This window comes from Phacochoerus africanus, chromosome 11 (genome assembly GCF_016906955.1).
Source record: "Phacochoerus africanus isolate WHEZ1 chromosome 11, ROS_Pafr_v1, whole genome shotgun sequence".
In the NCBI taxonomy this organism is placed as follows: Eukaryota; Metazoa; Chordata; class Mammalia; order Artiodactyla; family Suidae; genus Phacochoerus; species Phacochoerus africanus.
This window is the reverse complement of record NC_062554.1, coordinates 125,615,477-125,903,834: the sequence shown is the minus strand read 5'-3', so window position 1 is coordinate 125,903,834 and position 288,358 is coordinate 125,615,477. Positions and strand designations below refer to the sequence as shown.

General features: G+C 39.0%; 3 protein-coding genes across 9 annotated transcripts; 2 read left to right on the top strand and 1 right to left on the bottom strand.

The window, feature by feature from the left end:
- Positions 1-112,450: 112,450 nt before the first annotated feature.
- IVNS1ABP (influenza virus NS1A binding protein) lies at positions 112,451-130,441 on the top strand. Its single transcript, XM_047751862.1, has 15 exons — positions 112,451-112,552; positions 117,663-117,884; positions 118,674-118,801; positions 119,021-119,190; positions 119,460-119,535; positions 120,613-120,786; positions 121,095-121,220; positions 122,571-122,678; positions 126,564-126,693; positions 126,924-127,148; positions 127,603-127,724; positions 127,823-127,949; positions 128,288-128,419; positions 128,521-128,694; positions 130,035-130,441. Exons 3-15 carry the CDS (start codon positions 118,691-118,693, stop codon positions 130,286-130,288), a joined length of 1,929 nt encoding a protein of 642 aa, XP_047607818.1. The 5' UTR covers positions 112,451-112,552; positions 117,663-117,884; positions 118,674-118,690; the 3' UTR covers positions 130,289-130,441.
- A 6,531-nt stretch (positions 130,442-136,972) lies between these two features.
- SWT1 (SWT1 RNA endoribonuclease homolog) lies at positions 136,973-244,059 on the bottom strand. 4 transcript variants are annotated; one of them, XM_047753958.1, is made up of 19 exons: positions 243,895-244,059; positions 240,213-240,302; positions 238,658-238,741; positions 237,353-237,411; positions 229,116-229,845; positions 224,135-224,194; positions 222,267-222,396; positions 221,221-221,322; positions 220,232-220,420; positions 213,777-213,870; positions 205,547-205,692; positions 203,564-203,754; positions 201,189-201,327; positions 196,025-196,173; positions 190,288-190,475; positions 184,278-184,409; positions 157,390-157,456; positions 152,906-152,970; positions 136,973-137,953 (listed from the first exon to the last, which is right to left on the bottom strand). In XM_047753958.1, the coding sequence occupies exons 1-19, from the start codon at positions 244,054-244,056 to the stop codon at positions 137,824-137,826; spliced, it is 2,907 nt and encodes a 968-aa protein (XP_047609914.1). In that variant the 5' UTR covers positions 244,057-244,059; the 3' UTR covers positions 136,973-137,823. The 4 variants fall into 4 exon arrangements, with proteins under 4 accessions (XP_047609914.1, XP_047609915.1, XP_047609916.1 ...); XM_047753959.1 differs by having other exon boundaries at positions 203,564-203,727; XM_047753960.1 differs by lacking the exons at positions 136,973-137,953; positions 152,906-152,970; positions 157,390-157,456 and adding an exon at positions 180,959-181,873.
- Positions 244,060-244,300: 241 nt separating this feature from the next.
- Positions 244,301-287,955, top strand: TRMT1L (tRNA methyltransferase 1 like). 4 transcript variants are annotated; one of them, XM_047753963.1, is made up of 16 exons: positions 244,301-244,699; positions 246,094-246,231; positions 248,934-249,044; positions 250,568-250,681; positions 253,938-254,002; positions 256,589-256,718; positions 259,894-260,017; positions 260,492-260,571; positions 265,052-265,301; positions 265,966-266,178; positions 267,910-268,100; positions 282,572-282,650; positions 284,745-284,869; positions 285,591-285,650; positions 286,462-286,588; positions 286,687-287,955. In XM_047753963.1, the coding sequence occupies exons 1-16, from the start codon at positions 244,486-244,488 to the stop codon at positions 286,937-286,939; spliced, it is 2,274 nt and encodes a 757-aa protein (XP_047609919.1). In that variant the 5' UTR covers positions 244,301-244,485; the 3' UTR covers positions 286,940-287,955. The 4 variants fall into 4 exon arrangements, 3 of the variants coding, with proteins under 3 accessions (XP_047609919.1, XP_047609921.1, XP_047609920.1); XM_047753964.1 differs by lacking the exon at positions 244,301-244,699 and adding an exon at positions 244,747-245,287; XR_007130951.1 differs by lacking the exons at positions 284,745-284,869; positions 286,687-287,955 and adding an exon at positions 268,215-268,276 and having other exon boundaries at positions 244,337-244,699; positions 286,462-286,590.
- Positions 287,956-288,358: the final 403 nt, after the last annotated feature.

Sequence of the window (288,358 nt, the reverse complement as noted above, 5' to 3'; positions counted from 1 at the left end):
TAAATAGAGCCCTGGATGAGGTGCAGAACTGCTATTAGGGATTCTTTCTTTTTTTCAGAGAGGGCTTCAGATGAGATATTAGGAGTCTTCTGAAGAAAAAGTTAGGAGGCTATGTTAGTTTCCTATGGCTGCCATAACAAAGTACCATGAACTTGGCACTTTAAAAACAACAGAAATTTATTCTCTCACAGTTCTGGAGGCCGAAAGTTCAAGATGAGTATCGCTTGGGGAAAATCCTTTCTGGTGCCCTGCAGAGACTCTAGAGGAGAATGTGTTCTTTTACTCATCCAACTTCCAGGGGCTGCTGGCATTCCTTGGTTTGTGGTTGCATCACTCCCTTCCGCCTCTGTGCTCCCATTACCCTCTTCTGTATCACATCTCCCTGTTTCTCATAAGGACACTTCTAATTGGATTTAGGACCCACCTAGATAATCCAGAATAATCTCCCACCTCAAGATCTTTTATTTACCTTTTATTTAATTTTTTTTTTTTTTTTTTGGCACACCCTCAGCCTGCAGAAGTTCCCAGGCTGGGGACTGGACCTGCCACGGCAGCAACCCAAGCCAGAGCAGTGACTATGCTGGATCCTTAAACGACTATGCTACTAAGGGAACTCCAACAAAGATCTTTTATTTAGTCATATCTTCAAAGAGCCTTTTTCCATTTATAGTAACATTAACAGGTTCCAGAGAATAGCACCTGCTATCTTTGGGGGTCAGTATTCAGCCTCCTTATGTAGTTCTTCCCTTTGGGGGACAGCAGTGTTTAAGAAAGCTTGTAATCAAAGCAAGGCATGCAGAGTGTTGGATCCAAGAGTGAAGCATTTGTGCTTTTGTTGCCTTTTTGGTTGGCTAGGATATCCAACTGAGAACCTGAAGGAGAATGCACTTCCTGAGAGGTAAAATCCAATCACCAGGGGATCTGGAAGAGAGAAACAGGGGGGTCACAGGAAAGCTCAGGGATGACAGATCCCAGGCTCAGCAAGACCCTGGACTAGAAAACAACAGTACTTTCCAAAACCTACTTACAGGTTCTGTTGGATCCACCCCGACACCAGCCAGTCTTAGGCTCTCCACCAGGACTCCCAGGGCTCACAGGCAGCCAGAGGCTCAAGCAGAGATGGTCACGACAACACACCATCCACCCCCATCCACAGTCCAGGTACTAGACGGCCCTTTCTGATCACAATTCTGTTTACAGTTCCATCCCGTTCTATTCTTCCTATCCGATGATCTGCTCTTTCTTATGACAGCTAAGAAAGATTTAGATTAAAATAAACCCCCTATAGTCATCACTTAAGTTCTAAGTTAAGCTTAATACCTGTCTCAATACCAATTTTTACATTCCTGGTCTTAGTAAAATCTATCAAGGGGTGAACAGGACGACAAACTGCTTTGTTTCCCATTGAATGAAAGGTAAGGGACTAAGCAATTTTCCAGGAAGCTAATGAATTTAAGTTGTTTTTATCACCATTACTTGGGTGCTGGATAATATCCTCCATGTGACAGCCTGGGAGTAGCCACCAATCCTAGTTATAAGGCACAGATTGCTCTCTAGGAAATACAAGGAGCCTGTCCCAGGAGATGTTTCAGAGGAGAAACTGTATGGCTTTAGTTGCTTTCCTACAATGCACTCCAGCATTGTGCATAGTCCCTGGACCCTACATCAATGCCTGGGATAGAACCCTTGCTCCTAGATTGGTCATTTGTGTGAAGGGATCCTTTTGAGGGTTAAATCAGACAATACACGTTTTATCTGTCAATTTGGCTGGGCTACAGTGCCCAGTTATTCCAAGCAAATATTAATTAATCTAAATGTTGCTCTGAAGGTAATTTTGAGGATGTGATAAAATCCATAATCAAGTGATTTTAAGAAAGGGAGATTACCCTCGATAATCTGAGTAGGCCTGATCCAATCAGTTGAAAGGCCTTAAAAGCAGAGTTGCGCCATCCCAGTGAAGGAAGATGTTGTGTTTGTGGAATATAGCTTAAGTTCATGCCCAAGAGTTCCCGTGTGTCCTTCTGAAGAACCTAGCCTATGAACCCCCACAATTGTGTATGGCGGTTCCTTTCAAAAATAAATCTCTTGATATATTATCTCCTACTGGTTCTATGTCTCTGGTTGAATCCTTATTGGAACAACATGTAAAGCTGTGGAATAGAGACTGACACATAGCAAGAGTTCAGAAAATTTTTGTTACTATTTTTGGTGGTGGTAGCAGCAATGGTTACATTAGTGGTGGTGTCGGAATTGTTGTATAACATAAACCTCTGGAATTTCCCAACACTTCCAATTCCTAATATTCTGTCCCACGGGCCCCAACATGTACATAAAGAATGTACTTCTGTCAGATCATACAACTCAATGGTTGATTCAAAAAATGCAGCTACAGCACCACTAAATATTAGAGAAATGCAAAACTACAAGGAGGTTATCGCTCACACCAGTCAGAATGGCCATTATCAATAAGGCAACAAATAATGAGTACTGGAGAGGGTGTGGAGAGAAGGGAACCCTCCTTCACTATTGGTGGGAAAGTCAATTGGTACAACCACTAAGGAAAACAGTATGGAGGTTCCTCAGAAAACTAAACATAGAACTAAATATATGACCCAGCAATCCCACTCCTGGGCCTATATCTGGACAAAACTATAATTCAAAAAGATACACGCACCCCTATGTTCATTGCAGCACAAGTCACAATAGCCAAGACATGGAAACAATCCAAATGTCCATCAACAGATGAATGGATTAAAAAGATGTTGTACATATATGCAACGAAATACTACTCAGCCACAAAAAAAGGACAAAACAAAGTTATTTGCAGCAACATGGATGCACCTAGAGATTCTCATACTAAGTAAAATAAGACAGAAAGAGAAAGACAAATACCATATGATATCACTTATATGTGGAATCTAAAATATGGCACAAATGATCCTATCCACAAAACAGAAACAGATCACAGACATGGAGAGCAGACTTGTGATTACCTGGGAGGAAGGGGAAGGGTGAAGGATGGCCAGGGAGTTTGGGGTTGGAAGATGCAAACTATTACTTTTAGAATGGATAAGCAAACAGGTCTACTGTACAACACGGGGGACCATGTCCTATCTCTTAGGTTAAAAAGTGATGGAAGATAATATGAAAAAAGAATGTGTGTGTGTGAGACTTGCTCTCAATCCTATATAGCAGAAACTGAAGGAACATTATAAATCAACTATACTATTATAAAACAATTTTTTAAATGCAGCTAATAAAATACCCCACTTACAATATTTTGTAATAACTATAAATAGAATGTAAGCTTTAAAAATTGTATTAAAATTAAAGAGTCCAATGCTATTTTCATCAGTATTAAACTTTATCCCCCCCAAAAAAGGGTAGATTTGACCTTGGTTTAAAGGTAGTCTATTATCGATGGATGTGTTAATTAGCTTAATCATAGTGATTATTTTTAAATATACATGTATATTAAATCATCAAATTGTATGCCTTAAACATACAGTATTTTTAACTGTCAATTATATTTCAATTTTTTAAAACGTAACCTATAAATTAAAAAAAAATACTTTGCTTAACACACAAAGCAACATCACATTCCAAATCATGTCATACAATTTCACAGATCATTAACTAATTCACTTTCCCAAAAAGATATATTTTTAGGCAACCATTAGCCAAGAGAAATTCTTCACCTCTTGAATATTAGTACAAATTCTACATTTTTTAAAGCCTCGGAATTACATTATTTCTTTTGGTTTGTTTTCCTTATAATTTCAACAGTCTTTAAATATATGAATTTTCACCTCTTCCTTCTTCCTCTGCTATTTTCCACTTAACATGACAGGATTCCTTAAGCCTCTGTCAGTAGCTTTACTGTATCTGCAATTGCTTCAAGTTTGTGCAAATGAACAAATGTTAGACCTAGTGAATTTGCATTTTCAACGTATCTAAACGTCTCATGCAAATCTGAAGTATCATAGAAGTACATTTTGCTTTTTTGAATAGTCTGTTACTTCATTTTTCTTTGTCTTCCAGAAGAATGCTTTACTGGTTCATTTGAAAGTCACTTACTTAGCATCTACTTGAACAAAAAAAAAAATGCATCCTGTTCTCATGGAGTTTTTGACAAGGATGAGAGATAAACACAAATAACTATATTATTTAGAAGACTGATAACTGCCACTTCAGACAGTGTTACAGTGATTCTGAGAACAGAAAGGTCAAATCTGGTTGAAATGGGTGATTAAACTAAGAAGAACCTAATGGTAGTGGTGGATTCTGAGAGAATTCTTAAATGGCTAGGATTTCAACAGCCTGGCAAGGAAGAAGGGGCCATTTCAGAAAATAAAAACAGTACATGAACCCTGGAAGTGACTCACCTTATACATGAAAAAAGTGAGGGCCAGACAAGATATTGCCCATGCAAAACTAGGGCATGCAGCTAGTTGCTGGTACTGAGGACCCCAAGTGAGTCCAAAAACCCAAGGAAGCCTATACAGTATCTGTTATTTGCATTTCCCTGTTCCTTCCGGTTATGAGACTTCCAGTTCCTTTCCATTAAGCGGCCATCAAGAGTAACCTCTCACACCTTATCTCCCTTTATACCCAACAAATCTCAGAACTCCAACACCCATTCATTCATCCATTCATCCATTTCCCTCCAATCTGGATCTCACAGTCCTATGTCCACCCTCTCCATCCTTCCATACCCTCTTCTTCCCTGGGCCACATGGGACCCCTAGTCTGTCTCCCCTTCCTCTGAATGGTTCTTTCACCTTCTTTCTCTAACTGAAATCTTGTTCTTCCTAGGGACACAAGTAAAACAAGCAAAGTTTGCTTTCTTTTTCCCCAGCCAATAGACTTCAGATCCTGGTTGATGTCCTCCTAGCTTCCAGTGCTACTTCAAAAGCTTCAATTTGCCTTGCCTTCTTTAAAACATCCAGCTCAGGACTTCCCATCATGGCGCAGCAGAAATCAATCCAACTAGGAACCATGAGCTTGCGGGTTTGATCCCTGGCCTTGCTCATTGGGTCAAGGATCTGGCGTTGCCGTGAGCTGTGCTGTAGGTCGCAGACGCCGCTTGGATCCTGTGTTGCTGTGGCTCTGGCATAGGCTGGCAGCTGTAGCTCCAATTAAACCCCTAGCCTGGGAACCTCCACATGCCACGACTGCAGGACTAAAAAGAAGAAGAAAAAAAATCCAGCTCATTTGAAGCCCATACCATCCGACTACAATTCACTCACTTTCACCTCCTTATAGGGCACATACACCAATGTTCTGATCACTTCCCCACTTAACAATGACTTTTTTCTCAGCCCTTCTCCCTTCCTGTCCTCATTGTTCTCCATGCAAATTCCGTTTTGGATTCTCCCCCCTCTCTCCCTCCTCCTACTTACCTGGAACATCCTCAAGTCTGCTTAAACTTGACTCTGGCTATATTCCAGTAACTGAAGTTTGGTAAAGAAAACCATTTAATACTCCTAATTAGTTCCACAATAAATTCATGACTTTGAGTCACAAAGGGATACCTGACACTTCCTAACACTGACTCCACTTACACTTTCCCAGAACAATTGCTTTCCAACACTCACGACTATTTCATACTTCTTCCTCTCTCCTCAAACATCACCTGATCCATGATCCTATCTCATATTTTCCTAAGAAATTAGAAGTAATTTAAGTGGAGCTCCTTTGTCTTGCTGTATATCTATCTTCTTCCTCACCTATTCTTTCTACCTTCTTTCCCACCACTACTAAAGTAGATGTGTCATTTTTTTCTAAAAAAGCCCACCTGCTTCACTGGGATCTCCTCTCATTACCTTGCAGTTATGCCCTCTCTCTACCACATCATCCATTCTTCCCACTCTCTGAATCAGTCTCATCTGATCTAGATATCTGATCTTAAAAATCACCCTCCCTTGACCCAGAACCTTCCTACACTGTTGGTGGGAGTATAAATTGGTACAACCACTATGGAGAACAGTATGGAGGTTCCTCAGAACATTGAATATAGAACAACCATATGATCCAGCAATCCCACTCCTGGGCCTATATCCAGACAAAACTATAATTTGAAAATATCCATGCACCCCTATGTTCATAGCAGCACTATTTACAATAGCCAAGACATGGGAACAACCTAAATGTCCACTGATGAATGAATGCATTAAGAAGATGTACATATATGCAACAGAATATTACTCAGCCATTAAAAGGAATGAAACAATCCCATTTACAGCAACATGGATGCAACTAGAGATTCTCATACTAAGTGAAGAAAGTCAGAAAGAAAGGCAAATACCATATGATATCCCTTATATGTGGAATCATATGGTACAAATGAACCTATCTACAAAACACAAACAGACTCACAAAGAACAGACTCGTGGTTGCCAAAGGAAAGAGGGGAGGGAGTGAGTGGACCAACAGCTGGGGTTGGTAGATGCAAAGTATTACATTTAGAATGGATAAGCAGTAAGTTCCTACTGTACAGCACAGGAAACTACGTCCAGTCTCTTGAAATAGACCATAATGGAAAATAATATAAGTAAAGGAATTAAATATATAGAATATATATATTATATATACTATACAGCAAAATATATACATATACTCTGTATGCAAAGTATAATATACACTTTGCTGTGCAGTAGAAATTGGCACAACACTGTAAATCAACTACACTTTAATTTTAAAAAGGGAAAAATCACCCTCCCTTGATTCAATGTATGCTCTAATTTTCACATTTCTTTCCTTCTCTTTACAGCAAAAACCTCAAAAGAGTAACTATATCTCCGGTCTCCACTTTCTTACCTCCCAGTCCCATCTTCACCAGTCCAAGTTCCTGATATTTCCATTTTCTCATCAAGGTTACCAATAACCCCACGTTGCCAAACCCAGTGGACACATCTGTGCCTCCATCTTACTGAGACTTTGAGCAATATTTAGCTTTATTGACCAACTCCTTACTTCCTGAAACACGTTCCTCTCTTGGCCTTAGTGTCACCTACTCTCCAAATTTTATTCTTACATCATTGGACTTTTCCTTTCTTCTTTTTTTTTTTTTTTTTTGACTTTCAGGCTCCTGTTTTTCCACTCAGTCCCTGAACTTTGGGATGCTCTGGGACTTTCTCCTTTTTCTCCACTTACATTCATTTCCCAGGTGATCTCATCTGCGTCTCTGGTTCCAGTCACTTCCACCAACAGAAAATAGATCCCTGACTAGACCTCACCATCTTTAAAGAAACAAGCAAGGATGAATCTAGGCAGAAATTAGGTGGCACTTAACTAAGCGTACTCCCTGCCAAAACCAGACAGGGTGCCAAGGTCACATCCTCAGGTTCATGCACATGCCTCCTCTGCCCATAGCGGTCCTTCTGCAGGGCAGGACATCACACAGTCTTGTCCAGAGTACTTGTTCCTGTTCATTGTTCACGGTTCCACACTGAAGCTCTGGAAGTCCCTCCTTCCTTCCTCTCCCAAGTCCACTTCCTATCACAGAACATTTCAAAGTGAAATCCAACACAACCACTTCTGATTTACACAGATTGCCTGACTCTGCATACAGGATTCTTTTCCATTTTATCAGGTTGCCCCTCAGCCCCTTATTGATAAGTAAGTTTCATTTTATGTCATTTTATATACATCTTTTGCATGAGATTCTTATTTTCCACCTACCTCCCCCCAAAGTAATTGACCCTTATAGATGGCTCCATAAAATACTAGCAGGCAATGCAGTGTGGCACAGAGTTTATTTTTCCAAATAAGTAAAACAAAACAAAACAAAAAACCTGGCTTAAAAATAATACACACTGGAGTTCCCGTGGTGGTGCAGTGGTTAACGAATCCGACTAGGAACCATGAGGTTGCAGATTTGATCCCTGGCCTCGCTCAGTGGGTTAAGGATCTGGCATTGCTGTGAGCTGTGGTGTAGGTCGCAGATGCGGCTCGGATCCCGAGTTGCTGTGGCTCTGGCGTAGGCTGGTGGCTGCGGCTCCGATTAGACCCCTAGCCTGGGAACCTCTATATGCCGCAAGAGCGGCCCAAGAAATGGCAAAAAGACAAAAAAATAATAATAATAATAATAATAATACACACATTATACTCATGCATATAAGCAATATTTTAAAATAATATTTGGGCAGTTCCCATCGCGATTCAGCATTTAACAAACCCTAGTAGCATCCATGAGGACACAGGTTCAATCCCCGGCCTCGTTCAGTGGGTTAAGGATCTGGCGTTGCTGTGAGCTGTGGTGTAGGTTGCAAACGCTGGCTTGGATCTTGCATTGCTGTGGCTGTGGTGTAGGCCTGCAGCTACAGCTCCAATTGGATCCCTAGCCTGGGAACCTCCATGTGCCATGGGTGTGGTCCTAAAAAGACAAAAAAATAAATAAAACAATGTTTGTTTTCTCCTGTTTTCCTTTGCAACAATCTATGACTACGTCAGATTTCAAAACAAAAGCTGGTTTCCACAGGAAGGGAAAACAGATTAAGGTGAACAAGAAAGAAAGAATGTTTGCAACACTTAGATTTGAAATCTTACATCACTTTCCCAGAAACAGTGATGGTTGTTGACACTTGACCACTTTTAATACTGCACTTGAAATTCAAACTATATAACTATGAACAGAGGCAGTTCCCCTCATGGTTCAGTGGTTAATGAATCCGACAAGGAACCACGAGGTTGCGGGTTTGATCCCTGGCCTCGCTCAGTGGGTTCAAGATCCGGCGTTGCTGTGGCTGTGGCGTAGGCTGGCGGCTACAACTCCGATTAGACCCCTAGCCTGGGAACCTTCATATGCCGCAGGTGCAGCCCTGGAAAAGAGAAAAAGACCAAAAAGAAAAAAAACAAACAAACAAAACAAAACTAAGAACAGATAAAACAACACACTGGTCCCTTCCCGGTGCGAACTTTGGACACATTTTGCAAGTCTTTTCAATGGTGAGTAATGTACCTCCTTCTCTAGCCACTTTAAAATAGGTTGGATTCTAAACCGTCAGGAAGGATTCAAGTGACAATTAAAACAAGGCCTAAAGAAAGGTTGCATTTCATGTTTCTCAAAGCAAGTTCTACTAACAAGGCATTGGGTAGTAATGAGGTTTATGATAAAATCTATACTTTTGTTTGGGTTATGAATCATTTATTAAAACCCTTAACAGGAACCAGACATTGCCTCATTACTGTCTCATCCAAGGAGTATGTCTTGCAATGACTTGGTAAGGTCAATAATTTTTTTTCCCATTAGGGCAGTATGTGTGTGAAAAATTATAAATGAGATTATTAGATGATCTGTTCAGATCCACGGTTCAAGGACTATAAATCTGTGGTTAGCAAATATCAATTCAATTTTATCAGAAATTTTTACACTACATAAGAAAGAAGTACTGGAGCACTTAGCTTCCTGAGTCTTACTGACCATCATTCAACTAGGTTCAGAGGAAGGCATCACAAAACAACTGTGTTCCCACTTTGGGTGTCTTAGGAGGCCAGGGATACAGACATAGATTATCCAATACCACATCCATTTGCTACTTGATTTTGGCATTGAAGGTATATTCTTGAGCCAAGAGTTCAGTTGATTAGTTAACTATTATAAAGGTAGAACAATCCTGAGTGGCCTAAATGTTTTAGAGCTCCATTTCAATCCCAGCTCCAGTGTGTACCAGCTACATGACTTCAGGCAAATTGATTGATCCCTTAGCTTCTTCTGAAAAGCAGAGTGCTAACACATAACCTCAACAAAACTATAGTTTGGACTTGATTATGTAAATGTCTGTAGAGTATCTGGTTCTCAATAAATGTTAGTTCCTTTCCTTTGGACAATTTTACATCAAGAATCAGTGGCAGATTCCATCATATCACAACTGCTTACTGATTCACCATGTATTTGCAAGAGTCTTCACCTACATGCTGCCTCTTTAGAGACAAAAAGATATCTAGGGTTTGGGAGCTAATGATAAACTGTCTCCATCTTATGATCCATTTCACATATAGAATGCACAGCTTACAGATGCTGTTGCACTACAATAGTAAAAATATGAAGGCCTTTATAATAGAAAGGAATGCCTGTGGGCCAGGCTAGATTTTTTTAAACTTAAATTAGTCCGTTTGTAGCACCCACTGAGCTCACTAAAGTGAACTTCAGAGAAGAGGGAAGGAAGTGGTTATCTCCATGAAAAAAAGAGCCCTGATGAGAATGCAGAAGAAAATAAGATGAGAACTGAGCAAGTACAAATTCTATCAGAATGTTCCTCTGGCTTCACTGATATGTGCGCTGTAGATGCTACAGCAGTCAAAACAACGGCATTTTCAACTCAGGAGCTACCTGAGCATGACTGATCTCACTGACATGAATGTGCAAGAATGGGAATAGAAACAAATCCAGTGAGATCCTGGCTCCTATACTACCCAAAAATCAATTCTAGGAGGTATAAATATTCAATTACACAAAATTACTGGAAGACAACATGAAAGACAATAATTTTTTCAAGACAATAATTTTTTAATAGCTGACAGGGAACTCTACCCAATATTCTGTGATAATCTATCTGGGAAAATAATCTAATAAAGAATGGATGTATGTACATGTATACCTGAATCACTGTTGTACAGCAGAAATTATCACAACATTGTGAATCAACTATTCTTCAATAAAACTCTAAAAAAGTCATAGCTAGGTTTGATCACGCACAATTTAAATTGCATGTATACCAACAAAATTAAAAACAGATGGCAAATTGAACACCAGTTTGGTAACATATATGACAGATAGGGAGTCACTGACACTAAAATATAAGCACATGTACAAATAAATAAGAAAACCTGATTACAGTAATGGAAAAATCAGACAAGGGAAATTCACAAAAGAGAAAATTAAAAGGGCCAATATTTGTTTTTCGAAAGCTAACCCTCACTATTACCCAAATAAATGCAAATTAAAGCAATTAGAAAATGTTTTACCTATCAAATTTGCTAAAAATTTAATTATTAATACCCAGAACAGATAATGGGTAAGATGAAGAGCAACAATTTTTAAGAAGGGGGAGAGTTTGCCAAGTTTATTAAAAAGTTAAAAATGGTGTATGTTTTGACTCAGCAAATCTACTTTTGTAATATATTCTAATAAAATTAAAAGGCAACATTTATAATAGAAATATTGAAAACAGAGGATTGCTAATTAAATTATGTTACATTCATGCAACAAAGCTACATGCAACCATCAAAAGTGATGTCGTGAAAAAATATTCAATAATATAGGAATATGTTAACAAGTGATGAAGTGAAAAAAGCTACAAAAGAGTATGGATAGCATCCTCCCATAAATAGCAGTTTCCTCTGGATATTAGAAATTTGGGTGATTTTTTCCATATATATGTACATGTACATATAATTACATACACATATATACACATTGTGAAACAATTACCACAAAGGGTTAGTTAACATATCTATCACTTCACATAGTTTCCTTTGTGTTTGTGTGTGGTGAAAATATTTAAGCTCTACTCTCTCAGCAACTTTCAAGTACACGGCTTAATACTATTAAGTAGAGTCATCATGCTGTATGTTATATTTCCAGGACTTATTCATCTTTAAACTATAAGTTGGTATCCTTCGTGGGAATGTAAATTGTTACAACTGCTATGGAAAACAGTATGGAGTTTCTCCAGAAAACTAAATATAGAATTATCATATGATCCAATAATCCCACTCCTGGGGATATGTCTGGACAAAACCATAGTTAACTATAATTCAAAAAGATACATACGCCCCTATGTTCATTGCAGCGCTGTTCATGATAGCCAAGACATGGAAACAACCTAAATGTCCATCAACAGATGAATGAATTAAGAAGATGCAGTATATATATATATATATATATATATATATATAAAATGGAATACTACTCAGCCATAAAAGGGACAAAATAATGGCATTTGCAGCAACGTGGATGCAACTAGAGATTCTCATACTAAGTGAAGTATGAAAGAGAAAGACACATACAATATGACATCACTTATATGTGGAACTTAAAATATGGCACAAACGAACCTACCACAAAACAAATACAGACTCATAAAGAGAACAGACTTGTGGTTGAGGGAGAGCAGGGGGAGTAGGATGGACTGGATGCAAACCATTGCATTTAGAATGGATAAGCAATGAGGCCCTACTGCATAGCACAGGAGCTATACCCAATCTCTTGGGATAGACCATGATGGAAGATAATATAAGAAAAGGAATTGTGTGTGTACATATTTATGACTGGGTCACTTTGCTGTACAGTATAAATTGGCACATTGTAAGTCAGCTATACTTTAATAACAAAAAAAAAATTTTTTTAAGTTTGGACCCTGTATCCCTATATCCTCCACCCCCCAGTCCCTGACAAACACAAACCTCTGTTTCTATAAGTTTGGTTTTATTAGATTCCACATCTAAACAAGATCAAACAATACTTTTCTTTCTCTAACGTTTCACTTAGCAAAACACCCTCAAGATCCATCCATGTTGTCACAAATGGCAGGATTTTCTTCTTATTTTTTTTCTTTTTTTGCCTGCACACGCAGCATGTGGGAGTTTCCAGGCCAGGGATCAAACTCACACCACAGCAGCCATCTGAGCTGCAGCAGTGACAAAGCTGGATGCCCAACCTACTGTATCACAAGGGAACTCCAAGATTTCCTTCTTTTAATGGCTGAATAATATTCCATTTTTATATATACCATGATATTTTTAAGTTTGTTTTGCTTCTTAATATTATCTGTATTTATTACTATATATATATAACTATAGTAATTTTGAAGCCATTTTAAAGGAACAATATGTTGTCCAAATATTTTAATCAATTAAAGAATAACTGGAGTAAAAAGGTTGGAGTCTATAAAATATAGACCACTCCTTGACAAACATCTAAAGAAAAATCTTAAGCATGTTTTTGTGAAAAATTGGACTGTAATAGTAATAATTAATAGAAAATTTTACTATGAATAAGGTAATTTCAAACTGTCTTTATTGATAGAACTGCTAAGTTGGTGATCTAAAAAGTGCAACAGATGCCATGGAAATAGCCTTCTGCAAAGCTTTAGAGTTTCTCATAGTATCCTTGTGGTTAAGATAAGAGTTAACCTGCGTGGCTTATAAATTTACTGAACAACCCAAACACTCAAGATAGTTAAGACACAATTTTGCCAGCATGGAATGTGGGTCCTCATGGAGTGTAGCAGAGTTTGGTTAGTGGTTAGTCTTCAAAGATTTTTCACGCAGAAATAAGATGAGAACAAAATTTTCAAATTTGTGGATGAATCAAGCTTGGAGATAATAGATTTAAAAAAAAATTATCTTGAGGGTTGGAATGGTCAGAGCCAGTCCAGGAGACTGGGAAGAAAAAATAGCTTGCTCCTTGGGTATCTGCTTGGAATGAATTGTAAAAGCTGTTGGAATACTGTGTTGAGAGGACTTCTAAAGTCACACAGGGCTCAGGGAGAAGAGTCTTGAATCAATCAATAATATCTGGTAGTTACATCCATTCAACATAGGGTACTGCTGCAATATCTTCAAGTTAGGGATCTTTTTACTTATTCATTTATTTAATAACTATTTCTATCGGTTCCCTATGTGTTCAGGGGAAAGTGCTAAAATCATTCAACAATGTCTGGAGTTAGAGTTGAGATCACAGGAAACTGTGAAGGTGAAAGAAGAGATTTATTTATTCACTCACTTATTTAACGACTACTCATATAGAGTTTCCTACATGCCAAGCACCATTTTAAGGGCTTTAAAACCATTAAATCATTTTATTCTCACAACAATCATATGATAAAAGATATTATTATTATTCCTACTCTATAAAGAATAAGGTTAGGTAACTTGCTCAAGGTCAGAGAGACACTGAGTGGCACGGCTGAGATTCAAGCCCAGGCCATCTGTTCCTGAGTGCATCTCTAATCATCACACTGTTAAGCACAACATCTTACACAATTTATGGACCATTACTATGCACGTAATAAATTTTAATTTACTTAAGGGTAAGTTTTAAACCTCAAATTGAGAACCAAAAAATATTACATATAAATATAGGATATGAAAGACAGATACATGCCAACAAAATAATTCAGGATTTATTTCAAGTCCAAAAATAATAATGTAGCTTAACTAAGAAAACCAATAAACTTTCAGACTTCACTAATAGAAAAGAAGTAATGGAGAGGAATGAAAGGGGGAACACTAGAATTTATTGATGGTCTACTGGGTGCTAGGTGGTTTCTGTATATTTTATTTACTCCTGATTCAATCTCTTGGAGAAAGGTATTTGGGGTCAATTGGTTGCATTATTGGCTTCCGTGGCTTCCCTCTATCCACAGCCACTGTATTGCGACTTGGTACTCGCCCTTCCCGTCCCCTCCCCCGCTGCCCCATCAAGAGATAGAATCTTCACCCCTTGAATTTCGGCTGGATTTTCTTCGGTCAAAAGAATGCAAAGTAATGTCACTCCAGTTGTGAATCCAGGTCTCACAAGCCCTTGTGTGCTTCCATTTTCCCTGTCTTGGAACCCTGCTGGTCACCACACAAGGAAGTGTAAACTAGCCTTCTAGAAGCTAAGAGACCATGTCAGTCATCACAGCTGAAGTCATCCTAGATCAGACCAACGCCAAGTCAAGTCTACTGACTTCAGATGTGACAGAGCCCAGCCAAGCTCAGCCAGCCCGCCCGCAGTCTCTTGAGGAATTATACACAGTTATTGTGTTATTCATTAAGTTCTGAGTGGTTTGTTAACACAGCAAAAGTCATATGATACAGCATGAGCTTTTTTCTTTTAGAAATGTAGAAATTAAGGCTCAAATAAGTATTTTACCCAAAAGCACCCCATTTGTAGGTCAAACTGGGAAGTCAGACCCAACCTATTTTATTTTAAATCCCAATCTACCAGATGCATAACATTCAGATATTAGAATCATCACCTCACTGACCTCTGCAATAAACTGGTTACATGTGAGGTACTATATTCAATTCTACAGAGGAAAGTAAAAATAATTTTAAATGAATCCAGAGGAAAGTAAAAATAATTTTATAGACTATAAGAAAAACATGAGCAAGTAGGGTCTGCTTAGGTTGGAAAAGATAAAACTCATGAAGAACATAAAGAGAGGAGTAAATTATTTTCTCTTGGTCCTGCCTCATGTACTCTGATTCCCCGAAGGAACAAGCTCCCCACCACCGTCCATGGAAAGATACATTTAGCCCCTTGTGGACCCTTATTGGATTTGGATGTTGAAACCTCCGTCCTCATGGTCTTGAAGCACCGAGAGAGTATTCTTGACTTTTGTAGGCTCACGGGCTCACTTTGAGCTTCTATATAGCCCTTCCCAAGACCACCTCTGCCTCTGATGACGCCGTCTTCAGCTTGATTTTTTTTTTCTTAAATCTCTTTCCAGGTAACACGCCTACCACCTTGACCTGACCTCTGAAACTTGCCTCTTCCCTCTATGATGATGTAATAAGGAAGCCCCTCCACCACAAACACATATACATTTTCTTATCTGGCCTTGCTCCAGAGATAATAGCTAAAAAAATGACAGGATTGAATCAGATTTTATCTTAATAAAAGGAATCTATGTCTAACCATTAGATTTGTCAAGTAAAAGCATTGGCTCCTCACAATGCAATGAAGATTTAACCCCGGGAAGCATGCTGTGCTGCCTAAGAGAATCTTTCATATGTGACAACTTGGGTAATATAAGCTGCTGCAACAAATAAATACCAAATTCTCAATAATTTTAAACAATATAATATTGTTTCATTACTGTATCAATCAATGAAAGTGTTTCTAGTTGAGCAGTGGCTCTCCTGCATGTGGTGATTCAGAAACCAAGTCTTATCTTGTGCCTCTATAATCCTCAGAAACAGAGGGTTTTTTTTTTTTTTTTTTTTTTACTATTTCTTGGGCCGCTCCCAAGGCATATGGAGGTTCCCGGCTAGGGGTCGAATCAGAGCTGTAGCCTCCGGCCTATGCCAGGGCCACAGCAACGCGGGATCCCAGGGCCACAGCAACGCGGGATCCGAGCCACGTCTGCAACCTACACCACAGCTCACGGCAACGCCAGATCCTTAACCCACTGAGCAAGGACAGGGACCGAACCCGCAACCTCATGGTTCCTAGTCGGATTCGTTAACCACTGCGCCACGATGGGAACTCCAGGGGGTTTTAATCCACTTGGAAGATGAGGAAAGAAAGAGAAAATGAAAAAGGTACCTCCTGGAGCTCCCATCATGGCTCAGTGGTTAACCAATCCGACTAGGAACCATGAGGTTGCGGGTTCGATCCCTGGCCTTGCTCAATGGGTTGGGGATCCGGTGTTGCTGTGAGCTGTGGTATAGGTTGCAGACATGGCTCAGATCCCGCGTTGCTGTGGCTCTGGTGTAGGCTGGTGGCTACAGCTCTAATTCGACCCCTAGCCTGGGAACCTCCATATGCCGTGGGAGTGGCCCAAGAAATGGCAAAAAGACAAAAAAAAAAAAGTAAAGAAAGAAAGAAAAAGATACTGCCTTCTTTACCACCTCAGCCAACAAGTTCTGTGTGCCAGGCTCCATCAAGTCCCCACTGAAGTATAAGAGGAAGTGGGAAACGTAGTCTCTGGCCACTTCCAAGAAGCCATTGCCCAGTAACTACTCCTCACTCTGAAAGGGGAAAGCAAATCTTCGGTGAAGAGCTAATCATCACTATTGGATAATAAAATAACTGGGCTTGAAAGTTCTGCTTGAATTCCCATTTTCTTGGCTCTCAGCTTTCATAAGGGTTTAGCACAAGAAATCGCCACTTGCATTTACTGCAACTTCTTCAAATCTGTAGTTTGAATATACAGATCACAAGCTCTTACACTAGCTTGTAAGAACTTAGCAAGAACTGACTCCTCTAAACTCTGTATCTCTTACATTCAGTAGCTGTCCAAGGAATATTTGTTGAGTAAATGAATATTATGTTATCCAGGGTTACCTACACAAAATGAACCTGAATTCACCCTTGATTTCAACATCAGGGATGTTTCTCAAGATAAACTTCTACATCTGTCTGCTCCTACCACATTAAGCTAGTGATGGTTCTGTGAGCATGTAATATTACTAGTCTTCATGCATTTCCAGATACAACTTCCTCTGCCTAGAATACTCTATCTTCATATTCACTTGCAATGCCTTCCTCTCCCTCAAGAGTTGGCTCAGGAATGACCACCTAAACTCTAAGCTTACTGGATTCTTCCTGAAACTTAAGCACTTCTTCCCCTGTGCTTCCACTGTAATTCTTATTCTAATTTATGGAAATTGTCTATTTATTTTCTATCTCTCCATTAGATTAGAAACCATTTAGATGTAGAAACCATGGCTTTTCACCTTTATGTTGTCAACATCTTGGCCACCACCACCTGATATAGCAGAGGTGCTCAATTAATATTTGTTAAACAAATTATCATTGCTTTCATTTTTTCCATACCTAAATAAAAACCATACCAGCATTTGAAGGTTGATATGCCTCTCCCTCTAATTCCCTTTCCTCCAAACATGAAGTGGCCTGATTTTCTGAAACAAATCAAAGTAGACATTGAAAGGAGAAAATCCTCATTATGACATTTAAGTTAAGCTTCTAATTCCATTGGTGTACATCTCTAAACACACTAATACACTCTCTGTTGCATTACGTCAGAGTTTCAGGCTGACTTGGATCCTTGACTGGATATTAACCAGTATTTTTGTCTGTGTGATAATCACGTCAGCAGAAGTATTTTCAGTATTTCACATTTGTATTATAATACTTATAAAGCTGAAAGAGTCACTTGCCTTTAAACTGAATCTTTAATTTTTTCAGATATTAGAAGAAGAAACAGGAAAAAAAAAAACTAACATTAACTAAATGCCTATGGGGTCCTTGATGCTTTATCTATTTTACTCATCTTGATTTTATATCAACCTATAGCAGAAATTGACAGAACATGGTACATCAACTATATTTTAATAAAAAATTTTTTTGAAAGATTTTACATCACCCTAGTGAGAGATAAGCATTATTATCACCATTTAGACATGAAAAATGTAAGGTTTAGAAAGTTTACCATTATGAGAGACAGGATTTAAATTCAGATGCATCAGGCTCTGTAGGAGGCTGAATAATGAGTCCCTCCCCCCACCCCCACCCAGGTGTCCATGTCCTATTCCCCAGAACCTGTGGATACATAGCTTATAAATGGCAAAGGCGGCTTTGCAGAAGTGATTAAGGATTATGAGATAGGGAGATTCTTCTGGATTATCAGTGGACCCTAAATGTAATCACAGAGTCCTTGTAGTAGGAAGGCAGAGGGAATTTGTCTACCGTAGTGGACAAGGCAGGGTGACCTTGAAAGCAGAGTTGGAAGTTATGCATCCAAAGACTGCTGGGGTCCTCTGGAAGCGGAAGTGATAAGGAACAGATTCTCTTCTGAAGCCTTCAGAAAGAACCAGACCTGCTGAAACCTAGATTTTAGCCTGTTAAGATTCTTTTGATCTTCTGAACTCCACAACACCAGAAAATAAATTTGCATTGTTTTAACTTTGTGGAATTTGTTGCTGCTGGCAACAGGAAACAAATACAGGCTCCAATCTTTGAAAAAACCTATCTAAATAAATTCAGTGCAATAGACTGTACATTCTTAAGACAGAGTACTTAAACACCTCAGCATCCAGAAAAGCCAATAATCGGAGAAGTGTCAGATGAGATAAGAAAGTTCCAAATATGAACACCCTCCAGGAACACTTGAGCCATCATTGTGACTATTCCACAGAAAATGTGGAAATCTTTAGCCAAGCACTCCAGTAGATCTCCCCAGCTTGGAGGAAGGAAGAGTGAGAGAGCCAACCTCTCAGGTAGCCAAGCCATAAAAACTTATGGAGCTGAATCAAAACTCTGAACTGAACCACAAGCCTGAGGTGGCCAACACAAACCTCAGTAGAACTCGTTGTGCTTCCAGTAGCATAACACTTTCAAACAAGGGCCATGGTACATTTCCAGTTCCTAGGGCAAAGTTTTTCATATATCCTGCAGTAGCCCAAGACTGGAATTTACCGGAGAGTGAATAACTCAGGGGAAAAACAGCTTGCAAACTCTGTGCCTAACCCAGATGGAAAAACAAGCCACTGGCTTTGAGGCAGCACAAACTCCAGACCTCATGCCAATAACAGTCTCCTTCAGGATTACATTTGGCGTAAGAATAGGAATTATAGTAATTTGAATTACACATACTTTCCAATGCAAAATAAGTACGAGCATGAAGTGAAACAAAGTTTGTTTATATCCTCTGTTGTTCATTGAGACAATTCTCATTGCCTCTCAAGACTGCTGCCCAGTGTCACCCTCTCAGGGGAAGTGTCCCAGGCAGGGGACAATTGCCAAGGCCAAGGGGTAACAGAGAATCTCCTGAATAAAATTAGCTTCTGTTTTCCTGCCCTCTTTTGATCATGATGGATATTTCAGCATAAAAATCTTTCAGTAATAGTTCTCTGAAATATTCAAAGAGGTAAGGCTCAGGTACTATCTCACACAGTCAGAATGGCCATCATTAAAAGGCTACAAATAACAAATGGTAGAGAGGGTGTGGAGAAGAGGAAACCCTCCTACACTGTTGGTAGGAGTGTAAGCTGATGCAGCCACTATAGAAAACAGTATAGAGGTTCCTCAAAGAAAGAGAAATAGAGTTGCCATATGATCAAGCAATCCCACTCCTGGGAAGACAAAATTATAATTTCAAAAGATACATGCACCCCTATGTTCATACTAGCACTATTCACAACAGCCAAGACATGGAAACAATCCAAATTTCCAATGACAGTTGGATGGATAAAGAAGATGTGGTACATATACACCATGGAATAATGTCCCTTGCAGTGACACCGATGGACCTAGGGATTATCATACTAAGCAAAGTAAGTCAGAGAGAAAAAGATAAACACCCTATGATATCACTTATATGTGAACTCTAAAATAGGACAGAAGTAAATATCTGTTTAACAGAAACAGACCTCATAGACATAGAGAACAGATTTCTGATTGCCAAGGGGGGAGGAGAGAGGAGAAGGGATAGATTGGGATTTGGGGACTAGCAGATGCAAACTATTATATACAGGGTGAATAAAAAACAAGGTCCTAGGTAAAGCACAGGGAACTAGATGTAATATCCTGCGAAAAACCATAATAGAAAAGAAAAAAAAGGCAAGGCCTAGAGGTAAATAATAATAGTAATAATAAAAAGGCTATCTGTTTGGTATAACACGTTTCCCTGGTGGAGGTCGACTCTAATCTGATTGAGGACAAGATATGAATATAATGAAAATGCTGACTGAAAACTAAAGGGATTTTAACAGCAAAGGCTGAAAGCAGTGAAAATATTTTCTAGAAATCCTTAACAAAAAAAACTTTTGTGTTTTAACTGCAGTTCTCCTGTGGTGCAGTCAGTTAAGGATCTGGAGTTGTCACTGTAGTGGCTTTGGTCACTGCTGTAGCACAGGTTTGATCCCTGGCCCAGAAACTTCCACGTGCCACAGGAGCGGAGAAAAAGAATATATATTTTTTTAAAGTTCCACTATTCCCTTATCAATCTCCCTGAATCTGACATTGGGGATGTAAGAATTGTTAGAAGTCCCATGAACAATATCGTAATCACTTAAATGATCCTGACAATGACTTTCATTTCAGATCAACTCTATCAGAAAATGTCTCCCTAACATTCATTAAAATCAAATCAATAGATGGTAATGGAGCATCAACGATTCATAAAATGCTGTGGGAGGTACAACAGTTAGTTAGTGACCTCTCAGGGTTGATAATCTACTAAAGAGAAAGGACAAAAGTATCTGAAATGTGAAACTTCAAAGTTTTAAACAAGGGCCAAAAACCAGAAACCCATTACGAAGTGTAGGACATGGTCAGTCAACAAGTGATTCTATAGGAACGGCCGTCATGGGGGTTGAAGGCCGAAGATCATATTAGAACTGCAAGCCTAGAAGGAGCCTCGGGAATGTGGTTTTTTCTATCAGGTTATGGAATGGCTAGAGCACCATAGCTAAGCAGTGTGATGAAGAAGGATGCAGGTACTGGAGTCCCACAGACCAAATGTCAAACCCAATTCCTCTACTTGCCAGGCATCAGATCGTGGTAATCATTAAAACATTCCAAACCCACTTATCTTCCTCTGTAAAATGCCGAGCAAACCTACCTCCCAAGATTGCCATGAGGTCAAAGTAAGAAATGCACATCAAGCTCTTGGCAGAGAGCAGTTGCTCAAAGGGTATTCACACCTCTCCTGCGGCAGTGGTTATTTCATCTTCAATAAAATTTCTTCCCAAGGAGTTCCTGCAGTGGCACAGTGGATTAAGAATCCAACCGCAGTGGCTCAGGTTGCTGTGGAGGCTCAGGTTCAATCCCCAGCCTGGCACAATGGGTTCAAGGGACCCATAGTTGCCAAGCACGGCACAGGCTGCAGCTGTGGCTTGGAGTCAGTCCTTGGCCCAGGAACTTCCACATGCTGCCAGTATGGCCATAACATTTTTTAAAAAATTTCTTTTCTGAGATTGTCATGGCAGCAGACTATTCTCCACAAACCTAAACGTTCCTTTATTTCAGAGGTCCCCTGCACAGGCAGTGTCCTGCTGCTCTGTGACTGCCAAGTAAGATAGAGGTTTCCCACTTGATCAGCATGGATGCCATGAAGAAAATGTCTCTCTCCTCAGAAACATATTTAAAAATTCCTGCCATTGCCATAGGACACAGAAAAGCTTCACATTTCCTCAATTCTATTACATTGCCTTTTCTACGTATTAATTCTTCTGAAATAGGAATGTGGCTTATAACCGACATCCACGGAAAACTGCCAGGAATATCCTTTTAGATGCGATGCTGCTATTAAGATGATGGTTTCACAATTAATGGCATCTTGGCATGAAGGGAACATGGTAACAACACTGGAGAGAACGAAGCTTCCATAGGAAGGAAAGGTGGGCTCAAATTTAGAGGCAGAAAGCCACGGACTTAAAGCCACAGAATTGTATGCTTAGAAATTGTTAAAATGGTAAATTATATGTTACATGTATTTTACTACAATAAAAAAATTAAGTCACAGAAAAAAACTGAATTCTGAATTAACAAGTCAATATTGTGCAAGGGAACCAGCATTGTGTGGGGTGTATTAGAAAAAAGCAAAGCTTTCCCTAGAAACCAAGTGATTGACAGCGCGCCAAGCCTGTTCTTTGAGAAGAGCATACATATAGCCAAGGTACCATGACAATTAGTCACCCACGCACTACAGCAAAACATGGTCATTCCCACAAGGGTGAACTTGGTCAAGTATGGGAGACCACTGAACAGGTGAACACTGCAGAAGGCAAATATCTGTGGATACAGGGTTCTAGACTACAGGGTCTCCTTCGAAGACCACGTAAGGGACTTATGTGCTAACCATGTCATTCTATAAACAGCTGCACTATGTCCTAAGGATACCCCCTTTGATATCACTAAGAAGACAACCTTGTCATTGCCTATGCCTGTTCCTGCCCACCTGCCTTAATCCCAATAATACTAATCTCATCACCTTCCCCACTAATCTCATCACCTTCCTTAATAAAAGTCATGTGGGCTAAAGCCTAGGCACCTTTGTTCTGCAGAACAGAGGAACAGAGACCCTCCGGGTCCCACACTTCCTATGTTTATTTTATTTTATTTTATTTTATTTTCCCGCTGTACAGCATGGGGATCAGGTTACTCTTGCATGTATACATTTTTTTTCCCCACCCTTTGTTCTGTTGCAATATGAGTATCTAGACATAGTTCTCAATGCTACTCAGCAGGATCTCCTTGTAAATCTATTCTAAGTTGTATCTGATAACCCCAAGCTCCCGAACCCTCCCATTCCCTCCCTCTCCCATCGGGCAGCCACAAGTCTATTCTCCAAGTCCATGATTTTCTTTTCTGTGGAGATGTTCATTTGTGCTGGATATTAGATTCCAGTTATGAGTGATATCATATGGTATTTGTCTTTGTCTTTCTGACTCATTTCACTCAGTATGAGAGTCTCCAGTTCCATCCAGGTTGCTGCAAATGGCATTATGTCATTCTTTTTTTATGGCTGAGTAGTATTCCATTGTGTATATATACCACCTCTTCTGAATCCAATCATCTGTTGATGGACATTTGGGTTGTTTCCATGTTCTGGCTATTGTGAATAGTGCTGCAATGAACATGCAGGTGCATGTGTCTCTTTTAAGTAGAGTTTTGTCCGGATAGATGCCCAAGAGAGGGATTGCGGGGTCATATGGAAGTTCTATGTATAGATTTCTAAGGTATCTCCAAACTATGTATAGATTTCTAAGGTGGGGTTGCATTCCCACCAACAGTGCAGGAGGGTTCCCTTTTCTCCACAGCCCCTCCAGCACTTGTTATTTGTGGACTTCTTAATGATGGCCATTCTGACTGGTGTGAGGTGGTATCTCATGGTAGTTTTGATTTGCATTTCTCTAATAATCAGTGATGTTGAGCATTTTCTCATGTGTTTGCTGGCCATCTGTATATCTCCCACTTTCTAAATGCAAAAGAGTCTTTTGTGATACCGAGCCATCCCTCATCCCTCTTTCAGGATCTCCGACTGCCCTGCAGCGCTGGTCGCAGCAGTGGAGAGTGAATATAAACCCACAGGAGATGATGGTGAACACTCAACTCTTAGTCCTATGGTCTAAGGTTATCGCCAGTTCACTTAGTGCCGAAGACCTAGAGAATGCTGTTGGACCCACCATGGATTTTTTCAGAGTGCTCTCGTGCTTTGAGGATGGCTCGCAGAAACAGAATCAATCAGGACAACAAATTCTTCTGGAAAACCTAGCCACTCCATTCATTGAGCCCTGCTATTGTTTCCAAAAAGTGTTACAGGTGCTGGTAGTTTAGTATTCCACAACTGGTGCTGCTAGGTCAGAAAGGACCCGAACAGGTGGTTAATCCCTCCATGCCTCACTTAGCATGTGGTACAATATGAAATGTTCAGGATTAGACATTGCTTAGAAAACTTGGCACTCAAAGGGCCAATGACCAAGCCAGTCTTTCTAAGGAAAAATTTTGTTGTTAAAGGCATATACAGCCTCCAGCCCTTATTCCTACTTCGTTCATAACATGCTGGGCAAGCACCTTATAGCTGGAGAGGAGGCGGAATGACATCCATCGAGCAGTTCACCATGTCCACTCTTCTACGGAGAGTTGCCTTTGGCATAGAAGCTCTTCGGACAGCACTCATGCGGGACACAACTTGGAGCCCAACCCAAAACTATCCACCCTACTCTTCCTAAACCTCCTTGCCATCAGTCCTCAGGTCTCTCTCCTTCCAGACCAAATGGACCATGAGGTAGACTCCGCACAGTGCCGCCCACTGGCAGGATTTACGTCCTCCAACCTCCAAGGCAGGTGGCTCTGCTGGCACCTCAGCAGTCCATATCCAACTGGTGTCAACAGAGTCATCTGGAAACCAGACTCAAGCTTTTCCCCGTTCCTTGAATGAAGCTAACATCCCATGAAGTCATAGGTGTGGGTGCGACAAACATAATGGCAAAGACAGTAAGAGCAACTGGAATGTCCAGAAATGGCACTTAGTTAAATAAACTATGATATACAAAATGAAATAACATACATCCATTTTTTTATTCCTTTTTACAGCTGCACCTACAGCATATGAGAGTTCCCAGGTTAGGGGTTGAATAGGAGCGGCAGCAGTCAGCCCACACCACAGCCACAGCAACACTGGATCCAAGCCACATCTGCGATCTGTGCTGCAGCATGCAGCAATGCTGGATCCTTAACTCACTGAGTGAGGCCAGAGATTGAACCCACATTCTCACAGACACTATGTCGGGTTCTTAACCCCCTGAGTAACAATGGGAATTCCTATACATCCATTTTAAATGATGCTAAAAATAATGAGATAATTTTTTTCTAACAGGTAAGGATTTGTTTGTTTTTTACTCTAAGTGTGAACATACACTTTAGGAAACAGTGATTATTTACATTATACAACTTAAAATATGCAATAAGCAGAAAAAATAAAAGTAACATCTCATAATGTTATATTTCACACACATAACTCTCACTGATTATAGAGAAGAAGCTACCAAAACTTTGGGAACATTTCCTGCCTCATAAAACCTGCCCTCTGATCAGAAACTATATCCTTAGAAATTCATTTTACAAAGTCTTTGCCGTTTTTTTTTTTGTTTTTTGTTTTTTAAAGCTAAACCCTCAGCATATGGAGGTTCCCAGACCAGGGGTCTAATCAGAGCTATAGCCACCGGCCTACACCACAGCCACACCATAGCCACAGCAACACCAGATCTGCAACCTACACCACAGCTCATGGTCATGCCAGATCGTGGACTCACTGAGTGAGGCCAGGGATCAAACCCACAACCTCATGGTTCCTATCGGATTCGTGTCCCTGCGCCACTATGGGAACTCCTCATTTTACAAAGTCTTAAAGGCTTTTTTCAGTCTTTGGACAATCCCATAAAAAAGTAAATCCTGTTCCTATAAACCTGCCAACATCCGGGGGCGGGGATGGGCTGAAGTGTTGGGAGTAGGATTTCAGGGAAGGAAGGAGAGGCAGAGCTGGCAGAAGCAGAAATCTTACTTAATTGGACTTAAATAAGGACAAATTTAACTGGACTTCAAACACAAAGCACTTCCACAAAACTAATCACTTTACTGCTGTTGAAGTCTTCTTTGTGTCCCTGCTTAAGGCAAAATGATGATGAATAAATACACCAAAGTTATAAACCACACCACCCAAGAGTCAGAAGTAAGAACAACAAGGGAAATTTAAATACTTCAGTGGAGGGCAGAGGTAGGAATCTGTTTTACTGAACTGGGGCCCGAGGGTTGTGTTTTGATTGTGCTCCATTTCCTTCCTCAGTTGTGCCACGTCTCTTACACTTAAAGCAGAAATTTCTCATCAGCAATGTTGCAGCATCTACAGGGTCAAAGGACAGCCATCCCAACCACTGACCATGAAGCAATCACTGCAGCCCTGTGCCCTGAGCCTGGAGAGCCTCCCGTTCTGGGAAGGAGGTACCAAGGAAGAAGCAAAACTCCACCCTTCTTCTTGTCAACCCAGTCAGAGATTCTTCCGGGCTGGCCCAGGGCAGGGCTGGGAGGGAGAGGGCTTGATGGTCGGTGCCTTTCCATCTTCTCCTTCACTGCCCCTTCCCTGGAATCCTTCTCCAAAATGTAGATCCCACGTCAACAGGCCTTCCACAGCACCTCAGGGATCTACCACATTCTTATTTTATCGTACAATTGCTGAATAAAAGGCTTCAAGACTTCCGTATAAATTGCTAATGACATAATTTCACACCTGTGGAGAAAGGTATTTAAGGTGGAAGACCTTCTCAAGAGGGGGACTTCAAAGTTGCCAGCACTCCTGTCCCTCCACTGCCCCTCACAGACCGAGACCCTCGGTGACCTGGCAATGAGGGCTCTTCCTCTGACTCAGGCTTCACCAGAGAGCGCGTGAGGCAGTATCTCCTGCTTCAAGACCACCAGAGGACCGTGCTACCTGTCTTCATCTGCTGGGGCTGCTACTGCAAAACACCACAGCCTGTGTGACGTAAAGAGAAGTGAATTTTCTCACGGTTCTGGGGGCTGGAAGTCCAAGATCGAGGTGTTGGCAGGTTTGTTTTCTTCGGAGGCCTCGCTCCTCAGCTTACAGATGGTTACTGTCTCATCATATCCTCACGTGGTCCTCTCTCCGTCCTAATTTCCTCTTCTTATAAAACATCAGTCACATCAAATTAAGGCTCGTGCACATGACCTCATTTTGCCTTAATTACCTCTTTAAAGGTGCCACCCGCAAATACATTCCGAGGTACTGGGAGCTGGGGCCTCAACATATGGATTTTGAAAGAATGCAGTTCAACCCATCACATTCTCCTCCCATCTTCAGAAAGAAATTTCGAAAAACCACCCAGGGGTAAAGCTATCATTCTTGGATTTCGCATGGAGGGTTAAATCAGGCTTCCTTTAAAGAGGAATCCCCTAGTATCTAAAGAATGGAGGAGGTGTTTCAAAAAGGGGAAACCTGGAGTTCCCTTGTGGCACAGTAGGTTAAGGATTTGGTGTTGTCACTGCAGCAGCTTGGGTCACTGCTGTGGTGTAGGTTCAGTTCCTGGCCTGGGAACTTGCACATGCCATGGATGCAGTAAAAGAGAGAGAGAATCTGTTGGAGATTTCTGTGCCAGCTCAGCTCCAGGAGAAGGACAGGAAAGAAGAAGAAAAAAAAAAAGAAGGAAATCATCCTGATCATGAACTTGTCATGACATTGCCCAAATGAAGCTGAGGGGTCTTTTTCACTGTTACCAGATAGTGCAGAATGGGAGACCATCAGTCAGATGCATCAGGGATGTTGGACAGTAAACCAAGTGAGACAGTCTGGGATCACCCGGGCTTGATGACTCAACAGCATGAGCAGTCTGCTGTTCTCCAGACCCAGCAGGAACATATGGCACTCTGGGGGCTGGCTGTCATCTAAGCCAGTCACACCATTCTTTTTTCCTTTTGTTTACTTTCAGCAACAATAGCCATGCCACATACTCTCACTGCATAGCGGGCATTGGGTTAATGGCTTTGTACACATTTTCCCATTTAACCCTTTCAATATTAACTCTCTCTCTCTCTATTTTTTTTTTGTCTTTTGTCTTTTCGAGGGCTGCACCTGCGGCATATGAAGGTTCCCAGGCTAGGGTTCTCATCGGAGCTGTAGCCACCAGCCTACCCCATAGCCACAGCAACACCAGATCCAAGCCGAGTCTGTGACCTACACCACAGCTCATGGCAACGCCAGATCCTTGGCCCACTGACTGAGGCCAGGGATCGAACCCACAACCTCACGGTTCCTAGTCGGGTTCATTTCCACTGCGCCGCCACAGGAACTCCCTAGCTCTATTTTAAATAGGAAGAAACTGGAGTTCCCGTCGTGGCGCAGTGGTTAACAAATCCGACTAGGAACCATGAGGTTGCGGGTTCGGTCCCTGCCCTTGCTCAGTGGGTTAACGATCCGGCGTTGCCGTGAGCTGTGGTGTAGGTTGCAGACGCGGCTCGGATCCCGCGTTGCTGTGGCTCTGGCGTAGGCCGGTGGCTACAGCTCCAATTCAACCCCTAGCCTGGGAACCTCCATATGCCGCGGGAGCGGCCCAAGAAATAGCAACAATAACAACAACAATAACAACAACAACAAAAAAAAGACAAAAAAAAAATAGGAAGAAACTAACCAAGGTCATACAGCTAGTAAGAGGAAGAGATGGTATTTGAACTAAGAACTCTGACACTAGAGCTCTTAGCTACTTCTCTCCATCAGTCAACCTTCTGGAGGCAATGTGATTTTGCTCGAAGAGCATAGTTGGAAGAAAACACATGCTTTTTCCTCACAAAAGACTGTGTTCAAATCCCAGCTCAGTGACCATGGGCAAGCTATTTAATCTCTCTATACTCAGTTGCTCCCCATACAGTCTGGGGATAATTTATGAAAAAGTCCAATCAAAATAATTCACAAATAGCATCCATCATTTTTATCATTATTATTAATTTCTCCCCCAGCTCTGTTGCTACATTGTTTACATGATTAAACATGTGACAACATGAACCAATGAAATTGGACTAATGCATAAAAGTCTTGCATTGCAAGTTTACATTCATTAGTACTGCTAATCTGAAGTTATCACTTTAGCTTATTTTTCAGCAAAGGTGAAATTTTGATGGACCCTTCTTTTTCAGCCTTTTAAAAATCACTGCTGATCTCTTATTAACATTGCATTTTCATTATCCCTACAGCATATGAGTCCCTTAGGAAGGCTCAGTGAATAATTTAACATTCATGTTTAATTTATTATACGTGCCTGTAGCAACTTTTTTCATGGACTGATCTTTGTGAAAGTTTTCAAGGCCTGGAGGCACAGGGGGGCTCCATTAAAAATGTATTTCTCAGGGAGTTCCCGTCATGGCTCAGTAGAAACTAATGTGATTAGCATTCATGAGAACGCGGGTTCAATCTCTGGCCTCCATCAGTGGGTTAAGGATCAGGTGTTGCTGTGAGCTGCGGTGTAGGTCGCAGACTCGGCTCGGATCTGGCATTTCTGTGGCTGTGGTGAAGGCCAGCAGCTATAGCTCCGATTTGAATTCTAGCTCGTGGACCTCCATATGCTGCAGGCATGGCCCTAAAAAGACAAACGACAAAAATATATACATATATATATATATGTATGTATTTCTCAGTTTTCTTGAGGGATTCTTTTAAAACATGCTGGAATGGGCGTATTCATGGTTAACTGACAGCACACTACATGCTGACTATTCTCCACATTGGATGAGACATTCCTTTTTTTCTGATACTTAAGGTGTATGCCAATACTTCCCATTTCCTGCTTTGGGAGTTATAATTAAAGACAATGTAACTGACTCAACTCTTTCCCGGGCAATGGTTGAGAGGAGAATTATAGGAGTGAATCAAATCGGCGGTGGGAGAAAGAGAGGAAGAGTGGTGGATGTAGGCTTCCAAGCAGAGCCTTTGAAAATTAAGTGATGGTGAGATAAGAGTGGAAAGGCCAGGGTCTTTCTCGTGCTTTCTCCAGATGCTCCAAAGGAAATAATCAGGAAGATGTGGAGCTCTTTTCTCTGGCTGTGACCTCCAGTTTGGGACCACGACACATCCTCAGTTAGGTACCACACACTTCCCATGAACAGAAATGAAGCCAGACATGGCATATTTTTCTGCTGAACCTAGTTCCATAATCTATCAAATGGTTTATAGTTCCTTGACACTGAGCTTGAATTTGAAGTCTTCTAAAACTTAAATTGGGCCCCCTGATATGTGACTATGATGCTTCGTATTTATTGAGTTAATAAGGTTCTTCATTTGTAGTTGTGTGAAAAACATAAATACAACCAAGGAAAAATTCCAAATAGCACAGTCCTGGAAGGCACTAATCTGACCTAGATTAGTACTGATTATTATTGTTTAATCTGCCTGTAGTTAAAGATCTCCCTTACTATATGGTGCGCCACCAAAACCAGCCTTGGGAAAGCCTCTCTTCCTCTGGCTGACCGACTCAGGGAAGCCCTACACTGTTAGGCAACAAAGCTTTCACTTTACTTGCAGAGAGATGGACCATCTGACTTAGGGTTGGCTCTAGAATTTTCTATCAAAATAATTGTGCTTTTTAAAGAACAGACTAAATCACTTCTATAAATTAATATGAACAATGGCCCAGGATTGAGGACAAAAATTAGGTGATCTATTTCTCGATATTCCCTGGAGAGAAAAATATATTTTTTTTTACTTAGGCCTTTTCAAAAGCAGAGCTGTTGAGGGCAATGATGTTAGTTTCACTCATCATTTTCTCTCCAATACCTAGCACAAGGTCTGTAACACAGTAGAGGTGTTAAATATTTGTTAAATACGGAAAAGATAAGTGGTTTAAAGTGAGCAGGCTCCAGCATCCTGATTCATCTTACACAATACATTCAACTAGAGAATAAGTGCATTTATTCTTCAAAGCACGAACTCCATGTAAAACATGAGGTCAGTTTTCTTCCAGGGAAGAGAAGCAATTAGCTTTGAAACAGACCTTCTTTGGATGCAGATCACAGGGAAGAACACCATCTTTGGGAATGGCTCCAGCCCTTTATATCTGAAAATCGCTTTATGCTCAACTTCATTAGCTATTTTAAGAATAAGACCCTAAAATCTCAACAGTAGTACCTCATCGTACAGATGAAGAATGAAAATCCAAAGGCAATAATTACAGCTATGTTAATTGAGAACTTATACGGTTAATGCTTAAGACTCTAAGGTAAATCCACAAGTATATTATCTAATCATCATAGCCGTTTGTAAGGTAGGTATTTCTTTAACTCTTTGTGATACTGGAGGAAACGGAGGCTCAAAATGGTTAAGTGACGAGTCAAATGTCACGTGGCTTCCAAGTGGTAAAGATAGGATTTAAACCACGGTCTGCCTGGCCCCGGAGCTCAGGTGCTTAACCACTGTCCTTTACTGCCTTGGTGCTCTATTGTCTTCTGAGCGCCCATAAGGGTTTGGCCAAGTCCACTGCTGGGCACGGCACCTTAATGACTCAGGGTCTTCTTCTAAGATCTCAAAGCAAAAATTATTTTAAAATCGAAAACGGTAATGACGATGAATTAAAAGGACTCATTTGAGGCAGTGGACAGGGCACATGCATTGAGGTTTGCTAACCTTTACATCAAAACCCTGGTCCTAAGTTTACAGCCCTTTGTCCCTTTAGGATGCCTACCTGGTGTCATTTTGAGCTGTTCACCAAAAAAGCCCTCCTTAAAATCCCTGCCACACAGTTTAATTTTCCTCGTCTCTATTCCCTTCCCAGAATCTATTCTCCCCATCTGATGCCCTAAACATGACCACAAATTCTTTACAGCGACTTCCATCCAAAGGTGGAAACTACTTCCCCACTGCCTTGAGTCTGGGCTGACTTTGTGACTTGCTTTGACCAATAGTTTGCTGCAGCAGTAACATCCTATGACTTCCCAGCCTTGGCTTCTAGAAGCCCCAAAGCCTCTACTTTCATGCTCTTTGAACACCGCTACCATGTGGACAAGCCCATCCATGAGGATGAAAGAGACCACAGGGAGAAAGAGGCTCAGCAGTCCAGCCATTACCGGATCCTTTACCAAGGACCCAGGCTATAAGCCCTGAATGAGGCAGTCCATGACCAGCTGACCACCAACAGCTGCAAACAGAGTTGAGATGAGTCATCCCAGCTAAGCTCTGCTGAGCTCTGCCCAGCTCTGCCAAGCCAAGGAATAGCGATAAGTAAATGGGTGTTGTTTTCAGCCCTTAAGTTTGGGGTGGTTGATAATACAGCAGTAGATTACTAATATATACCTTGTTTTATTCCTTTCTTCCTAAAATGTCCACCATCTACTCACAGACTGAGCTCCTAAGTCACTCCTCCAAGAAACTTTCCCTGGTGGAAACCGCTCCTGCAAAGCCAGCCTCATTCAAGTTTCAGTCCACGCCCTGCCTTGTATGATTCTAACGGCACTGAGACCCAACTACCTTCCTAAAAGCCTTCCTCATCCACTGGCTGATAACTGGGATCTCCCCATGAAAGTTTAACTACTTACATAAAAGCCTGAAGGCCTATTAAATTTTTAAAGTCCCTGGAAGGTCTGTGCTTCTGATTTTTATCTTATTATAAAAATATACAGGAATAGAAAGTGACCCTAACACAAGATCACTTTCCCAAAGAGAAAAAAATTTTTCACGGTTTCAATGAACTTGAATATAAGTCTTTAGGGATAGAGATGAAATAGCTATGTATCTAATTTCAATGTTTAATTTATTAATTTAATTAAGCATACACATCTTAAATCATATTATATAAAATAATATTTGATTTAGGAATATTTTTTCTCCTACTCTTCCAGCCATGAAAATATTTGATTCAAAATTGCCATGTGTGTCTTTAACCGGCAAGTGTCCTCCATATCCTAGGAGACACTTTCAAGCCATCTGACAGTTTTCCAGACATAATCTTCTCTTTCCTCTAATTTGTTGTGTGTGTGTGTGTGTGTGTGTGTTTAACTAAAATGCTGCCATTGGAATTTTTATCCCAAGCCACAAGTACCCATTCACAAAACACTAAGACAACTATTTGTTCCATTTATCCTACTAGTGTATTTTCATATGGAGGTTCCCAGGCTAGGGGTCTAATTGCAGCTGCAGCTGCCAGCCTACACCACAGTCACAGCAATGCAGGATCCGAAGTGCATCTTAGACCTATACTACAGCTCACGGCAATGCCAGATCCTTTAACCCACTGAGCAAGGCCAGGGATCAGACCCGCATCCTCAGGGATACTTCAGCTTCTGAGGCACAACAGGAACTCCCTGTATATTCATAATCTTAACAGCATAACCACTGACAGTATTGCTTTGTGAAGGGACCTTCAGAAAGCCGATTTACCATGACATCCAGTTTGCAATTTGGGGATCTGATCTTATAGGAAGTATTCATTAAATCATGTTGTATGCTTTTGTTCTCTCTTTCTCTTTTTCATTTAGAAGATCACCATAACCATCTAAAATTTTATGATTTCCTAAGGTCATTTAAAGCTGATGTCTTCCCCAGATAGTGAGTGCTTTGTTGATCAAGAACTGTTAGAGAGGGAAAGAATGTATTCATGTACATAAATAACTAATCACCTCGTTGTCCATCAGAAATGACCACCACACTGCAAATCCCTATACTTCAATAAACAACAACAACAAAATGTCAGAGAGAGCATCCTTAACGAAGGACTGTGGAAGGACTAGAATATCAGGTGATTTCCTCTTCCCTGAGAGACATTTGGAGGGGGAACCAAATTTCCTTATCTCACATGTATTAATAAATAATTAATATGTATTTTAGGAACTTCAGACAACACATAAAAGAGGTGAAAATAAAATCATAAATAATGCTATCAATAGAGAGTATGCGTTCAACATGTTGGTTCATTTCCTTCTAGATCTTCCTCCTATTATGCGTTACATTCAATTCAACTGGCTCTGTTATCATGTACTAGTATAACATAAGCATTTCCCTTATTAAGAATTCTTTGTAAGAAAGACACGCCATCATTCACTCAATGCCACCCTTTTATTGCTGCACACTGATATTAACTGGAGAAGGTGCAAGGCCTAAAGCAGACACTAACCCCTTGTACCTTCACGTGCATGGCTTTATTTTCTTTTTTTCCTTTTTCCTTTATTAAACATCTAACAAACGTGAACCAAGGGCAGTCCCTGCACTCAGAAGGGAGAGACCCGTAAACAATTAATCGCTTAAAACATAAGGGCTGAAACAGAGGCATATACAAAATACTATGGCAACAAAGAGGAGAGAAGGTGAACCACTCAGGGGAAGCTTCACAGAGGAGTCAATATTTGAGGATTTGGAGGGGTTTTGTTTCTTTGCTAATTACTTGTTTGGGGGATATTAAGACTTATTTTGAAAATATCTGCAAAGTCATGAGAAATCTTCAGAATCTTTTCCCCAACAGACTCTAGGAACCAAGCATGTCTGCCGTGTAGAAACCTGCTGGACCACACCTGGGTTTTGTACCAGCTGACCATTTCCTGGCCTGGGAAATTTTTCCTGAGAGCAGGTTTGGATAGAGGAGGAAAAGAGCAGGAGGCACCTGGGCCTGAAGGGATGGGGCAAGTACAAGCACGAAAGGCCAGAACAAGCTCTGCCACTCCCACACTCAGCGCCCTGCCTCGCATTTCTGTGTCCCACAGGCTCCTCAGTGACACCACCACCCGTGCCTTCTGGTCCTCTGAAATAGGCAAGTCTCATCTGCCTCCAGTAAGTTCCTAGAGTTTAGTGGAGACCACAAAAATGGAATGGTATCGAGCCCATGGCCTGGGATTGAGGCTCAACTTCACTGCTTCATGTGAGCTCTGTGGAACCCTGAGTGGTTCACAGCTCCCACTGAGCTCACATTTCTGCCCAGGCAATCTTGCTGTCTCTCAGTCTGTGACATGGCCACAGGCCAAGTGACAGATGTACCCCTTCTGGCCACCCTGACCATACAGATTCTTCCCCTCAGATCGGTTTCTTGCTTGCACTCGGTGCCTGGGTTTGACATTTTCTGACTGTCCTAAGGCCACGAGAACTCCGAGGTCTGCTCATTTCTGTCCCATGCTGGGGGTCCTGGGCCCATCCCAGTTTCAAACTCTAGGCTGGGCCAGTGAGGGCCAGACATGTAGACTTAGAGAGCTCTTCAACCCTCATCTGAGTAACAGTCACCACCCAACCCACATAGTTCAGCACATGTTTATTTTCTTTTTTTTTCTTTTTGGTCTTTCTGTCTTTTTCTAGGGCACACCTGAGGCATCTAGAGTTTCCCAGGCCAGGGGTTCAATGGGAGCTGTTGCTGCCAGCCTACGCCAGAGCCAAGGCAACGTGGGATCCAAGCTGCGCCTGCAACCTACACCACAGCTCACAGCAACACAGGATCCCCAACCCACTGAGCAAGGCCAGGGATTGAACCCACAACCTCATGGTTCCTAGTCGGATTCATTAACCACTGAGCCATGACAGGAACTCCATATTTATTTTCTTTATAGCATGGGTCACTTTCTGAAACTAACTTGTTTGTTTACTTATTTATTGTCTGTCTTCCTACTAACATACACCATAAAAGCAGGAATCTTGTCCCAACACCTAACAGAGTACATGACACTGTATAGAACAGTATGAAAGACTAAATGAGGAATTCCCACTGTGGCTCAGTGGGTTAAGGACCCAATGTTGTCTCTGTGAGGATATGGGTTCTACCCTTGGCCTGGCTCAGTGGGCAAAGGATCTGGCATTGCTGCAAACAATTGTAGGTCACAGAGGTAACTCAGAACCAGCACTGTTAAGGCTGTGGCATAGACCCAAGCTGCAGATTCAATTCAACCCCTAGCCCAGGAACTTCCATATGCCACAGGTGTGACCATAAAAAGGAAAAAAAAAAAAAAAAGAATAAGAGAACAAATGTAGACTAAATGTGACCTCAGAAGACAAATGACACAGTGCTAGGTGCTGGAGAGAGAAAGAAAGAGATAACATCCCTGACCTTCAAATCTCACAGTCTAATAAGAAGAGAGATGTTTTGATACAGTGTGAGAAGCATAATAACAGATAAATACATAGGTGTAGAGACAGTACAGAGGAAGAGGCCTAGATATTTTCGGAAGTGATTTCCGAATTTAGTTTTAAAGAATTGATGGAAATGTGCCAGGTAGGTAATAAAGGAAATCCTTTCAAGAAGGCCTCTTGGATCTTTATTTTGACCTAAACATTTACCTCATTTCCCTTCCCCAGGGAAAAATGGGGTTAAAAATACCCTAGAAGATGATCCAGTCCAGCGGTTCTTAAAGAAAACCATGATGGTTTTAAAATACGTCCACAAATTCTCTGACTCCCGTCCCTTCAGCGGCACCCACTCTTGGGTGTGAGCTGTGCATAGTCAATCATTTATAATGAAGAGAATATAGCAAAATGATAAAGTCGGACTTTGAAGGCTAAGTCACAAAAGACGTGGTGGCTTCTATTTTATTCTCTCTAGCTTGGGGCACCCGTTCTGGAGGAAGCCAACTCCAATGCTGTGCAGACTCCTAAGACAAAGCCCAGAAGCCTCTTGCCCAAGGCCAGGGCTGAGCCTTCCTGGAGGCATACTGTCCAGCCGCAGTTAAGGCTTCAGATGATGGCAGCTGTGGCCCAGATCTTGCCCGCAACCTCCTGAGACCCAGAGTTCCCCAGCTGAGTGCCAAACCAATAGCAACGGCGAGACAATGTTTGTTGTTTTTAAGCCACTGAGGTTTGAGGTGATTTGTTCCACAGCAACAGATAACAGATATGAGGATCTCAGACAGTTTGTATTTACCCGAATTATAACTCTTTATATTTGCCCTATTAGAAATAAAAAGTGAGAAGTGTTCAAAATACTTATGGAGTCTCAAAAAATAATAGTAATTATAGTACATGTTAACATTTTTAGGAAAAAATAACAATTTTCTCAAATAAAAATTGTTTAACTAGGAGAATGGCATCACTTGACATCTTTTTTTTTTTGTTTTTTTTATGGCCGCACCCATGGCATATGGAGGTTCCCAGGCTAGGGGTCAAATTAGAGCTTAAACTGCTGGCCTACACCACAGCCACAGCCATAGCAAAGCCAGAGCCGACTGTGTCTGCGGCCTACACCACAGCTCATGGCAACGCCAGATCCTTAACCCACTGAGGAAGGCCAGGGATTGAACCTATGTCCTCATGGACACTAGTCCGATTCATTTCCACTGAGCCATGAGGAACTCCTCATTTTACATCTTTACAAATCTTTTTTCTGTCTACCTTAATGGAAGATAGCTGGATTCTTGGATCCACTTCTGCTTTCAATCTCTTGTGAAATCACAGATCTTAGTTTCTGGAAAACTCCACCATATACTTGTAAAGCCACTGGTCCCATCAATGTTCACTTTAACACCTGAGACAAGTAGACACACAGGTCACACTTGAACATGCTCAGTGAATGGAAACTTACCAGCCCACTGCTCCTCCCAAAGCATCTCGGTTAGAAAGTTCCTCTCTCTGTCCGGCTAGCTGTTCTCTCTCATTAGTCATAGGCACGCTCCTTAACATTATTCAGAATAAATTTCATCATTTCTTTAAGGCTAAGCCCCTCGTATACTTTACTGTAAGAGTTATTCATAGCTTTACAGTTTACAGGGTACTTTTGCCCATACTCTCTTAAAAAATAACTTTAAGACAATCAATTCGATTCTAAACATATATGTCAATATATATGTCAATAGAATTTATCATGAGTTATGCCCTCCTGCTGACAGTCTCAAGATCTGTCTATGATCTTTTACCAGACACAAATAGTCCCTATAGCAACAGTTTTCAGGTATCAGACTGGCAGAGCTTATAGACTTCAAGTGTCTGGGATGGTAAAATTAAAAGTACACTGAAAGCAATTAATGCCATTTAGAAGAGAGAGTTCCCTTTTCTGCTTAAGTCACACCTTCTTATTGCATTAGACATCCAAGCCTTGTGTTTTAAGTGCCTCCTACAGCATCCTGAAAGCTTCATGCATGTTTCCACATGCCCTGTAAATAACTTAAGCTTAGCTGTTCATCAAATTTGTCCACCAGGTCCCTGCTTAGAGGTGGCCTAGGGAGATGACGTGTGCTGGTTAGTGAGGGTAGAAAGACAACATTTGTGGCTGGTTCTGAAACACAGAACAAGTCCTGGAAACATCTCCAAAAAAACCACTATCCAGAATAGAAAATAGAGTTTCTTCTTATGGTAACTCTAAATTCTGGGAAGAAAAAGCAGTGCTCAGCCAGATTTAAAAATTGAGTTTGAAATCCTCTTACATCCATATGAAAATACCTGACACACACACCAAAAAATGGTACACTTTTTAGGGGAATGCAAATTGGTGCGATCATCATGGACAACAGTGTGAAGGCGCCTCAACAGGTTAAAAATATTAAAACTACTACATGATCCAGCAATTTCACTTTTGGGTATACATCCAAAATAAATGAAATCAGCATCGCAAAGAGATGTCTGCACTCCCACAGTCACTGCAGTATCATTCACATTAGCCAACATATGGAAAGAACCTAAATGTCTATTAATAGATAAATGGCTAAAGAAACTATTATAAGATAAAATACAATAATTATATGTGTGTGTGTGTGTGTGTGTGTATGTATATATATATATTACCCAGCCATCGGAAGGTATGAAATTTGGTCATTTGCAACAACATGGATATACTTAGGGGATATTATGCTAAGTGAAATAAGACAAATACTGTATGATATCACATGTGCAGAGTATTTTTTAAAAATGTTGAACTCACAGAAACAGAGTAGAACACTAGTTACCAAAGGGGTGGGGAAAATGGAGAGAGGCTGATTAAAGGGTATGAGCCTTCATTTACAAGCTGAATAAATTCTAAGGATGTAATATACAGCATGGTGACTATACTTAATAATACTATACTGTCTATTTGAAATTTGCTCAGAGAATAAATCTTAAGCATCCTCACCACACACACACACACACACACACACACACACAAATGGTAACTATGTGAGGTGACAAGGTGTTAATCAACCCGATTGTGGTAATTATTCTACAATGTATATCACATCACCATGATGTGTACTTTACATATTTATTTGTCAATTAAACCTTAATAAATATGAACAAAAAATAAAGTGAATATACAGGTATTAAAAATAATCATGTTGTGTTCTTTAAATACATACTTTTTTTTGGCCCCACCCTTGGCATATGGAAGTTCCCAGGTCGGGGATCAAATCCCAGCCACCGCTGCAACTTAAGCACCTGCACTGACACAGCAACGGCAACACAGTATCTTTAACCATTTCTTTCACCTGGCTGGAAATGGAATCGTGCCTCAGCAGCAACCTGAGCCGCTGCAGAGACAATACCAGATCCTTAACTCACTGCACCACGGCAGGAACTCCTAAATATACACTATTTTATTTGTCAATTATACATCAATAAAATGGGGGGAAATAAATAGAAATAGAAATAAAAAAGAAAGAAGAGGGAAAACAAAATGAATTGAATCTATCTGAAAGCCATTTGCTAATATTTTCAATTTCGTAATTCAGAAGGATCTACTCAGAATGGACACTTTACATTACAGGGTTTACAGAACATAATGTTGCCCTGAACAAAACCCAGATTAATATTACACAATTCAGAGGCCTCGTTCAACCATCTCTTGCCTTCTCTCACTGCATAACAAAGTAGATTAGTATTTTACTCTTAATAGTAACAGCTAACATTTATTGAGTATTTATTAGTCAAGGATTGTACTAGATGCTTTTCAGCTTTACCTCATTTAATGCTAATAACCACACTAAGTACTATTATTATACCCTTTTTCTAGGGAAGAAAATGAAATTTATAAAGCATATAGCCAAGGTTACAGAACTAGAAGATGGCAGAAAGAGAATTGCAAACAATAGCCTATGAAGTGCCAAAGCTCAACCTTTGAATCACTGCCCTATAAAATCTAGTAGCATGAAAAATCAAATACATTTGGTTTGGGATGATAATTACTCAGTTTGATCCTGGAAAGGATAGACTAGGAACTGCCTGGCAACACTCAGGACCTCTCAAACATAGAAAGCCTTTGAATGCATATTACTGGAAAACAAGAAACAGCCTTCCAGGCATCTGGGGAAAGTGGTTGGAGATAATTTGAAAACTAGCAAAATGAGGAAGAGAAGGAAAAAAAAAAAAGGATTTGACTGCGTAAGAGTGACGCTAATTAGAACCATTTGTGTCTGTTTCCATTTACATTTATACTGCAACATATCAGACTGCAAGATTTTGGGTGCTTATCATATGTTTTATTTTATAGCAATAAGTTCTTGCCACTGGACCTCTCAGACCACACCTGAGTGCAGAGAAGCACCTCTACGTTGGCTTGGATTTCATGCTGACCTGGTTTCAAACTTGCTATACCATGTATTGGCTGTGTAGCCTTGGGCAAGCCACATAAACCCTAACCTCAGGTTTTTCACCTGTAAAGTGAAAGTTAAAAAAAAAGGTGAGGGGGGAGAACATGTCCTAAATATCATGTGTGTAAATGCACACGGCACCGTGTTAGCTACTATTTGTATCATGACGATGATTAATAAGCATGGCCAAATATGATCATTGAAAACTTGAAACAGTTTTGTTGTTTTGATTAGGGGAAAGCATTGTCCTCACCTCTCTCCATTTTGCAGCTGTGTTTCTAACTTATAGTCCCACCTCCTGTTCCACCCTCCCCATAACAGACTTATATATCCTTCAGCAAATACAATAACTTGCTAAGAAAAGAAACAAGAATAAGGAGAGCAGAGGGGTGGAGTAACAGAAGAATGAGATTAAAAGGAAGAGGCTATTTTTAAGTTTATAAAACAACCTCATGCCATGCAGCAGAAATAGATCCAGCGTTGTCAACAGAGAAGGGAAATTTCTTTGTGACACTTCCTGGGGTGAAGGACAGAAAATTTACCGCAATGAACCATCCAGAGGTGATTGGAGAGAAGGTCCCGTCCAGTCCTTAGGCAACACTCCCATCTTACCACACTGATTTCACCGTCAGAAAAATCAAGACATCTAAACTAGGAATATGTTAACTGAAATGCATATTCTATGGGATTCTATAAAGTTGCACAGGGAGAACCAAGAGACAGTTCCAGAGATTGAATCTGGCCCTAAATATATGGTATTAAACATGTGCAAACTGGAGGTAATAGCAGACCTTAAGCGAAGTGTGAGGGAACAAATTAACTGCTCAGTAATCATTGAGAAACTCTAACCTCCCATAGTTGCTTCTTAAAGAGGAGGAGCATGTAGGCCACAGGATCTCAGCTTAGGAGGGGGATGTGGCTGGAAAGTGCTTGGGTCGAACTTCTGAGCCTAATGAAAAAAAAAGAAGATGCTTCAGGGGACTGGAGGGTAGAAAAATGGGAAACCCTTCCAAGGGCCTGTATTGAGATCTTCACAGGCTATCAATTGTATTTGGAAGAGTGGTTATTATGTTTATTTGAGATTTATTATAGAAGAAGGAATTATCAATGGAACAACTCCTAGTGGATAGATAATTGGCAAAACATTTATCATTGACTCATTGTTCCTGGGAAAGCTATTAATCTTTATCACTTCAGTATCTGTCAATAAAATATGGGATTATTATCTGTCAATAAATTATGGCCTTGCCCTACATCTTAGTAATATGAGAACTGCACAAGATGGCCATTGCCCATCAGGACAGCTGCCACTCAAACACCAAGGAATTCTTCGAAGTATGTAATAGAGACCTCTAATCAGCTACCACAACCACCTGTGGAGGAGAGAGCCAGAGGGGTGGTGAAAAACCTCGTTTGGTGATTTAGAAAGTAAAAAGGAAGAAGAGTAAGTGGGTGAGAGTCCTAACAGCCTGAGGTATCAATGAGATTTGAGATAAATTATGAAAAATAAGGGAGAAAATATAAGGCATAGATGGAAGTACAGTGCAATATCCAAATAATAAAGAAAACATCCCAAGTGAGTTTTGCAGTCCAAAGGCATAAATAAATACAGCAGTCAAGTAAAACTGGGGAGGAAGCTTAAAAGGGGGTGGGGAGCGGAGAGTTAAAGTAAAAAAGACCACATTAAGAAAATCTTAGACGTTGTACAAACGCACAGAATTAAATGAGAACAAAAAGTAAAACAGTCATGAAAATGGATGATGTCCTGCTGGGGGTTTTCTCATTCATTAACTTTTCATTCTTTTTCCTTAAACACAGGATTTCAAGTTATTGCTCACTTTCAATTTTTTAAAAACTACCTTAAAGGAGTTCCCTTGTGGTGCAGTAGATTAATGATCTGATGTTGTCACTGCAGAAGCTCAGGTCACTGCTGTGATGTGGCTTCAGTCCCTGGCCCAGAAACTTTCACATATGCCATGTGCTTGGTCCAAAAAAAAAAAAAAAAAAAAAAGGACCACCTTACAGAGTCATGAAGCTGGGATTCAGTTGTTTTAATGGTAAATGTATACTGGCTAGCTGAAGGATAGCGGCTCATGATGAAGAAAATGATAGTCCAAGAGTAAGAGTGTATCTGGGTTTGCCCAGTGCTGTCCAGAGAGCCAGAGACGCTGGGACTCACTTCTGTCTGGACTTTCACCTTTTCACCTGAAGCAAGGCCTTTACAGTTTCCCTTTGGCATACCCGGAACTGTCAGCGTCACTACTCTTGCACTTTGGGGCCATTATTAAGTGAAACAGGGGTTACTTGAACACAAGCATTGCAATACTGAGAGAGTTCATCTGAAAACAGAGAACAGCCATTAAGTGACTAACAGGACGTGCTGGACCAAAGGATGATTCGCGTCCTGGGTGGGATGAAGAGGACAGTGAGAGATGCCATCGTGCGCCTCGTAACAGTGTGCGACTGAAAACTTATAAATTAGCTCTGGAATTTCCCACTGAATAGTTTCAGGCTGAGGTTGACCACGGGTAACTGAAAGTGCAGAAAGCAAAACCATGGAGAAGGGGGACTGCTGTATTGCATTAAGGGTGGTGTTTGTTTTCAAATAAGCATGGAATCGGGTTGTTTTTATTTTTAAACATCCACCAGGCTGACATTTAAAAACTCCCTCCTCCCTCGGGCACAGGGCATTTGTGCATGAGCTTTGTCCTGAGGACCCTGATGTCCCCCTCCCTGCCATCCCACTCCCACCCCTGCGGCTGTCCCAGGAGAGCATCCACTCTCACAGGGACCCTTCCTCCTGGCCTCCAGCTCCTCAGGGCAGGCCTCACACCTCCTGGAAAATTGAGCAATGCCACCATAACCACAAAGCCACAAGGCCACTTCTCTGCTCCCTTTCTCTCCCCATCACACCCTGACCACACCATTCCCTTGGCTCCTGCCCTGTCCCGCCCCGCCATGTCCATCACAGCCTCCTGAGCCTTTTCTTTCTAATCTACTCAGCACAGGTTCTAACTGTATATTAGTTTATTAAACTAATGGAGGCAGGATCCATGTCCACTTAGCTCATCGGTAGATTTTAGCACCTGCTACCATCCTACCATGCTTGGCACCTAGATGACAATCAATAAAACATTTTCAACAGACAAGTGAGCAAATGGCTAACCCCAGCCACCTGGCTACTCCATGCTGCTTGCTCCTACTGACCATCTCAAGCAACTCACTCATGGTCAGAAGCAGCCTGCACACCAGGACAGCATATTTGTTGTCCCTTGGCTTGGCAGAGAAGAGAAATTCACTTGTGAGTCAAGCGCCACTGGAAGGACTCTTCCCTCGGGAAACAAAGCAGCCACATCTCTGGGTGGCCACTCTGCAACTGTCCCTCCCATGGCTGCAGAAGCAGGAGTGAAATCACTACGCTTCGGAGGGAACCTGCTCTCTTCAAATACCACCATTCTATCAGAAACACCACTGAGCATTTTAATCCCTTCAAGTCTTTTCTGCCCACCCCCCACCCAGGCAGACTCTGCCCTAGAGGCCAGTGGACCAGCTCTCCTACTCCCTGCTCATGGCAGGTCCTTTTCACCAGAAGAAATGAAATGGCAATATGTTCAAATTAGTTTTAAAAAGTTCTGTGGGGAGTTGCCGTTGTGGCATAGCAGAAACGATGCTGACTAGTATCCATGAGGATGCAGGTTCAATCCCTGGCCTTGCTCCCTGGTTGGGGATCTGTTGTAGCCATGAGCTGTGGTGTAGGTCACAGGTGTGGCTTGGGTCCCACGTTGCTGTGGCTGTGATGTAGGCCGACAGCTGTAGCTCCAATTCGACCCCTAGCCTGAGAACTTCCATATGCTGCAGGTGCGGTCCTGGAAAATAAATAAATAAATAAATAAGTTCTGTGATTTGTGGATTAGCCACATCTAATAAACTGTTTATTAGGAAAAAAATGTGATTTTTCTAACCAAAATAATCCACATATGTTAGTTTTGAGCTTCTTGGATGAAATGTGCTAAAACAAATACTATCCTCTATGCTAACATACCAGTGAAAGTGAAATGCCCCAAACTCCTATCAAAATATAGGTATTTTATCCAGCTCCTATTTGAAATCTTCATGGCATTTATTTTCATCCTCAAGAGACATATCGATTCACATTATCTGGTAGAGGATATAAAAATGAAGAGATCCCTGTTGGCTCAGCAGGTTAAGCATTCAGCCTTGTCACCACTGAGGCGTGGGTTCAATCCCCAGCCCAGGAACTTCTCTATGCCGTGGGCGCCGCCCCCCTCCAAATAAAAAGGGGGGCATGAATTTATTCTGACTTCATCTGCCACCTATGATATGTTACTTCCTCCCTGCTTAAATTTTATCTTTCAATATGTTGAGTTCATTTTTCGGTTTTTCTATTTGGGTCTCAGATTTTTACACAGTGTCTTAGCATGGAGAAAAAAAAACAAACAAACAAAATATGTGCTGGCTCACAAGTTACTCCTCTGATCCTGAGAACTGTATTCATTTGTCTTTAATCCTCCCTTATTAAGTACACCTCTAAGAACTGACTTCATGCCTCTTGCAACACACCACACCCTTTAAATAAAACAGAGGCTTCCATGGGATAATGACAAAGCCCTATGCTGCTTTGCATAATGCTACCCAGAGCCTTTATATTAGAAGATAGGCATCCACCTGTGCCTCTTACTAGAGTAACAAATCACTTCCTAAAGTCACAAAGCATGACCTACACATCTTAGGCGCTATGTAAAAGCAGGGAAAGCCACTGCCACAGGATTTCTTGCATTGTTTAATACCATCTTAAAATGTGTGAACTTTGCTTCTCTACTTGCAAAGATGCCCACCACAACTATGGAGGCTGCGCAGAGCTCCAGCGTACAGATCCATACGACCTCTTTCCCCCTTGTTGCTTCTACACCTGCAGAGCTCATCTTGGTAAAGATTCTGCTGTGCGAAGTCACCTTTCTCCCTTTCTCAGGACCACTTTTCTTCAGTAGTAATCAGTTCCTTTAGTCTGAGAGAATTCTGCCTGGCAAAACTTTAAAGTTTTTCACCAGATCCCAAACTGGAAAAAAAAAAAAAAAAAAAAAAAAACTGGCAGGACAAGGATATTAAGCTGGATTAAGAATGTATTCAAGTAGATGCAAGTAACACCCATTTTTTTTTCATTTCTTTTATCCGACTTTAGCTATGAAAAATACGGTAGAGAAATGATACAAGGAAAGACAAAACAAAAAGAATGAAAGCTATACTGCATTGTTTGACACAATCCCACTATTTCTTGGCTTTATCCCCTTAACACTGGCCACTCTTCAAATACTCTTTACTAGTTCCTTCTTGTCTCTGACTCCCTTTTTAAAAATGTATATGAATAAGGCTGTTAAACTGAGACATAATGCACAGACTCGAAACTGCACATGTGTGAAGTGTACAGTTCAATGATTTTAGTAAATTTACAAAGTCACACAGCCACACCACAGCAATACAGTGTTAGTCCCCAAAAAGGTCCCCTCTATGTGTTTCTTTGACTTCGAGAGGAGCTTAGTCTTTGAACCTACTCATTTACAAGATCATTTCATCTGGTCTCCATATTTAAAATACCAGATATATACTAATGACTCCCAAATCTATACCCCCCACCCTGAACCCCAGACTCGTCTCCTCTTAGACATCTAATAACAGGCTTCTCAAACTCAGCACGCCTCAAACTGAGTTTTGATCTTCCCCTAAAACTCTTCCTCCTACAGTCTTCCTGAACCAGTTAGTAGCAATTCTTTATTCCCACTGCTTAAGCCAAAAACCCTTGGAGTCATCCTTGACTGCTATCTGTCTTCAGGCCCCAACACCCAATCCCTCAAGAAATCCTATTGACTCCACCTGAAAAATACATCCAGAATTCAGCTACTTCTCATATCTATACTGCTACTACCTGGGTTCAAACCACCATATCTCTCACTTGGATTATTGCAATGGCCCCATTACTGGTCTCCTGCTCTTACAATTACTCCTTACATTCTACTCTCAATACAGGAGCCGGAGTGATTCTTTTAACATTTAAGTCAGACTACTTAAAGTCACAACTCTACCCAAAACTCTGCAATGACTTCCTGACTTATACAAAACAAAAACCAATATGCTTACAGTGGCGTACTGGTCCCCAGGAGCACTCCGACCTCAGCTCCTAGTACTTTCTCCCTTGTCTGCTCTGCTTCAGTCTCACTGGCCTCATTGGTTTCTCAGACACATCTGGATTAGAACCTTGGCAATGACTGTTACTTCTGCCTTGAAGACTCTTTCTTCCCAGAAAAGTGGCTAAATTCTTTATCTCCTATAAGTCTTTTCCCAAATCCTACTTCTCAAGGAGGCCTATCTTCATCACCCTATTAAATACTATAAATTTCCCCTCACACTCTCAATCCCCCTTATCTTGTCCTGCTTTTTTCTTGTGTGGAATTTTCTACCCTTTAACTTGAGAAGCTGTTCCTAAATTGAAGATGAAAGAGCAAAGGGCTAAGAAGAACCAAATAATTTTGAAAGAGAATGAGAAAAGATATCACCCCTACCACACATGAAAGTTACTGTAAATCTGCAGTCATTCAACGGGCATATCAGCAGTGCAGAGATGGAAAAATGGGACCAATCAAATAGAATAAAGGACCTAGAAATAAACCCATGTCTACAGAGGAACCTGGGATATGACATATTAGCAACATAAATCACTGGGAAAGAAAAGACTATGTATTTAACAACTTGTGCCAAGACAATTGGCTTCCTATTTGGAAAAAGATAAAATTAGATTACTATTTTACATCATGCACAAAGTAGATTCCAGAGGGATTAAGAGACTAAACAAAAAGAAAAACTCTCAAACCTTAGAAGAAAATACAAGAAAATATATTTATGACATCCTGATAGGAAAAGTTTTTATAAACAAGACAAAAAGTATACAAACCATAAAGGAAAATATTGAGATCTGACTACACCACTATTTAGAAGCATCTGCACAACAGAAGCCATAATAAATCAAGTTAAAATATACACCACAGTCTAAAAGATGATACATATAATTGAAAAAGGAAAGGCTTCCATATAGGTATTTTTAAACTACAAGTAATAACCAAAAGACAAATAATTCTACGGAAACACTTTCACGTTTAAAATAAAATTTAAATGTTGGAATATATGAAAAGGCAATTAACTTGGAAGAAGAAATTAATCTGGCCAGTATATATATGAAATATGTCCAGCCTTGTTAAATGAATATGCAATTAATATGATGATACTCTCCAACTGGCTCCACAAACTATAAAAATTAGTCTGATAATACGAAGTTTAATTCATAAGAACGTAGGAGAAGTGAAACTGTTATACTCCCTGATGAGGTGTGTCAACAGGCCTAATTACTTTGCAGAACAATTTGACACTATCCAATAAAGTTGCAGACATATGTATCATACAACCCAATCCATTTGTTTTTAGAAATAAACCTAGAGAAACTCGGATATACACATACAAAATTGTGTACAAGCATGTTCACTGCAGCTTTGCTTGTGACTGCAAAAGACAATGAGAAATAATTTAAATGTTCACCAACAAGAGAAAGTATAGATAAGTTGTGCTATTGTATGCATTAAATCCATTAAAACAATAAATTTCAAAAATATGATTTTTTTAAAAACAGCATGTAAAGTCATATTGAATAGGATATTAATTATGCTAATTTTATAGCAATATAAAATATTTATAAACACCATCTACATACATAGAAAAAAATACACATGCTTTGCACATGCATGCCCACACCTTCTAGAAATCCATTTCCTTTTGCAGTGTGATTTTACCACGCCTTCCGCTAAAAAGTGAAGTGTTTTTTCCCACCCCTTGAATCTTGTGTCTTCATGACACTCATTTTCACCCACAGAATGCAGAGGAAGCAATGTTTTGCCAGAGGCCAAACACATTTCCATTCTACTCTCCCTCTTGGAACCCTGCTACTACCTAGTGAATAAGCCTGGGCTCACCTGATGAGTAATGAACACCCTATGACCCAGTCACCCCCATCACCCCAGCCTACAATCAGCTAACCACTAGATACATGAGTAAAGCCATAAGACAAGCCAGCACCCTGTTGATTTGCCACCAAATGACCAAAGACACGTGAGCAAGCCCAGTTAAGTTCAGCCCAGCCTACCTCATATCAGTAGAACCATCCAGGTGACCCATAGACTCATGAGCAATAATAAGGGGTTGTTGTTTTATATCACTAAGAGTTGATGCTTTTACACAGAAGTAAATAAGGGATGTATATGCCATCTTCAGAACAATGACCTCCAAGGAGAGAGGGAAAGGAAGAGTATGAAGAGGAAGGAGACACCTTTTACACTTATTTTTTTTTCATCCTCCAATCCTGTGATAAATCTGGACAGCAGTAACTCAGGAGTCTGTTACATTATTTTCAGGATTACTCTGAATACTTGAAATGTTGCCTAATTGGTTTAAAAAGGCATGCTACCATTCTTTCCATTTTTGTCATATTCATATGCATATGGTAGAACTAGACATGACTAAAAGATGTGGTTCATCATGTGGTTCTCTTGTAGACTGACAACACAGAAATTTGGAAATATTAGAGCTGGACTTATATAACTGACATCATGAGCCACAGCAACTCAGATTAACCACATATTATGGTCACACCTCATCCCGTAATACCATATAAACAAGAGCTAAGAGAAAATACCAAACCCTCAATTAATCAGAATTCAAGAAACAAATTTTCTTTAATAAAAAAATCTATTTTAGAAGAAAACAAAAACAAACCATTATCAAAGATTTTCAGATTAAGTCCTATAGTCAGCGCCTAGTCAAGCTAATCCCATGTTCAATATTAAGGTAGGAGAGTGAGTGTCCCTATGTTTTTGAGAAATATTTTCATCAAAGACTGAGGTAAAATGGGTTGCCAGTTGACCTTCACTTTATCAAAAAAGTTAAATTACTATGCATTCCATTCAGTGATCCTGCTTTAGTAAATTGAATTATTTCCATTTTGCTACAATATAAATCCAAGATTTAAAAATCTCTACTGTAAGAGGACATGGGTTAGGAATTGTAAAGAATCTGTACAAAACTAGGCCTATCCATAAATCCCAGGTCCCAGTGCAACCAGTTGTAAAAGTTCCACTAATCTTCATAAGTTAAGAGATTTCTGAGGAGCCAGTGTTCTTGATTTTCATAGACTCCTTTCACCCTAAACCCCAGAATCAAATTAAATGAAGGACAAAGTCTGAACCTAAAATTCTGGGTGAAAATATAAACATGTCATAACCAACCTCTCTGCCATTTAGAGCCAGGAGTACAAAGGCTTCCTTTACGGGGGAAATAAAGAGTGGAACCAGTATCGTTCCAGGTGGCAAGAGATGAGAAAAGACATTTGTGCCCAAAGGACAAGGTCAGGAGAGAGGATTTGGAGAGCTTTGATTTGAGACAAACAGACAAAACAAAGCCGAAAGTGTATGTTCTAAAGTGAGTCAAGTCATACATGAGCCAGGCTGGCAGAATAAATCAAGTCTACCCAGAGTTGAAAATGAATTAATTTCATTTGTAAGCAAAGCTGCAAAGCTAACTCTTTCCAATTTGCTTATTTATTAAGCATATTAAATGCCTTTTTTCTTTCTGCTTCTTCTACTGTATACATGTGATTATAGCACAGTTTGTTATAAGCTGTTTAGGTTTATTTTCTAATAAAGAATGACTATAGATTTTCGAAAATGGTATAGCAGAAGGTCAATATGGCAGAGGGAATCAAACAGCAAAATCACCTATCACAATATTTGTTAAAACAAAAAAAATTCAAAAACATAGATAAATAATATTTAAAATTTAGATAGTGTTTAATATGACAGGTATTATTCTTTTACACAAATCATTTCATTCCATAATATAATGCCATTATGAAATAAACAATACTATTATTATCCCATTTTACAGATCTAGAAACTGAAGCACAAATCAGAACCAGTAATTGGTACACCTGAGATTTGATCCCAAGGGTCTAAACCCAGAGCTTGCGTCTTTAACCACCATACTATTCTGCTCGAGAATAAATAAAATAGGCAAATAAACAATGTGAATAGCAAGAAGAAAAACAAGTCCTCAGTTAGCATTCAAGGAAAGAGTCAAAGCCTAATGCCATAGACTTTGAAAAGAGGCATCTGAGAAAAAAAAAGAAGAAAGAAATAAGAGGGATAGAGAATGTCTACTAATCCTGTTCCCATTTACCAGAAAAAATATTGCACCAACATTTTTGATTAAATACGTCCAGAAAATTCTTGCCAACACTTCCCACAACTTGGAGCTAAGTGAAGCGAAGGCGTGCATAGGTGAGCATAGGCGATAAAAGGGGGAGTTAAGACTCCAGACTTTACCATTTTCCAGGGCTCCGCGAGGAACAGAAAAATCCACTAAAGCCCAAGAGAATCTGTCCAAAAGTAAAATATACTCCTAACTAGTTTAACTGATCTCCGTTACAGAATATTTAACATAACCTCAGATCATAGAACAGAGCTCAAGTCTTCCAATAAAGACTGCATGTAGCTCCCATCTCAATATGCAGCCTATAAACCATACTTTGAATAGAAGAGAAACAAATCTCAAATAAGGTGCGAAGTGTCCAGAAAAATGTACCTATATCAGAGCAAATTGAAGTTCAGTCCACATTAAAAATGAGGGAGATAAAAATCATGTAGCAATGGGGTGCATGCGCGCACACACACACACACACACACACGCCCGCAAACACACATGCACAGGATCAAACAGCAAAATAAGATGAAAAAAAAATCTGCAGGAGTAAGAAAACTAATTGAGCACCAAAACCACACCACTGGAGTAGGGGGTCTATGATCCCTGGTACAAATACAGAATTTTATTTTTATAAAATTTTACTGGCACACAGCTACATTCATTCATTTATGGATTATCTGTGGTTGCTTTTGCACTGCTACAGCAAAGTTGAGTAGTTGCAACAAAAACCATATGGCCACAAAGCCCCAAATATTTATCAACAGACCCTTTACAGAAAAAGCTGGTTAATACCAGCACAAGAAAATCGATACATGATAAACAAGCTGCCCTCCTGACCTGGGCTCTTATACCCCACCTCTGTGCTGGAGCTCTCTGGTTACACCCTGAAACTGAATGTGCACTAGCATAAATGCTATATGAGCGGGTAGGTCACATTTTGGACTGCACAATTACATACCTTGAAAAATTTACAATTCTCACCCTCAACTTAAGCCAAGCATCTTTGATAACATACAATCATAACTGCTAACATTTATTTAGCACTGTGTGCTAGGTAATATTGGGCTTTTATAGAATACAGAAAAATCATAAAGGTAGTACATAAATAAATAAATACATTTTAGGTAATATTACCTCAGTGGAAAATACTTCCCTGGTGTAAAATAATTCTCCTCTTTGATCAACCTAAAAATGAGACAATGAGGAAGGAGAAAAATCAGCCTCGAAGTTTATAACATTTTATTCTCCTTCTATAAATATGTTACATTGGAAGTGTCTTTGTTATAAATATTTTAGAGATTTACTTAATTGATTTTCAGAAAAAAATATCAGTCTGTAACCCAGATTACTGAGGATTTATAATTCTTTCAAAAGGTTACAAAGTACAGTGCAAAGTTATGTGCTACTAATTTAACCTTGGCTAGGGATAAATAGAAAGTACATTTTATTCTTACTGGCCACTGAATTGAAATTTATAACTTTGAGGAAAACAGCCTGCTGGATTAGCTCACTACCTACTCCTCAAACTCCTAATGAAAGCTTCCACAGCCCCCTTGGGTGTTTCTTATTATTGAACAGATGTTAAGTTTACTTATTTGAAAATAATTATAAAGTGTTGTATAAAAAGTAAGTTTTGTTCAGAAATAAAATTTCTCAGAAGGTACCTCATTGTAAAATTGTCACTACTTTGTATATTCTCTAGGACCACTTAAATTTCGATTTTATTTGCATGCAAGCACTCAACACATGTCAGAACACACCTAGGTGTTGTTAACTTATCAAACATTTTAGCATTTGTTCTTCAAATATTTATCCAACTTAAGCCATGTTTTCCAGGCATTATGCAATGTGCTGAAAACATTAATGAATAAGCCCCAGGATTTTTGGAACTTCGAGTCATGATTACAGATAAGCTCTTTCAAGATGGGCATGTAATAGAGAAATGGAATAAGTTTCTTCTCATCTGCAAACTCTGATCACTTGATTGTTGCCTGAAGAACGTTTGAGAATTCTAGGATAGCATCAGGAATCAGAGAAAACTGTCAAAAATCAGTTAGCGATATCTACTATAGACAAGTGTGATTTGGTTTGTATTGCATGTTCCCAATTTCTTACAGCATTAAAGGAAAAAGGACTAAGTATGGGATATTGGCTATCAATAGTTAAGGAACGCTACAGATTCAATGAAATCGCTATCAAATTACCCATGATATTTTTCACAGAACTACAACAAACAATCCAAAAATTTGTATGGAACCACAAAAGACCCAGAATTGCCAAAGCAATCCTGAGGAACAACAACCAAACAGGAGACATAACTCTCCCAGACTTCAGGAAATATTACAAAGCTACAGTCATCAAGACAGTGTGGTACTGATACCAAAACAGACAGGCAAACCAATGGAATAGAATAGAGAACCCAGAAAGAAACCCAGATACCTACAGTCAATTAATCTTTGACAAAGGAGGCAAAATATAAAATGAGAAAAAGACAGTCTTTTTAGTAAGTGGTGCTGGGAAAACTGGACAGCTGCATACCAGTCAATGAAATTGGAACACACCCTCACACCATGCACAAAAATAAACTCTAAATGGCTTAAAGACATAAATGTAAGACAAGACACCATCAGATTCCTACAAGAGAACATAGGCAAAACATTCTCTGACATCAACCATACAAATATTTTCTTAGGCCAGTCTCCCAAGGCAATAGAACTAAAAGTAAAAATAAACCAATGGGACCTGATCAAACTGACAAGCTTTTGCACCACAAAGGAAACCATTAAAAAAAAAAAAAAGATAACCTATGGGATGGGAGAAAATAGTTTCAAAAGATGCAACTGACAAGGGAGGGCCCAATCTCTAAAATACACTAACAACTTATACAACTCAACAGTGAAAAAAAACTAACCCAATTGAAAAGTGGGCAAAATATCTGAATAAGCCAATAAGCACATGAAAAGATGCTCTACATCACTGATTAATAGAGAAATGCAAATCAAAACTACTATGAGGTACCACCTCACATCTGTCAGAACAGCCATCATTAACAAGTCAACAAACCACAAATGCTGGAGAGGGTGTGGAGAAATGGAACCCTCCTTCACTGTTGGCATGAATGTAAATTGGTACGACCACTCTGGAAAAGAGTATGGAAGTACCTTAGAAAACTAAATATAGAACTACCATATGACCCAGCAATCCCATTCCTAGGCATATATCTGGACAAAACTTTCACTGAAAAATTTACATGCACCCCTATGTTCACTGCAGCACTATTCTCAACAGCCAAGACATGGAAACAACCTAAAAGTCCATCGACAGAGGAATGGATTAAAAAGATGTAGTATATATACATAATGGAATACTACTCAGCCATAAAAAAGAAACAAAATAATGCCATTTGCAGCAACATGGATGGAACTAGAGACTCTCATACTAAGTGAAGTAAGTCAGAAAGGGAAATACAAATATCATATGATATCACTTGTATCTAGAATCTAATATACAGCAAAATGAACCTTTCCATAGAAAAGAAACTCATGTACTTAGAGAAGAGATTTGTGGTTGCCAAGGGGGAAGGACTGGGATGGACTTGGAATTTGGAGTTAATAGATGCAAACTATTGCCTTTGGGATGTATAAGCAATGATATCCTGCTGTATAGCACTGGGAACCATATCTAGTCACTTACGATGGAGCATGATGGAGGATAATGTGAGAAAAAGAATGTATATATGTATGTGTGACTGGGTCATTTTGCAGTACAGTAGAAACTGAAAGAACACCGTAAACCAACCATAATGGAAAAAATAAAAATCACTTAAGAAGCATTAAAAAAAAAAAAGAAACTCATGAACTTGGAGAACAGACTTGTGGATGCCAAGGGGGAGGGGGAGGGAGTGGGATGGACTGGGAATCTGGGGTTAATAGATTAGAACTACTGCCTTTGGAATGGATAAGCAATGAGATCCTGTTGTATAGCACCAGGAACTACATCTAGTCACTTATGATGGAGCATGTTGAAGGATAATGTGAGAAAAAGAATATATATATATGTGAATATATATATATGTGAATGTGTATATGTGTGTATGGGGGCTATGACTGGGTCACTTTGCTGCACAGTAGAAATTGAAAGACCACTGTAAATCAACTATAATGGAAAAAATTAAAATCATAAAATTAAAAAATATATATTTAAGGAGCAGGTGAAGGAAAGGGGAAGACCAGCAGAAAACCATTCAATGACAACATTATGGAAGCTAAAAAGAAGAGAGTTTCCAGGAGGAAGGGAACAATCATGTCAAATGTCATATTCCTTGAGGAAGGAAATTTGGAAAATTGTAACTCATTGGAGACTTTCATGAAAGCAATTGCAGCAGAATGGTGGAGTACAAACTTAAGCACAGAGACTAAGGAAATAAGGAAGTGGATACAATCTACATTTTTCTAGAAATCTAAGATTCCTCACACTTCACACTGCTCCTTAACACACAATAATGCATATTTGGTTCTAGAATAATTTCTTTCTTCTCAGTTATGTACTCTGAAATTGCAAACTGCTAGGCTGTGTTCTTTTTCTATATCCAAATTGTCATAGCATTTTTCTCTATAAAGACAGAAAATTCTAGGATACTCTCTCACATTATTCAGCTGCCACATTAATATACCTATTTTTCCCTTTTTTGCTAAACATACTGCTTTGATTGGTGTTAACAGCATTTTATGTTTTAATAATATGAAATATACTACTATTATAAATATTTACAACTCCCAGGATATCAGATTAGCAGTCTTAATGGCTCGGTTCAATTCAAGGTCAATAAAAAGTTTTAAGTCTTCAATACCTAATTTATTAATTGGTACTTTAGATTTTTAAAAATCTATTTAGGATATGTAAAATCCCGAATTTGGTTGAGGAACGCCAGTGTAACTAATTCACCGAGGAATGCTTCATCTAAGTCACACTGCCAAGGACAAGAAGAAATAAACATGATTTCTCAATGTGACTATTCGTTAGAAAGGTACACAATTTTATACTCAATTTCTAAGAGCCACAATACTAAAAATACAATGGGATGAGTGCAGCCAGATCCAGTAGTACATCTATGGCCCAATTTGCCACACCTTGCTGGTTAGAACCTGGAAATACCAGTGTTTCCACTCACACATCAACAAAAGCTTGTTCCAGCAAAAGAACTGAACACAATGTTTCAGACTAATCTGATTTGACCACACTTTTATACATCTGAACCAAACAATCAAATCAGGAATCAGAGAAACTGAAAGAAGCTGAGTTGGGGAGAAATACACCAGGTACAGATCTGAGAGTCCTGACCTGGAGTCTGGTCTCTACTCTGATGCTCAGGAAAATGATTGACTTGCCTGGGTCATAGTTTTCACATCTAAAGAATGAGGGGACAGAGTTGGAAGGCCTCTGTTCTAATGCCCTAGGCCTCTATGAATCTCACGGGAAAGCAAAATTAAGATGTCAAGAGAAATTAGAGCACAGAAGATCAGCTTCAAACTCAATAGGAGAAAAGCCCTTTTTTTAAAAGGTTGAGTCTGTACTTAGGCCATGTAAGGGAAACTGGCATATAAATTCACTTAGGAACAAACAGTGGTCTGTCCCTTGGGTATTTTTCAAACTGCAGGTCTACGGAGGTAAGTTATGATCAACTAAAATGGGCCTGTATAATCAAATGATCTTTGTACAAGAAAGAATGAAGGAAATGCCCTATGACATCATGAGTCATTAAGTGGTTTAAGCTATGTCAATAGCTTTTGGAACTAGGGGGGGAAAATCCACTGTTACTAAATATTAGGGAATGATTTCTATCACATAATTTAAAAGTCAGGATCAAAGCTTTTTGTGGCACAATCACATCTTACTGTAAGAAGATTATTAGCAGTATTTTTCCCTTTATTTTTATGTCTGGTAAATATTAAGTCTTCATGTTTGGAGCCATTCTTAAATCCAGACCAGTCTAAAACATAGTAAAAAAAATTCCATCCTGTCAAGCTAGTCATTATTAATTCTTTACCTGAATGCTAAAAGAAATCTCTTTTAACTCCAATAACTGGTATAAGAAGGTTAATCATATAAAATATGTAAGGTCAAATCACTTGTTTTTTTAGAAGCACCAAGTAAAATCCATTTCTAAACAGATATATCAAGTTGCAATCTACCTAGACCAAAATATTGGAAGAGTAACAATCACTTATTCAATTTTTACTTTCTTCCAACTGTGCCAAACATTTCACACAAATTATCTCATTTAGTTCTCACAATAATTTAGGGGGTAAACATCATTATCCTCATTTTACAGATAAGGGAACTATATTTAAGGAAATGAGATGTCATATGGCAAAGGCAGGCTTTGAAGTCACTTCTCTTAATCTCTGTGGGAGCTGAAGGGTAACAAATGGAAGGGCAGTAGTTATTAAATTGAGGAGAATAAGAACTTGCTTGTTCTAGCAAAAAAAGGAAAAGTGAAATTCTACTTACCTGGTGATGCTTTGGAATATCCGCCAGGTACTCAGTAGAACAAAGTAATTGACAGCTGATGGGTCAAGGCTGGCAGTCAAGAGGATTATTATCAAAGGTGAGGAGAGTTTGGTTGTGACAACAATTGTGTTAAGCAAATAGAAAAGGTGTTTTTACCCTTACTTCACAAAGGAACAAACAGAAGTTCAAAAGGGGTAAATAATTTACGGAAGGTCATGCATCCAGGAAGGAATGAAGCACAGACAGACATGGGTCTTCCAGAACCAAAAGCAGTGTTCTTTCCACAGTGCCACACAAACTTCCCAGAGATGACACTCTGTTTAATTCAGGGAGGGCTTTACCCACTTTACCTGTGGCTTACCATGACTATCTAGGACTTTCCCCTAGTCCCAAATAGTCTGTTAAGTTATGCATTTGTGACCTTGGAGATAGCCTTGAACCAGATGCAGCTACACTCTATCGCCTGGAGATGAACTGGATGCTCCCACCCACAGAACCTGGAAATAATGACGTGTTTATACACAATGAGGCAGTAATGCCAGTAGCTTCCATATGACAGAAGGAAATGATCACTTACAGTGAGTCCTTGAAGCCTACAACAGTCGGGCATTTGGAAAGAACTCTGTAAATGTTTGCTCAGTGAGTGACCGAATAAACACAATCACAGTGACCACTTTTGGTTTAGCCAGTGGTCACAGGTTAGGGAGTATGAATCCCAAGGGATATAGCATATGATCCACTAGGATATGGGAAGAAAATATTAAAATTTATCCATATGGTTTTTTTCTTTTTATCCACCCGTCCCCTGCCCCCCACTTTTTAGGGATGCACTTGGGGCATATGGAGATTCCCAGAGCAGGGGTGAAATAAGAGCTACATTTGCTGGCCTACACCACAGCCACAGCAAAGCCAGATCCAAGCCACCTCTGCGACCTACAGCACAGCTCACGGCAACACCAGATCCTTAAGTCACTGAACAAGGCCAGGGATTGAACCCGCAACCTCATGGTTCCTAGTCGGATTTGTTTCCACTATGCCACGACGGGAACTCCCTATACATATAGTTTTTATATCATCTTTTTTAAAAGTTCTATTTGCTTTTATAATGTATAGGATATTCAGCATAGCAGTACATGTAAATAATTTATGGATAAAGGTGTAAATATCCAAATACAAGCATTAGGATTATATTATACAAAAGGTTTTACTGATGAGGGTACGTAATTTTTCAAAAGCTGGAATCTTATGGTTAAGATCAATTCAGCTGCTTTGCCTTCTGGTGAGTCCTGCAAGGGTTTGAAAACACCTTTTGCTGTGGTTCTCAAATTTTAGTGGACATAGTGGAATCATTTGGATTGCTTGCTCGCATGGTTCCAACTCCAGAAATAGTGACTCAGTAGATGTGTGACAGGATCCAGGAATCTGCATTTTTAACAAAGTTCTGCTGCAAACAGTCTCAGGGGAAACACTGCCTCACAAGGCTGCCGTGGACTGGGTACCTCGCCTTTCTCCCACCATCACTTTTCAGATACCTTGATGTAGTTTTGAGAACCAAAGGGATAAAGGTTCTCTTAGGTAAGAATAAGTGCCTATTGGTTATGAGTGTAATGCCTTGAAGAAAAATTATGATGGTAATAATTTTAAAATCAACTACCATTTATTGAGCACCCACTGAGTATAGATTATTTCTAATCATCACAATATTCCCACAGGGGTGCTATCACCAACCTCACTTGACAAAAGAGAAAACGGGTCTCAGCAAGGTTAAGCAAGTTACCCAAGATTTTCCATTCCTTTTTCTAAAAGCGTTGAGGCTCAGAAGAAGAAACTTTCTTTATGGTGTCCCAACAACCCATTGTCCCACTCATGTGTGGGAGAATTAAGTTCAAAATCTTGAGCTCTCTCTGTGTTCAGATTCACAGGACTCAAAGGTTGCTGAGAATCATATTTCTTATTTCATTTCCAGCCACTACCTTGTCTTTGTTTACAATGAGCTTGGAAAGTCCAAAGATGGCTTATCTATATACGCTACTGTAATAATCCACCCACAAACAAAGGTCAGTTAAAGATGATGACTGTTTTAAACACAAATGCTCTGAAATATGTACGTAAAATTTCCCTTCTCATGCCCTCAACTGTCATCTTTGAAATGGAAGGTTTGGGCTAAACACATGCTCAAATCCCTCTATCCAAAACATTAAAAAAGGATAATTTACTACTGCTTTCACCAATGGATAAGAGTCATTTATTTAAAAGGCTTCTCTTGGTTTCAGCACCAGAGCCATCTCTTACCTTCCACATCTTCCAGTATGGACTCATTTGCTTCCCGTGTTAAAGCAAGTTAGTCACTTGGGAAGTCCTCACAAGTCCCCCAACAATAATGACTATTAGAGGCTTAAGGAAATGAAGCGACTTAGTGATACCAAGACTCTATAAACTCAAAAATCCATTTCCAAAAGTCACTTTAATTATTCTTACCCTCTCTCTTAGATTGCTAACTTTGAGGGAAGCTGTCTTGTCATGAAGACACTCAAGCAGGCCCATAGGTAGGCTGAAGGCAAAGTGGAAGGAACTGAGGCCTCCAGCCAACTGCCATGTGAATCAGCAACCTTGAGCCAATGATGCACTATCTTGGAAGTAGACCCTGGAGCCTCAGCCAAGCCTTCAGACGACTGCAGCCTTAGCAGACACTTCGACTGCACCTTCATGAGAGACCCTAGGCCCAAACCACCAGGCTAAGCCACTCCCATATTCCTGACCCTCAGATATGAAGTATGATAATAAATATTTGTTGTTTTAAGCATAAATATACACATCCAGCAGCAGTAATATGCCTAGGGCTCACCTCTGAAATAGAGCACCCAAATAACTCCCTTAGAAATTTGTCCTGGAGGGAATCTGGCCTGCACCCCAAAACAATGCTTTTTAATTTGTTTTGTTGATTCCTATTCTATCATCAACCCACAAATGATTATCAAGAAAACACACCCCTCCCTTCTCACCGCATTCCTGGATCTAATCAGGAGGCGAATGGTAAGTGGTGGGGCAGCGGTGGGTCTGGTCTTTAACCAAAAACTCATTGTTAAGTGTTGGCCTCTCATTCTGATGAGGATCATTCTGACCCTGAACTATTTGCCAAGCTTATGTTTAAGTGGCCTGTAGCTACAGGTCATCTACCCACAATTAAGATAGCGTGAGCACTGACCTCCAGCTTCCAGGAGCTTCTTAGAGTCTGCAAGAAACCCAGATTGGCCACTGTGGTCTGCTGATATGGCACTGAAGCTACTGAGCCATTGTCTATATTCTACTGTGTTGAGATACCTAGGAATTAACACAAACAGATACCAAAGATGAACCATATTGTCCCAAAAGGAGGCAAAGGGGGTTCCAATTATTCAAACAAGGAGTTTGTAAATATTTGGACCTGAATGATATCTCTTTGTGACTGTAAATATGACCAGTAAGTTCTCCGGCTAGTGCACCTTGCCAATGTAATAAGATAAAAATCAGCCTTGTTTTCACCTGCTCATATGGGCCTGGGGGCATACCCACACCACAGAGTTCATTCTCCGACTTCAAAGAGAATTCTTTTGTGAAGAAGTGATGCATTTAGAACCGAATGTAGCTAAACCATGCCAGTGTATAATGGTGGTTGGAAAGTCTTTTATGTAGACTTCCTTGTCCATGTTTTGCAAATCATAGGTTTTTAGTTTAGAATGTGCACTGCACACATGAAATAGCCCAGATGCAATCGAGTAGTCCTTTAGGATTCTCCTTTTTCCATTTAACTGTCCTTCATTTTATGCAATTTGCACTGATTTCTAACGATATGAGCATTCTGTGATTCGTTATCATTTAATTTCATAAACAAAAGGCAGAGTTTGAAATAACTTAGATTTTAATGCTAATTTTTCCTTGTGCTGTAAAACTTTCTTAATTGCTACAAATGGACGTTAGAGGAGCTGTGCTGCCTTCCCTTATCACGTCATTGACACCCAACCACACTATTCCAAACAGGTGCAGGTTGAACCATTCTAATACTACCTAGCTATGGGACATGGGGCCTGAATTTCCCCAACTTTATCTGGGAAGTTCTGAACTATATGGTGTTTACATTCGTTGCTTTTCCATAATAATATTCTATAAATTAAAACACTTTAAAGAAAACTCTCATAAAAAATTTACCTTTATATTTAGTTATAAAATAGGTAGAATAAAAATACTGGTTTTTTATTGGCTTAAGAGACTTCCCAAAAACCTCCAACATTGCCTTCGATTATTTGTATCTTTTCAGGGAAGTCAGCTTCTTCTTTTATCCCTTGGATCTCCCATTCTCCAGTGTGTTCCTTGTTTGAACAAATGTGGGATGGGCAGTTGAAAAAAAAAAGACAATATAGCCCTGCAATCAACTGATTACAGTAGTTTCTAACCTCGCTGCAGCCATCAGATGTGGACCGTGGGGAGAGCAGAAGTGAAGAGCTGGATGTGCTCTGGTCCCTGTACACGGTCCTTCTCTGTCCATCAGATATTGTCCCCCTCCTTTGAAAACGTGACATTGTGAATCCTATTCCACTTTGCTGTCCCATTCATCAGAAATCACAAGCCGACCACCTACAGACTCTCTGCAGCTTATAGAGATACTGTCTTTATCCTCCACATTCCAGAAGGGCCAACCACCCCAGTTTGCCTGGGACTGTTCCTGTTTCACCCCTGAAAAACCCTTGTCCCAGGAAACACCTTGGTCCTGGACCAGCCGGGATGATTGGTCACCCTATTGAAAACATTAGCCCAAGAGTTCTTTTATTTTTTCAATTTTGAATTAGTTGCCAAGAGTTATAAATATCAAGTGATTTCACAGAAAAGTCTAGGGTTTCTAGCTTCTCTTTAAAAAACAAAATATCTGGCACCAGTGGGCTCTCTTTCACGGCAACCATCAGCAGGCGTTGAATAACTGCTGCCCCCACTAGCCAAGGCATGTTATTCCTAGGGTCCCACAGGCCCTGCCACTCCAAACTACTCCCCAGAGTGAAGCGGAACACCTGACACTCATCAATGCTGTCGGGCAGCTGTTTTTCCTATGGTAAAGTGGAAAGTGAAATAGACGCTCTACCTCTATCTCTATCAGAAGGGGCAAAAAAAAATGAAAGATCAGGAGGAGAAAACATATTTTTGTGTGTGGAAATGAAGCCTATTTCTACCTGTCAATAGACCTGGCCCTCCATACCTGGTACTCAGCCCACCAGGCCCTCCAGGCACTGAGGTCCTGGCAGGCATAATGGGCTCTGTCCTTTATGGTTGATGGCTGGTGAGGTGAGCACCTTGACTGGGCACCTTGGCAGTGCTGGCCAATGTGCTCAGGTGCTGGCACCCCGGAAACATTATTTAACCATGTCTTAAACTCCCGATCCTTCCTGAAAGGATCTCAATTTCTGTCATTGCTTCTGCCTGCCGTCAAAATCAGATATCCCTTATTTTCCTCACCGGGGGGTTTCTTGAGGTTCGGCCTCTCTAATTAATTTCAGTGCTTCATTAATCTTGACATCATCAAAGACTCTAGGCACACACGTATAACCTAGGGCTGGTAATCAATCTTAATATTCTTTCACGTGGGAATATTTATAAAACGGCCATTTCCTACCGCTAGAAAAATTGGCCCTCTTTACAGTCTTGTCTGTGTCTGCAGGAGGTTAGTCCTCATCTATAATCCTGAATAAGCAACCAGCTGGAGGAAGTAGAGATTCTCACTGCATCCAGGCACGGATGGTGCCCTTTTTTGGACTCATTATTTTAATCCCAGCAAACAGTACATGCCTGGCTCACAGTGAGCACTTGAGTCGCCTTAATTAAATGAATGAATGAGTGAGTAAATAAAGGGTGCAGAAGGAGTAAGCTTTGAACTTGGGAGGAGAGGACGTCAAATCCCAATTTCCAATCTCAGCTCTGCCTCTTCCGAGCCATTTGCCTCATTGGGAAGCTATGGGGATTAAGAGAGAGGATGTTCCAGGCCTGGCACATAGAAGGTACTCAATAAAAAGTAGCTATTTTAAAAGTCCTTTGCAAGGGACACTGGAGAGCAAGGATGGAGGAAATCCTTAAGCTATTTTAAGCACGAAGTCCTTAAAAGGAAGAATTTAAAAGTTATGGAGAGTTTTATGTTTCCTAAATTTGATAAAAATCACATTCTTAAAAGTACATTCTAAAATTTTCTTTAAGTTTTTCTATATATCTATATTTTTAGTGGAGCAGGGACTCCTCAATTATCATTTCATACTGACTTTAAAGTTAGATTTTAAGTGTGTAAAACAGATAAACCAACAGCATCTATAACTGCAATCACTTTTTAAATAGTGAAGAGCATAAAATCTGTGGATTTTATCCTTGCAATGGAATAAGTAATGTGTGTATGTATATATATATACACTGCATTATGTGATCTGATGTAAATGTAGATGATAAATTTTATGAAAATAGATTCGTTCCAATAAGTAACCTTTTAGAGATTTCAAATAATAAAAATGAAACAGAGTAGTGAATTTCTTCCTTAGCCAGTAGAAATCTGAGATTCTGTCCAATTTAAGCTTTTCCTAAGACTTGAGTTTTAACCCCTGCCCTAAATTGGAAATAAGTACACATGACCACCTATGAAAAACAGTGCTCAGGCTGACAGATCGCACACTTTTCTTGTAGAGCTATAAGGAATAAACAGTTCCATTCTGCAGGAGATCACAGATCATGGCTTTGAGCTCGGTTCGTCTGAGACTGATGCCTTAGGAATGGCAGCGCTATTCATGGTCATACACATTCTGTTGCATCTTAGGGGGAAAAGTAATTATTTCCTGAAATTGGATGAATGCTATCATCAGTACTGTGTATAAGAGACTCCTGACTATTTGACTTGTATTCAGTGTGAGCTTTAGCCTTGAAGATATGAAATTGATGATATATTTGTCTTTTTTATTACTTGTCTTGCCATCCTGTCCTTTTTTTTTTTTTTTTTTTTTTCCCAAATGGCCACACCTGCAACATATGGAAGTTCCCAGGCTAGGAGTCAAATAGGAGCTGCAGCTGCAACCTGCACCTCAGCCACAGCAACACCGGATTCAAGCCACATCTGTAACCTACACTGCAGCTTCAGCTGTGCCAGATCCTTAACCCACTGAGAGAGGCAAGAGATGGAACCCGTATCCTCACAGGGACAACACTGGGTCCTTAACCCATTGGGCCACAATGGCAACTCCTCCAACCTGTCTTAACACCACACCTGCGTGCAGTAAATAGGCCTTTGACATTCATTCTCACCTCCTTCCAATGTGTCTTCCTGGGCTGCAGAGACTGGAAAGCTAAAAGCAACATCTCCCAGACCTCCTAGTAGCCAGAGGTTTTGTTTGAATTTGTTCTGATCATCAGAAGTAGAGGCATGGGGGTATGCAGAGCTAAATGAGGAGTTGGGAATTAACATACACACACTTCTGTATATAACATAGGTAAACAACAAGGACCTGTATAGCACAGGTAACTATACTCAATACTTTGTGATAACCTATAATGGAAAAGAATCTAAAGGAGTTGCCATTGTGTCTCAATAGGTTATGAACCCAACTAGTCTCCATGAGGATGTGGGTTCAATCTCAGGCCTTACTCAGTGGATTAAGACTCCGGTGTTGCTGCGAGCTATAGTATGGGTTGCAGACGTGGCTCGTGTTGCCGTGGCTGTGGCTGTGGTGTACATATATATGTGTAACTGAACCCTATGCTAAACACTTGAAACTAAAACAACATTGTAAATTAACTATACTTCAATTGAAAAACGAGAAAAAAAAATTTTTTTTAAGTACTGGCATGAGAGCTGGAAGATCAAATTTGCTGGAAGGCCAGCTTTGGCCGTTTTGCTCTTCCTGCCCTGACACTGGGGTGGTATATGATTTTTCTGGAGCAGTTTCCTGGTCTTGACAGCTGCTGAGCGTGCAAACCTCCTTCCCGTGCCAACTTTCTGATCCTGACAGTGGTAGTCTAGTCTCAGAGCCAACAGCGGGCACCTCAGCTTCTGGTTCAGCTAAAGGTTTCCCAATCCAAGAGCAGTCTCTCCCTTGGTGGACCAGTCATTGTGTGGTTGTCCCTGAACACTCAAGGGAGGCTCTTTCTTCGGCCTTCTCAGTGATTCTGTGAGCCACAGAATTAATACTGGAATTAACCCCTGTCAGCTTAAACTAGCTGAGGTGAATTCTTTTCTTTGCATCTGAATTCTGATAAACACAACCATTAAGGCCTAACCATTAAAATCCCAATTTCACGCTGAAATTGATGGGGAGCTAGGCTTATTCATTCAATCAGTATACAAACTATGAGCTTGGAATTGTTCTAGTCTGTGGGGATGCTGTGATAAATAAAGCAGATAATATCAAGCATTCTGAGGATATTCATGTAAGGGGGAAAGACAGAAACTCACCATGAAAACAAACGAGCTCGTCAGAGATCGATTAATATATAAGAAACTAAATCAGAGTAAATGAGAGAGAGTAACTCTGGGAGGCAGGGAGGGCCACGCTGGACCATGTGATCGGGGGCGGGGGCCGGGGGGGAGACCTCTCTGAGTCAGGGACATTTAAGGAGAGTCCTGAGTAACAAGCTGGGATCTACCATGTGATGACCTGTGGATAGAGCTTTCCAGGAGCAGGAGCCAAAAGAAAAAGGCAGGAAGGTAAGAAGGAGCTTCAAAGGCAGACAAAAGGCTGGTGTAAATAGAGCTGAATGAGCTCACAGGAACAAGGCAGAGTCCATTTCATTTATTCACCCACTCATTACATGTTTTTTGAGCACCTACTATGCACTAGGTTCTGTTCTGGGTGTTTGCATTGCAGCAGGAAATGACAGAGACAAAAATTTCTGTTCTCACGGTTGTTTTATTCTAGTAGCGGGGAAAAGGGGAACAGCAAACAAATAGGTAAGACGCTTATTCTATTAGATCAGTGGTTCTCAACGAGGGATGATTTTGTTCCTCGGGAGACATTTGCCAATGTCTGGAGCTATTTTTGTTGTCACAGCTGGGGAGGAGGAAGTGGGTTGCTAGTATTTACTGGGTAGAAGGTGGGTAGGGATGTTGCCAAACATCCTGCAATATACAGGGCAATGCCCCAAAGCAAAGAATCCCCCAAATGTCAATAATGCCAAGGTCACGAAGCCCTGTATTAGATGATGACAAGAATTGCAGAGAAAAAAGCAGAGAATAGTTTCAGGTGAATACCAGGGGCAGAGCATAGTTGCAGGGTGGGGTGGGGGGTGCAGTTCAGGAAGGATGCAGTAAGAGCACAACATCTGAACAAAAACCAGAAGCAGGCAAGGCAATGAGTCATGCAGATACCTAAAGGAAGGACATCGTAGGACAGGGAACAGCAAGTGCAAAGGCCTCATGAATGAACATGTTTACAAGTCTGGCAAAGCCCAGGAGAGCAAGGAGAAGACGGCAACCGAATAAGCAAAAGGGAGAAGTGCAGGGGTGAACACGAAAAGGCTGCAGGAGCCCTGAGTTTCAGCTTCTGCTCTGAGTGATCAGGAATCAGTTACTAACTCAGATCAATTAAGGAGGCATAGTCAGAGCAGTGACATGATTTCTGACTTCATCTTTAAAGGGATAGCTTTGGCTGCTGTTTGGGAAATGACTCATTAGAGAACAGGGGCAGAGAGCAGGGAGACCAATTAGGTGGCATTCAGTGGATGGTGAAAGGAAGAGAGGAGATGACGGTAACACCCGACTTTCTGGCGTAAGTGGAAGGTCTGAGTTGCTGTGCGAGGAGATGGGGAGAGGGATGGGGGAGGCAGTGGCGATCAGGCATCCTCTGTTGGGTGGGCTGAGTTCAAGATATCTACTAGAAATCCAAATGGAGATTCAGAGACTACAGAATATGAGTCTGGGGCTTAGGAGAGAAATCTGGGTTGGATATGCGAAATCTACTGGAATCAACAACAGATGGTGCCTAAAGTGAAAAGGGTAAAACTCCCTCAAGAAGTAAGTACGGAGGGAAGCCTAAGGATTGGAAAGCCAAGCAGAGTGGGTCCATAATGTGCAGAATATTTACCAAACTGCTAGAAACATGTGGTCAAATATTTTGCTAGAAAAGACCAGTTAAAATTATAAATTGGAAACTTGCTTATAAAATGTATGACTGCTGTTAAACTTTCATATATTCATCTATCACACTACTTCTCAAGAGTGGATAATTATTACTACCAATTCCTTAAAGAAAGGCTAAAAGTAAGATATTTAAAGCAACAGTACCATAGATTACTGGGATTGTTTCAAGAATTCCATAACTAGATCATAAAGATCATCTAACCTGAATCTAAAGTATGAGAGACGGCAAAACCAAGGCCCCACATGGCCAGATCATAGACTTGAGGGACCATAGAGTGTCATTTGCCCAAAGTTACATGGCTAATCAGGAGTATAACCAGAATAGGAATCTTAATCTCCTACTTCTTATTCTGATGTTCTTTCTACTTTATCATGCTGAGAAGTCAACTCAAAACAAAGAAGAAATTCTTCTAAGACAATAATTTCAACTAAAGGAGAAATTCAATTTGTTTACAAATATTTGATATTCACAAAACTCATCCTATAGACAGTCTGCAGCATAAAGCAGGACGTATCTGTAGAAGAATAAGAATCAATCCTAGGAGTTCCCATTGTGACTCAGCAGAAACTAATCTGACTAGCACTCATGAGGATGCAGGTTCAATCCCTGGCCTCACTCAGTGGGTTACGGATCCAGCGTTGGTGTAGGTCGCAGACATGGCTTGGACCTGGCATGGGTGTGGCTGTGGCATAGGCCAGCAGCTACAGCTCCGATTCGACCCCTAACCTGGGAAACCATATGCTGCAGGTGCGTCCCTAAAAAAAAAAAAAAAAAAAAAAAAGGGATGAAACACCAATGTGTTTGGGGGATGGTAAAATAAGCCGTCTGGCAACTGGCCCTGTTGCTCAGGCAGCTAGGAGGAAGGTAAGGAAGTGAGTCAACATGGGGATGTAACTTGGTTAGCCCAAGGTTTTTCTCTGACCCTGTAATAAACAAGCCAGCACTGAGAAAGCTGCTATTTATCTCTGATGGAATATCCCATGGGTGTTGTTGATGCAACAGTAATAGGAGGAAAAGTGATTCCATACTTTGCCTGGAGAGGAGAAGAACTAATCTCCTTTACATCCTTGTTTCAAAGCACATTCACACATTCACACATTTATATCTGTGGAATGAAGAAAGGTGCCGAGGATTGCTAGGGTGCCACTATCCACAAAGCAACACAAACATCAGAAGGGGAAGTGAGCTGCCCCGTCATCTTGTGAGTCAGTGGTGGAAGAGGCTGTATTCTATCCTGTGGTTTTGCCCCGACCATGTCCTTCCTCTGTGCCCGGTAAGCGAACCCAGAGAGACAGCAGATCTGGATCTGGAGCAGCCCAGGGGAAGGAGCGATAGACAAGACTGTTTATGTTTAGGCTGAAAATGACCCATGTGGCACATCTGTTCCAATAGGCCATGGTTCTCCCTCTTAACACAGCATTTGTATTCGGTAGGGCAAAATCCGGTTTGCTTGCCCTTCTGTCCATTCCTTTTTTAAAATTTATGAATAAAAGTACTTTTAAAAATATCTCCTTTGGGTATTTTTTTCAAAATGGTTATGGTTCAAAATTGCTTTCTGGAATCCTATTTACTTCCTTCTTTCTGGGCAGTAGAAGATTATTCCAGAGACAGGAAGTATGGTTTAGTAGGAATCTTCTGCTGAAAGAGAGAACTACTAACAACATTTTGAAAAATCAAAGAGTACAATCATCTAAATTCCCAAGGCAAGTTCTTTAATGGAAGGTTCCTCCACTATGGCCGTCTGGGTCCTTAAATAAGTAACCTGAATCTTACTGAATTATTTTTCCATGTGATAGAATTCTGCTGATTTTCTAGGCCATCCTTGGAAAAGTCGTTCCAAATTCTATTCACACTTAAAGGCCAAACTCATAAACTATCTCTTCCCTGAAACTTCCCTTTATATTCCTCCCAGACTCTGTGTGTGTGTGTGTGTGTGTGTGTGTGTGTGTGTGTGTGTGTGTGTATGTATCTTATGTTTAAACTCCATTAGGAGTTCCCTCGAGGCTCAGCAAGTTAAACATCCAGCGTCGTCACTGCTGTGGCTCTGGCTACAGCCATGGCATGGGTTCGATCCCTGGCCCAGGAACTTCCACAAGCTACAGGTGTGGCCAAAAAAAAAATTCCTCCATTAGACTAAAATATCCTTAAAGTCAACCCATGACTCTTCTTTATATTATTCAACCCTATGTGCTCTCTATAGTATCAAACATGACACTTTAAGATAAAAATAAGGAAATCTTAAATAATGATAGCTGGAAATCAAAGGTTACTTGGCTACCACCCTGAAGGGGATATTCCTAGAAGATCATAGATATGTTTGGGGCCCATGTAAATAGGCTTAGAAAAACTACTGCTTAAAATGAGTATTTAAGTGTATATGCCGTGCCAAGTGTTCAAGCAGAAAGTGGATAATAACACTTGAGAGATGCTGCAGAGAAGTTCATATAGCAGATAGTGAGGTTGATCAGTCGACTTCTAGAGCCATTTCCAACTCCACATTTCAAAATGATTTTTGGAAGCCTTTGCCCTAGTTGAGTAAACCTACTGCACTATTGCCTGCATGGAGGCTGCCCCTACAGAGGCAACTCTAGAAGCTTTTCCAAATACCTGATTAAAACACCTCGGTCTACAGCTTCTGAAGAGTGCATCACAGAAGCCTTCTAACGTTGATGTAATCCCATCTTCAACTCAGTCATCACAAAGGCCCATGATTCAGGAAGCCCACAAAGTAATGAGAACCTGGACTCCATCTCTCAACTCCAAATTCAAAAGTTCGAGTTTATATCCCAATTTTGTATTCACTTGTTCTGTGTGCTTGATCTCTCCAGGCCTAAGCCAGATCCAGAAGAGAGTCCAAGAGTGATTATTCTTATTCTTATCACAGTTGGTCTTTCTCCTGTATGTTGTCAGTGGGGAATACCGAAAGGACTTTCAGCTTTCTTTTCCAAAAATTTTAAGTGACAGGTTAATGGCACAGAGAAAAAAGTGTCAGAAAAGTTGAAAACATGCCCCTTGAAGAATTATGCCATACTTCCGGATTGTTGATGTTGCTTAGGGTAGCCCAGGAACAAGACACGGCTGAAGGAGCCTATGCCTAACACTACACAGAGTAAGTGGGATTTCAGGTATCGACGGGGTTTGGAGACTAACTTGGGAAGAATGTCACATTGCTGTCTGTCTGCCCATCTCTCCATCTATCTTCTAATCACAATATTCATTATATTAGTGTTAGTTCCTATGTGTCATAAATGCAAATTTATGTAGAGCAAACAGTTAAAGTGATGGAATTTAATCCGGACCTAAATGCACTATAACATGGTAAGCTGTTCCTTTGTTCAAATTGTTTTACTACTTTAAAAGAAAGACTGATAAAACAAGAACAACAACAACAAAATACCATAACAGGCCTGTTCCATGTTTCTTCCTACCAATCTGCTTCACAAAATAGATCCCTTGGTGAGATTAACTTTCTCTGGTTAGAAACTATTCTTACCATTATAAGGATAAATATCAGATATTCAATTCTAAAGTAGCACAAATGACTTAAACTAATTCCAGCTGACTGAAACGCAAGTTCTCCACTTTAAAATCATCTGTGATGTTTTCAAGAGCTTCTCTGCCCTCACTGGGAAAAGGTGATCTGAGTATCTGTGGCAGTAGTTACAATGCAAAACAGTCAAACCACCTCCTGTGGTAAACAACCCAGCAAACAACAGCAAAACCATTATAGCTTCAGCTTCTAAAAAAAACTTCTCCACGACATGACTGTCAGCCTCAAGAAGATATTGTGTTGATTTCACTGTTTGTATATGAATATATTGGATCACATATATCCTAACAGGATTATAAAGAATCCAGCTAAAAGGTTCAAACCCCTGTTTGAAGGACTAAAGATATTTGTTTGTATGTATATATTCCCAAACCCTTCCCAATTTCCTTGTAAATATCAGATTTAGGTTTCGGCAACCTAGCCCATGCTGGTTATTTATTAAATAATTGCTAGGTTGAATCAAATCAAATGCCCACCAAACTGGGTTAATCAAATGCTGAATTCACTCCTCTGCCAACGAAAAAAAGAAAGGATTGCAGCATCTCACCTCAGCTGCTATAAATCTGGTGTGTTTCTATAATGACCAGTGATCAGAAAGAGATGAGCTACAGGGCACTCAATAATTTGTGAGGCTACAAAGGAGGAATCACATCCCTTCCTTTTCCTGCTGAAAAACACTGACCAGGGCATGGAAAAATCCCAAACTCAGCACCTCTGCTTTTTTTTAACCAGTCCTGCTGGCGTCCTGGCAGACCAATTTGGAAACCATGATTAATCCCCTGGTAAACAGAAAATAGGCTCTGGAGCCAGGAGAAGCCAAACCTGAGTCACTCTCTGGAGACTCTACCCTCAGCCAGTATAACTCGACCTCCTCCTCCAGGAGCTGGAGATCTTCAGCGAACAGAAAGGCCTTTCTGTGGTGACAGAGGAGCCCAGTGAAGCAGAGACTGAAACGTCACTGTAAGGGACCAACCACAAATTCGTGTAACCCAGATACATGCAGGGGTCACCATAGCCAAGATGATTCAAATGAAATTGGCTAGAACCCCAGGCTACATGAAATGGAAAACTCAATCTTGTAAGCAGATAAGTTAGGAGGTCCTCAGAGAAAGAGAATCAGAAACAGCTTTCTTGACCAAAAAAAGAAAGAAAGAAACAAACAAAACCAAAAACCCAACCATTTTGCCTAAAGTTGTTTTGAGATCTAAGCCGGGCCACAGTGCTTCCTCTTGAACAGGTCTCAGAAATCAATGATCTTACATGAAGGGAAGGAATGCAGGAACAAGGGAGGAGCAGTCAAGAAACAATAGTGCATCAGAAACACACACACACACACACCTATGGACCATTAATCTTCAACAAAGGAGGCAAGAATGTACAATGGGGAAAAGACAGTTTATTCTGCAAGTGGTGTTGGGAAAGTTGGACAGCCACATGTAAATCAATGAAGTTAGAACACCCTCACACCATGCACAAAAAATAAACTCAAAATGGCTTAAAGACCTAGACCTGCTACCATAAAACTCCTAGAAGAGAAACATTCTAGGCAAAACATTCTCTGACATAAATTGTACCAACGTAAACAAATAGAACCTAATCAAACTTATAAGCTTTTGCACAACAAAAGAAACCATAAAACAAAAACAAAAAGACAACCTAGGGACTGGGAGAAAATATTTGTAAATGAGGCAGCCAACAAAGGTCTTATTTCCAAAATATACAAACAGCTCATATAACTCAATAACAACAACAACAACAACAATCCAAAAATGGGAAGAAGACCTAAACAGACATTTCTCCAAAGAAAACATACAGATGGCCAATAGGCATGTGAAAAGATGTTCTAAAAATTATTAGAGAAATGCAAATCAAAACTATAATGAAGTATCACCTCACACTGCGCAGAATGGTTATCATTAAAAAGTCTACAAATAATAAATGTTAAGAGAGTGTGTAGAGAAAAGGGAGCCCTCCTACACTGTTTGTGGGAATGTAAACTGGTGCAGCCACTATGGAAAACAGTATGGAGGTTCCTCGAAAATCTAAACATAGAGTTGCCATATGATCCAGCGTCCCACTCCTGGGCATATACACAGACGAAATCATAATTTGAAAAGATACACGCACCCCTGTGTAAATAGCAGCACTATTTACAATATGCAAGACTTGGAAACAACCTAAATGTCCACTGACAGATGAACAGATGAAGATGTGGTACACACATACAGTGAAATACTACTCAGTCATAAAAAAAGAATTAGACTGGAGTTCCTGTCGTGGCGCAGGGGTTAACGAATCCAACTAGGAACCATGAGGTTGCAGGTTCGGTCCCTGCCCTTGCTCAGTAGGTTAAGGATCCGGTGCTGCCGTGAGCTGTGGTGTAGGTTGCAGACGCGGCTTGGATCCCGAGTTGCTGTGGGTCTGGCGTAGGCCAGCGGCTACAGCTCCTATTCGACCCCTAGCCTGGGAACCTCCATATGCCACGGGAGTGGCCCAGTAAATAGCCAAAAAAAAAAGACAAATAAAATAAAATAAAATAAATAAAAAAGAATTAGATAATGCCATTTGCAGCAACATGAATGGAAACAGAGATTATCATACTCAGCAAAGTCAGTCAGAAGGAAAAAGACAAAAACCACGTGATATCACTTACATGTGGAATGTAAAATACGACACAAATGAACATGTCTACAAAACAGAGACAGATGTAGAGAACAGATTTATGGCTACTGAGAGGCAGGGGGTGGGAGAGAAAAGAATTGGGAGTTTGGGACTAGCAGATGCAAACTGGTATATATAGGTTGGATAAATAACAAGATCCTACCATATAAACACAGGTGATTATATGCAATATCCTATAATAAACCATAATGTAAAAAATATGAAAAATATGCATATGCACAATACACATTTTATATATACATATGATTCAGTTATAATAATTTGTGCTGTCAGCAGAAATTCAACAACATCTAGTGCAGCCTCCAGGCAGGGTCCTGGTTCCTCAAAGGATATACATAATAACAGAGCTTTGAGATCTGCAGGAACAAAGGCGCCCACCCAGGTGGAGGATGCTTTGATGAGGAGGACCCCCCTGATTTCAATGAACTAAGGCTTGGACTCTGTAGACCTTTGCCCCAATTCTACCCTGAATTCTCTGCTCCAGCCCCCTCATGAATATGCATTGCACGTAGTTTAAAATTTCAATCGCTGTTTGGGGAGACGCTGCTTTGGAACCATCCCCGGTGTTTTCCTTATTGCTGCGAGGAATAAATCATTCCTTCTCCCTATCTTTGGCTTGATTGTGTCTGTTGGCTGGACACTCATCAAGAGGCAAACCCAGTTTTCAGGTAACAATAGCCTTCCCAATTTCTCCAGGGATTGAGGGGGAGGAAGACAATGTCCTGTCCTTTCTCCTTTGTCACCGAGGGCTCTAACTTAGTTTGGTCTGTGATGATCTGGCCAGGACATGCGAGCCACCACTGCTGTTCCCCAGGTTGGATGTGGTCCTGCTTCCTGCACACAAACCTCACTGACTGAAGGCTCTGGGCGTTAACTAACTTTTATGGAAGAGTCAAGGCAATGGAGAAGAACGTACCTGTAGACACCAAAAATAATTTAAAAGTAAAAACTAAATGTCTCTGTTCTTAAAAGCCCTTCAACCATCTCAGCCCCAGAAATTTCTTACCCACTGTCTGTCCTTTCTGCTCAAGCTCTGGCCTCCTCTAGTCACACCCTCCCCTTTTTCTCCAGCTAAGCCCCTCTCCCAAATTCCTGCCGCTTTATTATATAAATGTTGCTCCGATTTCCCTGTTTCCTGGCAAATGGTATCCTCACCTTGCACTCTCAAAACATTTTCCCAAACACCTCTTTTCCTAAGAGGAACTTTGCACCAGGTGTTCAAATACTGCATTTACACACACCTACACACGCAAATGAGCTCCCACACAGACACACCTGATGACCCTCAGAAAACACAGGAGCAGAGTTTTAGGTTCCTGGGACTGTGTCCATGGGAGTAGGAGAGAAAAACTGGACAGAATGGGAGGACTTTCAAACTGTGTTTTCATTTTTACAGATGATTACTTGCTTCCCCCACACTTTTTGAGGGTATCAGAGGTTCACTGGAAATATGAAAGGTTCTCACTGCTGTTTAACTGCCTGAGACCAGGTGGCACCAAGAAGCCCAGCCCCTATTCCTCAGGACACATCTTTGTGCTTCTGGCAGCTCAGGTGATCCCTCTCTCCCCTGTTTCAGCCTCTACCCTTTGTTCTCTCTCTCACACCCCTGCCACGCACACACCCTTTTGCTCCTAGAATGCTCTGAATCAGATCCATTCTTCCAAGTTTTTTGTGCGAAGGTTCCCAGATTGGGGCATTTGATTTCATTCTTTCTTCTCCTTATTCATCTCATTTGTGTAGGTATTGCCTCCCTAAGAGTGACGGAAGTTCTCTTGAGTGCAAGGACTGTGTCTGGCCCTTTATCTGTGTGCCTCACATTAACTAGCACAATGCAAAAGATGCAATACATACTTAGCAATTGCCTACTGGGTTGAATTAAACAGATCACAGGACCTCTGAAGCCCAGTGTAATCAGCCATCGTCTAATTACCCACAAACATTAATACATCTTCTTGCAGGCAGCAAAGGAAACTTGAATCCCTGGAAATAGCATCATATAGCAGATATGGGTAGTTTCTAATCTCAAATTCCATTATTGACCTTTTTTGGGGGACCCTGGGCCAGTCATTTAACTTTTCTAAGCATCATTTTTTAAATCTGTAAAATAAGAAAAATAAAAATACTTGCTCCGCTCAGCTCACCTAGCAGATATAAGGATTAATATATTAATATATACATATATGTGTATGCATATGTGTGTGTACACACACACACACACACACACTCTGAGAAGGACTGTGCACAAGATGAATAGATTATTACAAGTATAAAGATGTTCCAAATATCTTAAAAAGAGCTTAAATATTTTATTAAGTAGCATAGAATATAGATTAAAAGTCTTCTCATATTTATTATGAAGCATTTTCCTATAAATAAATGCCACTATTATTTTCTAAGAACATTTTCTTTCTTTTTTTTTTCCAGTGTACAGCAAGGGGATCAAGTTATCCTTACATGCACACCAGTCAGAATGGCCATCATTAATAAATCCACAAATAACAAGTGCTGGAGGGGCTGTGGAGAAAAGGGAACCCTCCTGCACTGTTGGTGGGAATGGAAACTGGTACAGCCACTATGGAGAACAGTTTGGAGATACCTTAGAAATCTATACATAGAACTTCCATATGACCCCACAATCCCACTCTTGGGCATCTATCCGGACAAAACTCTACTTAAAAGAGACACATGCACCCGCATGTTCATTGCAGCACTATTCACAAAAGCCAGGACATGGAAACAACCCAAATGTCCATCGACAGATGATTGGATTCGGAAGAGGCGGTATATATACACAATGGAATACTACTCAGCCATAAAAAAGAATGACATAACGCCATTTGCAGCAACATGGATGGAACAAGAACATTTTCTTATCCATAAAGGAAGATGTATTACAGCTTTCTAACTTACACAAATCTTACCTATAAGCAAACTGTCTCTTGTTTTTTTCTCATTTACCCACAGACTTTGTTCTATTTCCTGCAGGATTTATCACAGGAAAATCAAGGTATACAAAAGCCATCTTGATGCTAACATTATGAAAACTATCACACTTTAACACCTAATAGTATATTACGTTAGGAAGATGTTTTAGACGTGGGAATTTTTATTTAATACCAAAGACTATTTTTAGAATTTTTAAATAATAGCAAGCACATTTTTTATTATAAGAATGTAGTGAATTAAGTACTTTATAATTCTCTTTCTTTATTTCTGTGTGTATTAGCTTCCTGTGGCTGCTATAACAAATGACCACAAACTTGATGGCTTAAAACAGTTCTACAAACTTGTGGTTGCCAAGGGGGAGAGAGGTGGGGGCTGAATGGATTGGGAGTTTGGGATAGCAGATTCATTCTATTGGGATAGAATGGATAAACAAAAAGATCTTACCATATAGCATAGGAAACTATATTCGATATCTTGTTATAAACTATAATGAAAAAGAATATATATATATATACATAACTGAATCACTTTGCTGTACAGTAGAAATTAACACAACATTGTAAATTAGCTATACTTCAATAAAACAAAATTTCAAATCAAAACCATTCTAGAGACCAGAAGTTTGAAATCAGTTTCACTGAGCTGAAATGAAGGTGTCAGCCAGGCCACGCCACACTCCCTCCACAGGCTCTAAGGGAGAATCCATTCCTTGCCCCTCCCAGCTTCTGTGTAGTGGTCAGCATTCCTTGGCTCAAGACTGCATCACTTGAATCCCTGGGGTCACATTTCTCCTCCTCTTCTGTGTAATCTCTCCCATCTTTCTCTTGTAAGGATACTTGAGATGGCATTTTGGGCCAATCTGATGACATAGAATTCTCTCTTGTCTCAAGGTCTTTAATCACATCTGAAAAGACCTTTTTTCCCCAATAAGGTCATATTTTTGGGTTCTAGGGATTAGAACAGGGATATCTTTGGGTGCCATTTTCAGGCTACCACACAGTAGGTCTTTTAGCATTTCTCAATCAGGGAGTTTGTTAAAACACAGATTGCTGGGACCCACCCCCAGAGTTTCTGATTCAGTAAGTCTGGATTGGGGCCCAGGATTTTGAATTATTAGCAAATGCCCAGGTGATGCATGCTGATGCTGCTGGTCTCAAGCTCACACTTTGAGAACCACTAGTTTATGCTATCCAGTGTTTTAAAAATTATCTTCATGTTTAATTTTCCCACCTCAAAATTTTTATTATTATTTTATTTATTTATTTATTTTTATTTTTTATTTTTTGGCACCACCCTCAGAATATGGAAGTTCCCGGGCCAGAAATCGAGTCTGCACCAAGGCAGCAATCCAAGCTGCTATAGTGACACCACCAGATCCTTAACCCACTATACCACAGCGAGATCTCTTGTTACCAACTTTTTGTATGACTTTCGTGCATGTTCTAACATCAAGCATGTTGTCAGAAACAGTGCAACTGACACTTTTTTTTTGCTTTTATTTTTATTTATTTATTTATTTATTTTTAGGGCCGCACATGGGGCAAATGGAAGTTCCCATGCTAGAGGTCCAATTGGAGCTGCAGCTTCCAGTGTACACCACAGCCACAGCAATGACAGATCTGAGTCACAGCTGCGGTCTACACCACATTCATGGCAATGCCAGATCCTTAACTGAATGAGGGCAAGGATCAAACCGGCATCCTCATGGATACCAGTCAAGTTTGTAACCTCTGAGCCATGACAGGAACTCCGACACACGTTTCTCCTTTAGATTCTTCTGTACTTTCTTCTCTGTATTAGACCTCTGCCATTTGACATATCCAGAGATCAACGTTTTTCTTCTATGGACTTATTTGATGCTATCGGTTTCAGTGAAAGAAAACCTAGGATTTACTAGCGCATGTTCCTTAGTCTAGTATTCAAAGACCTCCAAAATATGACTTTAAACCATACCTAAAGCTTACAGATAGATTCCTTGCAGCTCCCCAAATACCTTCCAAAAACCTCTACCAAGTAGGAGATTTCCACATTCTGTGGTTCCTGCCTTTCTGGAAATTTCATTGAAAGAGTTAATATGGTTGTCATTTTGCCTACTCTGGTTCAAGTTAGATTCTGTCACCTGCATTCAGGACTAAATTATTTGTCCTGACTAATAATCTTTATGAAGGGTAGAAGGACTCATAATCCTTTAATTAGACCATGCACTGTCCCTAAAGATATTGCATATAGAGAAAAATTATAAATTACTCCTTGTTATGAACCCAAGGCAGTAGAAAAATAAAATAGAAGAGTTTAACTCTTTCTCTTCAGGAAAAAATTTCACAGGAATCTTGCTGAGGGAGGCCAATATTATTGTTTTACTTTTGATAGTTTAAAAAGATAAAGACCAGAGAGGCCAAATAGCCCAGTTCTCTCATTAACGATACCTATATATGTGAGGAGCAAGTTAAATAAGGTAAGGATCCTTTTCTCAAGAAGCTCAGGTTTAGAGTGAGATAAAAAAATCTCAACTTTTAAAGTACAACATGTTTGGAAGACAAAACAGTATGGTGCCTAGGATTTTTTTTTTTTTTTTTTTGAAGATGGAGGGGAGACAGGAAGTGGGTAAAGGAGTAGATGAAGTAAGGCTTGCCATGGGATAGTAACTGGGTGTGGGAAAATTTGGTATGATGGCTTTGCAATGTGATGACTTGGCTAGGCTGACCTACGTTTCCCGGAATTCCATTCCCTCTAAGTGGCTGGTTAGGGTGGACCATAAAAGGCACCCTTGTTTGGAATTTGGAGACTGGAAGTAAAGCTGTAGCCGCCATTTTTATAACCATTTTTATAACCATGCGTACAGTCATTTATCTATTGGTTGACCACAGGCGTGTGAGACAACACACAGGCCTAAAACTGTTTCATCTCCTCCTAGAACTTCCTTTAGCATCTCCAACGACACAGCAAGGTGCAGGTGCTTAGCTATGTGATGAAGGGCCCTGAATTCTGCAGGATACCCACACGCCAAGGTCAGAGGCAAGACGAGTTTCCATTTGTCCTCAGAGTTTCCAGCTCCAGATTGTTCTTGCTCTCTCCCACTTTACATTCATCTTCCCCTCCCAATGGCCTGCCTGGTGCACTTCAAATTCCAGCCATAGATTTGAGGACAATAGCCTTACAGTGACCATTAAACCAGTCCTACAAAGGCACAATTGCAAACAAGCAAATATACATATATGTATATTTAGATACACACATGTCCTAGTGGTTCTATTTAACTTATTGATCTCTGACTGATACACTGGGTGATGGGTACATTGCATTCATCATATTATTCTCAAAGTTTTGGATATGTTTGAAATTTTCCCCACTAGTATGTAATTTTAAATTCAACATGGAAGAGTTTGGCGATAGAGTATGTACAAGATGCTCTGGAATCATCTGAGGGGAGCCATCTCTAGCATGCAAAGAAGAAGCAGAAGTTTCCTCCTCACCAGCCAATCTCTCTTTGCTTCCCCTAGCTCCTCTTTGTACTCCTTCCCCCTAAATGCAAATCAGTTCAATATTCTTAATCCTTCTCCCCAAGCATCTGCTCCCAAATTTCAACGAGGCCTTGGCATAATTCTTAATTCTTGATAACTATCTCTGTCCTCTTTCTGGATTTCCAAATACCCTTTTATAACTACATGTTAGATGTCTCTCTGTTCATGGACAACCAACATCTAAAAAATAATATTACTTTTCAAAATGAAAAGCCAATCCTTCCAAATTCCAATTTCTTTTGGTCATTCATTCCTGGTACCTGAGCATGAAATTCAGAGTTATCTTTGCCACCACCTCTCTTTCATCCAATTGGGCCATATCCTGTCAATTTACTCCCACAGATCTCCCATTCTAGAGCATCACAAATTGTTTTTCTTCTCTTTATTATTTTACCCATCTCATCATTCCTGTATTCATTCAACAACGCTTTTCCAAGCATCTACTACACAGAAAATCTTGAGAAGGATCAAGGGAAGAAATATATCCTTATTCATATCATAGCTTAAAAAAAAATTACAGCTCTCCCATTACTTAGAGAATAAAACTCGTGTTCTTGGACTTTGTCATCTAAAATCTGTCCCTGCCTGTGGAAGAAGATGTGACCCTCCTGGGATGAGTACACTGCCAAAGAAGCTTTGGGGAAGAATGGTTTCCAGAACAAGAGCCTCCCTGGAGGTCAGACCGGGAGAACCTCTGTCTTCCTGCACCATTCTGAGTCTGGCTAGGAGTTAGAAGAACACAGCTTCTCATTGCTTTCTATGTAAAAACAAACAAACGAAAAGCCTATGATTATACAAATGATATGTTCCCTTTTTCTTCCAATTTCAAAACAATAAAGTAAAAAGAATAAAACAACAATGATCTCTAATATAACAACTCAGAAATACATAAATACTTTTCATATTTTGATGTGCCTTCTTAAAGAATATTTATAACTTTAATTTACAAATTTCAGGTAACACTGTACCTATTGTTTTCTAATCTGTATATTTCATTTAACGGTATATTGCAAGCAAATTTCTATGTCAATAAATATACTTCTGCAACTATTATTTTTAAAGGCAGTGTGTTATTCTATTGCACGGATATAACAATTTATGTACACACTTCCCTTTTGGGGGATATTTAGATTATTTCTAATTTTCCTCTACAACAAAAAAATTTGCAACAAACATCCTCATATATGAATTTTTTTCTTCATCCTCATTATTCTCTTTAGGACAAACTCCCAAAAGTAAAATTTCTGGATCAAAGGGAATGTATATTTTTAAAGGTTTTGATAAAAGACCATGTCTTTTTCTGAGGATCACTTGAAAACTTGTATAGGATTTTAGCAACATGTCAATGGTACAAGGAGTCTAAATGTGGCAGAGCTACAACCTAAAAGTGCCCTTAATCACCCACTTTCTGAGGATATTAGAATTTGGGGGTGTCAGTAGGTTACTTCTCTGGTGCAATATATATTACCCTAATAGTTTGAAAGACAACAGTTTAATGTCTGTGTAGAGAATGCACACTATAAGAATTTTACTCAATATTTTATAGTATTACTGAATTTGCTCCAGGGTTTGCTTTTTTGGATAGACATTTGGGTTGCTCTGGGTTTTTTTTGTTTGTTTGTTTGTTTGTTTATTTGTTTTTTGGCTGTGCCTTTGGCAGCATGTGGAAGTTCCTGGACCAGGGATCAAACCAGAGCTACTGCAGTGACAACGCCATGGCTATGCCACAAGGGGATTCCTACTATTGTTATTTTTTAATAAAAAGATATCTCCATTTTAGCACAAAAAGAGAGCAGTAAGTTTGTTATGAGATAGTATGGCAGAAAACTTCCACTCCACCCTTCTTTAACAATAGAACATGGACATCCAATTAAGAGCTAGGTTTTTCACTTTTCTTGCGGCTAGGTGTGGCCACGTGACTAGGTTCTAGCCAATGATAAGTAAGTAAAATGGAAGTGCGCCCTCCGCTCTACCTTTCTCCACTCCCCACTGGATGGAATGCAGATGTGGAAGTAGCTTCAGAAGCGGTCACATTAGACCACAAGATGGAAACTTCGTGTTGAGGATGGCGGAGCAACTAGACAGAGAAAGCCAAGTTCTTGCACCATGAAACTCTCAAATCAGCTGTTGTCTACTTAAGCTTGACTGTTCTGTAAGAAAGAAACTTCTATCTTGTTTCAGACTGTTATTTTAGCCTTTGTTTAAGGGGCTAACGTGGTATCCTAACACAGAGGAAAGATTTGGGGAGCTTGGCCATTTATTTTCACTGGCTACTACCCAAATAGTCCAAGTGGAAGATTCAACGAAGATTTTTTTGGGTTAAAGGACAAAGAATACGTTGACAGTCAAGTAAATTAAAGCCAAAAATATGTTACCATAGAAATATGTGCAAACTCTTTTGCCATCCAATGAGTTTTTTCTTTGAGTCAAAAATCCAGTTATGTAAAAGGAATGATTTGGCTTATTGCCTTTTTGACTCACTTCTACAGTCTATAGAAAGTTAGACTCAATGACTTTGGTTTAATTTTATTTTTGATTTAATCTTTGTCATTATATAGATTTCTTCATTGTCCTTGATGTTCAGGGATTTTTATAAACATGAATAAAGCTTCAAATTATTAAAAATTACCTTGATATAAACTACATATAAATATACACGAACACCAGTGTTTTATAAATTCTAACTCCACTTGTATTACCTCTCTAAAATGATCCAGATACCACCAACTAAGCAATAAATTTTACGTTACCTAGTAAATACAGGAAGTCAATGATTTCTGTATCCACTTTAGAGGTAATGAACATGCGGAGGAGAAAGAAGCAATTGTGTCACAGAGGAGTTGAATAAAGACCCTGGAGACCTACCATAAGTCTTATATTGTGTGTGTGTGTGAGTGTGTGTGTGTGTGTACACATATACCTCCATATGTACATCTCCAGCATCCATTTCTTTCCTCCCAACAGCACCCAGATTTCCCTTTGAGGGGAAGAGATCACTGAGCAGTGATCCATCCTATAAATCCAGATGCATGCTTCCATGGAAGCTGAGAAGACCAGATCCTTCCTGACCTCCCACTCACCCCAGCCAAGGAGCCGGCACGTGAGGAATTAGCCAGGCAGGTGCTTTCCCCTGGGCTTTTGAAACTTCAGAGACACAGGGAAGCAGCAACGGCTCTGACCACACAAGTTTTCTGGAGTGCCCAGCCTGTTTCCAAGCCTTGCCCTCCAGCGTCCCATCCACTCTGAGCACACCATCAGCACCATCAACCTTTTGCTCCAATAAATATTTTTTAGCTTCATTTGCCAGAGTCAGTTTTTGTGAACAGTACCCAAGGGGCTCTCACCTCCATGAAATCTCTCACCACCACGTGACCCTAGTGAATAATCTCTTTCCCTGGTGAATAACCTTTGTTTAAAACCTAACTTTATGAAGAAAATACATATAAAATCATGTTGTAAAGTTTTACAGGGTACAAACATAGTTTTCTGTTGGCTATCACTCAAGAATTCAGTATATGGGTTTTATTTTTCTCCTTTTTCATTCTAAGATGTAAATATTTTCCATCCAAAATTTTAATCATATACTTCAAAACTTAAGTAATGTTTAATATCCTCAAATTATTCATTTTTATATGCTAATTTCCATCCGGTGAATGAATCTGTGTTCTTTCAAAATAATTCGTAAATACCATGATACAGTTTCTGCCTCATATTTTGTCTTTTTCACGCAGAGTCATAAACTGAAGTTGGGGGCCAGCTTAGTTGTTAAGACCAGTAACTCATGGACACAATTATTTGCCTGTGATTTGCACAACTTTCCATTTTACACATCAGCCAAGCGGAAACAACTGGTTACCAAGCAACAACTTTCAAAGACCAGAAATAGAATACATAGAAGGCTGATTTTAAAAATGTATACCGATATAATTAATCATACAAATTAAAGAGAGACCCAGCCCCACAGTCTGGCTGCTCGCCCAGAATGCTTGTCATGAATATTGAGTTCATTAGGATGATGTGTGAGCTCTGAATACATCTGATTCAGTAATTCTTCAGTAATTACACTACCTTGTATTTTCTTCCAGTATCTTCCTCATCATTGAAAAACCAGCAAGTAACATAGAAACCAGGCTTTTGAGGCAAATTCCCATAGAAAAACTACCAAAGTAGCACTTAGGTTTTGTTGAACCAAGTCATTGTTAATGTAGCATTAACATTCCTATTGCAATACTGTTCTCTTGGTTAAAACTCCACATTTCATGCCCTGAGAGGACATACCCCATGCAGTTAGTAGTGACCAAAATGGGGAAATGACCATTGGCTTTTTCTTCCATATTCTTTACACCGAAAATGTAAATTGCTAGTAGTCGAAGTGTATTTATTTATTTGTTTATTTTGCTTTTTAGGTCCTCACCCTTGGCACATGGAAGTTCCCAGGTTCGGGGCTGAATCAGAGCTGTAGCTGCCAGCCTATGCCACAGTCATAACCATAGCAACATGGAACCTGAGCCACGTCTGTGACCTAAACCACAGCTCACGGCAACACCGGATTCTCAACCCACTGAGCAAGGCCAGAGATTGAACCCACAACCTCATGGATACTAGTCAGGTTCACTACTGCTGAGCCACAACGGGAACTCCTTTTCTGGGTGTTTATGAAGTGCTGGGCACTGTTCTAAGTTCATAAATGTATTAAGTCTCACTAGCATTCTCCATTTGGCAGGTAAGGAAAGAATCCCAGAGAAGCTGTATAACTTGCTTAAAGTCATACATATAGAGAGTAACAGAGCGCTGGGATTTAAGCTCAGGCCATGAAGCTCTAGGTCTTCACCACTTCACTAGTCTTCCTTTTTTTAAGTGTATGTTCACTGGTGTATGTCCACGCATTGCTTAAATACCCTTTTAAAAAATTATACCGTTTCAGGACACGCAGAACTATAAGTATATCTAGGTGCTCAATCCACTAGCATATTCTCCACCACTGGCTTGAAAGTTTTATATCAGTAGAAGCTAAGAGCATAACAGAAATAGAACAAGTGTACGAGGATCAACATGCGGGCTGATTTTCGTCAACAGAGAACTGAAATTGCGCCAATTCAGCTGAACCTGTGGCCACCTGCTATATTTATTCAAAATAGATCAAGCACTTACAGTAGTTTTTAAGGAATTGTTTTATATAAGTACCACTTCTGGAAATTGATTTTCTTCTCAAACGTATATTTAGCAATTTTTTTTCAATTGACTTAGTTAGTATAGGGGGAAAATAAGAAGAAAAAAGACAAATTATTTTTATTTGGAATCTTTGATAATAAATATCTTTTCATAGTAATTTCATCCTTTTTTCTGCCATTTAAATTTCTAAAATGGTATATATTGATAAAAACCCATGTTTTGGTGTCTGATTCTTTTTTCCTTCCTCTCTTGAGTTCAGTGTAACAAAGATGAGTACTTACCAGCAATATTGGCAGAAATTATTTTCTCCTTCAATTACTCCCATTCAACTAAAGAAAACCATAAGCCAGACCAAGGAAAGGACCACCGAAAATTTTGCTGAATAAAATCAGTTTAGGAAAGAAAAAATATCCCAAATGTATTTGTTTTGGGGTTAAAACTTTTTTTTTTCCCCATGTATTCATTCATTCATTCAATGTGAGGAAACCACTCTCCATGCCAGAGACACAGAAATGGAATGCACACACCCAAAACTCACATTCAAGAAGAGGAAGCAGATGCATAAACCTGAAATAATAGTTGCATATAAAAGTGCCAGAATGGAGGTAGGAAGGGGCCCTGGGGACCCATGGGATTGATCGCCCCAGAAAATAGGAAGCAAGCAGGCTTCTATGAAAGGGTCTACATGGGAGCTGCATCTTGAAGCATGAGTAGAAATTTGCCAGAAAGAAAAGGAGCTGGAGTTCCAGAGTTAGAGTTAATAAAATGTGCCAAGTCCCAGAGAGATAAAAAGCTGTGGTACATTGAGGATGGTGAGAATTCCTGTACTGCAGGTTAGTCAGGAGGTAGGATGAGGCCAAGTGCTAAAGAATTTATGCACTAGGGTTAGAGTCCTTAGACTTTATCATGAGGGCAATCCATTGCTGACAGAGATGCTAGCAGACAGTGAAGCATGTTATAGACTGCGGCAATATAAAAATAAAACACACCTAAGGAAAATTGGGAGGAAAAAAGTATAACGACGACTGTCTGTCTAATTTCTTCAACTTCCATTGGAAAGATGTCAATAGATACATCTACATATCAGCCAGAAAACAGAGCCTGTCTACACTGTTTAGTCATTAAAGGCAATCACTAGACCTGCATATAATGCTAGAGGTAACAAATAGGAGACAAAAGACAGTAAGAGAGAAGATTCTATGAGCATTTTTCTCATCCCTTATAGCAGGAAGTCAGTACATATTGCCCAGAATTGATAAATCAAGAACAGAAAAGAGCAACATAACTTAAAACAGTTGCCTCTGCAAATGGAGGCTTGGCTAGAACATACTTTTCTACTGGTTTTGATACCTGGATCCACCTGTATCAGGCACAAAAGGCAAAAAGAGCCTGGTTGCTCTTTCTTTCTCTTTCATCACTTTCTCCAAAAGGGGATTTATTATTGTGTTACCTTTACAAGGCAGCCTCTTACCTCCTCTCTCAGGAGAAAGTCTCCGAAGGGATGTTTATCATTTTCTGTTCTAGGGTCAGTCAGCCTTCAGGGGTATAGTGACAAAAACGTCTTTACTCTATACATTAATGGTAAAATACAGACTCTTAAAGATTTCAATGAGCTTAAAATAATTACTACTCATGTCACTTCTCTGCTCTAGATACAGAAAACCTAGGAAATAAGAAATGTAAAGCCTTTAATCATAGGTTAATTGAGAACAGACTATTAGTTATATCATAAGTGCTAAATTAACAACTTTATTGTTTTCTATTACTTCACCATTTTTCATGCATTTTAGTCAAGGTCCAAACCTTATCAAAACTGTCTTAATGGCTTATGATGAAAAAAAAAAAGGCAAAAGGGTTTTAACTTTCTCTTGAAATAACATCTTTGTGACAAAATTCAAGCTAATTTTTTTTAAGCCACAGTTGAAAAAAATCAACAACCTGCTAGAAGATTATGCCAAAAAGGAAAGAGCCAGTATCCCTAAAAAAGGAAAAGGTCCCAGGATCCATCATTCCTCAGACAAAAAGAATGATATCAATTGCACTATATGCAAAAAATTTTAATATTTCTCATGGTAAGATCATCTACCCAAAACATCAAGGCATAATTAATGTCTTTCCTCTCCTCATGCAAAAAAAATGGTATATATTTATGAGGCTATATTCTACGATACTTTCGAAGGTAGGAGGTGACTCTTGCAAGATCTGAGTTAGAAGCTTGGCTCTGACACTCAACTGGGTGGCCTTGGACAAGTCATTTACTCAAGTCTTGGTTTCTGAAGAACTAATGTAAAATGCTTTAACATAGTGTACAGCACAATGTTAGCTATTATTCTAAGTAATTACTTATTTGCTTTCTAACTTTCTTTTATTTTTTTTTAATTTTTAAATTTTTTATTTTTTGCTTTTTACAGCCACACCTGTGGCCTATGGAAGTTCCCAGGCTAGGGGTTAATCGGAGCTACAGCTGCTGGCCTATACCACAGGCACAGCAACTTGGGATCCAAGCTGCATCTGCAACCTACACCACAGTTCACAGCAATGCCAGATCCTTAACCCACTGAGCAGGGCCAGGGATTGACCACGTCCTCATGGATTCTAGTCCGGTTCGGTTCCCCCTAGCCACAACAGGCACTCCCATTTTATTTATTTAACAGGAATATTTAATATTTTTAAAAGTACCTTTTAACACACATATCCCAGGTGGGTAGTTAACTTTTAATAAGTAGACAAATCAGAATTTTGCTTAGTTAGATGTTAGAACTCCAATGACGGATACCTAAACAGCGCTCTAGAGAAGGACTCACGAGGCAGGTTATAACATGACCCAGCCCATTGCTGGCAGCATGGTCTTCATCGGGGGCCACCTCCTCCTCAAGGGAAACCTCTTGTGAGAAGCGCCTTTTCATTGAGAAGCTGGTTTCTCACCGGTTTATGATTTGCTTTTCACCCACTAGAGTAAGAAGTGCGGTTATGTGACCCAGAGTAACTCGTCCAAAATGCTTTAGAAATCCAAACGCTAGCAGAATTTGTCTCAGATAATTTTATCTAGCATGTTGATAATTCCAGGGTCATGCAGTTTTCTCTGGGCAGAAAATGGAGGTGATGGGGCAGAGGAAATATTCAAAATAACACACTCACATGCAGAAAAATACGTGACACGCGAGGTTGAAAATATTTACTATCGTCCATTTATGGAAAAAAAAAAATTGCCAACCTCTGATAAAGAGTCTAAACACTAAACTGAGAAATACTGCCTTAAAGATTTCAAACTATAAGCAATAAAATAAAAACCCTGATTTCTACACAGCTAATAATGTGACCACATTTTTTTAGTCATGGTCCTGGAACATTGAATAGGAAAGAACATTTGCCTTCTCGCATCTATTTGCCTGAACTGTTTATATTTATAGATGAAATCATTCAAAATTAAACAGTTGGTTTATCTGGTGACCCTGAGTTGTCATTCAGGTCGAATCTTTTTATCATCTGTCCTGTCACTGGGGCTGGAACTCGGAACATGAACAGGAACTTTCCCGAAGCCAACAGCCCTCTGGGTCATACAGCATGAGGGTCATCACCCCCAAGCCAGGAAAACAACTCAAAAGCTCTGAAAACCAAGTTTTTCCATGCTTTTGACGTCAAACTCATTTTTGTGGAAAAACCTGAATGCAACTGATATGGGCTGTTTGTTGTCTGAACCTACCCAATGTGAGTATTCATACTTCTCTGTGCGGAAGCACTGACATGGTTGGTCAGGTCTGCCTGCATTTGCGGAGTATGTAATGAAAAGTAAGCACATTCTACTTTCTAAAACCGGGGTGAAAAGTTTGAATCCTGAACCCAGCTGGTCTTAAAGGGTTTTCGATGAAGAAATGTGAACACCCTTCCATTTGATTACGACGACAGCAAAAGGGGGGCTGTGTTCAGGGAAGTACCACAACTTTGAAATCAACAAAATTCTTTTCCCACAACGCTCCCACAGAATACGCCCCTCTGATGTTTCAGTGTTGGCAAACAGTACAAGCTGAACACGTGTCCCACTAAACACGTAAATACATTCACTGGTAGTTTTCTCTTTTAAGGATTGTGCACACAGGAGTAATGTCAGGGTTACAGACACTGTGAATACAAACATGAGGATTCTTAAAGTGACACACACACTATTTCCTCTCCACTGTTACCACTCCCAATTTCAATGAATTTAAGTAAAAAAAAAAATCACTTTTCGACTCTCTACTACGTGCCAGGCAATAAGGTGGATACCTTAATGAACAGAATAGACATCTTCTTTTGTAAGAAAACAATGAGATCTGAAAGTGGAGATACAAGACGTATTACTGACTCATTCACTTATTCAACAAAGCAATTTATTGAGCACCTACCACAAACCAAGCACTACTGCAGGTGCTGGGAATATAGCACCTACATAGGGAATCCTTATCATCAAAAAGCTGACCTCCTAGTGGAGAAAGAAAGACACTAAGCAAAATAAATAAGCCAAATGAATTAATAAAAAAGCAGAAGAGAAAATAGGGAGTGCCAGAGCCAGGGATGTAATTATTTTTTTCTTTTTATGGCCCCACCCATGGCACATGGAAGTTCCCAGGCTAGGGGTTGAATCAGAGTTGCAGTCGCTGGCCTACACCTCAGTCACAGCCATAGCAATGCTGGATCCAAACTGCATCTGCGACTTATGCTGCAGCTTGCGGCAGTGCAGGATCCTTAAGCCACTGAGCAAGGCCGGGGATCAAGCTCACATCCTCCATGGACACTAGTAGGGTTCTTAACCCACTGAGCTACAACTGTAACTCTGGGGATGCAACTTTAAATAAGGCGATCAGAGAAGGTCTCACTGACAAAGGTGTCCGTGAGAAAACTGGTGGAAATGAGAGTGCCATGTAGATATTGGAGGTGGGAGGTGTTCCAGGTACAGAAAACAGCGAGCACAAAGGCCCTGAGGTAGGCAGGAAGCTGGCCAACCTGGAAGAATAACCAGGTGGTTGGAGCAGAAGGAATGGTCCAGGGCGGTTCAGGAATTAAACGGATGGTGGCAACATGACTGAAATTGAACACATGGTTGGGGAATATAACATTTAGATTTTCATTTGTTGCCTGGGAGCCATCACAGTGGCAAGATTCAGTTTAGACCGCATGATGAGGCTTGGATGCTGAGATCTGGAAATGGTCAGCACTGACAGATAAAATTTTTTAACGATTTCATGCTAATTCATTCCACCATATGCTGCAATCATTCTATGTAATATTTGGGGGCAAAAATAGACTAAATACTTGGGGGCGCATTTATACTAAATATTTTCCTATGATTGTTTGGAATTCACATTTAGTTTGGCATTCTGTCTTTTATCTGGCAATTCTAATCAGTAGTCAAGTGCCCTGAGAACAGAGGCAGATACACCAGTTAGGACACAATGACAACGATCTAGGCAAGAGGTAAAATTAGTGTTTCACAAGTGATTCCTTGCTTGACTAGGACAAATGCAAATTTTAAACTATAAAAGTGAATCAATTAACTTGGATTAATTAGAGGCACATTAATGTTCTGTAGGGGTCCTCTTCCCTCAGGGTCAGGATGTAAAGCTGTGTGGCTTAGATTCTGGAAGGGCCCTGTCATCTGCTGTGACTCAGCTGGGAGCTGCAGTATCTCACAGAACACTTACCTCTGGAGAGGGAGTTAAGAGCTGACACCCTGCTGGGCTGTCCTAAAGGGACTTCTCTGTGGGAGGGAAGTTCTGTGTGCATCTTCCCTTCAACAGAACTTGTTTACTGTGTGGAACTTGACGTGAAAATGAAAAGTGAAAGGCACTATTGTTGACACAGCTTTCCTTTAGAAACTGTTTTGTAAACCACACACATTTTTCAATACAGGCTCATGCCTTGCGTAATTTGGCTTTAAGAATAAGCTGATGAAAAAAAAAAAACCAAAATAAATGTAAATCCAACATATCAAAATTATTTCAAAATACATATTTTCTGCTTTTAGGCAGCTGCACTCCAACCACTCTGAAGTTTCACATATTATACACCATAAACTGAATTCCTCATGCATGATCTATCTTCAGCAAACATGGAAGACTCCACTGTCCTGGGGCATGACTCCAGAGGGCTCAGTTGTATACACACATACACATTCTCAAAGTGGACTGGCAGATCCCACACTGACAGTTTGCTTGGTTTTTTGCAGACTCAAGTTTCATGATCAGATAAGTCTATAGTGGCAGAGGAATTTTTAAAAATCTGTTAAAGAGGTGTGCCATAGAATGATGACTACATCTGTCATTTAACCATGGGACGTTCTCAGCATCCAGACTTGAACGTAACTTCAGTGAGGGCAGCAATCTTTGTCTGTGCTCTGCATGCCAGTGCAGCTCGCAAACAGGGGGCAAGGTGAAGAATCCATGGCAACCAATCCTTATGCTCAAGGGGATGCTGAAATCCTCCAAAGCTTTTCATTTCTAAGCCTGTTCAAGAGCAGCTCAGTAACCAAAGGCAGACACTTCAATACTTTCATTCACTCAATAAACATCTGTTGAGGACCAATAAAATGCCAGGTACTGTGTTGGGCTCTGTGCTTCAAGAACAGAAAAGCCATTCAGTTATAAACTGGAAGAACTACTTGTTTTTCCTTTAAAAAGGTGACTCTATGTACTCCAATGTTCATTACAGCACTATTTACAATAGCCAAGACATGAAAACAACCTAAATGTCCATCAACAGAGGAGTGGATCCAGAAGATGTGGTACATATACACAATGGAATATTACTCAGCCATCAAAAAGAACAAAATACCAGCATTTTTAGCAACATGGATGGACCTAGAAACTATCACGCTAAGTGAAGTCAGCCATACAATGAGACACCAACATCAAATGCTTTCACTGACATGTGGAATCTGAAAAAAGGACAGACGGAACTTCTTTGCAGAACAGATGTTGATTCACAGACATTGAAAAACTTATGGTCTCCGGAGGAGACAGTTTGAGGAGTGGGGGGATGTGTTTGGGCTGTGGGATGGAAATCCTGTGAAATCAGATTGTTATGATCATTATACAACTACAGATGTGATAAATTCATTTGAGTAATAAAAAAAATGAAAAATAAAATAAAATAAAGTAAAATATATAAAATAAAAAGGTGACCCTAGGAGTTCCCGTCATGGCTCAGTGGTTAACGAATCCAACTAGGAACCATGAGGTTTTGGCTTCGATCCCTGGCCTTGCTCAGTGGGTTGGGGATCCGGTATTGCCATGAGCTGTGGTGTACATTGCAGATGCGGCTCGAATCCCGCGTTGCTGTGGCTCTGGTGTTAGGCCGGCGGCTACATCTCTGATTAGACCCCTAGCCTGGGAACCTCCATATGCCACGAGAGCAGCCCAAGAAATGGCAAAAAACAAAAAAACAAAAACAAAACAAAAAAAAGGTGACCCTAGATGCTATTATAAAAAAAAAAAAAGTATACCAAAAGCTACTGAATTGTATACTTTATTTTTTTATTTTTTGGCTGTGCCCATAGTACAAAAGTCCTGGGGCAGGGGACTGAACCTGAACCACAGCAGTGACAATGCCGAAGCCTTAACTGCTAGGCCACCAGGGAACTCTCTGAATTGCACATTCTCAAAAGACTAAGCCTATGTGACTTATGTCTCAATATTTAAAAAGTGGGAAAAAATAAACTATTAAAAGTTTAAAAAGTGGGAAATTTGAGTATAATTAGATGCTATTCCTTTTATATCCAACAGGCTAGAGGCAGTAAAACTCATCATTTTAATTAGTAAAAAACTACAAATTGTCAAGCTAGCCTACATTATCAAAAAATAAGCAATATAGTTTTTAAAATTTAAAGATGAAAAATGAGTGTCTAGGAGTTCCCATTGAGGCTCTGTGGAAATGAACCTGAATAGTACCCATGAGGATGTGGGTTCAATCCCTGACCTCGCTCAGTGGGTTAAGGATCCAGTGTTGCCATGAGCTGTGGTGTCAGTAACATGCAGCTCAGATCTTGCACTGCTATGGCTGTGGTGCAGGCCAGCAGCTAAAGCTCTGATTCAACCCCTAGCCTGGGAACCTCCATATACCACAGGTTCGGCCCTAAAAAGCAAAAAAAAAAAAAAAATCAGTATCTACTTTTAAAGTAAAAACTGATTTGTTACTACTCGGAATAAACTAATAAAATGACTGATATAAGAGAAAAGAAAGGCAAAAGGTAGGGAGATTCTCTGAAATGAAGAGTTTTTCTAGATTCTTGGCCAGTTTTTTTTTTTCTTTGTTTTTTGGCTACACTCGAGGCATATGGAAGTTCCCAGGCCAGGAACTGAATCCAAGTCACGGGTGTGACCTACGCAATAGCTTCGGCAACACTGGATCCTTAACCTGTGCCTCCTCAGTGACCTGAGCCACTCTAGTTGAATTCTTAACTCACCATGCCACAGCAGGACCTCACCCAGCTATTTTTAAAAGGAACTAATTTTCTTAATTGGAATAATTGGGAGAGAGTCTGTATTTTTTCTTCAATAAAAGCTATTTAAGAGCTGTTGAAAAAAAGAAACGTAAAATAAAAAAAAGGAGGAGTTCCCGTTGTGGCTCAGCAGAAAATTTGACTAGGAACCTTGAAGTTTCGGGTTCCATCCCTGGCCTCCCTCAGTGGGTTAAGGATCCGGTGTTGCCGTGAGCTGTGGTGTAGTTTGCGGATGCAGCTCAGATACCGCATTGCTGTGGCTCTGGTGTAGGCCGGCAGCTGTAGCTCCGATTAGACCCCTAGCCTGGGAACCTCCATATGACATGGGTGCAGCCCCAAAAAGACAAAAGACAAATAAATAAATAAATAGCTGTTGAAAGTTTTATCCTACTTTGTAAATTCCAAAAAAGACATTAAAAAATTGTTCTATGAATTAACAAGTCATTGTTTCATTAATTACCATATCTAATTAATATATTAGGAAGATATCTCTAAGTAAATCAAACTGCTTCATGAGATTATCTAAAGTCCAAATGGAGTATCAAAGAAAAAAATCATTTATGATACTTGTTAAAAGATAGTAAGGAAGACTTTTTATTTAAGGGGGGCTATGACAATGGGGGTTTTTGAGTAGGGAAGAGAGATTGGCACCAAACACAGGGGAATGCCGAGTGGGGGGGTCGGGGGGGGGGGCATGGATGGAAAGATAAAAGGAAACATGAAGATTCTGGCTCACCTGACCTAACAGGAATCTTGCTGCAGGCAGGCCAAGGGGATCAGATGTCACCCAGGGGCTGGCGGAAGATGAGGACTTTGATGAGAAATGGTCTATAAAAGCTGAGGGTTCCTTTCTTCCTTTATTATTTTTTTTTTTTTCTTTTTATGGCTGCACATGCAGCATATGGAAGTTTCTGGGCCAGGGGTCAAACCAGAGCTGCAGCTGCCCACCTACGCCACAGACACAGCCACACCAGATCCAAGCCCCAACTACAATCGATGCCAGCAGCTTGCAGCAATGCTGGATCCTTAATCCACTGGGCTAGGCCAGGGATTGAACCTGTATCCCCATGGATACCATGACGGGTTCTTAAGCCACGGAGCCACAATGGGAACTCTGGGGTTTCCTTTTGAAAATCTTCCTCTTAATTCACCTACTCAGTTGACCAAGTCTTATGCAACTAAGAACACCTTTGTGTATGGGGGGGGATAAACTAAGCTAATTTAGGCATTAAGAGGATCTCTGTCTAATTCCTGAGTCTTCTGCTACGGAGCTTTGGATGGCATAGTTAATTACCTGCGATAAGGTCTTCAGGAAGACAAACTGAGGTAGCTACACTGGCTGGTGCACTGCAAATACTCATCAAACTTGCAGCCAAAGTTAAGGAGAGCAATCAGACCTAGCAGTTGGGGTCTATAAGGGGGGTTAAGGCGGTGGTCTTCAAACTGGGGTGCCCATAACTTAACCGAAGCATACACACATGAAAATGTTGGAGGGGTTCATAGGCAGGGATTGTTTTAACAGAATCAGTGTTCAAATCCTGAACTCTCATAACACTGGTTTACAGACGAGAACACTCCAGGGGTCTGTGGTTCATTTCCCCCCCTCCCCATACCCTCTTTCCCAAACAAAGGCCCTACAACCACTTTACAGAAGAAAGTGAAGGCAAAGCCCCACTGGGCATATAACCTTGTGTGTTTGCTCCAGGGGTAAATACCTCAGGGCCACAAACCTAGGGACCATGAGGGAGTGGAGATTTCCTGCAGAGATGTGTGGAGAGAGAGAGAAGAGACAGATTCCACAAGGCTCCACGCCTTCTCTCTCTCAACTTAATCTCCACTTGAATTAAGGAGTGACGTTGTACACACGTGCATTTAACCACATTTATTTGCAATAAAGAGAATAAAAATGCAGTCAGTTTTCTCCTGACCAAAAAAAAAAAAAAAAAAAGAAAGAGAGTCTACTTTGGCCAGATACTTTTTTCTCCAACTTTATGAACAATGCCTGATCTGCATGAGGCAAACTTTTTTTTTTTTGTCTTTTTAGGGCCACACCCACAGCATTTGGAGGTCCCTAGGTCAGGGGTCGAATCAGAGCTGTACCTGCTGGCCTGAGCCGTGTCTTCGACCAACACCACTGCTCACGGCAATGCTGGATCCTTAACCCACTAAGCAAGGCCAGGGATCGAACCTGTGTCCTCATGGATGCTAGTCAGATTCATTTCTGCTGAGCCATGGCAGGAACTCCTGCATGAGGCAAACTGCAAGGTTTTGAGGGAAAGTATTTAGGGCAGGAAGATGATATAAAATTGATCTTGGAGTTCCCGTCGTGGTGCAGTGGTTAACGATCCGACTAGGAACCATGAGGTTGCGGGTTCGGTCCCTGCCCTTGCTCAGTGGGTTAACGATCCGGCGTTGCCGTGAGCTGTGGTGTAGGTTGCAGACACGGCTCGGATCCCGCGTTGCTGTGGCTCTGGCGTAGGCCGGTGGCTACGGCTCCAATTCGACCCCTAGCCTGGGAACCTCCATATGTCGCAGGAGTGGCCCAAGAAATAGCAACAACAACAACAACAACAAAAGGACAAAAGACAAAAAATTTAAAAAAAAATTGATTCTTTGTACATGTTCAGATGTTGACTTGATGTATAGAGATACAGAGTTTTACAAAACATCTCACAGAGCTTTCCAGAGAAGGAAGTTTCAAGACCACTGGTCTAAGGCACTTAACCCAAGGAAAGAAGTTCTGTGCCAGTCTGTACACATGCCTAAACAAAGGGCTTCTGAAGGAAAAGGTGATTGTGAAGGCAGCTGAATTGTTCTCAGTCTGATCCTCAGGAACTTTTGTCTGTCCCTAGAGAAAAGACACCTGCAGCAGTGCTGGGAATGATTAATATGTGGCGGGGAAGAGCTCAAAGCAGCACTGTTGGAAGGTGGACGGGGACACAGGGAGGGGTGAGGTACCATCCTCATGACAGCAGCCACCTCAAGAGCCATGGGGCCCTGGGACTATCTGAAACCACAAGGTAGCCAGAGAGACCACAGAAATTCCAGACCACTTGTGTCAAGAACCTGGGAGACTTCCTGCAGTAGTTGGGTGGGCCTGGGGTGGGGGGGTTCCCTCGATTTCATCCAGCTCAGGGGCCCATCATCTCACTGCTGTTCCTGCGAGCGCATTGGCTGTGGTCTGGAGAAACCAGGGAATTCTTTAGATAAGGTATCTAGAATTTTTTTAATACCTAGAATTTATGAAATATGAAATCCCTTTCTTTACCGCTTCCACCTTTAGCCTTCCTCTCTTCCTATTTATTTATCTTATTTATTTATTTAATTTATTTATTTTTTGTTTTTTAGGGCCACGGCATATGGAGGTTCCCAGGCTAGGGGTATAATCAGAGCTGCAGCTGCCGGCCTCTACCACAGTCACAGCCACGCAGGATCTGAGCTGCGCCTGTGACCTACACCACAGCTCATGGAAATGCTGGATCCTTAGCCCACTGAGCAAGGCCAGGGATTGAACCCACAACCTCATGGTTCCTAGTCAGGTTCATTTCTGATGCGCCACGACCGGAACTCCCTCTCTTCTCGTTTAAAAACATGAGGATATTGAGGTCCAGGGAAGTTGAATTGTCAAAGTGTCTGAGGCAGTGGCTGCTCAAACTGGGAAAGGAACACAGAATTTTCCATTTCTGTCTTTGTCTAATCTGTACTCAGCTCTCCTAATTTCGAGTCCAGAATTTTGGCCACAGACTAGACACCACTGGAAATAAACTGTCTCAAAAGGGCATAACTTTCTTTATATTTTCCTCTAGTTGTTTCTTCATGTCATTTGGCTAAGAAGCAGAACTGGCCCGGGCTTGGGCAGGAAGCTAGGCGTGAAGTTGTAAGTGGCCCTGACTCACCAGGTGCGTCACCCCACTTGGGTGGCAGCTCATCTGCCAACAGGATAAGTCCCCCCCCATCCCCCGCCCCAAGGAAACGTGGGCCGGGATCCGTCTGGGCTGCATAATCAACAAGGACTTATTACTATTTTCCCTTTTTGTTCCCAGTCAAGTATCACTCTCTTGGACAGGGTCTCCCACTGCAAGGACTGGGGGATCCCCGTGGGCAACAGAGGCCCCACTTGCTAAAGGAAAGAAAATTCCCCAGTCTTTATATTGAATTTCATTAAGGAATTACAGTCCTGCTTGGCAAAACAATGAACTCAATGTACTCACAGAAAAGACCAATGATATCGTTTGTCACCAACAGAAATTCCCATACAGACACTACACGAAATTTGAAGACTTACACTTCACGTGTTGAATGAGGTCTGTAAACTTCCTGGTCAAGGACCCCTTTCTATGGGGTTCATTGTATTGCATGTCTGCAAAGCTCACATGTCCAACCCAAATCAATATAAGACGGTTCTCTGGGACGCCAGCTTCTTCCAGAACTACTGGGTTATGTACATTCTGAGTGACATGACAAGAACTTCTGAATCATTTTGAAATAACCTAGATTTCTCAGATAGTTGTTTCTCACTCAGTCCTGCTCACCAGCACCCTTTATGACCTAAAAAGTCCAGGTATGTCCCTTTACTAAGTCCAGGTATGACTTAAAAGGGTGATGGCAAATGAAGGATGGGGCGCTTCATTCTCTTTCCCCCCACACAAGACAAACACTGCCCATCCGTCGCCACACTTGTTCCAATGCACGGAGACTCTCAACTTTGCAACCTGATACTTCAAGCAACAGTGTGACCAACTGGGGTTGATGTCTAAATTAAAGTCTATTTGCAATTCGGGGATTAGATTAGATCTCTGGAAAAGCTAACTATTTTTGAGAGGTTTTTTTGAACATCCTAAGTCTTATGCCTGGCAACCTGATGTCACATTCCCAAGGGTAATGCTCTTTAGATGACTCTAAAATTCCATCCCTTTGTGTTTAAACTACACGTTAGAATTCTAATTCCCATTCTGAGTTTTGAATGGCATCAGGAAATATCTTTATGTGGAGGGGTAAGGTATGGCTTATCTACTCCCTATTTTCTTTTAATTACTTGAAATGCATATATCTTTAGGCATTCTCCTGTGGTTCGGGGTTAAGGATATGGGGGTGTCACTGCAGCAGCTTGGGTCATTTCTGTGGTGTGGGTTCAGTTGTTGGCCTGGGATCTTCCACAAGACACAGGCAAGGCCAAAAAAAAAAAAAAAAGGAAATGAGTATACCTTTAGTTTTCCAAATTATCTACTATATTGGCCCTTCAGTTTGATTTGAGATTAAGGCTAACACATACATTCAGATTTTATTTGACTATATAACCTCAAAAGACTCGAAAAAAGTGGTCATTGCCTAGTTATTATTATTGATAGACTTGCTGGAGAACTATAAGATCACTCACTTGTAACAGATAAACACTCTAGAAGAGTAATTTCAAGTCTTAAATACTTTTAGGATTTCAGAACTCTAAATTCTTAGAGTTGGTAAAAGAATCTAATGTACCTGGTTCAGTATTTTGCCAAATACACTGCTTAGAAGAGAAGATTATAGGGGTCTGGTGATCAATTAAGTTTGGAAACCTTGAATCCAATGTCCCACTCAAAGTGTCACAAGGCACTTCGCATGTTAAAAGTTGTAAAAGTCCTACCGTAAATAGACAGGCCTATCCAGCATGCCCAGGCCAAACTTTTGGAGAGCACTGAGGTTGTGTTTTCTGTTCAAAGAACATCTATTAGCATCTCTTCTAAAGAACACACTTTAGGAAATCTCAGCATAGCTAAGCCTATTGCCTCAACTAGACACACGATTTATTTATTTAATTATTTGGTTTTTTTCTTAGGACTGCACCTACAGCATATGGAAGTTCCCAGGGCTGGGGTCAAATTGGAACTACAGCTGCTGGCCTACACCACAGCCACAGCAACACCAGATCTGAGCTGCGTCTGCAACCTACACCACAGCTCATGGCAATGCTGGATCCTTACCCTATTGATCAAGGCCAGGAATCGAGCCCAGCCCACGTCCTCACGGATCCTGGTTGGATTCATCATCGCTGAGCCACAACAGAACTCCAGACACATAATTTATTCATTTATTTATTTATTTACTTTTTTTTTTTTCCTGCTATTTATTTGGGCCGCTCCCGTGGCATGTGGAGGTTCCCAGGCTAGGGGTCGAATCGCAGCTGTAGCCACCGGCCTACGCCAGAGCCACAGCAACGCGGGATCCGAGCCATGTCTGCAACCTACACCACAGCTCACGGCAACGCCAGATCGTTAACCCGCTGAGCAAGGGCAGGGACCGAACCCGCAACCTCATGGTTCCTAGTCGGATTCGTTAACCACTGTGCCACGACGGGAACTCCCAGACACATAATTTAAAATGACCGTGTTTTATAACCCATTTTCAGGTCTTCACAACCTCTGTCTAATCATCCACAGGGTCAAGTTCTTTTTTTTTTTTTCCTGTCTTTTTAGGGCCACACCTACAGCATATGGAAGTTCTCAGGCTACAGGTTGCATCGGAGCGGTAGCTACCAGCCTACGCCACAGTCATAGCAAAGTGGGATCTGAGCTGCATTTTCGACCTACACCACAGCTCACAGAAATGCTGAATCCTTAAGCCACCGATCAAGGCCTGGGATCGAACCTGCATCGTCATGGATACTAGTCGGGTTTGTTACCACTGAGCCACAATGGGAACTCCTCAAGTTCTTTGTTTAATCAAATGCTCTCTTGCAATGATTCAATCCTTTCATCTCAGATTTTTCCCTCTTATTTTCTTTCTTGTGGATATGGGGAGTGCACTAGCCTTCTCCTTTAGGAAAATCCTCCACAAAGCCTTTTTTTAATCAAAATATGGTCATGTTTCTCCCTAGATTGACAGCCTCAGTCACTCCCCATTGCTTTGAAGACAACTACAAACTCTAAAGAATGAGTGAGCCACCTGCTTCCCTGCCCACCTTCATTTCTTCTGCCGCCCAGTCCTCTCGCATCTTACTCCCTCTCCATCATAATCTACCTTGGAATCCTCAGACACACTACTTTTATTTTGCATATGCTTTCTATCCATGAGGAAAACTCATACCCTTCAAGTCTCAGGTCAACCTGCACCTCCTCTGGACGTTTCTCTGATTGTCACCATCAAAGGCTCATCTGCTCATCTTCCAGACTCCCGGCGTGCATGGAACCTCCCTCACTCCTTCAACATAATTACCATCATTGTAGTGGTTTATTTTCTGTCTCCCAATCTATAGGATGAAAGTTTACCATAGTGCCTGGTATACTACAAGTGCATAATAAAAGTGTGCTTAATGAATTAATTTATAAACAAGCACCCATAAGAATTTGAGACCAGCTTTTCTTTTTCAGTAAAGAACCACTGGGTCTTATTTTACCAATCCTACCCCCTAATCTTTTCCTGTTTTTCTTAGGAATCTCTCTAATGTCTCCACATCCCTATCAGAAGGGAGGAACCCAAAACTAGACCCCATGCAGTATTTTATGTTAGCTGGAGCTCAGAGTTCTTCCTTTCGGGTGAATCAATTTTTGATCTTTCTTCCCACAAACATTTTCTTTTCAGCATAAAAACAGGAAATCAAAGTTAGAACTTTGATGGGTATAGAAAATCACACCCTGATTTTATCACACCCTGAATTATGGCTAAAATTTGAAATTAACAATAATTTGATTAGCAGTAATTAGCTAATAGTAAATTTGCAATAATTTCAGATTTCTTCCAGAAAATTAATTCTCCTAACAGTAACAATGCTAACAATTCTCAAATATGTAAATTACATGGATGGGGTTATACATTATTTTATAAATTTCTTTATTAGAGGAATATGTCTCAGGCACAAGGGAGAACAATTTTTTTTTTTTGTCTTTTTGCTATTTCTTTGGGCCGCTCCTGCGGCATATGGAGGTTCCCAGGCTAGGGGTCGAATCGGAGCTGTAGCCACTGGCCTACACCAGAGCCACAGCAACGTGGGATCCGAGCCGTGTCTGCAACCTACACCACAGCTCACGGCAACGCCAGATCGTTAACCCACTGAGCAAGGGCAGGGACCGAACCCTCAACCTCATGGTTCCTAGTCGGATTCGTTAACCACTGCGCCATGACGGGAACTCCCGAGAACAATTATTTTGAATGTTAAAGGACCTTAGGTTCCCTGAAGGATTTTAGTATCTTTGGAGTTAGGTATATAACTCATATTTGAATATAAAAGATTAATAACCTAAAGATATTTGTATACTTTATCTAAAGACCAACTAATGAAAATGATGATTAAAAAGAATATAAACCTAGTATGTTGGATTAATATGGGGAAATGAATTAAAAAAAATTTTCTTCAGCTGTATGCAGAACAATAAAATTCAGAATTGCAAACACAACTATACATCCAAATATGACATTAGTGAATATTCAAAACAATTATTAACAATATTTCTTCTCTTGTGCTCAGTGGCCAGAATACCATAGTAGGACATTAATAAGTCCTTCCAATTATCAGCACTCACTGGAAAAAGTCCACGTTGAGAAAATATACCAGGAACATAGCAACTCTGATGACAACACACAGGCGACAATTTAAATCAAGAAATGGCATGGCAACAGCCAGGACTGTTGGGCGTCAGGTGATGAAAAGCCAAGCCACCTGGCTTAAGGAGAAATAAAAGGAAATTGACTCATACAAAAAGTCTAGGCATTTGATATTGACTTTAGCATGGCTGGTTGAAGCAACAATAACACTGTATAACCAGTTCTGGATCACTGTTGAACTGTGCTAATGCCTAGAATCCATTCTGAATCCATGGAGCCATCTGTCATCTCACAATGGGAACCTCAAATTCAAATGTTCTCTTCGTGACAATTAGAACACACTAGATTGTGAGAGGGCTCTTATTTAGGTCATATTGAAGGAACTTATCATCTCTGTATTTGAGCTGAAGTCCCAAAACTGAGAATAATAAGAGACAACCACTCCCCCGTCCCATGCACTAAAGAGAGTGCCTGACGCATTCACAGCAGACTCAGCAAAAGAAAAGAGATCAGTCCAGTATCTATGAGATGCTCACCTCCAGCTGCTGCAGGACCAGGTCAAATTGTGAAAAGTGGTTGCAGAAAGTAAAGGAGCACAGGAATTCAAAGGAGGATATTTTGGCTTTTCTTCCTCCTCTTCTCACACAGAGAAAAGTATGCGACCTCCCAACCTACTTCAGAAAGATGGGAGGTACCAGCAGGAGGGGAGACAGGTGCCCTGCTTCCCAGCACAGGTGTGATGTATCATCAGACAGTGAGACAAGAAGCATAAAGCGAAGTAAGGAAGTGATGGGTCTGATCGTGTGTCACGTGAGACAGCAGCCAGAGAAGCCTCACTGTAAGAGGACATCTGACCAGAGGCCTAAAAGTAAGGAGCAAGCCGTGCAGACAGAGGGAAGCAGAGAAACAGGAAACCAAGGACCCTTAGCGGAAACATATTTAACATGTTCTGGGATGGAAATGAGGCCCGTGGGACCGGAGGGAAGTGAGCAAGGGAGCACACGGCAAGAATAAAGGGTAGAGATTAGAAATGGGCAGAAATTACCCTCTATCCCACACGTAGGGAGGAAAGGCAGGGTGGGAAGAAAAATCACACCCCCTCATGCCCACTGTGGGTGCCTGAGCCTTGGATCAGGCCTGGGCTGGGGGTAGGGGAGACCAAGGGAAATGAGATGTGAGATTAGATTAATTAGATGTAAGGTTTTGATTTAGACCGAACTGTATTTGTCTATTGTAATACCTGAAAGTGAGTCTTAAATACCCTGAAGTGACTAAAACGCTAAGTTTTCTATTAGAAGAGTTATCAATAGGGCTGGGATGAGAGAATCCTGGTTTGCTCCCTCTTGGCACCCCACAGAGTTTACCCCCACTCAGTAAACTGATGACTTTATCTTAAAGAATAAAAACAATCCCTGTGAACACACTGTATATAGCACAATGTTTTATACATTCTTATGTGTAAACTGGGGAAACATTTGCAGTCAACCATCAAGTAAGATAATAAGCCATTTGGGAGCATAAAAATAATACAGCATTAGATCAATGGTCAGATACAAGAAAGCTGAGGTAGGGCCTAACTTTCTAAATTGTCTATTGCAAAACTTGAGGTTATTTGTAGAATTTACATGTGGCCTCCTAACCTTTAATCAGAGTCACCTAGAAAGGACTTCTTGTGAACTTGATAGATAGGGTCAATAGGCAAACAGTCTATAACACAGAAAGGATGTTTGCTGCTTGCTAGGTTCAAATGTCCAATATGGGTTCCAGGAAATACAAACAGCTGCAGTACTGTAAGATGAAATAAACTGAATAGAAACAGAATAACACACAGGAGGGACATTTTGTAAATGACAGAAGTCCCTAAACTGGCTGTTTCTCCTTCCAGTTTTGGCTTAAACAAGATGAAATTTTGTTATCCTTTCACAGAGAGGAAGTCCGGGGCTTGGCAGACCAGAGCAGGATGGCAGCTCAAAGCCCATTAGAAGCTAGACTCTTCCTGCGGCGCACCGCTCTAGTCGTCCGTGGCCTGTCACCTCATGATCCAAAATGGCTACTTGACTTCAACCCATCACATCTTCATCCCAGCCAGCAGGAATAAAAAGGGCAGAAGGGTATTCCTCTTTCCTCTGAAAACCACGTTTATGGAGTCCTCACATCATATTTCAGGTTTCCATGACTAGCTGCAAGGAAGACTAGGAGCTATGGCCTTTAGTGATGTGTGTCTAAGGAGGAAAAGGAGAATGGATGGACAACACAGGCAGCCGGCCTCGCCTTGCTTCTCTTAGAGACTTGTTCATGGAGTTAGGTTGAAGCTGTTTATCAAGACGAGTTACTCCATTTCTTAGGTCTGCCTGCCAAACCGGTGTATTTACAGCTTTATTTACTGGTTATGTTGTGCTTCTGATTATACTTAATGGCTAATTCCACTAATACCAAAGACAAAAGTTCAGTTACAGAACCTATCAGTATCTTCTGTGTTCACCCTTCCCCTAGATGAATTAGCTGTGCCAGCTGATTCATCTGTAGCCTATGGAAACTAGTAATAAATCGATTCAGTACACATGTACTGAAAGGCGGGGTGTGTTGGTGGAGCAGGGGTGGGCTTCAGATCAGACTCTCCTGGATTGACCTGGCTCCAACATTCAAGAAACGTCACTTCAGGCAAGCTTTCCAACATCTCTAAATTGCCATTTCCTAATCCATAAGATAAGAATGATAATAAATCCTCTTGAGGCTGTTATGAGAAGTGAATAGCAAGAGAGGAAACTATATGCCCATATTACACTCAAGCTTGCTCTTCTGTAATTCCCTCCTGGCTCCCAGAGCACCTGCTATGTGCCCAGCACCATGCTTGGCATTATGGCTGTAAAAACATGGAGAAGACAGGCAGGAAGCTTTCAATGTAATGGAGGAGCTTAACAAACCGAGAAACAGGCTCTCCAGAGAAGGATAGGCTTTTCATATGTGCAACATTAGAATAATGAGACCTGCAGTTCCCGCTGTGGTACAGTGGGTTAAGAATCCAACTGCAGCAGCTTGAGTCACTGCAGAGGTGCAGGTTTGATCCCAGGCCCAGTGCAGTGGGTTAAAGGATCCAGCATTGCCACAGCTGTGGTGTAGGTTGCAGCTGCGGCGTGGGTTCAGTCCCTGGCCCAACAACTTCCACATGCCCTAGTTGTGACTATAAAAAATAAATAAATAATAATGAGACCTCCTCAAAATGTGGCAACATTACTGTCCAAAAAATGAAACGACTCAATTTGCTAAGAATTCATGGGATCTGCTTGCTGTTTGGTGACTAATGCTGACATGTGGGCCACGACATGTAGGCAAACAGGGTCGCATCAAAGCCTTGCGATGGCCCTGCTGATACAGTTTTCCGAAAAGTGACAGAGAAGTACCTACACGGTATTTTCTTGACTATGAACTGTGTGAACATCATGTATTATTTTAGGTTGGAATTTGACAGCTGAAACAAGTTGACCCCATCACATTACAAAAATTCAAGCAAAAGTCACTTCCCGTCTTGTACATCTTTGTGTCTTCAAAGCTCAAGGCAATACTAATGATGCATGTTCACCCCCTTCTCTGTGCACTGTAGTGATGTGTTTTGAGGAGCTCTACATGCCTGGTCCAGGGTGGGTACTGGGGATGTGATGATGAACTGGGCAGCATCTGTCTTCCCAAAACGTAGCATACAGACGGGGTGCAGACCAGTGAAACTTTCATTACTGTGTGATTAACACTACAAAGAGGGAGATGTCCCAGGGCACTCTGTGAGTTTATAGGGGGGAGAGCAGCCCCAGGAAAGGCTGCCTAGAATAAGTGAGTTCTACACTAAGGTTTGGAGGATGAGCAGACATTAACCAGGTGAAGGGTGTTTCAGACAATGTGAAGGGCACAGAGGGCATGGGATGTTAATGAAGGGAGGGGTTCAGTGGCTGAAAAGGAACATGAAGGATGAGATGTGCTATGGCCAGATCTTGGATCATGGCACGGATGAACACAGAGAAGAACCTTGACACTCACTTGTTTCATTAGGCTTCTGCTCATTTTCTAGAAAATGTGGAACAAAGAAAGAGGATTCATTTTATTATGGCAAAAAAAAATTTACATATAAAATCTGAGAAACAGCTACATAATGACGCTTTTCTACTTGCAGGAAACACAGGAAACAGTATTTAGGATGTGTATACACACATCCCAAGAAACTTTTCAATTCATTACAAGAAAACTAACCTTTTAATAGCTTGAGTTTCCTTCCTTCCTTCCTTGCTTCCTTCCTTTTCTCTTTCTTTCTTTCCTTTGTTCTTTCTTTCCTTTGTTCTTTCTGGTCATGCCAGCATCATGGGGAAATTCCCAAGCCAGGGATCAAACCTGTGCTATAGCAGTGACCTGAGCCACATCAGTGATAATGCCAAATTCTTCACCTGATGTGCCACCTAGGAATTCCTATATCACTTTAAAAATAACAAATTAAAGCAATGACTATGATTCTGTGCTGTCTTTAACAATTTAAAAAAAATCTGTATTTAACTTGCTTCTCTGATATAGACCTTCAAAGAAGTTCAGACTAATTATTAGGTGTGACTGTCTATATTACTACCCCTCTGGGTAAAAATTCATCACATTTCATAAACCTAACAAGACCAATAAGAATTGATGCAATTCTAAGAGAATGCCCAGAAATTTCTATATAATGGCACTGTGGTCAATAAATGAAGCTAATCTCTTAGTAGGCACTCTAGGACCTCTAAAAAATGCATGTGTAATTAAAGAATTTTTCTCCTTCATTTATATTTAACATGCAAATTGGATTGCTCCAGATACAGTAAAAACAATAAAAATTTTATGATTTTGCAGACTTTGAATCATTTAAGACACTATGATAAGTTATTGAAGAGAGAAATTTAAAAATTGACAAACCCCCACAATAGCAAAGAAAATGTTTGTACTTTGCAGAGAAAAAAAATCCTTCCCAAACTTTCTATGCAACTGACATAAAGAAAATCATTTCCAAACGTTCAGTTAATCTATTTTTGTAGAAGACACACACACACACACAATCATGTGCCTAAACACTAGGTTGTGTCACAGTTCGATGCAAAATGAACCATGGTCGTTATCCCCAAAGAGCTAAGCACAAAGCAAAATAGGGTGCCCTCTCTCTTCCCATAGCAGCGTAGGTTTTCAGGCTCCCACCACTCATGGATGGAATCGAACATTCCTTGAATCCAGACCACCAAGAACCTAGGTGAAGGGAAAACAGAGTGGAGCATCCTATACCCCCTTTTCAGCATGATGGAGACCTCTGAGAAAGAGGGGGGAAACTAGGCAAGGTGATCCGATGTCCTTGTTCTGTCACTTGAGGTACCTGAACTCCCTCCGGTACACAATATGCCCCAAGAGTCCATATTGCCCTAGTCTGCTATCCCTCCAGCTTCCTTTACCACTTATCTTCGCTATTTGGAAACATCAGTTTGACAGAGAGAGGCACAAGAGGCACCTGTGGTTTTGACACGCATTCATACATTTCTCAATGTCTGCAGGTGGAGGAATAAATCCCTTAAGAGCCCAGGTGGCTGCTATGATGCAAATCCCTTCTCTCTTAACTCTGAAAGTATGAAAGAACCCCAAGGTAAATTAAGTAACGAATTTTACAAGTGATGTGCCAGGTTTCTGGGAGATGAAAGAGAAGTTATGTATGTCAGGGTAATTGGAGGAAGCCTATAAATCAATCAATCAATCAAAAATCAATCAATGTATGTTTGCTCATCACCCATCATGTGCCACGTATAGAATTCTGTGAGCCAAGTATTCTTGTTCCCATTCTGCAGATGAGAAAACAGAGTCACCAAGAAGATGAGATTTTCCTTAAATAGTTAAGTAACAAAGCTAAGATTTGGACCTAGGACTTCAAGGCCAGCACCCTTTCTGTTGATATGATCCCCCTTCTTGGAAGTGGCAAAGTGCTGACTGGACCTTGGAAGGATTGGCGGGAGCAAGGTACTGAGAGAGAGAAATTGTGAGAGGAAGGGTACCTCAGGCACGGGGACCTTTAAGGGTACTGGCAGAATACATCGCCACCACAGCTTTTTTTTCACATTTTTCCTCTCTAGTAAGACATTAGAGAAGAGATGATTGGGAAAGAAAACATTTCACTTGATGATTCTGTTCCCCAGGGTACCAATTTTGGAGAAGCATGAGATTACTCTCGGGGTAGGAATAGGAACTCTTATATAACACCCTTACGACTTTCTATCTTTAGTGGTTTAGAAAGCCCAGTTCACAAGAATCTTGTAAAATTCCATCATTTTCTCATTGTACCTCACTCTGGTCTCCTCCAGACCGTAGAAAACATTATAAAAGAAGGGAAAGTTGATGTTACAACCCCACTGCTCCCTCCTTTCTGGTTTTTTCCTTGACTTCAAATGCTAAGTGATCAGTTTACACCAGCAACAGTTTGCTGGCTAGTCTAGTTGAACTGTATTGTGTAACTTTTATCCATTAGGTGTCAAGTTTTAGATGCAAACACAACAAAAGATCTCTTTCTGGATTGAACTGTACAGCTTGTGTTATATGTTACCAAGCTTTTGTTTATACGTTGGATTTTAATATTTATGTTAAAAACTCAGCTCAGTATGAAGGCTGCTTATTATATGCCTTGCTTAGTCTCAGCAATCAAGCTGATAATTTTTTTAAGGCTTTTTAGGTGAAGGCTTTCAGAAAATTTACAATTGTTAGCCACACAGTCCAAAGAGGTAGCAGGCTTAAAGGCTGTATTATGTCACAAGTCACAGGATGTACATTTGAATGACAAGAAGCTTTAATTCCTAAAAAAATGTTGAAAGGGAAAGAAACTATTAGATGATACTGGTTGTTGGAAAAGGAGGCTAGAGTTGTTCTCAAAATTTTAGAAAACTAGCAAAACATCATGAATATAATGATCGGCTTGGATAATACAATAACCAGTAAGGATAATGCAGTACCAAAGTATTCTGATTTTATAATCCTGGATTAAAATATATATCTATATCTGATCAGCTTGCCTGTCCCGATGCAAAGTTTTTACAGAAGTCTTACCAGGAAAATGGAAGCTTCTTTATAAAAGGGAATATTTAAAATAACTTCTTAGGGAGGCATCAATCTCTCAATTTGTTATACATTGAAACACATAACAATTCCTGATGACCTATTTCAATGGAAGTTTTATGATTTTTCTCTGTGCTTCTCATGACTTTTATGACACTGCCATTTTCTTATTTCTGCTCTTAAGGCATTTTATTAATGTACCCTAAAAATATTTTCTTTTTCTTTTTAGGTCTTCACATGAAGCATATGGAGGTTCCCAGGCTAGGGGTAGAATTGGGGGGGGAGGGTGGGGGGAAGTGGAGGTGGGGGAGGGTGCGGTGGAGTCAGGGCCCTACAGACTCCCATCACCTTATATTTTAGAAGTACAAATTGTGAGACAAGAAATTCCTATTGTTTAAGCCACTCAGTTTGTGATACTTTGTTACAACAGCCCTAAACATTATAATACATAAAGAGTAAAATACAAGCCAGAGTTTAGGACTGGGACAATATCTGAAGGAGGATCAGAAAGGAAAATGCAAAGACTAAAGGTTGGCACCAATTCCTAATACATCTTTCTCAGTGCCTAACATAAAAAAAAGAATTGATAGTTTTTATTTTTATTAAGCATTGTCCAAATACAGCTTGTCTAATTAAAATATTGAGTGAAGTATTATACGTTGTTACTTTACCAGGTTGAAATTGCCCAGGATGTTCCATTGTCAAATTTTCGTCTGGATCATATAGTAATTGAATAGATGGAATTAAATCTGGAGTTACCTGCAAGACAAATAGAATGTATTATGTCCTTACTTATAGAAAAAGTAATATGCAAATGTGAAATTCCATACAAGGCAAAAATGTCTTGACTGATCACGCTGTAGCTTTAAGAAAGTGTTGACTGTGTCAGGTCACAAAGGTACTATTTAGAGTACAGCACGTGGGACCACGTGTCCAGCAGGCCACAAAGTCATGTGCCTACCTGAGTGGGCAGTTCATACTTTCTCTCTGGAAGGATGACGCCCATGTTATTAAAAGAACTTAAAAGGTATGCACTCCAATAGTTTCATTTGCAATAAAAGTAAACACTGCTATCAGTTATCAGAAGACAAAAACAAGAGTTCAATGGCAAATGTCAGTCTTTTTCTCCTTAAGGAAGATATAAGAATCATAACAGTAGACATGTTAAATCCTGTTGCCTCTCTCGATGGAACTGGAAGCAAAACCAAACACGAATCTCCTTGTCTCAATATTTTACAATAAAAAGTTGTAGAGCTTCAGGCAGGTAAAGGGCCCTAACATTTTTCCTGCTCCCGTAAGCACATGTTCCTTATCATTTCTAAAGAATGGTAGGAAGCAATGACAAGAGCTCCTACTAATTAAGCAGAGGGATCCAATGCAAACAAGATTAGACCCGGCAGGTGTAAGTGCCCTTATCAAATCAAGATGTGCTAACAGGACATTAGCTTAGAAGCCTCTGCCAAAATCTAAACAAATTTACTTCACTAAATCCCTTCACCTTCAATCTAGGAAACCTTCCAGTGTGCCCTTCAGAGCGGTCTGAAGTTGCTGTCAGAGCCTGGTACATATCACGCGTCCCGTTAAAGGTCTGCCTTTCCGGGTGAGGGGTGGTGGTGGTGGTGGGTAATGAGGGTTGCTCTCTGTTCTCAATGTTATTTTCTTTTTTTCCAAGAGGGCAAATCCAGGACTGACTCAGTGTCTCTGAGAGGAAAACTGCACCCAGACAAAACAAATCCCAGGGACGAAAAGTAGAAGTAAACAGGTTTTCACAGCAACAGTGATATAAACATGCCTTCTCTGACCTCTCTAGTTGTTTTCTCTAAGTTACTGAAGCCTCTCAACCTTCTGTCAGCGTGCCTCTGTTCCTCTTCACAATCACCACGCCCCCCCCCCCCACACCATCACCCTCCTCCAAAGATAAGGGCGACGGGCAGCCACAGACTCTTAGGTCCACTGCGGCCAGCTCCAGTCTAGGGCGGTTGCCCAGATGTATATTTAACGCGGAGAAATCTAATCTCTCACATCTAATCTCTCAGGCTATTGTGCCTCCAGGGGATGGCAGAACAGGTGAGGGTGGCTGGAGGGAACCAGTTCTCAGACGGTCCGAAAGGGCAAAGAGGGGGTGCGGGGCGACGGAAGGAGGGAGAACGCGACAAGCGGCGCGCTCGGAGCACCCCCTTTCCAGGGATCACCTTGCGCTGACCTAGTTGAACCGCGCAGGACGGAACCAAACCGGGTGCGGGAGAAGGGCGGGGGCGGGGCGGGGCCAGAGGTGGGCGGGGCCCCGAGCGCAGTAAGGCTGGGGCTCACCGCTCATTCGCCGACGCCTTCGAGCCGGAAGCACCCGGGAGGCGCTGGCGGCGGCGGCGGCGACGGCTGCGGCGGCGCACGTGGTGACGTGCGAGGGGGTGCGGCGCGAGCGGGTGGCGGCGGCAGTGTGTCTCGGACGCGCGTGGAGGACGGTCGCTCCGAGCTGCTGGGCGCAGTTTCTCTCCCTGCGGCTTCTCTGCGGCTGTGCCGGCGAGCGAGCGAGCGAGTCCCCGCGAATCCCCGGCGTCTCTCCCCGCTCCTCGCAGCCTTCGCGGACTGTGGCCCGTCTCCCCCGCTCGGTCGCTCCCCCCGCCGCGGCCTCGAGGCGCTTTCCGTTGGGCCGAGTCCCGCTCGCTTCCTCCTGCTCCCCGTTGAAGCTCCAGAGATGAGTTTTTCCATCCCTCCAGAGATGAACCAGGTAATGCGCGCTGGTCCCACCGACGTCGGAGGAGGAGGAGGGCGGGACCGGGCTCGGAGCCGGGAGGTAGCGCGGCGCGGTGTCCGGGTCCCGGGGGAGGATGCCCCCCAGCCGCCGCCGCCCCTCTCTAGGGGCGAGGAGTCGGCGCTGCGGTAGGTGCTGGGTCGCGTTGGCGGTCGAGGGCGGGGTGTGGGCCGCCCCGGAGAGCGCTGTGGCCGGGGAGTAGGGCGGGAGGAAAGAGAAGTTTTTGCTCGTGGGGACCGCGGAAACCTGGGATTAGACGCCTCTGGCCAGGGATGACCACCCGGAAGGTGGGCTTGGGAATCTCCGTTCTACTGTCATGAACTGACTGACGCCCAGTATAGGAGTCTGCCCGAGGTCTGGACTCTATTCCGGGTGCCCTCCCAGGACTCGGCGCGTATGGGCAGGGAGCTGGCCTAGGGACCCCCATCGGTGCCCTGGGCCTGGGGTAGGGTGGCACCCCTAATCGCCGTGGGCCGCGGGGTCCTTTGTTCCCGCTCCACGTTGCCCGCTCTTCTTGCCAAGCGCGGGGAGAAGGGGGCGGGAGGATGGAGGGAGCGGCTGCCCCTGACGTGTCGGCGCTGAATGACTGCGGGGCCGGCCAATCCCGGGCGGGGGTGTGCAGACGCTGGGCGCCTCGCCTCGCAGCCTTCGGTAGTGGGCTCGGGCCGGGCCCCGCGGGGATGAAGGCCCGGGGCTGCAGGGCTCTCCAGACAGTCACTCTGGGGGACTCGCCACTTTTTGCAAACGAAATCGTCAGAGAGGTTTGCTCTTTTTCTGTCTTTCTGCACATCTTGCAAAGCGACTCGGGTTGTAAGCTCTTGATGGTAGGAAGGCATTAGGCAGTATCAGATTGAGGGTTTAACAGAGGGAAACTTGAACCATAAATACTTTAGAAATAAATTGACTTCTCCAAGTCAACGTAGACAGATCTATTGTTTGAAACCGCTGACGTTTCAAAAACTAATAAGTATGAATCAGATGCCTGCAGGGTTCATTTTTGTTTTCTACTGTCTTTTGTCAGTGATGGAGGATTAGAACACCCTGGCATCAAGCTAGCTGTTCTTTTGAGGATGATGGGTGTGTGTGTGTGTGTGTGTGTGTGTGTGTGTGTGTGTGTGTGTGGTGATCTCCTGCCTTGGAGTAAATAACAACTCCTAGGCGTAGTACTACTCTAAATAATTCAACAAATACAGCATGGAGTAGCATGTTGTCTCTTAATAATTTTAGCACTGGTGGTTGGTTTAAGGATAACAGAATACTGATGAATAGCTTTAGGCATAATCATGCTGAAACTTTTGTCTGAAAGATGCTGAAGAAGCAAGTTGTTATTTGTATATCTGAAGATGAGACATACAGTGACTATTTAGAATTGGCTTAAGAATAATACAACACCAGCTGGCAGGCTACTTGTCAAGTGTCTTTAATTTGGTAGTGAAAGGTAAAACTGGACTAGTGTCACTGACCTAAAAGAGGCAGAATGGTTTTCCTCCATATTCTCCTCATAGGTGAACTCTCTGTAATTAATGAATAGATGTTGATTTCTTAATCTTAATTCATAGTTCTGTTTTTCTAACTTTCCCCCCCAAATAATGCATTCCAGGTTTTGGTTATAGTTTCGCATTAGTGTCTTTTTGGCTACTTACTTTGGAGTGGGGCTTTATTTTTCTTGCTTGAAGGATATTTGAGGTAGCAACTGAATGTGTTTTGCAAATGTGTTGGTTTTTTAATGTAAGATGTTTTCCTGTTGGAACCGTCTAAATCATTGATTTTAAGATGAAGTGCCCCTAAAGATCATTTCATTGACTTTTCAACAGTATGATTGGACAGTCAGAAAAGTTGGGGACCCTCCTACCTTGTACTCAAGAGTATAAATTGAGGAATTAATGAATAAGGGAGTGATTTCTGAACTTTTGTTGGAACCGCAGGAAATACATGCTTATATTCATTTGTAAACTCGTTACCACCTTGTAAGTGATTTCTAAATCTACACCTGGCTCAGTATCCTTACAGTTTTGGTATCAGCCTGGTTGCCTAACAGGTACTTCACTCAGCCTTTCTAATGTCCCAAGGCAAATTCCTCTTTTCCTTCTAACTTTAAGCACGAAACAAACTAAAAATGTCTCTGCCTCGGTTTTTGGAATTCTAATTTCGATACTGATTTTGGTAATGATGCCATTGTCATCCATAGATAATAATGTATAATATTCTTAATTTCCCTGCTTCCCTGTTTTACCCATTCCTCTAGACCATCCCTCACATTTCTGTGAGAGGGTCCTTTGCCTCCTGCTAAAGTCTTATTCTGCTCTGCTTAAACCCTAATGTTGATCTCTTTTACTTCCTCTCCTACTCTTCACCATATGCATCCTGCAAACTACAGTCTATTGAAACAGAAATAGCTGCAGTTTCTGGACTATATGTGCTTCTCATACCTTTTTCCCCCTTTGTTCGAACTATTTTCACCGCTTAGTTCGTCTTTCTGGTTGGTTTGTGGAGTGAGTGTTCAAGGCTGGGAAATGGAGTTAATAACTCCATTGTGTTATAAGCATCCCATTCCCAAATTGTGCCTGCCATATGTTTGGAACCATAAATGTTTATGGGATGAAAGAATTGCAGAACCATGAGGTTAAAAGCGTGGAGCCAGTGAGTGAGTTTGGTGAGTTTTGATATAGGTGGATTGTTTCAGACATTTAAAACTTCTAGTTTTAAAAAGACTCATTGTCTTACTTTGTATTATTATAAAGTCTGTCCTTTAAAAATGGAGTTAGTTGCTATTTTGTGTGAGTTGGCTACCCTCAAAAAATTTTCTTAAAGTTTAAATAATACTTGTAGTTTGCCTTGAGGTTTTAAGGATGCTTTGAAAGTTTGATGATAACATTTTATCTTGCTCTTACTGAATGCCTGAGAAGAATTTTAAGGGAGGTCATATTGTGCCTACCTTTTTTTATAGCTGTTTGATAAGACTTGTTGAATTCTATTTCAGTTAAGCTACTCTTTTGGGGGGGTGGCTGTGGTAACGTGAACTTCTGAGTTTTACTAAAGCAGTTTAATTACTCATTTATGAGTCTTATCTCCCTTTTCTTGCACTGGCCATGTTAAGAAATTGAAGTATATTTACCAGAATAAATTTTATACTTTTATGTAGCCTTCGGGATGTTGGGAGTTTTGGTTTGGCTTTTCAAAGATTAAAAAATTCTACCCATGTTTTTATTCCATCAGTTACTGAGCGTGAGTTTCATAGACAAAACTAAGATCTATGAGTGGTTTAAAACTCAGTTTGCGCACACTAACTTTAGTAAAAGGGAATGTCAGTTTTCAAAGACATGGTTTTGCAGGCAGAAGTTGATGTGACATCTTCCAACTTGAGGTGTGGGTGACAGGAGAGGCATATGAGGACAGTAATTGAATCAAGTTTCTGCATTAACTTAAGTGTCACGAGAACCTGGGCTAGCTTTTATAATCAAGTAGGGTTGTACTGATCAGTAGACATAAGAGATGGGGTTCATATTAAGACCTTGCTGTACTAGAAAGTCATCAAGTACTAATGTAGTAGAACCATTCTATCACAGAACGAAATAATTTTGTACCAATTTGCATGCCAAAAGTTGCTCCAAAAATTCTCCAGTATTTTCTCCCAAAGGGCTGAAGTGATTTTAAACATCTGGGTTTTTGTTGTTCTTTGTTGTTGTTTTCCAAAATAAATTTAAGGTAGAACTTTCAACTTACCAAATACAGGCATACCTCAAAGATATAGCAGGTCTGGTTCTAGACCACTGCAGTAAGGCGAGTGACATGAGTTTTTTGTTTTTTCAGTGCATATAAAAGTTAGGTTTACACTACGCTGTAGTCTGTTAGGTGTCCAAAGCCGTATGTCTTTTAAAACAACATGCATGCCTTAATTTAAAAATACTTTATAGCTAAAAATTGCTGACTACCATCTGACAACACTGGCTTGCCACAAACCTTCAATTTACAAAATAAACACTGCAGTATCTGCGAAGCACAATAAAATGCAATAAAACAAGTTTGCCTGTATATAGATGCCATTTTTATTCTTGTATTAGATCAAAACTAGTTTAAAAATACTGAATAAAACTGGTCAAAATTTAAAATACTTAAAAATCTCCATTTGTTTTTGGTGTTTCAAAGGGCACATTTTAGTTGTATCCAAGATAATTTGCATGGAGGGTCTATTCCCTACCTCTTCCTTTCAGCGTTGCATAGATTTTCCTAACTTGAACTAGGTCTTGGCTGAAAATGTTTGAAAGTTTCTTTAGGATAGTGTGTTCTCGCTGTACATAGAATTGTGTGTTACTTGGAAAACATTTGTTTTGTTAGAACCGGTTTCTTAAGAAAAGCTGAATTAACTAATCTCAATGCATGCGTAGAATAGAGGAAGTCATTATTACATAATGGTATGATATAGTTTCATTACAAGAGTAAGCATGGCCAACAGTCCCAACCTGAGCTAGAATACTCAGGTTTCCTTGAAATAAAACCTAAGCTATGGAGAGCGAGTGAAGGCATATGGGATACGGCTCTCTTACAGATTGTGCACTTGTTGAACTTAATATAATAGTTTGTTGAAATGGAACTGGACCAGCCTTCAAGTGGATTCTGGGGTAAGGGGCTGTTAACATTAACATAATTGTTAGATTTCGAATTGTGGGTTTGACTGATGTATATGGGAAGTCTAGGTAATTTTAGGATATCCATTTTTAAAAGTATGCACACCTTTCAGATAATTTCTTACTTAGTTCTGGTTTGCTGAATTAGATAGTGGTGTAGTAGCAGTTCCGGTGATTAAAAAATAAGTACCATGTGACTTTGATACTTACAGTTAATGACATGAAAATGAGGGGGAAGAGTAGGTAGGACTGAATGCGATTATGTTGAAGATGCGATTTGAACCAGAAATGTTTCATTGGTAGTTTACTACTGTAGATGAGAAAAATAATCATACCAAGCACAGGCATCAGTATTTTCCCCTTAATTTAGTACATTTCAACAGATTACTCATCTTTATACTCAAGTTTCTAAGCTCGCTGTTTTGGTATGGGGGAGATGGGAAGGATACAAAGATAAATGGGACAGAGGGCTCTCTGCCTTCAAGGGACCTTGAATCAAGGAAGATAAGCAGATGCACAACCCAGAACAGACCAGCTGGAAGATCACACATACACACTTTCCACAAGGGCTCGGTATGTGGAAGTTGAGGAGAAACTACTCCAGAGACTTGGTTAAGAGTATTCCAAGAAAAGAAAACAACTTGAGGGAGTTCCTGTCGTGGCGCAGTGGAAATGACTCTGACTAGGAACCATGAGGTTGCAGGTTTGATTCCTGGCCTCGCTCAGTGGGTTAAGGATCTGGTGTTGCCGTGAGCTGTGGTGTAGGCTGGTGGCTAGAGCCCCAATGCAACTTGAGCAAAGGAACAGAGGCAGGGAAGTAGGGAGCACATTTTGGGAAACTGTGTCTGGTTTAACTGTAACACTGTATACGTGTCTGGGAGTAACGCCCGAAGGTTGCTTGCTGGTTGGTAAAAACAGACAGATCACGTTTCTATATTAGTGGAAATCTAATAGTAAAGAATATTAGAGTTAACCAACATTTGTATTTGTTTTCTAATTTTATAGTTGTATGTCTCACTTAAATGATAAAAGTTAGTAGCACCTGCCACCTGGGGAAGGATTTCCCCCCCCCCAATTACCTGAGTAGTTGCAGGTTAAATAAAAACATTTATGTATAATTGTATTTGTATTATCTTCAGCATTGTGCCACTTACCTCAAAATACCTTCAAGATTAGGACTTTGATCTACCTAGACCAATGATAATCTTTGATCATTCTGAATATCTAAAATTTTTAATTGTTACAGATTATGATGCATGATTATCACAGAAGAAATTCGTGTCTATAGCTTTAAAGGACTTGATTACATCATTTTCAAGCCTGATAGTTTTGGAATCACCATTAGAGCTTAAAACACCTCTGCCATCACGTCAACCACCTGTCTTTATACCTCGACGAAGTGCTGAGTTTCCTTTGTCCTTGGATTATTTAAAACATCCCAGAAATACATTTCTCACCAGTATAGTGGGTAAGTCACAATTCAGTGCCCAGTGCAAACACTTTTTTTCCTAAAGACTGTGCCAAGTACACTAACGGCCTTTGACAATTTTTTTTGAAGGTGGAGAAGTCAGTATTATTTGCAGAAAAATATTTCCTATTTTTTTCCTTTCTGTGAACTGTTTTGAATTTAAATCAATCAGTTATTCAGACTGAAGTCCTCTGCTTTTAATGATGCATTTTTGTGTAGCCCTTGGTCACTTGTTCACAAAAAAAGGTGAAATGGAAATCTTTTTAAAGAACATACATTTCTATCATGTATTTTTCTGAGATAAGTGGTTTAGAATATGTGACCCTTACAAAGGGAATAGAATTTGTTAGTCTCATATGTCAGTTTTTCTCATTTGTGAGTAAAGGAGTGACCACCGCCCAAATCCAAGGAATCTCTGTGGGGTGACCACTTCACATCCTTCCAGGCATTTAGGTTTCTCCCTGTATGGGTCTGGGCAGGGCTGGGTTTACATTTTTTTTTTTCCCCATCACAATGAATATGCCGATTGGAATAGAAACATGGCCCAAATTGCTAGGATATCATAACACCACTGTGTGAATCCTTTAAAAGACTCATGACCAAAGTTATAGGGATACAGAGCCTTGGACGGTCCTTGCCAGCATTGTTTTAGCAATGTTTTCATGTGATAAAATTTTGATGTGTTGTTGAGAAGATGGAATACGAAAATTAATGACACTCTGTTACTCTTTAAAATATTATAAAAATCACCCTAAGTAAAAATAACTTGGCTTTCTTTCTGCCCTTTAGCCAAATTATAAGGAAAAATGATTCCCAATGGATATTTAATGTTTGAAGACGAAAATTTCATTGAGTCTTCTGTTGCCAAATTAAATGCCCTGAGGAAAAGTGGCCAGTTCTGTGATGTTCGACTTCAGGTATTTAAAACTTTAATTGGAAACTTACAGAGTTGCTCTTTCATTACTAAAACCCCTGAGTTCTTAGATTTGTTTGTTTTCTTGTTCATAGGAGGCATTTAATGAAATTAGTTTAAAAGAGAATTTACCAAGAAATGTAGGATGAAGCCTATGATGTACTAATTAGCTGAAGAAGTACACAGTCCACAGTGCTTCTGATTTTAATTCCTCATCTTTCAGGTCTGTGGCCATGAGATGTTAGCACACAGAGCAGTCCTGGCTTGCTGCAGCCCCTATTTATTTGAAATCTTTAATAGTGATAGTGATCCTCATCGAGTGTCTCACGTTAAGTTTGATGATCTCAATCCAGAAGCTGTTGAAGTCTTACTGAATTATGCCTACACTGCCCAGTAAGTCCTTTGAAGTACATCTTATAACTAGGGAAATGTAGAGTCTCTTTAAATTGATGATCTGTGTTTTAGGAGTTCTCTCATGGCGCAGTGGGTTAAGGATCCAGGATTGTCACCGCAGTGGCTTGGGTTGCTGCTGTGGCACGGGTTCCATCCCCTGTCTGAGAACTTCCACATGCCTCGGGCACAACCAGAAAAAAAAAAAAAAATCTGTGTTTTAGTTTTAAGGTCTTGGTGTGATAAATGATAAATAACCCTTTTTCCAATAGGTTGAAAGCCGATAAAGAATTAGTCAAAGATGTTTATTCTGCAGCAAAAAAGCTGAAGATGGACCGTGTCAAGCAGGTAGAGTACCAGAAGTAATATATAAGGTGTGCTGTTACTACAGGGTCTTATTTTATATGAGTAATATGCATAATTTGTCATAAGACATCTCTCGGTCTCAAGAACTTGAAAATATTCCTTTTTCTCTAGAGAACTGAATGTGTGTGTAGTGTTTAGCTGCAGTAACACAGTAAGATATCTTCAGATAATTCAAGCTGAAATCTTCCAGTTGTCTTCTCTGACAGGGTATCTATGTCAGTCTCTGATAGCATGAGTTAAAATAGGTTTTTTAGTGTTTTTTTTTTTTTTTGCAATTAATCATATAACTTAAATCCTCAGTTCTTTGTTCTGTACTTCTCGGTTCCTCTTTAGAAGTATTCCTTCTAGAATATAATGCCATTAAGAGGTACTTAATAATTCATAAGGAAAAAAAGCATTTAATCCTCTGATGTAGGGATCAGTAAACTGCAAGCCCTAGGCCAGCTGCCTGTTTTTTATAAAGTTTTATTGTAACATAGCTTTCATTTACATACGGTCTGTGGCTGCTTTCCCACCTGCTGTTGCAGAGTTGAGTAGCTGTGAGGAAGTATGGCTCACAAGCCTCAAATACTTACTATCTAGCCCTTTAAGAAAAGTTTCCTATTAAAAATAATAATAATAATAATAAAAAGTTTCCTGACCCCTCCTCTCATGTCATTCCTTGCTTAAAAATCCTTCTGTAGTTATGGCACATATCCCTCAGGTTAGCATTCCAGGCACTCCTTAATATGGTTGCTATTTTTCTAAAATTATTTCCTGATTGTTTTTTTATCTTTTGTTCTAACCAAATTGTTGCAACATCTTCCGTAATTCCTATCTGCATTCCTCATCATCTCCCCTATAGAGCCCAGTTCAGATGATTGCCTTATGAAGCCTTACCTAGTCATTCTAGTTAGAAGTACTTGTCTTAACATTTCATGTGCATTATCATAGCCTTTCAGTTTGTTGCAATTTTTTGATTTATTTTTATATTTTCACATAGTATTTACACACTGGGTATTAAATATTTGTTAAATAAAATACATGTAAATGTCGGCACTCATGTATTTCTTTCCCAAGGTTTGTGGTGATTATTTACTATCTAGAATGGATGTTACCAGCTGCATCTCTTACCGAAATTTTGCAAGTTGTATGGGAGACTCCCGTCTGTTGAATAAGGTTGATGCTTATATTCAGGAGCATTTGTTACAAATTTCAGAAGAAGAAGAGTTTCTTAAACTTCCACGGCTAAAGGTAAAATCTATAAAGATTTAAAGGTTAAATCTATAAAGAGATAGATACTCATTAGTTCCAGGCATGTAATCTTTGTCCATGTTTCAAACAAATGAATAATGGTTATGAAAAAGACAGTGTGTTGAAATGATATTGTTACTTTTAGCAGTGTAATGGTTTTCTGCCTACCATTTTATGTGGGCCAGGGGCATGCTACTGGTTTCCTTACAAATTAAGAGTAAATGGCAGTAAGCTTTGGCAGCTTTATTATGAAATTGAGGATTTGAGGCTCAGCACTGATCTGTGTGTCTTTTTTTCCCCAACTGTAGCTGGAGGTAATGCTTGAAGATAATGTTTGCTTGCCCAGCAATGGCAAATTGTACACAAAGGTAATCAACTGGGTACAGCGTAGCATCTGGGAGAATGGAGACAGTCTGGAAGAGCTGATGGAAGAGGTTAGTTTTAAAGTAAATGGGAGTCAACAATTCTTAAAAATTATTTTGCTGTAACATGAAGGATTCCCTTTCACTTTTATTTTATAACCATGACCCTAAAGAATTTAAATTTTGCTATAGGTACCCCTAAGCTGAGAAACAGGGGGGGTGTCCAGGTGAGCTGAATGAACTGTTCAGTTTGGTCTTCTGCTTTTCTTTTATTTATTTCTTTGCTTATTATGTGCTGTTAACTTTCTTTAAAGTAGCATGTAATTTGCTTTAGAAATGGGAGGTGGTACTGAAATTTTCTGTAGATTCTTAACTTTTCTTCACAGGTTTTTGCTTTAAATTTGACAAGTAGGTAAAAGCTTCTAATGGTTGTTCCTCCCCATTGATTTATCTCCCCATAGGTTTATTAACAAAACTAGGATACCCAAGACTGAAGAAACAAGAAGAAACCTCAAGTGTATTGACACGTAAAGAAGCAGCAGTCCTGCCCCAGTTCTCCTAAGAAAAATCCGCTGTGGGCAGAGAACGATGATGATTTAATGGTGTTTACTCCTTTACAGGATTCTTATCTTTAAAGCTTTGTGGTTTTCAATGGTGTTGTTCGTACATCCTCACTTAACTTGAGCTACTTTTTAAAAAACACTCAAGAAAAAATTGACAGAGGAATGGTGGGAATTAAACGCGTGCAGATGGAGCAGTGGAGTGACCTTGAGTTTATCCCTCCACTTAAGACTTTCAGATTCACTAAAGGCTTACCAAAGCTTTTAGGCCTTTAAAAACACAATTATTATGCTCTAAAAAGGCTAACAGGTGATCTTTAAATGCTATATGGTTTCCCACTTGAAAATCAGATGCATTACCCATGTATTTGCATCTGTTAAGGGAAGTATCTATAACTTGTTTGAATTTTTGCATTTATTTTTTATCTGTTTTTCTTGACATTGCCAACAGGACAAATATGTTTATGCACATCAGACCATTTATCTTTGAAGGTGTAAACCATATCCAATATTTCATTGTAAATATGTATATCCTTTAAGAGCCTATAAATTGTACTAGTGCCTTTTTTTTTTTTCTTAATGCTGTATCATAGAAGCTATGAGAAAAATGAAGATTTCTTTCAAGCCAACGAAGCCAAGGACTCTTCAGCCAGTATTAGAAGATTCTGTGTTTTATTTTTGTTTTTTTAAATTTTTACCACCATGACATGTATTTTCTTTACTTCGGGATCCTGCCAGAGTAAGATGTCAAGAAGCTCAAGAAGCACACTGGAGGTTACCCTGAGGCGTTTGTGTGATCTGCATACTAGTGGAGCAGCCATGGAGACAGTAGCCACATGGGTGTTCTGTTGCTGTTTTGCAGGTTCAAACCTTGTACTACTCAGCTGATCACAAGCTGCTTGATGGGAACCTACTAGATGGACAGGCTGAGGTGTTTGGCAGTGATGATGACCACATTCAGTTTGTGCAGGTACACATTGCACATCTGAGGTAACCTCAGGTTAAAATTTGATTAGAGCATTTTATAGTATACTGAGATTTTCCTTTAATAAAGGAAAGTGGAAGCACTCCATTGGTATAACTGGACAGAAACATTTGCGGGAGAAAACAAGCATATCTTAGCATTCCTACCATTTTTGCCACATTAAAAAAAGTTAACACAACAAATTAGGAAACACCATTTAGATTTTTTTCCCCATCAAGTGTGATTTACAAGTAGTAAGAAAAAGGGCCGGTAAGATGAAGCAGCAGAGAAGTTGATATTTTGGTTATAGGTTACAAAAAATAGTCGTTTGGACTGTTAGACCCAATTTCAAAAAACAAAAATTCAGGTATAAACGTTTCTCGTTTAAAGGTAAATAACATAGAGAAAAGTGTATGAATCATAGGTGTTACATAGTGAACCCACTGGTTTAAACTCCACCTGGGTCAAGAAGAGAAAATTTCTAACATCTGGGAAACCTTCTTGCCCCCTTCCTAGTCACTGCCCTGCACCATCCCAAAGGAAACCATTATCTGAACTTCTGAAGCACTACATTAGTTTGCCTATGTTTGGAATTTATGGAAATGGTTATACAATGTATATTCTTTCTGTTTAGCCTTTAGCTCAGCATTGTATTGTGAGGGATAAACTAGGCTGAGTTGACCGAACTTAACAGGTGTTTTTCTTCAATAACTAGAAGGTAAATGGTAGACTCAGAAATAACCTGTATGGTGATATTATCAGGTGTTCTGTGTCAGTAGTGGCTGAATATTTTTATTTTCACAAAAAGGTTTTTGGGTCTGAGTTGAGAATTGTGTTCATGTTTATGCATTTTGAACATTGAGGATATTTTCCCTCTTATCTCTGAAAATCTTAAGTTAATGGCTTTTTAAAGTACTCTTTGAACAAGCGGAGGCTGAGTGCCTGATAAGTAGCAGGCCAGGATGTTCGTGGGTATGAGGGCCCAAAATGTGCAAGAGATGGTTTCTGTTTGCAGGAGCTTACAGGAGTAGGTAAAACAAAACAGACTTATAAGAATTACCTACAAAAGCCATTAAGGGGAGGGCATGGTGGAACCAAAAGGAGAAAAACTAGGGAAATTTCATGAAGGAGAAAGCATTTGAGCAGTCTGAGGATTTCGGAGAGTTTGCATAGCAGATAGAGGACGTATGTCAGTTAGCAAAGGATACCTATGCAAGGATGAGACTCGTGGAATTGCAGGTTGCAAAACTCCAGAAGTAGGTAAATGACCCAAATGGGGCTCATACTTTATCCTACAAGTAGAGAGGAATTTCAGAGAATTTTAGATAAGGGAGTATGATCTGAACTGATGTATTGCGCAACTTTACTAATAGTAAAAAAAACTGGGCAATAGTGTAACAATAGGGGGATTGGTTAAATTATGGTTTCCATACAGCGGTGATCTGTATGTTCATTAATTGTATTTAGACAAAAGTTAACTCTCAGCAGTCTCCAGGGTGTGGAATTCCGGCTGATTTGTGGGTTTTTTTACTTTACAAAGTGATTGCATCAAACCCTTCTATTTTTATGACCAGGTACAAAGGGTAGATTAAAGCTTGTGAAACCAATTCGTAGACTATTACAAGCAAGTAGTTCAGGTGAGGGCTTGAGGGAAAAGAAGAAAGGGTGGACTCTAGATATTTATAGTTACAAAGGTGCTTAGCGATTGTTTAGATTAGGAAAGTTAAGGAAAAGAGAGAATTTGAGGGTGAGTAGGATTCTGACCTGTGTGACTCATTCAAAGGTGTGCCATGAGTAGAGATCACCAAGTAAAAAGGATGAGGACGCACACATCAGGCTTCAGGAATAGGAAAAGAGGTTGAGAAGAAGCCATTAGAATCCGATTGTGTTGTACCAAGTAGCTAACTTAGCATGAGAGAAAGTTCCAAGGAGGTCTGGGCTGTTGACTCTCAGATCACTCGCTGGGAGGTCGTGTAAGAGGACGTCTCCTGTGCGTTGGTTTTAGGAAGCCACTTTGGTAGCATTCAGTGGGTATAGTTTCCAGAGTGTTAAGGTTCAGAAACCCTCAGCTTGAGAAGTGATGGTTTCTGAAAGAGAAAGCCACCAGGGACCATGTCCTGGGGAGTGAGAGGCAAAGAAAGGCTGGGCTAGTGGGTGAGCTGGGTGGGAGGAATGGGTAAAGGAAAGTTTGAAGATAAAAAGAGTAAAGAATTAGGTTGGAACGTGTTCTGGAAGGAATATAAAGGAGTTAACCAGCATTTCTATATAAGGCTTGTTAGGTGTATAATACTAAGTAGTCTTCATTATTATAGTGCTTTTCTCTTTCATATTGACTTTCTGTTACACTCCGTACATTAGAACAGTTTTCTTGACTGCAGTAAAAGTTCTTAACGTAAGCACTGTCAATCTGTATTATTTTGGATTCCTTCTTCCCACAGATTGGGAAAGGTCCATAGAAGTACCTTGCAATTCCTAGGAGCAAAGGACACAGACTTCATAGTATAAAGGAGTGGATTTATACCCAGAATTCCTGATCTTTATCTTAGTTTTATTGCCTTAGGCAATGGATATCTTCTCTCTGATTTTCAATATTTTTATCTACAAAATCAGTAGGGAATATCACCCTTACCTTACTGGATTAAGAGACAATGTGAATAAAGTGCATAATAATACCTAGGTACATTATAAATCCTAAATGGAACTTAATGATAACCATTAGCATGGTACATTCTCTGCCTTTGCTCAGAATAGCCTACTTATGCTGTAACCACACTTGAATTGCCCATACCAAACTTGATAGGTTTTTCACAGCTTCAAGTAGCTACCAGAATCTTTTTTTTATTATTATTACATGGCCTTTTTCTTCCACTAGAAACAAATTTCCGTTAGAGATCCTACTTATCCATGTGGCTCTGGCCCTGGGGACAACATTAAGTAGATGAGCAAAGTTGCCAGGTACTGAAGGTGGTGCCTATTCATTGAGCAGTTCCTACCAGAGTAGTCTTGACTCCTGATTTCTCATGATTCTATCCTTTGGAAGTGTCAAGGGCTAAAGTGATTGGAAGAAACCCATCACAGTGAACTTATTCATGAGGACACAGTGTAATCCGCTTACAGTCATTTGAAAATTTGCAACTCTGCCCATTTATCCATCTTTTACTGTTCCTGTGTATTCCTTTATGAATATTTTGTCCTTTTGGTAGTAGTATTTCATTTATTTCTGGTTACTATTTTTTTACTTTTGTGTTTTGAGGTAGTTTGATTTATCTAGAAAAACCACTCTATAACACCTTTAAGGTGATCCTAAAGAAATACACTTTTAAACGTTTCTTGTAATTGTCACGTTTTTCCTATAAAATAACGTTCTGGATGGTTTTATGTCTGCTCACTTTTTGCTGCCATTGTATAAAGAATACTGGTACACATGATTTAGTTAAGGTTGGCAGTTTCATGGAGATAGTGCTTTAAGTGTATTTATTCTCTCAGTTAATTCATATCATTTTAGGTTTGTAACATATTTTGGAAGATTCTTTATTTACCTAATAAAAAGACTGTGTGAGCTTGTGTGGACTGTGAGGGGGTAGGTTCCTTTTTTCCCTCCCTTGAGTGTGCGGATACTTGATCCACAGCATGTTTTTTTTAATTGTTGAGCCTGAGCTTTTCCTTGACCAGGCTAGGTGTAGTTGTTTCCTCATTAAGTGGAGATGGAAGAATGCCACTGATGTGTGTCAGCCAGAAAGTGTTGGTTTGTGGCAAATTCAGGTGTGCTGTGAGTGTCGTGCGTAGGCGAAGAGGACTTAGTGTTTTCAGTGTTGCGGAATAGCTCAGGAGCAAAGGTGCACCAGCTATGGTCTTTGGCTAGGTTTCTGTAGCTGCCTTTTGATTTTGCAGAAAAAGCCACCACGTGAGAATGGCCATAAGCAGATAAGTAGCAGTTCCATTGGATGTCTCTCTTCTCCAAATGCTACAGTACAAAGCCCTAAGCATGAGTGGAAAATCGTTGCTTCGGAAAAGACCTCAAGTAAGTGTATTACATCTGTCATACTGTCTTCCATTTATTTAAGAAGGAGTTTTAAGTGGAACCATATAATCCTTTTATTAAATTGACGAGGAAAACACTCGGAAGCAACTAAATTTGGAAAACAGTAGCAGATCAATCCCTGTCTGGGATCCGGAGTCCAATTCAGGATCACACAGCAAGCAAAAGTAGTAAAAACTGCATCTTTAAACACAGAACTCTTGTGCTTACAGATAACACTTACTTGTGCCTGGCTGTGCTGGATGGTATATTCTGTGTCATTTTCCTTCATGGGCGAAACAGCCCACAAAGCTCACCAACAAGCACTCCAAAACTCACTAAAAGTTTAAGCTTTGAGATGCAACCAGATGAGCTAATAGAAAAGCCCATGTCTCCTATGCAGTATGCACGATCTGGTCTGGGGACAGCAGAGATGAATGGCAAACTCATAGCTGCAGGTAAGAGTAGAAGGGTGAGTGGACTTCTTTTCAGAAACCTTCAGCTGGCTAAGCCTCTAAGTGGATGTTTATGCTTGCTTGTCACTTGCAAACTTTGGAAGGCAGGATTTAATAAGCCCTCTTCCATGGCTTTCCACTTTGCTACGTTCTAAGAAGCATGAAGTAAAGTCAGTACTGTTGTATTGCCTAGCCCCAAGTTAGTGTCTAATTCTTAAAAAAAAAAAAAAAACTATAAAGTGGGTAAATTCTTCTCTCCTTATTTTCAAGCCAAGATTAAGCAATTCACTTACACTGATAGTATTAAGCACTTAGTTAAAACCTCAACTAATGGGGCCTTATTAAATTTGTGGATAAGAATTCTTTTTCTCATCTGTGCACATTACTTAAACCATTCTGGGCCAGAAAGCCTGGTCCATTTTAGTGTTTTAGACGTAACTCTGTGTTCTTTGGCCAGGTGGCTATAACCGGGAGGAATGTCTTCGAACAGTTGAATGCTATGATCCACATACAGATCACTGGTCCTTTCTTGCTCCCATGAGAACACCGAGAGCCCGATTTCAAATGGCTGTACTCATGGTAAGTGCGTTATGTGGCGGGAAGCAGCAGCCCGCATTTTAGCTTTTTCTCATTAACTTGAGAGTGGCAGAAATGCTAACCTGTCGCTTTTGGCGTAGGGCCAGCTCTACGTGGTCGGTGGGTCCAATGGCCACTCAGATGACCTGAGCTGTGGAGAGATGTATGATCCAAACATAGATGACTGGATTCCTGTTCCAGAATTGAGAACCAACCGCTGTAATGCAGGTAATAATATTGTTCTGCTGGGATAATCAGTATTTATTTACTTTTTTTTTATTTCTTGTCTTTTAGGGCCGCCCCCGCAGCATATGGAGGTTCTCAGGCTCGGGGTCAGAGCTGTACCTACGCCACACCAACACCAAATCGGAGCCGTGTCTGCAACCTACACCACAGCTCACAGCAACACCGGATCCTTAACCCACTGAGCAAGGCCAGGGATTGAACCTGCGTCCTTATGGATGCTAGTCAGATTCATTTCCACTGAGCCACGATGGGAACTCCAGTAAGTCAGTATTTAAACATGATGATTAATCAATTTATAATCTTATTTTATACTCGCATAGGAGTTTGTGCTCTGAATGGGAAATTATACATCGTTGGTGGCTCAGATCCATATGGTCAAAAAGGACTGAAAAATTGTGATGTGTTTGATCCTATAACAAAATTGTGGACAAGCTGTGCTCCTCTTAATATTCGTAAGTAGATTTTTTTGGCAAGACCTCTGAATCATTGGTATGCATAGTGCACACTTAACATTTTTGGGAGGGTAATAATTTGGTTTGACTTGATTTTATAGGTAGACACCAGTCTGCAGTCTGTGAGCTTGGTGGTTATTTGTACATAATCGGAGGCGCAGAGTCTTGGAATTGTCTGAACACGGTGGAACGTTACAATCCTGAAAATAACACCTGGACTTTAATTGCATCCATGAATGTGGCTAGGCGAGGGGCTGGAGTAGCTGTTCTTGGTGGTGAGTGTTGGGATTTGAGGAATTGAGGAATAAGTAGTGGCAAGAAAACTAAAATTCTGTTCTAAGATTCCAAGAGACTGTCAGTGATAACTATGTACTTGTATAATTAGGAATTCAGAAACAGCTGTCTTTTCTGACACAATGGGGATTGGTGGTTTATCTTTCAGAAGTATCTTTTCTCATCCAAGACTCAGTACTTGATATATAACATAAATATATTCACCAGTCTTTTGATGGGTTCACTGAATGGAGTTCTGAGTCATCTTCTTCCATAAATCATACTCACAATGCATCATCTTGGAGTTTGAATTTGATTCTTTAGAGCAAGAATTTAAAGAATTGGATTTGCAAAACAAAAGGAATGCAAATGTCTAATTCTAGTCTTCTAATTGTCTATTCTATGTCTAACTGAAAGCATAATTTTTAGACTGTTTAAGTCTTTCCAAATTATTAAACTTAGTTTTATATAGACACAGCTTTCTTTTCACATCCATTTTATTGGCTTACATAATGTTTAATTATATAATTACAATAACGACTTTAGTTAGAATGGTTTTGGGAACAAAGCAGAATCTTTGTAAGCTGGTGGCTCAGCTGGTGAGAGCCTAAGGGTGCAGGCCTGCAGTCTGCAGCCTACTGTGAGCATTGTCAGTTCTTTTACAAGTTCATGGGTGCAGGGAGGCTGAGTGACAATCAGATGAGAACATAATGAATGAGAATCCATAATGTTTTTTCCTAAGCTAAAGTGTATTTAATGCTAACATTTTATCTGTTTGAAAGTAATTAACTATTAAATTCCCTTGAAAATAGTTATAATTCAGTCTGTTTCCAAGAACAAATAATTTCGGTACCAAAATCATGTTGCATATGTGGAAAGCTCTAGGAAGTGTTGTTACCTGAAATCTACTTTCCTGTAACTTCTTCTGAATCTTAGTTCTTCTGCACTGGACTAAAGCAGAATTTCCAGTGCATAGAACTACTCTGGTTCGCCACTTATTTGCTGCATTTCTAGGCAAGTTGTCTAGCTTCTTCGTTCCCCATTTCTTCATCTGTGAAATGGCAATAATAGCAACACCCACTTAGAATTATGAGAATTGCACTTTACGGAGATGGTGCAATTGAATTGCCTGAGTTACATGTGCAAATGGATTTTTGTCAATTTTATTCCACTTGTATCCTCAGCTTCTAGGCAGTGCTTGCCACGTTAGGAGGCATTCAGTAAATATTTTTTGATGGAATGAACAGACTTTTCAAGTAAGAACCACTAATTTTAGCAAAAGACAGATTTCGGTTTTTATCCTTATTCTCTCCATAATTGCCTTCTCTCTCTTCTCTTTTAGGAAAACTGTTTGTCGGTGGTGGCTTTGATGGTTCTCATGCCATCAGCTGTGTGGAGATGTATGATCCAGCTAGAAATGAATGGAGGATGATGGGAAACATGACGTCACCAAGGAGCAATGCTGGGATTACAACTGTAGGGAACACCATTTATGCAGTGGGAGGATTTGATGGCAATGAATTTCTAAATACGGTGGAAGTCTATAACCTTGAGTCAAATGAGTGGAGCCCCTATACCAAGACTTTCCAGTTCTAACAAATTTAACACCCTTTCAAACTAACAGGCTTAGTGATGTAATTGTGTTTAGTAGAGGTACCCTTGTGAATAAGGAGGGTGGGTGGGTATAGATGTTGCTAACAGCAACACAAAGCTTTTGCATATTGCATATTATTAAACATGCTGTACATACTTTTTTTGTGTTTATTGGGGAAGGAGTGCAAAGATGAAGGTCTCTTTTGTGTATTTTTAGGACTACTTTGGTTATTTTACTTTTTGGAAGCTGATATTGTAAAAGAATAAACCAAGAATTGATTGGGCACATCATTTCAAGAAGTCCCCTCTCCTCCACATTTGTTTTGCTGATTTGCACATTAAATGACTCTTCCCTCAAATGTGTATTATGGGGCAAGAGGGGTAGGATTTTAAGATCTAGGCAGTTGGGTTTTTTAAGGGCCCTTTTTCAGTAACTGGAACACTCTATAACAAGAGATTTATTTAACTAGATGACAATGACTATTTTTGTTTTTATTAAAAGAAAGCTTACATGCCTACCAAGGTTTAGTCTTTTATGATTGCCTTTTTATAACTTTTTATATTCTCAGCAGAGTGCTTTACCTTGAAGTGAAATGTGGCAGGTTCAGATTAGTCAAGCAGAGCAACAGTCTTCAGAGGGTGCAGAGTGAGGTGTTCTGTACGCCCAGAATGCAAACTTCAAAGCTTTTGCCTCAGCTACATTTTTTTTTTTTTTTGAGAATATGATACCAATGTTTATTTGAATGGAGTTGCTGTGATTTTTATTTGATACACTGATTTTAAATACTTTGATTTCTTGGGGTTATTTTATATAGCAAAACACTCAACATTACATATATAAAACAGTAAAGAACAGTAAAGAACTGTCTTCTAAATAATTCCTATCTTTATCTCTAACAAAACAGTCCAGCCCTTGATTGTGGGGAAAAAAAACCAAAAAACTTCAAATTGTATTGGGTTTTGAATGCAGCCTTTATCAAAACTATGTTTTTGTTCAGTTTTTCTATTCATATGGACAAATACTGGTCAGGGTGGTGACGTGATATCTAATCTGTAGTGCGACACATATAACTTCAGGTGCCAAAATTAGAACATCCTAATGCTTGCTGCTGATGCAAACATATTAAAGGTACTTTGCAGGTAATCCTTGCACCATGGGATTAATATGCAAATGTTGTTTGTGTACTCATTTATTACTAAAAGTTTGGTTTTTTGGAGGTTTTTTTTTTGTTTTCCAGTAACAATGAGCTGAAGGTTATTTGTGGGAAAAGAGATACTTGGTATCTTACATCTGAAATAAGGACTGATGTAAGGTGGTTTTTGTTTTTGTTTGTTTGTTTTAATCTCAGAAGACAGAGGGCACTCAGCGGCTAATGAGCTAGCTGGGACAAGAGGACTATCAAGTGGCTAACTTGGGTTAGGAAGAAAATTAGGTATTTTCTCCAAATGTTCCACTGGTACTTTGACACCTCATGTCACTCATCTATCCACAGAGAACCAACAAGAAAGGAAGACAGCTAGCCTGGTCACTATGGAATTCTTACTCGCTTTATCACTGGTTTGGTTTTGGACTAAAACTAGGTTGGCAGGTTTGAATCTGCCTAATATGAGTGTTTCTTAAATGGATCTGTGTATGTTCTATTTAGCACAAGGAAATAAAATTTTAGTGGGGGATTTAGAGTAAAATTCTTGAAATCACTTTTCTATATGTTTGATGCAGATAATATATGGGTATACACTGGATCAGTGTTCACCTATATTACCATTGATACCAAAGAGTTGGCTAGCTAAAATTATGTTTTTTAAGTTGGAATGTTTTGAATATAAGAAGTTTCCGTAAGGGAAAAAAACAGTGCCCAGTGACCAGTTGTTACTGATTATCCACATTTAAAATGTACGTATTTCCTTCAGAGAAGGAGAAAATGGCATAGCCTCAGATAATTTGAAAAAATTTTTTTTCTTTTACCAGTATGGATTTTGGAGTAGTTTAGAAAAGATATTGGTAATAACCACTCTTGCAATCAATTCCAATAATGCATTACACATACTAGATTAGTTCTAAAACAGTAGCAGAACTACATAAAAATACCTGTTTGAAAAACAATTGGTTATACTCAGTCATGAATTTTCTTTCATTATGACTTTCAAGGGTAGGGTTTTGATTTTTGGCTTCTGGTATGTCTGACACACTTTACCATTCTCAGCATGTTTTAGAATTCCTTACATAAGCATATTTTAGAGAAAAGACCAGGATTTGGGGATATTGATGAGTACTAGAATTCTTGCTGAACATATTGGATGTGCGCCCTATCATCTCTCCACCTCTGAATTCTCAATATTGAAGTAGGCAAAGGAGACTATGTCCCCAAAGGACATTGTGTCTGTAGCAGACTCTGAGTCACAGAAAACTCGGTGTCCACAGTACCATTTGGTTATTTTTAAGCATACTTTGTTCTGAAAAAAGGATTTTGAAGTCTTTCTCTGAGCAAGACTTTAGATACAGGGTAAATTAACTGAGTGAAAAAGAGAAAAACAAACACCAATGTACGAATCTTAACATAGGAATCTCAAATACTTTGTAAAACGAGGTCTCAAATTTGGTCCTCTTAACAGGAGGCCTACTAAAGAAATCATCTATAGGTTAAAAAGGAATTACTTGTTGCAGTTTTCTTCATAATAAGACCAGAAATGTCTTAAGAGTCTTAAAAATGATAATATACACTGAGCAATAAGTAGACTTTATAAAGAGAGGGATGGGAGTTCCCGTCGTGTCTCAGTGGAAACAAATCTGACTAGTATCCATGGGGACGCAGGTTTGATCCCTGGCCTGGTTCAGTGGGTTAAGGATCCGGAGCTGCCGTGAGCTGTGTCGTAGACTGGCACCTGCAGCTCCAACTGGACCCCTGGTCTGGGAACCTCCCTGTGCCATGGGTGTGGCCCTGGGAAAAAGAAAAGATGTGGAGAGGGAGGTATTCAAGTACACATCCTGTGTTCTTTTAATTACTATTACTAGCATAGTGGCCAACAAAACATTTAGGTGTCACTATTAAGAGCTCCATGCTTTACTGGAGGTTGAATAAGGAAAAGTGGCAAAAGCTCAGTTACTAAGCTGGGTATGTATAGGGTTGATATCTTGTGGAAGTACAAGAACATAAAAGGGACATATCTGAATAGACAGCTACACGTTTGCTCAGAGTGAACACCAGACTGATACAATTTTAGCCTAGAAAAAGGGCATACACAGAAGACAAAACTTTAATGAATGAGAGAATGAACCTAGAGTTGAACTGAAATGTCCAGCAAGTTAGGAATGAGAATTGCTAGAGTTCCCATCATGGCTCAGTGGCTAACAAATCTGACTGGCATCCATGAGGACGCAGGTTCAATCCCCGGCCTCGCTCATTGGGTTAAGAATCCAGCATTGCCGGGAGCTGTGGTGTAAGTTGCAGGCGAGGCTTGGATCCCACGTTGCTGTGGCTGTGGTGTAGGCTAGCCACTACAGCTCTGATTCAAGCCCTAGCTTGGGAACCTCCACATGCTGTGAGTGCAGTCCTAAAAAGCAAAAAAAAAAAAAAAAAAAAGAGAGAATTGCTTAGTTAGAAGGCAAATACCAAATGTAATGCTAGTCATCCAATTAATAACAGGGCCAGCTATCCATTAAGGCTACTCCCAAATCCTGATGATATCTGCCTTCTGCATTGAGCAAGTGTTTTGTCTATCTTAACCAAAAGGGGTACAAGCCTTTACAAAGTACAGGCTTGAAAGAAAACATCCGATAAAGGATCTGAATCCAGAGCCCTCAAAATCTAAAATGTGGAACAAGACACTTCACCAAAGGAGATAAATGGAGTCTAATAACATGAAAACATGCTCGCTATCACAGATCATAAGAAAAATGTAAAAAAGCAAAATGACATATACCTATTAAAACTAATACCAATTCTGATTAGGATGCAGAGCAATTGGAACTCTCCAACTGCTGGAGAAATTAGAAAACTGTAAGGTCATTTTGGAAAGTTTGATAGTTTCTTATAAAGGTAAATAGCCTATGACAGTAATCTCATTCCTAAGTATCTATCCAAGTGAAATGAAAACATTTTATCACAGAAACCTGTATATGAATACAGTAACTTTATGCATTAATCACCCAAAACTGAAATCAGACATCCTTCCAACTGGTGAAATGGATGGATGGGTACATCCATGTGATGGAATACTACTCAATAAAAACAAGTACTAATAAAACAACAGAAGCATCATGCTAAGCAGAAAGCTAGCCTCAAAAGCCTTCATTTACAGCGTTGTGGAAAAGAGAAAATTATAGGGATAGCAGAAATATCAGTGGCTTCCTGAGATGGGTGTGGGAGTTGGCTACAAAGGGGCATAAGTGAGTTTTGAGGAATAAGGGAGCACCAGCATGCAGGTGATTATGTGATTGTTTCACAAAACTCAAAACTGTACACTTGAGAAAAGTTTTGCCTTTCTAGCTTAACCAAACTATAAAGGAAAAGGCTTTTTTTAAAAAAAGTATAGGACATATCAATATCTTACCTCGCTAGGTTCACATCAGGGAACCATTCATTCCCAATGGCCATGCCAGGGTTATGCACTGAGTGCCCTAACATAGTTAGCCATAACCATTAGTCTATGATAAGAGTTGCAAAGGCAGGGATACTGAGCCATAGTGATAGCTGAGATTTGGGTTCTAACAGCACCGTCTAGGTTCACAGCTGTAAATCCTCAAGCTCAATGGAGCTGCTTATTTTCACTGGGGTGGGCTTTATTGGCAAAATAGTGAAAGAGCCACCAGCTGGGAGGACTGGGCTAATCCTTTTGGGAGGGAAATGGACTATATTTTGTAGAAATAAATCAGAAAAGGCAAGTGTAAAATAGTTTCAGGAACTTTGCTGGAATAAACATTGAGGGTGTTTCTTGTTTTGTCTTTTTTTTTAGGGCTACACCCTCGGCATATGGAGGTTCCCAGTCTTGGGGTCTAATCAGAGCTGTAGCTGCCGGCCTACTCCACAGCAACACCAGATAGGAGCTGCATCTGCGACCTACACCACAACTCATGGCAAAGCCGGATCCTCAACCCACTGAGCAAGGCCAGATGGAACCCACAACCTCATGGTTCCTAGTCGGATTCGAATCCGCTGTGCCATGACGGGAACTCCCCGAGGGGGTTTCTTAAGTTATCACCAGCTCCTCACTAAGGCAAGGCACCCTTCCTCTGCTGTGGTTGTCCCTATTAGTCCTTTTCTGGCTCATGACATGCTAATGAAGCTTCTGCCCAAGTACAATAGCTATACACATTGAATGGAGATTTTAAAACCAGAGGTTCTTCTAAAGATCCAATAATTTCCCATCAAAATAAATTTCTGTTCTGCAAGGTGGGGCTTACAATCTTTATGTCAACTAATTTACGCCAACCCAGAGGGGGACCAGAACGGAAAAATCAGAAGGTGGAAGGAGATGGATCCCTCAAGTCCTGCACTGGACGATTAGGGAAAAGTATACATTAAAGTTTAAGATCAGTAAAAAAGGCAACAAAGAAGAAAAAGAAAAAGCCCAACATTTTAAAGAAACACTAGAAAAAATTTAAAGAATGCTTCTAAAGAAAAATAGGACTAGAAAGTTAGAAGCAAACATATTCACATATTAAAATTAGTATTTAAATAAAGACTGAAAAATTGACTAGTGCACAAAGTGAAAGACACATAAACTACGATAAAATTAAAATCCACGTGCATAAAGTGAAATACGGAGATGTGTGCGATTGAGTGAAAAAAAATCCTAAAAAGCATAACTTACATTGAAAAGATATGAGAAAGGAGTTTCCACTGTGGCTCAGCGGGTTAAGAACCTGGCAGTGTCCATAAGGATGCAGTTCAATCTTTGGCCTCTCTCAGCGGGTTAAGAATTTGGTGTTGCCACAAGCTGCAGCAGAGGTCACAGATGCGGCTTGGATACAATGTTGCTGTGGCTGTGCCAGAGGCTGGCAGCTGCAGCTCCAATTCGACCCCTAGCCTGGGAACTTCCGTGTGCCACATGTGTGGCCATTAAAAAAAAAAAAAAGTGAGAAAAAGTGAATTAACAAAGCAGAGCAGAGAGTTCCTGTGTGGCACAGTGGAAATGAATCTGAATAGGAACCATGAGGTTGGGGGTTCGATCCCTGAGCCTCGCTCAGTGGGTTAAGGATCTGGCGTTGCAGTGAGCTGTGGTGTAGGTCGCAGGCGTGGCTTGGATCCGTGTGGCTGTGGCTGTGGCATAGGCTGGCAGCTGTAGCTCTGATTAGACCTCTAGCCTGGGAACCTCCGTATGCCATGAGTGAGGCCCTAAAAAGCAGGAAAAAAAAAAAGTCTCAAAGCAGAGCAAACTAAATAATAACCACTAGAAGCAGATGAGAGATAAAAATTGAGAGTTCTTTTGGTGGGAGGAGGGGATGCTTTTTTAGCTCCTCAGGGAGGAAAAGAAAAGAGGCAGAGAGCAGAAACATTCCCAAGCTTCCCCCTCCACCTGGGCTCAGACCTCCAGGGCACTGTGAGCCCCAGGAGGAGATGCGGCTTCCTATGCAAACAAAGCTCATGGATCCTTTGTCCTGCCAGTGAGCACCCTGCAACGTTTTACTGGGGGTCACTTTTATAATCATACCTGTACACAGTTCAGAAACAAAATCTAGAAGTAAAATGAAAAGCAAAATCACTAAAAAGTTTATTGCTTTAAAAAATAAATTAACCTTTATAATAGAATACCAAGTTAGATTTAATCTAATATATTAACAAAGGCATAATATACTTTAGTAAACAAGGATTTCCAACTTACTGTACAACTAAATAAGCAATAGGCCAATTAAACACCTGGTTTAGCTAGGGGCAAATATCAACCACTGCCACTTGATCCCATAAATTCTGTTCACATTTAAGGGGAAATTCAGCGGAGGGGTCTCCCTGTCCTTCCTATTAGAAATGCATTAAAAAGTGACAAGCCCAGGGAAGAAGAGAAGAGGCTATGTCACAAGGCGGAGCTGAAGTCCAAACTGCTTCCATTACCGTGGGGGAAGCAGAAGGGAGGCCTGCATGGAAGACCATTTGATCATAAAGCAGCCCGGGGTAATTCTCCTGTAAAATACGGTGAGATGGTCATGTCTTAATCCCTTCTTGAGGTCTGGACATGTCTCTGGTCACATACCCATATTTATGGTTGAGAGAATGCTTATGCTGTGTCCTGGGCCTTCCTCAAAGGGCCTCAAAGTGGCTCTTGCCTTAAGCTGACTGGAAAGATGGCTCTCCTTTCCTTAGACGTACTGGCTCAGTATGAGGAGTAGGGGTAGGGAGGTAAGGTCAACTTGAGAAGCGTTAAGTCCACAGGTTATCCCACATGGATGCATTAGCACCTCAATGAGACTGTTAGTAACAGGCAATCATCTTTTTGTACCTATCAGACATTTCTTGCAAGTCTTAGGTTTGGCACAAAAGCGTGAAAGCTACTCTCTTGTTCTTGAAGACAAATGCAGTTCCTTCTACGTTACAAAGAGGCACTTAGGTCCTAAAGTTGAGCATGTCTTCACACCATCCCCTATTTTTGGCCTCCATATAGACAGATGCATTGCACTGCTGCATGGTATGTTCCATCTCAACCAGCTGGCGGCATCCAATGGTTAACTTTTCCCTAGGGGACAAAGAAATGTTAAATCACTATAAGAGAGCTAGTGAGGTAAATGAAAAAAATCTTAATACAGCAGGAGAATCCTGGAATCTGAAAAACATTCTTTGATATTTGACAGAGAAAATGCCAAAAGTTACGGTTTCTTAGCCTAATCAAACAGCATGGGAGGATAAGCGCTTAGTAGCACAGATTCGCAACAATCAACATGGAGAAGATTCAGTTGCAACTCCTAGAATTCAGGGATAAAGAAAGGTTCCCATGGCAAACCTGTTGCCCACAAGAACACTGTGGAGTTGGTTACATAGTTCTGTCTATTTGGTTTGGTAATTAAGGAACAGGTAGACTGGAGGATACTGAGGATGCCTCTCCTGACAGGATCAGGAAGTTGACAGAGCTTCAACTTTTAAAGAGAATTGCTGAGATAGACAACCTAGCCTTTAACAAATGAATACTAGCTTTCCCCATCCCCTCTTTTGGTTGCACCTGCGGCATATGGAGGTTCCCAGGCTAGGGGTGGAATTGGAGCTACATCTGCCGGCCTACGCCACAGCCACAGCAACATGGGATCAGAGCAGCATCTGCAACCTACACCACAGTTCGTGGCAACACCGGATCCTTAACCCACCGAGCAAGGCCAGGGACGGTAGGTTGGGTTCTTAACTGGCTGAGCCACAACAGGAACTCCAAATTAATACCAGTTAATTACTCAAAACCAGAGATGGGTAAGCAGGGAGTAAAGGCTGATATTTGCCACAACTACTCATGATTTTATCTAAGAGGAAGCCTGGTCAGACTCTCAAAAGCCCAGTCAGACTCTCAAAAGCCCACAGGAGGCCTACAAACTGGGATTTGTAGTTAGAGCACCAATTCATTATACGTGGTGTGTAGAGTTCAAATCTCATGGAAACCTATTTAAATCTAGTGTGAGATGGTCTGCGTAAGTTCTCGAAGAGCCCAGCATCCAGTGCGGTGTCTGGCATATAAGGTGTTCAAGAAATGAAAGTTACACTGTTACTACTTCCTTGGCTTTTAAATTTTTCTGAGCCATCTCCAGGGTGCTGGGAGGACTACCAGCTAGCTTTCCACACTACCCCTCCCCCACCCTATGGATCCCTGGATGTAGGGCACAAAGGAAAAAGAAGTCAATCAGAACTCAAGGAATAGGATGAGAGCTGGCAGTGGCAGCAAAAAGTAAATACACTGTATTTTGAGTGGCCTCACTTCTTCAAGATGTGTGGTTTCTGCGGGGCTGATTAAAACCTGACTTTTGGCCTTGTTATTCTAGTTCTGTTTCCTATATTTAGAGCGCTTAAAATCAACGTTACACTGCTGCCAGTTTTTCACAACTACTCAGAAAATGATTTTCAGAAGACCTCAAGAGATCCAAAATAGGAAAGATATAAAATGTTTTCTTATAAACTTGAAAATGAAACAAGCGGGAAAAAAAAGCGCAGGCCCCTATTCTTGTTCTTGGTTATTTATTCCACATGTGGGGAAAAAAAAAAAAAAAAAACTCCTTTAGTAATTAGACTTTTAATCTATTTCTGTTTTTATTTTCTCTCCTGTCTTTTTCCCCCCATATCCTCTTTTCAGTAACAGCATTTGTTTTATTTGTGTGAATCAGCACTCTGACAATAGATTACTACCTACAAATTTTGTTTCCTGCAACAAGTTGTCATTGCTGGCTGAGGAAGGTATCAGGTGTTTTGCATCATGTACATTTCGTCTATACTAGACCATGACAATGGGAATTCTTGAGTTCCTTTCCCCACGGCTTACTTATACACAGAACGAGAGAATACCTTTGCTTGCCATTCTATAGCATCTCCAATGAGTCCTCTCACCCTGGCTTTCACCTCTTGGTGATGAGACATTTACAGCTATGGGAGGAAGCTCATTACATATTTTGATATCTCTTAATTGCTGGACAGTTTTTCCTTTATATTGGGCTTTTTAAAAACCATCTATCTGATCTGTGTGCCTAAATTATAGCAAAACAAAAAGTTGTTATCCGTATTTATTTCCATAGTACAAATATTTTATGTCCCTCATAGTGATCCATTTCTCTTTTCCAAATTAAACAATCCTAACTCCTAATGCTTTCCAGAACAGAGCTTGAGACTGAAGATTGCTTCTAGTTCTATAATTCTATATTGCGCATAAGAATTCTCCAAAACTGCCACTGTTCTTCTATATTGTCCTATTATGGGTATCAAACTTATTTTGGCCAAATTTCAGATAGGTTAAAGTAACTGGAAATTTGATAAAATCAATTAAAAAACAACTCCAGTGGTCCTCTGATTCATTTCCATAGCCAAATTTGTCAAAGTGGCATAGCAGTAGTGAATTTAGGTGTCCTAACTCCAATATTTGATGCAGTTTTTCCAAAATCCCTTCTAGGTACAAGAAAAAAAATGTACAATGGATACTTGTTTTAAAACTCTCAGAACACTTCTCTACTTTTGCAATGTGTGTTTCAAAGGAAAAAGGGAATACAATGTAGTATGTATAAAGACATAACCAGAGTTCCCGTTGTGGTCCAGTGGTGAACGAATCCAACTAGGAACCATGAGGTTGCGGGTTCGATCCCTGGCCTCGCTCAGTGGGTTGAAAAGCTGGCGTTGCCGTGAGCTGTGGTGCAGGTCGCAGACTTGGCTCGGATCCTGTGTTGATGTGGCTCTGGCGTAGGCTGGCAGCTACAGCTCTGATTCAACCCCTAGCATGGGAACCTCCATATGCCCTGGGAGCGGCCCAAGAAATGGCAAAAAGACAAAACAAACAAACAAAAAAAAGACATATAACCAATATCATACTCAATGGTGAAAGACTGAAGGCGTTATTCCTGAAGGTCAGTAATAAGACAAAGATGCCTACGTTTACCACTTCTGCTCAACACTGCACTAGACATTGTTCTAGCCAGAGCAATGAGGCATGAAAAAGAAGTAAAAGGCAGGAGTTCCCGTCGTGGCGCAGTGGTTAACGAATCCGACCAGGAACCATGAGGTTGCGGGTTCGGTCCCTGCCCTTGCTCAGTGGGTTAACGATCCGGCGTTGCCGTGAGCTGTGGTGTAGGTTGCAGACGCGGCTCGGATCCTGCGTTGCTGTGGCTCTGGTGTAGGCCAGTGGCTACAGTTCCGATTCGACCCCTAGCCTGGGAACCTCCATATGCCGCGGGAGCGGCCCAAGAAATAGCAAAAAGACAAAAAAAAAAAAAGTAAAAGGCATAAAAACTAAACACAAAGATATAAAGTTATCTCTATTTTTATATCCCAAAGAAACTAGAAAGTAACTTTCTAAAGCTAATAACCTAATTCAGCAAAGTTGCAAAATAAAAGGTTGACACACAACAAATCTATTGCATTTCTACACACTAACACAGAACAATTCAAAAAGGAAATGAAGAAAAAAATTCCACTTACAATAGCATGAAAAATATTAAAATACTTAGAAATAAATGTAATCAGAGACACGAGACTTGTACACTAAAAAACCACAAAATGCTGCTGAAAGAAATTAGAGTCTTAAATTAGTGGCACTACATATTCGTGGACTTAATACAATTATAATACTCCCCAAAGCATTCTACATACCTAATGAATTCCCTATCAAAATAACAATCTTTTTTGCAGAAATAGAAAAGTTGATCCTAAAATTCATGTAAAACTGCAAAGGACCCCAAAGAGCTGAATCTTGAAAAAGAAAAATAATGCTAGAGGATTCACACTTCCCAATTACAAAAACTACAAGGTAACTTTAGTCAATACTGTGGTACTGGATTAAAGAGAAACACACAGATCGATGGAGCAGAACTGAAAGTCCAAAAACAAACCATTATACATACAGCCAATGGATTTTCAACAAGGATGCCAAGACATTTCAACGGGGAAAAAGTAGTTCCTTCAACAAATGATGCTAGGGCAACTTGGTATCCACATGCAAATTAGTGAAGCTGGACCCCTATTTCACACCATATACAAAAATTAACTCAAAATGGATCGATGACATAACTCTAAGATCTAAAACTATAAAATTCTGGGAAAAACATGTAAATCTTCATTGCTTTAGCAGTGAATTCTTAGATATAGTCCTAAAAGCCCAAGCAACATAAAAAAATATAAATTGAACTTCAACAAAATTTAACTTTTGTGCATCAAAGGATACACTATCAAGAAAATGAAAAAAAGACAACTTACAGAACAAGAAAAAATATTTGAAGATTATATATCTAATGAAGGTATAATATCTGGAACATATAATATGTCAAGCTGCCGGGTGTCAAGGTAGTTGATGAGGAAAATAAGCCAAACTGAAAATAACAGTTAAGACTTTCTTCATTTATTGTAACACTGCAAGCAAGAGGCCAAATGAAAGGTGCTGACTCCCCATTGCTCCATTTCCCCACTGAACAGGGCTGGGCAAGGGTTGGATGAGATGTGCTGCAGGCAGGGAGCATCCTCTCACCGCTGAGGAGCCCAGAAATGAGGTTCCTGCCTTGTCATGGGCCCAGGCGGCCGAGGGAGGGAAGAGACGTGGCTCAGTGCATTCAGGCTGCGAGAACAAAATACCACGGACTGCGTAGTAAACCACAGAAACGGATTCTTCCTGGTTCTGGAGGCTGCCAAGTCCAAGACCAAGGTGCCAGCGAGGTCACATTCTAGTGAGAGCTCTCCTTTATGAGAGTAATGATCCCATCACGAGGGCTCCACTTCCATGACCTGATGGCCTCCCTCAGCCCCCACCTTATCGAAAACCATCACACTGGGCAACAGGATTTCATCAAATGAATTTGAAGGGGACATAAACATTCAGACCATAGCACAGAAGAAGAACTAGGAGCAGAAAAAGCACTGAGTCAGAGTAGAGAAAAATACCTTAGCCTTCAAAGAGAGGTCTCAGCAGAGGTGACTTGGGAGAGCCTCAGCCGAAGCCCTCACTAATAAGGCCTCCAAATGGAGTTACCTGAGCTAAAAAATGCATATATGCAGCATGTGAACATGGCTGCCCAAGGGCAGGGGGCCTGACAGTAACCTATAACTCCTACAAAAGACTGCAAAACACTGGCTGTTTACCTAATCCGATAAGTAGAAGGCAGCGGCCCCCAACAGAGCCTGCCAGGTAAAGTCTTTTAACTGCCCATGGTCAGGCCTGAAAGATCACACGTAGGATTTTGGCCAGGAGCCAGATTCCTCATAAAGAATTCTTACACCTCGACAACAGAAAGAAAAACAACCCAGTTAAAAATAAGCAAAGGACTTGAAAAGACATTTTTCCAAAGAAGACAAACAGCTAACGAGCACATGAAAAGATGCTCAACATCATTAGTAATTAGGGAAATACAAATAAAAAAATCACAATGAGATAAAATTCCACATTCATTAGAACAGCTATAATAATAAAAAAAAAGCAAAAGGAAAATATCAAATATTGTTGAGGAAGAGGAGAACCTGGAACCTCTGTATAGTCTAGTAAGAAGGTACAGTAGCGAGGCTGCTGCGGAACAGGTAGTTCCTCAAAAAGTTAAACCTGGAAACACCATCTGACCCAAGAATTCCACTCTTAGGTATGTATCCCTGCAACTGTAAAGGATTAAATGAATTCAAACTATTACTTGTATACAAATAGCAGTACTATTCATAATAGCCAAAAAGTTAAGGAACTCACATGTTTATCAACAGATGAATAAATAAATAAAATGTGGTATATACAGACTGGAGTATTACTCAGCCATAGAAAGGAGTGAAGTACTAATTCATGTTACAATGCACCTCAAAACCATTATGATAACTGAAATAAATCATATACAAAAGGTTATATGTTGTAGGATTCTATTTAAGAAACATCCAGAATAGATAAATCCATAGAGAAAGGAAGCAGATTAGTGGTTATCAGGCTGCAGGGGGAGCAAAGGAGAATAGATGCTTAATAGATATAAAATGTTCTATTGGGGTGACAGAAATGTCTTGGAATCCTATAGAGGTGATGGTTACACAACAGAATGAATGCATTAAATGCCAAAGAACTGTACACTTTGAAATAGTTAACTGTTAACTTTATATTATTTGAACTTTACCTCAATTAAAATAAGAAAAAAGTATATGTATATATTTTTTTAACATCTTCTATCACAAATAATGAAGCATTTGACAAAGTCCAACATCCATTCATAATCAAGACTCTCGCCAAAGTGGGTATAGAGGGAACATTCCTGAACATAATCAAAGCCATTTATGACAAACCCACAGCAAATATAATACTCAGTGGAGAAAAGATGAAAGCCTTCTCACTCAAATCTGGAACAAGACAGGGATGCCCACTCTCACCACTGCTCTTCAACATAGTTTTGGAAGTCCTAGCCACAGCGATTAGACAAACAAAAGAAATAAAAGGCATCCAAATAGGAAGAGAAGAGATAAAACTGTCACTGTATGCAGATGACATGATACTATACATAGAAAACCCGAAGGACTCAACCCCAAAACTACTTGAACTGATTAATAAATTCAGCAAAGTAGCAGGATATAAGATTAACATTCAGAAATCAGTCGCATTTCTATATACCAACAATGAAATATTAGAAAAGGAATAAAAAAAAATACAGTACCTTTTAAAATTGTACCCCCAAAAATCAAATACCTCAGAATACACCTGACCAAGGAGGTAAAGGACTTATATGCCGAGAACTATAAAACTTTAATCAAAGAAATTAAAGAAGATGTAAAGAAACGGAAAGATATTCCATGTTCACAGACTGGAAAAATCAATTTTGTAAAAATGGCCATACTACCCAAAGCAATCTACAGATTCAATGCAATCCCTATCAAATTACCCATGACATTTTTCACAGAACTAGAACAAACAATCCAAACACTTATATGGAACCACAAAAGACCCAAAACTGCCAAAGCAATCCTGAGAAACAAAAACCAAGCAGGGGGCATAACGCTCCCAGACTTCAAGAAATATTACAAAGCCACAGTCATCAAAACAGTGTGGTACTGGTATCAAAACAGACAGACAGACCAATGGAACAGAATAGAGAACCCAGAAATAAACCCGGACACCTATGGTCAATTAATTTTTGACAAGGAGGCAAGAACATAAAATGGGAAAAAGAAAGTCCATTCAGCAAGCATTGCTGGGAAACCTGGACAGCTGCATGCAAAGCAATGAAATTAGAACACACCCTCACACCATGCACAAAAATACACTCAAAATGGCTGAAAGACTTAAATATAAGACAAGACACCATCAAACTCCTAGAAGAGAACACAGGCAAAACACTCTCTGACATCAACCTCATGAATATTTTCTCAGGTAAGTCTCCCAAAACAATAGAAATAAGAGCAAAAATAAACCAATGGGACCTGATCAAACTGACAAGCTTTTGCACAGCAAAGGAAACCAAAAAGAAAACAAAAAGGCAACTTACAAAATGGGAGAAAATAGTTTCAAACGATGCAACTGACAAGGGCTTAATCTCTAGAATACACAAGCAACTTATACAACCCACCAGCAAAAAAGCCAATCAATCAATGGAAAAATGGGCAAAAGACCTGAATAGACATTTCTCCAAGGAAGATATACAGATGGCCAACAAGCACATGAAAAAATGTTCAACATCGCTTATTATAAGAGAAATGCAAATCAAAACTACCATGAGATACCACCTCACACCAATCAGAATGGCCATCATTAAGAAGTCCACAAATAACAAGTGCTGGAGGGGTTGCGGAAAAAAGGGAACCCTCCTGCACTGTTGGTGGGAGTGTAAACTGGTACAGCCACTATGGAGAACAGTTTGGAGATACCTTAGAAATCTATACATAGAACTTCCATATGACCCCGCAATCCCTCTCTTGGGCATATATCCGGACAAAACTCTACTTAAAAGAGACGCACGCACCCACATGTTCATTGCAGCGCTATTCACAATAGCCAAGACATGGAAACAACCTAAATGTCCATCGACAGATGATTGGATTCGGAAGAGGTGGTATATATACACAATGGAATACTACTCAGCCATAAAAAAGAATGACATAATGCCATTTGCAGCAACCTGGATGGAACTGGAGACTCTCATACTGAGTGAAATGAGTCAGAAAGACAAAGACAAATACCATATGATATCACTTATAACTGGAATCTAAAATACAGCACAAATGAACATTTCCACAGAAAAGAAAATCATGGACCTGGAGAATAGACTTGTGGCCGCCCAGGGGGAGAGGGAGGGAGTGGAAGGGTTCGGGAACTTGGGGTTATCAGATACAACTTGGAATGGATTTACAATGAGATCCTGCTGAGTAGCATTGAGAACTATGTCTAGTTACTTATATTGTAACAGGACGAAGGGTGGAAAAAAAAAAGTACACATGTAAGTGTATCTTGGCCCCCATGCTGTACAGTGGATAAATAAATAAATAAATAAATAAAATTTAAAAAAGAAAAATAAATAAAATTTAAAAAAAATAATGAAGTCAATTTTCTGCAAAGTATTACTGTATCTACAGACACCAAAAATAATGCAATTCTTTTCTAATTAAAGCAAACCCATCAGAGGTCTAAATCTGGTTTTAGATTATACTTCTCTAGGGCTTTTTTCTGTCTAAGGCTTCTTAGACCAGGTCATTAATTTAATGCAGGGGTTCTCAAACTTCAGTATGCCCTGGAGGGACTGTTGAAACAGACTGCTGGGCTCACCCCTAAACTTTCAGATTCAGGTTTGAGCTGCAGCCTTAAGAGTCTGCATTTCTTGCAAGATCCCAGGTGGAGCTAACATTCAGGTCCAAGAGCTCCACTTAAGAGAACCATAGCTCTAATGTAATCTAGAAGATACTACCATGGAGCTGATTCTTGGGGCCAGAAAACAGTAAATCCTGAAAGCACTTGCCATAAGGAAAAGAAAGCAGCTCTTATTTTGATATGCCAGGTACTTCATGGAGATGATGTCACAAACTAATGTGCACTTCACATTAAAAAAAAAAAAAAGACCTTAGAGACTTGTCTTGCAAACATGCCAGAACATTCTTTTAAGAATTTATAGGGCAAGCAAATGAATTAAATACTATTCCTATTTCTCAGATACGTAGAAGGTATCACACAACATACTTGTGTGGTAATGTGTCTCATATTCTTGCTAATTTACCATCTTGGATTTTCTAAGCAAATGACTCATCTGCTCAGGGTAAGCAGTGCCCACTGGCAAGAGCAAAAGCTACTATAAAGAGTCTTCAAACTACAGAAGATAGAAAACACGAACTGATGTATACATATAAACACCAAGGTTCTACAGTGCCATGGAATTCAACTTTTGATCAAAGCTACGTTCAATATGAAACCTTAATTACTTACTTTAATTATAAAACATAATCTATAAAACAGTTATGTTCCTGAGTTACTTAATTTCCTCCCAAATGCAATAAATATGGTGTTGGGCACATCAATGGCCTCTTCCTTCATAACACTTTACAAATCAAAAGCAAAGATTAGCAAATTCAGACAATCTAGGTAATTGTTTCCTTAACATTGCCAAGTTAAATCATTCTTCTCTCTGCACCTCTGAGTCACAGGGAAACTCAGCTACCTTTTATCTGCGGCATTTGGCTCTGTGTCTGAAACCAAAAAAAACCTCGGTCTTCTTCTAGCAGCATACTTGAAAACTGTGAATTGTGGAGTACACTAGAGGCTAATACGGGAGGGGTCATTCACTGAAAATACGGCAAATAATTTCAAAACAAACAACAGAGTACACATTGTGGGTCAGCAGTAACAAACCCAACTAGTATCCATGAGGATGTGGGTTTGACCCCTGGCCTCTCTCAGTAGGTTAAGGATCTGGCATTGCCATGAGCTTCGGTGTAGATCGCAGATGCAGCTCGGATCTGGTGTTGCTGTGGCTGTGGTGTAGGCCAGCAGCTGCAGCTATGATTCAGCCCCTAGCCTGGGAACTTCCATATGCCACGGGTGTGGCCCTAAAAAGAAAAAAAAGAGTAACAAATCTAAAAGATATTAACCAAAAACTGTTGAGAAATCTCCATTTTTCAATGCATTCAGGATATTAGATATATTTGATTTCTCTTTAAAAATCATCCTTTTAATATATGAGGGAGCTTATTAATTAATATCATAGTTCAAATTCCTGGCACAGTAACTGGAAAGAAAACAAAAAAGAGAAAAATAGGTACTACTGTTTTAACTTTGAACATTGATTTTTCACTCTTGTACCCCTCCCCCCACCAAAAAAAAAAACCCTCCCAAGTATTCGATGGTAATCTGAGAACAAAATAATTAGAATTATGCTGGAAGGGAATCCACCCTCCAAATTAGTAAGCTTTCCACACCTTCAAAAATATATCTAAGGTAGGAAGACATTACATCTTTGATACAAATCTCATGGACACAAACCTTTAAATGTGGATTATCTGCAATGATCTATAAATAAGTGTACAACTGATTAATTAATAGTCTGAAGATTAGGGTGAAAAGTTATTTCACCCCCAACTGTACCAAATGATGCATGTCCCACTGGGCTTCTGATTTTCTTAGAAAAATTATTTTACTCTTGTGAAGGAGTGGATCTACATAGCTGTGCTGCCTAGTAACATTTGCGTATGATTATCAATCCTAGTGTCTTGATATCATCAAACATATTTAATAACCTATAGTTTTTAACAGCAGAAGTGCCTTGATACTTAACTTTATCACTATGCCTGCTCACACAATTTTGTATCTATGCAAATATATCTGCAAATAATAAATGGCAGACTGTAGTTTAGTGATATAGTGGCATCGCTTTCATATAGCAGTGAAAATAAAGTCAGTTCTGCTACAGCTCTTGTTCTGCACATAAGAATGTGGCTCAACACCACTGATACATTAAGGAACAATTTGAACACAACAAAAATCTCACAGGTGGAGTTCCCGTCGTGGCGCAGTGGTTAACGAATCCGACTAGGAACCATGAGGTTGCAGATTTGATCCCTGGCCTCGCTCAGTGGGTTAAGGATCTGGCATTGCTGTGAGCTGTGGTGTAGACTGCAGACGCAGCCTGGATCCCACATTGCTGTGGCTGTGGCTGTGGCTGGCTACAGCTCCGATTTGCCTCCTAGCCTGGGAACCTCCATATGTCGTGGGTGCGGCCCTAAAAAAAAAGAAAAAAAAAAAACTCACATGTTCTTACACCAATTTCAGTAGTGAGAAATGCTAGATGAACAGAGAAAACTGCATCCAGCTGAACCAAACTTCTTATACATGTAATACAACACATAATACATATAAACATACAACACACACATGTATGCACTTCAAAAATAGCTTTCCTCCTGTTATCCAATCTCATTTGGTGTTACAACTTTTCCTCCAGATAATTCTCCTGCTATCACATCACACCCCCCAAAATTAAATACCTAGGAATAAACCTGATCAATGAGGTGAAAGACCTATAGGATGAGAACAATAAAACATTAATCAAGGAAATTAAAGAGGATTCAAAGAAATGCTCGTGGATTGGAAGAGTTAATATTGTAAAATCTATACTACCCAAGGCAGTCTATAGATTCAATGCAATTTCTATCAAATTACCCATGACATTTTTGCAGAACTAGAACAAATAATCCAAAAATTTATATGGAACCACAAAAGACCCAGAATTACCAAAGCAATCCTGAGGGAAAAAAACCAAGCAGGAGGCATAACTCTCCCAGACTTCAGGCAATATTACAAAACCACAGTCATCAAGACAGTGTGGTACTGGTACCAAAACAGACATAGAGACCAATGGAACAGAACAGAGAACCCAGAAATAAATCCAGACACTTACGATCAATTAATCTTCAACAAAGGAGGCAAGAACATAGAATGGGAAAAAGACAGTCTCTTCCACAAACTGGATAAAAACTGGACAAAAACTGGACAGCTGTATGTCAATCAATGAAACTAGAATATACCCTCACACCATGCACAAAAATCAACGCTAAATGGCTTAACGACTTAAACATAAGACAAGACACCATAAAACTCCTAGAAGGCAAAAAATGCTCTGACATCAACCATGTAAATGTTTTCTTAGGGCAGTCTCCCAAGGCAATAGGAAAAAAAAACAAAAATAAACCAATGGAACCTATCAAATTTACAAGCTAAAAAAAAAAAAAAAAAAAAAGTAAAAAGACAACCTATGGAATGGGAGAAAATAGGTTCAAATGATGCAATTGACAAAGGCTTAATCTCTATATACAAACAACTTATACAACTCAACAGCAAAAAAACCAACAACCAAATCAAAAAATGGGCATAAGACCTGAACAGCCATTTCTCCAAAGAAGATACACGGATGGCCAACAAGCACATGAAAAAATGCTCAACATCACTGATTAGAGAAATGCAAATCAAAACTATAATGAGGTACCACCCCATACCAGTCAGAATGGCCATCATTAACAAGTCTACAAATAACAAATGCTGAAGAGGGTGTGGAGAAAAGGGAACCCTCCTTCACTATTGGGAATGAAGTTGGTATAACCACTACAGTAAACAGTGTGGAGGTACCTCAGAAAACTAAATACAGAACTACCATATGACCCAGCAGTCCCACCCGGGCATATATCCAGACAAAACTTTCATTGAAAAAGATACACGTACCCCCTACGGTCACTGCAGCACTATTTTCAATAGCCAAGACAATGAAACAACCTAAATGTCCTTCGACAAATGAATGGATTAAGATGTAGTACACATACACAATGGAATACTACTCAGCCATAAAAAAGAACAAAATAATGCCATTTGCAAAACATGAATGGAACTAGAGACTTTCATACTAAATAAGTCAGAAAGAGAAAGACAAATACCATATGATATCACTTATATCTAGAATCTAATATATGGCACAAATGAACCTATCTACAGGAAAAAAAAAAAAAACTCATGGACATGGAGAACAGACCTGTGGTTACCAAGGAGGGTGGGGGGAGTGGGATGGACTGGGAGTTTGGATTTAGTAGATGCAAACTATTGCATTTGGAGTGGATAAGCAATGAGATCCTGCTGTATAGCACAGGAGACTATATCTACTCACTTGTGATGGAACATGATGGAGGATAACGTGAGAAAAAGAATATATATATATATATATATATATATATATATATATATATAAATGACTATGTCACTTTGCTGTACAGCAAAAATTGACAGAACAATGTATATCAACTATAATAGAAAAAATAAAAATCTTTTTTTTTTTTGGTCTTTTTAGGGCCGCACCTGCGGCATATGGAGGTTCCTAGGTTAGGGGTTGAATCAGAGCTGTAGCTACTGGCCTACAGCACAGCCACAGCCACACCGGATATGAGTAGAGTCTGCAACCTACACCGCAGCTCACAGCAACGCCAGATCCCCAACCCACTGAGCAAAGCCAGGGATTGAACCTGTGTCCTCATGGAAGCCAGTCAGATTTATTTCTGCTGAGCCATGATGGGAACTCTGAAAAAATAAAAATTAAAAAAAAAAGGAAGACTCGGAGTTGGGGGTGGGAGGCAGGGAGAATGGGATGGGAAGGCAACCCTGAAAGAGTTAATCAGGTTTTTGCTCCATGAATGTGTAGTCTGCCTGGGCCCAGAACAAGAGGGCTCTACGTCTATATCCTGTGTATACAAGAATCAAATTTACACTACTTCCCCCTTCTTGTTACATCTGAATGCTATAAAGTGGTTAAATATACATTCTCTAGGGGGAGAATGGGAAGGAGGATACAAAAAGGGGTGGATAAAGCCCTATTTTGTCAACTGAATGGCAGGCATAGAAGTATTCTTTATACTAGTTGGTCTTCGAAACATAATCTGGGGAATGTAGACTCTTTGAAAGGGTCTTTGAGGTCAAAGCTATTTTCATAATAAGACTAAAACGTGATTTGCCTTTTGAATTCTCATCCTTATGAGAGTGTACAACAAATTTTTTTTTTTTTTTTTGTCTGTTTGCTATTTCTTGGGCTGCTCCTGTGGCACATGGAGGTTCCCAGGCTAGGGGCTGAATCGGAGCTGTAGCCACCGGCCTACATCACAGCCACAGTAATGCAGGATCCAAGCCGCATCTGCGATCTACACCACAGCTCACAGCAACACTGGATTCTTAATTCACTGAGAAAGGCCAGGGATTGAACCGGCAACCTCATGGTTCCTAGCCGGATTCGTTAACCACTGAGCCACGACGGGAACTCCGAGAGTGTACAACAATCTTCTATAGATACATAACATGGGATTACTGAAAGATACTAAATGTAAAAGCAGCTATGAGAACCCAGCTGTCTTCTATTTAGCCAAACACTAAGGGATGTGCAAATAGGTCATATTTGGAAAAATTACTTTCATAATTATATGTAACTTATCATATTACATAGTTAGCTATTGTTATTTTTAAATAAATAAAAAATTTTAAATTTCCCAATTCTAACTTATAGTGCAATAAATATACACACGACCTACATTAAACAAAAGCTATGAGGGGTCTCTGCCTTTTGGTTTTTTGTTTTAATGGCTGCGCCAGCAGCATATGGAAGTTTATAGGCCAGGGACTGAATCTGAGCCCACAGCTGTTGCAGCACCAGACCTTTTAACCCACTGTGCCAGGCCAAGGATTGAACCCAGGCCTTCACAGCCACCCAAGCCGATGCAGTCATGTTCTTAACCAACTGCACCACAGCAGGAACTCTTTTTTAAAAATATAAAAAAGCCTTTATGCTCCAAAACTTGAGAACTCTTTAAATCTTAAACTTGCTACATGCATACATACATATACACACAGCTTTTTTGTACATATGAAATAGTTTCATATAAAAAAGACTAAAAAAATCATAGTGTAATGAAGACAGATGAAGACCCCTTCGGCACCACCACCAAGTGGTGCTACATATGGTAAACACCTGTTACACTGATACATCAACATACAGGTATAACTTACCGATACTCAGTCTGAGAAACACAATCATAAAGTTCCTGGGCAGTAAATTTGACGTTTTTGTTTACCTAAAAAGAAAATATACAGCTATTAAAATGCATATTAAGTCAAATGAGTGGTGAGAGCAAAATTAGAATGGCCTATATTCTTTGGTAGCAGTGTCAAGTTAAATAGGACTGAATAATGGCAATTAGAAGTTCAATGACCATAATGCTAACACTGAACACGTGTAAAATAATAGTCCTATTGTTACAACTTAACCTGTTCACAGAACCAGAAGTGTAATGGTCCTGGGATTAGTGGGAATCTCAACAAAGCAGATGATCACTCTGCAGACCAAACGGACAGAAAAAAAATGGGTCGTATATGAAACACTAAATTCTACCACTACTGGCTCTTACCAACAGATTCATGCATCAATTAGCCCAGCCTCTTAAAATATTTCTAACATATCTATTCAGTATTATTTCCTAGGAAAAGTTAAAAGATTGTAAAAAAAACCTTTTAAATAACTCTATACTTAAAGCATTTGGGGTCACGTAGGTAGACTACTGTAAACAGAAACAGCCACATTTTGTTCATTTTCTGAACATTAGAAATAATTCAAGCTGAAAGAAAAACTTAAATTCTCAACTCCAACAACATTTGAATACTATGGTTGACCTTCCAAAAGTATTACTTAATAACTTCCATTTAAATACTAAGGTTATAAATTGTGTGGAAAGATTCATCTGTTTTGGAAAAAGTTTTATTTACAGATATTTTCTGGAGCAGTGTGTTTTTCAGACTCTTGAGGTCTAAAGATTTAAACTAATATGTTCAAGTTCATAAATATCTATTATAATTCAAAGATATAATTTATTGGAGTTCCCGTCGTGGCCCAGTGGTTAACGAATCCGACTATCAACCATGAGGTTGCAGGTTCGATTCCCGGCCTTTCTCAGTGGGTTAAGGATCTGGTGTTGCCATGAGCTGTGGTGTAGGTTGCAGACTCGGCTGGGATCCTGTGGATCCTGCGTTGCTGTGGCTATGGCGTAGGCCGGCAGCTATAGCTCCAATTAGACCCCTATTGGGAACCTCCATATGCCACAGGAGCAGTCCTAGAAAAGGCAAAAAAGACAAAAAAAAAGATAATAATTTATAAAATTAAAAATATATAAAAAGTCCTGGATCATACAAACACTTGCTGTGACACACATGTATTTCTTGAGACATACTAATTTATGCTATATTCTACTTATGTGCAAGGAAGAACCTGGAAATCTGTAGAGAGGAATTCTTTTTATAAGATTATTCACGAAATAACATAGTAACTAAATCTTCAGAAATCCTGAATTAGTGAAGGGAAATTAAATCAGACTATCTTCTATTCAATTTACTTTTAAAAATACTTAAGCTATTTTTAGCTACATGCAGTTTTTGATAAGGAAAAATTTCCTCATTTAATTAATGATTTAATTAATACTGTTCTAAAGATTTATATCAAGAAAGTCTTCTATAGAGTTTAGGGTATTGCTTATTTGTGAAAGTTCCATGAGCTTCAATATTTTCATATGAAATTCACCATATTTGTATAAAAAATGTTTCATTAACTAAAGATTAAAAATACATTTAATAACATTTTAAATGTGTATAAATCCTAAACTTTTCCTTAAAATTAGGATTATGCATTTATATATTTAATATTATTAAATTATAGATTATATTTAATATATTTAATGATTAAAAGTTGGTGTATAATTTATCATGGTTAACTTTTTAAGTACTTCATAACCTGTATTAAAAGAATCTTCTAAAAATGCTCTAAAATATACATTTACAGTTAACTTATCAACCACTCCAATTTCTATTTCTCCACATATTCTGTGCTGGTCTCAAGGGACTTTGATATTTCCACCACGGCCCCCACATGTTAGAACCTATGCTGCGTCCAAACTTTAGCCAAGCAAATGTCAACAATCAACACTGTAGATCTTTGATCAGAAGATGAAAAGAATAATTTGCTCTCTATAACCCATTGAGAAAAATCAGCTGAAGAACTGATTTTGAACCTGATATAATATGAAAACGAAATAGTTCTTTAAGCTGTTAGTAGATTTTTAGGGGAAAAAACTCTAAATTTATTATCTTCGGTTTTATTTATTTATTTTGCTTTTCAGGGCCACGCCCTCGGCATATGGAAGTTCAGCTGCCAGCCTACACCACAGCCACAGCAACACTGGATCCAAACTGCATCTGTGACCTACACCACAGCACATGGCAATATGGCAACACAAGATCCTTAACCCACTGAGCGAGGCCAGGGATTGGACCTGCATCCTCGTAAATCCTAATTGAGTCCATTAACCACTGAGCCTTGAAGGGAACTCCCTTATCTTTGGTTTTAAAAACAAGCATCCACATACATATATCCCAGAACGTGGCCAGAGTAAAAGTAGACATGGTTCCAGGTTATAGCAGATGACTTAGAAAGCAGACAGTTAATTTACCACTAATAAAGGAAAACTGAAGCACAAAATCATGACATACATCACAGGTTCTAGCCTGAAACATATTATTTTATCATATTGATTAATTTTGATACATTTTTAATTACTCATATTCAGATATTTTAAATTATACTATTAAACATCCTTTCTATGCTTAAGTACACAATTTTAATTCCTAGAAAACAAATAGCTAAAAGATGCCTTTTAAGCAAACATTAGAGTTGTGTCTATAAAGTGGATTAAAGAATTATCCACTATATTATTAGCTATACTATTTACAGTGAATGCCAAATATTAAAAATGGCTATATTACTTTTAATTCTTAAAAAATCAAGATCAGAACGCAGAAGTTAAATATAAAAATAGCCAAAACATCTTAAAAAATTTAGATGGTCCTATGACTGTTTATGATGTAACATAAACATATCCAAGAGTTCCTGCTGTGGCACATGGGATTGACAGCATCTTGGGAGCACTGGGTCACAGGTTCAATCCCCAAACCAGTGCAGTGGGCTAAGGAGCCAGTATTGCAACAGTTGTGGCTTAAGTCACAACTGCAGCTCAGATCAGATCCCTGGCCCAGGAACTCCATATTCCGCAGGGTGGCCAAAAAAGGGAAAAAAACAAAAACAAAAACATAACCAGTGTAGACTCAGATGCATGTCTTCTTATAAATAACAGGTTGAATATTTTCTCCCAATGCTCTCAGCAATAGGAAGCACTAAACTCAACAAAGATCTATATTCTAGGTTTTTCCAGGACATGTGATTTTTAAATTGTCTGTTTCCACAAATATATTCTTATTTAATTTGAAATTCAGAAAGTACGATGAAATAATTACACAAATCATCTCAAAAGAGGATATCTTCTTAATCACATAATGTAGTTATACAGTATAAAGGTTGTTTTTGGTTTTTTAAGTACACATAAACATCATTCCTTCCTGAATAGGTAATGCTTATTGAATACTTCACTCTTTGCCTGGTGCTGTTTGGAGCACTTTGCATAAAATTACTTAGTCTTTAAAAAATAGCTGTAATTTATTTTCTTATTCCCATTTTATAGATGATGCAACTGAGACAAAGAGAATTAAATAACTCTTCTAAGATCATACAGTTAGCAGGTGGCAAAAGAAACATATGAACATGAGTATTTGACCTCAGAGTCTGTGTTCACAGTCACTAGGCTCTTGATATAAGACGTGGCATAAAAAAAGTTAAAAAGCTGACCAGGAATAAAAGCGAAGAAATCTATTTAAAGAAGTTTGACTCCAAAAGAAAAGTAACACCTGAATATACATCATATTTCTTTATTTAGAGCATTTTAAGAATTAAACACAAACACACTTGGAAAGAATATATGTGGAGGAACATGGGCAAAGACCTCTAGGCAAATAAAAACTGCAGTATGTATCGACAGCATACTTTGCTTGGATCGACAAGGATGAAAAAAGCATGCAGGTTAATTTACAGAATACACTGGTGCCTTACCAGAGCTTTAATTCCAGAGTCTATGTGGCTGCTACGGAGGAAACTAAATTACAGCTTTCCTCTTCAGTAATCAGTGGTTCTTAACTGGAGGTGGTGCTTCCTCCCTAGGGGCCATCTGGGTAGGGGAACTAGGTGTGGTGGGAGGATATTTTTGGTTGTCACAGTGACTGGGGGAGCTACTGGCATTTAGTTTCTCAGAAGCAGCTATGTTAAAGCATCCTGCAACATGCTACACAGTGAAGAAATGACCTGGCTAAAATGCCAACAGTACCCATGATGAGAAACAACTCTATGCAGGAGAAAGTATATGATTATAGGACTCTACTATATGTTTTGACTTAGAGAATGAAAGAAAAATTTGAATGTCATTAGCAAACTTCTGTGGCACTTAAGAATTTAAAGCAAATATCAATTAAGCAGCATTCTATTATATTTTACAACTCATGTTTATTTACATTAAACCAATTATAGTGGAAATAGGATAAATATTTTAAAATATTTCTCATACCTCATACTTGATTAGGAAGTTATAGAGGGTCTCAACATCTTGATAATTACTATTGGGGGCCAAAATCCTAAAAAATAAAATAAAATAAAAACAAAGGAAGGGGAACAAATGATTTAAGAAAAAAAATACCTTGAACTTTTCTCCCAAAACATATTTATATTACAAGAGATACGTTATTGTATAATAAGCTTATTAAAATATTTGTAATCTTTTTGGGGCTTATCAATTAGAATTATAAAACCATGAGCTTAATTCAACAAAGATTAATTTGTTATAAGACTTTCGTTTGCTTATATTAATACTGACATCAACAGTTACTCAATAACCATAAGCATTCTCATGCGAAATTACAGTTCACATTTTCAGTTACAATGATAGAGATTTTTCAAAAGGTAGACAAAAATGGGAAGTACATTTATACTCCTTATCTTCTAAGCTGCAGATAAAGCTTAATGATTTCCCATAGAAATGTTCAACCAGGAGTTCCCATCGTGGCTCAGTGGTTAACGAATCCGACTAAGAACTATGAGGTTGTGGGTTCGATCCCTGGCCTTGCTCAGTGGGTTGGGGATCTGGCGTTGCCGTGAGCTGTGGTGTGGGTTGCAGACGCGGCTCGGATCCCGAATTACTGTGGCTCTGGTACTGCTCCGATTCGACCCCCAGCCTGGGAACCTCCATATGCCCTGGGGGGGGGGAGGCAAGAAATGGCAAAAAGAAAAAAAAAAAGAAACGTTCAACCAATCCACATGGACAAGTGATTAAACTATCAGACATATAAAAACATTCTAATAAAAGATTTTTGTGGCTAAATTCAAATAACATTATTTGAACTAAGAGCACAGCAGTCTATGAAAAAGCATTAGTAATCAGACAATGTCAACTCAATAACACTGATTCATAAAAATAACATAGAAATATAACAAAATGGAAACAAGGAAGAAATAAGGAAATGGAAGAACATGTTTCTCCTTCCAGCAGTAAAGTATTAATTTCCATTTTCTTATACTAAGTATTTTTTAATTATTTTAAAATGGAGAATTATAGTATAGTGATGAAGAGCAAGTCTGCTTGGGTTCTCTGTTCTTAAGTGAGTTCTCTGTGACTTATCTTCCTTATCTGTTAAATGACAATAGGAGTAGTCTTCATGTCATAGTGAGAATTAAATGAATTACTATAAGTCTTTATAACAGTGCCTGATATATAGCAAGCATTACATATACATACATATAAATACTACAGCAATAACAATTAATATCATCATCTAATACCTAACAGTTTCGAGTCACAAAATAAGCTCATAATGATTTAACTGAGAAATCGAAATTCCACTCCGATTAATTCTTAAATTTCAAGTGTCTTTACAACAACTCTAGGGCCTCACATCCTTGCCAATGCTTGACACTGTCAGATTTTAGAATTAACTGACCCCAATAACCTTAAAAGATCTTTAAATAATAAGTTGGCCCTTATTAGACCTGTGGGAGAACTTTCACAAACAATTTTTCAGGATGTAGTCAAATTTTTAAATGGCTCATACTCCTTTGGAGAAGACACATACAGAATATAGTTAGGAATATACAAAAATCTGGAGCCTCCCTGGTGGCTCAGCAGGTTAAGGGTCTGATATTGTTACTATTGTGGCCCAGTTCACTGCTGTGGCCTGGGTTTGATCTGTGATACAGGAACTTCCTCATGCCATGGACGTGACCAAAAAAAGTACAAGAACATAAAAAAAATCTGCCCCAAAATATAATTTCACATAAGAAGTTATTCTTGCAAAAAATTTCAAATACAAATAATCTCTTAACCAAAAAAAAGAAAAAAAAAAGGACAGAAGATAAATATATTGCATATACTGGAGATGGTCCATAAATAATTCACTTTAAAAAATGAGAACAGGAGTTCCCACTGTGGTGCAATGGGATTGGTAGTGCCCCAGCAGGATGCAGGTTCAATTCCCAGCCCCACATAGTGTGTCAAAGGATCCAGCTCTGCCACAGCTGCAGAGTAGGCCACAACGTTAGCTCAGATTTCATCCCTGGCCTGGGAACTTCATATACTGTAGAGTAGCCAAAAAAAAAAAAAAAAAACAAAAAACAAAAAACAAACCAAAAATAAATAAAAAATAAAAATGACAACAAAGCTATATGGATAAGTTAAACCACTCTTTTAGAAAAGCAATGGAAAAACAGTGTGTTCCAATTTTATAATTTAGTGTAAACAAACTATCAGCAATGTGCGATAATTTACACCTGAGCTTTGGAAAAATAATCCAAACTGTCCATAAAAGAGGATAAAAAATTAGGTAAAACAAGACGTTTTGTATATAAGTCTAATAAATTTCAAGCTGATACCACAAAAAAGTACATTCTTTGCTAGAGAATAAAATTAATATTTCTCTGCCCTGAAATACTTTGGAGAAAAACTGGTTTTAGGTAAAGCCATCTATCTACAAGTCATATCCAAAGTAAGAAATAACGAAAATAATTATATCAGCCTAGTTTTCCAATTAGCAAAAAAAAAAAAAAAAAAATTTAAACTCCGAGACTGGAGTTTTATTTAACAGTTTTACTGATGTACAGTTTACATACTATAAAATTCACTCATTTTAACAATTCAATGTTTTTTGGGTTTTTTGTTTGTTTGTTTTTTGCTTTTTAGGGCCACCCCTGTAACATATGGAAGTTCCCAGGCTAGGGTCAAATCAGAACTGTAGCTGCCAGCCTACACTACAGCCAAAGCAACGCCAGATCCTTAAACCACTGAGTGAGGCCAGGGATTGAACCCATATCCTCATGGATACTAGTAGGGTTTGTTACCGCTGAGCCACGATGGGAATGTCAACAATTCAATGATTTTTAAATAAATTTAATGAACTGTACAATGATTTACACTGCACAAACTTAAATACTTGATTATTTACAAAATATCACAGAATTATACTCTAATGAAGAAAAACTTATTGGGATGTCAGCATCATTCACAGATATATTACTGCTATGATCAGAGTAATATTATACATGTTATTTTGTAAAACAAGGATATATATTACAGGATTTGTTATAAGATTTGCTACTCTTAAAAATTGTTTTGAGGTTAAATTGAGCCCCAAATAGACTAGCCAATCTTTACTAAAATACACTCAATTTAGGGTTGAATTTAGACTTCATTATGTCCAATGAACTCTGAGTTTATGAGAATGGAATTTGGCCTGATGTAAAAAAAAATGCCAACTTTTACTAATTAGAAGTACAGCTTGTTGAAAACACATGAAAAATAAACTGTATAAAAATGGTTTATGGACTTTCACGCCTTAGTAATTCCCCACACAAAAATTCTTGAGAGGTCAGCCTTCTCTATAGCTTTCTCATTTTTTTTAAATACCAGCATGAAGACAAAAGACTCTTAGAATGAAAGTCCTAAAATCACCCTTCAATGGCAACTTTTATTTTTTTTTTATTTTTATTTTTTTGTCTTTTTGCCATTTCTAGGGCCGTACCCGCAGCATATGGAGGTTCACAGGCTAGGGGTCGAATCAGAACTGTAGCCGCCGGCCTAACGCCAGAGCCACAGCAACGTGGGATTCGAGCTGCATCTGCGACCTACACCACAGCTCATGGCAACCAATGCCGGATCCTTAACCCACTGAGCAAGGCCAGAGATCGAACTGCAACCTCATGGTTCCTAGTCAGATTCGTTAACCACTGAGCCATGACGGGAACTCCCAATGGCAACTTTTAAAAAGAATAATTTAAAGCATTAGCCCTCAGAGAAAATGTCCATTTTCTAATTTATAAATATATCTACATTTGTCTTTTCAAGAGAAATTCATAATGGTCAATAAGTATATGTCAAATGCATACTATTTTCTTAAATACAGACGATACTAAGAGCTATGGGATATGAAAGAAAATTAAAAGACATTGGTTGCTTATCTTCAAGCTATTATGACCTTAAAATTGCACTTTAGAATTCTGAAATCAGAATTGGGGAACAGACTGAAGTAGAATTTAATACGCAGCTCGGAGATTATTTAAAAACCAAGTTAATCAAGTTACCTACTTCTCTGCATCCAAGCTCCTCTCCTGTGAAATGAGAAAGCAGTATTGGCTGCATAAGGTCATTATATGAAATAAGTTAAATAGTGTTATCTAAAGTGCTAATATGCTTAGCACAATGCCTGGCACATGTCAATAAATATTAAGCATTATGAAAACCAGTTTTCAGATGTAGAAACCAAGGTTCAGGGTACCCAAGATTACACAGAGTGGTAGTAGGTACCCATATCTCTATTGGTTTGACTTTGGATCCCATCCTTTTCCCACAAATAAAAAAAGATAACCCCCACATCTCCTTGCTTTTAAATGGTTTTACAAAATCAAATCAAATCAAGTTCTTCTAAAATCATTAAAGAATTTTATATGTAAGCAAAAAAAAAACCTCTTTAATTTGCCTTTTATCAAATGCTTTTGGCAAACATCTTTGAGTATATTCAAACACTAAGTCTTTGTAGTTGTTGTATCTTTCTCAAAGCCACAAAGGAAGTTAGTAGCAGAATCAATACTCACTCGAACTCCAGACTCTTAACCACAAATGCACTTTAAGTTTTCTATTTATCTACGAGTAATTAGCATTAAGCAAGTAACATGTTAATCTGAATTATACAGATCTCGTTTCCATCTTATCCAATATTAGATAAATATCAATCTATCTCTTTCTCAAGAAAAAAAAGACCACTCTTCTCAAAAATTTTAAAAACAAGTTAATAGAATAATCTAAAATTAAAAATTAAATAATGCATTAAAATGGACTTATTTTTATATGAGGATTTAACAAATTTAAAACTTCCTAAATAAGAAAGTAAGGGAAATAAGTCTAGAATATTTGAGTTTAAAGTCTAATTCTAGAAATTCAAAAGAAGAAAGCATATTCTTCAATATTTATAAATCATAACTTACATCCCACAGACTGAATAAATTATGTTCCCTGCTGACAAGGCAGACACATTAACAGAGTATTTTATTTTATTTTATTTTATTTATTTTTTTTGTCTTTTTGTTGTTGTTGTTGTTGTTGCTATTTCTTGGGCCACTCCCGCGGCATATGGAGGTTCCCAGGCTAGGGGTCCAATCGGAGCTGTAGCCACCGGCCTACGCCAGAGCCACAGCAACGCGGGATCCGAGCCGCATCTGCAACCTACACCACAGCTCACGGCAACGCCGGATCGTTAACCCACTGAGCAAGGGCAGGGACCGAACCCGCAACCTCATGGTTCCTAGTCGGATTCATTAGCCACTGCGCCACGACGGGAACTCCAAGTAGTTGCATTTTTCTATGGCAAGTGTGACTTTTAAAACCTTTAGTAGGGGAGAATGGGCCTGGAGTTGCAGGTTTGAGTATTGTGCTTGAATTGTGTAGGGAAAAATACATTATCCTTTCCCCCTCACAGAACTGAGCCCTAAACCCCATCTTTAGTGAAATAAACATCATAAATAAACAAGATAGAAAGTTCAGGATACTTACAGGCTTAGCAGTCTTTGAATTAAAATTTTTGAGAATAAATTAAGATTGATTGAGATAAAATCATAATATCAAGATCCTTTCATCAGTTGGAAACTTGGTGATGGGAGTTACCATGAAAATGTGATGTTAATTTCTTTTAAGGGCCACACCCGTGGCACATGGAAGTTCTCAGCTAAGGATTGAATTGGAGTTGCAACTGCTGGGCCACACCGCAGCTACAGCAATGCTGGATCCGAGCCACATTGTTGACCTACACTGCAGTTCACAGCAACACCAGATCCTTAACCCACTGAGCAAGGCCAGGGACCGAACCCGCAACCTCATGGTTCCTAGTCGGATTCGCTAACCACTGCGCCACAACAGGAACTCCATTAACAGAGTATTTTAAATAGTTTTTGAAGGGAGTTCCTGCTGTGGCACATTGGGTTAAGAATCCAGGAGTTCCCGTCGTGGCGCAGTGGTTAACAAATCCGACTAGGAACCATGAGGTTGCGGGTTCGGTCCCTGCCCTTGCTCAGTGGGTTAACGATCCGGCATTGCCGTGAGCTGTGGTGTAGGTTGCAGATGCGGCTCGGATCCCGCGTTGCTGTGGCTCTGGCGTAGGCCGGTGGCTACAGCTCCGATTCAACCCCTAGCCTGGGAACCTCCATATGCCGCGGGAGTGGCCCAAGAAATAGCAACAACAACAACAACAGCAACAACAAAAAAGACAAAAAAAAAAAAAAGAATCCGACTGTGGTGGCTCAGGTCACTGTGGAGGCACAGGCTCGATCCCTAGTCCAGCACAGTAGGTTAAGGATGTGGCATTGCCAAAGCTTCGGCTTAGGTTGCAGCTGTGGCTCAGATTCAATCCCTAGCCCAAGAACTTCCATACGTCATGGGTACAGCCCTAAAAATTAAATAAATAAATAGTTCTTGCATGTTTGAAGAAAATTAAAGATAAATTTAAAATTAATTACATGGCTTGTTTTACTTAGGATATCTTCAGGGTTCATCTATGTTGCAGCATATGTTAGAATTTCCTTCCTTTCTAAAGCTGAATAACATCCCATTGCATGTATATCCCATATTTTGCTTATCTATTCATCCACTGATGGACACTTGGGTTACTTCCATGATTTACCTATTGTGAATGATGCTGCTCTGAACATGGGTATACAAATACCTCTTTGAGACTGCAATCACAGAACCAGTTCAAACTGGCCCTGCCCTGCTTCTAACAAGATACTGAGTTGTTTTTCAGAGACGACAGAATAAAACCACAAGTCATGCAGCTGAAGCAGGTGCAAAAGAGAAAATTTTGACCTTAAATAACACCCAGAACCAAAGTTTCTATCCTCCACAAACCAAAGGACTTGGACTGTGACCAGACCCTTTCAGAAGTGAAGGGTCCATTATCCAGCAAAATCCAGGGCTGAAGCCCATTTACCACAACAAGTTCCAAAGACCTCCATCAGAAACCTGTGCTTCTACACACCAACCCTCCCCTCCTACTAACTCCTAAAACTACGGCCAAGCCCCAGATCAGAGAGACATATTTAAGAGCCATGCCTCCTTATTTCCTTGCCAGTAGACCTCTCAATAAAACCTCTTCTTTTTTCAAAAGCTGGTGCTATGGTATTGGATTTTATGTGTGTCTGGTATCAAGCCCTTCGCTGAGTAACAAGACACTATTTTCAATTCTTCTGTATATATACTTAGAGTAGTCAAATTCACAGAATGGTGGCTGGTGGAGTCTGGGAGGAGTGGGAAATGAGTTATCGTTTAATGGGAGTAGAGTTTCAGTTACACAAGATGAAAAGAGTTATGGAGATGGTTGGTGGGGATGGCTGCACAACATCATGAATGTATTTAATATCTTATTAATACATTTTAAGTACACTTAAAAATGGTAAAAATCAGAAATTTAGGGAGTTCCCGTCGTAGCTCAGTGGTTAGTGAATCCGACTAGGAACCACCAGGTTGCGGGTTCGATCCCTGGCCTTGCTCAGTGGGTTGAGGATCCGGCGTTGCTGTGAGCTGTGGTGTAGGTCACAGATGTGGCTCAGATTCCGCATTGCTATGGCTCTGGCGTAGGCTGGCGGCTACTGCTCCGATTCGACCCCTAGCCTGGGAACCTCCATATGCCATGGGTGTGGCCCAAGAAATGGCAAAAAGACCAAAAAAAAAAAAAAAAAGAAAGAAATTTATGTTATGTGTATTTTACAATAAAAAATACATTAAAAAGTAATTACATGAAGTAAAAATGTTTGTTTACAGCATTATTTTAAAAACTCATTTTACATTCTCAAAAGCTAAGAAGTGACTCAAGGTATAAATATTATTAAGAAGCACTATTACATCCCCACTGAGGATAAGAGCAATCGCTGGGCATGTACTCAGTGTCAGAAACTGAAAAAATGCTATCTTTCATTTTCACAATTTGGTAAGGTAACAATTATAAAATCCATTTTATAGATTAGAAACAGATACAAAAAGATTAATTAACCTTATCTAGGTGACCAAATTAGTAAATAGATGGAACTACGATTCAACTTCAGATCATTCCGACCCTAGAGCTCTGTTGCTCTCATTTTAATACAGTGACATCCAAAGTGAAGTTTGCTGATGATGAATTTAAGTTGTATTACTGATAAACTGGGTGAAATTTTATCAAACAACGTGGAAATACTCACCAGGAACAATCCCTGGATCTTAGAGTACCTTTTTTTGGGGTCATTTATTACAAGTAAAATTAAAGTCATATGTTTTCTACAGTTAATTTGGTGAAATCAGTTTTGCAAGTGGGAGATATCAGTCCCAGATTAAAAAAAAATGTAACTGAAAATAGTAGAAAGAAAAAAATAAAATTAAACAACTTAAACAAAATAAATATTAATTTTATGTTCCAATTTTTCCATTAGAGTCAAAGAATTTTGTAGGCTGATTATACTACTTAGATTATAGGTATTAAATGTAGGAACTTTGGAATAGTTGGGACAAAATAATTAAAATTTGATCTTTGCAGAAAACTGAAATTCTTTTTTTTTAAGTTGGTGGTAGGAACAAGAAGAATTTATAGGTAATTTTAATGACTACATTCAAAATTTAATTATAAAAAGCAATTCTACAGAAAGAAAATATTATTTTGATAGTTAAAGGAGCAGATTAAATGGCTTGTATGTGTGCTAGACATAAACACACATACAAATAGAATATACTGACAAGTACTACAGTTTTCTATAAATCCTGCAGAAAAGTAAAAACCTCACATATACATATGCTTTTCATTAATTCTCTGATCTAGGTCACCAGCTCTTCCTTCAAGGTATTTTCTACACTGGCATTTAAGCAGAACAATATATTGGTTATGGCCACAGTCTCTCTGGAGTCAGTCTGCTTGCATTCAAATCATAGTTCTCTCACTTTGTAGCTGAATGGCATCAGGTATGTTATTTTACCTCTGGTTCTCCTGTGTAACAGGGCTATTAAGAGGACTAAATGAGTTAATATATATAATAAACCCGGACTAGCTCTTGGCTCAACAAAATGTTAGCTATTATTCTTCTTCTACCACTTATCTTAAAAAAATGCCCACAGGAGTTCCTGCTGTAGTACACAATAAGATCAGTGGCACCTCTGGAGCACTGGGATGAAGTTTCAATCCCTGACCAGACACAGGGGATTAGGGATCTGGTATCACCACAGCTATGGTGTAGGTCACAACTGAAGCTTGGATTTGATCCCTTGCCTAAGAACTCCACATGTGGCAGGGTGGCCAGAAAAAAAAAAAGAAAGAAAAAAACAAAACAAAATAGAACACCCCCAATTATCACTGTAGATTGTCAACTGAAAGTGAAATAACATTTAGCTTAAACTGCTTGGGGATTAAGCCCTTGTTGGTTGTAACATTTGCAACTATTTTCTCTCATTTTGTAGGCGTCCTTTTTTTTTTTTTTTTTAATGGTTTCCTTTGTTATGCACAAGCTTATAAGTCTGATTAGGTCCCATTGGTTTATTTTTATTTTCATTTCTATTGCCTTGGGAGACTGACCTAAGAAAACATTTGTAAGGTTGATGTCAGAAAATGTTTTGCCTATGTTCTGTTCTTGGAGTTTGATGATGTCTTGTCTTATATTTAAGCCTTTAAGCCATTTTGAGTTCAGATTTGTGCATGGTGTGAGGGTGTATTCTAGTTTCATTGATTGACATGCGGCTGTCCAGTTTTCCCAGCACCACTTGCTGAAGAGATTTTTTTCCCATTTTATATTCTTGCCTCCTCTGTCAAAGATTAACTGACCATAGGTGTCTGCATTTATTTCTGGGTTCTCTATTTTGCTCCACTGGCCGTATGTCTGTTTTTTACCAATACCACACTCTCTTGATAACTGTAGCTTTGTAATATTGCCTGATGTCTGGGAGAGTGATGCCTCCTGCTTGGTTTTTGTTCCTCAGGATTGCTTTGGCAAGCTTTGGCAATTCTAGGTCTTTTATGGTTCCATATGAATTTCTGGATTATTTGTTCTGTGAAAACTTTCAGGGTAATTTCATAGGGATTGCATTAAGTGATTGCTCTGGGTAGTATGGCCATTTTAATAATACTAATTCCTCCAATCCGGGAGCATAGGATATCTTCCCATCTCTTTCAATCTTCTTTAATTTCCTTCATTAATGTTTTATAGTTCTCAGTGTGTACGTCTTTCACCTCATTGGTCAGGTTTATGCCTAGGTATTTAATTTTAGGGGGTGTGATCTCAAAAGGTATTTTATATTCCTCTTTCTAATATTTCACTGTTAGTATACAGAAATGCAACTAACTTCTAAATGTTAATCTTGTACCCTGCTACTTTGCTGAATTCGTTGATCAGTTTGAGTAGGATTTAATTTCCAAAATACATAAACAACTCAGAAAACTCAACAACCAAAAAACCAAACAATCCAATCAAAAAATGGGCAGAAGACCTAATTAGATATTTCCCCCAAAGAAAACATACAGATCTCCATTCATTCAGAATGGGAGAAACATTTTTTAGCAACGAGATCTGGACTGGGCTAGTGAAGCTAAGTCAAAAGACCTTGAGATCCTATACCATTAGTCAAAAAGTTCTAAAAATAATGCCAGCCATCACGTGCCCCAAGAGTTCAACCACAATCCTCCCAGTTTCCTCAAATCCAGCAGTTACTTTTGTTATTGGGCCTTGGTTATAATTATGGGCTAAACTGTGTTTCTCCAAATTCATATGTCAAAGCTCTAATCCCCAGTACCTCAAAATGTGACTCACTTGGAGGTGACTATAAAGAAGTGATTACATTAAAATGAGGCCCCTAGGGTGTGCACTCATCTAACCTGATTGGTGTCCTTATAAAAAGAGCTTTGGATACACAAAGACACCAGAAATGCGCACGCACAAAAGGATGACTACTGAAGAAGCAGCAGGAGGGCAGCTGTCTTGCAAGGCAAAGAGAGAGGTCTCAAAGGAAACCAACCCAGCCAGCACCTTGACCTTGGACTTCTGCCTTGGACTTCTGCCTCTAGAAATGTGAGAAAATTAATTTCAGTTGTTTAAGCCACCTAGTCTGTGGTATTTCATAATGGCAGCCCTAGCAAATGAATATAGCTGTCATCCCTAAATACTGGTGGCCCCGGTTGGGGGAGATATGGACATCAAGGTTAGAAAGAAATGGAGTACCCATCATTGCTCAGTGGTTAATGAATCTGACTAGCATCCATGAGATTCAGGTTTGATCCCTGGCCTTGCTCAGTAGGTTATGGATCCAGTATTGCCATGAGCTGTGGTGTAGGTTGCAGACGCTGTTCAGATCTGGCTTTGCTGTGGCTATGGTGGAGGCCAGCAGCTCTAGGTTTGATTCGACTCCTAGCCTGGGAACCTCCATATGCCTCAGGTACGGCCCTAAAAAGCAAAAAACAAAAACAAAAAACAACAATAAAAATATTAGACAGAAACAAGATGGGCCACTTCTCAGAATGGAAGACTGATGTAGAATTCACTGAGTAGTTAGTTTCTAAACAACTACTACTTTCTTTGCTTTGCTTCATAGCATTAGGCTTCCTGCTAAAAGATAACCTTACTACTTGAGATGCTGCTGCTAGAGGCTAGTTCCATGCTTAGCACTAAAATATACTGAAAGGGGCCAGAAGAAGTAGGACAAACAGGCTCATCTCTCTTCTCCTTAGTTGAGGCCTCTGTGGGGCTCTAAGTCTTCAATGAGACCTATGCCCACTATAAGACCAGATACTGCCAGCTAAATCTACATAACATTCAATCTCAGATTCTCCTAATATTTTATGAATGTTATTTCCCAACTGATTAATCACACCTCACTATCAGGTAACTACTATCTTTCTATTTTAACATGGCAAAAAGGATCTCTCTAGATCACAAAGAAGGAGCAAAGCCAAGATAAGCTCAGAGGAAAACAGAAGATTGAGTTATCTTGTGCTCCCACCATTTATGCTGTAAGATCTCAACATATCCAGTCAGGACTGAGACACAATTCTATCACTGTTTTATTATAACTATACTTCACTATATATAGAATTTGTTAATCACATATCAAAGCATTAGAGAAATGCTCTATTTAGAATTAACTCTGAGAAAAAACGTGAAGAGTAAAAAAATCCTTTAATAATACAAATGCATTCAACTGATCAGTACTGAAAGCACACTTTCTCTTTATAAAAAGAAAACCAAATCACAAGCAACACTTCACACTCATTAGAATAGCTACTATTTTAAAAAATCCAGACAATAACAGGTATTGGTGAAGATGTAGAGAAAAATGGAACCTTTGGGCACCACGGTGGGACTGCAAAATGGTATAAATGCTACAGTGGTTCCTCAAAAAAATTAAAAATAGAATCACTACATGATCCAGCAATCCAACTTTGGGGTATATACCCAAAAGAATTGAAAGCAGGGACTCAAAGAGATATTTGTAGAACCATGTCCACAGCACCATTACTCATAAAGGCCAAGGTCTATTAGCAACCTAAGTATCCATCAACAGATGAATGGATAAAACAAAATATGGGACATGCATGCAATGGAACATTATTCAGCTTTAAAAAGGAAACTCTGACACATGTTACAACAAGGATGAACCCTAAAAACATGATATTAAGTGAAATATGCCTACCACAAAATGACAAATACCATGATTCCACTGATAAGAAGGCAAACCTTAGCAGAAGGGCCTTTAGAGGAAGCAGAAAACTTTTTAGAATGACTGCGGTAAAAGGATCAGGAATAACTTCATGTGTCCTTATTACAGACTCAACCTTTTTGATGCTGTAACTCTGATATTTATTTACTGTGAATAGTAGAAACATTTATATCAACTGACCCTTTGCGCAAGGAAATCTGAAACACAATCTCTTCTTTTGGCCTTGTGGTCTCCTATAGTTACATCATGTCCTTCTGCTGTTTATACTCCTCACCTTTAAGTCCCCCTCAGTCTAATATCATACATCTGTTCCTACACTCTTAAGAAAGTGCCCCCAACAAATTCAACAATGACTTTTATGTTGCTCAAGCTAATGGACATTTTTCTTAACTTTATCTTATTTTGCCTCTCAGTAGTAACATCACACTGTTACAGATTCTTTTTCTATTGAAACTCCTTCCTTCCTTGATATTTGTGATACCAGTCTCTTAAACTTTTCAGTCTGCCTTTCTGGTAATTAATCTTCAGTCTGCGTTTACAGATCTGTAATATTAAATTGGGCTAATCCACCCTTGCTTTACAGGCATTGGCCAATTAAAAGGGGGGGGCATGAGGATTCCAACACTGTTCAAAGAAAAATGTCTTGGATCTTCTCATTTGGTTTCTTCCCTTTTCTTTTGTTTCCCATTCATTTACAGTGTCTGCTAGGCTTCATCCTTGTATGTTTTTGCCTCAAATTTCTAGCATCACATTTTCCCCCTGGGCGTAAGGACAGTTTTGTATAACTTTATTGTCATTCTGGTAATACCTGAGATGCCATGTGCACTCATCCTCTAAAATAAGTAACCACTGTTTTCCTTTCTCTTCCTAATCTTAGAACTACTGTTTCCAATTCAACTATGCTTCGTAAATTCTAAGGCATTTCTAAAATACAGCATCTGATCCATAACAAAGTAAAAAATTTAAACAAATGATATATTTTTAAATGCATCAAAATAACCAGTTTGCACATTTCTTTTTTCTATGAAAGTTGGTGGTACATGGATGGTAACTCATTCTTGACCTAGTCTTGCCACTCTATAGGATGGAAATTTTAATTCCAGCTTTAAAACAGGTCTTAACCATTCTTCCGAGTAACATGGTGTTGACTGTCAGCAGTATCACCTCAGGTATAGTTTCCTTTCTTGTTTTCATTACCCCTGTTGTTTCATTTGTCTGTCTCTCGAGACAAGACCATCTACCAACGGAAATCTTTTTTGGGCTATTCATTTCAACCAAGATAAGTGGACTCATTCTCCTCTCAAAGAGGGAAGAGGTAGAAAAAGACAAATTTTGGAGTTCCCATCGTGACGCAGTGGTTAATGAACTTGACTAGGAACCATGAGGTTGCGGGTTCGTTTCCTGGCCCCTCTCAGTGGGTTAAGGATCCGGTGTTGCTTTGAGCTGTGGTACAGATCACAGATATGGCTCAGATCCCGCATGGCTGTGGCTGTGGCTGTGGCCGGTGGCTACAGCTCCAATTAGATCCCTAGCCTGGGAACCTCCTTATGCCATGGGTGCAGCCCTAGAAAAGACAAAAAAAAAAAAAAAAAAGACAAATTTAGAAAAACAAATGAAGAATATAAATTTCCTTCTAAGACAGAGATATTTTCCATTTCTTTTGTCAGTTATTCAATATTCCTTTTTTTTTTTCTTTTTTTGCCTTTTAGGGCCACACTTGTGGAATATGGAAGTTCCCAGGCTAGGGGTCAAACTGGAGCTGCAGCTGAGATCCAAGCTGTATCTGTGACCTACATCACAGCTCACAGCAACACCCGATCCCCAACCCGCAGAGCAGGGCCAGGGACTGAACCTGCTGTCCTCATGGATAACTAGTCAGGTTTGTTACCGCTGAGCCATGATGAGTACTCCCTGTAATTCTTTTAAATTAAATTTAGAAATCTTCTGGAGTTCCTGCTATGGCACAGCAGAACCAGCAGCGTCTTAGGAGCACTGGGATGCAGGCTGATCCCCAGTCTGGCACAGTGGGATAAGGATCCGGTGTTGCCAGAGTAGCTTAGGTCACGACTGAGGCAGGGGTCTGATCCCTGGCCCGGAACTCCATGTGCAATGGGTCAGCCAAAAAAGAAAAAAGAATTTAGAAATTTTCTAAAGTTCTATGAAACTATGAAACCAACTAAAAAACACCTCTTGAATATAACTAATTTTAAAGTAATTTCTTCAGTCAGAAAGTTTAGTGTATTTAAAAGTGAGTTTTCTTGAATCAGACCCATTTCAATGAGTCATTCTGCCAAGTACAAACATGTCATTGGGCAATGACATAATCCCTGTGATCCCACTTCCTCAACATGCAAAATGGTGTGACAGTTAAAACCCTGCCCCATAGGATTAAAAAAGCCCATCTTCAAACCATACCCTGTAGGTTTAATAGAAATGGGTGATATCAGAAATTACTGAGTTTGTCTTATAGAATAGCTTATAAGGGAACCACTTGTTAAAAACCTCTCTGCTTGTAACATAACTGGCGGAAACGGGGGGGAACCAATCTGGCCAGAGTCTGGTCACCTGCTTGTCCAACAGTGACCTTTTGACGTTAGAGGGCCGAAGTCTCTACCCTCCGATCCTGCTAACGCTGCCATTTTTTGAACATGCTTCCCATGAAGAAGCATGTCATTCAGACATGCTTGAGCAGAACAGCAATGACCTCTGGTCACCTTCCCCTGCAGCTCCAACCACCCTGCTTACACTCTTCTCCCATAAACATCCCAAGCCCCTCACCTTCAGGGAGGATCTGAAGTCTGTTCTTCCAACTCCTTGCCTGGGCTACCTTGTGAAAAAACTGTCTCTGCTGCAAACCCTGATGTCTCAGCATTTGGCTTGCTATGCAAGGGGCAAGACTGGTTCAATAACAATAGCACCGCTGAGAAGGTTACTGGTACCAATTAAATAAGATCACATAGGTAAAGAGCTTAGTACAGTGACTGAGACATAGTAACCACTTAATAAATGTCACCTATTACTATTCGTTTATTACTAATATTAAACAGTACTGAGTTCAAAGCAATATGAAAGGTATCTTGGGAACACCAGGGATATAAGATATTGATTCTGTCTTATGGAGTTCATAATTTAGGAACAGAGATAAAATGTCCACAAATAATTACAATAGGAGGCAGTATGCGCTAAGAACCTCAGGAGTTCAATACAAACTGTAAAGTCTGTGTGTAGTAGATGGCTTCTAAACTGAGACTGGACAAATGGATAACACTTTGAAAAATACATGTAGATTAAGAGGTCATTCCAAGCTCTGGTAAGAGACTGGGACAAGGTTCAGAATTAAGAGAACATAAGTTAGGTCTGCCTTGAAAACTACACACACACACACACAATTAATCTGGTTTAACTACAAAGTACACTAGAGGAATACAAGACAAAAAAGGTATGTTAGAACCAAGCAGTAGAAAAGCCTTGACTGACAAGTTGGAAAAGCTGTATTTGAACCAGAGGGCAAAAAGAGAAAATAAGTGTTTTTGATCCAAGGAATAAACAAAGCCATTCAAATACGATTTAGGGAGGTTAAGGAATTGTCAAAGGAGCCTAAAAAAGGCAAGGAGACCTATAAGATGATCACAATGTCCAGGTGTAAGGAGTTACTGCTGGAATGAGAAGTGCTGCTAACAGTAGGAAAAAAAAGGATATTAACATGGAAAAGTAGTACAGTTTTAGGAGCCACGGCTGCACTTCTTTTGCTATAAAATTAGTTTCTTCATTGTAATGGGCTATCAAGACATTGGCAAACATATCCCTAAATCAATAGATGGAGCTGCTGACAGAAGCACTGCAGTAAGGGAAGCACTACATAGTTAAAAGAAGTGTCTACTTCGGGGAGGACAAATCATTGCCCCCTTCAGGATGGAAGGGGTCTGAACCACTGCCCCTTCAGTGGCTTGATGGTCCCCCAGGGAATGGTGCCTTATAGACGACTTAGTATCTGCCTCTGTTGTTGGCAGTTTGGGCTCTCAGCAATGGTAGCAGCCAGAGCAGCTTTCATGCGGGAAGACCCACATCTGTGACCATGTTATCCAGGGTGCCACTGTACCTTTGCATATGAGCTCACTGACCAAGCACTGAGGAACTAGGGGAAGAGACTGACTGACAGCCACAGGCCATGGATCTTGTCCACCTGACTAATGAGAGTCTCCTCTGCAATGGAGAGCCTTTGAGGAGTATTCACACGGGATACAGGTACCCTCATACTCTGTGCCCATTACAAGTCGCCCAATCACACATCTCTTCCCCAGATTTTCCTGTCGCCAACCCTCCATTTCATTTTTTTCCAAGTTTCCAAACAAACCAGTAGTCACTCAACACAGATCTGTTTCCCTGATCATTTCTCCAACTACAGTGGAATTTTTGGTCCTCGGCAACTAGTATTCACTCAGAGCCAGTATCTAACAATCCCCCAAAAAGTGTGAGTATGTCACTGTTTCTAGGAGAGTCTCATGCTGGTAAATCCTTTTAATGAGAGCTGATTGATACATTCTTTATACTATATTACACTCTAATACTGTACAAAAATACACATTTTCATCTATGTTATCAAGAGTCTAAATGAAATCTGCATAAATTACTATCTGCAACATAAAAATACAATTTTTTATGATTTCACTTGACTTAGCTCAACAACTAAGTTGGGGAAAATATATAGCTACATGCTGTCAAAAAGTAAATAACTTAATATTAGCAATGAAGCATTAACTGAACATTTACAACTTAAGAGTTATGGTTGGTTACTTTATTATTAAGTGTATGTTGATTCTAGAAAGTTTATTATGTGTTATGAACAAGGATTGCACCATCAAAATGTAACATAATCCCAGAAGTTTCTGATGTATAATAAATATTTATTGAGTAACTTCTATGTAGAAAACACTGCCCTGAGTTGGACTCAACTTTTTATATTACTGGAAACAGCCTTGAGGACACTGATTGCATCACTTCTCACTATGGGCAGATGGCTGGCTTACTATGGTGTTAAAAGTTCTTTAGAGGCACAAGGGAATATTTCTCAAAATAGATGAGACTAATCCTAGAGTGTAGGACATACTCTACACCTTTTGTACAACTGATCATCTGGACTTATCCATATATTTACTATATACTTACTACTTAAATTAAAATTATTATGACAGCCCTGATTGAGCACCTTTGACTCCCCCGGTCTCATTTATTTTATTGATGTTTAACCTCACTGATTTAGTCACTCATTTATCCCCCACTGGCTTCTCTGAAAAAAAAATGCAATGTTTGGTAGTTTTAATGTTTCTTTTTTTTTCCTTTTCTTTTTTTTTTTTTTTAAGTGCTGCACTTACAACATAGGAAGTTCCTGAGCTAGGAGTAGAATCAGAGCTGCAGAGGATGACCTAACACCATAGCCCCACTCAGGCCAGATCCAGGCCACATCTGCAACCTATTCCACAGCTCACGGCAACGCCGGATCCTTAACCAAATGAGCAAGGCTAGGGATTGAACCCACATCCTTATGGATACTGTCTGGTTCATTACTGCTGAGCCACAATGGGAACTACAGTTTTAGCATTTCTTTTTTTTTTTTTTTTTTTTTGGTCTTTTCTAGGGCAGCACCTGCAGCATATGGAGGTTCCCAGGCTAGGGGTCTGATCGGAGCTGTACCTACCAGCATACACCACCGCCACAGCAAGGCAGGATCCAAGCTGCGTCTTCGACCTACACCACAGCTCACGGCAATGAACGCCAGATCCTTAACCCACTGAGTAAGGTCAGGGATCGAACCAGCAACCTCATGGTTCCTAGTCGGATTCGCTAAACTCTGAGCCACAACGAGAACTCCCAGTTTTAGCATTTCTTAATATGATTTAATAGCAGGGAATTTTAATCAAATATCAGATCAATAAATCATTAGGTATAAATAACCAGCCACAAAAACAAAATTTAAAAGTATTGATTTTTAAACAAAAATAACTCTATAAACAAATTAAGATATCCATTACCTTTAGGAAGTAATATTTGTATCTCATTACTTGATTGTGGTATAATCAAAAAGTTAATGATGGGAAATACTGGGCTCTGTCATCTAAAACTGGATTTTATTGACTAAAACAAAAGAACACCAACACCCAGAAATGATTTAGGGGTGGCAGGAATTACTGTTATCACACCACTGATATTTAGGATAAAAATAAAAGTCCTAATTTCCTATTCTTAAATTACAAGTGCTAGGAAGCACAGGTAAGAGCTTTAGATATAGAAGATGAAATCTAGTTATTCTAAAAAAAAATAAGTTATGAGTCATCTATTAACTTCAGTATCACTAAAGAGGCAGGTTAAAAAATTATCAGCTGGTGCTGGAGAATTCAGTCAGATTGACATGTGGATGCTACATATTTTGTCAGCTAATTTAACATAAATTTTATTTTGTTTTACTTAAAGCATATGATAAAAATGTTACATTAAAGCAGTGTTTATCAAACTATAATATAGACACCACAAAAGGTTTTTACTATCTATATTTTATATGACATTATACATGTGTTTATATAAGAAATGCCTACTTATATTCCTTAAGTCTCAGTCAAGCCTGTTAGGTCTCCTCTTTCCTTCCACTAACGCTAATTTAGATATTTGATATAGAGAGACCAGGATTGAGCAATTAAAGATAACATGAAACCCAAAAGCCATCTGAGCAAATTACCAGAGTCTCCATCATCTGTCCTAGACATAAAGATCTTTTTTAATCTCCTCAATCTCTTTGTTCCAGTCTTTCTCCTTCCTCCAGATCTTATTCTTTACCTTTTCTTAGCTTGCACATTTCTCCTCTGCATCTTTTTTCAAAGCTCTATATTACCTATTCATCTGATGTCATAATGTAGCACTATTAGCAGCATTTCACCCTAAAAGAAGTTGTTCTCCACCAGATAAACTAGAAAACATTCATTCAACAGCCTTCCTTTTTTCAACCATCTACTATGAGTGATACAGGCATAGATCTAGATCTAGAAAAGGAAAACGAAGAAAAGTTACGTGCAGTTTCTGCCCTAAAAGTGTTCAAAATCTTAGGGAGCTGATTAGAAAATAAATTATGAAAGTATTAGGTCCAAAATGATGGCATGGATCCGGCAGTGCCATGAGTTGTGGTGCAGGTCACAGACACGGCTGGGATCTGGTATTACTGCGGCTGAGGCATTGGCCAGCCGCTACCAGCTCTCATTTGACCCCTAGCCTGGGAACCTCCATATTCCGAGGGTTTGGCCCTAAAAAGACAAAAACAAAAACAAAAACAAAAACAAAATGATGGCATGGAGAATGAAACAACTAAATCCTTTCATTTTTAAATAAAGGGTTGTATTATTTTCTCTTACTCAGCAGAGTGACTGATATATTGAGTGATGGACAGAACATGGAATATATGAAAAGTCTGACAAAGAGGTGCAGTGATATCTGGAGAACTGTGGAAACTCAAATGAGGGAAGGGAGTTAATTACCTACAGGTAGAAAAGCCAAGCCTCAAAGAATGTAGATCAGACCTAAACACAGAAGAATCTCTCCAATCTAGATTTAAGGAGAATTTTTATCTACAGCTTAACATCTTGCACACTGCAATGAGTTGAGATGCTGAAAAATCACTTATTTTAAGGTCTTTATTCTCTACATTTCTCTTGTTAAAATTTTTGTTTCAATAATTAACTAAATCTATAAAACAGCCTAAAGAGTCATCTTTGTGTCAGTTTAAGAATGACCTTTTCTAAATAACCTTTCTAAAATCTCGAGAGGCTGGCTCTCAAAATACACAATACTAACTTAATAAAACATTCTCTCAAAACCAAAGTCCATACTCTTTGAAGCCGCTAAATCACTGATAGATATGAAAAGCTGCTGTCATTGTAGGATTCTTTCTCCCAGGAATTACCTATGATTATACCAGTATACATTTTGTTCTTAAGTTAAAATGGGGTAAGAGAGTAATGGGAAAATTCTTTCTTTAGAGGCTTAATAAGAATAAATATATATGTAAATGATACACAAAAAAATCCCAAACTTCATGACTGTAACTGTTTTCGAAAGCCAGCTAAATACAAAGTATTTCAAACCAAAGCCACAGGGATCTAACAGAAGTTACTAAGGCTTTAAAGATTATTAAAGCAGATGAAGATGATAAAAATTAATCATCTTCCTTTCCAAAATTCAAGCATTAGTCTCACTTTCCTAAATCACATTCTATGATTACAAAGGAATGTCCATCTAGAATATGAATGTGCTCAAGGCACCAGTTAACACTCATTCTACATTTGAAAAGAGCCAAACCAAATATGATAGAAAAAAGGTCATTTAAACTTAAGAGCTATCCCTTCATATTAAAAAATTTCCTCCCCCGCAAAATGTGCCAAGATATTTATAAGGAATAGTAACTCCATCATCCTCTCCTCAGATTCAAAATATGAAACTGAGAAAACATTATTTCACCCACTTTATCTAAGGCTACTTGAGCTAGAAATCTAGAGTTCATAAAATTGACAGAGAAATACAAAGTTTTACATGTAAAACCAGATGATAAAGTGAATATACACACTTTAGCATGATCTAGTTATAGTTTTGGATTTAAATGCTATACTTTGGGATTTTTAAAAATAATTTCAACTTTATTTTATAAAGGTGAAACACACAAACATGATTATAAAATCTAGGCAGAATGTAATTTCCTACCCTCACTTTTCCCCTTTCTTCTCCTCTGCTTCTAAACCAGGCAGCTCATCATCTACTTTATAGATACAAAAACATACTTTCATCGTTGTCTTGAGCATTAGCTTTCAGATTGAAGCTGCACACATTTACAGTATGCCTCAGATTGGGATTAAGTGGTGCCCTGTTCAGTTAACCTTGTAGAAATACCAATTTAAGCACAGATATCTAATAATGTTTTTTGACATTAATGATAATGTTTTTCCATGTGACTCTCCAATTAGTTTTTCACTCCAAATGAAGCTTTATATACTAAAGGTTTTTGTGATCTTGAGAATAACTTCAACAACCTAGACAAGTTCACTAAAGATGAGACCAGATAGTGCTGACCTAAAAAAAAAAAAATCTTAAAACACTTTGCCTACATGGAAAAAATACTGACTCGGGTTCACTGGTGTTTAGATAAGGAAACCATGAAAAAAAGTATTCAAATTAATCCTATATACATTTAAAGGAAAGATGAGAGAAAAGCAATTCTTTTTCTTTTTTCTTTTTTCTTTTTTTTTTTTTGGTTTTTAGGGCACCTGCAGCCTATGGAAGTTCCTAGGCTAGGGATAGAATAGAAGCTGCAGCTGCTGGCCTACACCACAGTCACAGTAACATGGGATCCAAGCCATGTCTGCGAACTACACCACAGCTCATGGCAACGCCAGATTCTCAACCCACTGAGTGAGCCCAGGGATCAAACCCACATCCTCAAGAATACTAGTTGGGTTCTTAACCCACTGAGCCACAGTGGGAACTCCACAAAGCAATTACTAAATCAATAGCAAATAAGTTCACTTTCTCACTCAAGAAGAAAGTGTGCAGAAAGTATAGAAATCAGTAGTATTCCCATCCCTTTTACAACTTTTACAAAATTAGGTACTCTGCTCCCAATTGCATAACTGTGTGGATAACTGTTCCACCAATACTTTTTTTTTTTTTGTCTTTTCGTGTTTACTAGGACCCCTCCCACGGCATACGGAGGTTCCCAGGCTAGGGGTCCAATTGGAGGTGTAGCCGCCAGCCTATGCCAGAGCCACAGCAATGTGGGATCCAAGCCGCGTCTGCGACCTACACACAGCTCACGGCAACGTCAGATCCTTAACCCACTGAGCAAGGTCAGGGATGGAACCCGCAACCTCATGGTTCCTAGTTGGATTCGTTAACCACTGCGCCACGACGGGAACTCCCCACCAATATTTTCAATATTAACTTCCCACAAACAAGTTTGGAGCCTTATTAAAATTGAAATACATGCTTTTAAACATTTCAAATTTAACATCAGCTTTTAGGAGAAAATAAAAACTAACACATATATATATTACAGCTTAAAAATTACTTTCACAGAGATCATCTGAAGAAGGCAAGATTATCACTTACTAAGGAAAAAACTGGCTTAGAGAGGGTAGATGACATGTATGAGGTCAGCTACCATCAGATAAATCTGGAACTAGAAGCCCAAATTCTTAGTTCAACAAACACATTTTCATTCATTTCTTTAACTGAAGGACCTGGTTATAACAGGTCATCTATTATTGATTCCCAATGTAACACCATAAATGCATAAATTACCTGCCATGATAAAAAGAAACAGCATTGACATATATTCACTGAGTATGTATCTCAAAATCCAATGAAACAATTTCATTCTGGCAAGCATCCAAAAATGCTAATAAATTTGCAATCAGTATAAAGTTGATTGTTTTTCAATGTTTAAAAATCTAATCATAGTCAATAGCCCTCCCCATTTTCTAACACGATTGTTTCTTAAAAGAACTTAAGACCACATAGGAGTTCCCATCGTGGCTCAGTGGTTAATGAATCCGACTAGGAACCATGAGGTTGCGGGTTTGATCCCTGACCTTGCTCAGTGGATTAAGGATCTGGCGTTGCCGTGAGCTGTGGTGTAGCTTGCAGACACAGCTTGGATCCCGCGTTGTTGTGGCTCTGGTGTAGGCCGGCCGCTATAGCTCCGACTAGACTCCTAGCCTGGGAACCTCCATACGCCAGGGGAGCAGCCCAAGAAATGGCAAGAAAAAAAAAAACAAAAAAACTTAAGACCACATATACACTTGACAAAACAATATAATTATTCATTTTTATTATATAATTACTTAAATGTCCACTGTTTAAAGGGTTTAAAAAAACACACACAGTTTTAGTAGTTTCCTGTTGATTAATGAATGCTTAAATGAGCAAACTTTTTATTCATAATGCCCTCTACTGGTAGCTCAAGAGGTTCTAATATTCTCATTACAGGAGGTTGGATTAATTTAACTGTAGTTCCCCCACCAACTGCACATAAATCTCTGGGAAATCTTGTTAAAAATACAACTTCCTCCTCTACAAAATATCTACAGATACTGTGATTTCAGTAAGTCTGGGATAAGATCTAGAACTCTGCATTTTTAACAACTTTCCCAACAAACAAGCAGAGACTCACTGGTTTGGTTAGTTACACTTGACTTTCAAAGCACAATAACTTTGTGAAAAGCTGTGGGAAGGGCATTACTGTTCCTCTTTTACAGATGAAGACTGAAGCTCAAGACAATTTACACCAGGTCACAGGCTAAAAAGTAGCAGAGCAACTAACATTTTCTTGTTCTTAGTGGTATGTACACATAGAGAAAAGATAAATGCAAATATTTATTTCTTTAGATACAGCTTATGTAAGCAATAGTACATGTTACAGTTTCTCAAGCATGGCTCCACATGAGAATCACCAAGGGAGTTTGTGAAAATGCTTAACCCAGATCCCACTCCCAGAGATTCAGAAGGAATAGGTTTAGGGTAGCTCCTAGCCACTGCTCTGCTTTTTTTTTTTTTTTTAAGTTCCCAGATGATGATAACTGGTCACCAGGGTTGACACCCCTCAGGCCCAGGCTGCTCAGTGTTAAGTGTACAAGACTTACCTGAAGGACAGACTGCTGGGCCCTACCCCCAGAGTTTCTCTTTCCATAGCTCTGGTAGGGTTTGAGAATTTGCACTTTTAACAAGTTCCAGATGGTGATGATGCTGCTGGTCCTGTGACCACACTCTGAGAAGGGTTAATAAGCACATTGACTAGTGGTTCTCAACTTTGCCTACACATTAGAACCACCTGGAGAAATTCTGTAACTGCTGAGAGCCAGGCACATCCTCAGACCAATTCCAACAAAATCTCTGGGTGGGTTCCAGGGAACCTAAAATTAAGGTTGCCCTACAGCAAAGTCTATAAAACATACTAATATGTTAATAGAGGTATAGTGATTTTCTGAATGAGTAATACAGTATGCAATATTTCCAAAGTTTTCTGGACCAGATATTCTTCTGTCAAGGCATACAATTAACAGCTCTGGATGTGTGAAATACTAGCTTATAGGATAAAGTGGCCTACAAGACATTCTCCTCCAACCTCAGTTGAGCTTTATCTTTTGCCAAACCCTCCCTTCATCCACTGCCTATGTTCCTATTAAAATACTAATAACTGGGAATTCCTGTCTTGGCTCAGTGGTTAACGAATCTGACTAGGAACGATAAGTTTGTGGGTTCCATCCCTGGCCTTGCTCAGTGGGTTAAGGATCCGGCGTTGCTCTGAGCTGTGGTGTAGGTCCCAGACACGGCTTGGATCCCAAGTTGTGGTGGCTCTGGTGTAGGCTGGGAGGCTACAGCTCGGATTCGACCACTAGCCTGGGAACCTCCATATGCCATGGGAGTGGCCCAAGAAATGGCAAAAAGACAAAAAATATATATATATTAATAACTCCCTATTGTAATTATCTATGTTTTTTTGTTTCTGTTATTCTTATTTCATGGCTGCACTCTCAACATATTCCCCAGGCTGCAGCTGCAGCAATGCGAGGGGCAGGGGATCATCAAACCCACACCTCCATAGCAACCAGAGCCTCTGCAGTCAGGTTCTTCACCCACTAAGCCACAATGGGACCTCCTGTAATGTGACTGTTTGTTTGACCTGAATTAGACATGCAGCTTGCCAAGAGGAGAATGGTGTTCTTCATAATTTAAAAACCAAAAACTGATTTGATTTTAGTATATCCAAGTTTAAAAAACTGTATTTTTAAAACAATAGTAATTTTTGGATTTGTTTCATTTTGTAAGGGTTTTTGGAAACATCATCTCATTGTTAATGGATCACCTGGCTAAAATGATTATTAGAATAAAAAATTACCAAAGCTTTTTGCCACTCTTAAGTTACTAATGAAGTGAAGATGTGGCAGATCCCAAGACAAGTTGAGTATCATCTTTAAGTGCACACAGTCCCTTTCTTACTTAAGGCAGGATTAAGAGTAGCCCTATGAAGAACTATTCAATTCTGATCTTAGCTATGTGTAAGCTGTTGTATACGTTACACTGCGTAAAAGCCATGTTTGACACATTATCTTTTCTACAGAAAGTAGGCGTATGAATCTGTATTCAGTTATGCAACAAAAGTTAACTGAGCACCAGCTATGCTCGGAATCATGCTGGGCTCTGGGGAATATAAATATAAATCATGCTAGGCTCTGGGAATATAAATGAGATGCAATCTCTGAATGAGCTTGTAGAAACAGTACATTTTGGTATATGCAGAAAAATTGCAAGGTTTAGTATTCTCCTTTAGTGGCACAAAGGAAAATATTTGACTTCTACCTATAAAGGTGGTATGGTCCATTCTATATCTTTCTGGAATTATGTTTTCTATATACCTCACAAATATTTAAAATAATTACATATGTATTAAGTCTCAAAGCATCATGAGACTATGATGCTTCTCAAACTTTTCCAGTTTGTGGTACTGTGAGACTGTATTGGAGGAAGTCAATCATATTAACAAATATTAACATATACTTATTTTTAAAGGGCAGTGATAATTACCTTAACCTACACTTTTTTTTTTTTTTGGTCTTTTTAGGGCTGTATCCATGGTATATGGCAGTTCCAAGGTTAGGGGTCAAATAGGACCTGTGGCTGCTGGCCTACACCACAGCCACAGCAACATGGGATCCAAGCCCTGTCTGAGACCTACACCACAGCTCACGGCAACACCAGATCCTTAACCCGCTAAGCAAGACCAGGGATGAAACCCATATCCTCATGGATACTAATCGGGTTCATTAACTGCTGAGCCACAATGAGAACTCCAACCTACACTTTTTATTCAGCACATAATTACTGAATGCCCATTAGGTGTCAAGCACTGCTCTTGGAACTAGTTATGCAATAAAGAAAAGAAAGTTCTTTAAGAAGCTTACAATCGTCTCTTTTCTTCTAAAAAGTAAAAAAGTGGAAACATTCTTGTCACCCAAACTAGAAACAGAGATTCTTTTCAAGGGAGGGAGAAGAGTTAAATCTAAAGTTATTAATTTATAAAACTTGCTGGAAGTCCCAATAACTCTGAAAAGCTGATAAACCTAGAAGAAGAAAGTACTAAATAAACGAAACTTTAAAATTAACTAGTTTACCTCTGAATTCCTTCAAGAATATCCTTAACAGCTGCCATTAACTTCTGAAGATATACAAATGCTTCTTCAAATGATGCTATTTTTGAAGATGTCAAAGTTGAGTTTGAGCTCAATCTCTGAAACACATCCATGCTAAAAGAGAGAAAAAGAAAAGACGCTCAGAGGTATAAATGCATATTTATAATTCAAGTATTTCTAACTATAAAATAAGGTAATATTTATAACTCATCTCTCATAATGCTGATCTATTCAGAAATAAAAGGCAGCGACTTATGAATGTCCAGGCTATCATTTATGCAAAGGATATAGGTTATCAACCCCAGAAGTCCAAATCTAAAGTAATATTGTAAGAGCTGTGTGAATGCTTCACTCTGAGAGGTCATAAGAGATGACAGGGAAGTGATACTATCAATCTATATTCAAGTCAGTACATAAGTATAGATTCTACTCTAGTACACAAGGATGAAGAAAAAAATCAGATATTAGATTAAGAGTTTATTGAAACTGGATGTTAAATGTTCATACACTTTACTCTGGCAATTCCAGTTTTAGAAATCAATCATATATCGGGAGTTCTCGTTGTGGTACAGTCAAAACGAATCCAACTAGGAACCACGAGGTTGAGGGTTCGAGCCCTGGCCTCGCTCAGTGGGTTAAGGATCCGGCATTGCCATGAGCTGTGATGTAGGTCGACGACGCGGCCTGGATCTAGCATGGCTGTGGCTGTGGCACAGACCAGCGGCTGAAGCTCCAATTTGACCCCTAGCCTGGGAACCTCCATATGCTGTGGGTGTGGCCCTAAAAGGGAAAAAAAAAAGAAAAAGAAAAAGAAATCAATCACATATTATTCACTGGATGGACAACAATGAGTAACCACCTAAATGTTCAACAATATTTTAAAAAATGTTAAGTAAATAATTAGGCACTCGATGAAATACCAAACAACTGTTAAAATGATGCTCATGCTACCTATGAAACAGAAAAATTAAGGTATGCAAAAGTTACTTACATAATAACTACATAAAATTCAAAACATGCTGTGTGGATTGAACAGTGTCCCTCCAAGATCCATGTATGTTCACAACCTCAGAAAGTGGCCTTATTTAAAACAGGATCTTTGCAGATTTGATTAGTTAAGTTAAAGTTACACTGTTAACTTAGTTAAGTTGAAGTTACACTGGATTGGGGTGAGCACCACCCCATGGGGAGACAAAGGCAAGGACTGCAGTGATACATCTACAAAGATTTCTGGCAACTACTAGAAGCTGGGATATGGTAATGAAATAGATTCTCCCTCAGAACCTCTTGAAAGAGCCAACCCTAGAGACACTGGGATTTCAGGCTTTCTAGCCTCCACAACTGTGAGAGAACAAACTTGTGTTAATTTTAAGCTACCCAGCTTGTGGTAATTTGTTATGGCAGCCCTAGGACGCTGACATACAGGCATAAACACAAACCTGGGTATACACAATGATGCCACCAATGTTAATGATGGTGACCTTTAGGTAGTGAGGGTTCAGGGGAATTTTCTCCCCTACCTTACAGTACTTTCCAAACCATTCTGTGTAACTGTGGTTAAAATACTCATAAAGCTCACTGTTTTAACCATTTTGAAGTGTACAATTCAGTGGCATTTAGTACATTCACAATATTGTGCAGCTATCACCACTATCTACTTACAGAACATTCTGATCACTCCAAAAGTAACCCCTGTGTCCACTAAGCAGTAACTCCCCATACCTCCTTCCCCCCAATTTCTGACAACCACCTAAGCTGTCTTCTATCTCTACAGATCTGCACATTACGGATTGTTGATATCAATAAACTAGGTGACCTTCTCTGTCTGTCTTCTTTCGTTTACCACGTTTAATATTCAACCACATATCATGAGTCAATACCTCATTCCTTTTTTTTTTTTTTTTTTGGCCACTCCCATGGCATGCAAAAAGTCCTAGGCCAGGGACTGAACCTGTGCCACAGCAGTGACAATGCCAGGACCCACTGAGACAACAAGGAACTCCTTCATTCCTTTTTATGGGTGAATATAATAACCCATTTTATGGACCTACCACTTTGATATACCACATTCTTTTTATACATTCATCTGCTAATATGGACTGTTTCCGTTTGGCTATTATAAATAGGGTTGCTATGAACATTCATGTACAAGTTTTTTGTGTTCAATTATTTTGTGTGTATATCTGAAAGCAGAAATGCCGAGTCATATTATACACGTAACTTACTGAGGAACCAGAGAAATGCTTTCCACAGTAGCTGCACAATTTTACATTCCTATAAGCAATGTACGAAAGTTCCAATTTTTCCACTTTCTCACCAACATTACTTTTTTTAATGGCCATTCTAGTGAGTATTAAGTGGTATCTCATTAAGGTTTTGATTTTTGTTTCCCTAATGACTAATGACACAGAGCACATTTCCATGGGCTTACTGGCCATCTGTACATTTTATTCAAATCCTTTGCCCATTTTTAAAAATTTATTGTTATTGGAGTAGAGCTGACTTACAATGTTGTATTATTTTCAGGTGTATAGCAAAGTGAATCAGTCATACACATAAATATATCCATTCTTTTTTCCCCCATATACGTTCTTACAAACTATTGATTAGATTTTCCTGTGCTTTTGCCCATTTTTTAATCAGAATGTCTTTTTGCTGTTAAGTTCTGCAGGTTCACTGTAGATTCTAGATACTAGACCCTTACTAGATACATGATTTGCAAATGTATTTTCCCATACTGTAGGTTTTATTTTGATGTTGTCCTTTGATGCAGAAAATGTTTTTATTTTTGACAAAGTACAATTTATCTAATTTATTCTTGCTGAAAGAAAGAAGGAAAGAAAGAAAAAAAAAGAAAAGCAAGAGATGAATTCCTGTTGTGGCTCAGCAGGTTAAGAACCTGACACAGTGTCCATGAGGATGTGGGTTTGATCCCTGGCCCTACGAAGGATCCTGCATTGCTGCAAGATGCAGCACAAGTCACAAGTGCAGTTCAAATCTGGTATTGCTGTGGCTGTGGTGTAGGCCAGCAGCTGCAGCTCCGATTTGACCCCAAACCTGTGATTTTCCATATGTCACAGGTGTGGCCAGCCATTAAAAAAGAAGAAGAAAGGCAGAGAAACAGAAAATAAATGATGGAGTTCCCTGGAGGCACAGTAGATTAAGGATCTGGCATTATCACTGCTGTGGCTCAGGTAACTTCTATGGCACAAGTTCAATCCCTGGCCTGGAACCTCTGCATGTTGCAGGTACAGCCAGAAATGAAAAATAAAAAATAGAGAATGAATGAATATAGGAAATAAACTTCTATGAAAGCCATCAGTATATCAAAAATATATTTTGAAAATTTATAAAAAATCATCAGACAATAAACTGTCAAAACCAATCTCATTTTTCTTTTGCCTTCACAGTATTAATATGATTCTGAGTCATGAAGAAAGTAACAGCAAAAAACAATACATTTTGTTTAATTATATTTCTCACTGCAGACTCAAAATACACGGTTTTTAAAAGAAAATGCGTCAGAGATTGAACAAGAATAAGAAAGATTTTTTTCCCTGAAACTGAATCATTAATAGTACCTAACACTCATCCAAATTCGTTATAAACAGCGAACACACAATAACCTAACCTGGTGTGCTCTAAGTTCACAACTGATAATGAACCACAAGAAGAACACAGAGTAAGAAAATGGCATTCACAATTGTACATAAGTGCTCAAGTAGTAGTTTTATATGAAAAATTGTGCATAGAGCCTACCAGATCTTCAAACGAGCATCTCTCCATGAAAGGCTCAAGCATGAATATGTGGAGGAAGTTCTACAGTGACTTTGACTTTGGGACACAATCAGGAATGGGAAACAATGAGGTAGGCTTTCAGAATGATACACAACAATATAAGCATTTTTCACTTACTGAACTACTATAATGCAAAGTCTATTACCCAGAAATTACCAAGAACTCTGTAATATCCAACACAAAAGTATATGTATTACAGGTCAGGTCTAAGGTACAGAAAGTATTCAAATGTTTTCTAAGTGAGGGGAGATTAAAATACCTAGGATACTGTTTTAAAATATCCAAGAGACTCAAAATATTATTCACTATTTTATTTTGAAAGTGTTCATCTCTGCCTGGTATATATAACTTTTGGCTAACAAGAATATCTGATAAGCCAAAACATTAAAAATATGTTAAGACTGGACAAAACAAACAAAACCTTTGCTCTATATTAAAATACAAAATTTTAGGAGTTCCCAACGTGGTTCAGTGGTTAACGAATACGACTAGGAACCATGAGGCTGTGGGTTCGATCCCTGGCCTTGCTCAGTGGGTTAAGGATCCAGCGTTGCCGTGAGCTGTGGTGTAGGTTGCAGACGCGGCTCGGATCCTGTGTTGCTGTGGCTCTGGCGTAGGCCAGTGGCTACAGCTCCGACTGTTGGACCCCTAGCCTGGGAACCTCCATATGCCGCAGGCGGCCCTAGAAAAGGCAAAAAGACAAAAAAAAACCCCAAAACTTTAAACATGGTTTTCTTTAGTGTACATGTCAGATATAGTTATTTCTTTAGTATAACAGACTATATTTGTTCAAAAAATGTTTTACTTGTAGCCAAGGACTAAAATGGGTCCAATCTATAGTGTTGTAACAGATGACTGACTGAGAATAGATGTCAATTCTATTCATCTAATAGAGTGCTAATATTACCTTGCTGTTCTTGTAAACAACTAGAACAGATAGATGATTTTAGTCCAAAACAAGAGTCACACTGAGGCCTCAAGCCAAAACCATACCACAAAGCATGCAGTATGACTGACATTAATTAAAGAGTATGGGTTGGGGAAAAGCATGGGAAGGGAGTGCTGCCTACTTTAAAATCAGTTGTTTTTAATTATTTTTAAGTTACCCAGCAGTAGCCTATTTAAAAACCTCTTCAAAAATGATCTCTATTTTTCATTTTACCAAGACCATAATATTTCATGGGCATGAAATTAATGAAAGTATTTCTTCTCCCCCCTCCAACTTTTAGGGCCGCACCTGCAGCAGATGCAAGTCGCAGGCTAGGGGTTGAATTGGAGCTGCAGTTGCCAGCCTATGCCACAGCCACAGCAACGTGGAATCTAAGCCATGTCTGCAACCTACACCACAGCTCAAGGCAATGCCAGATCCTTAACCCACTGAGCAAGGCCAGGGATTGAACCCACATCCTCAAAGACACTATGTCGGGTTCTTAACTCACTGAGACACAAAGTAACTCCAGTATTTCCTCCTTTTAAGTAAAAGTATTTATCTTTCAAGAAAATCTTATATGAATTTTCCCTAATCCAGACTGATGTTTTCTTCAGATTATTTTAAATCTTACTAAGGCTTTGTATCCTGCTAATTTGTTTAGCCCATCTTGGTGACTATTCATTCATTCTGAGATTATATAGAAAATAGTTCTCATTAAGGTATCATATTTGAAGCTCTTGGGCTGAAGCACTAGCTCAGCTTCACTTGAGTCCTACTGAATCAGAATTTCTTAGAATAGAGCCTAAGCATATAGGCTTTTTAAACTCTGAGTAGTTTTGATGTGCTCTCCTAACATACCAATTTGATAAAAGGGCCTCATGAGATAATCTAGTACATTAAACTCACAATCCAGACACTATTTAATGAATAACAGTAATGATGAAAACCCCTAAAATTCAGAAATTCTTAGAAATTTAGTACCTTTTATGGGAGTTCCCATCGTGGCTCAGTGGTTAATGAACCCAACTAGTATCCATGAGAACGTGGGTTGGATCCCTGGCATTGCTCAGTGGGTTAAGGATCTAGCATTGCCATGAGCTAAGGTCTAGGTCACAGATGTAGCTCGGATCCTGCTTTGCTGTGGCTGTGGCATAAGCTGGCAGCTACAGCTCTGATTCGACCTTTAGTCTGGGAACCTCCATGTGCTGTGGGTGCAGCCCTAAAAAAAAAAGAAAGAAAGAAAGAAAGAAAGAAATTTAGTACCTGTTTTGATATATTGTAATCCAAACATTCTCTAGGATAGCCCAGATTTCTTGATGCCTGTTTGGTTGGGGAAGATGAGAACCTGAGAAAATGGTGATTTCTTGGTTATTAGATTTCATCAAAGAAGTATCTTCTTGCTTTTTACCCGCTGTATTTTCTGAAGGATTTTGCTTAAGTTTTGCCTTGACCTGGGGGAATAAGAATCACATAATATGCAGCTAGTCATTTACTCATAAGAGAGAGAAAAAGAATGCTAATTATTGCTTACAAAAATTCTAGCTTTCTGGGAAGTGCTGATTATTCCTTGTCCTTGATTATGCACAGAGTATTCCCAGAGGTCATCAGAGCTAAAAAAACTTATTTTCCTTTTCCATTTATACCAAACAATATTTCCAATCTACTTATTATAGAGCATAGAGGTAGAATTCTATTTGTAGAGGAAGAAGAGAATAAGTGAGCAAAGAAATGGAAACAATGGTTATGGAGTGTTCCTTCAAGTTTGGTAGTTGATGAAAGTACAGAGCATGGAGTTCCCATCGTGGCTCAATGGTTAACAAATCCGACCAGGAACCATGAGGTTGCAGGTTCAATCCCTGGCCTTGCTCAGTGGGTTAAGGGTCCGGCGTTGCCGTGAGCTGTGGTGTAGGTCGCAGACACGGCTCAGATCCTGTGTTGCTGTGGCTCTGGTGTAGGCTGGCAGCTATAGCTCCAATTAGACCCCTAGCCTGGGAACCTCCATATGCCGCGGGAGTGGCCCAAGAAAATGGCAAAATGACAAAAGAAAAAGGAAGTACAGAGCATGGCCAAGAAAACGTACTGAAGGGGAGATCTGAGCATATTTTTAAGCAGGGTAGAAGAGGGATATTATTGACTCAAATGATTTTTTTTCTTTTTAGGGCCACACCTGGGGCACATGGAAGTTTCTAGGCTAGGAGCTAAATTGGAGCTGCAGCTGCTTGCCTACATCACAGCCACAGCAATACCAAGCCACATCTGCGACCTACACAGCAGTACACAAAACAGCCTGCAGCAACACCAGATCTTTAACCCACTGATGGAGGCCAGGGATGCATCCCACATCCTCACAGAAACTATGTCGGGTTCTCAACCTGATGAGCCACAGTGGGGACTCCTCAAGTGATAGTTTAAAAAATCATCTCGGGGGAAAATATTCACTTAGGTGAAAAAAAATATCTGATAGAATGGAAAAAAGTTTTAACAATGAGTTTAATAACTTGAGTTTTTTTGTCTTGGCACTATTATAACTTCTCTGTGAACTTCAAACCACTCCATTTCTCTATGTATCCTTTGTTGATAAAAGTATGATTTCAAAGGTTAGCTTTATAGATTATCAGTTTCATGCTTATAAATTTTTTAAAAAAGGAAATTTCCAAAACTGTTAGTAACAACAGTTAATATTTATTGAGCATGTCTTAAGCAAAGGAATTTTCTAAGAACTTTATATCAATTAGCTCATGTAATCCTCACAATTACTCTATGAGGCAGATACTATGATTATCTAGATTTTATAACTGAGGCACAGAAAGGATAAGTAAGGTCAAACAAGGTCACACAGACGCTAAAAGGTATGAAAAGAATTTGACCTTCAGCAATCTGACTATGAATGGGGTTATAGTCTCTCTCCAACTATAAAGGTAAATATTACCCTTTTCTATCTTTCAAGGCAGGAAGAAAATGGTCTGTTTACATTGATATGAACTTAATAAATACACGGGGATGGAAAGATGTATTCTGTTCCGAGATAAATTTGTTTCATCACCACATAATGTTTTTCCTCAGCTCTCAAATAGTGTACACGACTGTGCGAATGGACTGCTTTATCAAACACTCTAATTGCACTAAGTGCTCTCAAATATTCATTTAATTCTCATGACAGTTCTGAGACAGAGATTTTTATACTTTTTTTTTTCTTTTGGCCACACCTGGAACACATGGAAGCGCCTGGGTCAGGGATCAAACCCAAGCTACAGAAGTGACAATGCTGACTCCTCAACCACTAGGCCACTAGGGACACCCAGAGATTTTTATACTCTTTTTACAAAAGAAGGAGTTAAGGCTCAGAAAGATTAAATAGCCAGGCGTTAAAATCATAACTTAGGATGGGGAGTCTGAGGCACAGAAGCCTAAAGTTTATTAATAAAACTGTTTTTAATTATTCTAGCATCCTGGAAGAGCATCTTTTGGGGGGGGAGCATTACAAGGTTTATAAAAGAAAAAAACATAAATCCTTTTCCTGTCTCTACCCCACTTGTATAAAATTCTGGAAAATTATGTTACTTCTCATTTTGATTTCTCAGAAGCAAACGAATGGTAAATTACACTTGGTAAATTAAGATTAGAGGTTTTTTTGGTTTGTTTTTTTTTACTACAGTTACTATATTTAGATATCCTATCCCGGAGGTAATCCATTTCTTTTTGTTGCCCAGGTCAGTGAAGTATTCAGGTCATATATCAAATCTAATGCATTCTACAAAACAACTCCTATTGAAAGGGTATTTTAAAAGCCCAAGCTAAATCACAATGTTCCTGGCTGACTCAGTGAATTGTTTGAAACAGGAAAACAAAGCAACACTTAAGAGCTCTAATTGTGAAAACAACACAGGTTGTTTCAAGCAATCGCACTAATGCCAAGTGCTGAGAGAAAAGCAGTAATTAGGATGCTAGATTCTTTGCCACTTGCCTTCTTGAATCTCTTGCTAGTTTGAGAACTGGAAAATCGGGATTCAAGAACAAGTAATTTACTAAATAATAATTCACTATTTTAAAATACTCAATGGGCAACATATAACAGGCATACCATTTTGTTGACAAACAACACTAAACCTTAACATCAGATTTTCAGAGTGCCCTTTGTGGCTCAGCAGAAAACAAACCCCACTAGTAGTCATGAGGATGCAGGTTTGATCCCTGGCCTTGCTCAGTGGGTTAAGGATCTGGTGTTGCCGTGAACTGCAGTGTAGGTCAACGATGTGGCTCGGATCCAGCATTGCTGTAGCTGCGGTGTGGCCCAGCAGTTGCAACTCCAATTCAATCCTTAGCTGAGAACTCCCATGTGCCACGGGTGTGGCCCTTAAAAGAAATTAACATCACATTCTCATGGTAACTCCCATCACCAAGTTTCCAACTGATGAAAGGATCTTGATATTATGATTTTATCTCAATCAATCTTAATTTATTCTCAAAAATTTTAATTCAAAGACTGCTAAGCCTGTAAGTATCCTGAACTTTCTATCTTGTTTATTTATGATGTTTATTTCACTAAAGATGGGGTTTAGGGCTCAGTTCTGTGAGGGGGAAAGGATAATGTATTTTTCCCTACACAATTCAAGCACAATACTCAAACCTGCAACTCCAGGCCCATTCTCCCCTACTAAAGGTTTTAAAAGTCACACTTGCCATAGAAAAATGCAACTACTTGGAGTTCCCGTCGTGGCGCAGTGGTTAATGAATCCGACTAGGAACCATGAGGTTTCGGGTTCGGTCCCTGGCCTTGCTCAGTGGGTTAACGATCCGGCGTTGCCGTGGGCTGTGCTGTAGGTTGCAGACGCGGCTCGGATCCCGAGTTGCTGTGGCTCTGGCGTAGGCCGGTGGCTACAGCTCCGATTGGACCCCTAGCCTGGGAACCTCCATATGCCGCGGGAGCGGCCCAAAGAAATAGCAAAAAAAAGACAAAAAAAAAAAAAGAAAAATGCAACTACCAATGTTTTCATCATCTTATACCAAAGGATCATTCACCCCTTAAATCAATTCTTTCCTAAAGAATTATCCCATACTTATTAGTTTATAAAACAGATGTTTCTGGAGTTCCCGTTGTGGCTCAGTGGTTAACAAATCTGACTAGGAACCCATGAGGTTGTGGGTTCCATCCCTGGCCTTGCTCAGTGGGTTAAGGATCCGGCGTTGCTGTGAGCTGTGGTGTAGGTTACAGATGCGGCTCAGATCCCGCGTTGCTGTGGCTGTGATGTAGGCCGGCGGCTGCAGCTCTAATTGAACCCCTAGCCTGCGAACCTCCATACACGGCAGGAGCGGCCCCAGAAATGGCAAAAAGAAAAAAAATAAAAATAAAAAAGATGTTTCTTTTACTCCAGGAGATATTCTCTTAAGTTCCTTCCTCACCAACCCTAAGTTTAGTATCACGGAATCCTTCCATTACTTCATAGGTAACGGAACATACATCGCCAGGACAAATAACAGAAAAACCTGACCAATTCAATAGCTCAAAGAAAAAAAAAACGACATACATTAGATGAAAATACCATAATATCTCATCTAGTAATTCTGATGCTGAGTTTTTGGAGCTATTTTCAGCATATAAAATGACCAGACTTTTCTTTTCTTTTTTTGTCTTTTTTTTTTGCCATTTTTTGGGCCGCTCCCGCAGCATATGGAGGTTCCCAGGCTAGGGGTCTAATCGGAGCTGTAGCCGCCGGCCTACACCAGAGCCACAGCAACACAGGATCCGAGCCGTGTCTGTGACCTACACCACAGCTCATGGCAATACCGGATCCTTAACCTACTGAGCAAGGCCAGGGGTCGAACCCGCAACCTCATGGTTCTTAGTCAGATTCATTAAGCACTGAGCCATGACAGGAACTCCCAGACTTTTCTTAATTTGATATTAGGAGACTTCAGAAATTACAGCATTACCAGGGACAAAACCCACAGTTATTTTAAAGGGGCAAAAAGGCATCAGGGCCAGATGACTGCATAAGTATCACATGGGGGACGTTTAAAACTTGTTAGGTCAACTGGCAAAGTTTGAATAAGGTCAGCAAGTATTATGTCAATATTAATATCCTAATTAATTATATTAGTTACACAAGATATCCTCATTCCTTAGGAAATATATATGGAAATATTTAGTGTAAAGGGGGATAACATCTGCAACACACTCTTAAATAGTTCAGAAAAAACTTGGGAGAGTTCCCACTGTGGCGCAGCAGAAGTGAATCCAACTAGTATCTGTGAGGATGTGGGTTTAATTCCTGGCCTCAGTGAGGTGTAGGTCGCAGATATGGTTCAGATCCCACATTGCTGTGGCTGTGGTAGGTCATCAGCTGTAGCTCCAATTCGACCCCTAGTCTGGAAACTTCCATATGCTATGAGTGTGGCCACAAAAAGCAAAAAAAAAAAAAAAAAAAAGGATTGATAAGTAGTCTTGTAGTCTTGAAGGTAGAGAGGGAAAATAATAAAACAATAAAAGAAATGTAATAAAATGCTAACACTGGAGAATCTGGGTGAAAGATATATATGAGAATTCTTTATATTACTCTTGAAATTTTTTTGTAAGTTCGAAATTATTTCAAAATAAGAACAACAAAAACATTACAGGGCACCACTGCCCGAAATTTGATTCAGTAAGGTTTGAGTGGGCCTTGGCATCTGTATGTCTTAAAAAATTTCCAAAGTATTTTGATGCATGTTGTGATCCATTGGTGAAGGGCACTGAAAAATAAGTAGTCAAGCCAACAATGCATAGCTGTCTTCTATCCATAAATGAAATAATATAAAATCCCAACAACTGCTGTGACACAGCTTCCATAAGAGGATGTGTGTTTTATAACTTGCAATAAAGATTGCTTACTCCAGTCAATTAACTTCATATTTACTTAATGCTTTTAGTACATTACAATAAGTTAAAGTCTTTTTCCTACTGTTGTCTGCTAAGTACATTTTTAGAATATAAGTGATTACCTACTCTAAAGGGCATTCTTACCTCTGTAAGTGTTTGGAGCAGTTTGTTTACTTGAGCAAAGGCCTGTGGAAGAATACCATCATAATTTGACCTTGTACTGAAAGCATGTAGCAAACTTTTAGAATCTTGAAGCAGGAATTTCACTGTTGTAAAGTCCACTGCATTGTTAGCTGATAACAGAAAATTAAGAAGGAGAAAATATGTAAAAATGAGTATATAATACAAAAATGTCTTTGGAAAACCAATCTAATAATGATTATGAAATTTAAGAAAAGTACACATTTATACCTACAGGCTATTCCTAATTTATCTCTCTGATGTAAAAAGCAACAGTTAGACTTAGTTTTAAACAAAGTTCTTGTAATATTCCGGTATTCTGTACAGCTGGCCCTCTGTATCTACTGTTCCAAGTCAATGGAACAGTAGACTGCGTGTTGAAAATATTTGGGGAATAAACTGCGTGTTGAAAATATTTGGGGAATAAAAGATCCATAAAGTTCCAAAAAGCAAAACCTGAATTTGCTGTGCACTGGCACTTATTACCTTAGCATTTACATTGTATTAGGTACTACGAATAATCTAGAGATGATTGAAAACATATAGGAGAGTGTGTTTATGTTCCATGCAAATTCTGTACATCATTTTAAATAAGGGATTTGAGCACTGAGAATTTTAGTATCCTTGGGGGTCCTGGAACCAATTTCCTGTGGATATTAAGACTGTATTCAGATTCCAGAATCAACTTCAAAGTAAAAGTAAAATGTACAAATTACTATATACAGTAGATAAACGAGGTCCTACTGTGTTGCACAGGGAACTATATTCAATATCCTTTAATAAGCCATAATGGAAAAGAATATGAAAATATATGCAAAACTGAATCACTTTGCTGTACACAAAAAACTAATACAACACTGTAAATCAATTAAACTTCAATTTTTTAAAAAGTAAAAGTAAAATGAAAGAATGTTATACTCTTCAGAAAGGAGAGAATCACCAAACAAATGAGTTAAGCTATAGAATTTCAAAGCTGAGGTTATTTGTATACAGATTACTATTGGGACATCATAAGGACAACATTTTGGTGGTAAGCACCTAAATTATGTGCAATGCCTTTCATTATCTACTTAGTTATCATATAGTGATTTATCTTCAGATTCCATTACATGAAACGTAATACTATATTTATGGAAATGTGTTCTCTGGAAACAATACGACCTTTGTGAAAAATAAACAATTTGGGTTAACCGCGAGCTGTGGGCAAGAGGAGCTAGCAGAATTTTTTTCCCTCTATAAATTAGCAAAGTGAGTTAATCTGAAAGTAAGAAAAATACAACAGGAGTTCCCATTGTGGCTCAGTGGGTTAAGAACCTGACAAGGATGCAGGTTCGTTCCCTGGCCTCGCTCAGTGGGTTAAGGATCTGGCACTGCCACAGTTTGCAGGTACAGCTCAGATCTGGCATTGCTGGCAGCTGCAGCCCCAATTCTACATACTGCAGGTGCAGCGATTTTTCTCTCCAGGCGCTAAACTTGGTTACATTAAATTCTCAAACCAATTAGGAGGAGCAGTGACAATCATCTCAAAAATTTTGAAAGTCATGAACAATAAAGATAAATAACTTTCTAATGTCACCAAAATTCAGAAAAGAAAAAAAAGTATTTCCATTATTAAGACAGAATACTACATAACAGTTTTCAGAGGCATTTATAATAACCATGCTACAATGTGTTTGTTTTGTTTCATTTAATGTTCACAGCTTCAGAGGCTGTTACATTTTGAAACACTGGCATGGTTTTTCACTGCCCCTATGAGTCAAAAAAAAAAAAAAAAGTTTCCCTGTATTACTTACACAACTATTTGCTTGTGAAATACTGAAGGTTAAATGAAAATAAAAAAGTTGATTTTCGTAATTACACAATATTTAGAAATTCTAACCTAATGTGATGGTATAGCCAAGCTCCTGGCTTTCCTTTTATCCAACAAATAGTCTATTTCCTTACAAAACAATTTTAGTTATATTTAAAATCAATGACTAAAAGGCCTGTGAGAAAGAGAAGGGATGGGAGTCCTACACAGAGGACAGAAGGTAGATGTGATGAACCTGGTAAATCTACCCAGGAGAAGAAACTGGGTACAACTTCTTTTAAGGGTGCTTCTCCAGTGTAGTCTGTGTTCAGTAGAACTTACATCCTTGGATTAATCATTTGGTTTCTGTCTTACAAGAACTCTTTACTAAGATTATGGGCAAAAGTATAATAACAATGATCAGTTCAGTACCTAGACACACATATAAAAGGAAATCTACATGGTTGAAACAGTTTAATGCTTATGTAAGGTCCATACTTATTTAGGTTAAAGTTAATATGGACCACAAAGTCAGAAAAAGGTACTACTCTTTTCTACACAACTTTCTATGAATTAATCTAAAGATGTAGTCTTGGTATACTGAAGTTAAGCACATATGTACAATTCAACAGTTGAGGATACTATTAAAATCACAAACTGTGATTTTTCTATTTCAAAATTATTTTAGAGCAGGAAGTATTTTTATAATTCCATTACATATACTTCACAAGTCAGTAAACATTAGGCTCAGATTCTTCTACAGCAAGGATCAATAAATCATTCACGTGACATCCCTGAAATGAGATTTTTAGCAAAAGGAACAGTCACCATCTCTTCACTTCTCTCAATATTACAGAGAAGTAGTTAGAGCTGCTAACTACTACCTCTGAGCTGTGAGAAAGAGCAAAACACTGTCCAGAGACATAGAAAATGGCAACTAGATATTCCATTTGAAACCAAATCTTGTTCAAAATCATACATGGTTTATGAACTTTCTCTTTTAATAGAACCAGCTAAATTATGCCCTAGTAAAAGGTATCAAAATGTTTCTCTATCTTATAAAACTACTTTGAAGACATGTTTGATATGTTGTCCCATACATATATATATTATATATATATATATAATATCCCTTATATAATATATATAATTCCCCTATATAACAATACCCCCGGTAAGAGAAAAGCTAAATAATGCCAAGGTATGCTTTATTTTTCTTTCCTGTTTTCAAATTAACTATTTAAATGCAACACGTATCATAATAAACTTCTCTGAGAAAAAAAGAGTCAAAATTCAATTTTAATATAGCTCCTTAAATTAAAAAAAAGTAACCCTAATAAACATTTTCTATAGATAAAAACCAATGCCTGGAAAGTGTTTATTTTAAAAATAGGTAACTTTTAAAAACAGATATTCATGCAGGATCTACTACATATAAGTTATAAGCTACTGACCAGGCACTTTAAATCCCCTGGGAGAATTTTTAAAGACATAAAACATTTTCAAATAGTTTATACTTCAGAAGAAGGGGAGAGAGAAGGGGTATATCTGCCATAGAATGTTTTTGTTTTGTCTTAGCTTTCCGGAAGCCTAGTGTTAAAATCTGTGATCAAGTGCTGCAATAATTGTCTGCACATGTTTTGTTGGTTTTTTTTGGTTTGTTTGGTTGGTTTTGGGGTTTTTTTTTGGTCTTTTGTCTGTCTTTAGGGCTGCTCTCACGGCATATGGAGGTTCCCAGGCTAGGGGTCGAATCAGAGCTGTTGCTGCTGGCCTATGCCAGAGCCACAGCAACACCAGATCCAAGCCGCATCTGCGACCTATACCACAGCTCATGGCAACACCAGATCCTTAACCCACTGAGCGAGGCCAGGGATCGAACCCGCAACCTCATGGTTCCTAGTCAGATTCATTTCCACTGCATCAGAACAGGAACTCCTGTCTGCACATGTTTTGCCGTAAAACTATCTTTCTTATTTTTCATTACCTGCTCTTGTACCTTTAAGCCTAATTTAAACCCTCTTGCACTCAGGTTGTTATTTAAAGGCCCACATATATACTCAGTTTTTTCTTTTAAGTAGATAGGATATAACTAACACATAAAATAATAAACGGAATAGATCACTTCATGTTAGGAGTTTGAGGAAAGTCAAGAACTAACTGAACATTCTAACAATGGTTATATTTTACTTTTTAAGGTACAATAAAGCAAATCTAGCTGTTCATTTTGGACAAACCACTTACCCTCTCAAGCCTAGTTTCCTTAATCATAAAAGACTTTAATAACATTATATCAGTGCTTTTCACATTTTTTCTTCTTAGCATAAAAGCTTTTTTTTTTTTAATCCTACATGGAATCTCCATATATAAACAAATAAAGGAAAGCTAAATGGCTAAAGTTGGTGTTGAGGGCCAAAGTCCCACTATTACCAGGCTCCCCATCAACCTTTCCACCTCCAATCTGTGGCAACTTCAGAGACACCTCAAGAACATTCTGTGCAATAAAGTTTAAAAACCACCAATTAAGTCACTGATTCTAGTCTGTCCTGGTTCTAAAATTCACTGTACACCAAAGCTAAAGGTTTCCTATTCCTATTTTCCCTATATTTTATTTTATTTATTTCATTTTTTATTATTCAATGAATTTATTATCATCCCTCTATTTTATTTTTTTTAATATTTTTTATTTTTTGCCAATTCTTGGGCCATTCCCACAGTATATGGAGGTTCCCAGGCTAGGGGTTGAATCAGAGCTGCAGCCACCGGCCTACGCCAGAGCCACAGCAACGCGGGATCCGAGCAGTGTCTGCAACCTACACCACAGCTCACGACAACACCGGATCGTTAACCCACTGAGCAAGGCCAGGGATTGAACCCACAAGCTCATGGTTCCTAGTCGGATTTGTTAACCACTGCGCCACGACGGGAACTCCTATCCCTCTATTTTAAATAGAAATCTTGATACACCATTTTTAAAATTAGTACATGAAACATGATCAAAGTTTGTGTGTTAAACACAATGAGAAATGAAAAAAATCTGCATAACTCTATTTGCATACCTAAATAGACTATAAAATACGGTTTAAAAAGTTTTCCAACGTTATTAAAAATTGTGTATTCACAATATACAGGAACATCAACAATGATGCCATTAACAGGCACAAGCTCTATGAACGACATTCATTCATCCAGCTGTCACAAATTTCCTTAAGAAGTCAGAGGTATAAATGGTTAAGAACTGACTGACAAATATGTTATTAATTCACCTTCACATTCCATGGACTATATCTATTAATCTGACTTTAATACAACAGGGCTAAAGGGAAAATAAAAGATTCCTACCTTTACAAAGATTTTCATATAGGCTCTCAACAGTTAAAAGCAAGTTCTTTTCCATAACTAATCCAAATACAGCTAACCAATGTTTTCTAAAGCACTGTAATAAATGCATTAGAGTCCATGGCGGTTTCAAGTATAGCACCTGGAAAAAAATAGCATCATTGATTCATTTATTATGCCTATTATTAAAAGTACCTCTTTAGGAATTTCTACATGTATTTCAGAGAAACATATAGTTTAATTTTTTTTTTTTTTTTTTGTCTTTTTAGGGCCATACCCATGGTATATGAAGGTTTCCAGGCTAGGGGTCGAATAGGAGCTGTAGCTGTAGGCCTACACCACAGCCACAGCAATGCCAGATCCAAGCAGCGACTATGACCAATACCACAGCTCACCACAATGCTGGATCCTCAACCCACTGAGTGAGGCCAGGGATCGAACCTCCATCCTCATGGATTCTAGTCAAATTCATTTCCGTTGAGCCATGAAGGGAACTCATAGTTGAATTCTTCTTCAATTAAAAGATGTTTTATTAAAAGCCAGTCACGGAGTATCCGTCGTGGCTCAGTGGTTACTGAATCCGACTAGGAACCATGAGGTTGTGGATTCTATCCCTGGCCTTGCTCAGTGGGTTAGGGATCTGGCCGTTGCTGTGAGCTCTGGTGTAGGTCGCAGACACGGCTCGAATCCTGCCTTGCTGTGGCTCTGGTGTAGGCCGGCGGCTACAGCTCCAATTAGACCCCTAGGCTGGGAACCTCCATATGCCACGGGTGAAGCCCTAGAAAAGACCAAAAAAATAAATAAAATAAATAAATAAATAAATAAATAAATAAAAGCCAGTCACAATCTTAAAATGCTAATTCCATTACAAATTGCTCCTGTAAAATTCATGTTAGTATTAATTCTTATAGCTTCAGAAATTACATGTAAAAAGGAAAGCACAGTTCTAAATCAGAAAGATAATTCTAATTAGCAAAAACTGTCAATCTACTTTTCAACATAGTCATTTTTATGAGGAAATCAATCTCATAAAACCCAAGAAAAAAATCTATATATTAAAAAAACATAGTTCTCATTGTGGCACAACAGGGTCAGTGGCACCTTGGGAGCGCTGGGATCCAGGTTAAATTCCCAGCATGGCACGGAGGTTAAGGACCCAGTGTTGCCACAATCGTGGCTGAGGTGGCAACTATTGCTCCAAACTGATCCCTGGCCTGGGAACTCCTGTCTCAGGGTGGCAAAAACAAAACAAAACAAAACAAAACAAAAAACCCAGTCAACTATAAGTGATACCTGCTAACTCTTGTAAAGACGTGTTGATAAAGAAGATTGATCTTCTAATACTACAAGATGTCAGCACATCTTTTTCTGAATCATTCATACACAATGACTTTCCTAGACTCTTATGCAATCTAATTTACGTCAACCTTCCTAGAATCTTCTGATCATTCTTCATAATCTTGGTTCAACACTTGATAATATAATCATGCCATAGTGACATATACTGAATCTCACTGAATATCTGGAATAGGTACAATTGTTGGGAATAATATTTTTTCCTAATTATAAATGTGAATAGCAAAAAAATTAAACTAAAAAGGCCACTACTGCCAAATATGGTGTTTTACTGATTACAGAAAAGATAAGAATCTAAAGATTCTCATAATTGCTAATATGACCAAATTTATATACTCCAATTCCCTTTTTACATGACATAAGCCAAAATATATCCTTCTTTTATTGAATACGTATTGCTAGGGTAATTTCCTATACTATACATTTTGACTCAAACTAAAAATAAGAGAAGATTTTCTGAATAAATTTTAAGCTTCATGGAGGCAATGTCTGGCAGTAGATGCACAATAAATATTTTTTCACTGAAAATATAAATGACAAAATATAGTCCTAACCTTTAGGAAATGCCTATCACTTCATTTTCAATGAGTTATCTCAAAGACTTCTAGAAAAAACATAGGAGTTCCCATCGTGGCTCAGCAGTTAATGAACCTAACTAGTATATATGAGGACTCATGTTTGATCCCTGGCCTTGTTCAGTGGGTTAAGGATCTGGCATTGCCCTGAGCTATGGTATAGGTCGCAGATACAGCTCAGATCTGGTGTTGCTGTGGCTGTGGCATAGGCCAGCAGCTACAGCTCTCATTTGACCCCTAGCCCGGGAACCTCCATATGCAGCAGGTGTGGCCCTAAAAAGACCAAAAAAAAAACCAAAACCAAAAAACACATATATGTATATAAAAATAATGTAATGTAGATTATTACAACAAAGCTTATAAATTTTATACAATAGTTCTTAAAACCAAGGTAACAAATCTTTAGCAATAAAAAAGAAATTTTCAGCTAAGAATTGAAATAATCACCTCCATCCAGAGGTTTCCAAAAGCAATTTTCATTTCTGTTTCTAATATTGAAGATAAAGCTGTTCCAAGAGATTTTTCAAGATCAGATACAATGCTTTCAAGTAGAATGGGTAGTCCAGGGTTTGCAGATTCTTCCTCATAGCTCTCCTCCAAAGGTGTTGCTTCTTTAAAGCAAATACTTACAGGCTTTACTTAGGATATTAATAGTAAATATTAATATATAATTAATATTTGGCCATAAATAATAAACATTTAATAAATATAATTAGTATCTGAATTGCCCAGAAAGCAAATGACTATTTTTAAAACAGTATTTAGAAATATTTATCTTTAGTATACTTTAGATGCAACATAAATATATTACTTTAGCAGACACTTTACATTTTTGACAAAAGATAAATATTTTTACTAAAATAGAAACTTGAGAAATGTGTGTGATATTTTAACCAAAATTCAAATTTTATTATTTTCAAAAAAATAAAAAGTAAAAGAATGTTTTCCATCTATTTATAATAGAAAACCAAGAACTAGGAATCAAAATATGTTCCCTTCCAAAAATAGTATATTCCTCCAATCACAAGTCACTTCAACACATTGTTTTGAAAAGACTGAAATTTGTGACTTAACCTCCTTTATGCCTTCTTCCCCTTCTAAAATGTTTTTATTATTTTAATTGATATTATTTCATTTTCATTACTATTTTGATACCTGCTAACAACTGCAATTTCCCTGTGGCAATATTCAAAATATTAAGTGGCTTACCTCTCTACAAACTAAGCACTTAAAATGAGTAATATAATAGGCAAACCAAGAGCAGGTTTCCCTTGAAAAGCCATAAACTAGAATATTCTGATACTCCATCTGCCATTTTGAATATTATGACAAAAGAAATTTTATTACCAAAAGGTCAGATAAGTAGCCTGTATATATGAATATATGAAGCATACACATATGCTATTAGAGACTTCAATAATTATTTTCCTCACAGAGGGAAGTGGTGGGATGTATTTTTTTAAGTTATGTCAGATTTAGTTCGATAGTCCAACAAATATCAAGCTACAGAACAGATTATTCTGGTGGAAAAAAAAGAGATAAACAACCATATTGCTTTTAGTTTTCTTAAGTATTAGATTAAATTTTTAAAAAACTATTATGAGTTCTTCAGGTTTCTCTATTACTGAGTTTTTATACATTAATAGAAGTTGTGAATATGGAACTAATTTTAAAAAGAAACTAAAAGAGCTCAAGCTTTTCTCTAGCTCAAGTGAGTATTTCCTATAGCTCCTATTAATTAAAAAAGTATATTCTGTATGACTGGGTCACTTTGCTATACAGGAGAAATGGGCACAACACTGTAACTCAGCTATACTTTAATAAAATAAAATGAAATGAGGAGTTCCTGTCATGGCTCAGTGGTTAATGAACCCAACTAGTATCCATGGGGATATGGGTTTGAGCCCTGGCCTTGCTCAGTGGGCTAAGGATCCAGCATTGCCGTGAGCTGTGGTATAGGTCACAGATGTGGTTTGGATCCCACATTGCTGTGGCTGTGGTGTAGGCTGGCAGCTACAGCTCCAATTCTACCCCCAGTCTGAGAACTTCCATATGCCACAGGTGTGGCCCTAAAAAGATAAATAAAACAAAATAAAATAAAATAAAATGAAAAATACTTTAAAAGTATATTCTGTGAGGTAAAAAAGTGGAATGGATGTAATGATTATAAATATATAAAAATATATGAGCGTGTATGGACAAAAAATTAAATTAATTTGTAAAAGTATATGTAGAAGGCATTAGCGTTATATTTTCTTTTGGATTACCATTATACTTTTCATTCATTTCTACCATTTATGTACCAGCAAATACTCCCAACAATGTTATTTAAGTGTACCAAATAAAAATTAGTATTAATTCCAACTGTTATCAACAATCTTAGTACATAAAATAAGATATATTTCTAATTATCCACAATAAGAATACTACCTGCTTTCGGCTGTTGTTTAGATATACAGGGCTGATGACATACATCTGTGTTCAGAGATAAGTTTAATAACTCTGCACTCAATTCTTCTTTACTGAGTGACTTCACACCACTTATTAGGCCTTTGTTTCTTAAATTTCTATCATCCCTAAGATTGGTTAGGAGGAAAAAATATTTTTTTTAAGATAAATCACATGGCAACTAAAAACACGTGGATTCTAATCAGAGGTTGGTGAGTCTCATCATATATATATATAAACAAAGGATAATATTTTTTTAAATACAGAAGATAAATAAGTTAACATACACTAGAGTCAAATCATCTAAGCTTTGGAGAATAATAATAATTATTACAATTTGAATGTTTCCCTGGTACTAGGCACTGTTCTAAGCACTTTAAATATATATCGATCCAATTAATTCTCACAATAAACCTCTTAGGCAGGAGTGGTACTAATTTTTATCCCCATTTCACAAATAAGAAACTGAGGTATGAAAAGGTTAGGTAGCTTGTGCAAAGATACATCTGGTAAGTGGGAGATGGACTTGAACACAGAATATGATCACCCCAAGAGAAATAAACAAAGTCATAGTAAGATAAATGATTTACAAATTTACTTAGAGTGACATAACACAAATGATGGGAATTTGCTATTTACTGAAAGAAGCCAGTATGATTACAGCATAGTCCATAAGACCAGTTTATGCGGCTACAGAGAAAGGCAACGACATTAACAAACGGAAAGATATTTAAAGATTTCAACGGGAAAGGACATGATCAGATCTATTTATCAACGGTTGTTCTTAAGTTTAGTTAGCTTCCAGCTTTTGTTAAAGGCAAAGTAATTTGGTCAGACTAACCCTCCCAAAAGGCAAGTAAGAAAACGTGGACCGAAACCAAGACAAAGCAAAAGATAAACCAAACAAACAAACAAACAAAACTATTTGAAGGCACTAGAGAGCAATAAAATGCATGCAGAAGGTACAGGGGAATCTACATTCCAGACACAGACCCTGATTGATAAGAACTATATGTTTCTGTCTTTTTGCCTGAGGGACACTCCCCAGTTCATCAACACCTTACAACAGAAAGCCACAGACTTTGTGGCTTGAAATGTCAGAAGGCAGTGTTCAGGACTGGGCAGAGGATATAGAACATTAAGGGGGAAACTGAAGATGGGAGGAAACGACAGAGAAAGTGAGCCCTAAAATCTGCATATAAATTCTGCCTGGAAAAAAAACAACTTACTGTCAAGAGACAATCAATAGACCAGACTTAGCTGTGACACGGATGTTAAAGCTATCTGATAGGAAATTTTTTTTTTTTTGTCTTTTTGTTGTTGTTGCTATTTCTTGGGCCGCTCCCGCGGCATATGGAGGTTCCCAGGCCAGGGGTCTAATCGGAGCTGCAGCCACCGGCCTACGCCAGAGCCACAGCAACGCGGGATCCGAGCCGCGTCTGCAACCTACACCACAGCTCACGGCAACGCCGGATCCTTAACCCACTGAGCAAGGCCAGGGACCGAACCCGCAACCTCATGGTTCCTAGTCGGATTCGCTAACCACTGCGCCACGACAGGAACTCCTGATAGGAAATTTTAAATAATTTTGATTAACATGTTAGACTCTAATTGAAAAAGGTGAATAGCAGCAAACCAGTTTAAGCACAGATGAAAATCATTTGACTCAAATGGAAGTGCTGGCAATTAAAAAAAAAAACCCAGCAACAGAAAAGAAGAATGCTTTCAACTCGTTCCTCAGTACTCAACACAGGCAAGGAAAGAAACAACAAGCATTAAGACAGGTCAAAAGAAATCATCCAAACTGAACTAAAAAGAGAATAAAAGCTTAAAAATATATTTAAGAGCTTCTGGTTAATATCAAATAGTCCAACATACATGCATGCATTAGTTACCTACGTCATGCAACAATTTATCCCCAAAACTTAGCAGTTTCAAACAAACATTTATTATCTCACATGGTTTCTGAGAGTCAGGAACCTGAGAGCAGTCTGACTGGACGGTTCTGGCTCAGTCTCTCACGAGTTGAAGCATGCTATTGCCTAGGGCTGCAGTCATCTCAAGGTTTAACTGGTGCTCATTTTTATGGCTGTTGGCAGGGCTTGACCCTTTACTGATTCTTGGCTGGAGGATTCAGTTTCTCACCAAGTGGGCCTCTCCATGGGGCTACTCATAGAATGGAAATTGCTTCCTCAGAACAAGTGATCCAAGAAAGAGAATGAAGCAAGAGAGTACCCAAGAAGGAAGTCCCACTGTTTTATAACCTAATCTTGGAAGTGATGATGCACACAGACAACCAACCCTGGTACAAGGCAGGAGGGGACTATGCAAGGGCAGTAGTACCAAGAGGCAAGATCACTGGAGTCATTTCAGAGGCTGACTACTACAATGTAATTCCATGACACCAGGAGAAAAGAGCAAATGGGGAAGAAGAAATACTTGAAGAAAAGATGGCTGAGAATTTCCAAAATTAAAAGTGAACACCAAACCACAGAATCAAGAAGTTCAGAGAACATCAAACAAAGTAATTTCCTCTCTTCTACCACAAAGGTACATACATCCAGGTATATCTGCTAAAGACTGCTACAAACAACTGCTAAAAAAGTAAAAGACAAAGAAAAAAATCTTGAAAGCAATGAGACAAAAAAAAAAGACATAATACATACAGAGGAAAAAGACAGTATTTACAGCAGAATTCTTTCTCATCAAAAACCAAACAAGATAGACCAAAATGGAATGAATCTGTGTGTGTGTGTGTGTGTGTGTGTGTGTGTGTGTTTTGTCTTTTTACAGCCGTACCCGCAGCATACGGAGGTTCCCAGGCTGGGGTTCGAATTGGAGCTATAACTGCTGGCATATGTTGGAGCCACAGCAATATGGGATCCAAGCCGTGTCTGCAACCTACACCACAGGTCATGGCAACGCCAGATCCTTAACCCACTGATCGAGGCCAGGGATTGAACCTGCATTTTCATGGATGCCAGTTGGGTTCGTTAACCATTGAGCCATGAAGGGAACTCCAGAGTAACTCTTTCAAAATACCAGAAAAAAGAGAAAGAAAAAAATCAATCTAGGAGTTCCCATCGTGGCACAGTGGAAACGAATCTGACTAGGAACCATGAGGTTGCAGGTTAATCCCTGGCCTCGCTCACTGGGTAAGGATCCTGTGTTTCCATGAGCTGTGGTGTAGGTCGCAGAAGTGGCTCGGATTCTGCATTGCTGTGGCTGTGGCATAGGCCAGCAGCTATAGCTCTGATTAGACCCCTAGCCTGGGAACCTCCATATGCTGTGGGTGCGGCCCTGAAAAGACAAAAAAGACCAAAAAAAAAAAAAAATCAATCTTAGAAGTGCACATCCAATGAAAATATCTTTCAGAAGTAAATGGAAACTAAAGACATGATCAGACAAAGAAAACCAGAAAATTCATTGCCAACAGCTAACATGTCAAAGAAAGCTCTTTGGGCAAAGGGAATATGACCAGAAATCTGACACCAGACAGAAACTTGGAACCATCAAAAAAATGAAGAGTGTTAAAAATGGGATTGAAGATTAAAATAGTTTCTTTTTTTGTCTTTTTGTCTTTTTGCTATTTCTTGGGCCGCTCCTGCGGCATATGGAGGTTCCCACGCTAGGGGTTGAATCGGAGCTGTAGCCACCAGCCTACGCCAGAGCCACAGCAACGCTGGATCCGAGCCGCGTCTGCAACCTACACCACAGCTCACGGCAACGCCAGATCGTTAACCCACTGAGCAAGGGCAGGGACCAAACCCACAACCTCATGGTTCCCAGTCGGATTCGTTAACCACCGCGCCATGATGGGAACTACCACTTTCTTATTTTTAATTGCTTTAAATGATAAATAGCTGAAGCAAAAATATTAGCAAAGTATTCTATGTATACTGTTTCTGTAAAAGTAAAATGTATGACAATGACAGTAAAAAGGGCAGAAGAAGAAATGTGACGCATACTAAAATCCTTACAGTACACATGAAGCAATATAATATTATTTAAAGGAAGACTTTGGAGTTTCCATTGCGGTCCAGTGGAAACAAATCTGAATAGTATCCATGAGGATGTGGTTTAATCCCTGCCCTTGATCACTGGGTTGGGGATCCGGCATTGCCATCAGCTGTGGTGTAGGTTGCAGGCATGACTTGGATGCCACGTTGCTGTGGCTGTGGCTGTGTGTAGGCTGGCAGCTGTGGCTCTGATTCGACCTCTAGACTGGGAACTTCCATATGCCATGGGTGTGGCCCTAAAAAGCAAAAATACAGAAAGGAAAGAAAGGAAAGGGAAGGAGGGAAAAAGAAAGAGAGGGGAGGAAAGGGAGAGGAAAGCAAGGAAGACTTTGATCGAGTAAAAGTAAAGATGTATATTGTAAATAAGTTTTTTCAAAAAGGTATAAAGTCAGTAATGGAGATGAAATGGCACCATAAAAACACCTAATTAATCCAAGAAAAGAAAGAAAAAGAAAAAAGAAAACAGCTAAACAGATTGAAAATAATTAGAAAAATAGATTTTGATCCAACTGATTAAATATGAATGGTATAAACTTATCAGCTAACAAGAAAGAAAGTGGATTCCCCTGTGGCTCAGTGGGTTAAGGGCCCAGCATTGTCACTGCTGTGGCTGGGATTTGATCCCTGACCTGGGAATTTCCAATGTCCCAGGTTCAGCCACTCCCCCAAAAAAGACAGAAATTGTCAAAATAGACAAAAAAGAAAGTACCAACTATATCCTATATAACAGATTTCATATGCTATATAAACATGGGTTAAAAGCAAATGGATGAAAAAATATACAATATAAATACTAACCAAACAAAATTGGATTAGCAATATTATAGTACTAATACCAAATAAAGGAAACTTTAGAAGCAGGTATATCATTAGGAACAAAGAGAGACATTATATAACGAGAAAAGTGTCAATTTCCCAAGAAGACAATCCTAAATGTGTTTGCCTATGACTATAAAGCATTATAATACATGAAGTAAAACACTGTACTGAAAAGAGAAGTAAACAAATCCACAATTACAGTTGGGGATTTCAATACTCCTTTCTCAGTAATTATAGCAGTAGACAGATAATTAGTAAGGTTTTAGAAGACCCAAACAACTCTATCAACGAAACTGACCTACTTAAAATTTACAGAATATTCTATCCACAAGAGCAGAGCAGAATATAATCTTCTCAACTGTGCATGAAACATTCACCAAGGTAGACCTTATTCCTGGCCGTAAAACAAAGTTTAACAAATGTAAAAAAATAGGAATTGTATAAATTATGTTCTCAAACCATAATAAAAGTGAAAGTCAATGACAAAAAAGATAACTGGAAAATTTGCAATATTTGGAATAAATAGAAATGAATATCTACATAATCAATGGGTCAAAAAGAAGTCATAAGTCATATTATGAAGTATACTGGACTAAATGAAAATAAAAATACAACATATCAAAATTTGTGGAGTACAGTTAAAGCAGTGCTTAAAAGGTAATTTTAAGCAGTTTCAAATGAATGATCTAAGCATCGATCTTAAGAAACTAGAAAAAAAGAGCACAAAAAGGGGCAAGAGAGTATTTTCTGGGGTGATGAAATTATTCCATGTATTAAGAGGGAGGTGGGCTACACCAGTGTATCCACTGTGTGTAGACACACTATATAGTTGAGATTTGGGTATTTTAATATTATACATTTTCCCTCAAAATAAAAAGAACTATATGAAAGTAATCATATGAGGGACAGGGAGTAGATAGAACTATAGATAACAGAAAAACAGCAGATAACTGTTATAGCTGAGGACTTAGGAGTTTATTAAGTCTTCACTTTGAAATTTTTCATAATGAAACTTTTTTAAAATGCTATTATTACTTTAAAAAAAATGAAGGAGTGTGGAAGTTGAGAGCAAAATAAGTCTAAGAGCAGAAAAGGAAGAGGAAAAATAACATCACTTGACATGCAGGATGGTGGCAGAGGAGAGAAAGAAAAGAACATACAAAACCTTTTATTTGACTGGATATAGATCATGAAGGAAAGGCAGGAATCAAAAATGACTCCAGGAGTCCCCATTGTGGCTCAGCACTAACGAACCCAACTAGTATCCATGAGGACACAGGCTCGATCCCTGGTCTCGCTCAGTGGGTTAAGGATCCAGCACCACCGTGAGCTGTGGTGTAGGACACAGGTGCCACCACTTGGATTCCATGTTCCTGTGGCTGTGGTGTAGCCTAGCAGCTACAGCTCCAGTTCGACCTCTAGCCTGGGAGCTTCCATATGCCACAGGTATGGCCCTAAAAATCGAAAAAATAAAATAAAATAAAAAATGACTCCAAGGTTTCTGGCTTTAGCAAACAGGTCAAAGACAGCACTTTTTATTCAGATGGAGTTCAGTTGGACAGCACTTTTTATTCAGATGGAGTTCAGTTTTTGGAGATTCCAGATGTCTATGAGATCTCCAAGTAGAGATAATGAGTAAGCAGATGAATATACTCGTCCATAGTTTAGAAGAGAAATAACAGACTGGAGATATTAACGGAGTTGCTGACCCATACTTAGAACTGTAAATAGAAGTAAAGCACTTAGAATGAGGTATAGTACATAGTGTTATAGAAGGGTTCTCCTATCGCTGTTATTAATTAATATTATTTATCATCAGCTATGTAAGTAATACAAATGTATCTTCAAAATAAATACATGTGACTCACACAGTATGATTATTACCCTTTATAAGAAAAAATTAAAATTTAAAAAAAAATAGGTTCACCTAGAACATAATAAAGCCAGAATTAAAGTTTGACTACACATGTTCATTTCACTAAAAACTGCTACAACTGTTAATTCCAAAACAGTAACTGCAGAAGTAATGGAGAATTGATACAATCTCACCAATTTAATTTTCATTCTAAGTTGAACTAAAAAAATAACAATTATATGACAATGATCTCAATTTATCTCAAATTCAAAATGATTAATACATTGCTAATTCTATTTAAGCCTTCAACAAACTCCAAGATGATATAATATCCTAGATTTTTTAAAAAAATTAAAACTAGAGATAGAAATTTCTAATATTTCCTTTAATATAAAAATGTGTAACATTATGTTTGAACACAGCGAAAATGATAACTGACCAAGGGCCCTTATAAGAAAAATCTTAAGGACTATTCATTTCTATAATCACTCCATTTCACAGAGAACTTAGGCAAGATCATGAAAACTGTACAAAATCCATTTTGCAGTGAATGAAATTCAGACTAAAACTGCAAATTAAAATTGCTCTTGTCAGTTCCTTCAAAGCCTTTTCTCATACATGATGAATACAATTCTGCCTAACATGTTTACTTTTATCTTAGAACTGCGTTATGAAAGTATTAGTTGGGAATGGAAGGCAGAAGGGCAAAGGAGGAAAAACTCTCACTGAGATAATTTTATGTCCTGGGCACTCTTCTAAGTGTACACACACACACTCACATACACACATTTTTTTCTCTGTCTAAATACTCACAATTAGAGTTCCCACTGTGGCGCAACAGAATTGGTGGCATCTTGGACGCAATGGGACGAAGGTTTGATCCCAGCCCAGCACAGTGGGTTAAGGATAGGTGTTGTCACAACTTCGGCTTACATCAAAATTAGGGCTCGAATCTGATCCCTGGCCTGGGAACTCCATATGCCTCGGAGCGGCCAAAAAAAACTTACAATAACCTCATAAGAGAGATATTGTTATTCTCCCTATATTTTACACACAAGGACACTAAGCTAAGCAACCTTCCAGGGCACAAAGCTGGTAAGTGGTAGATCCAGAATTCCAACTCTAACTGTAACAGGTATCCAGGACATAACAGCAGCATAAACCAGCCCTTCCTTACAAGTTAATTAATCAATTAATTAACTCTCCTGCCTCATGACCTAAAATATCAGATTTTTATTTCTAAACTATTTTATTCAGATAGTAAGTTGACTTTCCTCCGCATTTTCAAAAGTTTTCTGAATACCATATAAATTAAATTGAAATATCATAAGATTCAAATCTTATTCTTCCATAATTTGCACATTGTAAGAATGTGAGATAGACTATGCTTACTGGTGGATTTAGAAAATTATGTATGTTTCTGATCTTTGGTATGGTAGATAGAGTATGATTTTTAAAAAGTCTTTGGTAAAATTTGCTATTAAAAAAAAAAAAAGAGTAAAATGACCATGAAACTCACGTGCACAAAATAACAAGAGAACAAGGGAATAATTCCTGGTACTGAAGACAGCATTTTAATACACGATCATCATTGTTCTCATCACTCAATCCATCTGCAAATTTAGCAAAAGCCACAGTCAATAAGCACAGTAAAAATCTGGGAACTGAAAATAATCCAGGCCGTATTTACAAATTGAATCATCTAAAATAAAGAAAACTGAAGAAACTAAGAAACAGTAAAAACAATGCCTTGAAAATTCTGGATCAAGAATTCAGGCAGCATATAGCTGTAAGTTTAATAAAGTGATTAGTTTACTACTAAAATAGAATAGGATACGCCTAGTAATAAACCCAAAGGAAAAAAATGTGACCAGTAGGTTAAGTGCCATGTTAGAAACCAAAAGCTATGAATTACAGTCTCAGTTGAGCCACCTGGAAATTACAAGTAAATTAGATGATTACATCATGCTTCAAATTATCTCAACATAAAAGGAGTCTGAAAATAATGAGCAACTGTGGTGCGAGCAACAGAACCATGTTCACGTGTCTGCTTTTTCTTACCCTCTAAGTAATAACATTTAGAGATAGCTGTATGGGAGAAGGCAGTATAGGTCCTAGGAAGAGAATACAGAAAGTAATTTCCAATGAACGTTAATTAGTGGCTGACGTAGTGTCCTCTGGCATTCTCCAGGCCTTAAAGTGTGTAGCAAAGGTTTGTTTTTGTTTTGTGAAAATATAATGTGTAGAAATAGGACCAAAGGTAATGTTTCTTGTTAAGTCCTTACACTACTTGCCTCGGGACTCCCCGGGAGTACTTACTAATAATATAGATGGCAGGACTACACCCCAGACCTGTATTGGATAGGAATCTTCGGAGTCTAAATTTAAAGACTGATTGAAGTCCTTGGTAAGTCTCTTAGTAAAATTCAAGACATATTGGCCATTGAGCCACAACTTTTTGTTCCCAGATTATAACCTTTATTCTCCCTCATCTGTTGGCCTATATTACTTAGTCCTCTAAAGTTTCAAATTAGAAAACTCATTCATTCATGCAATAAATATTATATAGGGTCTAATTTGCACTAGGTCCCTATGCTAGGTAATTGGATATTCAAAGACAAGCTCTATGGGGGCTCATAAATCTCCTGATGAAGTCTAGACAGAACTCAACTGATCTCACAGCAGGAGCCTGAGAGAGACATGATTCAGTTCTTTTCTCAGACAACCAGGAAGTCAGACAGGCATTTATTACAGCAGCCAATTTTCCTGCTTTTAGCTCACAGAGTGAATACCACAATAATACAAAATGGGCAGCTCAAAATCACTGGTTAAACTTCAGCAATTTGGCCAATGAAAGGAGGTTCAAAGTGCATAGTAACTGCTCTAAAGGTATCAAAGTTCAAGATTACCTGTTCTGTCACTTTTTTCTAGGATACATGGGACAGAAAGACACATATAAAACCACAAGAATATTCAAGAGATATTTTTTCAAAACATATTTTTGAGCACCTGCTTGAGGAACTGTCAAAAGTGAACAAAACAGACTCTGGAAACAGACCGATGTGGGTTTGAATCCCTTCTTTCCCACTTACTAGACATATAATAAGGGGCCAACTGCTTCATTAGGATGATTGAGAAAATTCATATGAAACAATTGGCCCAATATATGGTTGTACCAAGTGCTTCTGCATGCAGTGACCTGATGCGGGATCTTAGTTCCCAAATCAAGACTGAACCTTGGCCGCTGTGGTGAAAAGTGTCAAGTCCCAACCACTAGGCCACCAGGGAACTGCCACCGAGTGCTTCTTAAGTAGTAAATATTTATTACTTAAGATTCGGCTTAAATGGCACCTCAACAGCAATCAGCTCTACTCACATTTGACAGCAAAATAAATTCTGTATAAATTATAGTTAATATGACTTTTAAGATTTAATAGATTAAAGTTTCTTAGAGTTCCTTTATGGCCCAGCAGGTTGAGGACCCAGCACTGTCACTACTGTGGCTTGGGTCTGATTCCCGGCCCCAGGACTTTTGCATGCCACAGGATCAACTAAAAAAAAAAAGAAAAAAAAAGAATTAATGATTCTCAACAGCAGGCTTTATATGCCTCATTCAGTGTTGTAGCCTCAGCACTCAGAACAGTGTCTGGTACAAGTATTTGGCAAATAAATGATTCAAGAAAAATATAATAAAAATGATGGAACAAATGGTGTGGGAGGTATCAGAAAAACAAAAACCTTATTTTTGCCTTTAACTATTTTTATCTAATTACAAAAATAAAATAAATATAGAAAATCTGGAAAATTCAGAAAATATAAAGAAAATTAAAATAACTCATAATTCTACCAGCTCAATATAACCAATATTAATATTCACTATCTGTAAGAATATATGCATAATCTAAGAAATTTGGGATTGCACTTTATGCTTTTTTAAATCCTATTTTGGTTTCTTTGGTGGGTTTTTTGTTTTTGTTTTTTACAAGTTGAAATGAGTTCATTAGTGTCAGCCCTAATCCAATGGGACAAGTATTCTTATAAAAAAGGGGAAATTTGGAGACAGACATGCAGAAAGAGAAGACGATATGAAGAGACATAGGGAGAAGGCAATCTACAAGCCAAGAGCAGTCTGGAATAGATCTTTCTCTCACAGCCCTCAGAAGGAAACAACCCTGCTGACACCTTGATTTCATTATTTAAAAAAAAAAAAAATTTTCTTTTTACAGCCACACCTGCAGCAAATGGAAGTTCCCAGGCCAGGAGTGGAATTGGAGCTGCAGCTGGAGCTTACACACCACAGCCACAGCAACACCGGATCTGAGCTGCATCTGGAACCTACCCACAGCTTGTAACTACACCAGATCCTGAACCCAATGAGCTAGGCCAGGGATCGAACTCACATCCTCAGAGAGACAACGTCAGGTCCTTAACCCACTGAGCCACAGTGGAAATGCCTGACACCTTGACTTTAGACTCTTAGCCTTCAAAACTATGAGACAAATTTCTAGGTGATTTTTTGTAACATTTGTCCTTCTCTGGCTGACTTAATCTAAGAAATCTGGGATTCTAGATTTGTCTTAATCTGACAAATTTCTGGGTGGTTTTTTGTAACATTTGTCTTTCTCTGGCTGTGGTTTTTGCAACATTTGTCCTTCTCTGGCTGACTTAATCTAAGAAATCTAGGATTCTACTTTATAATCTTCTATTTTTTATTTACTTGTTTTGGTTTCGTTTTTGGCCACCCCACCACAAATGGAGTTCCGGGCCAGGGACCAGATCCAAGCCACAGTTGTGACCTACACTGAAGCTGTGGCAACCCCAGATCCCCTTAACGCACTATGCTAGGCCAGGAATCAAACCTGTGTCCTGGGACCACCAAGACATGGCTGTTGTACAATAGTGTCAACACTGTTGCACCACAATGAGAACTCCTTATAACTTTTAAAATCCTATTTTGTTTAATATCATTAACATTTTTCAAAGTACAGTATTCTCTCATGTGGCTATAGCATTATATGTAACTTTTCCAAGTGTCAGACAGTCAGGATGCTTCTAATTTTTTGCTGTATAAATCATGCTATCATGAACACTACTTACATAAATCACTGTAAGCATCTCTGATTATTTCTTTTTTGTTGTTGTTGTTGTTGTTGCTATTTCTTGGGCCGCTCCCGCAGCACATGGAGGTTCCCAGGCTAGGGGTTGAATCGGAGCTGTAGCCACCGGCCTACGCCAGAGCCACTGCAATGCGGGATCCGAGCTGCGTCTGCAACCTACACCACAGCTCACGGCAACGCCAGATCGTTAACCCACTGAGCAAGGCCAGGGACCGAACCCGCAACCTCATGGTTCCTAGTCAGATTCGTTAACCACTGCGCCACGACGGTAACTCCTGATTATTTCTTTAGAATAATTTCTAGAAAGAGAATCATCTCTTTAGGCTTCTCGACAGACACGGGTAAATTGCTCTTCTGAAAAGTTACTAATACATATTCCAGCTCTGAGCGCTCTAAGTGTTCCTATTGGGTATTGCAAGGATTACCTTTCTAAACCTAGAAGCAATAAAAAGAAATAACAAGGGGACAAAGAAAAGATAAAAATGAAAAGTTGGAGTTCCTGTCCTGGCACAGCAGAAACGAATCCGACTAGGAACCATGAGGTTGCAGGTTTGATCCCTGGCCTCGCTCAGTTGGTTATGGATCCGGCGTTGCTCTGAGCTGTGTTGTAGGTCACAGATGTGGCTTGGAGCTGGTCTTGCTGTGGCTGTGGCTGTGGCATAGGCCGGCGGCTAGAGCTCCAATTAGACCCTTAGCCTGGGAGCCTCCATATGCTACAGGTGCGGCTGTAGAAAAAAGATAAAAAAAGACAAAAAAAAGAAAAGTCTTTACACATAAGAAATTAACAGTATTAAAAATAGCACACAGGAAAATATTTGCCTTGAACAAAAGGGCTGACTAGGTGTACTTCTTCTTTTGTGAATTACCTATTAATAATCTTTGTCCATTTAGGAGAAAGGGATTTTTAGTTTTTCTAATCAATCTGTATAATCTTTACATATAAGAGGACACAAAAGAATTATTTTTCTACTTTAAACCATAAACCATTAAGTACTTTAATATATTAACTCAACCAATCTTCACAACTATTTTTTTTCATTATTTAGAGAATACTTCATTAGTTTCTATAATCAAACCCACATAGATAAGACCTTACCATAACTATTTTTTTCACCTGGAGGTTATTTCCTCCAATTTCATTTAATCAGTTTCCTCACCTTTAACTTTCCCAGGTCTGCTTATAAACCAGATCGATCAGATTTCAAATCCTATTCTCTTCTCACCATAATACATACCACATCAAATAAATACAATTTTGAAAAGAATAAGGACAACACCGAAACTATGGTCAACTAAGGCTATTTAACATGGACTATCTGTATTCAATTTGTGGCATTTTTTTTAATGTAAAATGCTTGTGTAAAAAACACTGTTATAATACTCAATGATTATGTAAAAGAAAATAATACATGGAAAATACTCAATTATTAAATAAGCTGGAGGCAAATGTGCTTGATAGATGTAAAGCGTAATTAAAGATTATTTTGTTCACTTTTCTCCAAACAAGTATTTAATTTTACTCAATAATCCTGAGTTAAGTTTTTTATGAGAATTTCAATTTATCATTAGACTATAAAATATAATTTTATTATAATAAAAATGAAAGATATTTCTAAAGAATATAAAATCATTGACAGAATAAATGTATTAAGTACAATGGATTTTATATAAAGAATGTTTTAGATAATCAGTTTGACAGATAACAATGATACACTGAAACATAAAAGATTTATCTGACAATTATACAGTCTATTACATATCTACAATCTTTGATTAAAAGAGCAATTTAACAAAACTAAGATCAAGTAATACCAATTCAAGCATTAAAACAAGAAGAGGATATTAGGTTCTAAGACTAACTTTATTTTACTTTTTAAATTTTATTTTATGGCCACACCCGTGGCATATGGAAGTCCCCAGGCCAGGAACGGCATACAAGCCACAGCTGCAACCTGTGCCACAACTGCGGCAACACAGGATCCTTTTAATCCACTGTGTAGGCCAGGGATCGCACCCACACCTCCCCAGAGACCCGAGCTATCACAAGAGAATTCTTAACCTGTGCCACAGCAGGAACTCCAAGCCTTATTTTTAAATGACTTAAATAAAACCAATATGGGAAAAAATAAAATCAGGAGAAAATCTATAGACCTTTATTACAAAAATACCTCCTATTACAGGTTCTGACAAACCAGAGGAAAACAATGCCTGCCTCTGTATTATATTAACTATGGATAGTAATGACTAGAAACCTAGACCTCTTACTGGCCTCATCACTCAACATAATATTTTAAAAAAAGAATCCAAAGTACTGTAATTTAGATAAATATGCACACAAAGCTATACAGTCACTATCTGTGAAATACAGATATAACCTAACAAGGTCTGAAAAGCAGAAAAGTAAAAACCAAAGACCTCCAAACAAGTCTAAAAGAATACCCCAAAGCATCACTATGTCCTGCCATTTCACACTGCAATAATATTTCTTTTTTTTTTTTTTGTCTTTTTGCCACATGCTCCACCTGCAGCATGTGGAGGTTCCTGGGCTAGGGGTAGAATCAGAGCTGTAGCCACCAGCCTACGCCAGAACCACAGCAACGCGGGATCCGAGCCGCATCTGCGACCTACACCACAGCTCACAGCAACACCGGATCCTTAGCTCACTGAGCAAGGCCAGGGATCAAACCCGCAACCTCATGGTTCCTAGTCGGATTCATTAACCACTGGGCCACGACGGGAACTCCTGCAGTAATATTTCTAAATTTTAAATATCAAAATATTTAAAATTTCCCTTCAATAATAAGCCAGAATACAAACAAATTTTAATCAGGAAGCACCCTGAGAGAACAATACTCACAAAGTTTTTGAGATGCAAGCTGTATGGACTGACCCCAAAGCTTTTTATCTTGACTTTTGAGACTGTCATTGATGAAATGAACTGCAGGTATAGCTTTGTGCTGGGCATGTTTCAATAATTTTCCTGCCTTCATACGATCCAACTCTTGTACAACAACCCAGGGAATTATCAACACAAGTCTGTCAAAGCCTAAAAATAAAAAGATTTCTTAGAAGTCAACAATTACTTATTGAGCTACTAAATCAAACTGCTGTAGGAGAAGTGAAAGTTTTAAACTCATAATCTAAAAGAAAGGATAAAACATAAAAAATAGAAACTAAAACCAGATGTAAATGTCAAGAGAATGTTACAAAAACAAATACTAGGAGTTCCCATTGTGGCTCAGCAGTTAACGAATCCGACTAAGAACCATGAGGTTGTGGGTTTTATCCCTGGCCTTGCTCAGTGGGTTAAGGAGCCGGTGTTGCCGTGAGCTGTGGTGTAGGTCACAGACACGGCTCGGATCTCACATTGCTCTGGCTCTGAAGTAGGCTGGCAGCTACAACTCCGATTAGACCCCTAGCCCAGGAACCTCCACATGCTGCAGGAGCGGCCCTAGAAAAGGCAAAAAGACACAGACACAGACACACACACACAAAATACTACTGGAGATCAAAGAAGAATAAATTTAGAGGCTAGGTTAACCTGTAAAGGCTTTTTTGTAAATTTAAGGTGATTATGCCTTATTATATATGTGTCTGTATGTGTTATGTGTGTGTGTGTGTATATATACACACATATACACCTATGTATTCATAATAGCATATTCAAATAGATCGAGCTACAGCCACTGCAGAAGCAACGCCAAGTAGTTACGTATGTTGTGAGTCACATGGGAAGTCCCCAAATGGAAATGAGTTTGTACAGGGGAAAAAACCCACATCATTGATAATATAAAATGCCACCTCAAATAAGAAAAATCGGAATCAGTAAATACATTTTATAAATACCTGCAATTTCTGTTGTCTTCAAAATTCTAAGAAATTTGAGATGATTCATCAGAATATTTGTGTCAATAACAAGCAGAAGCTTTTTGTCGGAAGCAGTATTTGCTAAAGAAAAAGAACAGAGTGAGGATTTTGTGACATTCAATAATGGACTTGTCTAATAACTAAAATGTTGGTACCATAGAACTTTGATAGCCTTCTTAAGAGAAGGCAGTTCTTTAGACAACAAAAACAAAAATGCATTTATAACATTCTTAAGAGAAAGAACAGTAATCAGTGTTTAATTATCTACCAGTAGAACACTATATATTGCTTATAGGTGGATTTTAAATCATAAACTAATTTGTACCAGCAGTGACTGAGCTGCCAAAATCTGTACCATATCACTGGTAGTTATGTAATCAGGAATGATAAGCTAATTTTAATATACTCTGAAATATAAGTGAAGAGATAAATACGTGTAAAAAAAGAAAACATAACTCTAGCATTATTTCATGGGGCTATATGAGAAACATCTAGGTAAGCTAATGCACAGGAAAACACAATAATTTGAAAAATGTAACATGAATGTAATATAACATTACTATCATTACAAATACAGGTCAAAACAGTATACCAACATATTTTGGAAAATATTTATCATTATTTCTCTCAGTGGTAAGAATAATCACAATTCTACTATATAAATAAGAAAGCCATGAATATAATTACCTTTGAGCAATTTGCATTATTTCTGATCAGTGCTTTGCAAAGTTGAAATTAAAACTTATGGGTAAGAGCAAGAATACAAGACAATTCATAACTTTGATTACTGCCCCTTGGCAAAAAGAGAAAGAGAAACTCTAATAATGTGAGATATATAAAACAAATGATGCTAAGACAAATCTTAGACCTTATTCCTATAGCTAAAAGAAGTACACCATGCTTATTTCGAAAGAGCACATTTTAACATTTTTTTATCTAAATGTTATAAAAGTTGAATGTTATCACATTAATTCTTAAAAAGACATAGGCGATCATAAACATTATCATATACATATAGGGTGTACCAGCAGAGGAATGCACATCATCTTCCACCATGTCAATCTCCATATTCGTTAACTCTCCAGAAGGTGGAACCACAGGTAAATCCACACTTTTTTCCACACGTGCAGCATGAAGCTCTTCGACTATCTGCATCTAAATTGCAAAAGACTCACAATAAAATATTTTGAATTATTTTCTCTGCAGATTAATAAAGGAAATCAATTAATTCTTAACTAATACATTTAATATGAGAATTTGCGGAAAGAAAAAAATTTACAAAAAGATAGCAGCCACATGCTAAAAGAATAGAAGACAGATTTTATGGCGTTCCTGTCGTGGCTCAGCAGTAAAGAATCTGACTAGGATCCATGAGGATGTGGGTTCGATCCCTGACCTCACTCAGTGCATTAAGTACCCAGCACTGCTGTGAGCTGTGGTGTAGGTCACAGACATGGCTCGGATCCTGCGTTGCTGTGGCTGTGGTGTAGGCCAACAGCTGTAGCTCCAACTCAACCCCTAGACTGGGAATTTTCATATGCTGTGGGGTGCAGCCCCCCACTCTCCGCAAAAAAAAAATCATAAAAGAATACAAGTCTATACGCATACACAAAGTTTTTATAATAGCTCTCTATTATTTTACTATTTCTACAACTTCAGACAGCATATTATTCAAAAACCATGGGTCTGAGTTTACTACACAATAGAAATATTAAACACCTATATCCTTTTAGTAAGGATTAAATGAAATAATGTGAAGAACCTCATACAGAATTGAGTATATAATAGACTTTCAAAATAATTCTCATTTCAAAGTACCTGAAGAGCCAAATGTTTTTATCTGGATGATGAGTATTTTTTTTGAGATTTCTAAGATTGTTTATGAATTATAAAAAATTGAAATCTAGGAGTTCCTGTTGTGGCTTATCAGGTTAAGAATCCAACTAGTATCCATCAGGATGTGGGTTTGATCCCTGGCCTCATTTAGTGGGTTAAGGATCCCGCGTTGCCACAACCTTCAGTGAAGGTCACAGATGCTGCTTGGATCTGGCACTGTTTCGTCTGTGCACAGGCTGGCAGCTGCAGCTCCAATTAGAACCCCTAGCCTGGGAACGTCCATATGCCACAGGTGTGGCCCTAAAAAGAAAAAAGAAACTGAAATCTAGATCTTAATACCCTATCACTTCAGGGATATGGTTCTCTGATGTATTTATTCTGGTGTAAATAAAATATAATCTAACTTTAGAGCACAAGTGAGAAATCTTTCTTCTATCAAGGGGCTCTGACCCAAAAGACAAAAATAAAACTGACTGTCACAAATAAACAGCAGTCAGTACAGTTTTAAAGTCTCCTTTAAACGGAAAAACAGTGTTCGACGAATCTAATTTTAATTTAGGAGCAGGTAACATAAAGTTCTATGCAATAATTCTATGAGGTTCAACCAGGAGATAATAGCTAAGAAAGGAAGCAGCAGATAAAAAATAATATGCATGCGCTCTCATTTTCACTGAACATTTTCATCTTGCTGCTAATTAGAAAAATAAGGGAAAAACATGTTAATACCAAATTGCGTTTTGGCAAACAAAGGCATAAACATGTAAAAACATAACATTACATCAAAATTCATGTAACTCATGGGCCATAGACTCCATGCTCTTTATTCAAAACAGATCAGAGCTTATTAAAAAAAATAAAAAAGACCAAAATGTGACCAAATAAATGTAAATACTTTTCCAAATAGTTTTTCATGACTTCATAAAAACTTAGGTATTGAATTAAATAGAACCATCATTGTTGTTTTCATACTACCAATGTTCCTACAGTCTTTTTTATTAAATTAGAAACTGACCTAATTTCATTAAAAATATTTAAAGTAAATAAATATATCAGTAACCTCTTCATCTGCATCTTGAATACTTTCAGGTGACACTGAAGAACATGGTGCTTCAAAACTCTGAAATGAAAAGTGATTTTATTAGTTAAGAAGGAAGAATTTAAGGTTTTTCGACCTTGGCACTACTGACATCTGGGAACAGATAATTCTTTGTGTTGTGGGGGACTATTCCATGAATTGTAGGATGTCTAGAAGTGTCTCTGGCCTCTACCCACTAGATACTCCCCCCCCCAACCTAAACAATCAAAAATTGCTCCTTCAAGTCAGTTGTCAAATGCCCCCAAGAGCTGAAATTGCCCCTAGATAAAAAACTGTCCCTAGAATAGAAAAGTTTTATTTATTAAGTTATGAAACATGGCAGAAATTCTTTAGGATTTACTCATTCATATATATTTCTAAAAATACTCATGTCCTAAGAATAAAAGTACATGTGTCCCTAATAGAACAACCATGGCAAAGGCTGGCCTTTAGCGGTAAGAAATTTTCATCCAGGAGTGACTGAGCCATTTCTAAAAGTGATATGACAAGGAGTTCCTGTCATGGCTTAGTAGTTAATGAACTGGACTGGTACCCATGAGAATGCAGGTTCAATCCCTGGCCTCGCTCAGTGGGTTAGGGATCCCACATTGCTGTGGCTATGGTGTAGGCCAGCAGCTGCAGCTCCAATTCAACCCTGAACCTGGGAACTTCCACATGCCCTGGGTGTGGCCCTAAAAATTAAAATTAAATTAAAATAAAATAAAATAAAATAAGTGACATGACAAAACAACAAAGGGAACTCAAAGATTATTACATGGCTGAGGAGACAGGCTGAAAAATGCACAACGTATCATTTATGGGTAGAGCACCAGAGATATGTGTTTTATATTTTGTCTGTTAGCAGAGATCGAAAATCTCATTTCAGTTTTTCACTAGCATTTTTTCTGAGTGGACCAGTCTTACCTGGCCCTACATACAGGAGACAGGGAACTCAGCAAAAGTTATTACCAAACCAAATCATCTTTTAAGAATTCTCCAAGATAACCACGAACTCAAATATATTTTACAAGAGACTGTATATAAATTACAGACCCTCTTTAAACAAGGGTATCATATGTTGCTTTACTGGGAATTCAACTTCTACACTAACTTCCCAACATCGGCCTTCACATGTACATAGGTCTGTAACAGGTTTACTATTCCACGACCCTGGATTTTATAACCCCTTCTCCAACGTTAAATTTCACTAGATCTTTAGGTTCTTGTCAACCAAGGGGTGCCAAGCAAGCTAGAGATTTTACAGAACTGCCTGTGATCCCTGACAGTCGACATTTTCATTCTTTCTCTTAGGTCACTACTGCCCTTTGCTCCTTTGACCACAGGTCACTTTCAGAGATTTCAATGTATTTTTCTATCACCTCCAAATCCAGAAAAGTTCATGTCAGTTGTCCCTGAAAATCTCCTTATTAAAAAAGTCTTAATGAGCATTTAACTGTTTGCCTTCATTAAATACACGCATTGGAATAAAGCCTTCCTGTAGAGGACAAGAGAGTAACAATAAAGAGGGTAATAATGGTTTTATCTGCTGGAGTGACTCCAAACTAAAAACTTGATTATAATGCTTCCCTGGTTCCACTGCTCTGAACTATTTACAACATAAATTAAAAAAAAAAAAATTCTGGAGTTCCCGTCGTGGCTCAATGGTTAATGAATCCGACTAGGAACCATGAGGTTGTGGGTTCGATCCCTGGCCTTGCTCATTGGGTTAAGGATTTGGTGTTACCGTGAGCTGTGGTGTAGGTTGCAGATGCAGCTTGGCTCTCACGTTGCTGTGGCTGTGGTGTAGGCTGGCAGCTGTAGTTCTAATTGGACCCCTAGCCTGGGAACTTCCATATGCCATGGAAAAAGCAGCCCTAAAAAAGCAAAAAAAATTAAAGAAAATCTATCCTAGGAGAGATAAAGTAATCCGTTGTCTGCACCCGGGGTTCCTCTCCAACTTCCTCTCTTACAGATTCTGTACACATCTCATATCAAGTCAAACTGAACAACTTAAGTGCTCAGGTACACTCTTGCCCTGCAATTTCACAACTCTGGGCAGTACGACACACCAGTCCTCTCCCCTAGCCGGACAACACTTCTATTCCTTGCTGTACACATTTTTCAATACCAAGCTTAAGAATTTCCACCTGGGAGTTCTTTCCCATCATGGCTCGGCAGTTAGCGAACCCAACTAGCACCCGTGATGACACAGGTTCAATCCCTGGCCTTGCTCAGTGGGTTAAGGATCCGGCACTGCCATAGCTGTGGTGTAGATCACAGCGGTGGCTCAGATCCTAAGTTGCTGTGGCTGTGGTGTAGGCTGGTGGCCACAGCTCCAATTGGACCCCTAGCCTGGGAACCTCCATATACCACAGGTGCGGCCCTAAAAAGACAAAAAAAAGATTAAAAAAAACCAAAAAATTTCCACCTAAATAAGCCCTTCCTTAAATCACTTGCAAATCTATACTAACACCAGCCAAACTCCTAGGGTTCTAACATTTGCTTCACTGTATTCGCAATTTTATTTGTTTACTACTAATTAACCTCCTTGAGAACTTCTTGAGGGTAAAAAGCTTCTTTTTATCTCTAAATCCCTAAAACCTAGAAATGTACCAGAAATATAATGGGTACATTTAATTAATGTTTGATAATCAAATTGATGAGTTTCTACCCCACGGACTTGTAAGAATTAAGTGGAATACCATTTTTTTGTTGTTGTTTTTGTTGGTCTTTTTAGGCCTGCACCACAGCATATGGAGGTTCCCAGGCGAGGGGTCAAATCAGAGCTGTAGCTGCCAGCCTACACCACAGTTACAGCAATGATGGATCCAAGCCATGTGTGTGACCTACACCACAGCCATGAACAACACCAGATCCTTAACCCACTGAGCGAGACCAGGGGTCGAACCCATATCCTCATGGATACTGGTCGGGTTTGTTAACCACTGAGCCACAATGGAAACTCCCGGGATACCATTTATAAAAGTGGCATATAAATTATAAACCTCTAGAACATTAGTTGGCAATGGTGAGGGGAAGGTACAAACTAAGGGATCTATATCAAAGACTATAAAACTACAAAACAACAGAAGTCATTTTCTCAGGAAAGCATAACAGGATGACTAAATCAAAAAAATAAAATTTTCTTTGTAAAGTATAACTCTTTATTTTAGGAAGATAATTGCCTATTGAGAAATTTATGCAGAAAACAAAACAACAAACATAATATTAAGATAATCAGCTACTGTCAAGTATATGCTAAAGATAATATATTCAAGATAAGAACAAAATTTACTTGCTGCTCTTGTGTCTGAACGACTAAGTCAGATAAGACTACTATCAAAGGACTAAAAGAGTTTTAATTCCAAAACCTGGAAAGTAATCATGCAAAAATTGCTTCCAGAACTTAACATTCATGCTATGTACTTCTTCCGGTTTGTGTATTATTTCTACACAGAGAGAAAAAAAAAATCTGTAAGATGCAGTAAAGGGATTTCTCATACTGTTCCTTAGATATACAGCATGAAGGGAACACCAAGCAATGATACAAAGATGTTCAGTGAACATACTGGAAAATTCAGATTCCTTTCTTGTATTTTACTCTAGAGAACTAGTTATACAGCACAAGAAGAAAACTGGAGTTTCCGGAGTTCCCGTCATGGTTCAGCAGAAACTAATCTGACTAGCATCCATGAGCACGTAGGTTCCATCCCTGACCTTGCTCAGTGGGTTAAGGATCCGGCATTGCTGTGAGCTGTGGTGTAGGTCGCAGATACGGCTCAGACCCAATGTTGCTGTGGCTGTGTATAGGCCAGCAGCTGCATCTTTCATTCTAACACTATCCTGGGAACCTCCATATGCCAGCAGTGCAGCCCTAAAAAGACAAAAAAAAAAAAAAAAAAACTACACACACAAAAAAAGAAAACTGGAGTTTTGGCCTTTAAGGAAGCAATAAAAAGAACAAAATCAATTCTTTCCCTCTTTGGACCCCTTCAAGTTCAGTGAACAAAGTGTATTCTCTCTCAAGCTCTTCTGGCCCTTCTAGTTAAAGCTGCTCTGTTTTTCAAAGGAAGTATCTTATATTGCAGTCTATGGTCCAAATTCATAAAAGCGGGTACGCTTAAACGCCACTGTTTATAATCAGTCTCTAAATTTCAGAATTTCTGAAGTTTGAAAGATCTCAAGTTCCAAAGTTCTAAAAGTTCTCTTAATTTTATTTGCCATAGAAATAAGGCTATAGCAATTAAGTTCTCAAATTAGTCCACAAATGCTGATTTACTGCACAATTTAGAAGTGCCCCCCCCCCCCAAAAAAATGTGCCAGGCTTTCTAAAGCCTTCATCTCTGTACATATTAATTCCCTTTGCCTGGAACATCCTGCTTCTCCAACCCCATCCACCTTGTCTTTACCTGAATAACTCTTATTCAGTCTTTAGTTCTCAGTTTACATGTTATCACCTCCAATAAACCTTCTCGAGCTAATCCTCCCCAGTGTACCAAGGCCATGTTGATCCCCTACTGAGTATTTCCATATTAGGTGATATCAGCCATGGGGTTTATGTGTCTCCTCATATAAGTCTCTGAAAACAGAGACGATGATCGTGATACCTGGCACACAGGGCACTCAAAAAATAATTTGTGAAAGGAATAGCTATTTAGAATATTAACTCCTGGATGTTCCACAGTACTTGAGGTTAGAGAAGAACTTAAAGTGTTACAGTGTTTTTCTGTAGCTGCTTCTTTCTACATTTTTACACTCTCCCTTCTATTTTGGATCCTGGATAACTGCCAGGATAGCTTCCTAAAGATGTTGGAATTAAAGGGGTAAAATAAATGAATCAACACATATCTTCCTGATTAAACAGAATTGGCCCTCTATAATAATCTATGCTAGAAACAATTCAAACCCAACTATATTAAGACTTTTTGCTAAAGCCTACATCCTTCATTTTGCACTGCCTTACCTGGGTTAGGTTTTCACTAGAACTTGCAATGTTACTTTCTTGATGCTTATGATATTTTCCTTCCCATTCATGAACAGTCTGCTTATACGTGGAATCTGAAAATAAATGTTCACTTTTGTGCCTCGTCGTATTTAATGAAACCTGGGAGTCTTCCAGGCATTTTCTTCTCTCCTGTTTAGTCTTTGACTTGTTAGAATATAAACTGAAGACGTTTTCTTCTACAACCTTCTGGAGGGTATCACGAGATTTTACTGGGATTTTGAAACTGATCTTTCTTCTTCTAGATGCAAGGGGTTCCTTAATTATCCTCTTAGAATTATGATCCTGAGAAAATTGAATTCTCTTGCATTTTTCCAAAACATATTTTTCAGAACTGTCTCTAAATTTATTGTACCTTTCTTTCTTGAGTTCCTTCGTCTTCTCCCTCTGAGCAAGTAAATGAGGCCATTTTTTTTCACTTGCTTGGCCTTCAGCTTTAGGTTTCACATCTTTGGCAATCTTAGGACTGCTAAAGTTTTTAATTCCATGGTCCAGCTTACTCTTAACATTTGTCAATTTAGTATCTTTAAAATCTACACATTTATTTATATCTTTTTTAGTTCCACTTGTAGAAGGACTCTGCGAAATAATTTGATTATCATTTGAGTATGTTTCTTGGAGTTTAACAAGTCCTTGTGATGAAGAACTGATTTTTGGTCTCCTTCTTGGAGTGTCAGTTTCTACATTTAGGCTGTAAAGTAGCATAGAAAACTAGGTTACAGTACAATTAAACATGATTATACATAACATTGCACTGCATCATTTTAGTTGGGAAATGAAAGAACTAGCCTGACATGAAATTCATAAAAGTAAGAAATAGCTATAGCAAGAATGAAGTGGAAAGGATTACTCAACGAATGGTGTTGGAATAAGTGGCTTGCTAATTGGGGGGAAAAAACCCACAAATTTACAGCCTTATATAATACCAGATGACATGATTCCAAATACATTAAACACTTAAGTATAAAATAATTATTATTTCCATAGTTACTACACTTCATATTAAATACTTAAAAAACACAGGGGAAAAGGAAATATCTATCTGATTTCTTCATAGAGAACTTCCTGAACTAAATAGCAGTGAGAAAAATCACAAAGGAAAATAATAAATGTAAGCGACTATTTAAAACTTTAGCATATTAAAAAAATAAAATTAAAAGAACTAGGAAATGGTATCTGCTATATATGTGACACCTTATTAGCCTCAGTAAAGAAAAAGCTCACGAAAAAGTGCTAAGATCCTAGAACAAGACATAAACAAAAAATTAATGAAAGAGAAAAAAGGAATAGCTAATAAACATTTTGGGGAAAAAAGTTAGACTTCCTTAGTAGTCCCAGACATGCTAATTATAACATATCATTTTCTTCTATCAAATTAACAATGCTTTGAAAATAACACTAGGAATTCCTGCTGTGGCACAGTGGGTTAATTATCTGGCTTGTCTCTGTGGAGGCACCAGTTCAATTCCCAGCCTGGCACAGCAGATCTGGTGTTGCAGCAACTGTGGCATAGGTTGCAGCTCTGGCTTGGATTCAATCCCTGGCCTGGGAACTTCCATATGCAGCAAGTACAGCCCAAAAAGGAAAAAAAAAAAAATTAAATACTGGCAAGAGGTTCTAAAATTGTTGCTAGTGAAAATGCGAAATGTTATAACAGTTCCACAAAGGATTTTGACATGATTAAGAATTCTAGGAGTTCCCACCGTGGTGAAGCGGAACGAATCTGAGCTAGGAATCATGAGGTTGCGGGTTTGATCCCTGGCTTTGCTCAATGGGTTAAGGATCTGGCGTTGTTGTGAGCTGTGGTGTAGGTTGAAGATGTGGCTCGGAGCTGGCATTGCAGTGGCTCTGGCGTAGGCAGGCAGCAACAGATCTGACTAGACCCCTAGCCTGAGAACCTCCATATGCCGTGGGTGCGGCCCTATAAAGACAAAAAGACAAAAAAAAGAAAAAAAGAATTCTAAAAATGTTCTTACTCTTTGACTTCTTAATAGTTCCCACTCTAGAAATCTATACCAAGGTAAAAAAAAAAAAAAGAAAAGAAAGAAAAAAAAAACAGAAATGGACTAAAAAATAATAATATTCAATTCAGGATTATTTATGACAGCAAAAAATGAGGTACAAGGTAAACACTAAAATTATGGAAATGACCAAGAAACATATCTTTCCATCAAATATGACAGGCAATAACAGCCATTTCAAATGATGTTTATCAAAGTTTTCAATGATATAACCACACATGTTGACATAATATTAAGCAGGAAACAAGCAGTTCTATTGTGGATCAGTGGTAAGGAACCCAACTAGTACCCATGAGAATCCTGGCCTCGCTCAATGGGCTAAGAATCAGGTGTTGCTGTGAGCTGTGGTATAGGATGCAGACGTGGTCAGCTCCCCATTGTTATGGCCGTGGCATAGGCCAGCAGCTGCAGCTCTGATTCAGCCCCTAGCCTGGGAACTTCCATATGCTGCACATGTGGCCCTAAAAAGAAAAAAGAGAAAAAGAAAGGAGAAAATATTTGATGAATGACAACCATGAATTTATATCAGCAAATCCTTGAGTACCTTTTAAATGGGCACTGAGAGGCAGGGGAGGACACATCAAATACAGTCCTTACCTGCAATTAGCTTACGTCCAGAAGAGGAGAAAGAGATGGTAAGTAAGTGACTTCTCAAATAATTAATTATGCAAGAGCAAACTATAAACATCTCAGAGTTTCTATACGTGTTTCACCTGAGTCTTCATCTGGTTTTATTTTATCTCTTTCTACAAAGAAACTGCCTATCATTATTTATCTGTTAATATGTAACAAAATAGAACTTTAATAGGAACTTGCTTGGCACTTAACAGTATCTCATGTAAGACATCAAATGTATTAAAGAAAAATCAAGAAAACAACAAACAAAAGAAAAATTTTAATAGGATGCTATAGTTCTCTGAGCATTTTTAAATTCCTATTTGAGGGCAATGAAGATGGGTGGAGTAGCCGGATGTGGAACTCACCTCCTCTCACAAATACATTAAAAATACAGCTACAAATGGAATAATTCGCAGACACCCACTGAACACCAGCAGAAAACCTCAAACACCTGAAAGGATAAGAAAGATCTCCACGTAACTGCATAGGACTAAAGGGGAAAAAAGAAAGAGAGAAGCAGGACAGGGAGGAAGCTGAAGCTGGTTCCCACACCCTGGGAAGCCCCCTTCCAGCGAGGAGATCAGCGGAACAGAGAAGGAGCTTCAGAGGTTCAGAGGAGAGTGCCACAACCATTCTGTGACAGGCAGAACAGACAGACCTACACAGAGGGCCCGCGAAACACGCATCCACTGGTATGCACAGGGGCTTTTTAAAGGACAGACTGGGGAAGAAGCCTGCTTTGGCTACGCAGAGACAGCCTAAAGGAGCTGCAGTGTGGTAAGATCATAACCAGGAGTGTTCACAGAGGACCAGGCCCTCCACAGAAGTGAACTGCTACTGTTAAGCGGCATGTGAAGAGCAGGCACCACAGCAGCCTCTTTCTGCACGTGCCAGCCCCACCTTCCCAGGCTCCTAGCCAGGCTCCGGCCAGGGCAGGCTCCTGTGCCACAGCTGCCATCTTGGCCAGCTCCTGCACCAACTGCCACCCTGGCAGGCCCTGGGAGCAGACATCAACAGGTTATCTATGTACAAAGGTGGGGCTGAAACCAAGCTGAGCCCCAAGGATTGTATGACCTAGGAAGCAGTGCTGAAACCTCTCCCGAGAGCTACATAAGCTGCAGATTTACACCTCCTCTGCTGGCTTTGTAAATTCAGCACCTGAGGGACATTCAAATAGACAATAGGTGGTCCCACTGCTGGGTCAGGTCTGGCCTTAGCATCCGTGGGCTCTGGGAGCACACAGACATGGAGGCTGGGTCCAGCTAGGGTCTGAGCTGCCTCCTCAGCTCCCACAGCGGGTCCAGGGGCATGACTTCTACAGTCCTGGGACCTGACTTCAGTGGATCTGTGCTAGCGGCCTTCTAAAGTATACAAAAAGCTCACACAATTCAATAACAAAAAAATAAACAACCCAATCAAAAAATTGGCAGAAAATCTAAACAGACATTTCTCCAAAGACATACAGATGGCCAATAGGCACATGAAAAGAGGCTCATCATTGCTAATTATTAGAGAAATGCAAATCAAAACTACAATGAGGTACTCCTTCACATTACTCAGAACGGCCCTCATTAAAGAGTCTACAAATTATAAATGCTGAAGAAGGTGTGGAGAAAAGGGAACCCTTTTATACCGCTAACTGGAATATAAACTGATAGAGCCACTAAGGAAAACAGTATGAAAGTTTCTAAAAAAAATAAAAAGGGAGTTATCAGATGATCCTGCAATGCCACCCCCGAGCATACATCTAGAGAAATCTACAATGTAAAAAGGTAATATGCACCACTACGTTCAGAGCAGCACTATTTATAATAGCCAAGACATGGAAGCACTTAAATGTCTACTGACAGATGAATGGAGAAAGAGGATGTGGTATATGTACACAATGGAATATTGCCCAGCCATAATAAAGAATGAAATGCTATGTGCAGCAATATAGATGGACCTAGAGATTATCATACTAAGTGAAGGAAGTCCAACAGAGAAAGACAAATCATATGCTATCACTTATATGTGGAATGTAAAATATGACACAACTCGACACACCTATGAAACAAAAAGAGACTTACAGACATAGAGAATAGACTTATGGTTGCCCAGGGGGATGGTGGGTGAAGGAGAGAAGAAGATCTGGGAGTCTGGGATTAGCACAGGCAAACCAGTAAACATAGGATGGTAAACAACAAGGTCCTACTGTATAGCATAGGGAACTATATTCAGTATCTTGTGATAGACCATAACGAAAAATAATATGAAAAGGAATATATACATGTATGATGGAATCACCTGCTACACAGAAAAAGTTAACACAACTTTGTAAATCAACTATACGCCAATAAAATATTAAAAAGTAATAAAAAATCAAGAATCAAATGTAAAAAAAATGTTTTGGAAATAAGAAAGACCTAGTAAAGCCAAAATGAACTTTTAAAAGCAAAAATTTTTCTAGGAGTTCCCAACGTAGCGCAGCTGAAACAAATCTGACTAGGAACCATGAGGTTACAGGTTCGATCCCTGGCCTTGCTCAGTGGGTTAAGGATCCAGCATTGCCATGAGCTGTGGGGCAGGTTGCAGACACGGCTCGGATCTGGTGTTGCTGTGGCTCTGGCATAGGCCAGTGGCTACAGCTCTGATTGGACCCCTAGTTTGAGAACCTCCATATGCCACAGGTGTGGCCCTAAAAGGATAAATGACAAAAAAAAAAAAGTTTCTATTTTACTTGTTTTTCACAATAGCCTTGTACTGCATATTTCACAGCAACATGTGCACTGTGGTCTATATGGTGATAATGAAAATTCAACATTATAATACCTTTTAAAAGACCAGGAGTTCCTGTCGTGGCACAGTGGTTAACGAATCCGACTAGGAACCATGAGGTTGTGGGTTCGGTCCCTGCCCTTGCTCAGTGGGTTGACGATCCGGCGTTGCCGTGAGCTGTGGTGTAGGTTGCAGACGCGGCTCAGATCCCGCGTTGCTGTGGCTCTGGCATAGGCCGGTGGCTGCAGCTCCGATTCAACCCCTAGCCTGGGAACCTCCATATGCCGCAGGAGCAGCCCAAGAAATAGCAACAACAACAACAACAAGAACAACAACAAGACCAAAAAATTAAATCTTAGTTAATTCTTATGAACGAGTTTTGCTATATTGTATATTTGCAACCCAAAAGACTGAAATTCTGAGCTCTCTTTAGGCAGGTTAGACATGTAGAAAATACTTATTTTTTATGAATGACTTAGTGTAAAATCAATATTCAGCTGAAGCTGAATATCACTATCACAGATTGAACTCTTGTGATATAAGAATAAATGTGAAATCTTGTCAAAATTTAATAATTATAATTAGATTATTAAAAAATTTAGTAACCAAGGTTTTAAAACACAACATATTGCAAGAGAAATAACTGCTCAACATAACTAGTGCTACATTATTCCATTGGCCTATAATGCACATTTAGGATACTAATTTATATATTTACTTACAACTTAGGTTAAATGAAGAATAAAGTACTCTTGGTTAATTCTGCCAATAACAGGGACTGTTAATGGCAATACTGACATTTCTCTTACAGTACTGAGATAAAATTTACCTACTTTTCGACTCCTAGACTTAAAGTTTTGGCCAATGGTTATGATGTAATTTTACCGAAGAAATCTCACAAACTGAAAGTGCACAGTCTGAAGAAATGCTTTCTGAATATTTTCAAAAGATTTCTGCCTCTGCTTGTATTTTTATTGCTAATAAGTACATCTACATGCCCTTAAACCATGGACCTGGAATTGTGGTAACAGTATAATGTAACTGGCTTTCAAGATGACAACATTCTCTCTGATTTTCCACCTACATCTCTGCACATCAATTTGGGGACCTTCCCTATAGAGGAATAGGGAGTCCTTTCAGAAGATGCCATATGCCATAAAGAAATGCTTATAAGAATAAGGCAAATAAGTTTGTTTACTGCTCCAAGAAGTAAACAATAACAGCAAATGAATTACTTTCTCCACAGGCAACCAATGGTCATTAGAAATCCCACACTATTGACACTAATGTATACAAAGCACCATATTACAGCTTTCTTTTGTCCAATCAATCTTTAAAATACACACAACATTGTTTAAATGCATGACAAGGCTGTTCTGAAATATACTGTGTCCCACATATTTTGTTTTTGACAAAAGAAAATTTCACTACAAGTTACATGCAGGATACCTGCCAATATCTGAAAGTAAATATTCAGATATTAACAATAAATCTAGATGCTATGCACTGTTCATATTATTGATGCTGTTACCTTGATTAGATATGATGATAACCTACACAATAGCAAGGTCATTGATCACACCTGGGTTCAGAGATCAAGAAATGTGGTTGAATTAGCCATTCAACTATTCAGTATGGCCAGGGATGAAGCCAAAGAGCAGATTTTGGGTAAATACTAGCACCAAGTTGAACTGCATTGCATCCTTAGAATAATTCATATCCTATTCTCAAAATAATTCAACAACGTTATTTTTTTCCTCCTCCCAAGGACTATATGAATAGGCCTAAGGGGGAAGTATATAGATCAGAAGTCTATTTATGCTCTTATATACAGATATAAAATCAAGGGCTAGAAAATGTGTTCTTAAGTAAAAGGTAACTAGTAAAAAATCAAGCAGCATTTTAGAACCCAAAATAAAATTTGAAAAAAGATACTACTACCAAAGGCATTAAAAATCTGAAAAATTTAGAAAGTGATAGTCAATATAACATGAAATTTTTGACAGTAGACTTAGCAACAGATGATAACATAGACACAAAGCATCACAGAAAAAATAGGATATGATTCAAGAGAAAAATGGAAGAAGAGTCAGAGGCAGGTTGGATTTTTTTGTTCTTAGCTACCATTAGCTGAGCTTGTCTAGGAAGCAGAATTTTTATTTTTATATTTAAAGCCATTTGAATTGTTCCCCCAGAATTTATTTTCAGAGAAACTTTGATCTTACCAGCATTTATCATGCACTATACTTTTTATAGTTATTTACCCCTATTTGTGGCAAGAAATTCCTTCACAAAATTCTCTGAAATTTTTATCCAAAGAACACAGCAAACTACAGAGAAATAATCTCCAACATTCCTACCATTATTCCCCAAGTTCTCCAGTTGTAGAAACCTGTTTAATTAACATGGTCTTAGAGCCATATTCAATAAGCTGCATATTCTTTTCTGGGTAATAAGATAATTTATCCAAAATTATTAAATTGGCTTCACAACCTCTTCCATTACTATATGTACTGAAGTTGTGTATCTTATAAGGGTGTGTAAAAATCAAATTATGTGAGATAAAAATTTACATTTTATTTGAAAGTAGTATTTACATAGCGCAGAATTCTGATAAACTTATTTCTTTCAACTCTTTCTTAAATTTACACAAATATTAAGAAAAATAATCATAATCTATGAAATAGCTATAAACATTTGCATTGCAAAATGCCGAACAAAATATTTTGCAAATCTAAATATTCAGTCTCACAATTCTAAGCTTAAAAAGTGAGAAGATATCAAGAAAAAGGGAGAATTTACCTTTTTAGTTCTTGTCTTCTTTTTGTATTACAGTACAGAATATCTGTATGATCTGATCTCTGGAAAAAAAAGTATCATTTAGGAAATACACATTGTGCACTGTGCTACAAAAACAGAGGAAGAGGAGTGGAAGATGATCTTTTTTCCATATCTATGTATTAGTAAATAAGTTGACACAATAATTTACTTAATCCTTCCAAACATCTTGTGAGACATTCTCAGCTAAGATTGCTTAGGTAACCTAAGAAGTTGGAGTTGATTGGTGTAAATTTAGTAAAGAGAAAATAAACCAGCCTAATTAGAAGCAGGACTGTTCTGAGGAAGAAGAAAAAAGAAAACTGGATAGTTGAGGTGTGACCAAATTTAAGAGAGTCCTAAAAGACAAACTAAAAAGTAAGCAATGATTTTTCGACACAGAAGAAATATGATGAAATCAATTTTTATTCTTATAAATTGAGACAGCAGTTTCATTATATGAAAACAAATTCTTAAAAAGACAACTCTACACACATGGAACTTTCACAACCACTCTCTCTTATTACCCACAACAACTCTGTAACTATCCTGATACACACCTAACTCCCTGCTGAATGTGGTAAGTACTTCACCAACTACCCATTCATTAGCTTGATGTGTTTAGTATGCTGTCACTGTTTCAAATTATTTGGGAGACAGTGGAATGATCTCTGGACTTGGCTCTGCTGCTGTATACAATTTTGTGTTCTTTGACAAGTCACTTAACTTTCTGGATCTCCATTTCTGAATCTGAAAGGGCAAATACTGTATCTTCCCTGGCTACCTCAAAGTGACATTTGAAAGACAAATATAACCATAGATGGGAAAAGTCTTAAAACTGGGAGTTCCCGTTGTGGCTCAGCAGTAACAAATCCTACTAGGATCCATGAGGATGCAGGTTCGATCCCTGGCCTTGCTCAGAGGATTAAAGGATCTGGAGTTGCTGTGAGCTGCAGTGTAGGTCGAAGATGCAGCTCAGATCCCACATTGCTGCGGCTGTGGCGTAGGCCAGGAGCTATAGCTCCAATCTGACCTCTAGCCTGGGAACTTTCATATGCCAGATGCGGCCCTAAAAAGTCGTAAAACAGTCTAAACTTAGATCCACGTTATGTAATCCCACATGATAGTTAAGTTTTTTTTTTTCAATTGGCCATCAAAAAAAGCAAGCATAATATAAGAAAAAATTAATGGACAAGTAGTAAGGGAATTTATACTATAAACCCTCCAACTATACATTAAAACGTAAACATAAATAATTTTTATAGTTAGTTACAGTATCTAAACACTCACCAGTTTTCTCTTCTCTGATGAAATGGATCTTATAGAGCAAGTTGAACTAGAAGAACTTGCTGAGGTTTTTTTCTCTTTCTTATCCTAAGAATGCCATTTGGAAAAAAAGGAAAGAAAACCACCAAATGAAGCATAGTGTAAGAGAGCATTATTTCATCACTGTTACTATAAATAAAAAATCCTTCCACGTTAATAATAAATTTCAGGGAGGACCAATGTTTAAAGGCATACAAACATTGGTAAGAGGAAGGGAGATGCAACTAGAAATCAGAGGACTGAGGTGCTCTTAAATTAGGAATGAGATGGCACACAGGTGCCACAGCAGACAGCTGCCAACAATACAGGTAAGGGCATTGCAAGGTGGTACTGCCAGGGTGAAATGCAGTCTTCTATAAAGCAAAACCATATATCCAGTCATTTTTCAGTGGATCCTGAATTCAATGAGGACAAACATATTTTGAAGACCTGCCACGCACCAAAGACATTCTGGACAGTGGAGACAGATTAACGAAAAAACAATAAAAGTCCCTGCCTTCATGGAGGTTAAAATCTACTGCAGGAATTTACAAATAAGCAAGTAAAACACTCAGTGTGTCAGAGGATGCCATGGAAAAAAATAAAGCAGTGAAAGGGGTCAGAAATAGCTAGTAGGCAAGGATGAGGCAGTGCAATTTTAAACAGAGTAGTCAGAAAAAGCCCCATTGGTAAGTTGACATCTGGAGACCTAAAGAAATGTAGGAACAAGCACTGTGAACATCTAGGGAAAGAGTTTTCAATTCAAAGGGAGTAAAGCAAGCATAAAACCCCTGGGGCAGGAATGTATCTAGTTATTGGAACAACAACGAGGAAGCCCCCAAGTGGAGAAAGCAAAGGGAGAATGAGACATAGATGAGAAAGGTTTGCTTTGTCGGCCCCAGCAAGGACTTGAGTTTTTTTCTCTGCAGAGGAAAACCACTGTAAAGTACTGAGCAGCGGAGGGACATGACCCTCCATTTTAACAGGGTCACTCTGGCTGCTGTGTGGAGAATGCGAGAAAGCAAAACGGAAGCAGGGAGATCAATTCAGAAACTACTGAAATAATCTAGGAAAGCAATTTGATTGCCTGGATCCTGGGGACAGCAGCAGGGGAGATAGTCAGACTGCTGATAGAATTTGCTGATAGACAGGATGCAAGTAGAGCATGGCAACCCATTCTGTTGGCCCACATTGACCCAAGCAAAGGAAAGACTGTTACTGTAGTTTACCCAATTGGAAGACCTACGGCTGGACATTTGAAAGATTATAGTTTAAGAAGATGAGGAGGAACCAAAAAGGACACGGCCAAACTTCAGTGTCTTCAATGGGTGACTGGGAAAGTAATAGTACCTACCTCATAGTGTTGGGAGGAATAAATAAAATAACGCAAGTAAAGAATGACAAAAACAAATGACATCCTGGGTCAGAAGGGAAGAACAAAATGTTTATACATCTCGTTTTAAAACTGAGGTGTATTTTTTCATTACACAAAAATAAACTGTAAAAAGGTATCTTTAGGTCGATAAATCAGAATTCTTACTTCTTCATCAACACTGGATGATGAGGTGGTGCCTTTTCTCCTGGACTTCTCCTTTTTTCCCCAAGATTCTTTGCTGGACATTTTTAAAAGCTAAAATAGACATTAAAAACACATTATGTGATTTTTTTATTTTTACCACCAGCACAACAAAAACATTAGAAATTATTCTCAAAGACTGCAGTTTTATACAATAATTTCTGCATTTTTACCCATTCTCAAGGTGACAGGATTCTCTCATTGTTCCACTTTTACACATATCCTCCCTCATAATGATCTGTTCCTCTCCTCCAGCTTCATCTATCACCCTCTAGGAATGACTCTAAAGTGCCTTTGGCCCTGACATCAATCAAGCATCAGATCACCATTTTCAATTGCCTTCAGGACTGATGTATTTTGCCCCACCTACACCTCAAAACCAATTAGTCTTAAGTCTTCATTTTCCTGACACACTCCTTTACTCAATGACAGAGACTTCAGGCAAATCACGTATGTTTTTTTAGCTCGAGTTTCATTACAGGTAAAACAGAGGTAAGCAACCCAAAGGGTTTTTGAAGAACGCAAAACTATGGATGTAAAAAATACCTTGCACAGGGTCACACACAAGGAGGGTCTAAACACCGGCTCACTGCTTGTCTTTCTACTAGATCCTGAGCCTCTTGAAGTGTACGCTGTATTAAAAATTTAGAAGGTGTTCATAAATGCCTGCTGAGTGAAGGAATTAGTGAATTTTTCTTCCTGAGAATCTGCATCGCTCATTCTGAGCCACTTCCAACTTACTCATCGTAGTCCCTCTGTCTACTACCCATCTCCAACTCACTTTCTCAGCCCTGCTCTGAAGGGAGGAAGGGAGGGAGACACACACACACACACACACACACACACACACACGGTCATCAACACTCTCAAGATAGTGCAAACAACTACCCTGGGGTGGAATGAGAGACCAGAGACTGGGAACGTCACCAGGTTTCTTGGGGCAAGAAGACATAACAGGGGTCCAGAAGTAAAGCCCAAAGGAGAGTTTATTGCTGGTAGTGACATGTATTGACACTATAACAAAGACTAGAAACTAAGCAACTGCAGCTGCTCCTGGTCAACCATGATCACAGTAAGTGAAGTTCTATAAAAGAACATAAGTTATAGCATATCAAACTTTTAGAATGCTTAGATGAATATGGAAAGAAGAAAAATGCTGACAGCTAACAAAAATCTAATAACAATAAAAATTAATGAGTCAACCTAGACTTCTCAGAAAGAGTCTAAATTACCCAGAAATGTTGCTTTGTAAGAGAATTTATGACAATAATTGAATGCACAGTTGAGCTTCCATATTAGAGTAATAATCCTTATTTCTCTTTCATTCCATGGGGAGAAAAGATTTAATGAAAAACAGTAACTTCCAGGCCATGAATTGCTTAGAGGCAAAGAACTGGTATGTTACCTTTTACAATTTAAACCCATTCATGTTGGTCTGAAGTTGCTCTGAACACACACAAAAAAAATTTGAACTCTTAAGACAAACTAAAAAATAAAAAACACTGCAGAGAGTGGATTTATGACATGCCTGTATGTTTATATATTTATGTTAGTGTGAAATTTATATTGATTTTATGGAAATCAAAACATAAATTAAATGAAGGGAGACTTTCTGTGCTGGCCAGCCTCCAAAATGGCTCTTGATGATCTCTGCTGCCCTGGTAATTACAGTCTTATATAGTAGTCGCCTGTCACAATAAAAAGAACTGATCTGTGTAACAAATAGATTTTTGCTATATGGCGGCATGTGGCTTGGTCAAATGAGACATTATGGCTTCTGTCTTTCTGTGTCTTGAATTGCTCACTCTAGGAAAAGCCAGCCACCATGTCCTGAGGACATTCAAGTAATCCAATGAGAAGCCCACCAAGGAAGAACTAAGATTTCTTGCCAGGGAGTTCCCTGGAGGCCTAGCAGTTGGGGATTCAGCATTGTCACTGCTGTGGTGCCGGTGTGATCCCTGGTCCGGGAACTTCCACATGCCACAGGTGAAGCCAAAAATATAAATAAGTTTAAAAAAAAAAAAAAAAAAAAAACCTCTTGCCAAAAGAATCAATTGGCAGGCACATGAGCCACCTTTGAAGCTGATCCTGCAGTGCTAATCATGCCTTCACATAGCAGCGTTTCTGGCAGGTATCTTACTGCAACCTCCTGAGAAACCTAGAACCAGATAGAACCAGAAAGCCGTTTCTGAATTCCTGGTCCATAGAAACTGAAGGACAATAAATGTTTTCCTTGTTTTAAGCCACTAAGTTTTGAGATAACTTAGGCAGCAATAGATGAATAATACACTCACTTAATATAATGCTTCAAACTTTCAAGTCTCCTTCTATAAGATGTCTTAAGAGCAGGGACCATGCTTCGAAATTCTTATTAAAGTGACCACAGAATGCACAGGCTAAAATCCAACTCTTTTCATCTTTTGATTTCCAGCTGGTATTAAATGATGAGACTGACATACTGGATCAAGCTTTCAATTATCCATCTAGTTTTTTTAGAAATAAACAAATCCGACAATTCTAGAATGATGCACAAAGTTAACCACTACTCACATTTGTGTTATAATGTGTTATTATCTCATTTTCAATTAAGTGTGAAGAGCAGTGAGGCAGTATACATTCAGGAATACGAGCTCAAAGTTGGGTATGCGGCCACTAAGAGGGCTTTAGAACTAGAATTCACAAAACCTTCGAGGGGATAAACTATGCTTCCACTAATCTGATTGTGGGGGGGGGGGAAGACCCCTCCACATAACTTCCAAACTTTGCGGGGGGGGGGGGCCGCTGGGGGACAAATTCCTGTTTGCCAAATAATCACAATTCCTCTCCCCTGGGTACTGAAACAAGTAGGAAATAAACAGACCAATGAGATTGGCATTAAGTATCAGTTTTATTAACGAGGAACCGAACAGGAAGTGCGAGTCTTGCACCCGAAATTAAAAGCAGCTTCGCTTTCCTTCCTTGCTGTCTCTAACATTCGGAAAATCCCAGGCAGAGCAGCCAGAAAATCCAAATTTTCCCCGTCTACCCCTGTCTTGAAGGAGCGCGGCTTAAGCTCCCACAGGCTCCGAGAGTAAAGGGAAGAGAAATGTGGGAACCAGAGAACACTACAGCATTTGCCTTGTGGAATCTGAATCGCATTAGTCAAGCGCCCCGAGCTCCACACACTGACGAGCTCTGGGCATTAAAAGCCTAAACTAAGGTAGGGCACCCACCCAAAAACGCAATACCCAATTCACAGGAATTTTACAACCATAGCGCAGCGCTGATATTGGGACTAGCTAAGTTAAAACAAAAATAAAGATAAAAGGAAAAGAGTGTGCGGGTCAGATGAGGGTGCGAAACGAAGGGCAGACCCTCCAACTTCAAGTCAACCAGAGTGAAAGGTGAGCTTCGTCGGCGGCTCGTAAACCTCCTAAACCCACAGGCTCGGGAACGAACTGACCAAAGCCTACTCCTCAGCAAGGGGGAGCCCCCCAAAGGCAGGGCCGGGCCAGAACCACACCCTTCGGAAAGCAGGCTCAACCCCGGTCCGCCCACAGTGGCCCCGCCCAGACCCGAGGGGCCCCGGAATCCCTCCATCCCGTCAGCCGCCCACTAGGGCACCTGAGGCAGGCGGGGAGCCCCCCAGCTCCCTACCTCAACTTACTGGTGCCGGCGGCGGCGGCGGTGGCCACTTGGGACGCCCAGGCCGAGGGGAAGGGACCCCGAGGGGAAGGGACCCCGAGCCCGATGCCCGGTGGGAAATGTAGTTCTGCGCTCGTACGCAGGCTACCGCTCGAACTCTCCGGGCGTTTGTTTTGCTTTGCATGTACTTCCTCGCCGGACTGGGAACGCGGCTCCGCCCCACCTCGCAGGCGCAGTGCACCCTGGGTAGTGCAGTCCTGGTTGGGTTCGGGGCGGGCGGCTGGAAAGAAAACGCAGCGTGGAAACAACACTTTCTTACCTCATTGGACGCCGTCCCCAGCACGCTCCTGCGCAGTGGGCGCTGACGTCGTTACGCCTCGGGGAAAAGGAAGCGGACGGGACCGTGAATCGCCGGCTCTGGCTTATTTTTCTGCTGACAGGATTTGGTTACTGGTTCTTCGTCTTTTGTCTGTTGCCCGCATCCTGCCCTCCCCTTTTGCTGCCCCACTCCTCGGATCCGTCCTCTGGGCGTTCACTCCAGTTCTCTCACCCCGCCGTGAGCCCCTCCTGGTCCCGGGGCGGGCCTGGCACGGAGGCGGTAACTACGGAGAATATGGCGGAGGAGGAGCTGCTGCCCCAGGAGAAGGAGGAGGTGGAGGTGGCCCAGGGCCAGGTCCCGACCCCGGCCCTGGATTCGGCTCCGGCCTCGGCCCCGGCACCGGACTCGGCTCCAGCGCCGGCCTCGGCTCCCGTCCCAGCCCCTGCCCTGGCCCAGGCTCCGGCCCTGTCCCCGTCCCTAGCCTCTGCCCCTGACGAGGCTGAAAGCAGTAAGTGCAGGAGGCCCAGCTCTTTCTGCTGCAGCAGAAGTGCGCCTTGCTGGGGAGTACGGGAGGCCCTTCTTCACTGGGGTGGTTTTGATGAGAAAAGGCGAATTTAGAGAAATGGGGGAAGGAAGGAGGGACCCTGTAGCGGGTAAAACGGGCACTGGATGGGGGAAGGCATCGCCGCAAACCTCGGGGACCTCACAGTGAAGCATATGTGGAGGCCAAGGGTGCTACGGACAGAAAGAAGTAATGAGATTGAGGGCTTCTTGATTAAAGGGGACCTATTTCTGGTACAAAAATAAGAAACTACACCTAATTGGGTAGTTTCCCTCGCAGCCCTGTTCACTAAGTCCTTCAAAATATGAAATAGTCACCGAGGCAATCTGTTCACTGTAGCAGACGCTGACTGCCAACATGTATAAACCGGTGCTGATTAGCTTTTATGCCTCAACATAGACAAGAGATGGGTTTTTCTCATTATTTCATTCTTTGTAGCTGCTTGCTTCCAAAAAGAATTTGAGGCTGATGAGTGATTTAAGAAAGAGTCGACTAAATTGCGAATGTCTTCCCTCGGTCGTAAATACCTATTGAGTACGTTTTTCCCTCGCAAGTCCGCTGTTGAAAATTAACAGCCAATATTATTGTACTTCTGAATGTGCGTGCATGTTTTCTAAGTGGTGCTTTATTGGACCGTAAAGGAATTTAAAAGATTGATGAGTAACTCACTGTTAAGAATCTTCTGAACATTTTTAATGTAAAATCTAAGCAAGTTTTCTTTTAAAATTTTTGTCCTGAAATTGACCCTTATGCTCTTTCTGAATTATAACGAAATATCTTAGGAATTTCTTGTCTCTCCTACTTCAAGGCCAGTTGTGAGATTAACGTTTATAAAACATTTGGATGGTTATGGTCTAGTGGAATTGTTTTGCAATTTTAAAACAACATATAAGTTGTTACAGTAGATTTAGAAGTAGGGCAGATCATAGAAACGACGCAATCAGTAGCCTCAGGGAGGCTTCTCCCCATCACACGAGAGGGTGGTAATAGGTACAAAGTAAGGCCAGTTTTTTCATCCACAACTACATGGGGGGCAAGGAGGTACACTCCCCTGAGTAAAGTATCCTCCCTAACTCACCTCTAGATCAAGTATTTATGTAAATCAGAAATGGTTTAGCATCTTTAGGGAATGATGCTTTCTCCACCTCCCCAACATCGAAAACATGTTAAACATAGTTTGGGACTATTCATACTCCCAAATTTACAAGTATGTAACTTGAAGTTCAATTTATGATGTTTGAGAAACCCGAGTATGCATTACTGAGACAAATATATAATGACCGAGAAATCTGAAATGCATTAAACACATGTATTAATCACATTTTTTCAATTATTTTTAGATGGTCTAGTTAGTCCTTTGAAGTCAGTCTTAACTAGGCAAGATGAAGATGGCATATCTGAAGCAGAATTGAAAATTGAGGAAAAAGAAGTTTTAAAAGAACCTCCTAGCATCTTGGACTCATCTGATTTAACAAAAGGTTTGCCTGCTGACTTCTGGAATATTAGTGTTTTGAAAAGGTTGTGTGATTTAAGTACAGTTTGTCTAATATCTACTATCTTGAACTAGAAAGTGATTGCAGAGATGTACATAGGCAAATCATGAAGCTTTAGGCAGATCTTTGAGCGTTTTCTTCAGTAGTGGACCATAGGATTTTTCAGTTGCCTAGCTTAACCATGCCCCTTTCTCTTATTTTGTGCTAGAGTTAGAATGATTTCAGTAAATAAGCACGTTATTATATAGTTCTATATATCTTGTTTTATATGCACAGATCTTTGAACTCTGGAAACCAAAAGCTTTTATGGTTTCAAATTAATTAAATAAGTTGGTTTGTACACGTGGATTCATTGCCTGAATCTTACTGACCTAGCAATTAAAGGTTTTTGGTTAAATGGAAAAAAAATTTTTTTTTTAACCTTAATTTCTAAGTCAGTTGAACAATACCTGATTAACCAATGAAGTTAACCAACAGCATTTGTTGCTCTTTGTTTTTCTCATTTTAGAATAAGGTAAGAAAATTGTCTTTTAGTAAGTTTTAGCAGGAATGTCTTGATACTGCTGAATTGAATTCCAAAATTATTGATTCAATGTGCTACTGCATCCAAAAAGACTAATTTTTAAAAATTATTTAAAAACTTGCCGCCTTTGTGAAAGTGCACTAGGCACTTAACCATTACAGAAATAAGTAAGACATAGCTATTGTCTAGTTAGTGCTTATTTGTAGGGGAGACAAACAAAGACACAAATAATACAGAAGAGAAACAAAGGAACTGGGAGTGAATCTGCAGGAAGACAGCAGTGTCAAGAATAGAATTTAAATTGTATAACCTAATTATGTAATGAATATTGGAGAGCCCTATAGTTTATCCCATAGGGGATCTTTTCCTATCATTTACCACCTCCTAGTATTCTGTATTCATGATTCCACTTTGTAAATGTTCCTTTCCTTGGGGCTATACATATTCAGGTCTCTCTGTCCTTAAAAAGAAAGAAAAGGCAAGTTGCAATTCACCCATATTCTTTTTTATACTACCAACTTCTTGAACAAAATAATCTATGCTGAATTTCTATACTTTTGTTTCTCCTTCCAAACCCATTTGTACTCTCAAACATCTCACTGAACCTTCTTTCTTCAAGGTTACTAGAGACAGTCCAGTAGTCTTTTCTTGATCTCTACAACTATTTGTAATACTTAGTGTTGAGTCTCCTCTTTTCTGCATTATCTTGATTCTCCATGCATTTTTTTCTTTTTGAATCCACCCTCTTGATTCTTTTACCTCACCGTCTCTTACAACTATACTCATCCTCCCATACCTCACTTCCAGATTGTATTCATTTATATCACTCAGTAGTGAGTTCAGCAGCATTAGGGAATGCATCCCCCCACAGATCAAGAATATGTTAATTATGTTTTGGAAAGGTTTATTCATACATTCCAAAATTTACATGTATGTATTTTGAAGAATGTGTAATATTTGAAAAACCTGAAAATGTGTTACTAGAACTAGGTTTTGGCTTTTTTCTTCTCCTTTTCACATCAGTTTTCTTTTAGGCTACTTACTTATGCTCATGGCTTAACCTAGCATGTGCATTCATGATTTATATCTACTCAGAATCCCTCCTGAGCTCCAAAGTCAATTCACCTGCCTACTGGACTTGAGTGTATAATACCAGAAGTAATGAAACACACTTTGTAAAAAACTAAATTCCCTTTTCTCCTTTCTTCTTCATTTCTGCCAAAAGTGTTTTCTGCTTCCTTTTATTGGTTAATGGTATCATTACTCTAAACCATAGAAACTCAAAATCTCAGAATCATTCTTTAGTCTTCAACCCTTCTCACATCCCAAGTTCTTTGCTTCTACCTTCTATTCTCCTGCACCTCTCCATTTCTTATTTCTCACCTCAGTTTTTTATTCTTGATTCCACAACCAGAGAGATACCCTCCTGAAACACATTCAAATCATACCATTCATTTCCTCAGAAACCTGACAGGACTCAACATTGCCTGAAGAATAGAGTCCAAACTAGCATAGAATCTCTGCCTGCCGTGATTTGAACTATATTTTTGGCTGCATATTTTTCTACAGACTCTATCCTCCTAACATACTACTTTCTAGCCAGGAATGGTAGAGAGGTGGCTGTATATTTTTACACTACCATTGAAATTATTGAAATTCCATTCATATCTTAAGTTTCAATGAAGTGCCATTTCTTCATTGAAGACATTTTCAGAGGCGCTTGTTGGAATTAATTACTCCTTCCTATGTATGCCCACATCAGATTAGCTTTAACTCTGGTATTCATTAAGTCCTGCCTTTTTATTATAGTTAGTAGTTAACATGTTAGTCTCTTTTATGGGATTGAAAGTTCTTTGAAAATTAAAAACATGGCTTCAGTGTTTTGTACAGAGTAGAAACCTTTTTTTTAGTATTATATTGAATAATAAGATAGAATTTGAAAGCAGTGAGGTTTCACAGTGGAATTTTCCCCCTGACTTTTTGCCTGCTGAGACACACTTGTCACTTTATAAACTGAGTTGCAGCAGTATTTCCCATCTAGGTACTAGGGCCCTGTCTATAGGAAATAAAAGTGTAAAATCCTGTGTGATGTGATTAAATGAAAATGAAGTTGGAGTACAGATTGTTAGAACATAACCTTATAATTCTTAACATTTCCTTTCAGAGAGACACATCTCAATTCAAAGGCAGCTTGCTGATCTAGAGAAGTTAGCTTTTGTAACTGAAGGAGATTTTGATTCTACCAGTTCATTGAACTCCAATAATCTTGATACAGGTATTTCATTATTTTGAGGTGTTTTTTTTTCTCCCCCTCTCTCAGTTTCTAATGATTTGTCAGCTTTTATCTCATGAAAATTGTGCTAAGAATAGATTTATTTCCACTGAACTAGACAGAAGTAAAATAATGGTTTTTTACTTAGGAAATTGTAGCCTTCTTTATGCACAGGTGCTGTGAGATAAGTTATTTCACAGCTCCTCAAGGAGGAAGTTCTCTTGTGGTACAGCGGGTTAAGGATTTGGCATTGTCACTGCAGTGGCTTGGGTTGCTGCTGTGGCACAGGTTTGACCCCTGGCGGGGGAACTTCCACATGCAGCAGGTAGAGCAAAGACAAAACAAAACAAAAAACTCGTGAAGGAAATTACACTCTCATGGATATAGAAATGCTTTGTATTCTATAAATTACATTTTAGTATGGGTAAAGAAGTCCCAAGTCTGGTCATTTAGGCCTGGTACAGAGTTCCACAGTGTTATCAGTGGCCCAACCTCTTCTCTTTTTGCTTTGCCATCCTTAGTGATTAGATTCCATCCTCAAGACTACTTCATGGCTTTTTGAAGTGGGAAAAATATATGAAAAAAAAAATTGGCTTATACTAACCATGTGCTCTATGTGAAAGATACTTGTTGGATTAAAAATTGAATTATTGGAGTTCCCTTGTGGCACAGTGGGTTAGGGATCCAGCATTGTAATTGCAGTGGCTTGGGTTGCTGCTGCAGCATAGGTTTGTTCCCTAACCCAGGAACTTCCACATGCCACAGGTGTGGCCCCAAAAAATTAAGTTATCTATTATTTCTGTACATTTTTACTGCTTTAAACCTAGATTTGAGATTTTCATTCTTTCATATACTATCAAAGTTTTTGAGAAACATTTCTAATTCAGTAAAACTTCTATTTTAGTGATCCGTAATCTTTCAAGAATATGTTAATGAAGAAAGAAGAACTTACACATTTAGTAATCGGACACCGTGGTTGTAACCATGACCCCAGTCTCAGAATAGTATTTATATTGGATCCTTTCTTTTCCTTCCATCTCCTCCCATTTTTCCAGCGCCACGTGTTCACTTTTTGTTGCTACTAGAGTAGTAGTTTCCCTGCCCAGGTCCTGCCTTTCTGGGAGTGTAACAACTGCTACCTTTTCACCTGTGCAAAGTACAAAATGACATTCTTTTTGGCAGGCATTTTGACTAGAGGAATATTGTGTAGTTTAACACTTCCTCGTCCTCTCTGTTCCCACTGACAGCAAGGGTATCAGCTAACCACAGAGAGGAGAGTTTTTAGGGTAAAAAAAAAAAATCAGTCACCGACCATGTGCTACAACAATTATTGTTAAAGTACTTGATGAGGCAGGAATGACTTCTCTCTAAAGATACTATCTAAGTGTAAGTAGCATGTGTGCTTGTTTATGGGGTGGGGGTCGGGCAAGAAAGGGTCCCCTGTTATTTCTTTTATAGCTAGGTTTAGGCATTAATAGCTAGTATATTCTCTGATTTATTGGTCCTTTTTTTTTCTTTTTAAACAGGAAATAAGCAGATCTGTCCATTGTGCCCAAAGGAAAAATTCAGAGCTTGTAATAGCCATAAGCTTCATCGTCACCTTCAAAATTTACACTGGAAAGTCTCAGTTGAATTTGAAGGTTAGTATTTTTTGTGCTTGCGAAAAAGTGATGTAAATGAAATTCATTAGAACATAAGCAAATATTTTCAGTTTAAAATTATGAGGGATTTAAGGCCCTCTTTTAGCGTGTTTGTTAATAAAAGACATAGAGCTGTCTAGGCAATAGGTATATATGACAAATATTTTGGCAAAAATTTATTAAGTATCTGTTCTGAACTGGGTACTCTACTTAACCTGGAAGGTTTCACTTATTGAAGTGTTTTAATAAGTTAATACTTTGCCTTTTATATTAGAACAACTACCATTTTACACATATATTTGAAGGTGTAATAAAGTAGTAAAACAAGAAAATAAAATAGTATGAATATTAGAAAAGAAAACATCTCTTTTCTGCTGATGGCTTAAAAAATCTAGAATTAATAAGACTATTTGAAATGGTGGAGAGATACAAGATAAATATTCAAAATAAGAACCTTTTTCTAGTCTAGATAAATGGAAATTAGAAAAAAAAACAGTTACAATAGTGACAAAAAGGAATCAATTTGGGGGAGTAAGCTTAACAAGATAATTCATTAAAAAATGAATAAAGAATTCCCTCATGGAGCAGTGGGTTAAGGATCCAGTGTTGTCACTGCTGTAGCACGGGTTCAGTCTCTCGCCCAGAAACTTCCACATGCCATGAGTGCAGCCAAAAAATAATAATGAAGTTGAAAGACAATAAGATCTTAACCAAGTTAAAGGACTTCCCTAGAGACAGTGAATTGTTATTAGATTCTTAGATAGTAGATTATGTGAACTACATACTGTAGCATTTTTGGAAAGAGATCTGGCAACACTTAAAAAATTTTAAATATTGGAGTTCCCGTCGTGGCACAGTGAAAACAAATCTGACTAGGAACCATGAGGTTGCAGGTTCGATCCCTGGCCTCGCTCAGTGGGTTAAGGATCCGGCGTTGCCATGAGCTGTGATGTAGGTTGCAGACGCGGCTCAGATACTGTATTGCTGTGGCTCTGGCATAGGCTGGCGGCTGTAGCTCCGATTCGACCCCTAGCCTGGGAACCTCCATATGCAGTGGGTGCGGCCCTAAAAAGCAAAAAAAAAAAAAAAAAAAATTTAAAGTATGCATATTCATCCATCAGGTACTCCCTCTGCTAGGACTAAAAGAAGCAATAGACAAGGATAGATGTACAAGAATATTCATTGGGAGTTCTCGTCATGGCGCAGAGGTTAACGAATCCAACTAGGAACCATGAGGTTGCGGGTTCAATCCCTGCCCTTGCTCAGTAGGTTAAGGATCTGGCGTTGCCGTGAGCTGTGGTGTAGGTTGCAGACGCAGCTCAGATCCTGCGTTGCTGTGGCTCTGGTATAGGCAAAAAGACAAAAAACAAAAAAAAAAACAAAAAAAATATTCATTGCAGCATGTGCTTAGTGACAAAAACTTGAAACTAAAAGAGGGATGATTGAATAAAGTATGGTACATATATACCATGGAATATCATGTAGCTATTGCAAAGAGTATATTAGCTCTATACCAGCTTATTTGGAAGGAATTCCATGGTAAACTTCTTATAAAATAGCAATATATGGGATAAAAACAAAAAGTCCCCCCGTAGAAACCCCTAAATATCAATCTTAATAAGTATAGTTATTATTAAACATGGTATCTGGGGTTTCAGCCAGACTAAGTGAAATAGCCAGTATAAGACACCCAAAAAAGAAGCCAGAACTATACTGAAACTATTTCCTTAGCAGTGTTGGTAAAAGGTTATATCACTAGTTACTTAGAGCAAAGGAAATTAGAGACTGATTCAAAAGCCATACTGTCTTATGTTTAATTATACATTAGAATTTATAGTAAGCCGTATTGACATGTTACCAAAAAAGAAAGATATTTTAATTACAAAGGTCTCTTTAATTTGCTTTAGGTTTGGTCTCCCTCCTCCAAGGTATTGTCTTCTCTCTGGTAGCTCATGGCACTTCTTTACTCCGTCATGGGTAGTAGCTTGTTGGGTTTTGTTCACATGGTGGTGATCTGTTAGATGGTGAATATCGTAGCTTTTGTCTTTGTGAGTAGGCTTTGAAGTAATTGGCAAAAAATTGAATAAGATCTGCTAAAGGGAACAGAAATGAGATGAGGGAGAAAAAGCAAATTTGAATTTGAGACTTGAGCAACTAGAAAAATGTCTTTTACTGAGCTGGAAAAGACTGCATTAAATATGGGGAAGAAGGACATGTCCTTAGATTGAGGCACGCAGAGGTTGAGATGCTTCTAGTGGAGATACTAAGTAGCCTGGAGGCTATATGAATGTGGATTTTGTGGGAAAGCTTGGGGCTAGAGATAAATATTTGGGAGTTTTCAGAATGTAGATAGTATTTAAAGCCGTAAGACTAAGAGTGGAGATAGATAGAGAAAAGAAATTGTTCAAGATCTGAGTCCTAAGACACTTCAACATATGCAAATAAGAGAAATGATTGGATGTAAGGTATGAGAAGAGAGGAGTAAGAGATAATTTACAGTTTTTGAGTTAGGAATAATTGGGAGGCATTATATTAAAAAAAAAAAGTGAAAAAGAGACCTGGTTCAAGAGCAAATGATAAGTTTAGTCCTTGATAGTAGGTTTTGAAATGCTGACCCAGTAACCAGCCATATGTTTCAATAGGCAATAGGAAGTAGAGGTCTGGCCCTTAGGAATGAGTTAGTAACTAGAGCCATAATTTGGGATTCCTTCTCATGACAGAGATTGTTGAATCATAAAAGGCAGTAAAGTTACCAAAATAGGAGAAAAAAATTTATGTAGCAGATCAGGCATACAGAAAATCTGCATTTTAAAGAATGAGAGGTGGAAAAGGATACGTGAAGAAAATTAAGTAGGAAGGTTGCGAAGAGAGCTGTGATAGTGCCATATGACCAAGGAAGAAGAGGCTGTGTTATGGTAGATGCAGCACAAGGCAAAGAAGATGAAGCCTAAGAAAAAGCCAAAATAGCAGAAAGTAGATGATTAACTGAGTCCCAAAGAACCTAAATGACTAATCCAAAATAACACAAATATATTTGGCAGAACCAGATTTCAAACTTAGGTCTCCTATATTTGTTTTTTACTATGTCATGTATAACAAGTATATAAACTAAGGCATTCACATTCAAATAAATTAACTATGACATTACAAATATAAGAATAATGCCAGTTACTCTTAGAAGATTTGCTAGTATTTTTTTAAAATGATTGAATATTTAATGAACAGTGATAAAACAAGCAGCAATTCTTCATTCTAGGTTACAGAATGTGCATCTGTCACTTACCTTGTCGACCAGTGAAACCAAACATTATTGGAGAACAGGTAATCAATCACATTATAGGTTCGTTTTTTTGGATTAGCTGTCTTTTTAAAAAAGTGCAGTTTTTACTTGATTTAAGACTGAAGTGTGCATACTCAGCAATGAAGTTTAAGGTTTTGTTTGCTTACAAGTGCTTTCAGATTACCGTAGTAGGGAAAATATGAAATGTATGAAAGAAAGAGTTGCTGTAATGAATTTTTCATTTCACAGTTTTTAATTTTAGTCAGATAACCTGCTGTACGTTCAAAAGGAAAATTAACCCACTTAACTAATTTTGGAATGAAGAATTTAAACAGAAAGTAATTGTTTTCTTTTTCTTTCTCTTTTTTTTTTTTTTTTTTAATTTGGTCTTTTTAGGGCTGCACTCATGACATGTGGAGGTTCCCAAGCTAAGGGTCAAATCAGAGCCGTAGCTGCCAGCCTGCACCACAGATCTGAGCCACATCCATGACCTATGCCCCAGCTTGTAACAACCCCGGATCCTTTAACCCACTGAATGAGCCCAGGGATCCTAGTCAGGATCTTAACCTGCTGAGCCACAATGGGAACTCAAAAGTAAATTTTTTTCTTTCAAAATAAATTTTGATTATGGTATAAGAGCCTTCAGTTTCTGTGGTTTAGTAAATACCTTAATATGTGTTGATTTGTACTCATCCTCTCTATACTCTTCCATTTAATTTGTCAAAGTTCAGGATGAAAAAACTTTATGGATTTCAGATATTCTTTTTAAAATGCCTGTGTTTATTTTTAGGATAGATTTGATCTTTGCAGAGTACAAATATATTTTTAGTGACACTTACCTTGAATGTATATTAGCCTAATGAATCCTCATTACTAATTTTCCTTTTAGGTCACTAAAAAGAGTAAAGTGCTGGGGGGAAGAGACCAATCATTTCTTTTTTTTTTTTTTTTTCTCTTTAGGGCCGCACCCATGGCACATGAAGGTTCCCAGGCTAGGGGTAGAATCACAGCTACAGCTGCCAACCTACACCACAGCCACAGCAACACAGGATCCAAGCCACATCTGTGACCTACACCACAACTCACGGCAGCACAAGATCCTTAACCCAGTGAGTGAGGCCAGGGATCAAACCCACATCCTCATGGATCCTAGTTGGGTTCGTTAACTGCTGAGCCACAAAGGGAACTCCCCAATCATTTCTTAAGTAGTCAGGGTAATGCTTGGTCCTTTAACCCTATCCAAGATATTTTGAATATGGTAACCACAATACCATAAGGAACCCTCTGCAATATTCTTGACTATTCCATTCTGCTCTGTGATCCCAAGTTAAGAGGAAGTTAGAAGCACTAAAAGTAAAACACATCAAAAAAAGCCAGAGAGAGCCGTCGGAGTAGCATTTTTTCCTTCAACTAAATGAGGAACGATAAAGTGGAAAAATAGACTTTTTTTTGTCTTTAACATTTAGTAGTGTGCTGGAACTTGCCCAAATTTCCAGAAATTTTGAAAGCTAGTTGTTAAAAACAAAGGTAATGATTACTCATAACTCACTACTTCTCAGTTATTTTACTACATTTTACTTTACCTGTGCTCATGAATTATATATACTATATGTGCATGGTGGCAATGTTCTCTGGTAGGATATTGCATATCTCTTCCCAAATTCACATTCAGTGATGTCACATTGATAGCTTTAAATGTCACAATGTAGCTTGACATTGGCCCTGGTAGAGTATTTAGGCCACAGACAGCTAGCTGCAAACACTACAGATCAGGGGTTTATTTTCCTGGAGAGGCAGTTGTGCATCTGCCAGCGCACTGCTGCTAGTGTCACACCATTTGTGTAGAGTATAGTTACTCTAGTTTGCTGATTAGAATGAAAAGGAAAAACTAAGGAATTAAACACGTGGCCTATTGTAAAGTATGGTTAAAAAGCATATGTAGGACTTCCCGTCATGGCGCAGCAGTTAACGAATCCGACTAGGAACCATGAGATTGCGGGTTCAATCCCTGCCCTTGCTCAGTGGGTTAAGGATCTGGCGTTGCCGTGGGCGGTAGTGTAGGTTGCAGACGTGACTCATATCCCACTTTGCTGTGGCTCTGGTGTAGGCTGGTGGCTCCATTAGACCCCTAGCCTGGGAACCTCCATATGCCACAGGAGCGGCCCTACAAAAGGCAAAAAGACAAAAAAAAAAAAAAGGAGTTCCCATTGTGGGTCAGTGGTTAATGAATCTGACTAGGGACCACAGGGTTGCGTGTTCAATCCCTGGCCTTTCTCAGTGGGTTAAGGATCCAGCATTGCCGAGAGCTGGGGTGTAGGTCACAGACGCAGCTCAGATCCTGCGTTGCTGTGGCTCTGGCGTAGGCTGGCAGCTATAGCTCCAATTAGACCCCTAGCCTGGGAACCTCCATGTGCCGCGGGAGCGGCCCTAGAGATGGCAAAAAGACCAAAAAAAGCATATGTAAACATAGATAGGGAGTAAAAATCCTTTGAAAGTCAACATGGCAAAATGAAAACTAGCCTCTACACCGTTAAACCTAAAGATACTTAAATTCACAACCTGAAAAAACTTGTTTCATTGTCTTAGTAACGTATTTATGCATTCAAATTAAATACTCTGTTTGATAGTTATCCAGTAAAATGGGTGCCCATTATCATTGTATCATTTGCTCGGCAACAATCACCAGAAGGACCGATATGCTAGGACATGTTAAGCGCCATGTGAATAAAGGAGAGACCAAATCCAGGTATATTGCAGGTAAGTTGAACAGTCTCTTAACAGGTTAATAAGTAAACTCTTAAACAATAGTCTAAGTAAATTTTTAAATAATGGTTTATTCTTTTTAGATATCAGATAAAATATAGTGATTTAACCACTTCATTTAGTTAACTACTAATCCATTACGTCACGTTTTTTCTTTCTGTGAGGCTCCCAACAACATTCAGCTCTTCTTAGTTGAGCAGATATATTTAGTACATGGGTAGCTTGTTAATACTGAGGCAGTTTCTTCTCAAGAATTAAGAATTCAGCCCTCATGCTCTAAGGCATTGATTTTATGTAATGAATTAACTTCTTTCATACGCATCTAGAATGGTACTAGATACTTTTAAGAGTTGAAAAAAAAATAGTCACTGAAAGAATTATTCGAAGGGTTTATTTTTCTCACTGAACGTGGTTTGAGAAAGGCTGATCTTGTGAGATACGTGACTTGCCACTTTGGTGGGTATAGAAAAATATATAACACAACACTAGGAAAGATTGCTTTTATTTAGCATTGCATAAAAAGAAATATGGTTCCCATTTAATTAACTTTTTGATTGTAATTTTAGCATGAAATCTAGTGTTGGGAAAGTTGGACAGGCAGCCTTGTGTAAATCAGTGAAGTTAGAACACACCTTCACACCATACAAAAATAAACTCAAAATGGCTTAAAGACCAATAAAGTCCTGGGAGTTCCCATCGTGGCTCAGTGGTTGACGAATCCGACTAGGAACCATGAGGTTGCGGGTTCGGTCCCTGCCCTTGCTCAGTGGGTTAAGGATCCAGCATTGCCGTGAGCTGTGGCGCAGGTCGCAGATGAGGCTCGGATCTGGCGTGGCTTTGGCTGTGGCTGTGGCGTGGGCCAATGGCTACAACTTTGATTCAACCCCTAGCCTGTGAACCTTCATTTGCCTTGGGTGTAGCTCTAAAAAGGCAAAAAAAAAAAGGGCTTAAATGTAAGACAAGACGCATAGACATCCTAGAAGAGAACTATATAGGCAAAACATTCTCTGACATAAATATTTTCTTAGTTTAGTCTCCCAAGGCAATAGAAATAAAAGCAAAAATAAACGGGACCTGATCAATCTTATAAGCTTCTGCACAGCAAAGGAAACCATAAACAAAACAAAAAGACAGCCTACGGCTTGGGGAAAAATAATTACAAGTGATGCAACCAACAAGGGCTTAATATTCAAAATTTACTAAAAGCTCATACAATTCAATCACAAAAAAAACAAACAACCCAATAGAAAAATGGGCAGAATGCCTCTATAGCCATTTCTCTAAAGACAGATGGCCAATAGGCACATGAAAAAATGCTTATCATCGCTCATTACTAGTGAAATGCAAATCAAAACTACAGGGAGGCACCACCTCACTGCTCAAAATAGCCATCATTAAAGTGTTGATAAATAATAAATGATGGAGAGGGTGTGGACAAAAGAGAACCCTCCTACACTGTTGGCGTGAATGTAGGTTGGTGGAGCCACCATGGAAAACAGCATTGAGGTTCCTCAGAAAAACTAAAAATAGAGTTGCTGTGTGATCTAGCAACCCCATTCCTGGGCATATACCCAGACAAAACTAAAATTTGAAAGATATATGCACCCCTGTGTTCATAGCAGGATTGGGAGTTTGGGATTAGTGGAGGCAAACTATTATATATAGGATGAATAAACAATAAAGTCCTACAGTATGGCATAGGGAATTATATTCAGTATCCTGTGATAAACCATAATAGTAAATAATATAAAAAATTCTATGTGTAACTGAAACACTGCTGTACAGCAGAAATTAAGACAACCTTGTAAATCGACTATACTTCAATAACAATTTTTTCAGAAAAGATATCTGAACAAAAAGAATCTCAATTATTTTTCCCCATGTAATATCTCTCTCCCTCTCTTTCTTTTCCCCGGCTTCACCACGCACACGGAAATTCATGGACCAGGGATCAGATCCGAGCCACAGCTGCAGCAACACAGGATCCTTAATTCACTGCACCATAGTGGAACTCCCTATATCTAATTTCTTAAATATTTAAAATATATTCACACAGGGAGTTTCCATTGTGGCACAGCGGAAACGAATCCGGCTAGGAACCATGAGGTTGTGGGTTCAATCCCTGGCCTCATTCAGCGGGTTAAGGATATGGCATTGCCATGAGCTGTGGTGTAGGTCATAGATGCAGTTTAGATCTGGTGTTGCTGTGGCTCTGGCATAAGCCGACAGCAACAGCTCCGATTAGACCCGTACCCTGGAAACCTCCATATGCTGCGGGTGCAGCCCTAAAAAGACAAATAAAATAAAATAAATTCACACAAACATATCACTGTTTCGTTTGTGTTTATAGCTAAATGATTCTGATGCATGTTAAATGAATTATTTTTTATATTAGTTTATAGCCATTTAAATGTAATTTGCAACTTAAAATCATAATGAGAAATTGTTCTGAAGTCAAGCATGTTCAGGAAGTATAGTGACTCTGAAGTCATCCGTGCTGGCTAATGGAATGTAACCACACATAGACCAATTTTCTGACATTTATGCCACAATAAACTATATTTAGCAACCAGCCTATATAAATATAATGTCTGATGAGTAATAAAGGTATTTTAGGATTTTGTACTATCTTCCTTTACTAGGTATACAGATATTTGATATGCTAGGCAGTTAAGATTTTAAGTTGATAGACTCGTTCACCAAATACTTACCTGGTTACTACTCTTTTCCAGAGACAGTGCCAAGTGCATCAGTTGTGGTGCTGGGGATTTTTTTTTTTAACCCACCTGATTTCATTAATACAAAATAATATAAAGGTTGTTTTTTAATGTATATCGTTTTTTTTTGTCTTTTTTTTTTGGCCATTTCTTGGGCCGCTCCCGAGGCATATGGAGGTTCCCAGGCTAGGGGTCGAATCGGAGCTGTAGCCACCGGCCTACGCCAGAGCCACAGCAACGCAGGATCCAAGCCGAGTCTGCAACCTACACCACAGCTCACGGCAACGTCGGATCCTTAACCCACTGAGCAAGGGCAGGGATCGAACCCTCAACCTCATGGTTCTTAGTCGGATTTGTTAACCACTGCGCCACAGTGGGAACTCCCTAATGTATATCGTTTTTGATATTTAGAATTATTTTGTATTTCATTGGAATTTTTTTTTTAATCTTAGCTTCTGCTGCTAAACCACCAAATGAAATTTTGAAAGAGGCAGACACAGATGTACAAGTATGTCCTAACTATTCTGTGCCACAGAAAACAGATTCCTATTTTAATCCCAAAATGAAACTAAATCGGTAAGATAAGTTGTAAAAAGGGTTATGGGATGTTTTAAATCATTACAAATGTATGTTCTCTTAATTTTATATTCTAATATGTTGACATTTAAAACTAGTTATAGAAGGAAAATCATCTGTTTTAGCATTTTCTCAGAATAGTTTTCTCTATTTTTCTACCAAACTGGTTTCTTTCTCAGAAAGTAAAATAGGTCTGACTTTCTATAATTAAATGAACAGGCTGGTGCTTTTTGTAGGAAAGTTTTATTTATAAAATCATTTAGAATGAATGCTTGTTAATAGAACCCAATTTGATTTATAATGTAATTTCACAAATTTTCATTCTTATACAATTAAGTGAGGAATATGTTTTTAGATCTTTCTCCAAAATAGTTTGCATAGTAAATGGAACCTCATTTCTCACTATTCTTAAAATTACAATGATGAAACAATAGTACAGTAAAAATTATTTTATATTATTATACTTCCTTCTAGGCAGCTCATATTCTGTACACTGGCTGCTTTGGCTGAGGAGCGAAAACCTTTGGAATGTCTAGATGCCTTTGGAGCTACTGGTAAGTAGTGATGCTTTTTTTGGAACTGCACTTTATCCATCAGATTTGTACAATATCTTTTCTTCCTCCCCTTCTTTTTTTTCCTTGTTGTTTAACCACTTTGAAAACTAAGGATGTTTATATGTTTACATGATGCAAGCCTAAGCAGATTTTTTCCTTGCAGTTTATTGAGAAATAATTGGCATACGTCAGTGTATAGGTACACAGGTTACAGTGCACTGCGTGATGGTTTGGTTTACATATATTGTGAAAGAATTACCACAGTAGGTTCAAGCTAACATCTATCATCTGCTGTTGATACAATGAGAAGAAAAGAAGAAAAATTTCTTCCTGTGATAAAAACTCTTAGGATTTGCTCTCATAACTTTCCTATATAACAGCATTACCTTTACATAATCATAATGTTGTACATTTTACCCCAGTACTTAATTGCCCACCTTTCTCTCTGTGTCTTTCCTTAGGAAACTTAAATGGATTTCATTATCTAGCAGAATATTTTGATTTAAAAAAAAAAAAAAGATACAAGGAGTTCCCCTTGTGGCTCAGCAGAAACAAATCTGACTAGTATCTATGAGGATGCAGGTTCGCTCTCTGGCCTTGTTCGGTGGGTTAAGGATCCTGCATTGTTGTGGCGTGGCCGGCAGCTACAGCTCTGATTCAACTCCTAGCCTGGGAACCTCCATATGCCGCAGGTGCGGCCCTAAAAAGACAAAAAAAAAAAAAAAAAAGGGAGTTCCCGTTGTGGCTCAGCAGAAACAAATCTGACTAGCATCCATGAGGATGCAGGTTCAATCCCTGGCCTCACTCAGGGGGTTAAGGATCTAGCGTTGCCAAGAGATGTGATGCAGGTTGCAGACGCGGCTGGGATCCTGTATTGCTCTGGCTGTGCCATAGACTGCCAGCTACAAGGAAAATTTTCAAATATATACAAAAGTAGAGCCTGTAATAAACGAACCACTTTACCTCCATCGCTTACGTCAAAAATTACCAATTCAGGATTAAGGATCTGGCATTGTCACTGCTCTGGCTTGGGTCGCTGCTATGGCTCAGGTTTGATCCCTGGCCCCGGAACTTCCACATATCACACAGGCATGGCAAAAAAGAAAAACTACCAGTTCATACTCAGTCTTGTATCTGTATTCCCATGCCCTTTCCCTCATACCTTATTCCTCAATTCTCTAGCCCCATTGTTTTGAAGCAAATGACAGATCATTTCATCTGTAAATATTTCCATTGGATCTGTAAAATATAAGGACTTTTAAAATAAAACCTCTATACCATATCACACCTAAAAAAATAAGAATAATTATTTAATGTCATTAAGTATTTAGATATACCTAATTACCTCATCGTTTTTCAAACATTCTAATCAGAATCCAGACAAAGACCATATTTTAATTGTTTGGTGTGTCTCCTAAAGTTGTTTTTCAATCTATATTCCCTTCCCTCATTTTGTGTGTGATAATTATTTGTTGGTATAACCCATCGTTTGCCCTGTAGGGTTTCCCACAATCTAGATTTTTGCTAATTGTATCACCGTGGTTCTTATAACATATTCCTCTATCTCTTGAATGTCTGTAAATTAGTAATTGGATCTTCAGGTTTGATCAGATTCAGACAGGATTTTTATTATAATTATTTTTATTTTTTTGCAATAATATTTATTGTGATCAGCAAACGGTTGGTTTTCTTGTTTTTTGTGTGATGCAGTAAATATTGCCTAGTCATTAGGCAATTGGGTAAGGCGCAGTTTTAAAGATTGAGGACATTTTCCCTAAAATTTCTTAATAATAGAAAAAAGATTATGGAAAAAGTAGAAAATTTCTAAAGAACCACTTGTAGCCAATCCAAGTCTTTCTTCCTAAAGGTTGTAGGACTGTATTAAGAAGTTTGTACCAATAGGATGAAAGCATGACTTAACTCTCCTTAAATTCTTCTCCTCAGGAAAAAGGAATGGTTAAAAGCATGGACTGTGGAGTCAAACTGACTGCATTTAAATCCTAGCTTTATAGCATGCCAGCTTTAATTTCTTCATCTATTAAAAGAGGGGATCACCAGTACCCACCTTAAAATAATGTGATGATTAGGTAAATTAAGACATATAAAGACGTTATAACAGTATCTGGTGTATAATAAATGCTAGAAAAAGTATTAAGTATCATTATCGTATTAGTCCTAGTTCTACTACCATCATCATCATTAGTAACATCTCGGTGTAAATAATGGTAAAAATGATGAAATAATGATTCTAAGGTGATCACATCCTCTGAGCCAGTCAGATTTTTAACTGGAATCTTTTTTATTATTCCTTTTTCGACCATTGTCCTCACACACATTCAGCCACTGGGTCTGTTCTAATTTTTCTTTTGTATTATGATTCATACTCCTTCCCCATTCCATATCTACCAATGTAATCTCTACCCTTAAATCTGTCTTGGATGCTATTGCCAAACAGCCTTTTTTTTAAAACATCACATTGATAATGTTAACTTCTCAGTCAAAAAAGTCATGCATCTTTATGGCCTAAATAGAGTTCAACTTCTCAGATTGCAGTTTAATATCCTCTATAATCTGATCCCAGCCTACATTTCCAAATTTATTTCCCAGCATTTTCCCTCACACAACCCTTTCTCTCTCTTTCTCTCTTTTTTTTTTTTTCCACATTCAAAAATATTTATTAAATGTCTATCCTAGGCTAGGTACTCTATATGTTGATAGTGGAGCCATTTTTTTTCCTTTTTCTTTTTTTCCTCTCCAGTTTTATGGAGATATAATCAACATATAAATTATGTAAATTTTAGGTTTACAACATAATAATTAGCTATATGTATATATTGCAAAATGATCACCACAAAAAGTATAACATCCATCACCACACAGTTACAGGGTTTTTCTTCCCTTTTGATGAGAACTTTTTAACATCTGCTTTGTTAGCCCCTTTCAGATAAAGAATATAGTATTGTTAACTATGATCACCATGCTGTACATTAATCCCCAGAACATATTTACCTTATAACTGTAAGGTTGTATCATTCAACCACCTTCAGCCAATTCTCTCACCCCTCCAGCAGCTACAAATCTGATCTCTATTTCTGTGAGTTTGTTTTTTTTTAGATTCCGTGTGTAAGTTAGACCATAAAGTATTTGCCTTTTTTTCTCTGATTTATTTCACTGAGAATAATACCTTCAGGGTCTGTCCATGTTGTCTGAAATAGCAGGATTGCCTTCTGTTTTATGTCTGAATGGTATTCCATTGAGTATATATACCACATATTTATTCATTAATCTGTTGATGGACACTTAAATTGTTTCCATGTCTTAAGTACTGTAAATAATGCTGCAATGAACTGCTCTTTCCTCACCTAAAATGAAAACTATCTTCAAGGAAGTTCTTTTCAAACTTTTTAATCTGCCTTTGTAAATTTAAGTCAAGCTCGTAGCAGTCATTTTGCATTATTTCCCCATCTCTAAACTTAGAACTTATTTCACAAGCTTGTTATAGGAATAGGAATATATATATATATATATATATATATATATATGGACTATGGCACATAGTAGATGTTAATTTTTTATACTTATAAGGCATATTGGTTAGTACCTCCAGTAAACGGGTTTTGCTAATCCGTACTGGCTAGGCTTATGTCACCATCTCCCGTTTGGTCATGAATGTCCCTTATGACTCAGATCCAGTAGGGATAGAAAGCCTGTGAGAGAGGCCCTCTTGGTCTCAGTTCCTCTTGATCATTTGCTCACGTGTACAAAGTTGTTGCTTTTAATTCACAATGACACTGTTCCACAGTATTTGAAAAACATTGGTCCAGAGAAGTTGTTTTCATGTTTTGGTTCATAGGGTAAACTTCAGTAGGAGGCATTCCAACTGCCCCTCCTCCCTTCAAGCAGAGGAACCCCACTCTTACTCATATTGTATATTGGCTTCCTCTGTAAGACTTTGAAAAAATTTTTCCACTGTAAGAAAAAGGAAAAAATTATCTACTGTATCCTCAAAGAACATACATGGGTATTTTATTTGAACAATTTTGTAAGAAATTTTTTTTTTCCAATGACTGCACCCACAGCATATTGCAAGTTCCCAGGCCAGGGACTGAATCTGAGCTGCAGTTGTGACCCACGCAGCAGCTGTGGCTGTGCTGGATCCATCAAGCTGTTGTACCAGGCCAGTGACTGAACCCACACCTCCACAGTGGCCCAAGCCAATGGAGTTGGATTCTTAAACCACTGTGCCACAGCAGGAACTCCTGTGAGAGCTATTCATGAAAACCTGTTGGACTAATATTTTTGTGGTAAATTTTTTCTTCAGAGGCATTTCAGTAAGAAAGTAAGATAAGAATTACTTAAGAAAATACTACTTATGAAATATTTTGAAATAATTGTTATTTATAAAATTATATTCTTTATTATTATACTATTTTCCTTCTTGATTACTTAAAAACTCTTTTTTCTTCCAATTTCTTCTAAGGGATAATGGGACTGCAGTGGGCAAAACATCTCGGAAATGCGGTCAAGGTCACAATTAATGATTTGAATGAAAACTCTGTGACATTGATTCAGGAGAACTGCCATTTAAACAAATTGAAAGTAGTGGTGGACAGTAAGGAAAAGGAAGAGAGTGATGATATTCTTGAAGAAGGAGAGGAAAACCTTGGTAATGTAAAAGTGACCAAAATGGATGCCAATGTACTAATGCATTTGAGGTCTTTTGATTTCATGTAAGTAAAAAACTTTTTTGTGTCACTTTCTAAACTGACTTGGATTTTATGGGGAGGAAGAGTGGAGAGGGGGTTATTAAAAACCAAGATAGCTTGGAGTTCCCATCGTGGCTCAGCAGCAACGAACCCGAATAGTAACCGTGAGGATGCAGGTTCGATACCTGGCCTCACTCATTGTTAAGGATCTGGCCTTGCCATGAGCAGTGGTGTAGGTTGCAGACGTGGCTTGGATCCTGCATTGTTGTGGCTATGGTGTAGGCCAGCAGCTGCAGCTCTGATTCAACCTCTAGCCTGGAAACTTCCATATGCCGCAGATGCAACCCTAAAAAGACAAAGAAAAAAAAATCAAGATGGCTTGTCATTGTTTATTTAGATTAATACAGTTTTTATGGCATTGGCCTAAGGAATGCAATAAGAACATTTTCTAGCATTTGAAATGAAGTGTCTGGTCATGACAGTTTTCCTCTAAGCATGATTTATTTTTACTTGTCTAACATGTCATATGATCATTTTATTGCTTACTTTAAAAATATAATTATGTACTTAAAATAGATTTGTGAAGTACTTTTGAATCCATGGGTTTTTATCATTAGAAATAATGACAGTGGTATAATTTTGGATACTAGTATAATTTTAAATATGTCAATATTTTTTCTGGTTTTAGACACCTAGACCCTTTTGGAACATCAGTGAACTATCTAGATTCTGCGTTCAGAAATATAAGAAACCTTGGCATAGTGTCAGTGACTTCTACAGATATCAGTTCCTTATATGCCAAGGCACAGCATGTTGCCCGGCGTCACTACGGCTGTAACATCGTCCGAACTGAATATTACAAGGAGCTGGCAGCCAGAATTGTTGTAGCTGCAGTGGCAAGGTACCCAACGGTCAGCTGTACACCTTGTATGTCTGGGTATATGATAAAGAGAAATAATATTACAAAAAGTGCTTACTTCATTTTTCAAAATATACGTGAAGTACAAATTCTGCATTCCATATCTGCAACCTTGCCTTATTTTGGCAATCTTATGTTGTCTCTTTTAGAATTTGATTTAAAACGTTGTGCCTAAATAGTTTACTCTCTATTTAAAATGTTACTAAAAATAATTAAGGTAGTAAGAAAGAAAATATAAAAATGAAAGTTAATTTCAAATCAGTTTATTTCAACATGTAGGACATTAGGAGATAGCCCATGAAAAGATTTAGAAACAATAATTTTTTAATGTCCATTTTATCTTCCTTATTTATGTAATTTGAATTAAATGATGGCTTATTAACTTGATTCTCTGAAAAGATCTCACTATAAAACAGAAAGCTCTATTTTTTTTTTTTTTTTTGGTCTTTTGTTTTTAGGGTTGTACGCATGGCATATGGGGGTTCCCAGGCTAGGGGTCCAATCAGAGCCATAACTGCCAGCCACAGCTGCAGCAACACCAGATCTGAGCTACGTCGGTGACCTACACCACAGCTCACAGCACTGCCAGATCCTCAACCCACTGAGCAAGGCCCGGCATCAAACCCACAACCTCATGGTTCCTAGTCGGATTGTTTTTGCTGCGCCACAAGAGGAACTCCCAGAAGGTTCTATTTCTTATCAGAATTTCTAAACAACCAAAGAAAGGAAGACTTCTTTGAGCACCCATTTTATGCAAAAAAATTGTGCTGGAGAAATAATATGATAATATAAATGAACATTGAGATTATAGATAATGATCAGCTGGCTCACTCACTAGCCCAACACTAGTTTTACAGCATTTAGATAGAAGTTCCTGCCTCAGGAATTCCCACTGTGGCACAACAAGCTCAGTGGCGTCTCTGCAGTGCCGGGGCACAAGTTCCATCTCTGGCCTAGCACAGTGGGTTAAAGGATCCAGCATTGCCACAGCTGTGGCTCAGATCTGATCTTTAGCTTGGGAACTCCATATGCTGCCTGGCAGCCAAAAAAAAAAACCAATTTCCTGCAGATAAATACAGATTATTAGACTTATAGCTCTTTAGGTTTATTCCTGAATAACTGAAAACTCTGATGTTCAGTTGGGACATGCCAAGGATCTATCATACGTACTTAAAAATGTTTATAAAGTAATAGCAAATTCAAGTGAATACATACCAACTAAGTTTGTGTATAACTGTAGAAGGGAAACTACATAAATGGTGTATTGAGTAGAATTTTTCCAAAAGTCTATGAAAGTAACAATGGCAAGGACTTTCCTTATTCATTTTCCAATGAACAGTCAGCAGCTGGTATACTATTGTGCATGTAGTTAGTACTCAGTAAGCATATATTGTTTGGAAGAAGGTTTTATAGAAAAAAAAAATAGAAAGATGGTGGTGATAATAAGAAAGTGACACTGAAAACCAGAGAACATTGAGAAGATATCATAAAGGAAAATGTGTAGTTACTAAAATCCTGCCAAGCATCCTGTTCTTGGTTTTCAATCTGTGCAACAGTTAAAGTAATGATTTTTTTTAAAGCACTGCTACTTAGAATTAAATTTTCCTTACTTTCCCATAACCCATCCATAGTGCACTTCTGGTTATCATTGTTAGTGTGATACTAAACAAAATCATAAGCTCACAAAATAACTGTAGAAAAATTTTCTTCCAGAGCTGCAGCTCGATGTAACAAAGGCATAGAGGTGCTATTTGCAGTGGCTCTGGAACATTTTGTGTTGGTTGTTGTGAGAGTTTTGAGGGGACCTACTTCTGCAGATGAAACAGCCAAGAAGATTCAGTACCTAATCCATTGTCAGTGGTGTGAAGAGAGAATTTTTCAGAAGGATGGTAATATGGTAGAAGGTAAATTCAAGTTTCTTTTGATTGTATGTTGTGCTTAATTTATGTATAAGCCTCCAATGAATAAGCCTTTATCACATCCCTAATTATACATATTGTTGTCCTTTGATTTTGAAGATTACAGTGCTAGCTTTATTTCCTATACTGGATTTCCTTTCAACAACAGACAAGACATTCGTGTGAGTTCATTAAAGTCATTTACTCATACTGTATAATTTATGCTCTCTAGCCCTGCCCTCTCTTAAAACATCTAGAAATAATTTAGTTTCCACTGTCAACTAATTTTAGGAATCTTAAATCAGATTACCTCTTTGTCTAGGCTATTTCAAATCATTAATTTTATAAAAATAATTTTCATGTTTCTAGCTGAATATAAAAGCTATCAGTAATAAAATTCATTCAATAAATATTTATTGAGCCTCTACTATATGCCAGGCCTAGGGCGGGGAGGTGAATCAAGGAAAGACATACGACTTGAGCCCTCATCAGGCTGCTTCTATTTTGCTTTTCTGAAATGTAGAAACAGTAGCCCATTGGTTTCTGTTAGGTTCTTGGCATTTTTTAAATGTGGTTTTTTAAGAACTCTGTATTAGAGTTTAATTTTTATGGTGTGACATGATAGTTGCAGATATATTTTCTCATTTTGTCTCTTGTGTTTGCATCTTTTTTTACTCCTTCATGCACAAGTTTTTCATTGTTGCTGTGTAAAGCTAATCAGACTTTTATTGTACTCTGAATTTTGTGTGTAGTTTGAAAGAACTTTCCTATTCCTAAATTATTCAAGGAAGGTTTATGGGGGTTTTTTTGGTTTTTTGGATTTTTTTTGTTATTGTTGTTTTTGACTGCACCTGAAGCATGCAAAAGTTCCTAGGCCAGGGAATCAAACTCATGCCGCAGCGGTGACAACTCCCAATCCTTAACCACTAGACCAGTAGGGAATTTCAAGGAAGGTTATGTTTTAATGACTAAATCACCTCTTCTTCACTGATTTGAGAATACCATCTTTATCTCATACTAAAATCACACATGGTTTTGAGTTAGTTTCTGGATTTTCTATTCTTTTCTAGTGGTTGGGATGTCCATTCATACACCTCTACCCCACTGTTTTGATTACAGAATATTTTTGGTGTTGTTTAATATTTATTAGGGCAATCCCTTCTGAAAGCTCTATTTTCAGAGTATTGTGACATTGGTTCTGTTTTTGCTTAACAAAAAGGTGAAAAAATAAACCATTTGGTAGTTTATCTTGATCATTTTAAGGATACAGGTATTGCTGTGGTTTTGAAGCTTCCTAAAAACCTGGTATGCTTTACGTACTAGGTAGTTTTTTGTTTTATTTGTTTTTGGGGGGGTTTTTTATGGCTTTGTTTGTTTTATTTTTATGGCTGCATAGGAAGGGAAATTCCTGGGCCAGGGAATGAATCAGAGCCTCACCCACAACCTGCACCACAGCTGCAGTAACACCGGATTCTTTAACCCACTGTGCCAAGATTGAAGCCAAGCCTCTACAGTGACCCAAGCCGCCACTCTCAGATTCTTAACCCACTGTGCCACAGCAGGAATTCCCCAGGATTTTTTTTTTTTTTTTTAATGGTGCTAAAAGTAAAGAGCCCATCCTTTGCAAGTCATCCATGTGGTTCCATAGGTGTTTTGTGTTTGCTCAGATTATTGAAGAATGGTGGCTTGTGTCATGGTTTTTGCATTTGTGTCTAATGCACCTTTCACCATGATAGATGCAGTGCATTGTGTAGCTACAGTGTTCTGGAAAAGTCAGTCTTTGAGAATTGTTTTTCAGATATCCAATAATTTTTTTCTTTAAATTAAAACAATAACAAAAACCTAGTATGGTTTTTCATTTGTCCAGGTACTTTTATTACAGTATTGCCAGTAGGAATAGAGGGTGTCCTGTCAGCTTCCTTGTTCTAGTTCTCCCTGGTGTTCTCTGATTCCTGCGTGAAAATGAGATACCTATCATTTATCCTGCTAAGAGAGTAACCTTCATTTCCAATTTTTGTATTTTATCAAGATGTTGAATTTTGTCAGATTTTTTCAGCCTCTGTGTAGGTGATAATATGGTATTTCCCCATTGATTTATTAATTTGATTAATTGTAATAGAATTTCCCAATATTGAACCATTCTGACTTTCTAGAATAAACTATTCTGTCAGGAAGTCATCTTTTAATATAGATTCCATTTACTAATTTTTTAAAGGATTTTTTGTTTCAGTATTCATAAGTAAGATGATATATAGTTTTCCTTTTTAGAATAATTTCAGTTGGGCCTTAGAATCAGTTTAAATCCCCTTCAAAAAGAATTTGGAGAGTTCTCTTGTGAGATAGAAGCTTAAGGATCTGGAGTTATTGCTGCTGTGGTGCGTATTCTATCCCTGGCCCAGGAGCTTCCACATGCAATGGGGTGCAGCCAAAGGAAAAAAAAAAGGATTTGGAATTTTTCCATTTTTTTTCAATGCCTGGGGACAGTTGCTCTGTCAGAATTATTTGTTCATTAAAGGGTTAATAGTATTCATTTAGCTTTTCTAATAATTACGTAGAGTTGAACCAAGTGTTGTCTGATGATTCTTTGTAATAGCTTTGGTTTCTGTAGTTTGTCCTTTCTGCCCTTGTCTCTTGACTACATTAGATACTGGTTTATTCTCATGATTTATTTATTATCCTAATGTCTACTTCTGTAGTAGTAAATATGTGTATGCTTCTGTAATTTGGGTTTATCTGTTTTAAGTAATATACTTTGGCTTTTTGCTAACAAAAATGAGGTAATTAGCTGTGTATTTTCCATTTTCACTTCCTAATTTTTCTTAATTGTACCATTTGTTGGGGGCAGGGCACACTCATGCATATGTAGTTCCTAGGCCAGGGATTGAATCCAAGCCACAGCTGCAGCCTACACCGCAGCTGCAGCAGTGCCAAGTCCTTAACCCACTGCACCAGGCCAGGGATCAAACCCACACCTCACCAGCAACCTAAGCCATTGCAGATACAATGCTGGGTCCTTAACCTGCTGTACCACAGTTTGAACTCCCTATACCATTTTTATGTTATTATCATGTGTAACATTTATATTCTGTTTTTTCAGTATAATCCACACATTAAATATATTCACTGCTCATCATCAGTCTTTTTTTCTTTTTCTTTTTTTTTGGTCTTTCTGTCTTTTCTAGGGCCACCCCTGCGTCATATGGAGGTTCCCATGCTAGGGGTCTAATCGGAGCTGTAGCCACCAGCCTACACCACAGCCACAGCAACGCGGGATCCGAGCCGCGTCTGCAACCTACACCACAGCTCATGGCAACACCGGATCGTTAACCCACTGAGCAAGGGCAGGGACTGAACCCGCAACCTCATGGTTCCTAGTCGGATTTGTTAACCACTGCACCACGACAGGAACTCCGAGTTTTTTATTTATTAAAGTATTTGACTTACGATATTGTGCCAGTTTCTGTTGTATAGCAAAATGACCCAGTCATACATACGTGCTTTTTCTCACATTATCTTTCTTCATGTTCTATCCCAAGAGATTGGATATAGTTTCATGTGCTATACAGTAGGACCTCATTGCTTATCCATTCTAAATATAATAGATTCTACCTACTAACCCCAAACTGCGAGTCCATCCCACTCCCTCCCCTCTCCCCCTTGGCAGCAATATTTATTTTTAATTTTAAAATCCAGTAATACTACTAGGTTATAACTTTTAGGATCAGTTTTCCTAAATCATGTAGTGCCATTTTAACTTGTAGCTTCAAAACTTTTCATTTCAAGAAATTTTTAAAATTTTTTAATTCTAATATTTATCTTACCTTTGTTATGCCAATGTTAGATCTCCTGAACCTGACTTCTTTATCATTTTATCTCTGAAAATACTCATATATACTTATAATTGTTTTGTTTGGTTTTTCTCTTTTTTAGGGCTGCACCTGTGGCACATGGAAGTTCCCAGGCTAGGGGTTGAATTGGAGCTGTAACTGCTGGCCTACCCCACGATGACTGCAGCACAGTATCTGAGTCGCTTCTGCGACCTACACCACACACTAGATCCTTAACTCTCTGAGGGAGGCCAGGGATCATTCTCACATCCTCATGGATATTAGTCATGTTCATAACATGCTGAGCCACAATGGGAACTCCTATACTTATAACTGTTACATCTTCTTTGGCTCTTTTCTCATTATGAAATTTCCGTCTTTATCTCTGTGATATTTCTTATCTGAAAGCCTATACTATCTGATATTAATATAAATAGCATTTTCCTAGTTGCTATTTGCATAATATTTTTTCTCATCCTTTTACTTTGAATCTAAAAATATCTTATTGTCTTGCTTTTTTATCCAATCTGATCATTTCTGCCTTTCAATGAGACTCTTTAGACTATTCAAATTTGATGTAATTATTAAAATGGTTGGCTTTATTTCAGCTCTTTTACTATTTGTTTTATATATGTCTCAAGTTTTCTGTGTTCCTTTGTTGCCTTCATAGTGTTAAGTATTTTTTTAGTAATACTTTAGTGTGTCATTTTAATTAATTCTTCTGTTGCTTTCTTAGCTATATGTTTTCCAATTATTTTCTTAATGGTTCCTCCAAGGATCATAATATATACTTTTAATTTATCTTGATCTACCTCAGGTTAGTACTTACGATTGCCCAAATCTAGCAACTTTGCTATAATACAATTCTATTTTTCTCTCCCTGTGCTATTTTTGTCATATGTTAATTACATCTACAAATAGACCCAATCCAATAATATAGTATTACTTTTTTTTTGTCTTTTTGTGTTTTCTTGGGCTGCTCCCGTGGCATATGGAGGTTCCCAGGCTAGGAGTCTAATTGGAGCTGTAGCCACCGGCCTACTCCAGAGCCACAGCAACGTGGGATCTGAGCTGCGTCTGCTACCTATACCACAGCTCACAGCAACACCAGATCCTCAACCCACTGAGCAAAGCCAGGGATCGAACCTGCAACCTCATGGTTCCTAGTCAGATTCGTTAACCACTGCACCACGACGGGAACTCCTACATTTTTTTAAATTGTTTTTTATTTCTTTTTACGTCCACACTTGCAGCATATGGAAGTTCCTGGGCTAGCAGTCTAATGAGAGCTGCATCTTCAGGCCTCTGCCACAGCCACAGCAACACCAGAACTGAGCCACATCTGCAACCTATGCTGCAGTCTGCAGCAACACTGGATCATTAACCCAGTGAGCAAGGCCAGGAATTGAACCTGCATCCTCATGAAAACTACATCAGGTCCTTAGACCATTGAGCCACAGTGGGAACTTTGATTTTTTTGTATTTTTTAAAGTCTTTGGAATGTCAAAGAGAAAACATACACACACATCTTTCATAGTTACCCCCATAATTACCTTTCCACTGATCTTTATTCCTTCCTTTGGTTTCACATTACTCTAGAAGATTTCCTTTCAACCTGAAGAACCTCCTTTATTCTTTAGAGTGAGTCTGCTACAACAGAATCTCTTAGTTTTTGTTTATGTTGAAAAGTCTTTGTTCCACCTGCTTTTTTTGATGGATAGTTTTGTTTGATGTTGAATTACTGGTTGACAGGTCGTGTCCCATCCTTCCCCTCCCCTTTGACTATATCATCCCAGTGCTTTCTGGCCTCTATTATCTCTGATTAGAAGTCAGCCATTAATCATATTGTTGTTCCTTTGTACTTGATAAATTATTTTTTTCTTATTTCAAGATTCTTTTTGTGGAGTTCCTGTTGTGGCTCAGTGGTAACAAACCCAACTGATATCCATGAGGACATAGGTTCAAGCCCTGGCCTCTCTCAGTGGGTTGAGGATCTGGCATTGCCATGAGCTGTGGTGTAGGTGGCAGATGCGGCTCAGATCTCAAGTTGCTATGGCTCTGGCGTAGGCTGGCAGCTACAGCTCCAGTTCAACCCCTCACCTGGGAACTTCATATGCCACAGGTGTGGCCTTAAAAAGGCAAAAAAAAAAAAAAAAAGATTCTCTTTTTGTACCTTTTGGAAGTTTGATTTTGATGAGTCAGAATGAATCTCTGTGTTTATCCTACTTGGATTTTATTGAGCTGCTTGTGTCCATACATGATTTTTTTTTTTAATCCAATTTGGAACAGTGTCTTGCTTCTCCAAACTAAACCTTTATCACTTCAGACTAGAGACAGATTATCTTCTGTTACCTACTACTGTTAAAGGATCATATTTAATCAGCTGTTTCTAGTACAGCGTTCCAAGCAATCCTTTTAGCAGTTACTCCAGAGCTACTCTAGTGACATTCTTAGAGGTTCGTGTAGCCCCCTGGGCTATTTCTGCCTTTAGTGCCTGTTCTCTCCACTGTGATTTTCTTCCCACATAGTGAGATCTCTCAGCTTGGAGAGTTTCAGATAGTACTGGATAATTTGGGATGTGTGATGATCCATCTTCCTGTTTTCTAGCACTGTTCAGGACTTGTTCTTTTTTTGTTTGTTTGTTTTTTCTTTTTTTGCCTTTTCTAGGGCCGCTCCTGTGGCATATGGAGGTTCCTAGGCTAGGGGTCTAATCGGAGCTGTAGCTGCCAGCCTACGCCAGAGCCACAGCAACTCAGGATCGAGCTGCGTCTGCGACCTACACCACAGCTCACAGCAATGCCAGATCTTTAACCCACTGAGCAAGGCCAGAGATTGAACCCGCAACCTCATGGTTCCTAGCCAGATTCGTTAACCACTGCGCCACTACAGGAACTCCAGAACTTGTTCTTAAGAAGTATTTTTTCTGTCATTTCTAGAGATTTGGAATTAGAAAAGCCAGGTTTAAATGCTTAGTACACCATACTAATCTTGGTTTGTTTGGGTGTTTTTTTTGTCTTTTTGCCTCTTCAGGGCCAATCCCGTGGCATATGGAGGTTACCAGGCTAGGGGTCTAATCAGAGCTGTAGCTGCAGGCCTACACCAGAGCCACAGCAACTTGGGATCCAAGCCACGTCTTCAGCCTACACCACGGCTCATGGCACTGCTGAATCCTTAACCCACTGAGTGAGGCCAGGGATCGAACCAGCAACCTCATGGTTCCTAGTCAGATTTGTTAACCACTGAGCCACAACGGGAACTCCCTAATCTTGGTTTTAATGCAACAATCAGAAGGGTTATAGTATCCACTCTGGTATTTTTAAAATAAATGTTTCATAAATATCTGATGAAACTTTGGAAAGTATTGGTCCTCCTGTATGCCTGAGAAATTGATGTAGTGGCCTGTTGTTTCTTTTATATTTTTTTGTAGTTCACTTTTCCTTTATTTAAGAAATAATGAATATTTTCAGTGTTTAAAAAGCTATCCATAATGTGGATTTCACCTCAATTAAAAAAAAAGAGAATCTTTGAGTTCCCACTATGGCTCAGTTAGTTACGAACCTGATGCTATCTCTCTGAGGCTGGGGGTTTGATCCCTGGCCTCATTCAGTGGGTTAAGAATCCAGTGTTGCTGCAAGCTGCAGTGTAGGTTACAGATGGGTCCTGAGTGGATGTGGATGTGGCATAGGCTGGCAGCTGCAGCTCTGATTTAACCCCTAGCCTGGGAACTTCCATATGCTGCAGGTGTAGCCATAAAAAGAAGAAAAAAGAATCTTGGTATTTCTTTTTACCTCATACCCCAGTGTTACTGATGATTTTTCTACCTTTAAAATTATGAATCATTTCTTTATTACATAGAGTTTTTTTATCTCTGCGTATCTTAACCATGTGTATTTTGCCATTATCAGCTAACTCAAATGCACTCTGCTCAAATTTGATCTTGAATCCATAAAAACGTAACATCTTTTCTTCTCTATCAAAATTCTTTCATGTTGTTTTAGTTTGGGACTATTATTATAGTGGTTTTTGTTAAACATTTTAAAGGATTTTGACTTAAATTATTATGGAGTAATATGATTTGTTTCTGTACTTTGTAATCATACAGGATTTATAGTGTAAATGAATATGTCTTTCAAAAAAGTCAACTCACTTAGAACTGTTTATGTTTTATCAATTTGTAATACTTAAAAAGTCAAATCATTCCAACAACCTTTTCCTTTTTTCGGGCTGCACCTGAGGCATATGGAGGTTCATAAGCTAGGGGTCAAATGGGAGCTGTAGCTGCAGCCACAGCCATGGCAACGTGGGATCCGAGCCACGTCTGCAACTTACACCACAGCTCACAGCAACGCCGCATCCTTAACCCACTAAGGATGGGAGGCAACTGGCCAGGGAGCCAACCCACATCCTCATGGATACTAGTCAGGCTTGTTACCGCTAAGCCACAACAGAAACTCCCAGAAGTCTTATTAATCTGCCCCACTCCCTAAAGTAAGCAGCTAAAATCTCACAGCTGTTTCTTCTGATGTTTAAAGTCTTTAATTTAGTGTCTTTACTATTTCTAAGACATATGATTGTACTGCCTGTAACTTCTTTTCATGGAAGAAGAGTATTTAGCATCTCAAACCAGCCTCGTCACCTGAATGTCCTCCTTTCCAGGGTTGGCTTAATCAATATTCAGTTTATATTTTTATGAGTATAAAAATACCAATTATCATTTCATAAGTATAAAAATATCATTCGCAAGTTGTATTAATTATCTAATACTGTGTACCTATCTACTCCAAAACTTAGTGGCCTAAAATCGTGTTTTTTATGTTACTGTTACTCTGAGTCAAGAATATGGGCATGTTTCAGCTGGGTCCACTAGCTCAGGGTCTCTCACAGGCCACAGTCAAGTTGTTGGCCAGGGCTGCAGTCAAGGCCTGCTGAGGAAGGCTCTTAGAAGCTCATTCACATGGTTGTTGCCTGCATGTAGTTGTTGGACTGAAGACCTCAGCACTTGGTGACTGCTCAGAAGTGCTCTCAGTTTCTTGTGCTAAAGTCCACTTCATACTCAAAGCAGAGCCACTCACTTCATCAGAAAGATTAAGCAAGAGGAACCAGAGAGAAATAGAAAATGTTGCCATATTCTAGTCACTAGAAATGACTCCCTAGGTCTAGTGATCTCACACACAAGAGGAGGGACTGTAGAAGGGCATGAATACGAGGAGTCTGCAAACACTGCTGCCTCTCTCAGAAGGCTGCGACAACACAGATAAACCAGTTAATATAGTGTAACAACATTTCTTTTTTTTCAACTCTGATTACTCTGGAATTAATCATTACTATGTATTTGTCACCTTTTGTGCATGTATATACTTTTCATAATTCATAATCCAGTTTAAGTGCTCCTTTTATTTCGGTTAAGAACATCATTTCATTCCCCTGGAGACAGTTCTGCTGTAGTTTGAGTTGTTTTCCAAGTCTGCTGAAAATTGTTTCCCTTGGGCTTCCTTTCAGATCATCATACTGGAAATTTTCTTTTGCTTTCTCTTTATGATGAACCTCCTATATTTTGAATCTTAGTATTTTCCACTTTTCCTTGTTTATGTTCTCATGTTGAAACTACACTTCTCGTAGCTTCCTGAGAAGGATTCTTTGGCCAAGCATAGACATCTAGGTTGGAAATCCATTTTTCCTCATAACGTTTAAGATATTATTCCAGTCTTCTAACCTCCGATATTAACACATCTGCTATTGTTCTTATATCTCGTCCTTTTTGTTTTTTCCTAAGTGTTCTTAAAATATCTCTTCTTTACTCAGTATTCTAAAATAAATTCATGGAGTTCCCTTGTGGTTCATTGGGTTAAGGATCTGGCATTGGGTCGCTGCTGTGGCATGGGTTTGATTCTTGGCCCAGGGATTTCCATGTGCCATGGGTATGGCAAAAAAAATTTCATGATGTATGAGTTCATCTTTTTTTGTGTGTCTTTTTAGGGTTGGACCTGTGGCATATGGAAGTTCCCAAGGTTGGGAGTCAAATTGGCACTATAGCTGCCAGTCTACACTGCAGCAACACAGGATCCCAACCTATACCACCGCTATGGCAATGCTGGATCCTCAACCCACTGAGCAAGGCCAGGGATCGAACCCGCATCCTCATGGATACTAGTCAGATTCGTTACTGCTGAGCAACAGTAAGAACTCCCTGAATTTATCTTTTTTAATTCATTGTGCTGGATAATCTGTGAGCCCTTTAAACTTGAGTTCTTCAGTTCTGGGAAATTTTTTTTCTATTTCTTTGGTAATTTTCTTCTCTCAAATTATCTCTGTCCTCTCTTCTAGGAACTCATTTTAGTTATTATATAATGGCTCTTCTAGACTGATACTTTAATTTTTTAAATTTCTCTAGTGTTAATTTCTTTGGCAGTTAGTTCTATTTTATAGGTTTCCTTGAGTTTTATTTTCCAACTCTCCTATTTAAATTTCTGTCATTTGGGAGTTTCCATCGTGGCTCAGCAGAAACGAATCTGACTGGTATCCTTAAGCACACAGGGTCAATCCTTGGCCCTACTCAGTGGGTTAAGGATCCAGCGTTGCCATGAACTATGGTGTTGCTGTGGCACAGGCTGGTGGCTCCAGCTCTGATTTGACCCCAAGCATGGGAACCTCCATATGCCATGGGTATGGTCCTAAAAAGAAAAAAAAAATTCTTGTCATTTCCAAAAGTAATTTCATATGTTTTCATTGTCCCCCCCCCTCCTTTTTTAGTCAATTTAGGGCTATACCTGTGGCAAATGGAAGTTTCCAGGCTAGGGGTTGAATTGGAGCTGCAGCTGCTGGTCTACACCACAGTCACTACAATATGGTATCCAAGCCACAGCAACACCAGACCTTTTAACCCTGACTGAGCAAGGCCAGGAATTGAACCCACATCCTCATAGATACTAGTCAGCCTCCTAACCCACTGAGCCACATTAGAAACTCCTTCATTGTTCCCATTTTAGTAGTATTCAACTCTTACTTCAGAGCTGCAAAATCTAGTCTTAACCTCTTGAAGAGTGCTGACTATAGTTCAGTATGTTTTATATTTAGGAGAGGATAGTTTTTTTGTTTTGTTTATTTTTGTATTATTGCTGTTATTTTGTTTTAATTCTTCTCTTTCCTGACTTCCTCTGTTTTCAGTTTTGTTCTTTGTCATAGTAGATCTCAAATGTTTAGTGGTCTTTAGTCATCCACACTGACAGTTACGTGGGGAGCACTTGGGGCAGGGCTTATAGACTGGTGGATTTTAATGTAATGAGAAGGCACTAGTCTGCCTTTTCACTACAAGAACCCCCAAATGCCAGTCAGTCAGTATGTGTGTGTATGTCTTGAATTGGTAAGTACTTCTTTTCTCTCTTTTTTTCCCTTTCTAGGACCGCACCTATGGCACATGCAAGTTCCTAGGTTAGGGGTTGAATTCAGAGCTGCAGCTGCCAGCCTATGCCAGAGCCACAGCAACACCAGAACTGGGCCACATCTGCTAACTACACTGCAGCTTGTGGCAACACCGGATCCTTAACTCACTGAGCATGGCCAGAGATTGAACCTGCATCCTCATGAATACTAGTCAGGTTCTTAACCCACTGAGCCCCAGTGGGAACTCTTTGGTAAGTATTTCTACAAAGGAATCTTAGAGTCTTCTATCAGCTTTCTAGGAGTTAATGTTAGGGAAGGAGATTGGAAGTTCCTAACATTGGACTTTTACTTAGTCCGTCTTTTCATATTTCTTCTCACTTTCACTGTGGCTAATGCCCCTGGTTCCAGATCCTCTGTGGTTCAGCCTCACCCAAGATTAACTTCATCTTATGGGATGGGGAAGACACAGAAGCGTGGCTGTTAGTGTTAGAGAAGACAATCTATGCGTCTGAAATTAAATTTTAAAGGCCTCTTTTTTTGCAATACTACCCTATTCCCATCTTCAGAGACAGTCAGTACCTTCAATTCTCAAGCCTTTCAGGATCACACCATTTGGGTTTGCCGTTTGTTGGTAGCCATTTCAGGCTGAGGCTTTAGCTTTCCCTGACTTGCTAAAGCAGTTATCCCCTTATGTGTCTGCTTCCCGCTTCTAAAATATTATTGACATCTCTCATCTTCTTTTGTTATCTCCTCTCCCATGGTATTTACCCTTGGGGTTTGAAGTGTATTAATTTCTTCTCGCTTTATTTATTTATTTATTTATTTATTTGTGTCTTTTTGCCTTTTCTAGGGCCGCTCCCGCGGCATGTGGAGGCTCCCAGGCTAGGGGTCTAATCGGAGCTGTAGCTACCGGCCTACCCCACAGCCACAGCAATGTGGGATCCAAGCTGCATCTGCGACCTATACCCCAGCTCATGGCAACACTGGATCCTTAACCCTCTGAGCAAGGCCAGGGATCGAACCTGCAACCTCTTGGTTCCTAGTTGGATTCGTTAACCACTGAGCCACGATGGGAACTCCTCTTCTCACTTTAATAATGTTTTACTTAATAAGAAACAGCAAAGATAGAAGTTCCCATTGTGGTGCAGCAGAAATGAATCCGACTTAAGAACCATGAGGTTGTGAGTTTGATCCCTGGCCTCACTCAGTGGGTTAAGGATCCAGCATTGCCGTGAGCTGTGGTGTAGGTTGCAGATGTGGCTCAGATCTGGCATTGCTGTGCCTATGGCATAGGCTAGTAGCTGTAGCTCTGATTAGATACCTAGCCTGGGAATCTCCACATGCTTTGGGTGCGGCCCTAAAAAGAAACATCAGAGATAAAGTATGTGTTCAGTCTACTGCATTTAAATAAAGGTCTTTAGATATGTTTGAATTCCTCATCTGGAATTACCTTCATAGCCAGCCTGTATACTAATGACATAGAAATATTAGTTTGCTTTCTTTCGTTCTTCATTTGTATTTGCTACTGGTAACTTGAAATGATAGCCTTGATCCCTCAAAAGAGGGAATTTGCTGATACTGGCCTAGCACTGAAAAATCGTAGGCAAGGGGCTTGAGAAAAGACATAGGTTTATACATTGGGAACATTTCGTAAAATGCATCCGTAACCAAAATGACTAGTACAAATTTATGTGTGAGCTGTAAATTTGTATGGCTGACAGAACCATAAATGTAAATCACCCTAATATGAGTAATACTGCCTATTGTACTGGCAATTTAGTTATTTAATGGTATAGGAGAAGACTTCTTGAATGTATTCATATAATGTTTGGGAAACATCATTGTCGACAAAGCTAAGATCAATGAATACCATAAGTTCTTTTAAGACCAAAAGGTAGACTTAGGAGCAAACAATGAAGGAAGCCTTTAAGTAAATATAATGTTTACAGACTGTTGTGCCGTTTAATTGCATGATGACAGAGTGATACCAGATAGCAAGAGGCTATAGATCGATGTTCCTACTATCATAATCCTGGATTCTATGAGAAAGTGAATGATCAACCCAGGAATGGCCTGGAGGAACTTCGATGGAGAAAGTCTGATTTAAAATGACTATTCTGAGACTTCCTGCTACAGTGCAATGGGATCAGTGGCATCTTGGGAGCATTGGGACACAAGTTGGATCCCTACCCAGGCACAGTGGGTTAAGGATCCGGCATTGCCATAGCTGTGACTGCGGCTCAGATCTGATCCCTGGCCTGTGAGGTGGCCGAAAAGGAACAGTAATAATAAAACAAAAGACCCGGCTACTCTGGGTCTTAAATGAAAAGTAAAGTAGACTATCACTTCATCTAGGAGACTAGGAATGGCTCTTGTGCCTAGCCAATCATCTTGTGATTACATTATACCTCTCTTTGCTCTTTAAACTGAATTAGTTTCTTCCAGCCTACATTTTGGAGCTGAATATGAATCAAGCCCAGCAAATAGAGCAATTCATTTTCTTCCCAATTATAGGAGAGTTAATATGTAAGAAATGTCTTTATTTTGATGGGGTGTGGTTACATGTATACATACATTTGTTAAAGCTCATCAGCTTTTTCACATAAAATGTATACATTTTATTGCATGTAAATTATACCCCAGTCAATTTCAAAATATTTTGTGGAATTTATAAGACTTTCTCCTACTTAAAATTATTTCAGGAAGTATAGTGATTAAAAGCTAGTAAAAGTTATGTCTGTAGTAAGTTGTTTGAGGGAGTTTCTGTTGTGGCACAGTGGAAACAAATCTGACTAGTATCCATGATGATGTAGGTTCGATCCCTGGCCTTGCTTAGTGGGTTGGTGATCTAGCATTGCCATGAGTTGTGGTGTAGGTTGCAGACATGGCTTGTATCCTGGGTTACTGTGGCTATGTTGTAGGTCGGTAGCTGTAGCTCCAATTCAACCCTTCCTTGCCTGGGAGCTTCCATATGCCACGGGGTGCAGCCCTAAAAAACAAAGAACAAAAAAAAAGGTTGTTTGATATGGATTTCTACATCTCTCTTAAGTTTTAATCCTGTGATTTATATAATTGAGATCTTAACAGTATCTATTTCACAAAGCTGTAAGGATTAAATTTTTTTAATGCATATAAAATACTTAGCACAATACCTGGCACATAGTAGATCCTCAGTGTACATAGTATCTTCAGAGTATTATAAATATAACAATTACTATTTGTTATATTGTCATTTCTCCTTTGATTTCTTTTTTTACTGTCTTTCTACAGAAAACCCATATAAACAGCTACCGTGTAACTGTTATGGCAGCATGCCTGGAAAGACAGCAATAGAACTTGGACCTCTATGGTATGTCCCTAAGCATAATAATATATTGAAAATTGATTTATGTATTGATTTGATTGCTGACTTTTGATTGTGTGTGGTAAAAGACAAGCAAATTTAGGTTTGATTTTTTTTTTTTTTTTTTTTTTTGGCCATGCCCATGGCATATGGAAGTTCCTGGTCCAGGGCTCAAACCTATACCACAGCAGCAGCAACCTGAGCTGCAGCAGTGAGGATGCCAGACCCTTAACCTGCTGAGCCACAAGGAGAACTCCCAATTTTTTTTAAGTCTGGTAAATAATTATGATTCCTCTTCCCCTATGAACCTGAGATATTTTGTTTGCAGATTTCAAGTTTGTGACTGCAAAGATGCAGTAGAATCAAAGGGAAGCCTACCTGATCTGCAACATAAATAATTCATTTCTCTGTAGTAAGAATGAGGTTTTTAATTTGATAATTGTAGAACTAGGGTGTGATTGTAAAGTGATCACCACAACTTTTTATAGACCAATCAAATAATATAAAAGGTCTTTGAGGAATTAGTTTTAAGTAAGAAGGGCCTGTTAAACGGCTGCTTTTTCGTTAGGTAAAGCTGTTCAGATGGACCATAGCTACAAATATTTAATGTATATGTGCTTTTGGGTCCTTAATAACTAGGTACTGTGTTTTTAATTCCTTAAAGGTGAATTGTTTTTACTCACAGTCCTTACTTACCACAGCGTATTCATTACTACAGAGTTAGCAATTTAAGATTTCTAACAGCATTGTGACAAGAATCATTACAAACTTCAGCCTCGTTAACTTAACAAGGCCAAGGTTTAGCCATCCACTAAGCCTAAAAATTAGCCCACTGCTAAACATATTTGAGCCGATGCCCATTATCTTCATTTCACATAAATACTTTTAAATTAAGAACGACCTGGCCAGCCTTACCTTCTAGTACTTACTTACCTGTATCAACTGTTAACGTGTTAGTCCTACTGATCTTAGAACTGGGGAAATTAATAGGTCTCTGGATCCAGAAGGAAAATCTCCTAGCCCAACTCCTTCATCATTTTACAGATGAGAAAATTATGGGACAGAGTATTTAAATGCTGGCTAAAACTGACACCCCTCTCCCCCCACTCCCTACCAAATTTAATTAGCAGCACAGGTAGGGCCAGAACTCAGGTTTCCTGACTCCCAAGACTGAATTCTACACCATGATTTAGGATTTTCTCACTCAAAGCCATTGCTCATGTCTTTACACTCATTCACAATCTCTTCCTCCTTCCCTATGTCCAGTTGAAATTCTTTGTCCTCTGGAAAATCTCTTTAGTGCTTCAACCTAAAATAATCTTTAAATTCTCTTTTAGTGAATCTTATATTGATAACTCATTTAACATTTTAAAATCATGTACCTTTTCATATATATTTGCTAAACCTAATAATAGCAAATACTCCTTGAGGATATACTTTGTACTAGATATTGTATGAGTACTATTTCATTTAATTCCCGTAACAAGTCAGTGAGAGGTTTTATTTTCCACATTGTAATGAGGAATATGAGACTTAAAAGCATTAATTACTCAGTATTACATTAGTAGTAAGTGGTGGGGCCAGGATGGGAATTCAGGTTTATCTGACTTAGAATATCATATTCTGTCCATTATACCTGTGATTCTCAAATGGAAAACATATCAGGCTCAGTTCTGGGCCATTTTTTAACTGCATCACCATCAACACATGTAATTCTCATGTCTCTTGCCCACCACACCCTAACCCACCATATACACTGTGGAATCACTGACAGGAATATGCCTTGTAAAAACCTCTGCGTTCCTCTATATCCTTATCTAGATTCTGTCTAGATTTATGGGTGTTCATGCGGTAAACACTGAATTTTATACTTTGGTATATCCTCCACCTCTCTGTACCACAGGACAACTCACCTTAGGAGGGCTTATTAAATTCTTGTTGACCTACTGTGAATAAAATATCCTTGACTAATCCCACTAAGCTTAGGGAACTGATATGATAAAAGGTGTGGGCAAATTATCTCAGTTGTGATTAAATTATGAAGACATTTCTTCAAAGCAAACATTTTCCAAACCCAGTTCTATTTTCTTCTTTTTTCAGGTCGAGTTCCCTTTTCAATACTGGATTCCTCAAAAGAATGCTATTTGAATCTCTTCACCATGGTTTAGATGACATTCAGACCCTAATAAAGACATTAATCTTTGAGTCAGAGTGCACTCCTCAAAGTCAGTTTTCAGTTCGTGCACCTTTAAATCTCAACAAGCAAGATAACTAATTGAATACTCATTTACTAGCTTACAAATTAGTTATGAAAAATACTCCATGTTCTTATCTTTATTTGATGTTATGATCAAAAGCAGTATAAGTAGTGTGCTTTAACTAAATCCTCTTTAAATGAGTCTGATCATAACTGGTTAACTTTTATTGAATCGTAGTTTTCTTCTGGTTCATATTTGGGACAAGAAGTGAATAATGCTTTTATTAAAATAGATGTATTTTTAAATTTTAGCAGATGAAAAGAAGGCTGTTGCGATTTTATTAACATATATCTGCTTTCTAGAAAGAGAAACCATAGGTATTTCTGAGGATAGTGTGGCCAAAAATTTTGTAATATCTGTTGAGACATAGAAGGTAGATGTACACTTAGTAAAGCTAACTTTTTTCTTTTTTTTTTAAGTATAAATAGGCTTTTATATTATAGTTTTATCTGGCTATTGATGTAAGGGTGGGCCTATTAATCATCCTAGCATTCTCATGTCATTAGAAGGGAGCAGTTCTTATTGGAGGGTGAGAAAAAAATCAGTTTTTGCTGCCTGTTTTGGTCACAGAATCTCTTTTATACTCATAAAAGCAATGTGTAGAATTTAGTAAGCTTTTATTTAAATTTTGAGTTGTTGTGTGTCATTTCATAAAATACTTTATCATTCCCATTTGTTTTTATTTCAGAAGAATGTGGAGTACTTAAAACTACAGATGATACCACAGCAGAAAACCATATTGCACAAGGTATGTGTATTTATGTACATATATATGTATGTATGTTTCTGTACACAAGGGTACATAGCAGAAGGGTAGTTGGAAGTGAAGAGATTGCTTTGGTGGCCTACGTCAAAGTGCATTTTTATCATACTGGCATTGAAGACCTCCAGTATATCAGATGCAGTCGATCCTGGAACAACCCAGGGGTTGATCCGTGTATAACTTAGAGTCAACCCTCCATCCACAGATTCAACCAGCCATGGACCATGTAGTACAACAGTTTTTACTGCCGAGAAAATGTCCATGTATAAGTGGACTCGCAAAATTCAAACCTACATTGTTCAAGCATCAAGTATATTGGCATTTAGTAGAAAATACAAGTATAGAAATGAAGGACATTATTCCCAGAAACTTAGAGTATAATTTGGGAAGAAAGGATTTCCACACATGGAAGACTAAATACAAGAAACAAGAAAACAAAAAGTGACAGAACTTAAACTCTGAGTAGTGTAGTACTGACAGTAATGAAATCTATGGAATGACAGGCCAAGAATTCATAAATGGCTTTTTACAAGAGATGAAAATAGAATTGAGGCTTAAAATCGAAGAAGGTAGAGTGGAAGGTCTCACTCTGCAAACATTTAAATGTTAAAATTACATGGATGAGGAATAGTGAAAATAGCAAGAATAAATGTCTTATTCTTACTATAAAAACTTGTAAGAATTAAGATTGGATAGGTTGAATTAGTGTATGGCAGAAGATTTAGACTTGAGACAGTATATAGGTATAACTTTTAAGTTTTAACAGAATGCTAACTTTCTGTGTGATATGTTTTAGGAAAGAGAAAAAGTAATGAAGCAATCACAAATTTAGCCAAGAAGCAAAAGACCGATGTCAGTACTGAACATCCTCCCTTTTATTATAACATCCACAGACACAGCATTAAAGGGATGAATATGCCAAAGTAAGTCAGTGAATGACAAAGTTTATGTAGTCACTATTTTAATGGCACGTGATTTAAATAAGACCCTCATTATTTTTTTTCCCTTTCTTTGCTTGCAGGTTAAAAAAGTTTTTGTGCTATCTTTCTCAAGCAGGCTTTCGAGTAAGCCGAACTCATTTTGACCCAATGGGTGTTCGTACAGATGCACCTCTAATGCAGTTTAAATCTATCCTTTTAAAGTACAGCACTCCCACTTACACCGGAGGACAGTCGGAGGGCCATGTTCAATCAGCAGCTGAAGATACAGTAGCTAACAGGGTTGAAATGTCAGTGAATGACAAAGCAGAAGCAAGTGGTTGCAGAAGATGGTAAATGTAAAGAAAAATTTACTCCCAGATGTCTGAATTAATGGCCTAATAGTTCTCTATACCAGCTGTAGTGCTTTTTCTATTCTTTCAATTCAGTGGTGTAAAAATAAAAAAACAGTGCTGTTTTCATTCAGAAAATTAGCAGTTTCTAACTTAGCTGGCTTGGGAACTGTGCTTTCCAAGTTTTTATTTTAAAGAAAACTTCAAATTTTAGTAAAACATTACATATGAAGCCAAGTTTATGACTGAGATCACCCACCCTACTGTTTAAAATAACTCAAAAAATTTTCAAATGCAAAGTGTTTGGAATTTTATGTACGTTAATGTGTTAAGACATCCTTTATTTAATCTCATCTCAAACTGATTTGTGCTGTTTATATTTTTTTGTTTGTAGTGTATAAGATTAAGCCAGAGCCTTTTATTAAAATGACCCTAAATTGAATATTGGAGGAACAAAGTCCTTTTAAGTCACTAATGGATTATTTCACAATTACAAGCTAAAATATGTTCCTGATTTTAAGAAATCATACCTCATACATTGATCTTTTAATTTATTACTAGTTTTTGAGAAATTAAATACTTGCCTAAGATAGAAATACATTTTTCTTTTAAGTTTAACATCTAGTTAACCGAACTTCAGAGTAAGATTTTGTTAAATTGAGACCATTGTTCTAATATAATAATGGTTCACAAGCACTAAATTCTGAAGAGGAGAAATTTTGTTATGAATTAAGCAGGTTGGGTGATCTCAAATGTTTTCAGTTAATGCACGTACAATATTCATTTGCTTGGTTGTGCTACCTCTCAGGAGTAAAATTTAAGAAATTTATGAAGTGAGAATTTTTTTGGTTTTAGAGTGGTTTGTTTTGTGTTGTTTGATTTTTGGTGTGTGTATGTGCTAGGTTTTGTATAAGTAGCCCAGGCTAATATGACTATGAAAATTAGTTGGAAAAAATCTTGTTTCCATTAATAAATACTGTTCTTGCTTTATTTGAATATAAAAATTTGGATGAAAATATATACCAAAAGCTTAGATTTTTGTCTAAAAGATTTAATACATATTTACCTTGAAATATTTAGAGGAATTAACTTTTTACAAGCATTAAGCTTGAAGAGAGTAATAACTGTAAAGTTTAAATACACTAAGAAAAAAGCACTCCTATGACATATAGAAACTTAGGGAGTGAGGGTTTATCAACATAGAATATTAATTTAGCAGAAATAAAAGAAAATCTCTGTTATTATAGCATTGTCCCAGAAAGATGCTTTTCTTTGTCTCCAATTAATGTAATTTTAGTTAAATAAAAGAATAGGTAGAGTGCAAGTTAGTTTCTGTAATGACCATTAAAAAAACTTTATTATTCTTTCCAGTTAAAATTATTACTCACAGGAGTTCCTGCTCTGGTCCAACAGGATCAGCAGT

Coding starts and splice junctions, on each gene's coding strand:
- IVNS1ABP (XM_047751862.1), top strand. CDS start 118,691: ATGATTCCCAATGGATATTTAATGTTTGAAGACGAAAATTTCATTGAG. Junction 119,191..119,459: donor AATTATGCCTACACTGCCCA/GTAAGTCCTTTG, acceptor TTTTTCCAATAG/GTTGAAAGCCGATAAAGAAT. Junction 128,420..128,520: donor CTGTGCTCCTCTTAATATTC/GTAAGTAGATTT, acceptor TTGATTTTATAG/GTAGACACCAGTCTGCAGTC.
- SWT1 (XM_047753958.1), bottom strand. CDS start 244,056: ATGCAAAGCAAAACAAACGCCCGGAGAGTTCGAGCGGTAGCCTGCGTA. Junction 213,871..220,231: donor GCTTGCATCTCAAAAACTTT/GTGAGTATTGTT, acceptor CTAAATTTGCAG/ATGGATTGAGTGATGAGAAC. Junction 152,971..157,389: donor ACTTCCTAATCAAGTATGAG/GTATGAGAAATA, acceptor TTTTCTTTTTAG/GTAAACAAAAACGTCAAATT.
- TRMT1L (XM_047753963.1), top strand. CDS start 244,486: ATGGCGGAGGAGGAGCTGCTGCCCCAGGAGAAGGAGGAGGTGGAGGTG. Junction 254,003..256,588: donor CAAACATTATTGGAGAACAG/GTAATCAATCAC, acceptor TCTGTTTGATAG/TTATCCAGTAAAATGGGTGC. Junction 268,101..282,571: donor GGATGGTAATATGGTAGAAG/GTAAATTCAAGT, acceptor GTCTTTCTACAG/AAAACCCATATAAACAGCTA.